General features: G+C 44.0%; 1 protein-coding gene and 1 non-coding gene across 2 annotated transcripts; both read left to right on the plus strand.

Annotated features, from left to right (window-relative positions):
- Nucleotides 1–21,132: 21,132 nt before the first annotated feature.
- On the plus strand, nucleotides 21,133–214,616 carry LOC124620278 (eukaryotic translation initiation factor 4B2-like). Its single transcript, XM_047146946.1, has 3 exons — nucleotides 21,133–21,489; nucleotides 213,778–213,998; nucleotides 214,556–214,616. Exons 1-3 carry the CDS (start codon nucleotides 21,133–21,135, stop codon nucleotides 214,614–214,616), a joined length of 639 nt encoding a protein of 212 aa, XP_047002902.1.
- Nucleotides 147,749–147,823, plus strand: Trnas-cga. Its single transcript has one exon. It is a non-coding gene; the product is annotated as a tRNA-Ser (tRNA).
- Nucleotides 214,617–288,358: the final 73,742 nt, after the last annotated feature.

The raw sequence follows: 288,358 nt of genomic DNA on the forward strand, positions 1-288,358 counted from the left end.
TACTCTTAAGTGGTGGTTTTCGATAAGAACACTTATAAATTTCATTATATAAAGAGACAGTCTGAGTTGCGAAGTTGTTATTACAAATAAAGCATTTCGCCTGATTAGGGCTTCCTCAGACTTTCTAAAGGAAAAGGAAAAGCAAGGCTGTAATTATATAAAATTACAAGTTAAGGGCCATGGTTGCTTTTTAATTTTTTCAAACATGTGCGCAGCTTAGAACAATGCCCATTAACTAGTAATTTTGTGTAATTACATCCTTTCTTCCCTTTTCTTTTAGTAAATCTGAAGAAGTCTTAACCAGGCCGAACGCATTATTTGTAACAAAAATAACTTTGCAACCGGGACTGTCTGTTATTTATTTGTCGAAACCGGTTGCTGCAATTACAGTCCATCGTGGAATGGAATAAGCTTTATTACAAATTTCATTTTCATTCTGATTTCGCAACCACAATGTATGATTTAAAAATAATGTACATTTAGTCTAGTCCATGTTGTCTATGAACATCAAGCAAGAAATTGAGAATCCTCATAAACAGAAAGTGAAATTTAAAATGCATCTCAGTAGATTCTCCTAAATTATCTGGCAACTGTTACTCTCTATATTCAAAGATTAGAGAGTCCTATCAGTTGTACCACCAATAGCAATGCACACCATACAAAGGCTTCCGTTGTTACGGCACCTAGCTGACTGTAGCTCTTAACAAGGAGACCACAAGGCAAACGGTTTTTTCATGTTGTTTATATGTATCGTGTATGAAATTCAGAACTCATAGGTCAGTCCCCTATAGCAGTTAGATGCAACTCTCAATAATTCTCGAGGAAATCGGCTTTGAAGTTTGCCAAGTTTTCGACAGGCCGTATGGCTCTGAATGATTGCTTCCATTTCAGGCGCCTGATTTCTTTTTCTAACTGACGCAAATTTTTAAACAAAGTTGCTTGTTTTATGAGCATTTCCGTGAAAAATACAGGAAGATGGGGAAAAAGTCGGTTGCGCTCGAAACTGGTAACTGCTATGTTGCTGGTTCGAATCACTATTTTTTTCATTGTTATTTATTTCGTTCAGTTCGAATACCTGCGTCCCTTAAATACCAAATTCATCAAATATATGCTTATTAACAGATATCTAATCGCTCTTTTTGTTGAAAAATACACGTCTTCTTATTTCTAAATACATATAGCACAAAAAATACCGTTTTCATTACAAATGTAAAGTCTAAAATACTGATATTTTGTAAAAGATTGTTGATAAAGAGTGTTGAAATTAGAAAAAAAACGTTAAAAATTATTCTTGTTTCATCTGTATATGTTTTATGTTCTACAACAGTAGAACATGCACCTTTCTTTAAAAGTTTACCACAGTTTGGAATCGAACTGGGGCCATTCACACGGAATTCGAGCATTATGTCACAGGGACAGGCAGCCCATGAAGAAAAGAACTTTTATCTAAAGCGTTACAGAACATGGGAAAATCTTGAAAGTTACATGGAACTGCTTTGGCACGTCGGAATATGAGTCCTGAACTGCACGTACCATAAATATAAACGTTATTTAATAATAACTGCTACTATAACTACGATAACTACGAACCTGTCACAGTCAGTGACTCGCTCAAGTACACTCCTGGAAATTGAAATAAGAACACCGTGAATTCATTGTCCCAGGAAGGGGAAACTTTATTGACACATTCCTGGGGTCAGATACGTCACATGATCACACTGACAGAACCACAGGCACATAGACACAGGCAACAGAGGATGCACAATGTCGGCACTAGTACAGTGTATATCCACCTTTCGCAGCAATGCAGGCTGCTATTCTCCCATGGAGACGATCGTAGAGATGCTGGATGTAGTCCTGTGGAACGGCTTGCCATGCCACTTCCACCTGGCGCCTCAGTTGGACCAGCGTTCGTGCTGGACGTGCAGACCGCGTGAGACGACGCTTCATCCAGTCCCAAACATGCTCAATGGGGGACAGGTCCGGAGATCTTGCTGGCCAGGGTAGTTGACTTACACCTTCTAGAGCACGTTGGGTGGCACGGGATACATGCGGACGTGCATTGTCCTGTTGGAACAGCAAGTTCTCTTGCCGATCTAGGAATGGTAGAACGATGGGTTCGATGACGGTTTGGATGTACCGTGCACTATTCAGTGTCCCCTCGACGATCACCAGTGGTGTACGGCCAGTGTAGGAGATCGCTCCCCACACCATGATGCCAGGTGTTGGCCCTGTGTGCCTCGGTCGTATGCAGTCCTGATTGTGGCGCTCACCTGCACGGCGCCAAACACGCATACGACCATCATTGGCACCAAGGCAGAAGCGACTCTCATCGCTGAAGACGACACGTCTCCATTCGTCCCTCCATTCACGCCTGTCGCGACACCACTGGAGGCGGGCTGCACGATGTTGGGGCGTGAGCGGAAGACGGCCTAACGGTGTGCGGGACCGTAGCCCAGCTTCATGGAGACGGTTGCGAATGGTCCTCGCCGATACCTCAGGAGCAACAGTGTCCCTAATTTGCTGGGAAGTGGCGGTGCGGTCCCCTACGGCACTGCGTAGGATCCTACGGTCTTGGCGTGCATCCGTGCGTCGCTGCGGTCCGGTCCCAGGTCGACGGGCACGTGCACCTTCCGCCGACCACTGGCGGCAACATCGATGTACTGTGGAGACCTCACGCCCCACGTGTTGAGCAATTCGGCGGTACGTCCACCCGGCCTCCCGCATGCCCACTATACGCCCTCGCTCAAAGTCCGTCAACTGCACATACGGTTCACGTCCACGCTGTCGCGGCATGCTACCAGTGTTAAAGACTGCGATGGAGCTCCGTATGCCACGGCAAACTGGCTGACACTGACGGCGGCGGTGCACAAATGCTGCGCAGCTAGCGCCATTCGACGGCCAACACCGCGGTTCCTGGTGTGTCCGCTGTGCCGTGCGTGTGATCATTGCTTGTACAGCCCTCTCGCAGTGTCCGGAGCAAGTATGGTGGGTCTGACACACCGGTGTCAATGTGTTCTTTTTTCCATTTCCAGGAGTGTAATTTTTGCTCCATCCTCTTTACTTGCATATTTGTGTTTTCTCTTTTTTGAGAAACCTCTTTCTCAATACGCTTTTGACCTCATGAAATTGATCTGTCACTGATACCTGTTTAACAGAGATGAAAGGAAAGCTACATTCTCAGTGCAGCCCAAGGGAACATGCTGTGTCTCCATTCGTTAACGGCACAGTGTCTCGAAGCGTCAGTTCAAACCCAGACATTGCGCCCACTGTGTTGTCATCAGGCGAAATTGTCCACCGAACTGGTGTACACCAGCGCTACGCCATTTGACCATTCAATAGTTAGAAATAACGAATAAACCATCGAAAGAAACACATCTTAATTCCCACATAAGAGGGTAACAATTGTCAATTGCGCACCATGTTTACATTCCAGGCTAGTAACGTTGCTCAATGTGACGACCATCAGTATCTAGAACCGCTCTAGACACTGTTCTGCTACTGCCCGAAACATCTCAGGTGGCGTGTTGGCTACCACACTCGCAATGTTCATCTTCAGCCTCGGACGTATGTTGGTGTCCCGTTGATAACCCAAGTCCTTCAGGTAACCCCACAGCCAGAAATCACACGGGTTCAAATCTGGTAGTTCTGATGGCCACGCAGTTTGGAACGATCAACCAGTGGTGCGCCCTTCTCCAAATCTGTTATACTGTTACGGAATAACCGAGTGGCTTCACTAGGAATGCGAAGTGGAGCTGCAGGGTGCAGCAGCACTGTTGTTGCTGTTTTGATAAAACAGCTTTACGAGGAAAGCCCTTTTCACCTTGTCCAGACCCTCCTTGACTGTCTGCAGTTGCAATGGACATTAATGATTGTGTTCCAGCCGCACGTCGCCGTACCAGTACCGGCGCCTAACGACAACTTACGACACCAACACCACTAACAGTGCGAATCCTGCAGCCTGCAGTCTGAACATCATTCCCACAAAGTTGGTTGTCAGTACCGTAAATAGTTTTCCGTCTGCTGTGGCTCAAGTTAAATTATAACCGCCCTCTACGAGCTCCACATCACAGAAACGGGACTTGTCTCATTACTAAGCAAATATTTATCATGGCGCAGTATTACATGAGACATTTTGTTTCACCGAATTAGTTGGTGCAAAAAGAAAGGAAAAAAAAATAGTGGCACAGTAGTAGAACACCGGACTAGTTTTTGAGAGGACGCCAGTTCAAATTCCATCTAGATTTAGGTTTCAAGCGATTTCCCGAAAATTCTTTAGTAAATGAGAACCATATTTGCATTTGCGAATATTGCTAAACTCTGTCTGCACTAGGCACTGGTGACAATGAAAACTTTTGCATGGGCCAGAACTCGAAGCCGGATCTTCCGCTTGACGCGAATGGTCGGCTTGAGCCCCTTGGCCACCACAGCAAGCTCCCCGGGGCGATCCAAACTTCCATCTGTCATCGCTTTCGTCTACATCATATACTTGCACAGATACTGTTAGTCCCATACAGTAACAGACGTATGATTAAAGTTGAAGCCCAGTTATTAGGCGTGAAATACTATATTGCAGTGACTTTATTGTCCTAATGTACACTGCAATGTTCTTCAGGCATTTATTTATTTATTCGTATAAAATGAGCAGCATACGGAATATACAAAAAGATAAAAGTAGCCTAGATATATAAAATTAATGCATACGAAGGAAATATAGATACAATGTGAGGTAAATAGAGCCAAATAATAATAGTTACGTATGTACAAATTACAAACACAAAATATAATCAGACCAAAAATTTGCGGGCTATACGGCATTGTCCCTGGCCCACAACAGGTCCTCCAGGGTGTAGGAAACTGGGGAGGGCAGTTGTACAGTAGCTTGGTGGTTTGTTCAGCTCGACATTCACATTAAGTTGATGGGTCCCCAAGATAGTTCCATTTGGCCGTTATATCCTTTGTTCTACCCACACTGCTTCTTGGTCTGTTGAGGGACTACAACTTTTTCCATGTTTTCCATTGCAGGTTTTCACCTGGGGGGGGGGGGGGGGGGAAGGGAGGGAGGGAGGTCCTCTGAGGGTAGGGTCCTTAATGAGGTATCTGTGTTTGTGGTATTACACAGGTTTTGTCGTGCCATTGACGGTGGCGTTGTGCTGGTGTAAGCTGTCACCAGCAAACCGGTCGGAAAAGATGAAGCAACGAGACCGATAGTCGGCGCTGGATCAAGTGCTCCTACCAGGAGAGAGGTCAAAGACAGACTCACAACAAACATGCCGCCAACACCCTCTCAGCTGCAAGTACTGCGGACCGGAGTCTCAGCCTCAGCCACTAGTGCAGTCACTTAGTCACTTCCTCAGTCACTGGCGCATCCTAGTTTGGCATCATTCATTGCATAGCGGGCCACACGGGGTAGCTGTACGGTCTAGGGTGTCTTGTCACGGTCCATGCGGCTTCCCTCGTCGGAGGTTCGAGTCCTGCCCAGGGCGTGGATGCGTGTGTCGTCCTTAGGGTAAGTCAGTTTAAGTTAGATTAAATAGTGTGTGAGCTTAGGGACCGATGACCTTAGCAGTTTGGTCCCATAACACCTTACCACAAATTTCCAGTAGCATAGTGGAACCTGTATCCCCCAGCAGTGAGGCTAACGTGAACTATTAGTGAAGAGCTTGTACCACAACACATGGAATCTTAAAGTTAAGGAGCTTCCTGTTCACATAAATAAAGAAGCCTGTTAATACAAGTGAGCAGTTGTGTTGTAGGAACAGGATACCTGCCACCAGTCTGTACGGAAGTTTTTTTTGAAAGCTCTTCCGAGATTTCAGCCTGCTTGGTGGAGGCCGGTGTCCATGCAGCGGCTGAGCAGCGTTCAGTTCCACTTTCCTTCTCACGGCAGCTTTCTGCCTTATGTATGGTGGGGCCATCCCTGCCAGTCTGTCGAGTTTGTAGGTAGGCTTTGCTCTCAGGCATCCTGATGTTATTCTACATGTCTCGTTGAGAGTAACATTCACGTGCCTGGTTCAAATGGTTCAAATGGCTCTGAGCACTATGGGACTTAACATCTGTGGTCATCAGTCCCCTAGAACTTAGAACTACTTAAACCTAACTAACCTAAGGACATCACAGATATCCATGCCCGAGGCAGGATTCGAACCTGCGACCGTAGCAGTCGCGCAGTTCCAGACTGCGCGCCTAGAACCGCGAGACCACCGCGGCACACGTGCCTGGCGTGAACAGAACTGTACCAAAAGGGCCAGAAGTATTCAGCGGCAGAGTAACATCTACATCTACGTGATTACTCTGCAATTCGAAATAAAGTGTCTGGCAGAGGGTTCAATGAACCAACTTCAGGTTGTCTCTCTACTGTTCCACTCTCGAACGGCGCGCGGGAAAAACGAGCATTTAAATTTTTCTGTGCGAGCTCTGATTTCTCTTATTTTATCGTGATGATCATTTCTCAATATGTAGGTTGGTGCCAACAGAATGTTTTCGCAATCGGAGGAGAAAACTGGTGACTGAAATTTCGTGAGTAGATCTCGTCGCAGCGAAAAACGCCTTTGTTTTAATGATTGCCACTCCAATCCACGCTTCACGACTGTGGCACTATCTCCCCTACTTTGCGATAATACAAAACGAGCTGCCCTTCTTTGTACTTTTTCGATCTCATCCGTCAGTCCCACCTGATGCGGATCCCACACCGCACAGCAATTCTCCAGAATAGGGTAGACAAGCGTGATGTAAACTGTCTCTTTAGTAGACCTGTTGCACCTTCTAAGTGTTCTGCTAATGAATCGCAGTCTTTGGTTTGCTCTACCCACAACATTACCTATGTGATCGTTCCAATTTAGGGTAATTGTAATCCCTAAGTATTTAGCTGAATTTACAGCCTTCAGATTTGTGTGACTTATCGCGCAAACGAAATTTAGCTGATTTCTTTTAGTACTCATGTGAATAACGTCACACTTTTCTTTATTCAGGGTCAATTGCCACTTTTCGCACCATACAGATATCTAAATCATTTTGCAATTCGTTTTGGTCATCTGATGACTTTACTAGACAGTAAATGACAGCATCATCTGCAAACAATCTAAGACGGTTACTGAGACCTTCTCCTATGTCGTTAATATGGATCAGGAACAATAGAGGGCCTATAACACTTCCTTGGGAAACTCCGAAATGCAAGTGCCGATGTCCTGAGTGCTATCGGATGGGTATCCCCTCCACTACTTGTGCGCTGTCTGGTGATGTTATTGCGAGCGGATACTTTTTGTTTTGTATTTAGGCAGTGCTTCCTAACTGTCAGCGTGACTCCCAGATATTTTGGATTATGACAGTGCTCCAGCTCCTTGTCATCCCGTACGGCTTTTAATTTTCTGTTGGCGTCTTTGTTTCGTAGATGGAAAGCGAATGCTTGAATTTTAGCCGGACTTGGTTTCAGGTTGTTATTTTGGTAGTATGCCGTGAGAGTGCTTAGTCCATTTGTTAGGAGTCTCTCTACTGCTTCGAAGTCTTTGGCTTGAGGTATTGGCGCCAGATCGTCAGCATTAATGAAGGGTTCTGTGTTAAGAGGTTGTGGCTAATTGTTACTATAGTTGTAAAACAAGGCTCATGCTAGGACCCTGCCTTGTGGCACACAGCTTTTTTATATTCTCCACCTACTTTTTTTGCCGTCTTGTTCGACACAGAATCTACGGTTGAGAAGGAGAGTTCCTATGAAGCTAGTAAAATCATAATCGCTCGTTAATTGATATATTTTGTGCAAAATGATATTGTGCTGCACAGTGTCATAATCTGCGGGGAGATCCACGGATACGGCTCCTATAACCAAACCATTATCAAAACCATCCTCGACATTCTGTGTCTGGTTCAGAATTTGTGCTGTACAATTATTTTTGGTCTAAATCCAGTTTGTTGTGGTGTCAGACGGTCAAGCAGCATCCTTTCGAGGGTTTTGTAAGCGTGGCACAAAAGAGATATATAGCGGAAGTTCTTGGCATCGCAAGCTGGGTTGCCGGGTTTCAGTATGGCGATGTTCCTTGTCCTTCTCCAGATTTTAGGAATCTGCTGTCGTGTTAGGCAGTTATTACAGGATTGCAGCAGCCATCCCATAGTAGCAGGCCCAAAATGCTTCATCTGCTCCGCCAATAAATCGTCAAGTCCTGACACTTTAGCGGATTTACGCTTTTTTATAGCAGCTTTCAGGGCCGGCCGGTGTGGCCGAGAGGTTCTAGGCGCTACAGTCTTGAACCGCGCGATCGCTACGGCTGCAGGTTCGAATCCTCCCTCGGGCATGGATGTGTGTGATGTCGTTAGGTTAGCTAGGTTTGAGTAGTTCTAAGTTCTAGGGGACTGATGACCGCAGAAGTTAAGTCCCATAGTGCTCAGAGCCATTTTTTAGCAGCTTTCAGTTCTTCCAAAAGTAAACTTAGCGGACGCATTTGTGTTTCTGGGTGTTGTCCGGTTATCCCTATTTTTCTCTTTCTTCCTTCAGTTTTCCAGTTCAGCAGCACCTGGTGGCCGACTTCATTTGGGGTAAAGTTGCGTCTCACTTTGGGGACACTGGGGTCATTACTGAGTCGTTTGAGCAGTTGCCAAGCTTTTCTGCTATTTTTAGACATTTGAATACTCTCTACCGTTTCAGTCCATCGATTTTGTTTGGCTTCCGCCAATTACTGGGATAGTTTCTCTCCTGATTTTACTGTATCCGTATTGAATCGGTCTTCTTCATACAGTCTGAGGTATTCTTGCAGCTTTGAGTTAATTCTTCGTTTATACCTAGAATGTATGTTGTACGGCAGCCTTTGGTGATCGAAGCGCGTCCACAAACAAAGCTGCAACCATTTACGCAGTTTTTCCTTGTAAGCGTTCAACATCCCTTGTAATTTGGCACGTCCACGTATTCTGAGAATCAGGGTCGATTTCTTTGTATCATACACTACTGGCCATTAAAATTGCTACACCAAGAAGAAATGCAGATGACAAACGGTTATTCATTGGACAAATATATTATACTAGAACTGACATGTGATTACATTTTCACGCAATTTAGGTGCATAGATCCTGAGAAATCAGTACCCATAACAACCACCTCTGGCCGTAATAACGGCTTTGATACGCCTAGGCATTGAGTCAAACAGAGCTTGGATGGCGTGTACAGGTACAGTTGCCCATGCAGCTTCAACACGATACCACAGTTCATCAAGAGTAGTGACTGGCGTATTGTGACGACCCAGTTGCTCGGCCGCCATTGACCAGACGTTTTCAATTGGTGAGAGATCTGGAGAATGTGCTGGCCAGGGCAGCAGTCGAACATTTTCTGCATCCAGAAAGGCCCGGACAGGACCTGCAACATGCGGTCGTGCATTATCCTGCTGAAGTGTAGGGTTTCGTAGGGATCGAATGAAGGGTAGAGCCACGGGTCGTAACACACCTGAAATGTAACGTCCACTGTTCAAAGTGCCGTCAATGGGAACAAGAGGTGACCGAGACGAGTAACCAATGGCACCCGATACCATCACGCCGGGCGATACACCAGTATGGCGATGACGAACACACGCTTCCAATTTGCGTTCACCCTGATGTCGACAAACACGGATGCGACCGTCATGTTGCTGTAAACCGAACCTGGATCCATCCGAAAAAATGACGTTTTGCCTTTCTTGCACCCAGGTTCGTCGTTGAGTATTCAATCGCAGGCGCTCTTGTCTGTGATGCAGTGTCAAGGGTAACCGCAGCCATGGTCTCCGAGCTGATACTCCATGCTGTTGAGGCATAACAACAATGTTTCACCAGGCAACGCCGGTCAACTACTGTCTGTGTATGAGAAATCGCTTGGAAACTTTCCTCATGTCAGCACGTTGTAGGTGTCGCCACCGGCGCCAACTTTGTGTGAATGCTCTGAAAAGCTAATCATTTGTATATCACAGCATCTTCTTCCTATCGGTTAAATTTCGCGTCTGTAGCATGTCATCTTCGTGGCGTAGCAATTTTAATGACCAGTAGTGTATCTTACACTCGACATTTTCCGGGGCAGAGCTAGAGCACGGTCCAGTGCCCCTGAGCTAATTGATTTACACGAAATCTGGCTCAGACTAAGACCGAAGTCCAAGGTCGCAAAAAATCGCTATCTATACTCCAAGAGAGTTATTTCTGTAACAGTTCAAGAAGTCTCGGTTTTTGCTCTACGCGATGTCGTTACGGTTTTTGGTCCGAAGACTGGTTTGATCATCTCTCCAGGGTACAATATTCCGTGAAAGCCTGCATTCTGCATAACAACTGCGTACTACACCCTCTTGAACCTGCCTGTTGTATTAAAGCCTTGGTTCCAATTCATAGTTTTCATCCCCCCCTCCCCCCCCCCCCCCCACATATCCCTCCATTACTTGATGCCTCAGTATGTCCCCCCTTAACCGATACTTCCTTTTACTCAAGTTGTACCATAAACTTCTTTTTTCTCGAATATTCAGTATTCCCTCACTAGTCATTCCATTTACCTACTAACTTCCAGCATTCTTCTGTAGCACCACATTTTAAAGGCTTCTAATCTCTTCTTGTCTGAACTGTTTATCGTTCGCGTTTCACTTCCGTACATCGGTACACTGCATTCAAGTACTAAAGGTAAGACAAAGTCACGCAGGAGGCTAGCGACCATTCTAATAAATACGCATAGATCTATAGTTAAGCTTACAAGATCGAATAAAAACTCATATAGCAGGTGAACAATTACTTTATTGATCAGAAAGTATGCATGACACGTTCCGAAATTATTTCTGTCTTCACAAATCCAAATGAAAAGGTAGCGCAACGACAAGAACGTTACCATTTGTGCACGCAACATGAGAGGACAGGGTACTCCCACCTTCAGTAAATACTAACACTTACGTTCAATTATGTTAAAAGCTTTCTCTTTTCAGAATCACTTTTCCTGCTACTATCAGTACGTATTTTACACTGAAGATCCAAAAAAACTGGTACACCTGCGTAATATCGTGCAGGTCTCGTGTGCCGTAGCACGACGTGGCATGGACTCAACTAATGTCTAAAGTACTGCTAGAAGGAACTGACACCATGAATCCTGCAGGGCTGTCCATAAATCAGTAAGAGTACGAGGGGGTGGAGATCTCTTCTGAAGAGCACGTTGCAAGGCATCCCAGATATGGCCAATAATGTTCATGTCTGATGGCCAGCGGAAGTGTTTAAACACAGAAGACTGTTCCTGGAGCCACTCTACAGCAATTATGGAAGTGTAGGGTGTCGTATTGTCCTGCTGGAATTGCCCAAGTCTGTCGGAATGCACAATGGACGTGAATGGATGCAGGGGATGAGACAAGATGCTTATGTACGTGTTATCTGTCAGAATCGTAGCTAGGCGTATCAAGCTTCCGGTATCACTCCAACTCCACACGCCCCACACCATTACACAGACTCCACGAGCATGCAGTCCAAGGATTCATGAGGTTGGCTCCATACCCGTACAAGTCCATCCGCTCGACACAATTTGACACGGGACTCGTGTGACCACGCTACATGTTTCCAGTCATCAAAATCCAATGTCGGTGTTGACGGGTTCAGGCACGGCGTAAAGCTTTGTCTCGTGCAGTCGTCAGGGTTATACGAGTGGGCCTTCGGCCCGAAAACCCATATCGATGACATTTAGTTTAATGGTTCGTACTCTGACACTTGTTGATGCCCAACATTGAAATGCGCAGCAATTTGCGGACGAGCTGCTCTTCTCTCACGTTGAACGAGTCTCTTCAGTCGTTGTTTGTCCAGTTCTTGCAGGATCTTTTTGCGACCGCAGCGATGTCGGAGGTTTGCTGTTTTACCGGATTTCTAATAGTCACAGTACACTAGTGAATTGGTCGTACTGGAGAATCCCAACGCTCGTGCGCCGACTATAACACCATGTTCAAACTCACTTAAATCTTGATAACCTGCCATTGTAGCCGCAGTAACTGATCTGACAACTGCACCAGACACTTGTTGTCTTATATAGACCTTTCCGACCTCAGCGCCGTATTCTGCCTATTTACATATCTCTATATTTGAATACGCATGCTTATACCAGTTTCATTTGCGCTTCAGTGCATATACTCTGCACTTCGGCCATTGTCAGTTATTCCGCTGCCCAAGTAGCACTAATTTCAGTGTCTCATTTCCTACTGTAATGCCTTCAGCATAGCCTAGCTTACATGTACTACATTTCATAACCAAAATATTAATTGCTTTTATGTTCTTCTCGTAACCTCTCTACAACTCTATTCATTCTGTTCAGGTGCCCTGTTCAGGTTCTTTGTCGCCTCTGACGGCATTGCAGTATCATCAGGAATCTTCCTTTATATCCTCTATGTGAACTTTTAAATCCCTTTCCAAATTTCTCCTCCGTCTCCTTGCTCAATGTACCTTGTCAACTACATCTCCCCGTTCACGCCCTTCGACACTAAAACTGCAGTCTGTTTGCCGAACAAGTGAACAAGCTGTAGAATTTTTGGTTCCACCTATTTTACCACAACTGGCTTCAGAATTTCAAAGAATGTCTTCCATTCAGCACCATCAAAAGTTTTCTCCTAATCTAGAAATGTTATAAGCGTTGATTTGCCTTTTATCAGTTTCTCTGAATTGTAAGGTTTGTTTCATTTCCGTCACTCAGATGGAGGTTACTTGAAACAGGTAAATAAACAATGCAACAAAAACATGTTTGACTTTATTTTGTTAGCTCCTTGTGGCTCTAAATCGTAGCGAAAAAAAACTATCAACGTCTGAACACACAAGCTAAATGTACTGACGGGAAACTAATCGCATCACCAAGAAGGATTTGTGCGACATAAATGGAAATTGATGGGAATGTTTCTACATCTGAAAAAAAAGACGTGGTAGGAACGTAACCGCTGTACATGACAGCCGCAAGAAGACCTGGCTCCGCACGGCCACGTGGCACTAACGAGACCATAGTCTACATCTACATCTACATCTACATCTACATGGATACTCTGCAAATCACATGTAAGTGCCTGGAAGAGGGTTCATCGAACCACCTTTACATTTCTCTATTATTCCAATCTGGTATAGTGCACGGAAAGGACGAACACCTGTATCTTTTCGTACGATCTCTGATTTCCCTTATTTTATCATGGTGATCGTTCCTCCCGATGTAGGTCGGTGTCAACAAAATATTTTCACATTTGGAGGAGAAAGTTGGTGATTGGAAATTCGTGAGAAGATTCCGCCGCAACGAAAACGCCTTTGTTTCAATTATGTCTACCCCAAATCCTGTACCATTTCAGTGACACTCTCGTCCCTAATTCGCAGTGATACAAAACGTGTTGCCCTTCTTTGAACTTTTTCCATGTACCCCGTCAATCCTATCTGGTAAGGCTCCCACACCGCGCAGCATTATTCTAAAAGAGGACGGACAGTCGTAGTGTAGGCAGTCTCCTTAGTAAATCTGTCACATTTTCTAAGTGTGCTGCCAATAAAACGCAGTCCTTGGCTAGCCTTCTCCACAACATTTTCTATGTGTTTCTTCCAATTTAAGTTGCTCGTAATTGTAATACCTATGTATTTAGTTGAATTTACGGCCTTTAGATTTGACTGATTTGTCGTGTAACCGAAATTTAACGCATTCCTTTTAGAACTCATGTGGATGATTTCACGCTTTTCGTTATTTAGGGTCTATCGCCAATCTTTGCACCCTACAGAAATCTCTTCTAAATCGTTTTTCAATTTGTTTTGATATTCTGATAACTTTATTAGTCGATAAACGACAGCGTCATCTGCAAACAAGACGACTGCTCCTATTGTCTCCCAAATCGTTTATATATATAGGGAACAGCACAAAGATAAGGAACACCAGAAATCACTTCTGTTTTACTCGATGACTTTCCGTCAATTACTATGAACTGTGACCTCTTCGCAGTATGACTCTAGCGCATGGTACTGCATCTCTAGACGCAATTTGAGCAACAGTTGGCTCCACAGGGACACATCAGGCTGTTACAAATCGTTTATTTCAAGGATAAAAGGGCAGCCGGCCGGTGTAGCCGAGCTATTCTAGGCGCTTCAGTCTGGAACAGCGCGACCGTTGCCGTCGCAGGTTCGAATCCTGCCTCGGGCATGGATGTATGTGATGTCCTTAGGTTGGCTAGGTTTAAGTAGTTCTAAGTCTAGGGGACTGATGACCTCAATTGTTAAGTCCCACAGTGCTCAGAGCTATTTGAACCATTTTTGAACAAAAGGACAATTGCGGGACAGACACCCTGCAGGATACACTCCACTGCGACTACAGCAGTACCAAGCAAGAGCTAACTGGAGGGCAGGGAGGAGGTGTGTCGTGTTTCCTGATGAAGGCTGGTTCTGCCTCGGTGCCAGTGACGGCTGTGTGCTGGTTACAAGGAGGCATCTTGGAAGCTTGCAACCAACTTGTCTAGATTCTAGGCACGCCGGATGTACACCTGGAGCTATGGTCAGGGGTGCGATTTCGTATCATAGCAGGAGCACTCTCGGGGCTATCCCACACACCCTGAGCGCAAAACCGTACGTCAGTCTGGACATTCTACCCGTTGTGCTGCCATCCATGAGCAGCATTCCATGGGGTGTTTTCCAACAGGATAACGCTCGCACACATACCGCTGTTGTAACCCAACAAGCTCTACAAAGTGTGGACGTGTTGCCTCGGCCTGTTCGATCACCAGATCTGTCCGCAATCGAGCATATGAGGGACATCTCTGGACGACAACTCCAGCGTCATCCACTAAAAGCATTAATCGTCCCTGTATTGACCGACCAAGTGCAACGGGCAAGGAACTCCACCCACAAACTGACATCCAGCACCTAACAACACAGTGCATGCACGTTTGCATGCATGCATTCAACATTCTGGCGGGGACATAGGTTGTTAATGTATCAGCATTTCATAGTTGCAACGCCTTATTTAGCGCTTACATTAACCTGTGATCTTGGAATCTTAATCACTTGAATATGATACCTACAAAAATGTTTCCCGAAATTTCATTATTGTACATTAATTATTTTTGGATGTTGCGATTTTTTTCCCGTCAGTGAAGAACGACATTAATAGTAGTATGATAACTACATAAATGCTGGCAAAACTAGTTGGTTACAAGAATCAGTACTAATTTCGTATTCGATAATGAATTAACGAACGCATGACAAGCGAACAGGTAAATAAAAATAGAAAAAAATAAGAACGTTTGCTCACTTACACATGAAAACACACTTGTATGTCTAAATTTCACAAAAAAATTTCTGTACATGGGAGTCACAATGCCATTTTCTTTTGCCACCACGTACCAGACATGTTAATCACGTAACGCCGACGCTATACAGCCACTCTCTCGTAGTATAGTAATTTAAATATATATTTTTATTTATTTTGAGTTATTTAGGTGAGTTATGTCAATTTTCGTTTGAAATTGATAAATTTATTAATATGATACTAGGTCTACAACTTTGGTTCCGCCGTTTTTTCTCGAAGTTCGCGGCTTTATTATGAAAAACTTACCAAAAAAATATGATTCATAGTATTGCCCATCGCTGGCCACTACATTCTCCCATCTTTCGGATAGCATACGAATCCCGTGGCGGAAGAACTGGGCGTCTTTTGTGGGGACCCATGAATCAATTCAATTTTGCACTTGTTCATATGATCGGAAGTGCTGGTCAGCCAGACTGTATGCCACCCATAGAAAAAGGTGGTGGTCAGAGAGACAACGTATGGAGAATACAGCGGGAAGGGATAGGAGTTCTTATTTCAACGTTTCCTTGTATATTTTGACGGGTTTTGGTTCAAATGGCTCTGAGCACTGTGGGACTTCTGAGGTCATCAGTCCGATAGAACTTAGAACTACTTAAACCTAACTAACCTAAGAACATCACACACATCCTTTCACGAGGCAGGATTAGAAACCTGCGAACGTAGCGGTCGCGCGGTTCCAGACTGTAGCGCCTAGAACCGCTCGGCCAACCCGGCCGGCTGACGCGTTTTGCGACATGGGGTCAAGCAATGACCTGCTGCAGAATTATCTTTACGTGTCTATCGCCGTATTATGGCCGTTTGAGTTTCAGTGCTGGGCTCGAACGCATCAATTGCTTTCGATAATGATGTCCTGTGACTGTCTTCGTCTGTTTCGGTAGCTACGAAAACGTTCTGTCTTCCACCGCCATGCCGGTCTTCGACATCAGAATCACTGTTCTTAAGGCGTTGAAAACATTCTGTGTACGTTCTTCCACTAATAGTTCCCTCACCATTGCTCTTACCCAGCATTTTAAGGGCACAGCCACAGATTTTTTAATGTTAAAGCAGAAAATTATAACTTTCCGCAAATGGCGAGAAATGGGTATGTAAGTTGGCGTACTTAATCGAGAATAACCTTATGATGCAATCACAAATCGACTAATATTTTATGGCATTATGTTTACAGATGCCTAAGTTTATTGTATAACACGTCTGACCAACCACCCGAACCCCACTTGCCGCTACTGCCGTCTACTGCAAAACGGCGGAAGCAAAGTTGTAGACCTAATAAAATAATTAAGATTTCAAGGAAGCTAAAGGCTTCAAAATGACAAGGAGATGTTACATTGATCAAGTTTTTATTTTTCTTATTAGTAGCAGTATATGTTCTAGACGGTAGCGATATGTTCTGTTCTGTTAGTTCTCTCTGTTAGAATCTCGGTTACGTTTATGTTTGTTGTTGAAAAGTGTTATTTGTGAAAGTTTCGTTTCGTACGAGTTACGAATAAAACAGAATCAAAAGTAGTCTCTCGTTCGGCTTCGTTGTTTATGGACTCTAATATGTGCAATTACTGAAGTGTTACGATTTTACACCTGAGGCTCATTCGTTTAAAGATACTAGACTACACTTACTACAATTTTGATGTCAGTCTCAGTGCAACAGCAGTTAAAGAATTTTCATGAAATAGCTAACTTCCGGTCGCGGCACAGAGCGATCGGCTGACTATCATTTATTGGAAGAATTTCACCGACTGCATTGCAGCAACCTCTCTGACTTTCCGCGTGAAATCGGACGTGAAAACTTAATTACGACAAATATAAGGTGTCAAGACATTTATTTTCAGTTCTGAGGGCTTGATATTAATTCCAATTTAAACAACTGCTATTTGTTCATCGAACTGACTGAACTTGGTTAATAAACAAAAAAAAATCCTAGTAACCTTTGTTTTAAGACTTTTTCCAACATGGATGAGGATGATCGTGACTGATGAATAAATAAAAAAATTGGTTCAAATGGCTCTGAGCACTAAGGGACTTAATTTCTGAGGTCATCAGTCCCCTACAACTTAGAACTACTTAAACCTAACCAACCTAAGGACATCACACACATCCATGCCCGAGGCAGGATTCGAACCTGCGACCATAGCGGTCGCGCGGATCCAGACTGTAGCACCTAGAACCGCTCGGTCACCCCGGCCGGCGGTTAATAAACAATTGACGACTATGTCACGCTACGTTACGTCCACTATTCCTGTTTCAAGAGATTTTAATGAAGTTTGTGACTCGTCCTCCCAGCTTTAAATAAAAATAAACTGAACACGACCCTGGAGATCTAAAAGGGAACCTCCCCATCGCATCCCCCTCAGATTTAGTTATAAGTTGGCACAGTGGATAGGCCTTGAAAAACTGAACACAGATCAATCGAGAAAACAGGAAGAAGTTGTGTGGAACTATGAAAAAAATAAGCAAAATATACAAACTGAGTAGTCCATGCGTAAGATAGGCAACATCAGGGATAGATTGAGCTGACGAGCGCCGTGGTCCCGTGGTTAGTGTGAGCAGCTGCGGAACGAGAGGTCCTTAGTTCAAGTCATCCCTCGAGTGAAACCTTTATTTTCGCAAAGTTATGATCTGACCCTTCGTTCTTTGACGTCTCTGTTCACTGTAATAAGGTTAGTGCCTGTGTTTTGCGACCGCACCGCAAAATCGTGCGATTAGTAGACGAAAGGACGTGCCTCTCCAATGGGAACCGAAAACATTTGATCGCAAGGTCATAGGTCAACCGATTCCTCCACAGGAAATCACGTCTGATATATTCTGTACGATACTGGTGACAGCATGTGCGTCACATGACAGGAATATGTTGGCGACCCACCTAGCTTGTACACTTGGCGAATGGGTAAAAAAATTCTTCTACCTTGCCTGATTTAGGTTTTCTTGTGGATGTCAGGACAGATAATAATTGTCTGAAAATAAAAAATTAAACTTTTTACTCGAGGGAAGGCTTGAACCAAAGAGCTCTCGTTCCACAGCTGCTCTCGCTAACCACGTGACCACGGCGCTCCTGAGCTCACATTATCCTTGTCGTTGCCTATCTTGCGCATGGTCTATTCAGTTTGTATATTTTGCTTATTTTTTTCATAGTTCGACACAACCTCTTCCTGTTTTCTCGATTGATCTGTGTTCAGTTTTTCACGGCCTATCCACTGCGCCAACGTATAACTAAATCTGAGGGGGGGGTGCGATGGGGAGGTTCCCTTGTAAGACATCGTCACCCACCAATTTAATAAATTAAAATTTAGCACCCACGAAAAACTACGAAAAGGAGGAGTAGCCACAACTATTTGATAGACTAGAAGACCGAAAGCAACTCTATATATATATAAAAAAAATAGGCAACATAGCGTCTGTTTCTTTATATAATTACATTTTGCACCTAGGAATCTAGTAAGACTCTCTTATAAAGGCATCTGCTTATTGATTTGCCCCTGTACAGTCTGTGTTGAGCAGACTTGGGCGTTGGGCGCGCTGGGCTCATCTCCGGTGACCCAGTAAGCCGCCGTCCCTCCCCACCTCCCCCACCCCCAGCCATTGGCTCGCGCCGCCGGCGGCACATGCAAATCGCCCCCACTCCTTGGCAGCGCCGCCGCTGCTGCCCCTTGCGGCAATCGTCAGAAATCTGCGCCGCGCTGCCCGCTCACCGAGTCGCCGGCGTATAGCTTCCAGCGACCGCGGCCCGCGACAGCTGCCGAGTCATCTCGACCCGACGGTTCCGGCGCCGCACGCACTGTGGACCCGCCATCGACACCCTGTCGCCGCGCGGTGCTACGCTGCGGCGCTACGCGTGAAACTTGGCTGCTGGCTGCCAGTGCAGTACTGCGCCGACGTCATTCCCCACTTGAGTGATACCGACTGCAACTGGCACAAACTCAGAATGTGCTGTACGGTTTACGTGTGACGAAAAGCGACCACTGCACGTGACTTTGTGGTAGTTTGCAAGTGACGTGTGACCAGTACATTTTCGCCAGTGGCAGTACGCAAAGTGAGCAGGTTGAAACTTTGTCAGAATTACACGTATTATCCGCAAACGGAAAAAAATACGCTCGAACTTGTGCAACTCGACAGATTTTTTACCGCTACGGGGACCAGCGCTGTGGCTTTGCAACTGCAGAACGGCTTTCCGTGCCGCGGTCGTAAAAAGTATCGGCAGTGACCTGTTCCGTAAGCGGTAGCCGTTCCAATCTGTGTCAAGTTCTTTGCCGCCTAGCGTGCGCTTTTAGCTCCTCGCATTTCTGGAAAACAGGAACACTTCCGCTACTTGTATTTATATATTGAGGAATAACTGCTGTCACAATTTTTCAACGGTGTATACCTCAAAACAGACCCTCCTGTAACGATTCTGTTGTTGTATGCAATACAGAGCAGGCAGAAATGCCGAGAAAAATATCTTGAACAGTACACTCACCAATCTGCCAGAATGGAGAACAATTTAAGTCGAAAAATATCATCTAGTGGGAAGGCTGCAAGTATGTAACGTGTTATTTTCAAGACAGAGATACTCAAGAGCGCCTGTGCATTCTCGTACACCATATAAGTAGTCAGAAAAAGTTATAATATCAACTAAGCGTATGAGGTGTTACTACGTGTTGCATGCTACACGACCTCCTTGAGGTGTGTATGTGTCGCACTGACGTTGTCAATATGCGACTGAAAATGTGAGTGAATTTGTCGAGTTGTAGCCTAGTGGATGCCTGGACTGTGGACTAGTCAAGCAGCTAATTTTGTGCACGGGTATTGTGCGCAATGCACTGAAATCCTTTTCGAAACCTACTATAAAAAAAGAATTATTTAATGAAAATTTTAGGTATCTAGTCCGCGTCTAATACAACGTGACGCTTTGTTGTCCATGAACATCAAAATAAACACTTCTGCGTGCTTATAGACAGGTAGATGAAGAATGTTGATATAGTAGGTGAAGAACATTTGTCATGTACAGTGAAATGATACAAGAGTTTCCGCTCTAAAGAATTGCTACATCATTCTTGCCAGATTTGTTGCTCTCCAGACTTTAATTTTATCAGAGACTAGCCTTCTTAACGTGAAATAAATAATTTCAGTTTACTGGTCTCTGTGAAGTGAAGTTACGTTATTTTGATTTGTTACTGTGATAACTGTAAATAAGGAGAAAGTTGTACTGCTGTCGGCGTAACTTTTAGCCATTCTTCTCGACATAAAGCAACAATGAGCTACGAATTTTATTCCACAGTGACGTAAATCAGTATTCTGGATTTTTCTGCACGCTTCCACTTGGACAGTGAATTTTGTGCGATAATTATCAGACTTTGAATCTGAAGGCCAATTAATTGGTGCCTGCCACACGGAATTGGGAGATTGTCTCCATTAAACGTTGCTCGATTCTGGTGTATACTTTAGAGAATATCTTGCCACTTGTTCTTGATTAAACTTCTTTGGGAGCGTGCATCGATGAAACGTATATATATCGCAAGGCCTCTATAAAGATACCATCACAATTTTTTTTCGTTCTCAACTCAGTCTATATTTATCGAATGAATTATTTGTGAACGTTGCTTGGCGAATCGTGCAAGATAATTGTACAAGTTTTCAACTCACTACGTATCTGCCTGGAGACGTTCTTGTCATTTGGTCCAGTCTTCTACGACGACGTTCCTGTGCGGAGATTTGGCGAAAAATACGTCAGACTGGACTTACTTGCGGCCTTAGATGTGTATGACTGAAGTGCTTCATTCGGCGCGTCTTCGACCCATTTGAGTAGTTGGGAAGACGCGGGGACGTCTCGGTGTGGTGGACGCCACGTTGTGGACCAAAGGTGCTCCTGAGAGGAGGTGCCCGACTCGAGATCCGAGATGAAGAAGGCCGGCGGACCAGCCGCCGGAGGCAAGAACGGCGCGGGCGGCGCCGGGGGCGGCACCGCGGGCGCCGGAGGCGGCGGGGGCGGCAGCGGAGACAAGGAGGACGCCGAGAAGCGGGACTCGGCCAAAGGGGACCGGCTGTCGACGTCCGGGGACACGGGCTCCTCGGGCAGCGGCGGCAAGCCGGGCTCTGCGACGGCGGGCATGCGGGAGGCGTCGCTGAAGCTGCTGGCGCTGACGGCGAGGGCAGAGTGGCCGCCGGTGGACCAGGCCGTCAAGGCGCTCGAGAAGCTGGTGGCCGCCGCGGGCGACGACGCCTACCCGCTGCCGCTCGCCGGCCTCATGGACCCGGTAAACACCACCAGCACCACCACCAGCACTGTGCACCTCGGCACCACGGCACGCTCAGCCCTGCCTGCGACGCACCACCAGGCTTACTGCCGTCATAGCTTTCTATCAGTTCATTCCTCAGCGAGAACAGAGGAAGAGGCAGTGAAACACATGGAAAGAGTGGCAGGTCCACTAGACCCTAGCACGAGAGGGTACTCACCTGTTGGAATGGCGTGGGGAAACTAAAGGAAGGGACCGTTTGAGTGTGTGTGTGTGTGTGTGTGTGTGTGTGTGTGTGTGTGTGTGTGTATGTGTGTGTGGCAGAGAGAGAAAAAAATGGTTCAAATGGCTCTGAACACTATGGGACTTAACATCTGTGGTCATCAGTCCCCTAGAACATAGAACTACTTAAACCTAACTAACCTAAGGACATCACACACATCCATGCCCGAAGCAGGATTCGAACCTGCGACCGTAGCAGTCGCGCGGTTCCGGACTGAGCGCCTAGAACCGCTAGACCACCGCGGCCGGCGACACAGAGAGAGAGAGAGATAGAGAGAGGAGAGAGAGAGGATAGGGTGGAGAGAGAGGGAGAGGCTGGAGACAGAGAGAGAGTGAGAGAGAGATTTTGGTCACTTTCTTCAAGGAGAACAGAGAGAGAGGTTGAGCCCATCATGAGGAGGGCCACCACTAGTGGGGTCGATGGGAATGAAATACAAAGCGGAAACTGTGAGATAGAGGGAGAGAGAGAGAGAGAGAGAGAGAGAGAGAGAGAGAGAAAGGACACTAGTGGGTTCGACGGGAAGCAAATAAAAAGGCATAGAGAGAAAGACAGAGAGGTAGATGGAGAGAGGACAGTAGTGGGGATAGTGAGAAGCGAATACAAAGGGGGAACTGTGAGAGATAGAGAAAGAGAGAGAAGAGAGAGAGAAGAGAGAGAGAGTGAGATAGATACAGAGAGAGAGAGAGAGAGAGAGAGAGAGAGAGAGAGAGAGAGAGAGAGAGAGAAAGGAACAGAGGGAGTGAGGATAATAGTGGCGACGATGGGAAGAAGCAAATACAAAGAGGGAACTGTGTGTGTGTGTGAGAGAGAGAGAGAGAGGGAGGGAGAGAGGACAGTGAGAGGGAGGAAGGGAGAGAGAGAGAGAGAGAGAGCTTTTGGTCAATTTCTTCCTCAGGGAGAATGGAGGGATAGGCGACGAGAGAAAGCAATTACACAGGGGGAAGAGTAAGAGGTAGATAGATAAATCGATAGACAGAGAGAGTTTGAGAGGGAGTGTGACCTCAAAGATATTGATTTAACATTTTAAAGAACATAGTTCTTAAATAGGAAAACAGCGATCTGTAATTATTATACGGTTCTAGACGCTGCAGTCTGGAACCGCAAGACCGCTATGGTCGCAGGTTCGAATCCTGCCTCGGGCATGGATGTGTGTGATGTCCTTAGGTTAATTAGGTTTAACTAGTTCCAAGTTCTAGGGGACTAATGACCTCAGAAGTTGAGTTCCACAGTGCTCAGAGCCATTTTTTTAAAATTATTATAAATAAACTGGAAGCAATCTTGATCGCTTAACATTTTTAGTGGAGACCGGTTTCGATCTTTATATCAGATCGTCTTCAGACCATGAATGTCTGCCGGGGGTGATGGCGCATGACAATCCTCTTGTTTGTGGCTGGGATTGCCATGCGCCACTGCCTCCGGCAGACATTCATTGTCCGAAGATGATCTGATAAAAAGTCCGAAACCGGTCACCATTAAAAAAGTTAAGCGATCAAGACTGCTTCCAGTTTATTCAAAGATATTGCACTGGTGATCGCTGTACCCAGTGATCCTTATCTGAGCTGGGTTAGAACTCCAGCTGCGTAAGCGTGCCGGTCAAAGATCCTCATGCTTCACATTTTGCTCGACTGAAATGTGGCGCCCACTAAGTGTCAGTTGAATGTAAAAGAAAGTAATTTCCCATAGTGTACTCACTTCAGCCATTATTCCGCATGCTCCAGATTTGTGGAACAGAACGAGATGAACTCTGTTAAGACTAGTGCAAAAAACAGCGATAATTCTGTTCCATCATTTAAAAGATCACGTCCAATCTGGATGTTGAGAATTACCGGGGAATGTAGTGGATGAAAGCTGGAGACGACAACAATGGACGCGGAATCTGTGGTGCACAATCGTCCAGCTTGCGTCCAGCATCAGCCCAATCCTTCACTCTCTGGCATACCCTCTGTCAATCTCGGGATCACCTTCGTTTGCCCTCTCCAGGCCTGTTTACGAACTCTTTATGGTCAATAGTCGCTTACTCAAGACACCCACGCAAGGCAAGCATAGCGTCCACCACAACAGAAGCCACAGAAAATGTGCTAGTCCAGATTTTAGCCAGATAAGAAGTACACTGAACTATAGAACCACACACAGACAGCTCTACCCATCAAACGGCCTAACACACCTTTTTAGTCCTATTTGACCACTTTGACCTATTTTCCAGTGGCGATGTGGAGTGTTCGATAGAGAGGTTTAAGCGCCAAAAGATGAAAGTAGTTGGGACCACCCCCGCAGAGCAGCCTTTGCGCTACTCCTTAGCACGTACAGGACCATCCCATCAAGGGCCAGAGCCCAGCACTGCTGCGTCATGGGAGACAACGCGATCACTTTCTCCACGCTCCACAGCCCTGGCAACCGTGGGTTGGCTCACAGGGCGATCCCTACTGGGAACGGGGCACTCGTATGGAACAAAAGACACGTGGACGCTGGCAACAGAGGTTAACACTCACTGGTGGCACATCAAACCATTCAACACAGCAAAGGGTTTGTTGCACTGTCACACAAACAAAATCCGCCCGCACCTACCAACTGCACCACCATCAGCGGTACACCTTTAACTACAAAACTGACCATTGCCAGTCCCACAACTGCACAGATATAACTTTCACCCACGAAAATCAATGACAAATTCATTTGACGCAGACATGAAATTGGAAATATCCTTCCAACCTCCACAACCCCAGTGAACAACGCCCACATCGCCACATCCCGACATCATTTCGGACGTTCCCAGTTGCTCGTATTAGCCGGAGCACTTAGGTGCTGGGTCACTAACCATACCACCACTTCGCCTTCCGAAACATCGTTCAGGACACTTCTGGCCTCTCGCGCCTATTCCAAGAGTAGAGACGTGGGGGACCTGGTATCGCAGCCAGGCGACTTTGAGGGCCCACTGGAGAGAACGGAACTGGATCTCGGTCGGCAGGCGGAACTGATACGTCCGCGAGCGTGCATAAATTCTAAGTGTCCGACTCCGCTCGTCGGCTTTGAGCAATGATGTCATACCTAAGGCAAACGAGGCCCACGAGAAAACAGGCCGCGGCGCGTACGTCACGAAGGTAGTCCTGAACTCGCTCGCTCGTTCAGCTCAACAGACAAAATGCCATTCTAAACCTGTTAACTCGCAGTTGGTCGTCTAAGTACTAACGAGAATTGCATCTTCCACTGGAATCTGCTATTATAAAGTCTTACTGATTAACAGTACTACAGCAAAATTTAATTTAAGATCGATATTCGATTTAAATTGTATAACGACTTGTTTATAGCATTTAGTCTCTTCTGCTTAACAGTACTCATTACATGCTGGAAGTGATGCCTTATGCAACTGATAATCATTTTAGCTTGATTTTATTTTACTGTACGCCAGTACAGCCGTAACAAATTATAAGTGGGCCCATGGACTTTCCATCATTATAGGACTAATAACAGTCAGATTCCATAATAACGGATTCCAGTAGAAGATTCAGTTTTCGTTTCTACGGACACACCTAGTTACGAGTTAACAGGTGTAGTTTGTCTGCTGATTTGAGCTAGCGAGCGAGCGCAGGACTACCTTCGTGACGTACGCGCCGCGGCCTGTCTTTCTCGTGGGTCTCGTAGGGCAAAGACGCTATGTGTAGGCAATCTATGAAATCAATGGATCATAGTCGTAAACGAACGAATGTAGCATACGATAATATTACTATCACATTCACGCAGTTATTTACTTAGTCATGAATTATATCGAAACGAACTGAAGATAACGAAAATAATTAAGAACATGAATTAAAAACAAATTTTCAAGTCTGCAAAGAAGTATTCTCGTACTATATGCGACTAGAAAAGCACAGAGAATCTTTAAACTGCATTACAGTAAAGCGCATGGTGAAGTCATACTGTCATAAAATAGCGTTAATTTTATATTAATGATTGAATCTAACGGGAGAAACGTAGGAAAATGAGGGTTTGGGGCGGGGAGAAACTAAAATGTATTAGAAAAACGGAAAAATTAAATGAATGACCACAAATACGAAACAGTAGCATAAAATGTGGAGAAACCAACACACTTAATTCTAAAAGAAAAGCCAGTACATGACAAACGAATATCTACAAAAAATAAAGAATATTGGTATCGATAACTAGAATTATTCTATGTAGGTAAATTCAAGCTACAGATTACAACCGCTCCATGATTCATATGTAAATTATTTTTGCAGTTGTAATACCATTTCTATATATGTAATTGCTCTCTAAAACTACAGCGGTGTATAACAAAAATTCTAATTGGTAACTGGGACTGACATTCTATGTAGGTCAATTCTAGTTACCGAAGCCAATATTAGCAACTTCTTTGTAGTAGTTCAGAGAACAATTAAACATGCAGAAATCATATTAGACTACAGTTTAGTGCACACACGTGCTGAAAAAATGATCTAATTAATGAATCATAGAATGACTTGGATCGGTAACTAGAATTGACCTATATAAGATGTGACGATCGGAACAATGTTGGTTGTCGCTATTGTACAATTTTTAGTCAGTGACGCATTTACATAACTGGATTTTGGGCCGGTCTGCGAAACTAATGAAGTACAGTGCCGCATGAGAAGCAAAATTCAGAATTAATAATAAATAGTGTAAGGTTTATTCATGGCATAACAAGATTATTATCAGAGACTGGAATTTTGACACAATGCCTTTTTAAACGTGTTAAATCCACCTTCTATTTGAACGTCGATCTGTACGATTCACATTTTTGTGATTTGAATGCCATAGTTTTATGTTGCCTTTTTCTTTCTTTCTTACATAAATGCCTAGTTACCAAAATAAATGCCTCGTGTTTGCCTTCTTGAATTTATTTATTCCTTTATTATTGAAAACAGTAATGAATGTCGCCGTAAAAAAAGGCAACAGTAGACAAAGGTTTTAAATGTCGCTCGTGTTTACTTGGCTTCCTGTCGGATGATACCTCCTTCAAAAGCAACAAAAGGTACCGTAGCTAAAACGTGGTTTCAGTATTTTTCTAAATTTCTCCTTCTTTCAGTTTTCATTGCGAACTTGTTGTACAAGGCAGGTAGTAACGCGGAAAAATTCAGTGTTTCTTTACGCGTTAAACAGCGAAGTTGCATCAATATTTTCGGATCCAACAAAATTTCTACTGACGGTAGAATATTTCTGTGCATAATATAGGAGCCGTCAATGAGCTATGGAAAGAAATATTTTGTTTCTCTACTTATCAATACAACCAAATACAAAAATTCACTTACCAAGGATAAGTCAAAGAAGATTCGCTTGACTTCCAACGGTAATCACAACACAGAGTCGAAAATGACAATCTGCATTCGACTTATTTAGAGCTTTCAATGATGCAGGAATCCCGTTATGGAAACTACATAATCCTAAATTAGGACAGTTTTCGGAGTCGTATGCGGACGAATCTGTGCCCAGTGAGTCACGTTCGCGAAAGTGATACATAAGTGAATGTTACAATGAAGTAGCATATATCATTAAAATGCAGTGAAAAATAAAAATATCTGGATTTGAATCGACAATTCAACTGATGCAAAGGGTCGTTTTATTGAAAAGATCATTACTGGACCATTAAACTCTTCAGAGAATGACACAATAAAAACATTCCTGCTTACCGCAGAGTGTCTAGAAAAAGTTAACAGTTAAACTATCGCAAGTTATTTACCAATTCACTATAGGTAATGTGGCCTGAAGAAATTTGGTAGGGTACTGTGCTATTTTTCGTCTCAGATGCTGCACCGTACACCGTACATGAAAAAAGCTGTCACAACTTTAAAAGTGCTATTTCCCAACATGCTTCCAAGTGACCTACGAAGCACATTGTTTTCACATGACGTTTCGGGATCAAATTGATGTCCGTTATTAAAAAGATCTTCGTGAAAACCCCGTCAAGGATTCAGACATTTAAGGACATTGCATCAGAAATACCTCTGTCCCCTCAACGTATCGTAAACGGATGGAGGTCCTGTGTTTGAGCAGCAGTTTACGACGGTTCAAAATTAACGAGTACAGCTAAGACGTCGTCGCTCTTGAGAATGGAGCATCTTCAGTTGTAGCAGAAAAGAAACTTCTGGAATCTTCATCAGTGAGGATGACTTAACAGTAATGTGTATCGAAGGAAAAGATCTGATGAGAGGGTAACTCGAAACGTTCATAAGAAGTTAAATAAAGAAATATTTTTGGCGCTCAAGACAAGTGAATAATCATTAGGGACTTAACTTACATTACAGTCGAGTTCTGTTTCCTGCCGCAAGTGATCTGCCAGCTTCAAGAAACAGGGCAGCCTTCCACGAAGTCAATGAAAATTGTGCATAGTGCAGTGTTAAGAAAATATGGTTCGTTATTTAGGGAAAAGTGTTAAATAGTGTTTTCGAAAAATTCAGATATTGACAAACTTAGAAACATTTAAAAAGTTCTACAAGATGACAATCCAATAGGTCAGCGTTTTCGAGATGCTCTAATTACCTCTGCAGATGCTGAGCGATCATTTTCTCAGATGAAAAATGTGTTACCTGACAGGAGACTTACTAGGATTCCAGAAAAGTTAGGAAAGCTTTTGTTTGTCGTGTGAGTTAGTAAGCCGGTAAGACCTTGTATGAATTGTGGTGGGAACAAACTGCTGAGGTCATCGGTCCTTAGGCTTACACACTACTTCAACTAACTTACGCTAAAGACAACACACACACACACACACACACACACACACACACACACATACCCGAAGGAGGACTCGATCCTCCGACGGGGGTGTATGAATATTGCATAGGCTTCCAAGATGTACAGTTAGCATTTTGTTCACAACTGTAAAGTTATTTTAAAAATATTTTACAACACGATGTTAATACAATAATGCTAATTGTGTGATTGTTTGAATAGCGCATTCTAGACAATAAATAGGCATAATGTAAGAGTTTCTTCATTGCCTTTTAGTGGCTGTTTGAGTTATCTATAATGCCTTTTTTGCCGGACTATTCTAATGCTTTATAATTTCTAACGTTAGAAAGGAAGGGTAGACAATACTGATTTTGTTGAGTTTGTTTCAGGTTCGTAGAAAATCATGTCTTTGATTAGGAAAAAAATTGACAACCGTGACAACAACTTAATTAGATTCGCTCAAATGAAATGATTTGGATAACGCGGATGAAATCAGTAAACATGTTCTGAGATTAAATGATTTCGGTGACAACTGGTAATAAATTTTTTATACGCTGTGTAATGAATATGCCGTGACTAATTCAAATTAGTGCTAGTCCGAGATTCTGATCAGGAATTCCTGCTTTCCCGAGCAGTCACCTTAACCAGAAGTGGCCTGACTTTAGTTGTCACTGAGTTTCAACTTATGACGTCGCAACGACTTGTCATTATCTTTAAATAAAACTTATACGCAGCTTGAAGTTTCCCCGCACAACCGGCAAGCAGAAAAATACGTTGAAAATACTAACCGAAAAATGGACATGATGATAGGACATGTAGGTATCACAGTACAACGGCATTGGTACTAGAGGCAGTCGCAGAGGGCAGAAGCCATAGACGTAGGTTGGAATACGGGCTGTTACTTTTCACTTCAGACAGCAGGAATCCTCGTATATTTTTTTAGAGATTTAGGTTTCTGCCATGTTAATAGATCTTATCTCTTGCAAACTCGCAGTTATGATAAACAAGTGTTTCCCGGTTTTTTAAGGGTGAACGTTACCGAAATTTAATAAAACCAAGCGATTCTGAGACTCGTGACTCATAAACTATTCAAAGTAAACGTCTCAAAAAAAATTCAAAATGGAATTAATATTATATTGTCTGAGGCGGTATTAATGCGGTATTTTTAGAACTTACATGTAATGTAATTTTCATCATGTTCATATTTTTTACAAGAACTCAATTTTTAACGGAATAAAAATCATGCCATGTTGTTCAGCATTCCATTTAAAAACAGTATTAGTCAACTTTTTTATGGTAGCTTCTATATCTATCTGTGGAATCTATATCTATTTATGGAAAGCAGTAGCAAAAGTACTTGAAAACAGCGGCAGCTCCCATGAATCATGGTGCCCCCGTTGTTGATCGACTTGCTGTTTATGTTTCACGGCAGCCAATCTCAACCTAAAAACTATGGCCTGAGCTTAAATGTTTAACTTATTTGTTAATAATTTTTCCACATTTCGGAAAAGGGGCGCCACAAAACTTGAAACTTAGATCAATGTCTAATAAAAAGAGGCTCAAGCCTAACTAAGATTAACCTTTATGAAAATTGTTTTAATTACTGTTTGTTATTTCTGTATACCTCCATCAGCAACAGACATTCAGCTTCGAAATGAATTGTAGCTGACTGATAGCCGATGTAACGTTCTTGAGATGCATGACAGACGGATTTTCGCGTTCGGTAAATAACGCTTACTTTATCGAATTTTAGCTCGAAAACAAATTTATGAAAGGTGTTTCCTTCTACAGCAATTGAGACATGTAAAAATTATCGGTGATTTTAAAAAATACGAGTCAGTTTTCTTGTTTTTCGCCCGATTTGAAATGGGATAGCCATTATACAGAACAAACGGCAGAGCACGTTTGGTGCAGATGCTGTTCTGAGAAGAAGCGACTTGCTCAAGAGCGGAAACCTTGTCTGGCCGCATCAGACCCGTTGAAATATTGATGGAAAAATTTTGACGATGTACAAAAAACATCAGGAGTCATGGAGTCCACGGATCCTCGGGAAGCATATGTGAAACAGGAGGAGTTTTTGCAGTTGTCAGGGGATAGCTGAGTAAATGAAAAAGTTATTTGTGTTACGTAATACTTTAATATTCAGAGGCATACCCACAATAACACTCTACTGAACTTTGAACAGAACTACAAAGTTAAAGGCGTCAATTGATGTATAGAAGGCATCGCTCGTGTGAAACCAGCTTGCCCTTTGCTCACATCATATCCTACGAACGACGGATGAAACGCAACAGACAGTTTCCATATTCCGGAGTTTCCGAAAAGCATTTGACACAGTGGCCCACTGCAGATTATTAACCAACATACGAGCATACAGAATACGTTCCCAGGCATGCGAGTGGCTCTAAGACCTCTTAAATAATGCAACCCAGTACGTTGTCCTCGACGGCGAATATTCATCAGAGTGCCGCAGGGAACAATAATATGACCATTTCCTGTATACAGGGTGTTACAAAAAGGTACGGCCAAACTTTCAGGAAACATTCCTCACACACAAAGAAAGAAAATACGTTATGTGGACATGTGTCCGGAAACGCTTACTTTCCATGTTAGAGCTCATTTTATTACTTCTCTTCAAATCACATTAATCATGGAATGGAAACACACAGCAACAGAACGTACCAGCGTGACTTCAAACACTTTGTTACAGGAAATGTTCAAAATGTCCTCCGTTAGCGAGGATACATGCATCCACCCTCCGTCGCATGGAATTCTCGATGCGCTGATGCAGCCCTGGAGAATGGCGTATTGTCTCACAGCCGTCCACAATACGAGCACGAAGAGTCTCTACATTTGGTTGCGTAGACAAGAGCTTTCAAATGCCCCCACAAATGAAAGTCAAGAGGGTTGAGGTCAGGAGAGCGTGGTGGCCATGGAATTGGTCCACCTCTACCAATCCGTCGGTCACCGAATCTGTTGTTGAGAAGCGTACGAACACTTCGACTGAAATGTGCAGGAGCTCCATCGTGCATGAACCACATGTTGTGTCGTACTTGTAAAGGGACATGTTCTACCAGCACAGGTAGAGTATCCCGTATGAAATCATGATAACGTGCTCCATTGAGCGTAGGTGGAAGAACATGGGGCCCAATCAAGACATCACCAACAATGCCTGCCCAAACGTTCACAGAAAATCTGTGTTGATGGCGTGATTGCACAATTGCGTGCGGATTCTCGTCAGACCACACATGTTGATTGTGAAAATTTACAATTTGATCACGTTGGAATGAAGTCTCATCCGTAAAGAGAACATTTGCACTGAAATGAGGATTGACACATTTCTGGATGAACCATTCGCAGAAGTGTACCCGTGGAGGCCAATCAGCTGCTGATAGTGCCTGCACACGCTGTACATGATACGGAAACAACTGGTTCTCCCGTAGCACTCTCCATACAGTGACGTGGTCAACGTTACCTTGTACAGCAGCAACTTCTCTGACGCTGACATTAGGGTTATCGTCAAATGCACGAAGAATTGCCTCGTCCATTGCAGGTGTCCTCGTCGTTCTAGGTCTTCCCCTGTCACGAGTCATAGGCTGGATTGACGAGGTCAACTTTACCTCGTACAGCAGCAACTTCTCTGACGCTGACATTAGGGTTATCGTCAACTGCACGAAGAATTGCCTCGTCCATTGCAGGTGTCCTCGTCGTTCTAGGTCTTCCCCTGTCGCGAGTCATAGGCTGGAATGTTCTGTGCTCCCTAAGATGTCGATCAATTACTTCGAACGTCTTCCTGTCGGGACACCTTCGTTCTGGAAATCTGTCTCGATACAAACGTACCGCTCCACGGCTATTGCCCCGTGCTAATCCATACATCAAATGGGTATCTGCCAACTCCGCATTTGTAAACATTGCACTGACTGCAAAACCACGTTCGTGATGAACACTAGCCTGTTGATGCTACGTACTGATGTGCTTGATGTTAGTACTGTAGAGCAATGAGTCGCATGTCAACACAAGCACCGAAGTCAACATTACCTTCCTTCAATTGGGCCAACTGGCGGTGAATCGAAGAAGTACAGTACATACTGACGAAACTAAAATGAGCTTTAACATGGAAATTAAGCGTTTCCGGACACATGTTCACATAGCATCTTTTCTTTATTTGTGTATGAGGAATGTTTCCTGAAAGTTTGGCCGTACCTTTTTGTAACACCCTGTATACACAAATAATCTAACAGATACGGTGAGTAGCAATCTGCAGCTGTTTGTTGATGTGTTGTGGCATACTTGAAGGTGTGATCGTTGAGTAACTGCAGAAGGAAACAAGACGACCTGGAAAAAATTTATGGTTGGTGTGATGGCTGAAATGGCTCTGAGCACTATGGGACTTAACTGCTGTGGTCATCAGTCCCCTAGAACTTAGAACTAACTAACCTAAGGACGCCACACACATCCATGCCCGAGGCAGGATTCGAACCTGCCACCGTAGCGGTCGCTCGGTTCCAGACTGTAGCACCTAGAACCGCTCGGCCACTCCGGCCGGCCGTTGGTGTAATGAGTTACAGATAGCTCTAAATGAAGAAAAATGAAAGTTATTGCAGGTCAATAGAAAAAACAATCCGTTAATGTTTGAATACACTGTTTGTAATGTGCTGCTTGACACAGTCACACCGATTAGATGTCTAGACGTAACCATCCAAACAAATATGAAATGTGACGAACTTGTAAGGATGTCGGTAGCGAAGGCAAATGGTCGACTACGGTTTATTGGGAGAATTTCAGGAAACTGTAGGTCATGTGCAAAGGAGACCGCATATAGAACGCTAGCACCACCCATTCTTGAGTACTGCTGGAATGTTTGGGATCCCAACCAAGTCTAATTGAAGCTAGATATTGAAGCAACTCAGAGGCGGGCAGCTACATTTTGTACCGGTAGCTTCGATGAACACGCAGGTATAGCGGAGATGCTGCAGGAACTCAGATGGGAATCCCTGGAAGGCCAGGCGATGTTCTTTTCTGGAAGCACTGCTGAGAAAATTTGCCAGTGGAACAGGAAAGGAAATGGCTGGTAGTGGTACAGGGTACCCTCCGCCACGCACTATGCGGTGGCTTGAGGAGTGCGTATGTAAATATCGATGTAGATTAGGTTTCGTATTCCCTGCGCGACGAGGTAAACAGTGCTGTCTGTTAGGTTACACTTGTGGTATTCGCAGTCGTTATCCTCTGAGGGCCAGAATGCAGTTTCACCTGCTGCGTTTCGTCCTAGTTCCCCCTGCTGCAGGTAACAATACAGTGCCACCCCCGTCGCCAAGTACAAAGTCTGGTTTGTTTTACTATGCTACCTCTCCTTTTTCAATTCGCTTTTTCATCAGCTGTGTTGTTCCAAAATTTATTAACTCATATGTAACAGATTTCGGGATGCGTAATTCCCATGAAATCATACTTCATTCGATGTTGCAAAACTTTAGTGTTACGTTCCTGAATGGTAAAAGTGAAAGGCTGTAATCTTTGTGTAACCGATACATATGTCTGGCTGTTTCCCCTTGTGATTTCGCGCTGGCCATTTCGTTTTTTAAGATCATTATTTTCCACGTTCTTTCCGTCTCCCTAGAAAATGTGAATAAAAAAAATTGTTCAAATGGCTCTGAGCACTATGGGACCTAAAATCTATGGTCATCAGTCCCATAGAACTTACAACTACTTAAACCTAACTAACCTAAGGACATCACACAACACCCAGTCTTCACGAGGCAGTGAAAATCCCTGACCCCGCCGGGAATCGAACCCGGGAACCCAGGCGCGGGAAACGAGAACGCAACCGCACGACCACGAGCTGCGAACTGTGTTGAATCACCCAAAGATGTCTTTCTAATGACGATTGATGAAAATGGTTACCAAACTATTTGATCTTCCAAACCTCATCGCAGCAGCTCGCATAGTATAGGTTAATGTAGCCCTTTATTTTGTTCTTTTTATTTCATAATGTCGATTGTGAAGCAATTTTCAAAATCTTTGCGTTAGGTACCACCTACCAAAATGGAAATACTTTAGTTAGAATGGAAGCACTCGAAAATTCCCACAGTGATTGGATAAGAAACACAATAACATCTAATTGGACAGCATTTAGTTTAAATAACAAACTCGTACTCTGTTTCATAAATTATTTGCCTTTTACACACAATGCACAAAATGGCGTGTTACCTTCATGTCAGAACTGTTTACTTGTACGAGGGCTGTTAGGAAAGTAAGGTCCGATGGGGTGCGAAATGCAGACCACAGTGAAAATCCAATGAAGGTTCACGCAGACGTGTTGAACAGAGTCTCTAGTACGCCAGCCCATCGCTTCACGTCGCTGTTTTCTGTTTTCAGTTTTGAGCACACAGTGAGCAGGTAAAGATGCCTAGAACAACAGTGTCCCCCGCCAAATACGAGGGCCTGGTGTGAGATTTAGCCTGATGTCATGCAGCCCACATAACTGTCATGCGCTTACTTCTTCATGACAACTCTCGGCCGCACTCTGAAGGGGCAATGAAGATGCTACTGCAGCGTTTTCGATGGGAAGTGTTTGATCACCCGCAATAGAGCCCGTAATTGACTCTCCCTGAGTTTAATCTCTGCTCACATGAACCGCTAGCCATGAAGACAACGTTCTGGCACAGACAACGACCTGTAGATCAGCGTAGAGAATTGACAGAAAGCACAGGCACCTTGCTTCTATGACGAGGGTATTGCAAGGTATTGGTGAAACGCTACAACAAATGGCTAAATCGGAGCGGCGACCATTTAGAGAAGTAGGTGGAACGTGTAGCTAACTGTTACAAATAAAACTTCTTGATTTTCACAGGGGGTTTCCATTTTGCGACCGATCGGACCGATAGGACTCGTATATCTTCTCTTCCAGATCTTAAGTACAGAAGTGAAATCACTTTCAATTTCCTGTCGCTCGTTTCGGAGGTGAGGAGTAAATGAACCGCGGGTAACAGTGATTAACAAGCTCTAAGGGAAGATCCTTGTTCCTGTAAAAAGATTGCAGCACGGCCGCATAGTTATTCGACTTCTCTCATCATCAGCGGCGGAGTACATTACACGTTACTGATGGCCGCAGTATCTTATGAGCAAGTGGTCTCCAAACTATACTGGCAGTCTTGCTTCTTTTATCGATTGTCAGTAACACGTGTTTTATCAATTTGTCTTTAGATAATGATAGTAATCAACGTTGCCCGATACCAAACTTGAGAAATAACAGTAACTACATACTGCTGAGTAACGTCGTCCAGTAGACATTGTCCTTGAGAATACGTCATTGTCCGACACAATCAAAGTAATTGAAAAATAAATGATCTGTTTCAGCCAACGTCGGCCATCCTCAGATCTACAACTCAAGTCAGTATAAAAATTAAAATAGATGTCAGGCAGATTACGTCAGAATTATAAATCAGTACAGTAACGTGGCGTTATGTTATGTAACACAGGCCGTGGTTCAATTCCAGCACTGCGTGAACCACGACCTCAAGGATTTACATGAGGAGGCTCCCATACATAAAAGTTAATCCCTTGGTGGCTTACTGACCAATTATTCATTTGCTATTGACATTGTTAGATAAAAGGCTAAATGTCAGCCGCGGTCGTACATCAGTTCCCGTCAGATCACCGAAGTTAAGCGCTATCGGGCTTGGCTAGCACTTGGCAGGGTGACCGGATCTGCCGAGCGCTGTTGGCAATCGAGCTTGTGAAACCAACTGAGGAGCTATTTCATTGAGAAGCAGAGGCGTCCGTCACGAAAACTGTCAGCGACCGGGAGAGCGGTGTGCTGACCACACGCCCCGCCATAACCACGCCCAGCCATGCCTATCGGCTGAGGATGACACGGCTGTCGGTCGGAAGCGTTGGCCCTCCAAGGCTTGTTCGTACGGAGTTTGGTTTAGTTTTGTATTTGAATAAAACTTTCCTAAATCAAAATTTCAGAAGAGGATGCACAGGTAGTTTACTGAATGAAATACATAAATTGTATTACGAGGTCTTTTTGTTACTGTGTTTCAGTTTCCCACGAAGATGCGTGCTAGCAGCGGATAAAGCCCCTCTTCAGCCAAAGGTTGTACAAACTGAAGAGGTGTTTTCAAAATACACAAAAACAGATGCCAGTAAATGATCTTTTTAAGCACATTGTTTGACGATGTGTTTGGTTTTTACATAAAAACAGATGACAGTATCCGACAATATTATGAAAACGACAGATTGCTACTCACCAAACTGCGGACATGCTGAGTCGCAGATAGGCAGAGACTGTCAAACAACTGTGCTTTCAGACAAAAGCGCCTTCATCGGTATCAGAGCCCGCATCTCGTGGTCGTGCGGTAGCGTTCTCGCTTCCCACGCCCGGGTTCCCGGGTTCGATTCCCGGCGGGGTCAGGGATTTTCTCTGCCTCGTGATGGCTGGGTGTTGTGTGCTGTCCTTAGGTTAGTTAGGTTTAAGTAGTTCTAAGTTCTAGGGGACTTATGACCACAGCAGTTGAGGACCATAGTGCTCAGAGCCATTTGAACCATTCATCGGTATCAGACAACATACACATACACACACGCTCCCACGCCAATGCAAGTCACACACACGACCACAGCCAGAGACTGTGGTCACGTGCGTGTGAGCGGCTTTTGCGTGAGTGTATTTGTGTATGTGTGTATGTTGTGTAATACCGATGAAGGCCTTTTTGGCTGAAAGCTTACTTGTTTGACAGTCTGTGCCTATCTGCGACTCAGTATCTCCGCAATATGGTAAGTAGCAACTTGTCCTTTTCAAAATATTGTCATTATTTTATCCTGGATTTTCCATTGTTTGATGATAGTAACTGACATTTTTAATAACACATTGGTGGGCTTTATTTACGATTTCCAAGACTTTCTGAGGATTTTATAGTACAGTGAAGTTATAAACTCTGCTGATATATCGACGGTGCTATAGCATAATAGTGATGCTGTGATTCATGAAGCGATGTATGCCCTGTCGGTACCAATCCTTGAATATCCAAGAGTGCAGATAATTGCAGCCACACTTCCTCTGCCGATTGACAGATGCAGTTCCAACTGCCAGGTCGTAATGCGCCTGTCCTCGCAAATGACAACGTCAGCTCGCTGCAACATGGTAGGTGTAACAGGCCTGGATGGTCTCTCCGACCGCTGCAAATCGTGGAGCTCCGCCGAACCGCCTTCTGATGACGTCACCCTCCGTGCCCAGCGACTAACTGTACTTCTTCTGTCGATAGCAGGTGCTCCATAGACTTCGCACAAGCGTTTGTGGATCTTCCCCACAGTTTCCTTCTCGGCGGTGAGAAATTCAATGACGGCACGTTGCTTGTAACGTACATCACCTACAGACGCCATTTAGAAACCGTTCTGCAGCTACGCTATCTGTCGGAAGTAACGGAAACTTGGCGCAGTCACTTAAGATTCTTCAAATAATACGTACGTAACGTTTCGAATTCATAGCATTGTTTTCGGCTGAGAAAAAAATGCGGTACATTGTCTTCTGGGCAAGCCTCGTATAACGTTGTCCTTATTCCTCTACTAATTGTATGTCAGATTAATGAATTAAAAGATAAAAGAACGAGAAAATTATTTGAAATTGGTTTCGGTGAAATTCATGTAGTGCATCTTGATACATAATCAACTGCAAGGGCCAGATTTCGGACGAGTGGTCCCTTATGCATGGTGGGCCGCGAAATTACTGCCAACGCGATAAATCTTCACCACTCTTAACGACGTTCATTTCCTGAAGGAGATTCATAGGAAGAAATGTAACTGTGGCACACTGTTTTTGTGCGATGGTCGTCGTGTTAGGATTATCTGTGTTTCCAATGGTTCTACGATCAGTAGCATCCAAGGGACCACACCAGATCTTCCTAAAGAGTAGGAGATAAAAATTAATGTAAAAATTGATACGAGAATGAAATATCAGAATATCAGACTTTAAAAAGACTTTAGCCTCTCTTGCACACATATAAGAAATAAATGTTTGACGTTTATTGTGAAATTCAGAAGTAATTTTACAATTAAATAACGTCTTTTTATCCCCTAATTTGATAAGAAATACTCATGTAGTAACCTTCTACAGTTGTTGTTGTTGTTGTCTTTAGTCCTGAGACTCGTTTGATGCAGCTCTCCATGCTACTCTATCCTGTGCAAAATTCTTCAGGTCCCAGTACTTACTGCAACCTATATCCATCTGAATCTGCTTAGTGTATTCATCACTTGGTCGCCCTCTACGATTTTTACCCTCCAAGCTGCCCTCCAATGCAAAATTGGTGATCCCTTGATGCCTCAGAACATGTCCTACTAACCGGCCCCTTCATCTTATCAAATTGTGCCACAAATTTCTCTTATCCCCAATCCTATTTAATACCTCCTCATTAGTTATAAAGTCTACCCATCTAATCTTCAGCATTCTTCTGCAGCACCACATTTCGAAAGCTTCTATTCTCTTCTTGTCAAAACTATTTATCATACATGTTTCACTTCCATACATGGCTACACTCCATACAAATACTTTCAGAAACGACTTCCTAACACTTAAATCAATACTCGATGTTAACAAATTTCTCTTCTTCAGAAACACTTTCCTTGCCATTGCCAGTCTACATTTTACATCCTCTCTACATCGACCATCTTCAGTTATTTTGCTCCCCAAATAGCAAAACTCCTTTACTACTTTAAGTGTCTCATTTCCTAACCTAATTCCCTCAGCATCACACGACTTAATTCGACTGCATTCCATTATCCTCGTTTTGCTTTTGTTGATGTTCATCTTATATCCTTCTTTCAAGACACTGTCCACTCCGTTCAGCTGCTCTTCCAAGCCTTTGCTGTCTCTGACAGAATCACAATGTCATCGGCGAACCTCAAAGTTTCTATTTCTCCTCCACGGACTTAAGTACCTACTCCGAATTTTTCTTTTGTTTCCTTTACTGCTTGCTCAATATACAGATTGAATAACATCGGGGAGAGGCTACAACCCTGTCTCTCTCCCTTCCCAACCACTGCTTCCCTTTCATACCCCTCGACTCTTACAACTGCCATCTGGTTTCTGTACAAATTGTAAATAGTTTTCGCTCCCTGTATTTTACCCCTGCCACCTTTAGAATTTGAAAGAGAGTATCCCAGTCAACATTGTCAAAAGCTTTCTCTAAATCTACAAATGCTAGAACTGTAGGTTTGCCTTTCCTTAATCTATTTTCTAAGATAAGTCGTAGGGTCAGTATCGCCTCAAGTGTTCCAACATTTCTGCGGAATCCAAACTGATCTTCGCCGAGGTCGGTTTCTACCAGTTTTTCCATTCGTCTGTAAGGAATTTTTGTTAGTATTTTGCAGCCGTGGCTTATTAAACTGATAGTTCGGTAATTTTCACCTGCTTTCTTTGGTATTGGAATTATTATATTCTTCTTGAAGTCTGAGGGTATTTCGCCTGTCTCATACATCTTGCTCACCAGATGGTAGAGTTTTGTCAGGACTGGCTCTCCCAAGGCCTTGTTTCGACTCAGGTCTTTCAGTGCTCTTTCAAACTCTTCACGCAGTATCGTATCTCCCATTTAATCTTCATCTACACCCTCTTCCATTTCCATATTATTGTCCTCAAGTACATAGCCCTTGTATAGACCCTCTATATACTCCTTCCACCTTTCTGCTTTCCCATCTTTGCTTAGAACTGGGTTTCCATCTGAGCTCTTGATATTCACACAAGTGGCTCTTTTTTCTCCAAGGGTCTCTTTAATTTTCCTATAGGCAGTATCTATCTTACCCCTAGTGATATGCGCCTCTACATCCTTACATTTGTCCTCTAGCCATCGCTGCTTAGCCATTTTGCACTTCCTGTCGATCTCATTTTTGAGACGTTTGCATTCCTTTTTGCCTGCTTCATTTACTGCATTTACATATTTTCTCCTTTCATGAATTAAATTCAATATTTCTTCTGTTACCCAAGGATTTCTACTAGCCCTCGTCTTTTTGCCTACTTGATCCTCTGCTACCTTCACTACTTCATCCCTCAGAGCTACCCTTTCTTCCTCTACTGTATTTCTTTCCCCCATTCCTGTCAATTGTTCCCTTATGCTTTCCCTGAAACTCAGTATAATCTCTGGTTTAGTCAGGCTATCCAGGTCCCATCTCCTTAAATTCCCACCTTTTTTGCAGTTTCTTCAGTTTTAATCTACAGTTGATAACCAATAGATTGTGGTCAGAGTCCACATCTGCCCCTGGAAATGTCTTGCAATTTAAAACCTGGTTCCTAAATCTCTGTCTTACCATTACATAATCTATCTGATACGTTTTAGTATCTCCAGGATTCTTCCAGGTATACAACCTTCTTTTATGATTCTTGAACCAAGTGTTAGCTATGATTAAGTTATGCTCTGTGCAAAATTCTACAAGGCGGCTTCCTCTTTCATTTCTTACCCCCAGTCCATGTTCAGCTACTACGTTTCCTTCTCTTCCTTTTCCTGCTATCGAATTGCAGTCACCCATGACTATTAAATTTTCTCGTCCCTTCACTATCTGAATAATTTCTTTTGTCTTATCATACACTTCATCAATTTCTAGTCATCTGCAGAGCTAGTTGGCATATAAACTTTTACTACTACAGTAGGCATGGGCTTCGTGTCTATCTCGGCCACAATAATGCGTTCACTATGCTATTTGTAGTAGCTTACCCGCACTCCTATTTTTTAAATTCATTATTAAACCTACTCCTGCATTACCCCTATTTGACTTTGTATTTATAACCCTGTATTCGCCTGACCAAAAGTGTTGTTCCTCCTCCCACCGAACTTCACTAATTCCCACTATATCTAACTTTAACCTATCCATTTCCATTATTAAATTTTCTGACCTACTTGCCCGATTCAGGGATCTGACATTCCACGCTCCGATCCGTAGAACGACAGTTTTCTTTCTCCTGATAACGACGTCGTCTTGAGTAGTCCCCGTCCGGAGATCCGAATGGGGGACTTTTTTTCCTCCGGAATATTTTACCCAAGAGGACGCCATCATCATTTAACCATACTGCAAAGCTGCATGCCCTCGGGAAAAATTATGGCTGTAGTTTCCCATTGCTTTCAGCCGTTCGCAGTACCAGCACAGCAAGGCCGTTTGGGCTGATGTTAGAAGGCCATATCAGTCAATCATCCAGACTGTTGCCCCTGCAACTACTGAAAAGGCTGCTGCCCCTCTTCAGGAACCACACGTTTGTCTGGCCTCTCAACAGATACCCCTCCGTTGTGGTTGCACCTACGGTACGACTATCTGTATCGCTGAGGAACGCAAGCCTCCCCACCAACGGCAAGGTCCATGGTTCATGGGGGGGGGGGGGGGGGGGGGGGGGGCTTCTACAGATATGAGTAAATAAATCTGGTTTCGAACACGGGGCGCAAAGTTACAAAGCCGCGACACTACCCACTTCTTTTAAAACTTTTCTTCATTTTGCTCGGTATTGTTCGTTGCGCCTGGTCTGGGCGGACGTCACATAACATTCGTTCAAGTGGATCGTTGATTCCTTTACTCAGGTTTTTATTACTGAGGGCCACCAGCCGCTGAGCTACAATGCCGGAACGCAGTGAGCCACCATTTCATTTGTGGATACCGTGCGGTAAAAAGCACATAAAGCACCTCGAAAATACCTCGAAAACATTGACCTTCGTTTTTTCAGAAAAGGTCGAATATCTATGGAAAAGCCGAGTCACTTGTTTGCTTATTTTGACTCCGCTTCCACTGAGCGAAGTTCCTGGGAAATCGGGTGGGGGCACTTGCCGTGTAGTGCTCGTTAGACCGCACGGACAAGCGGCACCCAGATAGCAAAACCGACGCGCCGTGTTGTGTGCGGTTCACACGCATCTCCGGATGGCAGATATAGTGATATGTGTTTGTGAAATGTCATCGAAAAACCAAAATACGCATCTCTTACGAACTCACTGTGGTCATTTAACAACGTATCGGGGTTTTTTCGTGTACTAACATAAATTTCTAATTCCTTGTGGGTGTCCAAAGTTTCTTCCTGTCCTTGAGGGTTTTTTGTTCTGTCGTTGCATCTACGAAAAATGCGTGGTTTTTTTCACCAGACGCGTTTAGCATTGTTGAAGTAAAGCATTATCAGTAGTCTGAAATTAAATTATTTACATTTTGAGTTGCTTTAAGATCGACAAACAATTCGTTAACAATATGTTGGTTTGTACTTACGGTGATTTTTGCGTGATTTCTCGCTTAAATCGGGAAATACCGTCTGCTAGCACATCGTTGATGTTTTTCTTCTTTAGACCCTGATAGCTGTGGTCTAATTTTAGGATGTTCTGCAAATCATCTAAAACAAGAACACGTAGACCAAACAATATTGAAAGAGAGCGCTCGTGCACTTCTTCCTGGACTAGGGTAGGCGCGCCGGCCCCGGATCGAATCCGCCGGGCGGGTTACCGACGAGGGCCGGTATGCCGGCCAGCCTGGATGTGGTTTTCAGGTGGTTTTCCACTTGCCGCGCCGTGAATACGGGCTGGTCCCCACGTTCCGCCTCAGTTAGACGACTCACAGACATTTGAAAACGATCGTACTATTTCATGGCTTACATAGACGTAGACAGCTTGGGTAGACTACTTACATCCTGGGGGTTCAGGGTGGCGGCAGAACGGGCATCCGGCCATCCTCTGCAGTTAACACTGCCAAATCTGTAATAACACGGCCGACCCCGCGTGAGGCGGGACAAGTCCCAAAGAAAGGAAGAAAGACTCTATATACAATAACTGATAAAATTACATGAAAAAGAAAGAGCCTTTTTCATCCTTCACCCCCTCCTCTCTCCCAATTTCATTTCATTCCTTACTCCTCACATTCCCCCCAACTCACACTCCATCACACTACTATACAGTTACGTCCACTGATCCTTACTCCTCACCTTCAAAAATGGTTCAAATGGCTCTGAGCACTATGGGACTTAACATCTGAGGTCATCATTCCCCTAGAACTTAGAACTAGTTAAACCTAACTAACCTAAGAACATCACACACATCCATGCCCGAGGCAGGATTCGAACCTTCGACCGTAGCGGTCGCACTGTTCCAAACTGAAGGGCCTAGAACCGCTCGGCCACCCTGGCCGGCTCCTCACCTTCCCACCAACTTATACTCCATCAAACTACTATACACTTTATGTCCACTGATCATGCTTTCTCCCCCCCCCCCCCCCCCCCAAAAAAAAAAAAACTCCATCACTATTCCTTCCCTACTCTTACAAAATATACATATAAATACACAGCAACATTATCAAATAGAAGCACACACATACAATAACATAAAAAAAGATTGTAGGTCAAAGACAAACTAATGGCAAGGTTATGTTGGCAACACTACAAAACATACTTAGAAGTATAAAAACAAACAGAAAACAGTAGTGTGCGAAAAAGTGTGCTGTGAAAAACATAAGCAACGCATAGTGCTGCAGTACAACTAAAAATTAGACCACAAGTATCAGTGTCTAAAGAAGAAAAACATCAGCGATGTCCTAGCAGACGGCATTTCCTAGTGTAAGAGGGAAATCAAGTGAAAGTCACCGTAAGTACAAACGAAAATATTGTTAACGAACTGTTTTTCGATCTTAGAGGAAATCAAAATGTAAATAATTTAATTACAGTTTACTGATGTTGCTTTACCTCAATTAAGCGAAAGGCGTCTGGTGAAAAAAAAAAAAGTGCAACCTTTGTAGTTGCAACGACAGAACAAAAATACGCTCAAGAATTGTAAAGCAATCACGGACAATATGACCACACACAAATGTAGAATTTGTTCCTGTCCGTGCAGTCCAAGCGACTGCATTGTCGACAAACAAATGCTCACGTGCGCGGGGAACAGAGCGCCGGACTCCGATGCCCCCTTCTGCTCAGAAGTGAACTCGTTTTCATCAGTCGAGTCCATTAATATTTTTTTAAAAAAAAGGAATATTAGGTTTCAACGTCCCGGTGACGTCGAGGTCCGTAGACACGGAGCACAAGCTCGGATTGTATCGAAGATGAGAAGGAAATCGGCGACGCTTTTCAAAGGAACAATCCAGGCGTTTATCTGGAGCGATTTAGGAAAATCACGGAACACTAAATCAGGATGGCCGGACGCGGATTTGAACCGTAGTCCTCCCGAATGTGAGTTCAGTGTGCTAACAACTATGCCACGTCGCTCGGTCTGAGTATGTTCACTGTTTTCTTCTAACAATAATGTTTAATATACTTCTTATTCGATATTAAGGTTTAAAGAACGTTTAAAATATTTAAAATTTCAGTGATGTAAACTTATTAACGTACTGTCGTACTATTTTACGTGAACCTGCTCGTTACGGATGTATGACACCTCTCTCCTACACAACACGGTAATCACAGATTTATAATGCAACTTCATACATTTTACTTCCTAAAGTAATTATGTATATTCTTTTAAAAAAATTATTAAATATTTTATTGAGGAATGTCAATAACAAGAGAACTGTTAGCTACTACCCCACTAAGGGATTAGATTTTATACACAAGGTCCCTCCTCATATACATTACATCCATTGACGCTGTGGTTTCTGCAGTGGTGGGATTCAACCAAGACCTGTGTTTTATGGTGTGAAGCCACTTTACTTTCCAGTTTTTTCATTGTATTTCAATTTTGACTTACTTGTCTCGTAAATCTCCAGACGGCCGACGCCTCCCGAAACCAATCATTTTGTTTGTAATTACTCTGTACCGGACAATAAATTATTTTCGGAATACTGTGCGTCCTCTAACCGACTGAAACTTCATACTTTCGAAAACGTCATCCCTAGTATTCGACTAGATCTAATCTAGACGTGCTACTATGCCACATAATAATTCCCTCTCTGGAGCAGTGTTATTCATCCGTTTCTGTCGTTTAACGTGCCCCGATGTGAATCTAACCTCCGCGCAACACTCAGCACCTAATGCAATCCAACCTAGTTACGCTAATGGTGGCCATTTACGCGTCAATACCGCTGGAAACTGTAACGTAATAAATTGCAGGCGTAATAATTGCTGCTCTCCATTACGTTGCAGCCTTCTGTCAACTGCTTGCACGCAGTCAGCAGAATTTAACTTCTATATTGCCCCTCTGTGCGGTACAAGCATTCTTTGGGTCTACATCACATGGAATAACCTAGTCTTCAATGTCTTGAATTTTCAGCTACTGCTGATGTCTAGATGTAGTAATGAGTCTCAGGAGAAGTTACACACACACTATTTTTGTTGAGAGAAAACTGCTACATACGAAGTCTGTTCCAAAAATTCCGCAACATTCGTAATTTCGCGCCAATGGTGTGTTGGAGCGAAATCCGATTGGCAGCCCTTCATACGCCTGTGTTTAATGTGTAACTGCAGTGAGTTTCATAGTTGTATGTCTGTTAGTTTTTGTTCAGTGCTGCATTGAATGGAACGTTGTGTCGCACAGTCTGCGAATTTCGAGTTGATAGAGTTAGACGAGCAAGGCGTCAGCATTTAATTTTGTTGAAACCTTTACAAAGATACACCATATCATCAGAAGGGCTACGGTGTTGAGTGCTTAAGTCGTCCTCGGTGTTACGAATAGTTCACACGGTTTAAAAATGGCTGGACGGAAGTTGAAGATGATCCTCGTTCAGGACGCCCTTCGACGTCTACCGACGACTCTCATATCAGATACGTCAACGAAACTGTGCGTACCAATCGGAGACTGACTGTCCGAGAGACTGCAGAAGAATGTAACATTTCAAAAATATTCAAATGTCTGTGAAATCTTATGGGACTTAACTGCGAAGGTCATCAGTCCCTAAGCTTACACATTAGGTAACCTAACTTATCCTAAGGACAAACACACACATCCATGCCTGAGACCGCTCGGCTAATCTCGCGTGGCTGTAACATTTCTGTTGGATCATGTTATGAAATCCTGATACACCATCTTGGAATGCATCGTGTTGCCACCAAGTTCTTCTCACGGATCATGAGTCAAAACCAGAAAGACCTTCACCTCGCAACCTGTGAAGAGCTTCTGGATCCCGCAAATGAGAACGAGACGTTCCTTAAGAGAAACATAACTGATCATGAAAAAATGAATTTTTGCGTCTGGCATTGGCCGGGAGGCCCAATCTGGGGAAACTGGCCGCCAGTGCGTCTTATTTCAGTCTACGCCACATTGGGCGACTTGGATCTGGATCTACTGTTATGATGTTGAGATCAAGGCTCAATCATCACAATGGGCCAGGAAAGGTTTACCAAGATCAAAAAAAGCTCGTCTGGCCAGGTCAAATGTCAAAGCCATGCTTTGACTTCGAAGTCAGTTACCATGAATTCGTGCCTCGGGTACAAACCGTTAATAGATGGTGCTATCCGGACGTGTTGCGACGCCTGCGAGAAAATGTGAGAGGGAAACGGCCTGAAATGTGGCGAGACAATTCATGGCTCTTGCAACACGATAACGCACTCACACATTCATCCCTGTTGGTGCGTGACTGTTGCACAAAAAACGAAACCACTGCGCTGCCTCATCCCCCGTACTCTCCAGACCTGGCCCCTGCGGACTTCTTTTGTTTCCAGAGTTGAAAACCCCGGTGAAAGGACGAAGATTTGCAACGATAGATGAGATAAAAGAAAATTCGTAGACGGCGCTTCGCGCGATTGACCAAGAATCATATCAAGATTACTTCCGGAAGTGAAAACGGATTTGTGAGCGGTTTATCAGTTGTGGAGCAGGGTATTTCGATAAACGATGAAAAATTTTGTGGGCCAAGTTCCGGAATTTTTTGAACAGACTTTGTATACCGGTTTTATGTAAGTACGCAATAAAAAGTTGAGCACAATCCATTGTTGTTCATGGAGCCTATCGGTTCTGTTTTCAGCTTACCAGGCGATCTACAGGCTACTAAATATTCATACCATCAAAGACGTTTGTACGCAAGAAAAAATTTCTGACACCCGCAAACTGTGATATAAGGCATACGGTGGAGATTGGTCCGTCGTCATGGTGGTGGCTGTCATTTAACACTAGACACTTTCAACAGTCAAATGATCGCTTCACAACAAAAGAATTTTAATGTTAATATAGAACATTTCACAGGGCTTCTTGGTGCGTCAAATTGGAATAAATGCGCCAGGAAGACATAAAAAGATTTAGACTAGAATGTCGCTACTGGAAATTTCGTTCTCATATTGAAAAATATTCACTTTCTCATATTTTCATTATTAAAAATGTGGTTGTTCTAACAGGACAAGTGAGCTGTCAGTTTCCGAATTTTCTTAGATATTTAGAATCCGTGATACCACTTTGTCCTCAATAAATTCAACTGTAATAGTTTTTTGTAGCATAAAATCTGTCAGTACATGAAGAGGATTGGTACAGGCGTTGTCCTTGGCTGAAAGTACCAAGAGCAACGTTCCAGTAATTTAATCATCTAAATGTAATAATTAACGCATCTGAAAAGTAAAATCGGAAACGATCAACTAGAATTTTGTGAGCACCAACGCCATAGCCTGTCCGTCCTGCAGCTTCGACAGAAAACTGTGATAGGCGATCTGCGAATGAAGGCGTCGAGCGTGTATCGAAGTCAAACCATATCAGTCAGTGATAGAACTTACTTTATTTCCATGGACTCTCTCTTTCGGAATTTTGTTACGTATGGGTGTAGGGCTTTATTTATTTAGTTACTTGTGCTGTCCTAGTACTCAGAAAGTTAGAAACGAATTGGTCACATATACATTAGAAAGTAAAATCCATGCAAACATAACAAAACGGAGTGTATAATTTAAAAGAATCACTAGTCGAAGACTGCCTCTCATAATATTAAGAAAAATGGTTCAAATGGCTCTGAGCTCTATGGGACTTAACATCTGTGGTCATCAGTCCCCTAGAACTAAGAACTACTTAAACCTAACTAACCTAAGGACATCACACACATCCATGCCCGAGGCAGGACTCGAACCTGCGACCGTAGCAGTCGCGCGGTTCCGGACTGAGCGCCTAGAACCGCTAGACCACCGTGGCTGGCTAATATTAAGATATAAACCTGACATGATGAAAAAATCGAAGAAAATCTCGGGGAAGATGGGTGCCGCAACAGGGAAACATGTGATCCCTAATGCAAAGAAGAACAATTTGTGTCATTCGTTCACTCAGTTTATGTTATTATGCCACCTGAAAGAGGTTAATTAGTTGATGCGTTTGTTTCTTCTTCTCTCATTACAATTTCGTTTTCTCGCTTAAGTTACTTCTACGATATTTTGTACAGATTTTGTAAAATCTTGTACATGCTTTTTTGGTTAATTGGTGGTTGCTGAGTGCTGCTTTAAATTAAGTTTGCACTAAGGTCACTTTAAATTTAAAATAGCCAGTTGTCCTTAGCTATCACTGAGAGCGAATGTTTGAAAAATGTTTTTTGATCAGTGTAGAACGATGAACTGAAAATGCAGCTGGAAAGAATCGGCCATATTTTCTTGAAAGTGTCGAAGATTTGCTTAGGATGAGTGTTGACTTCGCGGGATTTTCTCTTCGTCTGTATCGTCTTTGTGCAGACTGTGCCGAAAATTTTTATTTGAATAAACAGATTGTTTTCTCGGGCGAGAGTCACTACCAACGTTATTTCTACATCTATATTTTTTTCCACCAGTCTTCTAACTGGTTCGATGCGGCACACTACGAATTGCTCACCTGTGCCAACCTCTTTCATGTCAGAGTAGTGCTTGCAACTTACGTCCTCAATTATTTGCTCGATGTATTCCAATCTCTGTCTTTCTGTCTTCCTCTACAGATTTTACCCTTTACAGCTCCCTCTAGAACCATGGAAGTCATTCCCTGATGTCTCTTAACACATGTCCTATCGTTTTGTCCCTTCCCCTCGTCAGTGTTTTCCACACATTCCTTTCCTTCCGATTATTCCCTGAACCTCCTCATTCCCTACCTGAAGTCCGCTTAATTTTCAACATTAGTCTGTAGCACCACATCTCAAATGCTTCGATTCTCTTCTGTTCCGGTTTTCCCACAGTTCGTTTCTCTACCATACAATGCTGTGCTGCAAACGTATATTCTCAGAAATTTCTTCCTCAAATTATGGCCTATGTTTGATACTAGTGGACTTCTGTTGGCCTGGAATGCCCTTTTTCCAGTGCTAGTCTCCCTCTGATGTTCTCCTTGCTCCGTCCGTTATTAGTTATCTTGATGCCTAGATAGTAAAGTTACTTAACTTCATCTATTTCTTGACTATCAATTCTGACGTTAAGTTTCTGGCTGTTCTCATATCTGCTACTTCTCTTACTTTCATCTTTCTTCGTTTTACTCTCAGTCCACATTCTGCATTCATTAGATTGTTCATTCCATTCAGCAGATCATGTAATTCTTATCTGCTTTCACTCAGGATAGCATTGTCATCAGCGAATCGTATCATTGATATCCTTTCACCTGGAATTTTACTTCCACTCCTGAAACTTTCTTTTATTTCCATCATTGCTCCATCGATGTACAGATTGAACAGTGGGGGCGAAAAACTACACCCCTGTCTTACACCCTTTGTAATCCGGGCACTTCGTTCTTGGTCGTCCACTCTTATTATTCCCTCTTGGCTCTTGTACATATCGTATATTACTCGTCTCTTCCTGTAGCTTATCCCTGCCTTGTTCAGGACTTCGAACATCTTGCACCATTTTACATTGCCGATCGCTTTTTCCAGGTCGACAAATCCTATGATGGTGTCTTGATTTTTATTTAGTCTTGCGTCCGTTATTAACCGCAACGCCAGAATTGCCTCTCTCGTGCCTTTACCTTTCCTAAAGCCAAACTGATCGTCATCTAACACATCCCCATTTTTCTTATCCATTCTTGTGTATATTGTTCTTGTCAGTAACTTAGATGCATGAGCTGTTAGGCTAATTGTGCGATAATTCTCGCACTTGCGGTCTTTGGAATTGTGTGGACGATATTTTTCCGAAAGTCAGATAGTATGTCGCCAGACTCACACGTTCTATACGTGAATAGATGTTTTTTTGCAACTTCCCCCTATGATTTTAGAAATTCTGATGAAATGTTATCCATCCCTTCTGTCTTGTTGTTGTTGTGGTCTTCAGTCCAGAGACTGGTTTGATGCAGCTCTCCATGCTACTCTATCCTGTGCAAGGTTATTCATCTCCCAGTACTTGATGCAACCTACATCCTTCTGAATCTGTTTAGTGTATTCATCTCTTTGTCTTCCTCTACGATTTTTACCCTCCACACTGCCTTCCAATACTAAATTTGTGATTCCCTGATGCCTCAGAACATGTCCTACCAACCGATCCCTTCTTCTAGTCAAGTTGTGCCACAAACTCTACTTCTCCCCAATTCTATTTAATACCTCCTCATTAGTTATGTGATCTATCCATCTAATCTTCAGCATTTCGAAAGCTTCTATTTTCTTCCTGTCCAAACTATTTATCGTTCATGTTTCACTTCCATACATGGCTACACTCCATACAAATACTTTCAGAAACGACTTCCTGACATTTAAATCTATACTCAATGTTAACAAATTTCTCTTCTTCAGAAACGCTTTCCTTGCCATTGCCAGTCTACATTTTATATCCTCTCTACTTCGACCATTATCAGTTATTTTGCGCCCCAAGTAGCAAAACTCCTTTACTACTTTAAGCGTCTCATTTCCTAATCTAATTCCCGCAGCATCACGCGATTTAATTCGACTACATTCCATTATCCTCGTTTTGCTTTTGTTGATGTTCATCTTATATCCTCCTTTTAAGACACTGTCCATTCCGTTCAACTGCTCTTCCAGGTCCTTTGCTGTCTCTGACAGAATTACAATATCATCGGCGAACCTCTGCCTTATTTGATCTTAAATCCTCAAAAGATCTCTTAAATTCTGATTCTGATACTGGATTCCCTATCTCTTCTAAATCGACTCCTGTTTCTTCTTGTATCAGACATCTTCCCCCCACCCTCCATAGAGGCCTTCAAAGAACTCTTTCCCCCTATCCGCTTTCTCGTCTGCATTTCTGCATTTAACAGTGAAATTTCCGTTGCACTCTTAATGCTACCACCCTTGCTTCTAATTTCACCAAAGGTTGTTTCGACTCTCCGATATGCTGAATCATTCGTTTTAGCTTCCCTGCACTTCATATTTATTTCATTCCTCAACGACTCGCATTTCTGTATTCCTGAATTACCGTGAACAATTTTTGTACTTCCTTGCTTCATCGATCAGCTGAAGAATTTCTTCTGTTACCGATGGTTTCCTCGGAGTTACCTTTTTTGCAGCTATGTTTTTCTCTGTAGCTTCTGTGATTGATCTTTATAGAGACGTCCATTCCTCTTCAACTGTACAGACTACTGAGCTATTTCTCATTGCTGTATCTGTAGCCTTAGAGAACTTCGAGCGTATCTCGTCATTCCTTATTACTTCCGTACCCCACTTCTTTGCGTATTAATTCTTTCTGACTGATACGTGGTACTTACTGGAATTAAGGAAAACGTGGAAGAGAGGAGCCACCAATATAACTTTCTTTTCACACAACCTGTTTATTTAACAATACATAAACTCTGTTTTACAGATAATCGAAGCATTTAACCATAAAAATTTCTTTAACAAAATGAACAAATTTGTAAAATTCTTTTGACCTTAAACCATAAGTTGAATAAGCTTTTAATCTTTGGAAAAGAAACCTGAGGTGCTGTATTGCAAAACAGCAAACAATATGACAATGATTACAAGACGGCCGGACCTGCAGCCCCCCAGTTATCTGGTGGAACAGCGGTGTTTACTACCGTGCTGGACGCAGTCTCTCTTATTAAACGCCCGTCTGCAACACGTGAACTCTATATGAGCACCATTGATGACAAGAGTGATTCAATTACTCAAAACAAATGACGTAACGTTTAATTTGAAAGCTGTATGTCGAAAGGTTTACGATTAAGATAGGCACCTGTGCTTAAAAGTTAAGCAGATTAACAAACAATATGACAATGATAAGGCTTACTTCAAAGCAACCAACCTCTTAATTTCAATGGGCAACCAAGTTGCGAATGGATCCTAACCCGTCCCTTCTGACAATTTTATTTTGACTAAAGCCGTGGTGACAGTTGGCTGTTAATATTTTCAAAGTTAAACTGATTGTCAGTTATTAAGACCGCTCTGAAGGAACGTCTTAAAACATTACTTGTGAACACTTATTACAAGAGAACTCACTCGGCGGAACCACAAGATCCAGCTAAAATACACTAATAATGACTCAGTCTTTCAAATACAGAAACGAACAGCTTAGTACAACAGGTTGTTATAACTAATGACTGAGAAATGCAATTACAATCAAAGAATTGAACCGGTTAACAGCTAAATCTAACCACAAGGTCCCTTTTTTGTTTAACGGCAACCTGTGCCTTAGTACAATTGTTCCGGCTGTATTTACAACCAAGAGCTGGTTAATTAGAACATTAATGGTCGGGTAAAAACCAGAAAGGAAATGCAATATAATAGTGGGACAAATTTTCAAACAACTAGTGTGTTAGTACAGTACTACTGCCTATAGTTATGACCAAAGAGCCGACCGAGTAAAAATCAGCAGAAAATAATAAGGAGGGCAGGTAGACAATGAAACAAATCACCACGAGGAATACAGAATGTTACTCCCCTCTGTCAGCAATGAGTTCCTTGAATCCACGTGCGTCGCAGCAGTTACTGACAAGGGAACCTCCCCATCGCACCCCCCTCAGATGTAGTTATAAATTGGCACAGTGGATAGGCCATGAAAAACTGAACACAGATCAATCGAGACAACAGGAAGAAGTTGTGTGGAACCGTGAAAAAAATTAGTAAAATATACAAACTGAGTAGTCCATGTGCAAGATAGGCAACATCAAGAAGATCGTAAGCTCAGGAGCGCCATGGTCCCGTGGTTAGCGCGAGTAGTTTCGGAACGAGAGGTCCTTCGTTCAAGTCTTCCCTCGACTGAAAATTTTATTTTCGCAAAGTTATGACCTGTCCGTGCGTTCATTGACGTCTCTGTTCACCGTAATAAGTTTAGTGTCTGTGTTTTGCGAACGCACCGCAAAACCGTGCGATTAGTAGACGAAAGGACGTGCCTCTCCAATGGGAACCGAAAACATTTGGTCGCAAGGTCATAGGTCAACAGATTCCTCCACAGGAAAGCATGTCTGAAATATTCTATACGACACTGTTGACGGCATGTCGTCACATGACAGGAATGTGTCGTCGACCTACCTAACTTGTACACTTAGCGAATGGGTAAAAAGAATCTTCTACCTTGCCCGATTTAGGTTTTCTTGTGGATGTGATAATCACTCCCAAAAGAGTGATGAAAACATAAGAGTTTCTCACATAAACTGAAAATAAAAAATTAAACTTATCACTCGAGGGAAGACTTGAACCTAGGACGTCTCGTTCCGGAGCAGCTCTCGCTAACCACGGGACCACGGCGCTCCTTTTTTTTCTTTTTTTTTATTGTTCTCGTTTTGTTCGATTCATTTGTTCGGTGCGGATGTCCCATGACACCCTTTCAAGTTCAGTGTTGAGCCGTTGACTCAGTTATTTTTATTACAGAGGGCAGCTAACCCTTTCTTTTATTTTTTTTAATCTCATTTTTGTTCATTTTTGTTCGTTGCATCTGCTCGGGGCGGACGTCGTAAGACATCCGTTTAAGTTCGTTGTTGATCGATTAGCTCAGTTTTTTTAATACAGAGGGCTGCTAACCCTCTGACCGAACACGCTGAGCTACCGTGCCGTAATAAATTTTTGGGTGTACATATAGATGAGGATCTTAATTGAAAATTCATATTTTGGATCTCCTGAAGCCACTAGGTTCAGCAACTTTTGCGATCAGAATAATTGCCAATTTTGAGGATATAGAAATTAGTAAGCTAACATAATTTGCATACAGAATGAGATTTTCACTCTGCAGCGGAGTGTGCGCTGATATGAAACTTCCTGGCAGGTTAACCCTCTGACCGAACACGCTGAACTACCGTGCCGGCTCCTTGACACCCTGTGTCCTTGATGTTGCCTATCTTCGCATGGACTATTCAGTTTGTATATTTTACTAAGTTTTTTCCTGTTTTCTCGATTGATCTGTGTTCAGTTTTTCAAGGCCTATCCACTGTGCCAACTTATAACTAAATCTGAGGGGGGTGCGATGGGGAGGTTCCCTTGTGAGTGGTGCCGATGAAAGCCAGGTAGAAGAGGGCAGTCAGGCCACGAGCGGTCGTCCGACACGAATGTTTCCAACCAACCGACGGGATGTCGGCCTGCTGCTTGTAGTTGACGCTGGCCCCGGTGGAGTACTCCGGCATCTTCGCTCTGCGCAGGCCCTCCTTGCGCAGCTCGTGGCTTCGGCCGCTCTGACCTCGTGACCACCTCTTGTCACGTCGCTACCGCTAATCCCCAAACTTGGTGCCTCTCTCTCGGGTCAGCGAACCGCATATAAATATCGGCAAGCAAAGACCTTCTAAGGACGCAACGCACAGATACCAACTCTTCCTCATAGAAATTGTCAGCGGGCAGTGGCGCCAGACAGAACAGTCTACTAATTCAATGGCGCCACAGCTCGATGTCTTAAACTTCAGCTTACTCTTCATCACTACTACATTGTGATCTGAGTCTATATCTGCTGCTGGGTACTCATTACAATCCAGTATCTGATTTACGAATCTCTGTCTGACCATGATGTGCTCTAACTGAAATCTTCCCGTATCACCCGGTCTTTTCCAAGTGTAGCCCCTCCGCTTGTGATTTTTGAACGGTTTACGTACTGTATTACCCTTTCAAAATCCTCATATATTTCCTCTTTCTCTTCAGCTTCAGCTTGCCACGTCGGCATGTATACCTGAACTATCGTTGTAGGTGTTGGTTTGCTGTCCATTCTGGTTAGAACAACCCTATCACTGAACTTTTCACAGTAGCACATCCTTTGCCTTACCTTCTTATTCATAACGAATCCTACTCACATTATACGATTTTCTGCTTCTGTTGATATTATCGTACACTTATCTGACCAGAAATACTTGTCTTCTTTCCATTTCACTTCACTGACCACTATTATATCTTGGATTGAGCCTTTGCATTTCTCTTTTCAGATTTTCTAGCTTCCCTACCACATTCAAGCTTCTGACATTACACCCCCCAACTCGTAGAACGTTATACTTTCGTTGGCTTTTCATTTTTTTCTCATGGTCACCTCCATCTTGGCAGTTCCGACCCACAGAACCACATGGGGGACTGTGCCGGAATCTTTTGCCGTTGGAGAGATCATCATGACACTTTTTTCTACAGGCCTCATGTCCTCTGTCTGCAAGTTATGTGTGTTTAATACATTGGTTTCCATTGCCTTCTGCATCCTCATGCCGTTGATCATTGCTGATTCTTCCGTCTTTAGGGGCGGTTACCCAACCCAAGGACAAGAGTGTGCCCTGAACCTCTGTCCGCTCCTCCGCCCTCTTTGACAAGGCCGTTGGCAGAATGAGGCTGACTTCTTATGGTGGAAGTCTTCGGACGCCAATGCTGATTATTAATCAAAATTTTTAAAAAATGGTTCAAATGGCTCTGAGCACTATGGGACTTAACAGCTGTGGTCATCAGTCCCCTAGAAATTAGAACTACTTACACCTAACTAACCTAAGGACATCACACACATCCATGCCCGAGGCAGGAGTCGAACCTGCGACCGCAGCAGTCGCACGGTTCCGGACTGCGCGCCTAGAACCACGAGACCACCGCGGCCGGCAATCAAAATTTTAGCGGTGGCTCATTTCGAACACGAGACCGAGGACGTTCTGATTACTAACCAAAGACGCTACCCCTGAAAATCAGTGTGAAATGCATAGCAGAGGGTATTTGCCCTCGTAGCAGTTCTTCGGACACCTTCCCGTTCCATTCATGTACGGAGCACGTAAAGTCTTATTGCTTAAACGAGTATATACGAGAGCTGTAGTAAATTAAAAGATTCCTTACTTAAAGCTGATTCTTTTAACTTTGTAAGTAGGCTTTCATAGGATAGTTTGCATCCACCTTTGAGCGGCTGTCACTTCAGTTGCTTCAGCAACATGTGACGATTCGTGCCGTTCTTCTTTGCATATATTCAAATATTCAGTGTTACTCCTGTACAGTAACGCTCCCCACAGACTGGAGGAATATTCGAGCATAGAACGCAAGAATAATGTGTAACCAACCGCCTTTGTAGGTGGCGTAAATTTTCTTAGTATCCAACGAATTAATTGAAGTCTGCCACCTTCTCCAACTTAACAGAGATACTGTCGCAATATCTACGCAGTAATTACCAGATTCCTTTGCGCGTTTGCCCAGGGAGAAAGCATGTGGCGAAGAATGTCTTAGGCAGATTGTAGGGTTGTTTCCAGGATGTGTTCTTTCTCTCTGCAATGGAAATCTTGAAATTACGCGCAGGCGTAGCTAAACCCTTATCCCCTTTAGTTTTTCTTCTGCTATTGAGAGTCCAGCTACGTACGCTCGTAAGTGACTGAATAATTGACTCACATAGCAGAATATAAGTTGATATCGCTTTTGATACACTCAGTTGTAGTGCAGACATCAGTAACCGTGTCTGAATTGGCCAGCTGACGCACTGCCATCAGGTTTCAGTGTTGAGTCTGGCATATGTTCGACCATGCGCCACTGACACGCCAGCTTGAAATGCTGCATGGCACGACGATTGTCTCCATTCCCAGACAGCTCCTACATCATATATTTCCAGCTAAAACCATACAGCCACCTGCTACGCTCCGAGGAATTGGCCAAAAATTACGAGGATCTCGGAACCTCCTACGTTGTATTGGTTGCCGCAAGAGTTGTAAAACTACCAGAGGCCAGAGTAAACTATCATAAGTAAGCTAGACTAAGGTAGTTTCCTGGTAGCCTTAGTCAGTTGAGGTCGTAATCGCGTTAAGTCCACGTTAGGAGTGTTGCATACCTGTTTGGTGTTACCTTCATTTGGATCGCTTTGTTTGTGTACGCTGTCAGTGTCTCATTAAATTCCCCTAGAACGTGGAGGTGGTGATCGGTCTAGGAAGTAAGTCAGGAGATGTCAAGAGCAGCATACCCAACGAAATATTTTTGTTCTACATAGTGGCGTAAGGCCGTCACATTGAACGGAGGTTATGTTGAAAAATAGGGTTTTGTAGCCAAAAGAGTGGGGAATATATGGTGTATTGGAATCGTGAATAAAACCAACCTGCATTGAAAAAAATTGTTGCCTTAGTTAATAGTTAGTTAGTTACGTGTTCCATTGATGAAACGCACCGTTATGATGTGGAAGGCGTCAAGTGCATAAGAGTGCTTAAAATTTTTATTTCCTACCCCATTCCCTTAAACGGCACGAAACGCATATACCTATAGATTTATTTATTCCTATTCAAGAATTCATCTATGGTATAGAATGAGTTGTCAATGAGATACAATTTCAATTTATTTTTGAAACTATTACTGCTGTCTGTCAGACTTATTTTTCATCTGGTAATTCATCGAAAAGTTTTATAGCAGCGTATTTTACCCTTTTCTGTGCCAAAGTTAGGTTAAGTAGAGGATGGTGTAAGTCTTTCTTTCTTCTGGTTTTATAATAATAAATGTCACTGTTGTTTTTAAACTGGTGCATGATGTTGAGAACAAATTTCATTACTAAATAAATTTACCCTGAGGCTATTGTAAGTATTCCTAACATTTGAAACAGATGAATACAAGTTGTGCGATTATGATCCCCACATATTATTGTAACCACTTTCTTTTGAGCAGAGAAAACTTCTTGCCTAAGTATTGAGTTACCGCAAAATATTATTCCGTATGATATCAGAGTGAAAGTGTGCAAAGTATGTTAGCTTACTAATTTCTCAAAGTTAACAATTATTCTGATTGCAAAAGTTGCTGAACATAGTCGCTTTAGGACACCATAAATATGCATTTTCCAATTAAGATTCTCATCTATATGTACACCCAAAAATTTAGTATGCTCGACTTTGGTTACTGACTTCAGTTGATGTGTTACATTTATTGAAAGAACTGAACTCCTTGCGGCGGAAAATTGGATGTACTGTGTTTTCTCAAAGTTCAGAGCAAGCCTATTCGCAGAAAACCAATTAATAACTTTTCCAAAGACATTATTTGTATCATTTTCTATTTGAGTTTCTTTTACTTGATTAATAATGATGCTTGTGTCATGAGCAGACAGTGTCGGTTTAGCTTCTTGTTTCAGATAACAACAGAGGTCATTATTCACATATATCAAGAATAGAAGGGGACCCATGATCGAACCCTGTCGAACACCTATTGTAATTTCACCGAAGTTAGATGAAGTGGCAAAATTTATTAAATCCCTCAAACCTTCTAAAGCAACTTTTTTGCTTCCTGTTCTGTAGATATTACGTCTCATATGCTGTTCCGTTTATACCACAGAATTGTAATTTCTGTAACATAATGTCATGGTTCACACAATCCAATGCTTTGCATAAGTCACAGAAAATACCCATTGGTGACATTTTACTATTTAAAGACTCTATTATGTGGGCAGCGAAATTGCATATTGCTGTCTCAGTGGAACAGCATTCTTGAAATCCAAACTGTTACTAAGTATCCCATTACTGTTGAGATGGCTAACCACTCTTGGGTACATTACTCTTTCGACGATATTTGAAAGTGCTGTAAGCAAAGATACTGGCCAGTGATTATACACATCTGTGGTGTCCCCTTTTTTGTAGAGAGGCTTGACAATGGCGTATTTTAACCTGTCTGGGAAAATATCTAGAGTTAGTGATGCATTACCTATGTGACTCAGAATATCAGCTGTATCCGCTCCATATTGTTTTCATATCTTGTTAGAGATGTCACCTACTCCAACAGAACATTTATTTTCAAAGATTTAATGATTTTCCTTATTTCACAAGAGGTTGTTGGATGAAAATTTCTCTAAGATTTCACAAATCTGACTCTTCCATGTACTGCTTATCTTTTTCTTTTGAATTATTCTCAACAATTTTTTCACCTAGACTTAAGAAATAGATGTTAAATACATTAGCTACTTGTGTATTGTTGGTTAAGATGGTGGCATTCTCTTTAATAGCAATACTGCCAACCACAGTGGTTACTTTTCCTGTCTCCCTTCTAACAACCTTCCATATTGGTTTGATTTTATTTTAAAAAATGGTTCAAATGGCTCTGAGCACTATGGGACTCAACATCTGAGGTCATCAGTCCCCCTGAACTTAGAACTACTTAAACTTAACTAACCTAAGAACATCGCACACAGCCATGCCCGAGGCAGGATTCGAACCTGCGACCGTAGCGCTCGCGCGGGTCCTGACTCAATGGCCTAGAACCACTCGGCCACAACGGCCGGCTTGATTTTATTGTCCGAGTTGTTAGTTTCTTCTCTAACATACATATTTCTTTATTTTCTGTCAACTTTACTCAGTGCGTTACAATAATTTTTGTAGTGTATAGTTATTTCGTGGTCTCCACTAACTCTTCCTTTCTCAACAGTTTCTGAAGCCACTTTAATACCTGTAGTAATCTAAGATTTCTTTGAAATCTGTTTCGTGTTACCTTTAGTAATCTTTTTTGGGCAATAATGTTCAAAAAGGGATACAAATTTATCAAGTAACATGTCATTTATCATTAGCATTTGGCTCGTTGTATACATCTCCCCAGTTAACATTTCTTAAACTTTCTCTTAAGTGCTCTATAGATACTGGGTTGAGCAACCTTACAATTTTACTTATTGGTGTGTGAAATCAATTGTGCATCATGGTCTCATAACCTACTTGTTTAACGCTCTCGTATTTTGTAAGAATATAAAATGTATGATGGACTAACATTGAACAGTCTGCAAAGCAAACGAACAAACAAGAAGCAAAGAGAAGTCGCTGGCTCCCAGATTCTCTCAAACATTCATTAATTTTTCTTACGCTACTAATACTACCAATACTAGCGCTAATTCTACTGTTTAGTAGTACTGTGTAGTGTGTCAAAACTACCGAGCCGTAGTTTTCGTAGAGCGCAACTAACTGTCGCGCAACGCCGGACATTTGCGTCGAACGTGAAACGCTCTGTACATTAATATAACATCATTTGGCTGGATCAAACTGATTCAGTGATGCTGTTGTGGTCTTCAGTCCGAAGAGTGGTTTGGTGTAGCATACGACGCTAGTGTATCTTGTGCAAGTCTCTTCATTAAGAGACGAAAGATAGAGGATACTATTTTGAGATAGCGAACTTGGGGTCGGAGAAGCCAGCTTAAGGAGATAATAGGAATAAAGTCACATTACTGTGTACTTTTTTATTTGAATTAGTTACAGTTAACTGCAAATACCTTTCAAAGACACAATGAACGTATCATTTGTGGTGTATCCTACAAAATGTGCTGAAACTGACGGCCACCAACCTCAATGTGAACAAGATCATGATGTACCCTGACAAATATCCCCTGTGTGTTTCGAATCACAACACAGGCAGCTACAGTTCTGCCAACTATTTCCATCTCCTTGTCCACTGGAGTCTCGTGCACAAGTGACTTAAGATATTCCGATTGGTAATAATGAACGGGATTCAGATCACGTGACTTCGCAGGCCGTGGAATAGGACGTCCCCGTCCAATCCAGCGACCAGGAAATACAGCATTGAGTTGGTTGTGGACATCCAGACTGAAGAGTGAGGCGGTACCCGTCTTGTGTCCACAACCTCTCAGGAACAGCCAAGGGTACGTTCTCCAACAACTCAGGTAAAACTCTTTGCTCGAACCACAAGCACAGGTGGCCATTTAGACTTCCTAGTGTTCAGGCTCGTCCTCCGCGTTTCCTTGGAGGAAATAAAGAACGTACGTGTAAACAAACAGCACAGTAACTGAAAACTTGTCGCATGTTAATTGTAAATAAGCTGGAAAACAGTAATGCTAGACAACAAGGTAGATAAGTTTGCTTCCATATCTCCTTAAGCCGGCTTCTCCGTCCCCAGGTTCCCCACTTCAAATTGTTCAGTGGAGCATTTCTAAGTCCTGTTATATTTTTACACACTGTTACGGGAACACCCTGTATAAATACTGCAACTTACATCCACTTGAATCTACTTATTCGTCTCCATCTTCATTTTTATCCCCAACGCTTTCTTCCATTACCAAACTGGCAATACCTCCCTCATGCTTCAGTATGTGTCCTACCAAACGATCCCTACTTTTCGTCAACTTGGGCCACGAATTTGTGTTTCTCCTCAATTCGATTCAGTTCCATCTCATTAGTTATTAGATCTGTACTTGTAACCTTTAACATTCTTCTCTATCCGCACAGTTCAAAAGCTTCTATTCTCTTTATGTATGAAGTGTTTATCGCCCGCGTTTTACTTCCGTACGATACTACATGCAAGACAAATCACTCCAGAAAAGACGTCCTAAGGTTTAAACTTATATTATATTATTAACGAATTCTTTTTGAGAAATTTTTCTTGCTATTGACAGCCACTATTTTACATCGTCTCTTCTCCACAGGTCGTTACTTACTTTCCTGCCCAAACAGCACAACTCAGCTACTACTATTAGTGTCTCATTTCTTAATTAGATTCCCTTCGCATAGCCCGACTTAAAGCGACTACATTTCATTACCCTTGTTTTATTTTTGTTGGTGTTCACCTTGTAATCTCGTGTAAAGAGACTATCCATTCCGTTCAACTGCTCTTCCAAGTCCTCTGCCGCCTCCGAAAGAATTAAAATGTCATCTGGAATTCTCAATTGTTTATTCCCTCTCCGTGAATTATACTGTTCAAAAATGTTCAAATGTGTGTGAAGTCTTGTGGGACTTAACTGCTAAGGTCATCAGTCCCTAAGCTTACACACTACTTAACCTAAATTATCCTAAGGACAAACACACACACCCATGCCCGAGGGAGGACTCGAACTTCCGCCGGGACCAGCCGCACAGTCCATGACTGAAGTGCCTTAGACCGCTCGGCTAAACCCGCGTGGAGAATTATACTGCCTTTACCAGATTTGTTCTTGCATTCTTGTTCAGCCTGTTCAATGTGCAGACTGAATAAGCTGTCAGACTCCCTTCTCAACTACAGCGTCCCCCCAAAGCCCTTCCACTCTTATAAATGCGCTCTGGCTTCTGTACAAGTTGTAAATGAACTTTTGCTCCCTCTATGCTATCCCTACTACGTTCGAAATTTTTATGAACGTAGTGCAGTTAGCATTGTCAAAAACTTTCTATAAAGGTACAAATTCTATAAAGTTTGTTTGCCTTTCTTCAACGTAGCATAGCTCATAGCGTCAGTATTGTCTCGAGTGTTCATACATCTATCCGGAACCCACACTGATCTTCCCTGGGGTCGGATTCTATGAGTTTTACCATACTCCTGTGAATAATTCGTGTCAATATTTTGCAGCCATTACTTATTAAACAGATACGAAATTGCAGTGAATGTGTTATTCCGATAACGATACAAAGTTCCTTTGGACATGCATGGATGTCCAAAGGAACAGGTAGTGCGGTGACCATTGTCGTTACGAAAGACATTAAATGAACTCGCGCTTTCGAATAAGGAGAACCATCAGCTGTAGAATGGAATGACAACAGTGAAAATTTGTGCTGCATCGGTACTCGAACTTGGATTTCCCGCTTCTGGCGAGCGGTAGCCTTACCATTTGGCCATTATGCCCGCTCACCCACCGTCGTCACAACTGCAGTGATGTCGCTTCGACGTTTCCCCCTTCGGCAGCGGAGGTGATCTCACAAGGTTGTATTTACACTACTGGCCGTTAAAATTACTACACCACGAAGATGACGTGCTACAGACGCGAAATTTAACCGACAGGAAGAAGATGCTGTGACATGCAAATGATTAGCTTTTCAGAGCATTCCCACAAGGTTGGCGCCGGTGGCGACACCTACAACGTGCTGACACGTGGAAAGTTTCCATCCGATTTTTCATACGCAAACAGCAGTTGACCGGTGTTGCCCGGTGAAACGTTGTTCTGATGCATCGTGTAAGGAGGAGAAATGCGTACCATCACGTTTCCGACTTTGATAAAGGTCGGATTGTAGCCTATCGCGACTGCGGTTTATCGTATCGCGACATTGCTGCTCGCGTTGGTCGAGATCCAATGACTGTTAGCAGAATATGGAATCGGTGGGTTCAGGAGGGTAATACGGAACGCCGTGCTGGATCCCATCGGCCTCGTATCAATAGCAGTCGAGATGACAGGCATCTTATCCCCATGGCTGTAAAGGATCGGGCAGCCACATCTCGATCCCTGAGTCAACATATGGGGACGTTTGCAAGACAACTGCACGAACAGTTCGACGACGTTTGCAGAAGCATGGACTATCAGCTCGGAGACCATGGCTGCGGTTACTCTTGACGCTGCATCGCAGACAGGAGCGCCTGCGATGGTGTAGACGACGAACCTGGGTGCACGAATGGCAAAAGGTCATTTTTTCGGATGAATCCAGGTTCTGTTTACAGCATCGTGATGGTCGCATCCGTGTTTGGTGACATCGCAGTGAATGCACATTGGAAGCGTGTATTCGCCATCGCCATACTGGCGTATCACCCGGCGTGATGGTATGGTGTGCCATTGGTTACACGTCTCGGTCACCTCATGTTCGCACTGACGGCACTTTGAACAGTGGACGTTACATTTCAGATGTGTTACGACCCGTGGCTCTACCCTTCATTCGATCCGTGCGAAACCCTACTTTTCAGCAGGATAATGCACGACGGCATGTTGCAGGTACTGTACGGGCCTTTCTGGATACAGAACATGGTCGACTGCTGCCCTGGCCAGCACATTCTCCAGATCTCTCATCAATTGAAAACGTCTGGTCAATGGTGGCCGAGCAACTGGCCCGTCACAATACGCCAGTCACTATTCTTGATGAACTGTGGTATCGTGTTGAAGCTGGATGGGCAGCTGTACCTGTACATGCCATCCAATCTCTGTTTGACTCAATGCCCAGGCGTATGAAGGCCGTTATTACGGTCAGAGGTGGTTGTTCTGGGTACTGATTTCTCAGGATCTATGCACCCAAATTGCGTGAAAATGTAATGACATGTCAGTTCTAGTATAATATATTTGTCCAATGAATACCAGTTTATCATCTGCATTTCTTCTTGGTGTAGCAATTTTAATGGCCAGTAGTGTATATTGTCCCGGCATGCTGAGAACCATTCCCTGCCGTGTGACTGGGTGTTATGTAATGTCCTTAGGTTAGTTAGGTTTAAATAGTTCTAAGTTCTAGGGGACTGATGACCATAGATGTTAAGTCCCATAGTGCTCAGAGCCATTTGAACCAACCTGCCGTGTGGGTCGGGCATAAAACTGAATCACGCTATGAATCTAATTGTGTGTACTAGCAGTTGGAAATTGATGTCGTTTTTTTTTTATTTCCAGAGTTATTTCATACACTTTCAACCACGAAGGACCCAAAGACAGTCATTGTATTTATTACTCGGGAGTAACATAGCAATCGGGTTCCAGTCTATTTTTTCTAATTTTTGTTTCGCAAATAATTTGATATCTGCCGATGGTAGAAGCGACTTTCAAGCCAAATGGTAAGGCTAATGCTTGCGTTAAGGCGGAAATGCGGGTTCAAGTCCCTGGCCGGCACAGATTTCCACTGTCGTCATTCCATTCTACAGCTGATGGTTGTCCTTATTCGCAGCTGCGAATACATTTAATGTATTAAACTGATGATTCACTACTTTTCACATCTGTCAGCACTTGTTTTCTTTGGAACTAGAACAGACTGAGCCATTTATTTGTTGTTGCAGTAATTGAGTCACAGCCTCTGTAACAAGAGTGGTGTTACTTGCATACAAATACCAATTATCAAAGAGGAAAGAACTCGTCAGACTGTGGACTTGCACAGACATTATGACTCGCGGTTCCCTACAACATGGAGATCGACGCAGACAGGTAGTCGAGTTGGCTCAGCCACACATGTCAGCGAAAACTGGCCGCATCACGCGAGGTTGAGCCCCAGGCTCGGCTAATAGCAGCTGCTGGGGGATGACAAAGCTGCCAGCCAGTGCCAGAAATACCTCTCCCCGCCATCTACCGCAGAGTGCAGGGCTCGCCGTATTGACAGTCGCCCCTCGCCGGTGACGGACTGGGACCGAGATAGTTGTTTATGGGCGGTGAGAAGGCAGCACAAACCTTCAAATCTCTGTCGTTGCCCTCAAAGATTATTTGTTATACTATCGCTGATACTTAAATCTCTCTACTAACATTAACAGCGAACAGCTGTCTGCAACCCAAGCACTTATAGCCTTCAAAGTTCTCATTTTAAGATGTTTTAAGTGTGGTAATCGTCCAAGTTTCTCGTCAGTGATGACACCGAAAAATACTGCAGGGTGAGCAAAATACACTATGTGATCGAAAGTATCCGGACACTCGCAAAAACAAACGTTTTTCACATTGGGTGCATTCTGCTGCCACCTATTGCCAGGTACTCCATATCAGCGACCTCAGTAATCATTACACATCGTGAGGGAGCAGAATGGAGCGGTCCACGGAATTCACGGACCTCGAACGTGCTCAGTTCATTGGTGTCACTTGTGTCATACGGCTGTACGCGACATTTCCACACTCCCAAGGATTCCTAGGTAGACTGTTTCCGATGTGATAGTGAAGTGGAAACGTGAAGGGACGCGTACAGCACAAAAGCGTACAGGCCGACCTCGTCTGTTGACTGGCAGAGACCGCCGACAGTTGAAAAGGGTTGTAATGTGTAAGAGGCAGACATCTATTCAGACCATCACACAGGAATTCCAAACTTCATCTGGATACACTGCAAGTACTATGATAGTTAGGCGATAGGTGAGAAAACTTGGATTTCATGGTCGAGCGCCTGCTCATAAGCCACACATCACGCCGGTAAATGCCAAACGACGCTTCGCTTTGTGTAAGGAGCGTAAACATTGAATGATTGAACAGTGGAAAAACCTTGTGTGGAGTAACGAATCACAGTACACAATGTGGCGATCCGATGGCAGGGTGTGGGTATGGCTAATGCACAGTGAACGTCATCTGCCAGCGTGTGTTCTGTCAACAGTAAAATTCGGAGGCGGCGGTGTTATCGTGTGGTCATGTCTTTCATGGAGGGGGCTTTGTTGTTTTGCGTGGCACTATCACAGTACAGGCCTACAGTGATGTTTTAAGCACCTTCTTGCTTCCCACTGCTGAAGAGCAATTCGGGGATGGCGATTGCATCTTTCAACACGTTTTAGCACCTGTTCATAATGTACGGCCTGTGGCGGAGTGGTTACCCTGTAATGGATTTGTCTGCACAGAGTCCTGACCTGAATCCTATAGTACACCTTTGCGATGTTTTGGTACGCCAAATTCGTGCCAGCGCTCACCGACCGACATCGATACCTCTCCCCAGTGCAGCACTCCGTGAAGAATGGGCTGCCATTCCCCAAGAAACCTTCCAGCACGTGATTGAACGTATGCCTGCGAAAGTGGAAGCTGTCGTCAGTGCTAAGGGTGGGCCAACACAATATTGAATTCCAGAATTACCGATGGAGGGCACCACGAACTTGTAAGTCATTTTCAGCCAGGTGTCCGGATACTTCTGATCACATAGTGTATATAGAAGACTAACGTCAAATTGAGCCTTGTTACGGAATTCTTTACAGAAGAGCGGAAAAACTGGTAGGAGCCGACCTCGCTGAGGATCAGTTTGGATTCCGGAGAAATGTAGGAACTCGCGAGGCGATACTGACCCTACAAATTATCACAGGAGGTAGGTTAAGGAAAGGAAAACTTACTTGTGTAGCATTTGTATACCTGAAGAAATGTTGACTGGAATAGTGTCTTCGAAGTTCTGATGGCAGTATGAGTAAAATACAGGGAGCAGAAGGCCATTTACAGGTACAACTTGTGCAGAAACCGTACGGCGGTGGTAAGACTCCAGCGGCATGTATAGGAGGCAGTGGTTGAGAAGGGAGTGAGACGGGGTTGTAGCCTATCCCCAGAGTTATTCAATCTGTATATTGATTGAGCAGTGAAGGTAACCAAAGAAAAATGTGAAGTAGGAACTGAAGTCCAGGTGGATGAAATAAAAGCTTTGAGGTTTGCCGATGACACTGAAATTCTTTCAGAGACACAAAAGGACTTTTAAGAGCAGTTGAACCGTATGGACAGTGTCTTGAAAGGAGGATATTCGATGAACATCAACAAAAGTAAAACGCGGATAATAGAATGTAGTCGATTTCGATCAGGTGATGCTGAGGGAATTACATTAGGAAACCAGATACTTAAAATAGTAAATGAGGTATTTGAGTCTCGACTTAAATTTTCTTTGACGCTTTTGAGTCTTCAGCTTTTATCATTATCGTAGATAATGAACAGAAAAATAACTGACGATGGCCAAAGTAAAGATGATATAAAATGTAGACTGGCAAGGCAAGAAAAGCGTTTCTGAAAAAGAGAAATGTGTTAACATCGAATATAAACTTAAGTGTTACGAAGCCTTTTCTGAAGTTTTTTGTACGCAGTCTAGCCATGCATGGAAGTGAAACATGGACGTTAAACAGTTCAGATAAAAAGAGACTAGAAGCTTTTGAAATGTTTTGCTACAGAAGAATGCTGAGGATTAGATGGGTAGGTCACGTAACTAATGAGGAGGTATTGAATAGAATTGCGGAGAAATGAAATTTGTGGAGCAACCTAACTAGAGGAAGTGATTGGTTGGTAGGACACATTTTGAGATATCAAGAGATCACCAGTCTAGTAATGGAGGGAAGCGTTGAGGTAAAAATCATAAAGGGAGACCGAGTGATGAATACAGTAAGCAGATTCAAAAGGTTGTAGGTTGCGGTAGTTATTCGGAGATAAGGAGTCTTGCGCGGAATAGAGTAGCATGGAGAGCTGCAACAACCAGTCTTCGGACTGAAGACCACAACAAAAGAAAGGATCAAGATAACTGCCCATCACAGAAAATGCTGGAAACTGTGCTTTCGATGCACCACCTGGTTGTTGTTACATGCCTCAGTACGCACACGCCTCTCATGCCCTGTCTCGAGTATGTCGCTGTGTCATTACGTTTGAGTGAGTACAGCCAACGTGTTTCGTGACCAGCGAAATGTAACACAAAACGGTGCTCACAATGAAACATCGCGCGTTCTGATGCGTAACGGAGCACAAATCGAGGAAAACATAAGCGGAACTATTTTACAGATTTTTAGATGGGAAATATTTTGTAAAAAACTCCAGGAAAGTCTACAGTGCAAAACGTTGCTGCAGAATGGAGCTAAACAGGCCTTGTAACGAATAAAAACAAGGTCGGTATGTCGAAAAGTTATAAAAAAGGACGTACATCTGTATCCTTGCAAGCTTACTGTTGTGTTGAAGCGTCCAGACGAACTTTCGCGGCTTGAGTGGTGCAGGTGGTTTCCCAGTGTAGTGGAATCAGGACTTTTGGATCCTCAATTTTTTATTCTTTCACTTGAGGCCTGGTTCAGCATGTCACATAACATGCGCCGTTATACATTAGAAAATTCACATCATCACAATGAAGAGTAGTTGGATTATCTCAAGATTGTTGTTTGGTGCGCAGCGCCTGGTGTCTCCATCGTTACACGGTTCTTCCATCAAACTGTTGCTAACAGGTATGTCCAGGAACTAACGTTACATATTTACATCAACTGGCAGAAGATGAACGAGTTTGTGGGTATTGTCAGCAGTCCAGAGCAACAGCACTCAGTGCACTGATGGCCTTATCACGAGTGCATGAGCTGTTCGGTGAGGAAAGGGGAAACAACAGAGGCACTGCAATGTCCTGACCACCTCGAACGTCACCCCCCCCCCCCCCCCCTCTCTCTCTCACTCTCTCTCTCTCTCTCTCTCTCTCTGTGTGTGTGTGTGTGTGTACCTTAAGGCTCTCAAAATGGCTGGTTAATACATACTCTTCAGTGATACACTTATCACAAATCTTGGAAACTCCTTTTATAAACTAAAGAGCCAAAAAACTGATACACCTGCCTAATACCGTGTAAGGCCCCCGCGATCACGCATAACTGCCGCAACGTGATGTGGCATGTACTCGAATAATGTCTGAAGTAGTGCTGGAGGCAACTGACATTATGAATCCTGCAGTGCTGTCCATAAATCCCTAAGAGTGCCAGGGGGTGGAGATCTCTTCTGAAAAGTACGTTGCAAGGCATCCCGGATATACTCAATAATATTAATGTCTGAGGAGTTTGGTTGCCAGCTGAAGTGTTTAAACTCAAAAGAGTGTTCCTGCAGCCACTCTGTAGTAGTTCTGGATGTGTGAGGTGTCGCATTGACCTGCTGGAATTGCCTAAGTCCATCGGTATGCACAATGGACGTGAATGCATGCAGACGATCAGACAGTATGCATTCGTACGTGTCACCTGTTAGAGTCGTATCTAGACGCATCAAAAGTCCCATATCACTCCAACTGCACACGCCCCACACCATTACAGAGCCTCCACCAACTTGAACGGTTCCTTGCTGACATACAGGATCCATGGATTCATGAGCTTGTCTCCATACCCGTACACATCCAACCACTCGATACAGTTTGGAAAGATACGCGTCCGACCAGGCACCATGTTTCCAGTAATCAACAATCCAATATCGGTGTTGACAGGTCCAGGAGAGGTATAAAGCTTTGGGTCGAGCAGTCATCAAAGTCCATATCGATGGTATTTCGTTGAATAGTTGATGGCTCAGCATTGAAATGTGGAGCAATCTGATTCTCTTCTGTCCGAGATTTGACGTTTTACTGTATTCCTGATGTTCACGTTACACTCGTGAAATGGTCGTACGGGAAAATCACCACTTCATCGCTGCCTCGGAGATGCTCTATCCCATCGCTCGCACGCCGACTATAAAATCACCTTCAGACTCACTTAAATCTTGATAATAACCGATCTAACAACTGCGCCAAACGCTTGTTGCTTTAATAGGCGTTGCCTACCGGACCGCCGTATTCTGTCTGTTTACGTATCTCTATACTGAAAACGCATGGCTATACGAATTTCTTTGGCGCTTCAGTGTATATTTTCACACGGTGCAACTCAAGCAGAGGATCACTTTTCCGAAACCCTGCAGTTGTCTCCCAATACGAAGCAGAAGTTTGAAATATGGGTCAAAGGTGCCGCGAACCCTGCTCTGTAACAGTGCAAAAGCGTGGCCATCTGCAGCGTCACCTTCGGGGTCGGCAACGCTTCAAACAGCAACGTGTCTAAACATGTGAAAAAAAACAGAGTTCAAAGGTAATGTGAGGGTTAAGGAGGACAATGATGTCACAGGGTCACCAGATTTCAGGAAAATTTTGACCAGCGCTATCGTGGAAGCGTCACACGGTCGGAAGGTCATCACACACCCTCTTAGCCACATTTCACGCCTTCTTTTAACGCCTCTGCGATGGACGTCAGAAACACTACACCCAGCGTTGAAATGACGCGGTTTTGCTGTGGGTGGCCGAGGAAAACATTTTAAGATACACTGACGCTGAGAAGCGACACGAGTAGGCCTCAGGAGGTTGACATAAGGGGCTTCGGTGAAACCACCCTTTCCCACACATTTCGCGGTGGGAAACGACAGTTCGCAGTGCGGTCAGCAGCAGAACGACGTCCGAAACAGCGCTCGACGCTGCTGACACGCCCCGGGTGAATGATCCTTTGTGTAAGGGTTTCGTGGGGTTGCAGTTCCACTGAACGTGGCGTTATCTGTTTGGAATGTAGCGCGATCGCAAATTTTGCTCTGGCATACAGGGTGGCATCACTGGGGGCCGTTCAAAACCATTGACGAAATCTGAACGTGATCTGAAGCAGCGTATACTTTTTGAACCCCGCTTTTTCACGAACTCGTGTGTGGCACGAACATAACGTGGGCGGTGGGGGTGTAACGCTGATGCATGCGCGAATAAAACACAAAGGACCCGTCTAAGCATCCCCCCCCCCCCCCCCCCCCCAGACTGGGATCACCCTGAGTGAAAGAGTGTCGATGGAGTTGCCTGCGAGATTGACGGTTAGATAGCACAAAAGGCTGACCCCTCACTGTAAAAGGAGGTGGACAGTGTTGTCAGTGGAGAAGCAGAGACAGCAGAGTGGGTCAGCCAGGGCAGCTCAGTGGCTTCGAACATCGACTACCCACCTGGGTAACAAATTCGTCACAGACACTTCAATCCTAAGAGCTGCCTATGTCGACTGTTAGTGATGTGATTGCGAAGTGGTAACGCGAAGGTACGAGCACAGATAAACCAAGATTAAACAGACCTCATTACTACTACGAGCTGCCCAGCTAGTACGACGACTGTGCAGAGGGGCTTAAAGAGAATGGGGTACAGCAGGCGAGCAGCTCGTCATAAGCCACAGATTTCCATAGGCAACGCTAAACAACAAGTGATATGCAGTAAACAGAGATGATATGCACACGGTGATGCTGCACCCAGAAGTAGGTCCATGTGACACGAGGACAGAGCGCCACCCCTGTGCCCCATGTTTACATCGGGCGAACCAGGGCCGGGGCTCTTGTCTCAGTTGCCAGCCACCGTGCTGACAGTCTGCTGTACTCCAACGGCCCTATTCTGTATCGTTCAGTCGCTCGGCCGATCGGTTCGGTAGGTGAGCACACCGAGCAGGAGCGGTAGGGTTACCACAACCGAGCGACCGTTAGTGGCGAGTCGGTGCAGCCTCCAAGGAAGCGGGGTTGGCTCGTGCCGTACTGCCATCTCTCCTCGCGCCAGCCAGCCCGCATCTCGTGGTCGTGCGGTAGCGTTCTCGCTTCCCACGCCCGGGTTCCCGGGTTCGATTCCCGGCGGGGTCAGGAATTTTCTCTGCCTCGTGATGGCTGGGTGTTGTGTGCTGTCCTTAGGTTAGTTAGGTTTAAGTAGTTCTAAGTTCTAGGGGACTGATGACCATAGATGTTAAGTCTCATAGTGCTCAGAGCCAATTGAACCAATTGAACCTCGCGCCAGCCAATTGAAGACTAATGAGCACAGCAGCAAAGATGCTCACCCACCGACTGCGCACACGGTGTGTCTCACTGCAGTCCCTGCAGTGCCCCACATCAGAAACAGCCAGTTGCCACGACTACCAAGCACACTGTTTGCATTATTGTTTTCTACAGTAGGCACACAGAGCCCTTACAGTAGATGCAGATGATAGTTTAGGCGATAGCTATAGCAAAAATCTACTAATACCAGTATTGTTAGCCCCTGGTTTGATACCAACCGAGGTAGAATCTTCCTACATGTCTGTCAGGGGGCTGAAGATGGTGTAGTAAAACGCTGAAACTGGTTGCCAAGTAAAATAAAGTTGGAAACTAGATGGTTTAAGAACAGGTAGAACAGCCACCAGAACGCGTAACTATTGTTCGTCCTTGGTGCTCGTATGAGGCGGATTAAAAACCCAATCACCAAATTCAGGGACAACAGACTCCGAAACAGTGGACTTAAAAAATCACTGTTGCAGCACGATCCTATAACATTAGATTTTCCGAAATTCAAATATGCATTTCCTCCCTACATTATTCTTGAAGCAATATGGAATTCACTCCAGCAGAATCCTCTGGAAAACGAGAAAATCAATGAAATTGTCAACAGACCAAGAACACGTACAAAGATTTGGGACAATGTAGCAGCCTGATAAAGAAGGAACAACGTAATGAGCAAAATTACTTCAATCAACTGCTATAGAAGAAGAAGACGATATACTCAACATTGACTAGATTTTCAAGTTTCTTGTCTTCTACAGAATTAAACGGAAATTTTCTACATCAATAAAATTCTAAAATCACAATATAACATTATCAAGATTATTGCGATAATATGAAGGTATACAAGCCGAACAACCGGCAACCAATCCTGGCTGTCTTTTTCCGACCGAGAGGTTTTTCCCTCAGCTGTAAGGAAATTCTGGGGTTTGGAATGAAGTAAACTTAACGAACAACAGCTTCCTCTCAACTATTCATCTACATGCAATGAAAAATCCTACCAAATTAAGTGAGCACCCAACTGTCCTAAATAAATGGTGTCACAACAGCACAAACTATAACTATTGGCTGAAAAGAGTGATGCCCACCTATAGCACACCATCTCCTTCAGCGGCGAAATGAAAGATTAAAAAATGAGAGGTCAGGTAGAGGATATAAACAACGTGAACAGCTTCAGATGTTGAGTGATCAGTGTGAGGGTACGCGGAAGATATAGTGGGCGTGAACAGTGTGAGACTACGTGGAGATGCGTCTCGTTGCGGATCTCCATTTGGTTGTCTGGTCGCTTTGTGCAATATCCAGATATCAGCAGGGACAGTGGTCTGATATTGGACTGTTTGGGAACTTGAGGGCAGACATACTTGTCGTCAAGTTTCTCGTCGATCGCGTCTGACTACTACAAGGAATGGTGGCCCTATTGTGCACCAAGCACATCGAAATCTCTTCATATCTGCGCCTGCCATCCGAGAATAAGTAATGGGCTGCGTAAAACACTCTGAGACATCCCGCACCACTGACCCGTGACTAACAACGGACTTACCGTATCATTCCTAGGCTGCAGTTACCACCACAACGTAAGCGGATGCGTTTGGAGTGGTGCTGTGATCACTGACTGCTAGCGAATGGCGTTTATTGTACTCAGTGATAAATCTTGTTTCTGCACTACTCCAGATGACTATAGTCGACGAATATGGAGACGCTCTCACAGCACAACAGCGCGTCACAAACATCCTGCGTCCTCATGTGTTACCTCTCATGCAACAGTAGTAGTAGCAGCAGCTTTATTCATCCGTAGATCTCTTTTTACAAGGATATAGGACATGTCAAAGTATTTACAAGTTGAGACCTATTTAAAATAAGCTAATTCGTATACACATATATTTACAGACTTGTAGCTAGACATAATCATTAGATTTACTTCTTGTATAAAATACTTTTTTTTACAAATAACTTATTAAATAATGTAATGCCACACCGTTCACTCATATATCACTATCAGTCACTGCTAAGAATTAAGTTTACACATGGCTAATGTGTAACTAAAAGACACTGCATGTTACACACTGATGATAGGATTCTAAGAGCATAACATGCTGATGACATTATGTTTGCAAGTACCTTTGTGTGTTCACACCACTTCAATTGAGAGTCAATATTCATTCCTAGAAATTTTGCATTTGCTACACAGTCTATGGAGGTGCCATCTACATTTAATTTAACATTGTCATTTTTCCTCTTCAAACTGAAATTCGTGGCATTAGTTTTCTTTGCGTTTAATGTCACTTTATTGTTTATTGACCAATCATAAACTTCCTTGAGAATTTCATTTGCTATCTCGGCCAGGAGTTCTCTTGTTTTCTCAGTGACTATAATATTACTGTCATCAGCGAAGAGAACTTTTTCACCATGAGTAACACAAGTGGGAAAGTTATTGTTGTATATCAGGAATAGTATCGGTCCTAATATGCTACCTTGCAGATCCCCTATATTAATGTTTTTTGGTTCTGATAAGTGTTTTACTAAATGTTTGGATATATTTGAAGTATGTGTTACCTCTACTCTTTGTACCCTATATGATAGGTATGATCTAAACCAGTCACTAGCTACCCCTCTTATTCCTAATGCTTCTAATTTATTTAATAGAATCTTGCAGTCGGCTATCAAACGCTTTAGAAAGATCCAAAAATATGCCTGTGACACTCTCGTCGTGGTGCCATTTTTCAATAACAAGAAGCTCTTCCGCAAATAGTACTTGTCTCCATGAATTGCTGCATGATGTTGAGCTGCTCCGGTGGCCACCAAGCTCCCCATATGTGTCTCCAATAGAACACGTGTGGGAAAGGTTCGGACGTCAACTGCGCCCCAGTTCAACCACTCATTACATCAAGAACCACTTACATCAGATGTGGGCCAGCTCGACTCAGGAGATGCTACAACGTCTCTCTCACACCCGCCAAGTTCTTCGTGACTTTGAATTCCATTTTTTAATCGCTGGAATAACGGCGCATACCCTCTTAATCCACAAGGTTACCTGAGGTTTCCTTCTCGCCTTCAGAGCGTTTCACATTCATTGTCAGGAGGTGTACGTAGATCTAAGGGGCTGGGCGGTACTTTCACTGCAGAAAGTAATTCTCCGCAGTTGCACAGCAAGTGGCAACTAGTATCGCGATAGTATGTCGGTGCGCTGGTCCGCACGAAATCACGGAGCTCGTTCACCTCTATCTTGCGGGTTCAAGGCCGCGTTCTGGCGGTGGCATTGATCCCTCCGGCGTTCGCGAAACCACCACCGTTTCTCGCCATGGGATTTGTTGCTCAAGTTCAGAAAGACCAATTCTCTACTCAAGCGTAGTTATGTATTCTTGTGCGACGAGCTGGGAAACAAACTACTCGCTTTCTTTTGCCGTCTCTCTTCGTAATATAAAGATACCTCAAACTAACATTAAAAATTTAAGATATATAAAAGCAATGTCATCAAATTTTTTTGGGAAAGTTGCTTTAGCAAAGTAGTCAGTTATTTCTGCATTCATGACTCCTCAAATATTTTTTTTTAAAAAAAGAAATCCTTAATCTCGATCTTTCAAGCTTTGTTGAACCACAATTTTCTTGTCACACTCAGACATTAATCCATGTTGCTCCTAACGCTAACCCAGATGTCTCGAGAGAAAGCTAACAGTTACCATTATCTACGTTTACATTCTATTTATTTGTTTAGTTTTTTATTTCATGCTATGTTAAATTTAACGAGTATAGATTTATGCGGAAAATGATCCTTACAGTATATATAATAAGTATTATTTTAATTTATCTGTTCATTATAATACATAACGATCACCAACAGCAAACTCATTGGACGTTCATGTTCGTTCGGTATCTGGACTTCTTACACTAAATATTATTGACTAAATACTTCAGCTGTCACTTGCTGTGTGCATAGCATATATGTACGTGTACAAAATATAAACAAATGAAGGAATACATTTCTTTTATTTTCTGTACCTTCCACTCCGTTGCTACACGCCCTAATTATAATAACGAAATATCTAGTGCTCATTTTCCCGTACAAATTTCCGTCAGTCATATAACTCCCTAAGAAATGGTCACAAAACCACGATGTGGATTATATTGGAGAATGGTGTGGGTTTGAATTAATCAGGTGAAACAGTATGGGTACATTAAATATGAAATCAATAGCAGGAGGAAGTTGATTACCAATAATAACTTCAGGAGTATCGCAGTCTAGAGAATATTGTTCCTCATTCTAACGACATCTTCTCGAAGTGCTCAGTTGTAGCATCTCCAGATCCGAAATTGCACCTGCATGTTATTAGGATTTCGTTTTACATTTCAGAAGATTTACTGACACTTCACTACGCTCGTATAGAAAGCTACATCGAAATCTTCACTTTCAGTCGATACTACTGTATTTACCACTGAGTTCAAAGAGAAACAGGTATTTTCACGGAAAGTGCATTTTGACGGTTGTTCGTAATAAATTGCCTTCATTTCTGTTTTTAACCGCAACAACTGATGTAATGTTATTTTTACGATTCCTTGTTTTAGTAATATTCCTCAGTTTGGAAGCAAGTGATGCGAACCTTGTCCCTTAGAGATAGAAATCGCGTTCACGTGAATTCAATTGCGGGCAATTTACACAACATTTAAATTCGTATTAATATCAATTTTTCCAATAATAATAGTACTTTGACCCTAAAATCATCGAATGTCGAGATGCTGCACATGCACTATGGGTAATGATATACTAGTTTTGGTCTCAGAAACTTTATACCTTATTAGAACCCTGCTATGGTTACTGTAATCTTGTCCAAAATCACGGGAGAATGAGGTGCAGGTTACTTCTAAAAGACCGATGGGTATGTGAAATATGTGCGCTGGGCTACATTATGGTTTAACGAAACAGTGGTTTTTATTGATATTAAAGCCAGCAGTAGCTCGGAAAATGCCGATATTAATTGTTACGTAACGTACGAGAGTAAGTGATATTAAAGACACCAAAAATGTTAAAAATCTTTGGTCCGAGGTGCTCACTGATAGCAGGACAAATTCAGATGGCATTTATTTGTTAACGACATATTCCTTTTAATCATTTAATACTAAATCATACTGATGTCCGAGAGGGAATAATAGCAGTTTTACATAAATTATATTATATTAACGGACATTCGAATAAATCTGCACGTTTTATCTCCTGAGCCTAAGTTTATCCTTGATATGTTCGTTGCTATGAGCGTCCAAATATAACAAGGAAGGTTTCTGTTTCATGTTACGAAATCTGTTAATGATTCAGGTAGTCATCGCTGCTCTGGTCGCAACTGTAGTAATGACCGTCATTTTTTTGTCATTAAAAGCTCTTGTCTGTGATGCATCGTCAAGGGTAAACGCAGCCATGGTCTCCGAGCTGACAGTCCATGCTGCTGCAGACGTCGTAGAAATGTTCGTGCGGATGGTTGTTGTCTTGCAAACGTCCCTATCTGTTCACTCAGGGATCGAGACGTGGCTGCACGATCCGTTACAGCCATGCGGATAAGATACTCATCTCGACTGCTAGTGATACGGGGCCGTTGGGATCCAGCAAGGCGTTTCGTGTTACCCTCCTGAACTCACCGATTCCATATTGTGCTAACAGTCATTGGCTCTCGACCAACGCGAGCAGCAATGTCGCGATACGATATACCGCAATCGCGATAGGCTACAATCCGACCTTTATCAAAGTCGGAAACGTGATGGTACGCATTTCTCCTCCTTACACGAGGTATCACAACAACGTTTCACCAGGCAACGCCGGTCAACTGCTGTTTGTGTATGAGAAATCGGTTGTAAACTTTCCTCTTGTCAGCACGTTGTAGGTGTCGCCATCGGCGCCAACCTTGTGTGAATGCTCTGAAAAGCAAATCATTTGCATATCACAGCATCTTCTTCCTGTCGGTTAAATTTCGCGTCTGTAGCACGTCATCTTCGTAGTGTTGCTATTTTAATGGCCAATAGTGTATATATATCTAATGCTAACTTCAAATTTCGACGATCTTACGTCACACCTTACATCGACAACATGCTCAAAGCGAAGATTTCTAATTTCTCGTAGGTGTCGATGAAGTTCAGCAAAGGTTCTGTGATGTGGATTTGTGATATAAAAACACTAGCGCCTTTACCTCACATAAGACACGTCATCTGAGTTCAATGAGGTGTGGAACTGAGGTGAAGGATGAAGGACGTTAGTGTCTTTGTGACACAAATCCATATCCTTAGTCCAGGCTGCACCTAGACCTTCAGGTCCAATCAAAAGTTAAAACAGACCCGTGTCTGAAAATCAGAATAATAATTAACTATTAACAGAATGAAATTTTCACTCTGCAGCGGACTGTGCGCTGATTTGAAACTCCATGCCAGATTAAAACTGTGTCACACAGTTTTAATCTGCTAAGAAGTTCAAACCAGCGCACACTCCGCTGCAGAGTGCAAATTTCATTCAGGAAACATCCCCTAGGCTGTGGCCAAGCCATCCTTTCTTCCAGGAGTGTTAGTTCTGCAAGGTTCGCAGGAGAGCTTCTGTGAAGTTTGGAAGGTAGCAGGCGAGATAACTGGCAGAACTGAAGATATGAAGACGGGTCGTGAGTCGTGCTTGGGTAGCTCAGTTGGTAGACCATTTGCCCGAGTTCGAGTCTCAGTCCGTCACACAGTTTCAATCTGTCAGGAAGTTTCAGCTGTTAACAGGTTATGTGCTTGGCGTCGCATGATCAGCGTCTCTTAGTTATTTGTGTAATGGCGAAAGGACTTGTTGGAAACTATATGTTTTTTGACAATTAAAAAGGCCCCCCGCGCATAACCTATCAATTATCAGAGTTCGTGATGAAGCACTCAGACCCCCTCTAGACAGGTGTCTTACAGAGTGTGGACAAGTGATGTCAATAATATTAAGCTGACTGTGGAAAAATTTAACGGTACCGCCACTCTCAAGAATTCATTTATTGCTCTTCTGGAAACGACCTATGTGAGTGTATTAGCTTCCATATCATCCATCGTTTATGGCTGCCCCTGTGGTCTCATAGCGTAATGTAGTTCACGTTATTATCCTGAAAATGAATAACTACATGAAATGTATCAATAACTTTTTTTCTGAATGGATTGTAAAATTTCCATGTATAGATATTAATGAGCCACGCTCCACGAAATGAAGTTTTTATGCCCATTATATGAGATGAGTTTTAGAAAGTGGGAAAATGTTTGGGGTGAGCATAGAATGCTCCGCATGTCGCTAACATTAAACTGAAATTATTCCACGACTTAATTGTGTTTAAATTTTGAGATGTTTTTAGACATAGTAGCAGTAATGGCGTGTATTTTTGGTTGTTAGGGATGCATATCGAAATACTTCGAAGGAAGAAATATTACTCCTCGTCGATTATGTACCATAAAGCCCTCATTGTAGTTCTTATATCGAAAATACTGACACACAGAGTAATAAAGACCTGACAACGTAAGAATAATTTATGTGACTGTTTGGTCATATATTTATGAGACGAGTGCTAGCTAAATTCTGTAGTATACTCACGGGGGTGAAACTCATAAGATATTATAGGGACTTCCGGTAAGGCGCCCTTTGTTCACCGCCACGCCACTTGGAGCGCTGCCAGTTTAGCACTCCATCATCACGCTTTCTTATTGGCTGATGTTTAGTCTTCCATGTTTGTTTTCATTTCGTAGCTACCAGAATGTAGGTTTGCCGCAGTGTGCTTCTGTTTACGACTTTTCGTGTGCACACTGATTATTGAACTACGTCGTAAACGTGTTATTCGTGTTCTGATTGCGTTCTTCGACATCCACAATCGGCTGGGGTAAATAATTCAAAATTTGTTTGGTTTCATATAAAGCTGCTTTCCTTGCATAGCGTTCTGCGGAATTTTGGGCAGGTGTTATTGCTGACGAATCTGAGTGTGAACTGCTTGATTCAAATGCATTATAAGTATATTGTTCGTTTTATACGTTATTTTTGTTTGCATCTGTTTTCCATTTTTTCTCACTTTTAAAGGAGAACTCAGTGTGAGCAGGTTTTGACAGTACTGGTATTCAGCTTCATCATATCTTGCCACAGAATGAGTGTATAATTCTGCTTTGAGTGATGTTGCTTCTTGTCACTGAATGCCATGCATTTCACAGTGTCTTGCAGAATTGAATGTAGATTATTATGCCTTCTGCTTTGTGATCTTTGTGACTGAAGCATTCCTCCTTGTAAATGCTAAAAATGCGACGGTTGTTACGCAAACATTTCCACGCGTTATAAACAGGTACTCCAAACAGTGGATTGTAGCAGAAGTCAAAGAAAATCTCGGTGCCGTCTGTTAAATGCGAGAGTACGAAAACCGGTAACAGAAATTACGCAGATGCAATTTGCTTACAGTGCATTTAAATTGAGCAGTTCACACACAGATTCGTTAACAGTAAGAAATAGACATGAGTCCACAGAATAGCATTTGATGAAATTAGTTTCTATTTCGTATGAGAAAAAATCAAATAGGGAATCATTTACTCTATTCAATATTAGGGATGAGAGCAAAAATTAAGCAGCATATGGGCAACGTAAGTTATTTATGTTATAATTCAAAGAGTGCAGTACGCATAAGACGGTCGTAATCAGAAACGTAATTTCCACTTGATAACATCCAGAAAAAACTGCAGAATTGCGTTTTACAAATAAATACACTTTACCAACCGATTGTCCGCCTGCTTAGCTGAGCGGTAACGTGCTTGCCTTCCATGCAGCGGGCCGAGGTTCGATTACAGGCCGGGGTGGAGATTTTCTCCGCCTCTGGACTTTAATGTTGTGTTGTCATTGTCTCGTCATCACAGGGGGGCAAGTTGCCCAATGTGTCGTCACCTGATATAAGACTTGCACTCGGCGGCCGAACTTGCCCGTACGGGGGCAACAATGGCACGCCATCATTTCAATTTTTTCTTTTTTTACCACCAGACTACCAGATCCACCCATAATGTATAAATGAAAAATGTTATCATCTAGTACTTATGTTTCGAAAAGCAATAATAAAAATATCCGCACCAAAATTCTCTTATTCGAGGTTCCCTGCCATACCACCTGGATCGTTGCTGTCGTTCTGTTTCCGCGTCGTAACACGGGCCTTGCACTTCTGATATTTTGGTGTTCCTGCGAGACTGCTGTCAGTCAATTTGTCGGAAGTATACACATTTACAGCAAGTTTCACCTGCTGATTAAATTTAAATGCGATAGTCTGAGTCATCAGCTCTGGATTTTGCAGATTCCAGTCCACTGTGCTAATTTTAAGGTAATCACAATAGGAAACTCTAACACAGATTAAATATATGGCAGCGGACAGTAAAAGCGAGAGAATGTCGTCCATAAAAATATTTCAGTGTGTGATTGGTCGCCAATTCGATGCATGTTATAGCTCTAAATTCGATGTTTCTTCGGGATGATTTCACTTTGGCGTACGAGGAAGCCTTTCCGTTATGCCATCGCAGCATAATTTATGAAAACAGATGCTCTACAATGCACTCAAATGCAGTACAAAAACTAAAAATTGTAGTGAATATCCCTTCTTTTCCACTAATTAAAAAAACATTATCTGAGATGTGACACTTGTCGCGAACAGGAGAAATGCCTTGCATTTATGTCTTAAAAGCTTTAGACCAATAATTCCAGATACCGAATGTAAATTATTAATATGCATATGAAACGGGGGGTACAAAATCCACCGTACTCTTATACGGGGCTTGTGTTTATTAGCGATGCAAAGACATTCAAACTTTGCAAAGCGATTACGGGAAAACTTTGCGACCCACCATATTTACGTGATTTTTGGAGTCGACGTAAGTTATACTACGTTCACCATAACAAAACCTCGGTATAAACGTTACACTATGTATTCTTCTGTGATTGCTGGAATCTCACTGGGTTGTGTTTCACGTGGAGCGAAGCCAAGACGTGTTGAGTACAGTCAAGTACGATAATAAAGATACGCGTTATTCTGTGAGTTACACGCACATTGACTCAGCGATAATACGGGATAACAGCTTCACCGTCGCTTTTAACTTGACAGCGCTGAGCCGTCATCTGGCGCAACTAACCTGCAGTGACGTGAACAGTTGCAGATAAAACGTAACCAAGACGAGCAGAGATACAATATAGTTAAGTCGGCAGTACGCTTCTTAGGGGACCAGACGGAAAACATAACGTGCTCTCGTCCTTAGCTAACGTATAATTGTAAATAGAAATGAGAGAGATGAAAATGCCTAAATTAAACACAGAGTAATTTTTCTGCGTGAACTACGCCTGACGTAAAAACGTACTGCAGGGATTTCACAGTATAGTTAAATACTGAAGCCACTGGAGGTAGTACTTACAGACAGTCAGGGTAACCTCTGAACTGCTTCCTATCCGAATCTGGGAAACACATTTCAGTATTGGATCTATCATCTGCCACGTTGATAACAAGTTGATGAACAATAGAATCCACGAAACGATCCAAGCGCCACATCTTCTCCTCTTTTATGACGTGTCGTTCTTTATCTCGCCAGCGTTCGGTAGCGACGTGTGACAGTTGGTTGCTTGGTAGGTTGTTTGGTGAAGGAGACCAGACAGCGTGGTCATCGGTCTCATCGGATTAGGAAAGGATTGGGAAGGAAGTCGGCCGTGCCCTTTCAGAGGAACCATCCCGGCATTTGCCTGGAGTGATTTTGGGAAATCACGGAAAACCTAAATCTAGATGGCCGGACGCGGGATTGAACCGTCATCCTCCCGAATGCGAGTCCAGTGTCTAACCACTGCGCCACCTCGCTCGGTCCGTGTGACAGTTCCGTGCATTAGATCCAGTACGTCTGGCAGCTTAAATGTCTTTTTATTTCTCGCGACAAATCTGTTAACTTGGCTGCAGATCAGTTCTGTTCATTTCACATTGCAGTGTTAAGGTGGAAAATGTAAAACTGCAGCATTCGTATCGTGATCTCAGTGCTGTGAAAATTACAGAGCTCCACGTTTCTGCAACGCTTATTACTCTGGCTCGTAAGAGACCACATCTATGGTATAAAACAATGGACATAATCCAAATAAAGAGTATACGATTTTTCATTTTTGTTCCGAAATTTATTTTTTTATGTTTTTTTACTTTAAACAACCTGTATTAAAAATATTTTATAAAATATTGATAATTATGAATTTATATCTGCAATTAAAACTAATTTTGCACGCAATACGTGATTAGAAACAAGAAGACACGCGTTTTTCATAAAATAATGGCGATTAGATGTGTGTTAATTAGCATAAATTTGATGAATTTTTAATTTGAAAGATGTATGTATTCCAGATTGAACGAAAAAAAGATGAAAGTGAGATTTGAACCACCAAACCATTGACTCTGCCACAGTGCTGTTTTATAAAGCTACTGATTGAGCTCTGCTTCCGCAAGGCGCCTTCGTTATAGTAAATAAGGTTCATGGAAAACTTCAAACCCGATGTTTCTCTGGAAACTTGCGAAAAATATTAAGAACAATCTGTTTCTCGCCACGTTTTAACTGTGTTCCACGTGTGTTTTACACTTCAGAGCAGAAAGCAGCGTAAGCTATTTTCACGCTCGACAAACAGAACGCAACAGCACACAGAATGCGAGTGCACACTATTTTTTAAATAAAAACTACAAAGTTCCAGAATGATTAAAAGGAACTTTCATGCTTTTAATACATTAGAATATCTCCAAGTTTAAGAATCAGTCTACGTATGCTAAAGCTGTTGACTAATCATCACATTTGTGTTTGTTTACATCAGGTTTATTCTTAATGATGAACAAAGTACAGCGACAAAAATTTCATTTTAGGCATCTGAATGCTCACTCCACAGATATTACGATTTGTAATGAATTCAAAGACGGAGCGGGGAAGAGACAGTTGGAATTAGAAACGTCAGCGACACAGACGGAGAACAGCGAAACTATAGTCATTGTGGTATTTTATATATTTCTGTGGATTTTGTGACAGCAGAAAAATTCAAATTGAAAGACGTATGTTTTTAAAGGAGCAATAGTTGAAAGAAGTACGAGACTGTGTTTTTTGTTGTGGATTACATTGATGAGTTGCGAATAAAATACTATATAATTCCGTGCAAAACAAATGAAAAATTAGTTTTGGCTACATGAAGAGACAGTGTGAGTAGCAAAGATTTTAAAACTATTATGTTGCTGTGGTTTAGAACTGTCTTTTTGAAAGAAATTTCAGTATCTGTGTATCTACTACTTCCGCAAAGAAAAATCCCGTCTTTATCCTCGAACTGTGACAGTGTGACAGTGACAGTGTGAATAAGTATTCCAGTTTCCAGAATAGCGAAATTGTCTGGAGACGGTTTCTCACAGCAGATTAATTCAATAAAGCTGGTATTTTTCAGCTTCTGGAATTAACGGTGCCGACATTACATCGATGGTGAAAGATTGAGTAGACAGCAGTACAGAGAGAATGGCGTTCAGCGAAGGAGGTAAGATCATTGGTGTTTTCGTCTAACTGCTTAAAAGAAACAACAAATTGAGACGTAGCAGTGCAAAACTGAGTTGCCATTAATGACATAACAATTTACGGAAAGGCTGTAATAACGTTATAGTACGAGCAATATGTGCTGCGCAAAAACATAGAAAGGTAGTTTGAAATCAAAAACGCGTTCTAAAGTGCTGCGTACTATGTAACAGCGATTCTCACAGTTGAAAGTATGTGAGTGATTTATTTGATAAAAGCAGGTATTTGGGATCATACGATATTAATAAGAAGATTAAATGAGGATTGACATATCAGCTTTAGTCTACGATTTCCGTGAAATGTATACCAGTTTAGGAACTACTATCATCATCAGTTTATTGGGTCTTTGTCCCACTTCAATGCGGTGTCGGTCCCGTTACTATGGGTTTGGCAATGTTAGTGTGAGAGGGTGGTCGGATGAAAGTGAGATTCTGTAATAACCGTGTGTACAACACCCTACTCTACTTCCTACAATATTGTATTAAAAGTAGATACTAATGATAATAACAATAACAATAGAAATAACATTGTTAAACTGTGTAATAACGTTTTGTAACAGAAGTCTCGTAAAAGAAGTTAACCTTATTTTCAAAAACGACTTAAAATTGTTCAGTTGCGTTTATCTATTCAAATGAAAACTTTTGATACTAAACTGCAAAGAACTTAAAGCAATTCAGGTTTTTTCACTGAGTATGTAGACGAAAAGTTAATTCCAGAAATAAACAACCTTTGAATTCTATGTAAATTTTTCACAAAACAAGTTGTACAGCACTGACGAATTATGTTTATTCTTTGTGTTATCTGTAATACCATACAGGTTTGTCTTGTGTTATTTATAAGTCGTCCTAGTCTTGTAGCGGCGTTGCATCATGAGACTTTCTGGTGATGCATTTTGAGAGATTAGTGTGCTGTATTTTATCCATCTACATATAAGCGAAGTTATGTTGGGGCAGCACGGCATTTATCGCTTGCGTGCGTATGCACCGAATCGGGAGTGAACAAAATACCGACAGTCGCTATACAGTCAATGCGGTAACTGGGATCTGTCTGTAAAAAGTGCTTTACAAATCAAATATCTTTTGAACAACTGAAGTAGAGGTCTTAGTTGATTGAGGAGATGCATATCCTAGATTAACTTGTTGGCAAATAAATGTTGTTGAACACCTGTGCAGTGTCGAAGCTCTCTACTAACAAGTTAGTGTCACAATTTAATTAATTTTCGGTAGGTGGACAGTTTAATTAGTAGCAGAGTTAACATCTGTTGGTCGTACACGAGTGTGTACCTCTAACCAGTAGGACCATTCTTATGAGATGTTGTGGTCTTCAATCCGAAAACTGCTTTGATGCAACTCACCACGCTAGACTTTACCGCGCAACCCTCTTCATCTCAGAATCACTCTTACAGCCCACATCCATTTGCAACAGCTTACTCCATTCGCGGATTGATCTCCCTCTACAGTTTTTACCTCCCATACTTCCATCCTTAACGAAACTGACTATTTCCTGACGCCTCAGATTATGTGCCATCAACCACTACTCCCGTTTAGTTGAATTGTGCCCTAAGTTCCTGTTTTTCCCTAATATGATTCAGATGGGTAGATCACATAACTAATGAGGAGGTATTGAATAGAATTGGGGAGAAGAGGAGTTTGTGGCACAACTTGACTAGCAGAAGGGATCGGTTGGTAGGACACGTTATGAGGCATCAAGGGATCACCAATTTAGTATTCGAGGGCAGCGTGGAGGGTAAAAATCGTAGAGGGAGACCAAGAGATAAATACACTAAACAGATTCAGAAGGATGTAGGTTGCAGTAGGTACTGGGAGATGAAGAAGCTTGCACAGGATATGGTAGCATGGAGAGCTACATCAAACCAGTCTCAGGACTGAAGACCACAACAACAACACGATTCAGCATCGCTTCATTAGTTATTTCACATAGGAGGCCCTTTTGAACCCTCAAGAGGACCTCAAAGCTTCCTCTGTAACTGTGCAAAAGCGTAGCGCCCTGCGATGTCACCATACGGCTCGACAAATCTTCATAGAGCAAGGTGCCTACACACTCTAAAAAATGACCAGTTTATGTGACGTGTAAACTGGCTTTATGATGTTACATTGGCACCAAATTTCATCACATTTCTGCCCAATGCCACTGTGGACGTGTTACCTGATGGGAAAGTCATCAAACCCCCTCTTACCCACAATTCATCCATTCTTTTGAGACCTCTGTGATGGAGGTTAGAATAGCGACGCCTGGTGTTGAAACCACTCGATTTTCTTATGAGTGGCAGAAAACATTTCAGGCACACCATCGGTCAGAGTTGACACGGAAAGCGCTCTGGGGGTGATGTAAAGGGCCCTTTCCCTTGAGATGCACATTTCCTGGTCGAAAACATTAGTTAATGTGGCTTTACAGAGAAAACCTGTAGAGTAGTACTAGGTGCCTGCAGGTAGGCAACTGGCATCGGAGTATTGTCAAATGGTTGCCTGCATGCAGGCGCCTGGGACTACTTTACAGGTTTTCTCTGTGAAAGCAAGTCTTTAAAATTTTCAGTAGATGTGGGTGAGTGCCATAGAGGGTATTCAACTGAGGGGCCTTAGACAGACCACTGCTATTGCACTGACACACATGCCAGTGTCACATCCCACATGAGTACGCCACATGAGGGCGTGAAACAGGAGCATTGTAAAAGCATAACCACCCTTTGCCGCTTCAGACCAAGTAAAATTTCGTCGAATGGTTTTGAACTGTCCCTAGTGGTTACACACTGTACACAAGAGCAAAACCCGCGGTCGCACAGTACTCCAATGGAGTGAGATCACATTCAGTGGGGTTGCAGCACCTTGACGTCCGGTGAGAAGGGTTGAATTGCCCAGAAGATGTCAACAGTGTCAAATGTTGTCATGAAGGTAGTCCTATTCCCCATCACGCTGTGAACTGACGTTTCCGACCGGGAAATGTGTGAGAATTTACGTACAAATGGAAGGGGTGGTTTCATTGAAGCCCTTTATGCCACTCCCAGAGACATTTTCGTGTCGGGTCTGAGTGAGGTGTGTTGGAAAGTTTTCTCTGCCACTGACAATAAAACCGTTTTATTTCAAAGCTGGACGCGGCTGTTCTGACCTCCATCGCAGAGGCGTCAAAAGAAGGAGTGAAGTATGGGCTCCCCATCGTGTGGCACGTCCACAGTGGTAATGGGCAGGGTTGTTGTGAAATTCGGTGCCAATGTGACACTAGTAGACCGCGTTACACCTCACATGAACTTCCGAGCTCTGGATTTTTTTTACCTTCATGTGGTGACACCTTGCTGTCTGAAGCGTCGCTGGGAACGGCTGTGCGCCTTTATACACTGAAGAACCAAAGAAACTGGCACACCTACCTAACACCCTGTAGCGTCCTCACGAGCAAACAGAACTACCGCATCACGATGTGGCATGGACTGGACTAATATCTGATGTAGTGCTGGAGAGAACTGACACTATGAACCCTCGAGGGCTTTCCGCAAATCCGTTAGGGTACGAGTGAGGTGGAGATCTCTTCTCAACAGCGCATTGCAGGGCATCCCATACATGCTCAATAATGTTCATGTAAGGGGAATTTGGTGGCCAGCGATAGTATTTAAACTAAGAAGAGTGTCCCTGAAGAAACTCCGTAGCAATTCTGAACGTGTGGGATGTAGCACTGTGCTGCCGGAATAGCCCAAGTCCGTCAGAATGCACAATGGGCATGAGTGGATACATTTTTCAATCTCATTAATCTTTACCAACAGCCGTCCGCTTCAAGATATTTTATTTTAATCTATTCTGAAACCAACCAGTTTCGGCAATTCATTTTGCCATCTTCAGGCCCCTGCATAATAAAAGAGTAACATGTAGTAATATCAGAGTGTACAAATCAAGCTTACAGGAAGTGACAGGTGATTATAATACTACTGAAGCTTAAAAATGATGAAAGTATTGGCGTTAAATCAAATCTGTATGTACATGCAGCACAATAAATTAATACATGTTTACATTTTTGTTAGTAGCGTTAAACCACGTCTCTGTATGTTCAGCACAATAGACTAAAACATGTGTACATCTTTGTTAGTCATAAAACTATTTAACAAAACAGATTTACAAGGGAACACTTAAATTCATTAAAAGATCAGCGCTAGACAGTGTATAATCAAGAGCTCTGTTGAAACAAAGCTTGTCTTTTTTTAAAATAATAAAGTCCTATAAAATTCTTTTAGATGGGGAACCGCCTAGTATATGTGATTACCAATCTTCCTTTAAAGTAAAATGTCACACAGTAAGCTATGAAACACAATAGTATGCATATTTACCGCCTAGACAACATACTGGATGGTGAGACAAGTAGTTGCCACAGTATCAAAAATAACCTGAAGCAAAATCCAACGGTAGTCGACATATTAAGAGAAAATAGCGTGAATAGCAAACACAAAAAATATTCGCAACTATCTTGTGACCTAGGTTATACAGTAGATCGGAATAAAAGGTGATTTGGTTTCCTTTAAATCACTTGGCAGGTTGGCATTACTACAGTGAAACAAATCAACAAGAAAGTCAAATCCTATTTAAACAAGGCGACTCCACTGTTCCCAGCCGACAAATTCATACAATTTCACTGGGAGTATAAGACACTACCTAACACGACCTATACGATAAGATGGTTGATTTGAAAAAAGCGTATGCTGAGTAACTTAAAATCTGTAGTAGCTATTGATATGAAGAAATGGGTAATGGGATTGTAGTAGTCTTGCACCAACGTGGCCTCACTGGAGTGTTATGGTTAGGTTGAGGTATGGTACTTAAGTTATTAGTGTGCACGTCTTGACTCGGATAAGATTCCTTCATGATACGTCACTTGATACAGCTTATTGTTGAATGGTCACTGTCCTTTGTCTCAGTTCCCTATCGATTTTATTGTAAGATGTGTGATGTAGTATTCACATTATGGTCGTTCACTTTATTTTACTTGAAATCACTCTATTTGTATGTAATACGTGTTAACACTGATATTTTATCTCCTGTCAAATAGTATAGGACCACAGCTGAATGGTTATTGTTAGGTTTTACTGACCTTCCGTTTTCTTTTCGGTATCAACAGTAGTGTTACCGTATTTTGGTGATCCGATATTTTCATGGGTCGACTTCAATAATAGTGCAGCACTTTTGCTTTTTATTGCGTATAAGGGACCAATGCATTTGGGATCAGTTAGAATTACCGTATTCCTGTCTTGAAGTAGTCTTGACTTGAGGTCGAACAGGTTTTTCCAAAGCATTCTACTACATTCATTTGCCACGACATGACGTTCCTTTAGTACAGACCAGTTTGTCCTTCACATGATTGTCTTTGTCAGTGGTGCTCGAGGTTGAATAGGTTTTGCAAAGCATTCTACATTCATTGGTCACGATATGACGTTTCGTTAGTACAGACCAGTTTGTCCTTCGCATGATTGTCTGTCGGTGGTGCTATCAGTAGAGCAGCGGGACTATACTACAGAAGGGCTTGTCATAAAAGATATCGATTTGATCTATAATGGGGTGCGGTGGGGTCATGATTTTGGCTGTGAATACTTACATAGTTCCGTTTACGCTTCTATCATTTCTTTGACGATACATGATCACCAATACTAGGCCTTCGTTTCACCGTGATATGGTCGGTTCGTTGAGTGATGCATGTAGTTTAATATCGACTCTCCGTATTCCAGTGGGGCGATGTCTGCCATAACTACAGTACCGTTTTAGCCAGAAAAACCCATAACGATTATGGCATGTCAGGGTCTAGTCATACGTAATTTCTGAGACTTATTGTAGTAAATTTGGTATTGCAATTTTTGGGGACTTTTCTTTGGATGATAGGTGTCACTTTTGCTCAGCAATATTTATGTACCTCTACATTATTAAAGCCCTTACATATTTCACCATTATGTTTCCGACAATATACAGTTCCTCTCCTATATTTTGTTTTCTGAGAATCTTAGTATGAATGTAATTTTTCAACCTTACTATAACGCACTGATTGTTTACCTAAAGCTTACTATATGGTACTTTCATATGAGCTCGTAGATCTTGTTTTCTGCAACTCTTAGTATCGGCTATGTAGCAATCTACCCCCTTGGTAGGCAGCATACGTTTATTAGTTTGCTTCAGGTTATTTTTGATACGGTAGCAACTACTTGTCTCACCATCCGGTGCGTACTACTGTATTTCATAGCTTACTGTGTGACATTTTACTTTAAAGGAAGATTGGTACTCATATATACTAGGCGGTTCCTCATCTAAAAGAATTTTATAGGACTTTATTATTTTAAAAAAAGACGAGCTTTGTTTCTACAGAGCACTGTCTAGTGCTGATCTTTTAATGAATTTAAATGTTCCCTTGTAAATCTGTTTTGTTAAATAGTTTTATGACTAACAAAGATGTACACATGTTTTAGTCTATTGTGCTGGATATACAGAGACGTGGTTTAACGCTACTAACAAAAATGTACACATGTATTAATTTATTGTGTTGGATGTACATACAGATTTGATTTAACGCCAATACTTTCATCATTTTTAAGCTTCAGCATTATTATGATCATCTGTCACTTTCTGTAAGCTTCATTTGTACACTCTAATATTACTACATGTTACTCTTTTATTATGCAGAGGCCTTAAAAAGATGACAAGACGAATTGCCGAAACTGGTTACTTTCAGAATAGAATAAAACAAAATGTCTTGAAGTGTACGGCTGTTGATAAAGTTAATTGACACTGAAGAGTAATTACCAGCCGATGTCGCCTGGTCGTGATGGACCAATAGAGACTGAATGTACCATACCGGGTGTTGGGACAAGCCCGTGATTTCTTCAGCAACAAAATTAAATTAATGGCAACAACGACTGCTATTGACTTTATAAGGAAATGTGTATTCGAGGGTGTCACTCCTAGGTTTGCACAAGTCAAGATTATAAAACGTGACTTGTTCAGCTGTACAATTAAGGCGAAGGGTGAAGAATTGTGAAGAAAAGTTGAAATGAGAAATTTGTGCTCTAAATACGATGACCTCAGTAGAAGTCTTTTCTTGAATCACCTAAGGCTCCGCAAATTGTTAACTTGTTACGAATTAGCCGATTTGTTACAGTATGGTGAGTGGGTGGTAGAAAACAAAAGAGAAAATATTGTTAACAATCACAATAACAAAAATTGTATTCTAAAACGACGACAGAAATTATACGCCAATGATGTGGTTATTTTTAGTGGTCACAACTGTTTACTAGGACTTGTTAACAGAACTGACATTACCTTCAATAAGGAAGAACTTGAGCTGTTACAAAAATTCCAATAAGTACGCAGTAAACAGATCAATACATACTAAACACATAATATGATTGATTGTAGACATGAAAAACGTTAAACTGATGTAAGGGCAGCAAACTACATCAGGTTTTCCTGGGTAATAATGTAGCCAAAGCTATATCTTCGCTTCATAGTATACACAAAAATTGGAAAAATAAGAAAACTAAAAATGTAAATGACGAGTTAGCTGTACGCATTATCAAGGAGAAACTTAAAACCCATGAGGCAGTTGTTAAGGCAGATAAAGGAAATACTCTCGTTGCTTTATCCATAAGTGAATGTGTTAGGAAGGTAAAGGAATTCTTTGAGACGAATGGAGTTTCAAAAATGGTTCAAATAGCTCTCAGCACTATGGGACTCAACTTCTGAGGTCATCAGTCCCCTAGAACTTAGAGGTACTTACACCTAACTTGCCTAAGAACATCACAAAGATCCATGCCCGAAGGAGGATTCGAACCTGTGACCGTAGAGGTCGCGCGGTTTCAGACTGTAGCGCCTAGAACCACTCGGCCACCGCGGCCGGCGAATGGAGTTTCCAAAGTTAATCACGATCCCACTAAATATTTTGCTAAGGAGATTAGGCATCTTCTAAACAACATCTCCTTTTTATTTGATGACAGAATATCTAAGACTTTAGAGGCTATGAAACCACATGCCCCAAGGTTAAGAGGACAACCTAAGATACATAAAGTTGATGTTCCCATCAGGCCTGTTGTTAGTTACAGTGGTACTCCTGCCTATAAGTTACGTGACGAATGAAATTCTAGTTAATACTTACACTTTTGAGAGATGTTTTCCGGCCGCGAGGTTTACTTTTGTCCTTTACCTGCAGTTACCTGTGAACTCGTTGCAGCAGATCGCCGCTAGGAAAGCCGAGCAGAAACCTACCGTACTGCAACTCGCACCAGGCTGCATACCACCTAACTATTCTAGAATCGGGAAAAGGTCTTAATTTTGAATGAAAGGTGAAAATACTGGAAACACTTTTGTATATTCTGAACCTTGATATTCTGCACGCTCACTGCCAAGCCCGTGCTAATCTTAACACAGTCATGCACAAACCCTTTCGTTCACGTTAGCAAGTTTATGGTAACGTATTTCCCGAAATCTGAACAGCTGCTAAGCACGGATTGTTCTTAAATGAAAAAGCTCGCCATACTATTGAGTTTATCGGTGTCTAATGCACTCAAGTTTTTAGTCACCGATCTGCTCAACATGCCTCGCGGAATTACTGCCTTTTGTCACACACAAAATCACTTTAAAAATCCGTACATAAAAAGTCCCACACCGGAACAAATATGCCTTCACTTTAAAACACTTTTGAAGCATGTAGCACAAATAAAACCGGCAAATTATGACTTCCTTCGGAGCTCATACTACAGACGAACACTGAAAGGCTGGGCTCCGACTCCTTACATTGCTGTAACCCTTTCATATCTCCGAGAAAAGACGCACGAAGCATAGACCGTTCTGATTGGTCAGTTTTCTTTAAGACCAATAGAAAAACATTATTCTCCCACGTTAGTCCGCGCTTTTCATGACTAACCAATCAACAAATAACACACTTTCGAACTGTACTTTTTCCCGAAATAAATATTTAACATTCTGATATTTTGTTTATGCTTTACGTTATTAACTATTTTCATTTGCACTAGAATTAGCTTTTATTTTACCATAAACTTACTTAACATATTATGATACAAAATTCCCCATTGTAAAACGTTCATCAGGAGAACAATGATCTACATGTTTACTTAAGACCACATTCACGCATCATTCACGCTGCTAAAAGCATATACAAAACTGTGGAATCATAAGTAAACAAAAAAGCCTTCAAGAAATGAACAGAACAATTCACAAAAACGTTCTCTTGACCTGTGTCTTGAATGTCTCTATGCACTACTATCATCTAGCAGATGATAATTAGAACTACGTACTCGACTGAACCCACTTCAAACCATCCGTCATTGTGCACGCGTGAGTCATTCTCCCAATACACAGGCTCTAGACAGGAGCGATATAAGGCGCCACATCTTAGTTTCTCAGTGAAAATACTTATGATTTAGTAGATAAAATAAAATATATAAAAATCCCAGTTGGCTACAAATGGGTATTCTTAGATGTGACTAATTTGTACACTAATGTGCCTGTTATGGAAACCATTGACCTTGTCAAGAAGAATTACCTCAAACTTAAGCGATTGTCTGTAGGAGAAATTAAAGAATTTCTACAGTTACTTGAATCAGTTCTCTCCTATAATTACTTTCACTTCCATGGTAAATTTTCCAGCAACCGGGTGGATTACCTATGGGGTGTTGTTTATCAAGGACATTATCCAGTATCTTTTTTTACCATATCGAAGTATCAGCCTTTACACAAAATCCTGAGTCGCATGACATCGTTCTATATTATTTGCGTTATGTGGACGACACCATTATGCGGTACAAAGAGCAGAACGGTGGCTTTGATAAAATCTTGAGAATTTTCGGTAACCTTCACCGAAAAATAGAATTCACATATGAGCAGCAGGTTAATGACAAAAATGATTACCTCCGCTTACCTGTAAGGAATAAAAGTGGTAGGCATAGGTTTGCTATTTTCAGAACACCTGCAACTTCAGATCCCATTATACCCGCGGATTCCATGCACTTCAACAGGTACAAAACTGCTTTTCCTATAGTCTTGTCAGCCGGCTAAGTAAAATCCCTTTAGACGATATAGAAATTGAAAAAGAAACGAATATACTAAGGGATATAGCTGTAAACAATGGTTACCAACCTGAGATTATAGACTTAATTCATAATAAAATTGTCAGCAAGACCTCTAATTTGCTGCATGAAATTACTCTCACCTGGGTTGAAACCAGCAAAAAATGCACTCAGGCATGGAGTTTCTATGTCTTATTTCCTACAGAGTTGCATGAGCATTCCGTAAAATCAATACCGAAGTTGATTTTACTTGTAAAAAATCATTAGCCACGGCACTTACTCATTCCATCGAGAGACACGATCCTTTCTTGAGGTCTAGGATTTACAAAATTAAATGCAGTGACCGTAGAGGATTTAAAGAAATATTTCGAGAGCATACAGTTCTGCATACCACCAAGCATTACACTTTTAAGGAACACCTAAAAAACATAAAATTATAGCTATTAATGACAAGCTAGAGACATTACACATCGTTGATGAAGGTGGTGCGATGGATGCTCCTGAAGATATAGATACGGAGAAAGAACATGAAAAGCCTTTAAATGAGCAAACGGAACCAAAGCATAAGTTCTTTTTCGAAATTTTTCGCAAACTCTTGTCAATTTAAGACTGGTACCTAGAAAGCAGATTGTATGGATAGCACCTCCACGTGTAACTTCTCCCCACAGTCCGTCTCCCATTGTGTTTGTTTATGGTGTGCATTTAACATATCTACGATTTCATGATGTATCGATCCTTACCGCTGACTGTCTTCTTTTATCTTTCGACTCGGTGGGACTATCTTTGACCGCGTTCATGGACTTCAGGAGGATTCAGTTGTTGTCACGCTTTCGTATGAAGCAGCTGTATAACGGTAAGTTGGCATGCAGAACGTATGAATTTTACGTATATCTTGAGCCTTTACTATAAGCGTGACTGCTTTGTGTTTTTCGTTTGGAATTCACGATATCCAGTTTTACAGCGCTATAAGATAAGTTGATTGATTTGAAAAAAGCGTATGGTGAGTAATTTATGCTATGTAGTAGCTAATGATACGACGAAATGGATAATGGGACTGTAGTAGTCTTGCACCAATGTTGCCTCACTGGAGTGCTGTAGTTCGGATGAGGTATCATGCTTACGTTATTAGTGTGCACGTCTTGACTCAGATAAGATTGCTTCATGATAATTCACTTGATACAGTTTTTTGTTGATGGTTCCTGTGTTTTGTCTCAATTCCCTATCGATTTTATTGTAAGATGTCTGACGTAGTATTTACATTACGGTCGTTCACTTTATTTTACTTGATGTAACTCTTTTTGGATTCAATACGTGTTAACACTATTTTAACTCCTGTCAGATAGTATAGGACAACAGCTGAAGAGTTATTGTTAGGTTTTACTGACCTTCCGTTTCCCTTTCGGTATCAACAGTAGTGTTACCGTATTTTGGTGATCCGATATTTTCATGGGTCGACTTCAATAATAGTGTTAGACTTTCGTGCTTTTTATTGCGTGTAAGGGACCAATGCATTTGGGTTCAGTTAGTATTACCGTATTCCTGTCTCGAAGTAGTCTTCACTTGAGGGCGAACAGGTTTTTGCAAAGCATTCTACATTCATTGGCCACGAGATGATGTTCCTTTAGTACAGACCAGTTTGTCTTTCAAATGATTGTCCTTGTCAGTGATGCTCCTACCAGTAGTCCAGAGGGACTGTTCTACAGAAGTGCTTGTCATAAAAGAGATAGATTTGACCTATAACAGGGCGCAGTGGGATCATGATTTTGGTTGTGAATACCTAGATACTTCTGTTTACGCTTCCATCATTTCTTTGATACATGTTCACCAATGCTAGGCCTTTGAGGAGTTTCACCGTGATGTGGTCGGTTCGTTGAGTGAGACACGTAGTTTAACGACTCACTGTTTTCTAGTGGGGCGATGTGTGTCATAACAATAGTACCGTCTTAGCTTGAATAACCCATAATGATTTTGACTTGTCAGGGTCTAGTCATACTTAACTTCTGGGACTTATTGTAGTAAATTTCATGTTGTAAATTTTGGGGACTTTTGTTTGGACGACAGGTGCCACGTTTTCTCAGCAATATTTATGTACCTCTACGTTATTAAAGCCCTTACATATTTCACCATTATGTTTCCGACAATATACAGTTCTCCTATATTTTGAGGTCTGAGAGTCTTAGTATGAATGTAATTTTTCAACCTTACTATAACGCACTGATTGTTTACCTAAATCTTGCTATATATCACCTTCATATGAGCTCGTAGATTTTGTTTTTCTGCAACTCTTAGTATCCGCTATATAGCAATCTACTTCCTGGCAGATTAAAACTGTGTGCCAGACCGAGACTCGAACTCGGGACCTTTGCCTTTCGCGGGAAAGTGCTTTACCGTCTGAGCTACCCAAGCACGACACACGCCCGGTCCTCACTGCTTTACTTCCGCCAGTACCTCGTCTCCAATTTTCCAAACTTCACAGAAGCTCTCCTGCGAACCTTGCAGAACTAGCGCTCCTGGAAGAAAGGATATAGCGGAGACATGGCCTAGCCACAACCTGGGAGATGTTTCCAGAATGAGATTTTGGTATGTCTTACAAGGGAACCTCCCCATCGCACCCTCCTCAGATTTAGTTATAAGTTGGCACAGTGGATAGATCTTGAAAAACTGAACACAGATCAATCGAGAAAACAGGAAGAAGTAGTGTGGAACTATGAAAAAAATAAGCAAAATATACAAACTGAGTAGTCCATGTACAAGATAGGCAATATCAAGGCCGTCGTCAGCTTAGGAGCGCCGTGGTCCCGTGGTTAGCGTGAGCAGCTGCGAAACGAGAGATCCTTGGTTCAAGTCCTCCATCGAGTGAAAATTTTACTTTTTTATTTTCGCAAAGTTTTGATCTGTCCGTTCGTTCATTAACGTCTCTGTTCACTGTAATAAGTTTAGTGTCTGTGTTTTGCGACCGCACCGCAAAACCGTGCGATTAGTAGACGAAAGGACGTGCCTCTCCAATGGTAACCGAATACATTTGATCGCAAAGTCATAGGTCAACCGATTCCTCCACAGGAAAACACGTCTGATGTATTCTATTCGACACTGGTGACGGCATGTGCGTCACATGACATGAATATGTTGTCGACCCACCTACCTTGTACACTTGGCGAATGGGTAAAAAGATTCTTCTACCTTGCCCGATTTAGGTTTTCTTGTGGATGTGATAACCACTCCCCAAAAAAGTGATCGCATCGGACGGACAGATAACTGAAAACAAAAAATTAAACTTTCCACTTGAGGGAAGACTTGAACCAAGGACCTCTGGTCCGGCATCTGCTCACGCTAACCACGGGACCACGGCGCTCCTGATTGCTGACATTAGCCTTGATGTTGCCTGTCCTGTGCATGGACTACACAGTTTGTATATTTTGCTTTTTTTTCATAGTTCCACACAACTTCTTCCTGTTTTCTCGATTGGTCTGTGTTTAGTTTTTCAAGGCCTGTCCACTGTGCCAACTTATAACTACATCTGAGGGGGGTGCGATGGGGATGTTCCCTTGTTAGTATTTAGATGATCTGGCATCTACTGATAGGTCGTGTAGTGTGTACTCCCAGTGAAACTGTATGAAGATGTCGAGTGTGAAGTTAGGAGTCCTCTTGCTTAAATAGGTTCAAAATGGTTCAAATGGCTCTGAGCACTATGGGACTTAATAGTTGAAGTCATCAGTCCCCTAGAACTTAGAACTACTTAAATCTAACTAACCTAAGGACATCACACACATCCACGCCCGAGGCAGGAGTCGAAGCTGGGACCGTAGCGGTCACGCGGTTCCAGACTGTAGCGCCTAGAACCGCTCGGCCACTCCGGCCGGCCCTATAAATATGCATACTATTGTATTTCATAGCTTACGGTGTGACATTTTACTTTAAACGAAGATTGGTACTCATATATAATAGGCGGTTCCTCATCTAAAAGCATTTTATAGGATTTTATTATTAAAAAAGTCGACCTTTGTTTCTACGGAGCTCTTAATTATACACTGTCTAGTGCTGATCTTTTGAAGTATTTACATTTTCCCGTGTAAATCTGTTTCGTTAAATAGTTTTATGACTAATTAAGATGTACGCATGTTTTAGTCTATTGTGCTGGATATGCAGAGATGTGGTTTAACTCTCCACTCTTGTACCCTTGATAAAGCTTTACGGCTCATCTGGTCCCATGAACACCGACAATGGACTGTTGATGGCTGGAAACATATTTCCTGTTCGGACGAGTCTCGTTGCAAATTGTATCGAACGGACGGACATGTACGGGTATGGAGACAACCTCATAACTCCATGGACCCTGCCTGTTAGCAGGGGACTGTTCAAGTTATTTGAGGTTCTGTAATGGTGTGGGACGTGTGCAGTTGGAGTCATACCGTACACCTGATACATCTAGATACGACTGACAGATGACACGTACGTAAGCATTCTGTCTGATCACCTGCACCCATTCAGTCTGTTGGTTCATTACAGCCAGCCGTCATATAGATTTGATTTAGCGCCAATACTTCCATCATTTTTAAGCTTCAGAAGTATTATGATCACCTGTCAATTGATTTGTACACTCTTATTTTACTGCATGTTACTCTTTTATTATGTAGAGGGCTTAAGATGCCACAATGAATTGCCGTAACTGGTTGCTTTCAGAATAAAATAAAATAAAATATCTTGAATTGTACGGCTGTAGGTAAAGTTAATTGACATTGAAAAGTAATTACCAGCCGATGACCTCACTTCAGATAGTTTCTGCTTAACAGTAGACACGAATTACGTTAAAAGTGATTACCACGACACTCTTAGTAACAATATCAAACAAACTGTTTGAAGGACACGTTTTATAAATCACAATCAAATTCCAAACAGCACCTGTTGATGAGAGACCAAACCTGTTGATGAGAGACCAAAGATTCGACTAACTGCTTAAGCTTATACCAAGGGTTCAAAGTCGTGACCAGCTTAAAAATTTGCATAAGTTTTGCTGCTCTTTCCGTTGTTGACTGTTGCAAAACGCGACAGGCAGCGAGGATCCTACAAACCATTTCCTCCCCAGTTATTATATAGGTGTCATTCAGTAGCGACTTCATGCGACCTTGCAGGGAAATACCACAGGAGTTAGACATGCGATCGCACTAGTAATTCATCGATGAGGGTATCTGTTGATCAGTGCAGATGGACATTAAGAAGTGGGGTGATGCACTGCCGTGATGAAACGATATGTTCTAGCGGACAACAGGGATTACAGGCTTCAAAAGTTGTTGCACCACATTTCGAAGAAACTTCATGTACCTTGCAACAATTTAAAATGGGTAGCAGTAAAAGTAAGAAAATGTTAGCACACTGCGTAACAGAATTAAAAGATCACATTTTCGAAACCACATAATTGTTTCCCAGTGCAATACATAAGTTTGAAATTTGACTCAAAAGTGTCTCCATTGTTATACACTGAATCACCAAAGAAACTGGTATAGGCACGCGTATTCAAATACAGAGATATGTAAACAGGCAGAATACTGCGCTGCGGTCGGACAAGTGTCTGGTGCAGTTGTTACATCGGTTACTGCTTTCACAATGGCAGGTTATCAAGATTTAAGTGAGTTTGAACGTGATGTTATAGTCGGCGCACGAGTGGTGGGGCACAACATCTCCGAGGTAGCGATGAAGCGGAGATTTTCCCGTACGACCATTTCACAAGCGTACCGAGAATATCAGGAATTCGGTTAAACATCAAATCCCCGACATCGTTGCGGCAGGAAGATGATCCTGCAAGAACGGGGCCAACAATGTCTGAAGAGAGTTATTCAACGTGCAAGAAATGCAATCCTTCCGCAAATTGCTACAGATTTCAATGCTGCGTCATCAGCAAGTGTCAGCGTGCGAACAATTCAACGAAACATCATCGATATGGGCTTTCAAAGCCGAAGGCCCACTCTTGTACCCTTGATACAGCTTTACGGCTCATCTGGGCCCGTGAACACCGACAATGGACTGTTGATGACTGGAAACAAATTTCCTGTTCGGACGAGTCTAGTTGCAGATTGTATCGACTATTACAGCGCCATCTATCACAAAGCGGAAAAAGTGCTCCAACTAAAACATTCATATTTCTTGACGTACTACACGAATATGTAATAAAAAATGTGGGTTCCTATTTAAAAAACGCAACTGATATCTGTTTGACCTATGGCGGCGCCATCTAGCGGGCCAACCATAGCGCCATCTGGTTTCCTCCTTCAAGCTAGACAAGTTTCGTTCTTTGTAGTTTTTTCGTTTGACGCTTATTTCGTGAGATATTTGGCCCGGTGAAGATCAATGGACCACGCTGTATACGAGGGTTCGAACTTAAATAGTGGTATCTATTCATTCACAACCGATACAAAAGATTACATGTTTGCACCTGTTACTGTCCTTGAAAGTAGCCGCCAGCCACTCACAAGGACTCAAGTCCGGGGAGTATGGTGGATGTTACAGTAGCTCCCAGTCCCATCGGCCGAACAGAACAGCCATAGCTTGCGCTGTGTGCGCCCGCGCATTGTCGTGCAAAATGATGGGTGGGTTGCGCAGAAAGTGTCGCCGCTTCTTTCGCACAGCTGCTCGCAGGTGATGCTCCAAAAACGAACAGTAATACGACTTAAGTCCTTGTGACTTTCATTTGATTCCGAAGATGAAGGAACCACTTCGTGGCATTCGCTTCAGTGCTGTTCCAGAGATTCGACAGGCAGTAGACCGCTCCATTCGCACCATCAACAGAACAGGCGCTGCTAATGGTATGCTACGCCTTCCACATCATTGGTAACGGATTTTAGACAACGCTCGTGACTACTTGAAAGGACAGTAACAGGTTCCGGCCGGAATGGCCGAGCGGTTCTAGGCGCTACAGTCTGGAACCGCGACACCGGTACGGTCGCAGGTTCGAATGCCTGGTTTAAGTAGTTCTAAGTTCTAGGGGACTGATGACCTCAGAAGTTGAGTCCCATAGTGCTCAGAGCCATTTGAACCATTTGAACAGTAACAGGTGCAAACATGTAACTCTTTTGTGTCGGTTGTGAATAAATTGTTGCCGCTATTTAAGTTCCAACCCTTGTACTAAGTTTTCAGTTACGATTGTTTCATCCCAGCAGCGGTACAATGACTGCAGGATGGATATGCCTACTGTTTGCACTGAAGTTGTATCAAGTTTACCGGGTTCATTCTATTATACTGTTTATTGTGATACGGTTTAATTATCTTGTGTAAGTTTCTTTGGTACGTGTCAGTGAAAGTGTTTTCTGTTTGGTGTGTGTTTGGTTTCGATGTTGCTGCCTGTGTTGGTGCACGAGTTGGAACTGCTCTATGTGCTTCATGTGTGTTGCAGTGCTCTTTTAAACGGCCGTGTCTGTCTGTATTCGTCGTGTAATGTCCTTTACACACCATCAGCGTTCTTATTTATTAACTCCTACTCGTCTTTGTCTCTTAGTACCCATATCATGTCATTGTCATACTGCGTTGGGGTCTGGTGTGCTGCTCTGTATTGGTGACAGTGAAAAAGTGTGTGTTCTGGTGATCCATGTTCTCCACATGTACAGGTAGCACTCTGGCTGCGGCCTACACAGTATAAGTGCGCAGGGTAAGGGCTGTGACCTATCAAAATGTGAGCCATACCCCGGCTGGGACTGATATGCTCAGTCTATTTGAGACTGATGTCCGGGAAAAACTTATGTACCCTATGGCCCTTCTCGATTAACCCTATTCCCTTTGCCAGGCATCCACTCGCCATTTAACGAGTGAGACAGTCCAAGGTACTGCGACACCACCTTCAGAGTCACTGCGTGTTCAGCAGGTAGAGGCGGAGACTCACGATGTAAAACAACCACAGCCTAATGTATAGTTGAAAATAATGTTCACTCACCGAGCAGGAAGCATTGGAGAGTGGCTTGCCATGCCAGGTTGTCACAACAAGCGTTTCGGGCGATACTCAGATGAAAGTGAAAGTCTCTAAAGAAAAAAAAAAAAGTACAAAAGGATGGCCGCTGAATTGTCCTCGAAGTCCTTCGCGGTGGCATTCTTCAATAAAATCTTTATGGTTTAGAAGTGGCGTCACTTCGAATAAAACACTTGTGGTTTTGATAGCCGTCCCCGCCATTGTCTTTAGGAGTCACTGACTGATGGAGTTGGTACGGTTTTCTGGTTATACAGATGTAATGATTGCGTCTGGGACCTTTCAGATAGGGCCAGAGTGAGGCATGCGCGGTACGCAAGGTAGGCGACACATCTACTCCATAAGGCGAGAGAAGAGCTCTGACAGTTGACGCGGCCTTGGCGCACGTCCTTCGCGCGTCCACGATGGTCAATCAGATTTTGAGCTTTTGTTTACATTACCGCGGCAATGCCCCAGTGTTGGCGTAGTGCTGGGCTACCGCATTCAGTCCATTGCGCCACGTCCTACGTTCAGGTTTGTGTGCATACGTGTGCATTCCGCTACTTCTGTGAGTTTTCTTGCCATGTGTATAGGTGGAAAAGTGTGTATAAGTGGAAAATGGACGCCTGTAGTGCAGAGAAGAGGGCTTTTGGGAAAGAAGCTACGATGAAATCCCAAGCACGCGAATTTATGTACAGATTGCGTGTTTACTTTTAAAGGGAAAGGGACAATGGTGGGCCTTTGATATCAGTGAGTAAAGTGGTTGACACAGTGGCAGAAGCATCGAACATCTCAACAGCGACAGTGAAGAGAGTCACAAATGGTAAAGAGGCTGCCAATTCAGCTGCGAGCCCTGTTGTTGTGACGCCTGGAAAGTCAAGGAAGAGATCGTGTCGTGTGACTGAAACAGACAACTTTGACAAAAGTGCTATCAGGCAACACATGTACGATGAGTACAACAGGAAGCAGTATCCGACGCTTAAAAAGTTGATGCTATCTCTGTCGGACAGTGGTTTGTTCACAGGCAGAATGACAAGTCTCTCCATTGTTTTGAAAAAAAAAATTGGCCTTCGTTGGGAAAAGTTCTCAGGACGAAATGATTAATGGAATGCGGAGATGTCGTTTCCTGCGCGAGTTGCTAGCAATGAATCCGGAAAATGTAATATGAATTGACGAAACATGAGTCAACGTGCGTCTCATGGACAGATGACGCGCCACGGAACTATGAGTGTGCCAACTGACAAGGAAAGGCGACTAATTATAGTTAATGCTGGCTCTATGAACGGTTTTGTGCCCAGTGCTATGGTGATGTTTCAGTAAAAAAAATGTCGACTACCACGAGGAGATGAATGCAGATATATTCGAAGACTGGTTCGTCACTCGTTTGCTACCAAACGTCAGTTCTGCTAGTGTTTTTGTAATGACAATGCGCTGTAGAAATTCTGTACAATTAAATAAGGCACCAACGTCTGCTGCAAGGAGAGACCAAATACTCAGCTGGTTAAAAGATAATCAAACAGGCTTTGAACAGAATATGTGGAAAGCAGAACTTCTGGAATTAGTGAAACGAGAAAAGCCACAGAAGACACATTATGAGATAGATACATTAGCAGAGAACTACGGCCACAAAGTTATACGTCTATCACTGTACCACTGCCATTACAGCGCAATTATTGAACTCATCTGGGGTCAAATAAAAGCAGATGTTGCGGAGCAAGACAAAACCTTTACGTTGCGAGACACAGAGTTGGTAAATAAGGCTGTCACACGAATAACGCCATAAAACTGGAAGAACGTCGTGAACCACATGTGGAAAGAGATTACAAGGTGAAACATAGAAGAAGGTGTAAGAGAAGAATCCGTTCATAATATTATAATTTCTTCATCAGACGATGAGGACAGCGGCAGCGAAGATAACGAAGACTATGTGGTCGCGACGAGAGATGACCAATGAGATGACGGTGATCTTGAGGTTTCCGTTCTCCCGTACGAAAAATATAGGTGACGTCCTTACTCAATATTTTACACGTAACACTGGTTCAATTTGCTTTACCTTGTTAATGTTGAAAATCTGATTGTGTGTAATTTTTGCTTCTGCTGGAACTATAGTAATGGTAATTTTTTTATGGTGTTACCTCCGTTAGACGGTAATAATTTTTATTTTATTGTTATACGATCCAGAGTTCGGCCATAGGCCATTTTCAAGTACAGTAACTTACTTATATGTCAAAAGATATCAGACTGGTATGAAATACAGCAAAATCTGAACCGTAGAACAGTATAACAAAATAAAATTGTTGCAGTCAAATGGCTGCAACATTAAAACTTTAAAGAAACTATTTGTGTGTGTGTGTGTGTGTGTGTGTGTGTGTGTGTGTGAGAGAGAGAGAGAGAGAGAGAGAGAGAGAGAGAGAGAGGTGACAAACACCCGTAGAGTATGTGAAAAAATATTCCATCTAGGAACACATCGGTCAGCAGGATGCTGCCCCTACAGGAGTGTTGCAATGAATGACGCAGCATTATTAGGTTCTGAAGGAGCCGAGAGTTGCCTGGGGCCGAAAGGTGGGACGGGAAGGTCCGTCACCCCACTCCCCCCGCCGTTGGCGCGCTGACGTCTGTGTCGAATACCGCAACTGCGCTGCCAGCTGTGAGATCTCTCCTCTCGACGTACGGGCCTTTGCTTTCGCGCCATGTCCAAACGTCCGCCCCATGCCTTACCGTGTGTATACCCCTGGTCTCTGTTAAAGATGTTGCTGTTTATTCTAATTTGGCCGCTTCTTTGACAACAGAATCCTAACGTCTACATCTATATACGTACTCCGCAATCCACCATACGGTGCGTTGCGGAGGGTACCTCGTACCATAACTAGCATCTTCTCTCCCTGTTCCACTCCCAAACAGAACGAGGGAAAAATGACTGACTATATGCCTCTGTACGAGCCCTAATCTCTCTATCTTTGTGGTCTTTCCGCGAAATATAAGTTGGCGGCAGTAAAATTGTACTGGAATCACCTTCAAATGCTGGTTCTCTAAATTTCCTCAGTAGCGATTCACGAAAAGAACGCCTCCTTTCCTCGAGAGACTCCCACCCGAGTTCCTGAAGCATTTCCGTAACACTCGCGTGATGATCAAACCCACCAGTAACAAATCTAGCAGCCCGCCTCTGAATTGCTTCTATGTCCTCCCTCAATCGGACCTGATAGGGATCCCAAACGCTCGAGCAGTACTCAAGAATAAGTCGTATTAGTGTTTTATAAGCGGTCTCCTTTACAGATGAACCACGTATTCCCAAAATTCTGCCAATGAACCGAAGACGACTATCCGCCTTCCCCACAACTGCCATTACATGCTTGTCCCACTTCATATCGCTCTGCAATGTTACGCCCAAATATTTAATCGACGTGACTGTGTCAAGCGCTACACTACTAATGGAGTATTCAAACATTACGGGAATATTTTTCCTTTTCACCTGCATTAATTTATATTTATCAATATTTAGAGTTAGCTGCCATTCACTACACCAATCACAAAGCCTGTCCAAGTCATCTTTTATCCTCCTACACTCACTCAACGACGACACCTTCCTGTACACCACAGCATCATCAGCAAACAGCCGCACATTGCTGTCCACCCTACCCAAAAGATCATTTATGTAGATACAAAACAGCGGACCTACCACACTTCCCTGGGGCACTCCAGATGATACCCTCACCTGCAGAGCTTTCACGACACAGTAGACAAAGGGAACTTGAGAATTTGGCCATTGCTGAACATTGCTTAGGGCACTGGAAGAAAAACGAGAGTTTCGCCTCTAACACCATCATACTGAGATTTTGTTATCAAACGAGTGGGCCAAAATTAGAATAAACAGCAACAATTTCAGCAGACATCAGGGTACACACTATGTAGTGCATGCTTGAACTTTGTGGGGAGGGGGAAGCAGCATTTGGAAACGTTGCGCTGGCCACTCGCGCTGCAAGACGTCATTCTGCCCCGCGGCGTGACGGAGCTGTTGGGAGCAGACCAACTTGCCTACCGCTCGTGGAAGGTACCAGATGCTGCCATTACATCTGCACAAGCAGAACACTGAGCCAGCTCCGGCAGTATTAATTCCTGGTGACGATGCTGGAGACAGCTATCGAAAGATCTAGTGTTTTATTCGAAGTGACGCAGCTTGTATTGAAGGCCGCTAACAACGCTTCACATACGGACGAGAGTGGTTGCGAGAGATATCTGCAGGTCTCTCAGCCGCCGCCATTCTTGAAGCAGACGAAGCACGCAGGCGCCTACGCAGTGAACAACAGATCTTGCAGAAATCTCAACGTGAGGAACTTGTGCCACCGGCAGAGCGTTAGCGAGGACTGCGCTGCGGCCCTACCCAACACCACCTAGAGTAGAGGCCTGCGCACACACTTGTGACGTCACACACTGATGGCCGGGCCTCTATCGGAACGCTCCTGTCAAGCACCCTGCAAGCTATACGAACTTTATGAGTTTTAGAGCTGAGACCGCATTGAGTTTCTCGTGCTTTCCTTTTCTGCATGGCCTTGTAATGAATGCTTGGAAATTTAATCATTGCATAAAGTAACTGAACAAAACTGCCCTATGTCATTTCAAGATGTAAAATTATTTTGACGATTTGCCTTTAATACGCGTTTCTAGGCTTGAATACAAACTGTAATTTTAAATTCTGTCTTTTACCTCAGGAGCTACGTTTTCTTGCAGTAAAAATCGGCAATATGCAAGAAATAAAGGAGCTGGAGCTCCTACAGAATTTAAAAATTTGTTTCCCCTGTTATTTTCGTAAATTTTCCTCTCCACTTCAAAATTTGCTGACCTCACACGAAACTCAGATCATTCAACGAAATGGAGCACCTCCTGACATAATGTTTAATAAATCAAAAAACCCGAAAAAATATTTTATTTCCCTGTTTCTCCAGAACTTTAGAACCTTAAACATGAAAAGATTGTTCCTCCTATATCCTTGACTGAAATTCTTGTCACAGAGTGCTGTTAATTTAATCACAATGCACTTATCTGGAAATTCAGCTTTATATACTGCTTAATCTGTCGAACACTGAATTCATTAAAACAATTATCCAATGTAGCTTACTCAAAATGAAATTATTTCCGAATAGCTGTATATGTAAAACTGAACAAAATCATTCTGTAGGTCTTCCAAATAAAAGTACTGGAAACTCAATAATCTGGTCGGAACGATAAGGAATACTAAACATTTTCGAGCCACACTAATTAATATAACTATTCTGTGTGACAATAGATGCGAATATGAGATACATTTCGCAGCCAGCGTCGTATTAACCTCGCAGGAATGGTCCAGAATTAAGAAACAAATTACACTGGTAAATGATACATAACTGCTTTTAAAAACAATTCGCAAATGTGGTGCAATGGAAATAAATAACACGCCATAAATTTTTTGTCATTTACTTAACCTTGAATGATGCGTAGACACAAATTCCTGTCTGGGAATAGCTGCAATCTAGCGATATCTCAAATTAACACATTTGGGAAATCGAAACATGTGCACTTTCATGCCTTTTTGGGATTTATAATTTCCCTGGCAAAAGGGAACGCAACATTTGTATCCCATACTTCGAAGAACTGTAGGCGAATACTGTATGAAATCTGTATCAGTTTCACGTGGCACACACTTCCAACACAACATACACGTCAACAGGACTGCCGACTAAAGATACGATGGCCAACAGTTTGTGACGTCACTTGCCAATATGGCCGCTGTGCGTAGGCATTCTATCTAGAAGGCTTTGCCCTACACCAGCGCTCACGCCGGCAGGCCTCGAGGAAACCAAAACATGAGTGCTCTGCTATCCCGTACGTGTCCTATAGTGGTCGTAATGCTTACGGTGTCACGACTCTGAACGTCAATAATATTGCATGTTCCTTTAAACTGTAGGCCTTGATTGATATTTTAGAGACTACTAAAACAATGGTAACCCTGTTAAAAGACATGAGCAACGCTAAAGTCCAGTGCCTACTACGGTTTTACGTTTCTTTTTAAACTCGAGTCAGAACCCAAGGGCGAGATGGCAATTTTAGTCAAGCAAACGTTAAATTTTAAAATTGTCTCCAGATTGCCGAACGGACTCGGCATAGCCTGTATCGTGGGAGACGTGCTGTTGGTTAGTGTTTACGCTCCATCGCAACCAGTTAATAGACTCTCGTGTAATTAGGTTTTTACTTCTGATGTATGCCCACTGCTACAAGGCCACGACGTCGCCGCGGTTCTCGGAGGCGACTTGTGTCACAGAGAATGCGAATCAACAGAGGAGCCCCAACAAGCGTCACGCAATGCAGACTTTAATACATGACATTAATTTAACAGACGCTTGGAGACATTCATTCTACTCATATCCCACCCACACACATCCCACTTTTTACTACGCAATTGGACGTAGTCGAACAGATCGCATTTACATGACACGAAATCACGCCGCTGTAGTGAACACTAAGGTACAACATCTCGCATTCTCAGACTTTACACGTGCCGAGCAAAATGTACATCTATATTCATACTCCGCAAGCCACCGTACGGTGCCTGGCAGAGGATACTCTGCAGCACTACTTCTCATTTTCTTTCCTGTTCCAGACGCAAACAGTTGTTGTTGTTGTTGTTGCTGTGGTTTAAGTTCAGAGACTGGTTTGATGCAACTCTCGATGCCACTCCATCCTGTGCAAGATTCTTCCTCTCCCATTACTTACTGCAACCTACATCCTTCTGAATCTGCGTCGTATATTCATCTCTTGATCTCCTCCACGGTTTTTACCCTACACGCTGCCGTCCAATGCTAAATTGGTCATCCCTTGATGCCTCCGAACATGTCCCACCAACCGATCCCTTCTTCTAGTCAAGTTGTGACACAAATTTCTTTTCTCCCCAATTCTATTCAATACCTTCTCATTAATTATGTGATCTACCCACCTAATCTTCAGCATTCTTCTGTAGCACCACATTTCGAAAGCTTCTATTCTCTTCTTGTATAAACTATTTATCGTCCACGTATCACTTCCATATATGGCTACACTCCATACAAATACTCTCAGAAACGACTTCCTGACACTTAAATCTATACTCGATGTTAACAAATTTCTCTTCTTCAGAAACGCTTTCCTTGCCAGTCTACATTTTATATCCTCTCTACTTCGACCATCATCAGTTATTTTGCTCCCCAAATAGCAAAACTCCTTTACTCCTTTAAGTGTCTCATTAGCTAATCTAATTCCCTCAGCATCACCCGACTTAATTCGACTACATTCCATTATCCTCGTTTTGCTTTTGTTGATGTTCATCTTATATCCTCCCTTCAAGACAGTGTCATCGGCAAACCTCAAAGTTTTTCTCTTCTCCATGGATTTTAATATCTACTCCGAATTTCTCTTTTGTTTTCTTTACTGCTGGCTCAATATACAGATTGAATAACATCGGGGCGAGGCTACAAACCTGTCTCACTGCCTTCCCAACCACTGCTTCCCTTTCATGCCCTTCGATTCTTATAATTGCCATCTGGTTTCTGTACAAATTGTAAATAGCCTTTCGCTCCCTGTATTTTACCCCTGCCACCTTCAGAATCTAAGAGTATTCCAGTCAACATTGTCAAAAGCTTTCTCTAAGTCTACAAATGCTAGAAACGTAGGTTTGCCCTTCCTTAATCTAGCTTCTAGGATAAGTCGTGGGGTTAGTATTGCCTCACGTGTTCCAACATTTCTACGGAATCCAAACTGATCTTCCCCGAGGTCGGCTTCTACTAGTTTTTCCATTCGTTTGTAAAGAATTCGCGTTAGTATTTTGCAGCTGTGACTTATTAAACTGATAGTTCGGTAATTTTCACATCTGTCAACACCTGCTTTCTTTGGGATTTGGTATTATTATATTCTTCTTGAAGTCTGAGGGTATTTCGCCTGTCTCATACATCTTGCAAACAGAGTGAGGGGAAAAACGACTGTCTGCATGCCTTCGTACGAACCCTAATCTCACCTTACGCGAAATACGCGTCGGCCTCAAATGCCTGTTCTCTATACTTTCTCAGTACTGCTTCTCGAAAAGAACTTCACTTTCCTTGCAGTGATTCCCATTTGAGTTCCCGAAGTATCTCCGGAATACTTGCGTGTTGTTTGGACCTACCAGAACAAATCTAGCAGCTCCCCCCCCCCCCCCCCCCCCTGAATTGCTTCGATGTCTTCCTTCAATACTGCATGGTGCGTATCCCAAACACTCAAACAACACTCAATAGTGGGTCACCCTAGTGTTCTGCATGCGGTCTCCTTTACAGGTGAAACACACTTTCCTAAAATCCTCCCAATAAACCGCCTTTCCTATTACAGTCCTTGTATTTCGTATTGGTTTGCAACGTTACGTACAGCTATTTAGTGACGGTGCTAAGCAGCGCACTACTAATACTATATTCTAACATTATCGGTTTGTTTTTCCTACTCATCCGCATTAACCTATATTTTTCTACGTAAGAGCTAGTTGCCATTCATCACACCAACTAGAAATGTTGTGTAAGTCATCCTCCTACAATTACTCGACGAACATACCTTCCCATACACCGCAGCATCATAGCGGAAAACCGCAGACTGCTGCTAACCCTGTTCGCCAGATCATTTATGTATATAGAAAATAACAGCGCTCCTATCACACATCCCTGGGGCACTCCTGAGGGTACTATCGTCTCTCATGAACACTCACCGTCGAGGACAACACGCTGGGTACTGTTACTCAAGAAGACTACGAGCCACTCACATATCTGAGAACCTATTCCGTATGGTTGCACCGCCGTTAACAGTCGGCATTGTGGCACCGTGTCAAATGCCTTACAGAAATCTAGGAATATGGAATTCGTCTGTTGCTCTTCATTCATGGTTCGCAGAATCTCATGTGAGAAAAGGGCAAACTGAGTTTGGCACTAGCGGTGCTTTCTAAAACCGCGCAGATCTAGGCACGGAAGCTTTTCCCTCTCAAGGAAATTTATTACGTTTGAACTGCGAATACGTTCACTGTTTCTGCAGCAAATCGATGTTATAGATATTAGTCTGTAACTCTGGAGGTCTGTTCTTTTGCCCTTCTTATATAATGGCGTCACCTGAGCTTCTTTCGAGTCACTTGGGACTTAACACTGGGCGAGAGATTCGCGATAAATGCAAGTAAAGGGTCAGTGTTTTAGAGTAATATTTGTAAAACCTAACAAGGATTCCATCGGAACTTGGCGACTTGTTTGCTTTCAAATCTTTCATTTGTTTCTGTACAGCAGTGATGATTCTTACTATGTCCTCCAGACGGGATTCGGAACAGTGGTCAAACGACGGTATGTTTGTACGATGCTTCTTAAAATTGGTATTTAAAATTTCGGCTTCACTTTTGCCGCAATTAGTGAAACAGCGCCGGCCCGGGATCTAGAGACAACATACCAGACATCTACGGGATACTGTTCTTAGATTTAAACTCTAGCAAATTGGAGCCATTCTCTTGACAAAGGCACTAATTTCCTCAGGACCATAGAATGATGAATTACTAGTTTTGAGCCCGCCGGAGTGGCCGAGCGGTTCTAGGCACTACAGTCTGGAACCGCGCGACCGCTACGGTCGCAGGTTCGACTCCTGCCTCGGGCATGGATGTGTGTGATGTCCTTAGGTTAGTTAGGTTTAAGTAGTTCTATGTTCTAGGGGGACTGATGACCTCAGATGTTAAGTCCCATAGTGCTCAGAGCCATTTGAACTAGTTTTGAGATTGACCCTGAAAACCTACAGCCCAGAGAAATCGTTTTGGCGAAAATAAACCACGCAATTCTATCTTCAATGCTTAAAGTATTCCGTAGGACCCGAAGTCGGGCGTTCATTCGACTTTTTGCCGTGACTGAAACGGATCAAGGCAGAGTTGCTTACAGAATTAAAAGCTCAAGCAGAAGGCGCGATTCTTAAAAGTCAACCTATCGGCAGTATCTGCGTGGAAGGACCATCCTTTTACCGTATTACGTGGCGACACAAGGACGCCGCCAACGTACGCTGGACGGACTAGGAGAGAACGGAGAACATCTCGCTGCCAGGGCTATGATGATGTCGCAAGCGCACAGATATTTCACAAATTTGTTTCAGCAAAAGGAAATGGACGGCGTAGCCGTGAATAGCTTTGCGCATGGAATCCAAAACATTCCATCTAGAACGGATAGGGCATATCTCCACGAACGCTTCAGGAAACATTAAGTTCGCGACGTTATAAAAAACAGCGCTAGTGGAAAGGCACCGCAGACGGACAGCCTGCCCTCTGAATTCTCCCTTCGTTTCTGGGACACGCTGGGCGCAAAAATAAGAGCTCGTTAGTGTAGTAGTTAATGGCATTCCCATCCCAACAGCATTCCTAGATGGTATCAGAGTTCTACTGCCGAAATACGCTCTAAAACAGTGTCTGTAGAACGTAGATTGGTTGCAGGTCCTCAACTGGCCTCCTCCTAACCAATAAAGGGCCATCACTGGCACCGAGGCAGAACCATCTTTCATCAGAGAAAGTACAGCCGTCCACCCTGACCTCCAATGAACTGTCTCTTGACACCAGCTGAAGTCGCAAATGGTGGTTAGGTGGAATGCGTGCTTCGGGCGGCTGGCTATGAACTGTTCTTCTAGTAACCGATTAGTAGCAGTTCGTTGTGTCACTGTAGTGTTAACGACTGCTCAGATTGCTGCTGCAGACGCAGTACGATGCGTCAGAGTAGTACGCCGAACGCTATAGTCTCCCCTCTTGGTAGTGCCACGTGGAGGTCTGGAGCCCGGTCTTCATGGGAGCGTACATTCTCGTGAACACCCCTGCCAGCAGTCATGTACAGTGGCTACATTCCTGTAATGTGTCTCTGCAGTATTGCAGAAGGAACATCCAGCTTCTAGTAGTCTTATTACACGACCTCGTACAAACTGAGCGAGGTGATAACTGCGTCTTTGTCGCCTTGACTAACATCTACCACGACGTCCAATCTCAAATGTAACTAACGCTCAAGACCGTTACAGCGTGTATTTCAATCACACCGGACTTGCATCCTCAGTGGCGCTACTGGTAAGCGACTGACGGAAAATTTGAGTAGATACCATCTTTCAGATGTAGGAACACGCCTACCAACTTTCGTGTGTGTCGCACAACTCCTCCTCGATGTTACGATTTTTTGTTGCGTCAGCGTATTTATAAAATGGGAGAGTGACTCTCTCAGTTGTGCAGACCGCCTCGGCGCGAGTTCTACCTCAATAAAACACAACCGCTGGTCCGTGCGGAGAGCGCGATAACTGCATTTCGCAGCTCGCCGGCTGCGCTGTGGCGGAAAAGAACGGAAACAACACGAAGCAGGCAAGGTTTTCATGCTCAGGATTTATTGTTACGAGTCACGAGTAAGCAAAAAGGTACGCCTACCCTTAAGGTCGAGGTAATCAGGCAGGGGGCGTGAGGGGGAATGCGGGTGAGACCAACAAACTGGTAATGAAGCCCAGTCTCACAGTTAGTGTGGCGCGTGCACGCTGCACAGCACCATCGATAACAAGAAGAGGAGAATTTATCGTTTCTTACTGTTCTACGTCTTCATCTGTACTTTGCAAGTCACTAAATTGCGATTGCTACGTGGGAACAACGACTGTCGATAAACATCTGTATGAGCTCTAACATCTCTGCTTTTCTTGTCGTGATCTTATCCCGAGACGTATGTGGGAGTAATATGTTCCCCAGCTCCTCTTGTGGAGCACATTCTCTGAATTTCAACGGTAAACCCCTTAGAGACACAAAACGGTTATCTCTTAGCGTCTGCCACTGGACTTTGTTGAGAATCTCCCTTATGCTCTCGTGCTAACGAAAAAATCCCGTGACGAAAGGCGCCGCTCTTCGTTGGGTCTCCAGCTCCTTTGTTAATCAGCCTGGTAAGCGTACTAGACTGATCAGTGATATTCAAGAATCGCTCGAAAGAGCGTTTGTTAAGCGGATGAGTTCTATATCATTTTCCAATGCGTCTCAATCTGGCACCTGCTTTTCTTGCTCCGGCTGGTTACTCCTGGGTATTTTGCAACTGGTTTCCAGGGATTTTTTGCCTACAGTGTAATGGTTTTGCGCATTCTTGCGGACTGCACTATATTTATTTACATTCACGGTCAACTGCCAGTTTTTACGCCAATCATTGATTCTCTGCAGGTCTTCCCGAAATTCACTGCAGTCTTCTCGTGTTACTACCTTCTTAAAGACAAGAGCGTCGTCTGCAGCCTCATGGAGCTTGCGACTGCACCATTTATATACTGCGTGAGGCAGCTGGCATAGTCCACCCCAAATACATCGAAAATGAATGTATGTATCGAGAGCTAATCTTCGCCAAGTTACAGCGGACAGTACGGTGAATTTCCTGACTTTCGCAAGTAATTTTTATCGTTTGTAGTCGCCAAATTACGGCATCGACTTTGTTTTTTTCCCCTAATGGAACTACACCATGCTTATAAATTAAGGATAATGCTGATACATGGTGAAACAACGCTCTGGTGGGCGCTTGCGGGCTTAAATCACCTCGGGGTATGACCATGTGGTGCATTTGACGTGCGGTCGTCGCAGGGTGGCGCCGGCAGCAGTCCACATACGCAGAGGTGTGTTGGTCCATGTCAGAGTACGGTGCAGCGAGTAAGTGTGCAGACGTTTTCAGACGTGCTAATGGTGGCTGTGTGTTGAAAATGGCTCAAAGAACACATACTGATGATGTTATCAGGGGTAGAATACTAGGGCGACTGCAGGCTGGCCAAACACAGCAGGTCATAGCACGGGTGCTCCGTGTGCCACATAGTGTGATCTCAAGATTATGGCAACGATTCCAGCCGACAGGAAACAAGTCCAGGCGCTACAGTACTGGACGTCCACAGTGTACAACACCACAAGAAGACCGATATCTTACCATCAGTGCCCGCAGACGGCCACGGATTACTGCAGGTACCTTTGCTTGGGACCTTACCGCAGCCACTGGAACAGTTGTCTCCAGACACACCGTCTACAGACGACTGAACAGATATGGTTTATTCGCCTGGAGATCTGCAAGGTGCGTTGCATTCCACTGACCCATGGTCACAGGAGACCCCGTAAAGCCTGGAGTCAAGAACACAGTACATGGTCATTAGAATAGTGATCCCAGGTTATGTTTACGGACGAGTCCAGGGATAGTCTGAACAGTGATTCTCGCCGGGTTTTCATCTGGCGTGGACCAGGAACCAGATACCAACCGCTTAATATCCTTGAAAGGGACCTGTATGGAGATAGTGGTTTGATGGTGTGGGTTGAGATTATGATGGGTGCACGTACACCCCTGCATGTCTTTGACAGAGGAACTGTAACACGTCAGGTGTATCGGGACGTCATTTTGCACCAGTATGTCCGCCTTTTCAGGGGTGCAGTGGGTCCCACCTTCCTTCTGATGGAAGATAACGCACGGCCCCACCGAGCTGCCATCGTGGAGGAGTACCTTGAAACAGAAGATATCAGGCGAATGGAGTGGCCTGCCTGTTCTCCAGACCTAAACCCCATTGAGCACGTCTGGGATGCTCTCAATCGACGTATCGGTGCAAGTCTCCAAACCCCTACGACACTTCAGGAGCTCCGACAGGCACTGGTGCAAGAATGGGAGGCTATACCCCAGCAGCTGCTCGACCACCTGATCCAGAGTATGCCAACCCGCTGTGCGGCCTGTGTACGTGTGCATGGTGATCATAGCCCATATTGATATCGTGGTACATGCGCAGGAAATAGTAGCGTTTTGTAGCACATGTGTTTCGGGACGGTTTTCTCAACTTATCACCAATACCGTGGACTTACAGATCAGTGTCGTGTGTGTCCCCTATGTGCCTATGCTATTAACGCCAGTTTTATGTAGTGCCACGTTGTGTGGCACCTCATTCTGCAATTATCCTTAATTTATGAGCATGAATGTATATGCTTTTTCTGTGGCATTTTAAAGAAGCTTTTAACAAAACTTCAACTACATAGCATAAATGGGCTTGATGAAACAGTATCAAGACAACAGCGCTACAAACCACCGGACCGCCGTCTGCCCTATCATATCAGTTAATGTAAGCAAACACGTAACTTAGGTATGACTCTTCTGTTTACATGTTCGCATGAAGACCATCAGCCTCGTTCTGCTGTAGTAGCAATCAGCTAACTTTATCATAAAGATAGTGTCTCATTGACAATGTGTACGACTGTCTAAAAACTTAATATCGGTTACGGCAAATGTTGCCAAACTATTGACGCAGCGGTGCGGTTATATGCTGAAGAGTATCCGGATCGTGCCAAGCACTAGCGATCTGTCTTTGCAAACATTGTGAAAGCAAGTTCTAGAAACTGGAAGTGTGGAAAATCAAATACGCCAAGGAAAAAGAAGAGCAACTCTCGGTTCCCGCGCCCTGGTTCCCGGGTTCGATTCCCGGCGGGGTCAGGGATTTTCTCTGCCTCGTGATGACTGGGTGTTGTGTGATGTCCTTAGGTTAGTTAGGTTTAAGTAGTTCTAAGTTGTAGGGTACTGATGACCATAGATGTTAAGTCCCATAGTGCTCAGAGCCATTTGAACAATGTTTTGAAGAGGAACTGATGAAAGAAACGAAACGAACATTTTAGCAGCAATAGTACACAATGGAAATGCCACTAAGAGAGCCATCTGGGAAGTGTGAGAGGGAGTAATCAAACAAGTGCTCTGCGAGCAGTACATTCCATCGCATTTCATCTTCTCCACATTTCGCTGCATTTACAGCTTCATGGCAGTGACTTCCAAAATTGCTTACAGTTCTCCAAATGTTATCTACGAGAAATTCAAAGTGATGCAGCATCTCTACGCAAAATTTTAAGGGAAAGGGTCGTTGACAAACCATGGGCAAGTCAATCTTCGCAACACTCACTAACCGTCAGTTGAAAATCCAACATGTCCCAAGGATGTGGATAAAAACAACGCTTTCGGTCCACGAAAGTTTCATACGTGTTTTTCAAGACGTTAAACACTGGTTGCTGTCTCACTGATAGAAATCTAGATATACTCAAGTATTTTGAGTTACTGAGATACGCTGCAGCTATTGGAAGACATCCCACTGGACATAAAGGCCATCAGTATGATACCAACATCACGGATGTGTCTCCCATTCTGCACATGAAATGACAGACTCTTTAAAGGCAGCATTCGGACGGGCGTTCAGGAAATGAAAAATAGTCTACACACTCACCTAACTTAACACTTGCATACTCTTACCCGTGGCGCAAATTGAATCAAAGGTTTCTTGGAATTGTTGCAACCAGTCGCCTTTTGTTTTGTTCATCAATTTTTATTATTAATAAAAACTGAAGCACAAAACAATCATCCATCATGGATGAGGATCACTTCTACTGTGGTGAAAAAAAAAAGGTTCAAAATGGCTCTGAGCACTAGAGGACTCAACTTCTGAGGTCATCAGTCGCCTAGAACTTAGAACTAATTAAACCTAACTAACCTAAGGACATCACACACATCCATGCCCGTGGCAGGATTCGAACTTGCGACCGTAGCGGTCTTGCGGTTCCAGACTGTAGCGCCTAGAACCGCACGGCCACTCCGGCCGGCTACTGTGTTGAATAAAGGTTTCTTGAAATTACTGCAATCAGTCACCCTTTGTTTTGTTCTTCAGTTTTTATTATTAATAACTGCTTTTGTTTTGTTTTTCAATTTTTATTATTAATGAGTGATTTCAAGAAACGTTTATTCATCAGTCACGGTCATCCTCATCCATGATGGATAAACATCTTAAAACAAAGGTTATTAGGAAATGCCAACAACTCAGAACGGAATCAAATGCCTTGTAACACGGGCCTGAGCTGCCAGTAACTGCAGATGCAATTCAACCCGCAGTACTGTTAGTCCAGAATCAGTCGATGGCGTGTAGCAACACTCAAGGTTAACATTTTGAGCACTTTGTATCATAGCCGTGCTAATAAACACAGTAACCGTACCTGAGTTACTTGCTTGGTTGCATCTGGTATTACAGAGCAGACGTGTGTGGAACGTGTTCTGGAGACGGTGGGACAATGGTTTGCGGTGCTGTTATGTTGATACTATTTCGTCAAGTCCCATACATGTTATGTACCATATATGTTATGTCGTTGAAGTTCTCTTAGAAGCTTCTTTCAAATTCTACACAAAAAAAGTATACAGAGTGGTCCATTGATCGTGACCAGGCCAAATAACTCAAGAAACATTAGTCAAACGAAAAAACTACGAAGAACGAAACTTGTCTAACTTGAAGGCGGAAACCAGATGGCGCTATGGTTTGGCCGCTATATGGCGCTGCCATGGGCCAAACGGATATCAACTGCGTTTTTTCTAAAAATAGGAACCCCCATTTTATTTCATATTCGTGTAGTGCGTAAAGAAATATGAATGCTTTACTTGGACCACTTTTTTCGCTTTGTGATAGATGCGCTGTAACAGTCACAAACATATGGCTCACAATTTTAGACGAACAGTTGGTAACAGGTAGGTTTTTTAAATTAAAATACAGAACGTAAGTACTTTTGAACATTTTATTTCGGTTGTTCCAATGTGATAAATGTACCTATGTGAACTTACCATTTCTGAGAACGTATGCTGTTACAGCGTAATTACCTGCTCAAAACGATGTTCGTCAACCTCAATGCGTTTGGCAATACGTGTAACGACATTCCTCTCAACAGCGAGTAAATGTTCAAATGTGTGTGAAATCTTATGTGGCTTAACTGCTAAGGTCATAAGTCCCTTAGCTTACACACTACTTAACTTAAACTATCCTAAGGACAAACACACACACCCTCGCCCGAGAAAGGGCTCGAACCTCCGCCGGGATCAGCCGCACAGAACAGCGAGTAGTTCGCCTTCCGTAATGTTCGCACATGCATTGACAATGCCCTGACGCATGTTGTCAAGCGTTGTCAGTGGATGACGATAGCAAATATCCCCACAGAAAGAAATCCGGGGACGTCAGATCCGGTGAACGTGTGGGCCTTGGTATGGTGCTTCGACTACCAATCCACCTGTCATGAAATATGCTATTCAGTACCGCTTCAACCGCACGCGAGCTACGTGCCGGACATCCATCATGTTGGAAGTACATTGCCATTCTGTCATGCAGTGATACATCTTGTAGTAACATCGGTAGAACATTACGTAGGAAATCAACTTACATTGCACCTTTTAGATTGCCATCGATAAAATGGCGGCCAATTATCCTTCCTCCCATAATGCCGCACCATACATTAACTCGCCAAGGTCGCTGATGTTCGACTTGTCGCAGCCATCGTGGGTTTTCCGTTGCCCAATAGTGCATATTATGCCGGTTTACGGTACCGCTGTTGGTGCATGACATTTCGTCGCTAAATAGAACGCGTGCAAAAAAATCTGTCATCGTCCCGTAATTTCTCTTGTGCCCAGTGGCAGAACTGTACACGACGTTCAAAGTCGTCGCCATGCAATTCCCCACAGAAAGATCCGGTGAACGTGCGGGCCTTGGTATGGTGCTTCGACGACCAATCCACCTGTAGTTTTTTCGATGTTGATGTAGCATTCTGAACACCGACGTTTTTGAAATTTCCGATTCTCGTGCAATTTTGTCTGCTACTGATGTGGGGATTAGCCGCGACAGCAGCTAAAACACCTACTTGGGCATCATCATTTGTTGTAGGTCGTGGTTGACGTTTCACATGTGGCTGAACACTTCCTGTTTCCTGAAATAACGGAACTATCCGGCCAACGGTCCGGACACTTGGATGATGTCGTCCAGGATACCGAGCAGCATACATAGCACACACCCGTTAGACATTTTGATCACAATAGCCATACATCAACACGATATCGACCTTTTCCGCAATTGGTAAACGGTCCATTTTAACACGGGTAATGTATCACGAAGCAAATACCGTCCGCACTGGCGGAATGTTACGTGATACCACGTAGTTATACGTTTGTGACTATTACAGTGCCATCTATCAGAAAGCGAAAAAAGTGGTCCAACTAAAACATTCATATTTCTTTTAGTACTACACGAATATGTAATAAAAATGGGGATTCCTATTTTAAAAAAAACGCAGTTGGTATCCGTTTTACCTATGGCAGCGCCATCTAGTGGGCAAGCCATAGCGCCATCAGGTTTCCCCCTTCAAGCTAGACAAGTTTCTTTGTTTGTAGTTTTTTCGTTTGATGCTTATTTCGTGAGATATTTGGCCCGGTCACTATCAATGGACCACCCTGTATAGTCCCATTAGAGAAAATGATTCAGCGACTGTAAACGATAAAAAATGCTTGCGAACTTACAGGAATTCGCCATAGCGACCACTATAACTTCACTAAAACGGCGCCTCGGTATGTTTATGCATACTGGATACATTTTGGGTGGTCTTTCTTAGCTGCCTTAACCTCCGTTGTAAACATTAACGGTCGTATCACACTCCCTCGGGATACTCCTAAAATACATATTTTACATCTGTTGAAATTTTGGAAATTTTAGGCAACTTCCTATGAGACCAAACTGCTGAGGTCATCGGTCCCTTGGCTTACACACTACTTAATATGACTTAAACTAAATTACGCTAAGGACAACATACACACCCATGTCAGAGGGAGGGCTCGAACCTCCGACGGGGACAGCCGCGCGAACCGTGTCAAGGCGCCCCCGACCACGCTGATCTGTTGAATTTGTTCTCATAAGAGCGACGTGCACCGCACTGTACGCAAGCAGTCTTCAGTCCAGTCACAGATCCGTTACGAAAATTGGTAAGCTAGTATTCTGTTGTCTACACGACCGTGGGGAACTGTATCTTCAAGTCAGGGATCAAGGCATGAACCTGTGCGCCGTTGTCTGCAGCGCTATGGATCTCAGGCAGGAAGAGTGAGTTCAGTTCCCCGCATCTGGAATACATGTTGATTTTTGTAGAGGAGATTTTCGTTCTAAAAAATCGCCATAATACACTATGTGATCAAAATTGTTGGATGTGAGGTCAGCCAGTTACGCAAAACACCGTTTTTCTCACTACCCAAACATGTTTCGGGACCACTGTGCTTTCTTCAGTGATGATGGCACAGTGGTGCCGAAACATGTTTGGGTACTGAGAAAAACGGTGTTTTGCGTAACTGGCGGACCTCACATCGAACAATTTTAACTGCAAACACGGCCAATACAAGAGCTGCAAATCAAAATGATGAATTTGTGATCAAATGTATCTCGACACCTGGCTGACGCCCTCCATCGGTAATGCTGGAATTCAATATGGTGTTGCCCCATCATTAGCCTTGATGACAGCTTCCAACTCTCGCAGGCATACGTTCAAACAGATTTATTGGGGAATGACAGTCCATTCTTCACGGAGTGCTGCACTGAGGAGAGGTATAGATGTCGGTCGGTGAGGCATGGCACGAAGTCGGCATTCCAAAACATTCCAAAGCTGTTCTGTAGGATTCAGGTCAGGAGTTTGTGCAGGCCAGTCCATTACAGTGATGTTACTGTCGTGTAACCCGTCCGCCAAAGACCGTGCATTACGTGCAGATGCTCGATCGTATTGAAAGATGCAATCGCCATCCCCGAATTGCTCTTCAACAGTGGGAAGCAAGAAGGCGCTTAAAACATCAATGTAGGCCTGTACTGTGATAGTTCCACGCAAAACAAGACGGGGTGCAAGCCCCTTCCATGAAAAATACGGCCACACCATAACACCACCGCCTCCAGATTTTACTGTTGGCGCTGCAAACAGTGGCAGATGACGTTCACCGGGCATTCGCCATACCCACAACCTTCCATCGTGATTCGTCACTCCACACAACGTTTTTGCACTGTTCAATCGTCCAATGTTCACGCTCCTTACAACAAGCGAGGCGTCCTTTGGCATTTACCGGCGTGATGTGTGGCTTATGAGCAGCCGCTCGACCATGAAATCCAAGTTTCCTCACCGCACGCCTAACTGTCATAGTACTTGCAGTGGATCCTGATTCAGTTTGGAATTCCCATGTGGTGGTCTGGATAGATATCTCCCTATTACACATTACGACCCGCTTCAACTGTCGGCGGTCTCTGTCAGGCAACAGACGAGGTCGGTCTGTACGCTTTTGTTTCGTACATGTCCCTTCACGTTTCCACTTCACTATTACATTGGAAACAGTGGACCTAGGGATGTTTAGGGGTGTGGAAATCACACGTACAGACATATGACACAAGCGAAACCCAATCACCTGACGACGTTCGAAGTCCGTGAGTTCCGCGGAGCGTCCCATTCTGCTCTCTGACCTTGTCTGACTGCTGAGGAAGCTCTTACGGAGTACCTGGCAGTAGGTGGCAGCACAATCTACCTAATATGAAAAACGTATGTTTTTGGGTGTGTCCGGATGATTTTTATCATAGTGTACGTCAGCATAAGATGTGTACCATAACTCTACAACAAACTGATGTGAGCGATATACTCCTGTAATTATTTATAATTGTTCTGCGAACTTCCTCGGAAAGAGAAATGACCTGCGGGTTTTCCAGTCGCTAATTACCTTTCGTTGCCCCACTACCTACGATAAGCTACTGCTAGAAGGGGAGCTATCTGTTTCGTATAATCAGCGTATTACCTCACAAGTATCTCATTCGATCCACATGCCTTTCCACTATTAAGCGTTTGTGGTTGCGTTTCTATTCCATTTGTCTCAGTATCTGCCGTTTAGTGGAAAGTAGGCACTGTGTTACGAATATCGTGGAGTAACAGTCTTGCAAGACCGTATTCAGTATTTCGGCCTTATCACTGTAACCAATATGATCGTTGAGCGACTGAATACATTATTTCGATGCGCCTACTGACTTTACAGAACTCCAAAACTTCTTATGGTTTTTGTCAGAACGGTTAGAAAAATTTTAGTTTGAAATGCAATGAAAGCTTCGCACATTGCTCTCCTTACACCCATTCTTGTTTCGTTCATTTTTGTCAGCTAGCTATGGCCTTAGCTTGAACCTCCGATGAAGCTCTCTTTGTTGTCGCAGCAACTTTCTAACGCGACTACTAAACCACGGTGCGTTTTTTCCATTCATTGAAACTTTGCTCGATACCTTGGTATATTTGCCTAGGGCGTAATGAATATTTCTTTCGAACTGTTTATTTTTTTAATTTTTTTATTGATTTGTTTATTGTTCCGTGGGACCACATTTAGGAGAAGTCTCCATGGTCATGGAACGAGTCAATACATGAAATTATAACACGATTATAGAAACAGATAAAATGAAATATCAGAAACATATTCAGGCGACAAGTCGTTAGTTTAAATAAAGAAAATCAAGAATGTAACACTGGAATTCGCTTAATTTTTTAGTTCTTCCAGGAGCTCCTCGACAGAATAGAAGGAGTGAGCCATGAGGAAACTCTTCAGTTTAGACTTAAAAGTGTTTGGGCTACTGCTAAGATTTTTGAGTTCTTGTGGTAGCTTATTGAAAATGGATGCAGCAGAATACTGCACTCCTTTCTGCACAAGAGTCAAGGAAGTGCATTCCACATGCAGATTTGATTTCTGCCTAGTATTAACTGAGTGAAAGCTGCTAACTCTTGGGAATAAGCTAATATTGTTAACAACAAACGACATTAAAGAAAATACATACTGTGAGTGCAATGTCAAAATTCCCAGACTATTGAATAGGGGTCGACAAGAGGTTTTCGAACTTACACCATACATAGCTCGAACAGCCCATTTTTGAGCCAAAAATACCCTTTTTGAATCAGAAGAATTACCCCAAAAAATAATACCATATGACATAAGCGTATGAAAATATGCGAAGTATACTACTTTTCGTGTTGAAATGTCACTTATTTCAGATACTGTTCTAATGGTAAATAAAGCGGCATTCAGTTTCTGAACAAGATCCTGAACATGGGCTTTCCACAACAGCTTACTATCTATCTGAACGCCTAAGAACTTGAACTGTTCCGTCTCGCTTATAACATGCCCATTCTGTCTGATTAAAATGTCAGTTCTTGTTGAATTGTGGGTTAGAAACTGTAAAAACTGAGTCTTACTGTGATTTAGCATCAAATTATTTTCCACAAGCCACGAACTTATATCATGAACTACATTATTTGATAATGTTTCAATATTACACACAAGATCCTTCACAACCAAGGTGGTGTCATCAGCAAACAGAAACATTTTTGAATCACCTGTAATACTAGAAGGCATATCATTTACATAAATAAGAAACAGCAGTGGCCCCAGCACCGACCCTTGGGGAACGCCCCATTTAACAGTGCCCCATTGGGACTGAACATCACTACCACTCTCAATATTGCGGAGGATTACCTTCTGCTTTCTGTTCTTATAGTAGGAGGCGAACTAATTGTAAGCTACTCCCCTTACTCCATGATGTTCCAACTTCTGCAGTAATATTTTGTGGTCAACACAGTCAAAAGCCTTCGTTAAATCAAAGAAAACACCTAACGTTCGCAACCTTTTATTTAATCCGTCCAAAACCTCACAGAGAAAAGAGACTATAGCATTTTCAGTTGTTAAACCATATCTAAAACCAAACTGAACATTTGACAGCAAATTATGTGAATTTAAATGCTCCAGTAACCTTGTATATACAACCTTCTCGATAACTTTAGCAAACACCAATGGCATAGAAATAGGTCTATAATTGTCAACATTATCCCTGTCTCCCTTTTTATAAAGTGGCTTCACTACCGAGTACTTTAATCGGTCAGGAAACCGACCACTCCTAAAGGAAAAGTTACAGATATGGCTAAGTACTGAGCTACCATACGTGGAACAATACTTCAGTATTCTGCTAGATACCCCGTCATATCCATGAGAGTTCTTGGTCTTTAGTGATTTAATTATTAACTCAATCTCCCTCTTGTCAGTATCATGGAGGAGCATTTCAGGTAACAGTCTCGGAACACTTTTTTCTAAGAGCGCTATATGATTCCCTGTTGGGACTAGGTTTCTATTTAGTTCACCTGCTATATTCAGAAAGTGATCATTAAGTACTGTACATATATGCGACTTACCAGTAACACGGACATACCCACTATGCACTGATTCTATATTCTCGACCTGTCTCTGCAGACCAGCCACTTCCTTTACGACTGACCATATGGTTTTAATTTTATCCTGAGACTTAGCTATTCTATCTGCATACCACATACTTTTTGCCTTCCTAATAACTTTTTTAAGCACCTTACAATACTGTTTGTAATGGGCTGCTGCATTTAGATTTTGACTGTTTCTAACGTTTTGATATAATTGCCACTTTGTTCTACAAGATATTCTTATCCCTTTAGTCAGCCACCCAGGCTGCCTGTTTGTGCTAGTACCCTGTTTTGAACGTTCTAACGGAAAGCAACTTTCAAAGAGCACGGGAAAAGTCTTGAGGAAGGCTTTATATTTATCGTCTACTGTATCAGCACTATAAACATCTTGCCACTCTTGTTCCTTGATAAGGTGTACAAAAGTCTGTACAGCAACTGGATCAGCTTTCCTAAAAAGTTGGTAACTATATTTAACATGTGTTGCAGCACAAAAATCTTTTAGACTTAAAATTTGTGCATCATGATCTGAAAGGCCATTCACCTTTTTGCTAACAGAATGCCCTTCTAATAATGACGAATGAACAAAAATATTGTCTATGGTTGTTTTACTGTTCCCTTGCACTCTCGTTGGAAAGAATACGGTTTGCATAAGATTATATGAATTAAGGAGGTCTACTAGCATCCTTTTCCTTGCACAATCACTTATACAATTAATATTGAAGTCACCACATATAACTAACTTTTTGTATTTCCTATAAAGTGAACCAAGAACCTCCTCTAGCTTTAGCAAAAATGTTGTGAAATCGGAGTCTGGGGATCTATAAATAACAACAGTAAGAAGTCTAGCCCCACTAAATTTAACCACACCTGCACAACATTCAAACACCTTTTCAGTGCAGTACTTTGAAACATCAATTGACTCAAATGGGATACCGTTTTTCACATACATGGCTACTCCCCCACACCGCAAAGAGCTCCTCGAAAAGCTGCCAGCCAACCTGTATCCTGGTAAAGGAAGCCTCTGAATTATCTCCTTATTTAAGAAGTGTTCAGGTATACCAATAATTTCAGAGTCAACATCTATAAGCAGTTCACTAACTTTATCTCTAATACCTTGTATATTTTGATGAAATATACTAATTCCCTCATTAATCGGATACCCAAGCTTTGTAGAAAGTGGTTTCTTTGTTAGAGAGACTTCCCTTAAGCAGGAATACCTATCAGCTGACTTCAATCTAAAAAATGTACAGCTCTAACACCCACAACTACCGGAATTTTCCCATGAGTGATCCCACCACCCCCACCTATGCTGTCACCTATAAGTTTTGCCAACCTCCCCTTCTCATACCTGTTGAGGTGCAGGCCATGTCTAGTGAAACCCATCCTACTGATAGACTCCACCGACACCACTGAGATGTGACTCATGCCTTCTGTCATCAGCGCACCCCCAAGTCTCATGTTATTACGCCTGACGGCTGTATTAAGATGAGGCCGATCGTGACGCTGAAACAGTTCCACGAAATGCACATTCGTGTTGCCAGTCTGAGTGGCTATCTTTTCCAGGTCACCATCTATGTCATACTCCCCATCCCTATCAATACTATTACCAGCCCCACCCACAATCACTACCTGATCCTCTTTAGTAAAATCCCTACATAACCCCCCTATGTTAAAAGTCACCTGAGCCAATCCTGCATTAGGCTTCACAATGCTGGTGACCTGGTACTCACTCCCCAAAACTTCCTGCAACTGCTAGCCTACACCTCTACCATGAGAACTACCTAACAGCAGAACCTTCTTCTTTCTCTTAGACTTTGCAACTGTCCTAGCCACCGTAACTGCTGAGGTCTGCTGCATACTTCCTACATCTGAAGCTACTAGAGATTCCTCTCCACTAGACTCTGACAGTTGGTCATATCTATTACAAACACCAATAGTAAAACTATCTGAAAATCTCCTTCTCCTAGCAGATCTCTTGCCAACAGCTAGCTCCCATTCCCCAAACACCTTCTCCCTCCTCATCCTATCTAGCTCCTCCTGTGCGTTTTTCAACTGCACCTGAAGGGCACTGTATCTCTTTCTTCTCCAAATATTGGTCTTCAGAACTGAAAAATTGATGCTGATTACATAGATACTCTGCAATTTATATCCAGTCACTGTGATTCGAAAAGTTTTGATCTATTAGTTACTAAGAAGTCTAAGACTTTCCGTCACTCCTAGGTTTTCTAACTATTTGCTCGAAATAATTTTCAGACAAAACATTCAGAAAAGCCTCGCACGAATCCCATTCTCTGGGACCAATTTTAATCGCATGACTCTCGCATTTTATAGCTGGTAATTCAAAGTCTTCTCCTGTCACAATACCACGACTAGGAAACTTAGAACATTCTCAAAGTTCTCTCTAAAGCACTGAGCCACACCAGCTCCTGATGATGGTGGCCTATAAAAGCATGCGATTACCATGTTTGACCCTCCTTTAACTTAATTTAATTCACATTCGGAATCCGTAATAAGCTCGCTAGATATTGACGAATTCTACACTGCAATGAATACGCCGACACCTTTGGCGTCTAACCTATATTTTCAGTATACGAGGTCCGTTCAAAAAGTTCCAGAACATTCGTAATGTCGCGCCAATGGTGTGTTGGAGCAAAATGTGGTTGGCATCCCTCCACACGCCTGTGTTTAATGTGTAACTGCGGGAAGTTTCACTGTTCTATGTCTGTTAGTTATTGTTCAGCGCTGTAGATCGTTGTCGTACAGTTTGCGAATTTCGAGATGACAGAGGAGCAACGCGGCTGCATTAAGTGACTCTCAAGGAATCAAGGAAACCTTTAGACACACACCAAATGATGCAGTAAGCGTACGGTGGTGAGTGCTTAAGGCATACTCGTTGTTACGAATGCTTCACACGGTTTAAAAATGGCTGGACGGAAGTTAAAGATGACCCCCGTTCAGGATGCCCTTCGACGTCTACCGACAACGCTCTTGTCAGGAATGTCAACGAAATTGTTAATGACAATCAAAGACTGACTGTCCGAGAGATAGTAGAAGAACGTAACATTTCAGTTGGATCACGTCATGAAATCCTGACACAGCATCTTGGAATGCACCGTGTTGCCGCCAAGTTCATCCCATTGCTCATGAGTCAAGACCAGAAAGGCCTTTGCCCCGCAATCTGTGAAGAGCTGTTGGATCGCGCAAATGAGAACAAAATGTCCTGTAAGAAAACCATAACTGATGACGATAAATGGGTCTACGGTTACGATGTTGAGACCAATGTTCAATCTTCACAATGGGTCAGGAAATGTTGTCAAAGACCAAAAACAGCCATGCTTATAGTTTTCTTTCACTCTGAAGGATTAGTTCATCATGAATTCGTGCAACAAGGACAAAGTGTCAATCGATGATACTATCGGGATGTGTTGCGACGCCTGCGCGAAAATGTGAGAAGGAATCAGCCTGAAATGTGGCGAGACAACTCACGGCTTTTGTATCGCGGTAATGCACCCGCACATTCATTCATCCATGTTAGTGCGTGGCTATTGCGCAATAAACGAAATCACTGTGCTGCCTCATCTTTCGTACCCTCCAGACCTGGACCATGCGGATATTTTTTAAATTCCAAAGTTGAGAACTCCGTTGAAAGGACGTAGATTTGCAAAGATAGACGAGATAAAAGAAAATTCTCAGAGGACACTTCGCACGATCCAGCAAGAGGCGTACCAAGACTGTTTTCGGAAAAGGAAAAAGCGCTGGGAGCGATGTATCAATTGTGGAGGAGAGTATTTCGGAGGAGAACATGCACAATAAGTAAAGCGTAAGGGTGGAAAAATTTTTTGGACGAAGTTCCGGAATTTTTTTGAACAGACCTTGTATTTCCAATTTGTATAAAGAATTCCGCAGCTATTCACTTCGTTTCAACCAGATGTTCCTGACACTACCTGTGGTGTCACCGCCAGACACCACACTTGCTAGGTGGTAGCTTTAAATCGGCCGCGGTCCATTAGTACAAGTCGGACCCGCGTGTCGCCACTTTCAGTGATAGCAGACCGAGCGACACCACACGGCAGGTCTAGAGAGACGTACTAGCACTCGCCCCAGTTGCACGGACGACGTAGCTAGCGATGCACACTGACGAAGCCTCGCTCATTTGCAGAGCAGATAGTTAGAATAGCCTTCAGCTAAGTCAATGGCTACGACCTAGCAAGGCGCCATTAGCAGTATATTGTCTGAAACTACAGAGTCTCACTTGTATCATCAAGAACGCTGTATACAATGATGGATTAAAGTTAAGTATTCCAGAAGCTACGTACTTTTCTTCATAGCATTCATTACGTATCCTGTTTCAGACCTCACGCCATCCTGCGTAAGCTTATAGCGCGTGCCTTTCGGCTTCCTCTCGTTGTCTAGGCTGTCTTGTCTAGACACAACACTACCTGTGTATTATCTGTTTCAGTAGCCAATACTAATTTCGGTACCTTGTCACTGATGCTGCTCCTGTATAATAGTATGATACGGCCTTCTTTGATTCCGATATGCGAGGACGAACGTTCACTGAAAATCATGTGGCTGGTTCCCCTGGACTAAGATAAGCTATGTACACCTCACAGGTACCCGTCCATCCTAATAACTGCTTACTGCGTATAGTGCACGTGACCTATTAAGGGGAGTGGGCTGTAATTTTTCCTCCCGACAGCAAAGTGGAAAAATTCACGTCCGACGGCGTCCAAGAACAGTCTAAGCCTCTGTAATACTGATTTATATTTACTGTTTTCTATTCTCACCGCCCATTAAAAACCATGGGTGTGCTTAAAACAACTGCACTCAGGGCACACACAGTTTTCGAGAACTTGCCTAGGGAGCCCGCTCATCTGAGACCAGTATTCAAGGAAAATGCGTATTTCTCACTGAATATCAACAGGGCAACGGCAGTTAAAGCAAAAGCCCAAGAATCGGATAAGGAAGATAATTCATAGACACAATCCACAGCTTTTATTCCGCTTGTTGCCAACGTTTCTTTCAAGATACTTAGGATCACCGGGAAATTTCTAGTTATGAATGGTTTTTCGTCCATAATGTAAGACAGCAGACCTTCTTGGATAGTGAAGGATAACGCGTTACTGTGGAATCCTGGTGTAGCCCACCTACAAGTCTCGCAGTATGTCGTCTTAGAACTGTGAACAGCTAACATTAATCGAATCTGAGGTCTGTAAAAATCTTAAACATTTTTCTGTTAGAACGACAACCACCCCTGTTCCGTCAACATTCATAACTCTTAAAACAGTCACAAGTCCTTTCATTTATAGAGAATATGATGAGTAATAGGTACTGCCAACTTTCTCTCGTTCGGTTTAAAGTTGCCCCACTTCAACACAATCACTTTTCACAGCCACCTTTTAAACATTTCACTTCATACAGTATAAATACACAACAAATATCCATCTCCACGCCACGTCGCATGTTGCATACTAATATACTTCAGCTTCATGCGATGGTTAGTTCCGTGTAATATTACTAAAAAAATATTCTTTCTGCCGTGGTCTATTCATTAGTAGTCCCTGTAGTTCATTCCCACATTGTTACTAAAAGCAAGTAAATATCGAGTTCTTTACCAAATGAAGGTGACTTCATGCAAATACCTATATTTTTGTTCCCAGTCACAAGTTACTCGAGGTATTGTCCTAAAATTCTTATTGGACGTGTACCAATTTAGCAGGCCTACACTGTAAGAACTGCTTTCCTTTTACACCGTGTTAAACGCGGGCAGCGGGAGTAATATGAATAACATCTTCCGTTGCGTACGTTCGGTTGATTAGGATGGATCAATTCCACTTGTCATATAACATATCTTTATTACTCAGTTAATTCTAATTCAATATTATCTGACACGTTAACCGAGAAATATAACTTTGATAAATTACTGTATTTCAATAACGACAGCCGGCCGGAGTGGCCGAGCGGTTCTAGGCGCTACAGTCTGGAACCGCGCGACCGCTACTGGTCGCAGGTCCGAATCCTGCCTTGGACATCGATGTGTGTGATGTCCTTAGGTTAGTTAGATTTAAGTAGTTCCAAGTTCAAGGGGACTGATGACCTTAGAAGATAAGTCCCATAGTGCTCAGAGCCATTTGAACCATCAATTATTATGAAAAGGATACATAGCTACTCATCATATAGAGCAGATACTGAGTCGCAGACAGGCACAAGAAAAAGAGTGCTAGACATGTGCGCTTTCTGCCGAAAGGTCTTCTTCTAAAGTAGATGCCCCCCCCCCCCCCCACACACACATACATTTACGCTAGCGCATGTGACACACACGTGACCACAGTCTGTGCCCCCTGACGCCGGAGACAGTAGTCCTGTGTCTGTGATAATGCTTGTCTGTGTGTGTGTGTGTGTGTGTGTGTGTGTGTGTGTGTGTGTGTGTGTTCTCTACTTTAGAAGAAGGCATTCTGGCTGAAACTCGTATATTTAGCACTCTTTTTGCTGTGCCTGTGTGCAAAATATTGTCATTAGTCTATCCAGGATGTTCCATTGTATTTCAATAACGTGTGGGCCACTCTCCTCCGTCAGTCTAGTCAGATGTTGCGCATTGGAACACGCAGTGACAACGGGTTTTCCAGGGGTTCCAACGACACCGAAGTCGTCGCAGGCTTCTCTACTGCTACTCTATACTGTTGCATCTTACAGCAGTAGCCTGAATCCAGCGAACTGTGGCCAATGCTCTTTATGGCTGTTTTCGGACAACGGCCAATTTTCCTTGCGTCCGCAGTAACATTCACAGCCCCTATCGAACGTGTACAAACTGTATGAAATTTAAAAAATCTATAAACAAAGTAGTCAGCAGTAGCAGAGAAAGAACAAATTGACGTCAGTAAGAGATGAAATTATTAAATTGTGACGCTACTAAAGTTGCGATACTCATAAATCATTAACAAATGAAACAGAAAATAGCATTAAAATATGCTCTTCCAAGTTTTTCCTCTTCAATACACACAACAATATCCGCAAAATCCAAAAACAGAACTGAAAATCACTACTGAAAACGGATACACTGAGGAGGAAAAAACATGGAATAGCGATATGCTCATATAGAGGGCCCATATAGCAATCAAGGTGCAAAAGCGCAGTCCAATGGCGGAGCTGTCATTTGTACTCTGGTGATTCGTGTGACAAGCTTTCCGACGTGATTGTGGCCACACGAGGGGGATTAACAGACTTTGAATGGGGAGTGGTAATTGGAGATACACGTGTAAGGACACACCGTTTCGGAGATCGTTTGTGAATTCAATATTCCGCCATCCACAGTCTCTGCATCTACATCTACATGGCTACTCTGCAGTTCACACTTAAGTGCCTGGCAGAGGGTTCATCGAACCATTTTCATACTACTTCTATACCATTCCACTCTCGAATCGTGCGTGGAAAAAGGAACACCTAAATCTTTCCTTTGGAGCTCTGATTTCTCTTATCTTATTATGATGATCATTTCTCCCTAAGTAGGTGGGTGTCAACAAAATATTTTCGCATTCGGAAGCGAAAGTTGGTGATTGATATTTCGTAAATAGATCTCGCCACAAAGAAAACCGCCTTTGCTTCAGTGACTGCCACCCCAACACGCGTATCATATCAGTGACACTCTCGCCCCCATTGCGCGATGACACGAAACGAGCTGCCTTTCTTTGCACTTTTTCGATGTCATCCGTCAATCTTACCTGGTAAGGATCCCACACCGCGCAGTAATATTCCAGCAGAGAACGCAGAAGTGTAATGTAGGCTGTCTCTTTAGTGGGTTTGTTGCATCTTCTAAGTGATGTACCAACAAAGCGCAGTCTTTGTTTCGCCTTCCCCCAAAAAAGAGGCAAACTACCGCATTACTGCAAACGACAAACAGTCACATAAACATCAATACGTGATACTGCGAAAATAAATGAACTCACTGACGATGAGAAAGCTTCTCCAAAAGATGTTTAGGTGTTAAAGAAATATTCGTGTTTTCTCGACACAGAACCGTATCTCCGTTATTATATAAAAAAACTAGATATTAATTTCCGACCGTTAGTTACTTATCTCAAAGTATCCAGTTTAGGTCAGTGTAACTTTGATCGTTAAAGGCATAAAATAACGTACAAGGTTTACGACGCAAGCAGTTGTGTCCACACAGTTCATGCACAGTTCATGATTCTCTCCCTGACCGTCAGCAGCTGTCCAAGGCCGGTATTAACTACTTTGACAAGCCCGTTGATTAATTGGCTTTTCTCGACAGCAACTTTTAGTTCTCCTCCAAAACACCTGTATGGTGTGTTTGTGTGGGGAGAGTCCTGATCCATATAGCAGTCAGTGGCCTGGCGTGTTATGTGGGGCACCGTGCTCTCACGTGGGCTGCCATTTGCATAGCAATGCGCACTTAGCGCCGTTATTCGAACCGCCCCACGGCTTTGCTTCGAAGGCGGACTGACCCACAGAGGGAGAGAGAGAGAGAGAGAGAGAGAGAGAGAGAGAGAGAGAGAGAGAGAGAGAGAGAGAAGCACCCTCGCTGCCAGGATCGGCTAGACAATGCGAACATTAGTCGATGCTTCCGAGCAGATAACACAGTCGCTACGCGGCATCTCGCAGAACGGAACGGCCATCAGCTTTGTCGGCCTGCTGTAATGGATTCATTCCCTGCAGCGTTGACCCCTTCCCCACATCCCCTTCCGCTACTCTTGCAAGTGGTAACGACCCTGTTACTTGATATCTGTCGCTATCAACTGCTGAAAATCTTGACATTGTTTCTGCGGATCATACTGCAAATAGTTTTAAACAGGATCGGCGTTATGAACTGTAACTGTTGAACCGAAGATTAGTTTGAACACCACAGTCCTTTACTGCGGCTAATCCTGTTGGGGCTGGCATGCTCTTGCCTTCCTCCGACGTTTTAACTGACCTAACAAGCTAGAGATGGGTCGTTCGCGAAGGAACAAATCCCACGGAATGGTTCACTAAACTGAACGTAAGGAACTGCTTATAACGAACAAGTGTTCACCTTTCCCTTAAGATCGGTCTCGTTAGCGACTCGGTCTCTTCGGACATTCACGTTGCGGTTCCACCGTTATTAGTTCAGTACCGAATCGCAGTTCCTTTTGTCCATTGTGGTTGTTCGATCTTGTTCAGTTTCAAACTGTTCTCGAAGTTTCGACTCCTGATTCTTTGCGTGCACCGTTGAGCATCCATGACTGGTAATTTATAACAGTCTTATAATTGTATGTTGAAATTAAAACAACGGAGTCCTGATTGACGGGAACTCTATTTTTTGTCATGCTAGTTCAAATTTTTGAAATAAGCGGTCATTATTTCCATTTTAGTTATCACAAATAATATTTGTCACTGGAATTTTTAAGTTTGTATGCATAGGGTGAACATTAATGAAACCGAAAAACTGCAGGCACGGATTGCTGACTGGATGTGGAGGAAAAAGGTCCAATGAACGTCTCCGAAAATCCATCGTCGCCAAGGTAGATGGCGTTGATGAATGTGAGTTCCTGTGACCACGTGTCGCGTGTTCCTTCTGGGTCAGAAGCTGTGTGGTTGACGCAGCGTACTGTAAGCCGCAGAATGGCTGGTATTCATGTCGGTAACAAGCCGAGACGGTGTATGTGAACGGCCAACAAGATAGAAACAGCCGAGAGGCAGTACGGTTATACGAAAACAAGTGCCCTCACAGACACCAACCACACCACACAACATTTGAAGCTCTTTTTGGGCGTTTGTGTGATCGTGGGTCCTTTCAGACAAACGAACGGGCAGCTCTCTGAGCACTATGGGACATAACTTCTAAGGTCATCAGTCCCCTAGAACTTAGAACTACTTAAACCTAACTAACCTAAGGACATCACACACATCCATGCCCGAGGCAGGATTCGAACCTGCGACCGTAGTGGTCGCGCGGTTCCAGACTGTAGCGCCTAGAACCGCTCGGTCACCTCGGCCGGCGAACGGGCAGGGAGGCGGCGGATTGTGCGTATATCAGACTTAGAGAACCGGATTCTACAGGATATTGAGACGGACCCTAATATAAGTTCCAGGCAAGTGGCTCACCTGCATGGTGTAAGCCGGCCGGTGTGGCCTCGCGGTTCTAGGCGCTTCATTCTGGAACCGCGCGACCGCTACGGTCGCAGGTTCGAATCCTGCCTCGGGCATGAGTGTGTGTGATGTCCTTAGGTTAGTTAGGTTTTAGTAGCTCTAAGTTCTAGGGGACTGATGACCTCAGATGTTAAGTTCCATAGTGCTCAGGGCCATTTGAACATTTGCATGGTGTAAGCCAAAGTACGATTATGTGTGTGCCGCATGACAACCGCTGCTACCCTGTCACCTGCAACGAGGGCAACGATTATCAGCAGCAGTCAGAGCAACTTTCATTAGTCAGCGCCATCTACCACGACAACGATGCATTTCCGGACGCATGTTCATACGATCATTTTTCCTCTATTTCCAGTCGGGAATGCGTCTCTGCAGTTGGTCGGTTTTTTAATGTTCACCCTGTGTACTATATAATTTATGTTCTACGAGTTTCTAAAAAAATAAATTTAAAATGTAATTAAAAGAATTTATGAAAAAGTTTCCTGCATCATTTTTCACTTCTCTGCTTGTGAGACACAGCTCGTAAGCTATGGAAGGATTACACGGCAGTCGGACAACCTGGAGTACATGCCAATCTCAATTCCGTTCGTGCAAGTCGACAACTATTCTGCATCGAATTTCCAGTCTCTCTGATCCCACTTCAGTTTTACATGCGTATAAAATTTATCCAAGTATTTGAATTTTTAAAATGAAGAATTTTTCATTACCTATATACAGTTCAATTTTTGTTTTGGAATGAGGTACGCGTAAGAACAGAGGTTCCATTAGAAGCCAGTAACCCTTAGAGGGAGCATCTCAGGTGGCGAATGGGCGAAGGGTGATAGCAGAGAAATGAGATACCCAGCGCGGACGAACACACAATGCAGCGTCTGATTCGGAGCGAGCGGTTGTAAAAGGCATCTGAGGAAATGGAGAGGGGAACGGAATATTACCGCAGATTGTTACCCTTGCATAAGGCAGTCTGTATTTTACATTGCTGTAGGGCCGAATGGAGTACAAAATTATATATTGATTATCCAAGTGTATGTGCAAAGTTCAGAACACGATGACCAACTCCATTCAACATCATAGAGAAGATAATGGATGATAATCAAGGAAGTTGCAAATGTCATTGTGGAAGAGGAGGAGGAGGGAGTCGTAGTAGGCGGTCATGGTGTTGGTGGGGACGACAGGGAAAGATAGCTTGTAATGACGAATATGGGATTCAAAAATCTCAGGAGGAGGATCTACACTTCGAAACCACCGGGGATAAGTGTAGAAAGCAAATCGATTTTATATTAGTGGAAGAAAGGTACAGAAATGGAATTAAGAAGCTGCACACATTAACAGGTGCAGATATTAATAGCGACCATAATTTCCTTATGGCGTATATAGAAACAAAAACTAAAAAACTGTAGAAGACTACCATGATGAAGTGTGACGTAGCGAAGATAAGATCCGGGAGAGAAAGAATTACGTAAATGCTGTCACTAGAACTTAACTAACACATTATGATACAAAGAACCATCTGACAATAGAGTATTGGAATATGTTCAAAGAATTAATCATAAAACCAATGCAGAAAAGTATAGGACATGTGAACGGGAAAAGGGCAAAAAAGCAGTGGGTTACAAAGCAAATGATTTCAAACATGAAGGAGAGAAGAAATTTTAAATCAAAAACAATGAAGAGGAAAAGATGCAAGAAAAAACGTACCGTAGGCTGAACAACTAACTACTTAGAGAAACAGGCTTGGAAAAAAAGGGGTACAAGAGAAGAGCAACTCAGTTTAGGAACTGGAGAGGAAGGGGAGATATAATTTACTGTTCAACAGAGTAAAGACTACAAAATGCGTATAAAATAGACAAGGAAGTACTACTATGTAAATTCTGAGTAAAGACGAAAATTTAATGTACAAAGATCATGAAGACATTCTGTAGAGATAGGAAGATGATTTAAAAGAACGTATCACAAATAGTGCTTGAATCCGTGAACAGTGTAAAGGACGAGAAAGAACCAACAGTCATTACGAAAGAAGTAAAGAGTGCAATACATACATAGAAAAACAGGAAAGCAGTAGTTACAGATACAGTATCAGGAAAAGTACTAAAATGTTTGAACCAAGGAGGAGTAAGAGAAATATTGAGACTATGTTGCAAAATAGGACAGCGGTGATTGGTCAGAAGACTTTCTAACTACAGTAATGACTCCGACACCAAAGAAACAAGGAACCAAGAAATTCAGTGAGCACAGGGCAATTAGCCTCATTTCACATGAAGCCTAAGTTATGATAAGAACCATTAATAAAAGACAGGAGTAAGTAATGGAGGAGAATCTGCTGAAAAGCAATTTGGTTTTAGGCAGAAGACAGGCACAAGAGATGCAATAGGACTCTTGCGAATTTTCGCAGAGAGGTATATTGAAAAGGCAAAAGACCTGTATATGTGTTTCATAGACCTTATGGACCTGAAAAAGACCTTTGATAATATGGCTTGGGATATGCTTGCAACTATAACGAAGGAAAGTTAATATACTAGAAAGCCAGACGACTTGTAAATTCATCATATGCAAATCAAGAAGCGTAATTGAAAATGAGAGGAGAGAGAACTAGGAAAAGGTATAAGACAAGGCTACTGTCTCCTACTCTTTTCAGTCCGTACCTAGGAAATATAGCTGACCACTGCCTACTAGGTGACAAGAGAGTAAAAATTGGAGGGAAAAGAATGTGGTGTTTGAAGTTTGAAGACGACATGGTCCTCCGAGCAACAGGTGCAAAAGAATTACATCATATACTGGATTCCATTGAAGTTAAAGGAAAGACTTACGAAATGAAAATCAGCACAAAGGCAACAAGAGTAATGGCAGCAGGGGGAAATAAAAACGTAAAGATAATGCTGAATGGTGGAGTGTTACAACGTTACAAAACGTTCAAATCTCTAAATACCTCGGAAACAGGACAGAATCCGACTGGAAGAATAGCACAGAATACCAGTGGCGAAAGAGCATTTTAGGGAAAAAGGAGAATTTTCTGTAGCAGTATGGACAAAGATTTGAGGAAAAGGCTCGTACAGTGTTTTGAATGGCGTGTCCTCTGGTATGGTGCTGAAACGTGGACACTGAGGAAGGAAGACAGAGCAAGGCTAGGGACTTTTGAGGGGCGAAAGAATAAGTAGGATGAATAGAGTGAAAAATGAAGAGGTACTGAGGATAGTGGGAGAGCAAAGACAATCACTGGATGTAATAAACAGAAGGAACTTAAACTTGATTGGACGTATGTAAAGTAAGATGGGCTTACGTAAACGGTCTTTGAAGGGAATGTGGAAGAAAAGATGAGGTGGCGCGAGCAAGTGATATATATGAAACAGCACATACAGCAACATTAAGAAGGAATCAGTGGAGCACAGGAACTTGAGACGTAGAGGATCTGCTAATATAACAGAAAAGCGATGATGATACATATTCATAAAAAAATCGGCTCTCATTGTAAAACGTAGTTACTCCATTTTGACTTGTTTAAAAGGCATACTGCAACACACAATTAGATTAAAAAAGAACAGTAAATGAGTAAAAACGAAGGGGTCTCAAAAGAACCAATCAACAGTGAACTACACTACTGACCATTAAAATCGCTACACCACGAAGAAGACTTGCTACAGACGCGAAATTTAACCGACAGGAAGAAGTTGCTGTGATATGCAAATTGTTAGCTTTTCAGAGCATTCACACAAGGTTCGCGGAGGTGGCGACACCTACAACGTGATGAATTGAGGAAAGTTGACAACAGATATATCATACACAAACAGCAGTGGACCGGCATTTCCTGGTGAAACGTTGTTGTGATGCCTCGTATAAGGAGGAGAAATGCATACCATCACGTTTCCGACTTTGATAAAGGTCGGATTGTAGCTTATCGCAATTGCGGTTTATCGTAGCGCGACATTGCTGCTCGCGTTGGTCGAGATCCAATGACTGTTAGCAGAATATGGAATCGGTGGGTTCGTATCACTAGCAGTCGAGATGACAGTCATCTTATCCGCGTGGCTGTAACGGATCGTACAGCCACGTCTCGATCCCTAAGTCAACAGATGGGGCCGCTTGCAAGACAACAACCATCTGCACGAACAGTTCGACGATGTTTGCAGTTCTGTTTACAGCATCATGATGGTCGCATCCGTGTTTGGTGACATCGCGGTGAGTGCACATTGGAAGCGTGTATTCGTCATCGCCATACCGACGTATCACCCGGCGTGATGGTATGGGGTGCCGTTGGTCACACGTCTCGGTCACCTCTTGTTCGCATTGACGGCACTTTGAACAGTGGACGTTACGTTTCAGACGTGTTACGACCCTTGGCTCTACCCTTCATTCGATCCCTGCGAAACCCTACATTTCAGCAGGATAATGCACGACCGCATCTCGCAGGTCCTGTACGGGCCTTTCTGGATACAGAAAATGTTCGACTGCTGCCCTGGCCAACACATTCTCCAGATCTCACCAACTGAAAATGTCTGTTCAATGGTGGCCGAGCAACTGGCTCGTCACAATATGCCAGTCACTACTCTTGATGAACTGTGGTATCGTGTTGAAGCTGCATGGACAGCTGTACCTGTAGACGCCATCCAAGCTCTGTTTAACTCAATGCCCAGGCGTATCAAGGCCGTTATTACGGCCAGAGGTGGTTGTTCTGGGTACTGATTTCTCAGGATCTATGCACCCAAATTGCGTGAAAATGTAATCATATGTTAGTTCTAGTATAATATATTCGTCCAATGAATACCCGTTTATCATCTGCATTTCTTCTTGGTGTAGCAATTTTAATGGCCAGTAGTGTAGTTCCCCAAGATGAACGAGTTTGCCCATTTCTATAACAAATTAGTTATAGGTGCACCTACAGTTCGTAGTGTACTCCAAATCACGGTGCAGTTTGTTGTGCTTCTCATTAACAGATCGTTCATAGAAATGCGGTAACTGACAGAAAATTCCTAGTACCGATTTAGGATCGCACCGGCGACCATTGGATTTACAGTCTGACATCTACCCACGGACCAACCACTCCAAACGAGACACGCTGTCGAATAACATCGTTATGTTCAACGCGAATATCAAGGGCACCTTGGTCTAATGAGAGCGTCTTCCAGTACTAATCAAAAAGTGGAGGATCGCGGGTTCCATCGCAGTATCTCCTTAGATTTCGTGAGAACGTAGTCAATTATGTCGTCCGAAGACTTCTAGTATAAGGAACCACACGTATGATGCTAACGATTTTCTCTAATCGGGTGTTGGAGCGGATAGAGGTTGAGGACATCGTCTTACCTTGGGTTGGGGTTACGCCCGTAAGGATGGAAGAAGCAGCACTGCCCAATAGCACGAGAATGACGACGCAGAAAACAATGGAGACCACACCATTAAAGACATGTAGGATGGATCGAAAAGACATAGGACCGGGAGGGATCTGACAAGGGAGAGGTGGCTACGAGAAACAGACTGAATAACAGATAAAATGGTTACATTCTAAGAGTCGGAGCGTTAATGTCAGAAGTATGAATGTGGTAGGTAAGCCAGAAAATATGAAACGAGAATTGAAAAGGTCCAGACTTGATACAGTGAGCTCAGTAAACTGAAATGGGTGGAAGAAAAGGATTCTGGCAGACCAGTGTAGAGTAATATCAACAGCAGGAGAAAGTGGTGTAATGGGAGTAAGATTCGATATAAATAAGAAGATAGGACACAGAATGAGTTACTATGAACAATTGAGTGATAGCATTACTCTCAGAATCGGCAGCAATTGAACGCCGACAATAATATTTCAGGTGTACATATCGACGCCATAAATAGAAGAGAGACTGATGACCTCAGACGTTAAGTCCCATAGTGCTCAGAGCCATTAAACAGAAGAGATTGACGGTTTGAGGCTACTAAATGGGCACTCGGTATGTTAAACGAGATCAAAATAACCACGGGAGAAGAACTGTCTGCTGTTGTGATAGAGGAAGCAACTGATGTCGATTTGAAGATGTATGGGATCCACTATTGTAAGTTTAGTAGAGCTTGAAATCAAATAGGGCAATAGGGCGATGTTAAAGGCAGATAAATGTGAGAACTATCACAGATCATCTTAACAGCTCATGCATCGCTGTTGCTAACAAGAGTCATAAGCAGAAGAATGGAAAAGAAAATGGAGAATTTATTTGATAACGATCAGTTTGACTTCAGAAAAGGTTTTGACGTCAGGAATGGAGTTGTAATGTTGTGTTTCATAATGGAAGCAAGAATTAATGAAGCGAAGAGGCAACTTCATAGTATTTATTGACGAGTAGAAGACGTTGAGCAACATACAATTGTGCAAAATATTTGAAATTCCGCTAAAAAAGGGGTAAGTGGCAGGGAGACAGAATGATATATAAAATATTCAATAAACCATAGCGAATAATAGAGATGGGAAATCAGAAGGCAGACGATCGGATTAGAAAGTGTGCAGGCAGGGATGCAGTCTTTCTCCATTACTGTTGATCCTGTATGTAGAGAAGGAATAAAGGAAACGAAGGGATGTTTCAGACTTGCGAGTAAAGTTCAGAGGGAAACGATATCAAACATAAGATTCGCTGACGACATTGCTATCCTCAGTGAAAATGAGGAAGAATTACATGTCTGTTTGAATGAAATGAACAGTCTTCTGAACACACACTATGAATTGAGAATAAACCAAAGAGAGGCGAAAGGAACGAGTAGTATCAAAAACAGATTAACGATAAGCTTAACATTCATGTTCGGCACGACGTAGCGGACGAAGGCAATGAAAATACTGCATCACAAAAAAAAAGCAAGGAAGACGTAAGAAACAGACCAACACAGGCAAAGAAAGCACTCTGCGACGAAAGATATTTATAGCATCTAACACTGGTATTAATTTGTGGGAAAAAATTTTTGAGGTTGCATGCCAGAAGCGCAGCATTGTAAAAATGAATTATGAGCTGTGGCAAAAGCGGCAAACGAGAGTGTCGAAGGGTTAGCGTGGTGTTACAGAAGTATGTTGAAAATTAAGTGGCCCGAGAAGTGACTGTGAAAGGTGAAACCGCTCTACTATCCATGTTGCTTTGAAAGATCACTACCCTACTCCCTGCCTTGACCGTGCCTAAAGCCCCGAATTCACTCATATTACGGGAGTAATTCGATCTTCATAGTCCAATGGAGTAGATCAGCTGTGATGAAAGAGTAGAGACAGAAGAGGATGGCACAACTTTTGTAATTTTTGACATGTCTCCGGAGAACATCGGTTTATTTATTACTTAAAAATGAATGAGAGCAGTCACATCAGCGACAAACTTCTTTTTTTATATAAGGTTACCGGTTCTGGTCTATTTTAGACCACTTTCAGACCGACACTGTGGGGTCTTGTCCACTCGTCTCGTATAGGGTACCTAAGGGATGCTGCGTTCTCAGAATGACCCGAGTCCTTTGCTGTATACACTACTGGCCATTAAAATTGCTACACCAAGAAGAAATGCAGATGATAAACGGGTATTCATTGGACAAATATACTAGAACTGACATGTGATTACATTTTCACGCAATTTGGGTTCATAGATCCTGAGAAATCAGTACCCATAACAACCACCTCTGGCCATAATAACGGCCTTGATACGCCTGGGCATTTAGTCAAACACAGCTTCTATGGCGTGCAGAAGTACAGCTGCCCATGCAGCTTCAACACGATACCACAGTTCATCAAGAGTAGTGACTGGCGTATTGTGACGAGCCAGTTGCTCGGCCACCATTGACCAGACGTTTTCAATTGGTGAGAGATCTGGAGAATGTGCTGGCCAGGGCAGCAGTCGAACATTTTCTGTATCCAGAAAGGCCCGTACAGGACCTGAAGCATGCGGTCGTGCATTATCCTGCTGAAATGTGGGTTTGGCAGCGATCGAATGAAGGGTAGAGCCACGGGTCGTAACACATCTTAAATTTAACGTCCACTGTTCAAAGTGCCGTCAATGCGAACAAGAGGTGACCGAGACGTGTAACCAATGGCACCCTATACCATCACGCCGGGCAATACGCCAGTATGGCGATAACGAATACACGCTTCAAATGTGCGTTCACCGCAATGTCGCCAAACACGGATGCGACCATCATGATGCTGTAAACAGAACCTGGATTCATCCGAAAAAATGACGTTTTGCCTTTCGTGCACCCAGGTTCGTCGTTGAGTACACCATCGCAGGCGCTCCTGTCTGTGATGCAGCGTTAAGGGTAACCACAGCCATGGTCTCCCAGCTGCTGCAAACGTCGTCGAACTGTTCGTGCATATGGTTGTTGTCTTGAAAACGGATCTATGGAACGATAAACTAATCTAATCTAATCTAATCCACCGATTCCATATTCTGCTAACAGTCATTGGATCTCGACCAACGCGAGCAGCAATGTCGCGATACGATGAACCGCAGTGGCGATAGGCTACAATCCGACCTTTATCAAAGTCGAAAGTGTGATGGTACGCATTTCTCCTCCTTACACGAGGCACCACAACAACGTTTCACCAGGCAACGCCAGTCAACTGCTGTTTGTGTATGAGAAATCGGTTGGAAACTTTTCTCATGTCAGCTCGTTGTAGGTGTCGCCACCGAGGCCAACCTTGTGTGAATGCTCTGGAAAGCTAATCATTTACATATCACAGCATCTTTTTCCTGTCGGTTAAATTTCGCGTCTGTAGCACTTCAACTTCGTGGTGTAGCAATTTTAATGGTCAGTAGCGTATAATGTCCAAACAAGCAATTGATGTGGATCACTAATAACTGTTCTCGTAGCTCTCTCTGCTAGGCCGTGCTAATACTCTACAATGCTGTCCATGAATGTCCGCCGCCGCGCGGGATTAACCGAGCGGTCTGAGGCGCTGCAGTCATGGACTGTGCGGCTGGTCACGGCGGAGGTTCGAGTCCTCCCTCGGGCATGGGTGTGTGTGTTTGTCCTTAGTATAATTTAGGTTAAGTAGTGTGTAAGCTTAGGGACTGATGACCTTAGCATTTAAGTCCCGTAAGATTTCACACACATTTGAACATTAATGTCCGCCGAGGCTGGCAGGAGCAGCGCTTATATTCACTTCGGCTGGATGCGCTCCTGTTGTGATGCGGTCCTAATCAGCGCAACATTGGCCGACGTCGTTTACCGCCTTCTCTGGTCTTGCATTATTTTTCTTCGTTCCGGCGCTTGTGGTTACACTTGAAAATTCTCCCCCCCCCCCCCCCCTCACCCTCCCCTCCCCAAAGCGACGGACCGTCATCGTGTAGGGAGTGCGACCACGGCAGGGGAGGCAGAAGTGTGGGTGCATCACCAGACCGGAAGCTGTGGCTGCAGGGTCTTCAAGCTTCCGGCCGTACCCCATCAGGCGTGCGCTTTAGCGAAAACGTCCCCAGAGAACGACCAGAAGGATACGCTTCAACCTTCTGATGCCGTGAACCAGATGAAGAAGGCGGCGACTGCTGCCATGTGGTCGGGTCCAGCTCCATCGGTAAGACGAGTGGAGGCGGAGGAGTAGAAGGCTCCGTCTCCATGGGGTCGTCCCGCGGTCTCGTGATGACACCCTCTGGCGGATGCTGTGGCCGCGCTGACCTCTGGATCCGTGAATCTGGGGGAAGAGAGATTGAAAGATCATCATGTACGTGACAGAGGCGCAGTTGATTTTGATGGCGGCACTGCAAGCCATCTGGACCTGAAAGATACATTCAAGCACGAAGTCGACAGACGATCTCGGCTCGCGCCCACAGTCTGCTGCTACTAAAAATTCTGTAAAAAACAATATCATGAGGTGCAAAGCGATACTTGCGGCCTTCTTCGACGCCGGATGCTGAGGAGGTTGGAGCAGGTGGAGCAGTGTTCGACGGTGGCGACCGTGAAGGAATTCCGCCGGCGATGTTCCATCTCGTGGGTGCGAACGATAGGAGGCGAGAAACAGTTCCAATGCTTGATGCCTGGCGTGTGCGGAGCGAAGTTTGGCCATCTGCTGCTTAAAGGTGCTGACAAAACGTTCCGCGTCGTCGTTTGACTGTGGATGCAACGGTGCACTACTTGATGCTGTATGCCGTTGCGTTCACAGAATGTTTCAAATTCTTTTGAAGTGAGCTGAGGTCCGTTGTCTGACACTATTACTTCAGGTGAACCTTCCAGCCAAAAAATCGATAACTCCTGAATTGTGTTACGTGACGTTGTCGAGTTCATTGGCATAGGGAAAGGAAACTTCCTATACGAGTCAACCACAATCAATCAACTGGTGTTCCAAAAAGGTCCTGGAAAGTCTATTTGCACACTTTGCCATGGCGATTTCGACTGAGGCCGAGCAAAGAATTTTTGTGGCCTAGTGAACTGATTTTCCGCGCATGCTTGACACTGTTCTATTTGGGCGTCCATACCATGCCAAGTACAGTGTCGACGCGCTGTTTCTTTCGAACAGTCTCCCAGCGTCCTTGGTGAAGTAACTGCAACACTTCCTTTTGAAAGGCTTTAAGAATCAACACACGTGACTGTACACTGTCATTTTGAACAAGAATTACACCTTTATGTACAGCGAGGCTATGCCGACGTGTGAAGTATCGGCGCACTACAGAGCTGTTTATGTAATTCAATGAGTGAGACCAAGATGTGCGAATGTAATTCAGCAAAATCTTCAAATCTGGATCAGCTTCCGCGGTTTGTGCAATTTTCCTGTAATTCAGCGGAAATGGCTGAAGCAATTCAGAATTCTGAGCATCGATGCAACAACAAGATGCAGCAGAAGCGTCAAAGTCTGTATTAGGGCCAATCGGAAGACGTGAAAGTGGGTTCGCATTGCCATGTTGAGCTGGTATTGACACAACAACAAATCCCATCTTTGCAATTTTGGGCGGTTCGTACAGGAGCCGATTTCGCCGGATGAAACAAGGACTGCAAAGGCTTGTGATACGTTACTAAGTAGAATTTTCTCCCATACAAATAGTGGTGGGATTTGGTGACAATAGCCAACGCCTCTTTCTCAATTTGTGAATAGTTACATTGAGCTTTGGACAACACTTTTGATCGAAAGCAATAGATCTGTCTTTATCACCAATTCTGTGTAAAAACATTGCATCTATTCCGTAAGAGGAAGCGTCAACGTGCAATACCACTGGTTTGACAGGATCAAAGTGAACTAAGCAGCGATCACTGAGCAATGCATCTTTAAGTTTTTGAATCGCTACTTGGCACTCATCTGTCGAAAGAAAGGGGACGTTTCCAGAATGGGATTTTCACTCTGCAGCGGAGTGTGCGCTGATACGAAACTTCCTGGCAGATTAAAACTGTGTCCCCGACCGAGACTGGAACTCGGGACCTTTGCCTGTCGCGGGCAAGTGCTCTACCAACTGAGCTACCGAAGCACGACTCACGCCCGGTACTCACAGCTTTACTTCTGCCAGTACCTCGTCTCCTACCTTCTCATTCTGGAAACATCCCCCAGGCTGTGGCTAAGCCATGTCTCCGCAATATCCTTTCTTTCAGCAGTGCTAGTTCTGCAAGGTTCGCAGGAGAGCTTCTGTAAAATTTGGAAGGTGGGAGACGAGGTACTGGCAGAAGTAAAGCTGTGAGTACCGGGCGTGAGTCGTGCTTCGGTAGCTCAGTTGGTAGAGCACTTGCCCGCGAAAGGCAAAGGTCCCGAGTTCGAGTCTCGGTCGGGGACACAGTTTTAATCTGCCCGTAAGTTTCAAGTTTCAAAGGGAACGTTCCTGCGACGCAAGCGATGAAACGGAGCTGCGATTTGTGCAGCATTCGGAATGAACCGAATATAATATTTCATTTTCCCTAAAACTGACTGCAGTTCTGTGATATCGCGAGGAACTGGCAAGTCTCGTATGGCTAACAAATGCGACTTAAGAGGATGTACACTCTGACTGTTTGACATGCCAAGATACTGCAATTCAGGTTTTAAAAAAAATCACACTTGTCCAGTTTACACTTAAGTTCTGCATCAGATAAGAAACGAAACAAAGTACATAAATTTGTAATATGTTCTTCAGGTCTACGATCTGCTACTAGAGTATCGTCCAAAAGTGAACAGTTTGACACTTGTGCAGTCGGGTGTTCCATATACCGTTGGAAAACTGCGGGTGCAGAAGCGCCTCCAAAAGGCAGACGCAAATATTTAAACAAGCCCAGATGAGTATTTACTGCACACACTTTGAGATTATTCATCGAGCGGTATTAGAAGATACGCGTCGTGCAAATAAATTTTTGTAGAATAGCGTTCAGCGCCTAATTCGTCCATAAGATCCTCTGGACATGGCAATGGATAAGTATCAGAGACAGTTTGTCTGTTAACTGCATGTTTAAAGTCAACACAGAGGCGAATGCGACCTGAAGGCTTGAGGATCAAACCAATAGACTTGCCCGTTGACTAGCTGATATGGGCGCAAAAACTCCGCTATCTTGCAATTCCGTAAGTTCAGCTGCGACTTTATCCCTTAATGCAATGGGAACAGTGCTGGCCCTGCAAAATTTCGGCTGAGCATTGTCTTTCAGAATAATATGTGCCACAAATTTGTTAGCCTTGCCTAAACCTTCAGAAAAGAGGTCTGGCAATTCTTTTAGCAAGCTAGATACACTGTCTTTTACATTGAAAGCAAATACTGACGACACATTGTCCTGAATGTTAAAGCCAAACAAATCAAAAGAATCAAGACCAAGTATGTTTTCACAATCGCGTGATTGTAGCACTGTAAAAGTCACTGCATATGTAAGCAGTACATAGCAGGCAAAGTACGTGTTCCGAGAACGGGAATGTTTTGTCCATTATAAGCCGTCCGTTGCATGCTAGTTTCAGACAGGCGTGGGGAATTTAATAGTTCATACATGTGACGATTTAGCAATGTGACAGTGGCACCCGTGTCCAACTGAAATTTCACGCGTTTCCCACAGATAAGTAAGTCAACAAAATGTTTGTCTAACTGGCATATCATTGATGAAATTGCACGCTTGCTGCGTTTGCTAAAACCTGTTGCAGACTTTGAATATACTGCATTAATGACATGGGCCTTGTGACAAGATTTTTGTGAGTGGGCCGAATTCTTATATATGTTCCGCTGCAAACATACGGATTGTAGATGTCCTTTCCTACCACAAGCGTAACACTGAGCTTGCCAGGAGGGGCAGTTTTGGCGTTTGTGCCGTGAATAACACCGAGAGCAAGACTTAATTCCGTTCACCTGTGTAGCGAAGTGCTTACACAGCATGGAAGGTTATCTGCTTGGCGTGGCTAGTGCACGCCACCGGTGAGGAATGGGGTGATCGCAAGCAAGGGACTCAACCCAACGAACAGCTGACTGTTCAAATTTTCGAGCCGATAAGGTACCGGATTCGTACTGATGCAGTATTTGCACTACCAGCTGAAATGATGGATCGGACTGTTTCAAAATCTGTTCACTGAGTTTGAGATCAGGTACACTGTACACGATCGCATCACTCAACATAACTTCTGAATATATAGCACTGCAAGCACATTTGAATTTGCATTTCATTATCATACCCTGCAAATCTGTTACCCACTCGCGATAAGTTTGTTTTGACCGGTTTTTGCAATTAAGGACTTGATACCTAGCTACTATCACATTCACTTGTTGATCACAGTAGTTAGTCAGCGAAGTCACAGTAGTCAGTCGTAACTACGTTTGCTCGGAATGGCGTTAGGAAAGAGTTTTTGAATTAATCTGAACACTGCACTTTGTACCGTGGATAACAGATAGGGAAGTTTCACAGTACATGCCACGTTGTGGGCTAGTCGATGTGCCCCAGATTGGTGTAATTACTCGAGCCATTCTCCTTCTTGTCCACAAAACTGTCGTAAAGGTGGTATAGCAGCTGGAGTGGGTGGTGCTTGTTGTGTCGGGTGCACAGCGTTGGCCAGTGGCTGCTGCGCTGTGTTGGGCAGTGTTGATGCGAGGGTGAGTCAAATGAAAACCTTAAATTTGTAATAACAAATCGAAATTTCGCGCCGTTATCCTGTAAGTTGGTAAGCGTGCTACAAACAGCGTTCAGAATGGCCTGTAGGTGGCAGCATAGTGCAGATGCACACATACCGTCGGAGTATCAGTATAAAGATGGCCACCCGAACTTGCGACCTGCACCAGGGAAGAACAGCGTTCTGTTATTCGGTTTTTGCGTAGTGAAGGTGTGAAACCTATTGAAATTCATCGTCGAATGAAGGTTCAGTTCGGTGATGCATGTTTGTCACAGCAGCAAGTCTCCGAACGGAGTAGGAAGTTCGCAAATGGTGTGACTTCAGTGGAAGATGCTCCTCGTCCAAGTCAGGCACGATGAATTGTGACTCCACAGAACATTGCAGCAGTTGAAGCCGTGGTGAAGGAAAACCGCGGAGTGACACTGAATGACATTGCAGCATGTTTACAGATTAGTCATGGGTCATCACACCACATTGTGCATGATGTACTCCATTTTGATAAAGTGTCTGCAAGATGGATGCCACGGCAGCTGACTCCTGAAATGAGAGAACGACGTGTTGAAGCCTGTGAAGAACTTCTTCGGCGCTTTGAACGAGAAGGTGATGGCTTCTTTGCAAGAATCATTACTGGGGACGAAACCTGGGTTCACTTCCACTAACAGGAAATGAAGAGAGCGAGCAAGGAATGGCGCCATTCCTCATCACCAAAACCAAAGAAGTTTCGAACAGAACCATCAGTAGGGAAGGTTATGCTGACTCACTTTTGGGACCAAAAAGGCGTCATTTTGGAGCATTACATGCCTAGAGGGACCACTGTCACCAGTGTATCATACACAGATCTCCTAAAAAAAAAAATCATCTGCGGCCTGCAATCAAATCAGAGCGACGTGGATTGCTGTCAGCAGGCGTCCTTTTGCAACATGACAATGCAAGGTCCCACACTGCCCGTACAACAGTTGCAACAATCACAGATCTGCATTTTGAGTGTCTTCCTCATCCACCATACTCACCAGACCTTGCCCCCAAGTGTTTTCTATATGTTTGGACCACTCAAAGACACAATGGGAGGAAGTAAGTTCCGTTCTGATGAAGAGGTACGCCACGCGGTGCATGAGTGGTTGCGCGCACTACCAAAAGAATTCTTTTCTAAAGGAATTTATGCACGTTGTAAGCGCTGGAGGACTAGCATTGAGCGTGTTGAAAAGTGATACAGCTTTGTACCACTTCTGCGCAATAAATAATATTTAAAAAATATTTAAGGTTTTCATTTGACTAACCCTCGTATTTGCTGCGTCTGAAACGGAAAGCCGGCCGTGGTGGCCGAGCGGTTCCAGGCGATTGTGTGGAGCCGCGCGACCGCTACGGTCGCAGGTTCGAATCCTGCCTCGGGCATGGATGTGTGTGATGTCCTTAGGTTAGTTAGGTTTAGGTAGTTCTAAGTTCTAGGGGACTGAAGACCTCAGATGTTAAGTCCCATAGTGCTCAGAGACATTTGAACCAATTTGAAACGGAAATATCAGTGTTCGCTGTGTGGCATCAAATACTTAGGGCAGTGGCAGCTGAGCAGGGTGGGGGACAGGTGGGGTGGTGATGGCGGAAGACACAAATGAAACAAACAGACAAAAATACACTCCTGGAAATTGAAATAAGAACACCGTTAATTCATTGTCCCAGGAAGGGGAAACTTTATTGACACATTCCTGGGGTCAGATACATCACATGATCACACTGACAGAACCACAGGCACATAGACACAGGCAACAGAGCATGCACAATGTCGGCACTAGTACAGTGTATATCCACCTTTCGCAGCAATGCAGGCTGCTATTCTCCCATGGAGACAATCGTAGAGATGCTGGATGTAGTCCTGTGGAACGGCTTGCCATGCCATTTCCACCTGGCGCCTCAGTTGGACCAGCGTTCGTGCTGGACGTGCAGACCGCGTGAGACGACGCTTCATCCAGTCCCAAACATGCTCAATGGGGGACAGATCCGGAGATCTTGCTGGCCAGGGTAGTTGACTTACACCTTCTAGAGCACGTTGGGTGGCACGGGATACATGCGGACGTGCATTGTCCTGTTGGAACAGCAAGTTCCCTTGCCGGTCTAGGAATGGTAGAACGATGGGTTCGATGACGGTTTGGATGTACCCTGCACTATTCAGTGTCCCCTCGACGATCACCAGTGGTGTACGGCCAGTGTAGGAGATCGCTCCCCACACCATGAGGCCGGGTGTTGGCCCCGTGTGCCTCGGTCGTATGCAGTCCTGATTGTGGCGCTCACCTGCACGGCGCCAAACACGCATACGACCATCATTGGCACCAAGGCAGAAGCGACTCTCATCGCTGAAGACGACACGTCTCCATTCGTCCCTCCATTCACGCCTGTCGCGACACCACTGGAGGCGGGCTGCACGATGTTGGGGCGTGAGCGGAAGACGGCCTAACGGTGTGCGGGACCGTAGCCCAGCTTCATGGAGACGGTTGCGAATGGTCCCCGCCGATACCCCAGGAGCAACAGTGTCCCTAATTTGCTGGGAAGTGGCGGTGCGGTCCCCTACGGCACTGCGTAGGATCCTACGGTCTTGGCGTGCATCCGTGCGTCGCTGCGGTCCGGTCCCAGGTCGACGGGCACGTGCACCTTCCGCCGACCACTGGCGACAACATCGATGTACTGTGGAGACCTCACGCCCCACGTGTTGAGCAATTCGGCGGTTCGTCCACCCGGCCTCCCGCATGCCCACTATACGCCCTCGCTCAAAGTCCGTCAACTGCACATACGGTTCACGTCCACGCTGTCGCGGCATGCTACCAGTGTTAAAGACTGCGATGGAGCTCCGTATGCCACGGCAAACTGGCTGACACTGACGGCGGCGGTGCACAAATGCTGCGCAGCTAGCGCTATTCGACGGCCAACACCGCGGTTCCTGGTGTGTCCGCTGTGCCGTGCGTGTGATCATTGGTTGTACAGCCCTCTCGCAGTGTCCGGAGCAAGTATGGTGGGTCTGACACACCGGTGTCAATGTGTTCTTTTTTCCATTTCCAGGAGTGTATGTATGACGTAATTTTCTGCAACGCCCACCTGAAAACAAGAATCAGGAAAAACGATAAACTATTAAAGTAATAAGCGCCGCTTCAAAGTAAAGAGAGAATAAAGGCATCAGCGGGTAAAAAAAAAAAAAAATAATAAAATTTCGTGGCATGAAGTTCGTTAGGAAGCCTCGTCGCCAAATGTGGGGTCTTGCCCACTCGTCTCGTATAGGGTGCCTAAGGGTTGCTGCATTCTCAGAATGATCAGAGTCCTTTGCTATATATAATGTCCAAACAAGCAATTGATATGGATCACTAATAACTGGTCTCCTAGCACTGTGCTAGGTCGTGCTAGTACTCTACAATACTGTCCACTAATGTCCACCGAGGCTGGCAGGAGCAGCGCCTATATTAACTTTGGCTAGATGTCGCTCCAGCCGTGGTGCGGTCCTAATCAGCGCACCATTGGCCGAAGTCGTTTCACCGCCTTCTCTGGTCTTGCGTTCTTCTTCATCGTTCCGGAGCTTTTTGTTACGCCAGAACGCACACCATGGTTGTATTAAATAACAGTCGACTACGGACTAAATTTAAACGCCCATATTTTAATAAAAACGCCATAAATAACTTAATACTGAAGGTTACACGATCGAACAAGGTAAAAACGGGCTGAATTAGGTAGCATCAATTCTCGGAAATTAGATAGTTATTAATATGAGAGTTGGAACTTGAATAGTGGCAACATGTTTGCCCCTGTTACTGTCCTTCAAAGTAGTCACCAGCGTTGTGTAGAACCAGTTGCCAACGATGCGGAAGGCGTAGTATACCGTTAGCAGAGCCTGCTCTGTTGATGGTGCGAATTGAGCGGTCTACTGCCTGTCGAATCTCTGGAACAGTTCTGAAGCGAATGCCACGAAGTGGTTCCTTCATCTCCGGAATCAAATCAGTCACAAGGACTTACGCCCGGGTAGTATAGTGGACGGTACAGTACTTCCCAGTCCCATCGACCGAACAACTTGCGCTGTATGTGCCCACACATTGTCGTGCAAAATGTTGCGTGGGTTGCGCAGAAAATGTCGCCGCTTCTTTCGCGAAGCTGGCCGCAGGTGATGCTCCAAAAACGAACAGAATACTGTGCATTCACGGCCTGCCGTGGAGTAACGTAGTGCGTTAGGATAACACCATCACAGTCGTACGTTTCACCATACTCGGGCTCTGACGCACTTTCGACTTTCGCGGCGACCCATAATGACGCCATTCGTTGGATTGGCGTTTCAGTTTTGGCTCGTAGAATGTGGTTCACGTCTCATCCAGTGTTAAGATACGGCGTAAGAAAGCCTCTCCTTCGCGCTCATAGCGCTCCAAGTGCGTCTGAGCAGCGTCGTAACGCATCCATTTCTGCATTTCCTTTCAGTCATGTGGAACCCATCATGCAATTTTTCGCATGCCCGGCGTTCCTTCAGGATATGAAGCACAGTCGTATACGCTAATCCGGTTTCGTGAGCGAGCTCACGAATCGTATGGCGTCGGTCACTATCCACTAACGCGGCAACAGCATGCACTTCTTTTTCAGAGACGCTAGGACGACCTGCCCGATGCATGTCTTCCACAGTTTGTCGACCCTCGTTTAAGGCTATTACCTAACGTGCCACTGTTCTGTACGGCAATGCCGATTCCCCGCACGCCTCTTGAAGACCTTGATGACACTGTCGTGCTGTACGACCTCTGGCACATTCAATCTTGATCCATCTCCGTTGTTCCTGTTCCGAAAACATAGGGACACCGTTACGTTAGACCGCTCGCTCACAGGTGACTGTGTTTGCCTCGATTGTGCGCACGCCGGTGACGTGGGACGGGCGAGTCCATTTGCCCGGAGGTAAGGTAGGTAAGTCAACAACGTGTGCTATCAGCGACAATAGTAGATTCCATTGCATAGTGTCTCCACAACAGTGTTGCCACTATTTAAGTTGCAACCTACGTAGAATGGAAGACAACGTTCGTCCAGGCAAGAAAAACCACGCACGTAAGTAATGAGAGATAACAGACAAAGTGGAGAAATAAAATAAGTAACTGAGGTCGGGTGAGAGAGACAGTGTCTAATGACGGCAGTTGCAGTAGAACGCGAGAGGTTACCTTAGCGGCAGTATGGTGACGTCCGTGGTTAGGATGCGACCGTAATTTCGAGTTACTATCACAATTCCGGATGATCTGGCTGTCACAGCTAGCAAGCTTGAACTCCCTCTGATTTTCCGGCGGTCGTTATAGACCTTGTGGCAACTGTAGCCCTCGCTTAAACTGTCTCAGTCTGGCGCCCAAGCGGAAGCGCCGTCTGGTCTTCAGACTGTACCAGCCAGGAGAACGCTTCGTGACGGCTGAAGAACTACAGGATGGCGCACGAAATGTGTTACAAATTGTTTCTTTCGCAATTTACGACGCACATTAGATATCCCGCTGGGAGCTCTACAGCAGTACCAGCAGAGCTTGGAAAAACAAATGAGTTACGAAATGACGTGTAATTCACGATACTGCCGCTAGGAGACTAGTAAGCAGCTGACAATGGAAGACTGACGACACAGCAACGATCGGCAATTGTGTTACCTTTTCATGAAACGGAAAGCCTTGTTGTGACTCAGAGGTATTTTCGACAACAGTTTAACACCCGATGGTTCCCTTGCAAGAAGACCATCCACAGGTTGTACGATAAATTTGTACGGGAAGGAACAGTATTAGAAGCGAAGCGACCTCGGACTAAGCCTGTTTGTTCGCCGGAGAATATTGAAGCGGCACGAGTTACTGTACAGAGAAGTCCCGGGAAATCGTGTAGAAAGGCAGCAGTGCAACCGGGAATATCCAGACGCTCCGTTCAACGCATTCTTAAAAGTGACCTCCATATGTACCCATACAAAATGATCTGTGCACAGAAGCTCACTGAAGAAAACAAGCAGCATAGACTACTGTTTGGTCAGTGGGCGGAGGATAGGGAAGAAGAAACTCTCAACAATGTTTGGTTTTCAGACGAGGCGCATTTCCATTTAGACGGTGTGGTTAACAAACAAAATGTACGCTTATGGGCCACGGAAAACCCACAAGTGCTTCATGAACGACAACATTATGATCCGAGGATTACAGCGTGGGCAGCAATTTCCAGTCACGGACTTATTGGACCCTTTTTCTTTGAAGAAACTGTGAACAGCGAGCGTTATTTGAGCGTGCTTCGCAATAGCTTCATTCCACAGCTTCTTGCTACTGCCTTGCCCTTCAACACGCAGTGGTTCATGCAAGATGGAGCAAGGCCACGTACTGCAAACACTGTGTTGGAGTTTTTACACGAGCATTTCGATATGCGGATCATTTCACTCAGGTTTCCAGGTCGCTTCAATGACGGACAAAATTGGCCCCCCAATAGTCCAGACCTCAATCCATGTGACTTTTTTCTTTGGGGCTACCTAAAGGAAAAATTTTTCGCGAAACGTCCATGCGATTTAATGGAGCTCAGAAGACTTATTCTTCAAGCTTGCAATGAAATTACGGAAGACATGTGCCGTAGGGTAATCACTAACTTCAGTGTTCGTTTGAAGGAAGTTAGGAAACGAAATGGTGGACATACTGAGCATGTGCTGAGTTAGAACAAATCTCCATGGACGGCTCTTCATTGTAGTATATGTTCCTTTCAGATTGTATTGACAATAAAGTTTATATTCAGAAACAAAATGGTAACACATTTCGTGCGCCACCCTGTAGGTGCGGCGGAGCTCTTGCTGTGGCGGTTGTTCAGCACCTCATAGTTCCCAAGAAAACTGCTGGCTGCACAGGTGGCTCTACTTTTCATAGCCAACAAACTGTGTTCTTTGCACAGATTTTGACAGGCTGCTTGGTTACTTGCGGCTGCGGTACACTTCTTCTGATGGCCAGAACCGCTTATCTTGCGCTCTATTTGTACACGCAAGACCATTCAATTTAAATATAAAGGGCTCTGATACAGCGGAAAACGCAGTCTTCGCGAAAATTACTAACCTCTGAATTTGTTGAAGTTATGACGAGCAAAAATTTCTGGACAATACATACCGGAGCCGTTACTGTCTGTTTGTTGTCTCTCATCCGCACACGCAGTAATAAAACAAATCAAATTAAATTCAAAAACGAAGTTCACTGTCCAAAAATGGCAACTGCGTTCAGATTAACACAAAATATTTTTAATAAAAGATCACTTTTTAAATTCAGTAAACTCAGGCATTAGCACTGTAATCAAACCTGAATGTTTATACGGGGCAGAAATTTCAATTTTAAATAGAAGAATATTGAAGAAATTTAAAAGAAAAAAAGAAAGATTAATAGGAAAATGTTAGGGCGCAAAATTACTAAAGGGGAAACTTAAGGGCTGAGAAGTAATAAGGAAATAGAATACACCGACATACATCGTGACATGAGATAACGAAGACTTAAATTTTATGGGAACGTTAAAAGAACGGCACCCACTAGGTAGACAAAACAAATAGTAGAATTCTACGAAAATGGAAGTAAGACCAAAACTGAGCCAATTAAATGTATCGCTGCGATTAAGGAGAATCTTAAAGTAGTCGGTATAGCTCAGGCAGACGTTACAGATAGAAAAAAACCTTAAGACAAAAGATACGCGATTGGACAGTTGGTCACAGGGAAATTAGAAAACGGACTGGAACACATGGTGTGATGAAAGAGACTTTATTCTGAAACGATGACACAAATTTGGACACAAAGGAAGGCTATTGTTCAGAAACGACATTGATTGATTGTACGTCGCGTGGTCCTATTGGGCCCATACGGGAATAACAATAATAAATTCAAAATTACTTATTTCGTGTAGGAGTATCATTACTAATCCCAGTGGTCTGCTATTTTCCAATTAACCTATGATATGGCAGTGGGTGGCATCACAGAATGAGGAGTTGTTGTGCAGAATCGGCGAGGAAAAGCTTATGTTCTGTCTGGAGCAAGGGACAGGCTGATAGAGCATGTTTTAAGATGTCAAATAATTATGTTCATGGTAGTAGCAGCTGCAGTAAATGGCAACAAGTGTGGGGAAAGATAGAGACTGGAACACATCCGATATACATTCGTGTGCAAAACTTAAGAGCGAAACTAACTTTCCCTTGGATTCGTTGCCGAGTGACATAACTCGATGAAACGTGGAAATAACTGCAACAGCTTATCACGGAAGGTTACTAAAAGGATATGCAGTGTAATGAACAGAAATGACACTTACACACTGAAGAGCCAATATCGTGTAGGGCCCCCGCGAGCACGCACAAATGCCGCAACACGACTTGGCATGTACTCGACGAATGTCTGAAGTAGTGCTGGAGGGTATTGACACCATGAATCCTTCAGTACTGTCTATGTATGTCTAAGATTACGCGAGGTGGTAGAGATTTCTTCTGAAAAGCACGTTGCAAGGCATTCCAAATATGCTCAATAATGTTCATTCCTGGTGAGTTTAGTGGCCAGCGTAAGTGTTTAAACTCAGAAGAGTGTCCCTGGACGTGTGGGGTGTTGCATTGTCCTGCTAGAATTCACCAATTCCGTCGGAACGCATAATGGGCATGAATGGATGCTGGTGATGAGATAGGATGCTTACGCACGTGTCACCTACTAGAGTCGTATCTAGACGTGTCAGGGGTCCCATATAATTGCACACGCCCCACACCATTACAGAGCCCCAACCAGCTCGAACAGTTCCCCACTGACATGCAGGTTCCATGGATTCATGAGGTTGTCTCCGTACCCGTACACGTACACGTTCATCAGATAGATATAATTTGAAACGAGACTCGTCCGATCAGGAAATGTGTTTCCAGTCACCAGTAGTCCAATGTTAGGGGCAGTGATACACCCTGCGGCACCTACTTCAGTCCTTAAGTTTTGTACACCAGTGTGTAATACAGGACCTTAGTGATGAGGAGAACAGGTTCACAGGCGACAGAAAATCGTGGCCAGACTGTTCCGAAGACAGTGGTGACACCCGCTCCTCCCTCTCCGCCAACCCTACCACAAAAGAAATGGTGCTACGTTGTTAAATCGTTGAGCAGTGTAGGAGAAACAATGACCAGCGTAAGTGAAAGACGATGGACATGTGTTGAAAGACCAGGGCATAGCTTTCTTCGTGTTAGAGGCGTAGTAAAGGGCAAAAATTAAAGGAGAAAGCAGACTGTATGATAAACAGAAACAGTAACACTGAGGACGTTGGGGCGGAATCGCTGCTCACCTATTTCTCCGCTCTGTCAGATTTTATTCGTAACTATAGGGATAGAAGCATAGAGCACGACCTTCAGATTTTTTTAACAGGAGTACGCAACTGTCAAACAGCTGAAAACAAAAGAACAGAACGCCTTTTAGGATTAGATGATCGCTGACCGTCTTTACGTTTCGGTGTGATTGAGAGAGACACCGACAGATAAAAAAGGAGAAAGGAAGACGTTGACTCCGTAGTGTATAGTCTTGTGGTTAAGTAGCTGATATGATTCTCGACAGTAGAAACTTCTTAAAAATTTTATCTGAATTCTGTATTTATTTTGAAATGAAAATATTAGTTAAAGAGCAATCATAATTTTTAGTAAAAGTAACATACTTTTATTTTTAATTAGCCTACTAATTCTATGAAAACGTGAATATTCACATTAAATTTGATAAAAAATAGTGAAACATGAAACAGAAAATAAAGTACTATTTTGTTTCTAGAGGTTGAAGAGTATTATTGATGAAAAGTTTTTTTTTCATTTGGCAATAAGCCGTTTCGCATGTCTGCATCAGATTTTAATTTATTTTCTTACGATTAGTAATTAAAAATGGAATACGTTATTTTTTTTAAATTATGGTTTACTATTTGTTAATGAAGGTTTGCGTTTGACAGTATATATGGAAATTAAGTAAAAGTAAAAAAAAAAAAATTATACTAGTGCAAATCGAGAAAGCGACTTAGCAATTACAAGACTCAGCTTATATAGTCCGCAGAGCAACGAGGGATTACACAGGGATATATTACACTTACAAAATCGAAGAAAGCCAACGGGTAAACTGAGACGATGCGGTTGCCACAGTGGAATATATCGTGGCGATTCGTATCAAACCAGCCAGAAGACTAATAATGAAAAAGAAGAAAATGGCAGTAGGCCAGTTTCAACTACGGTTTTGATCCGAATATTCTGTGTCACGTGGTTTACTGAACAGGCTGTACACTGATATCAGCTGGTTTTCAGGATCTCATCGTGCAGGCGTTTACGTCTTGCTCATTAGCAAAACTGTCTTGTAGCAACCTGTACTGTACGATAACTGTGAGAGTGCATATCTCCTAATTAGTTCTTCCATCTCCAGCCACAGCAACGACATGCAGCGGAAACCTCCCCGAATCGATAAGTGTCTCGCTGGCGTCTAGAGGCGTTCCTTGCCGTAGCGAGGAGTTCCTGCAAAGAAGTCATTTCTCGGTGGGCAGCATGAAATGCGGCGTGTAAACACGGAGAACTTTTAACAGGAGATTACTGGCAGTCCGCCGAGGCAGTAGTTACCTAGTTTCTATGTGCACAAACTTGCCGCCGAACAGCTCCTAAAACGGCGAGCCCATTTTCGCTGGCCGAGCCTTCGCGAAGTCGTGCGACTACTGTCAGCTGCACCGGCCACGGGAAAGGGCCAACTACCGCCGGAAAAAGCGCCCGAGCGACTGCAACAGCGGCTAATTTCTCCTCGGAAACGATCTCGAACGTAATTTGTGACCGGCAGCTTTCAATAACTGCAAAGAGGCACGACGTCATGGTGCAGTTAATTGAATCCGAAATGCAACAGTTGCACGCCACTAGTATTCCGACATTGCTCGTTTCGACACGCGACTGAACAAACGCAAATAGCCTACTGACGTAGCCGTGTACAATGGGATCTGACGAAAAAAAGTTCGAGACTGTCCGTGCTACTAATGAGCCGTTTTTCTTGGAATAACAGCGCGCAACTCTATTTGAACTGTGCAGTTACAGGGCAGCGAGTTTCTTCCCTATATTCCGTGAGCGACCTCACGTTGTGTGGCTTTGTGCACTGCCCACACTTCGCCCTCTTCCCGTTCCGGTCCCGGATGGTTCGCGGGAAGAACTACTGCTGGTAAGCCTCAGTGTTTGCTCGAATATTTTTTTGTTTTATCTTCACGGTTCTTTCGCGAGATACACGTAGGTGGAAGCAGTATATTGGTTGACTCTTCTGAGACCGTACGCTCACGGAACTTTTAACTGTAAACCACATCTATATCTACATCTATATTTATACTCCGCAAGCCACCCAAAGGTGTGTGGCGGAGGGCACTTAACGTGCCACTGTCATTACCTCCCTTTCCCGTTCCAGTCGCGTATGGTTCGCGGGAAGAACGACTGCCGGAAAGCCTCCGTGCGCGCTCGAATCTCTCTAATATTACATTCGTGATCTCCTCGGGAGGTATAAGTAGGGGGAAGCAATATATTCGATATCTCATCCAGAAACGCATCCTCTCGAAACCTGGACAGCAAGCTACACCGCGATGCAGAGCGCCTCTCTTGCAGAGTCTGCCACTTGAGTTTGTTAAACATCTCCGTAACGCTATCACGCTTACCAAATAACCCCGTGACGAAACGCGCCGCTGTTCTTTGGATGTTATCTATCTCCTCTGTCAACCCGACCTGGTACGGATCCCACTCTGATGAGCAATACTCAAGTATAGATCGAACGAGTGTTTTGTAAGCCACCTCCTTTGTTGATGGACTACATTTTCTAAGCACTCTCCCAATGAATCTCAACCTGGTACCCGCCTTACCAACAATTAATTTTATATGATCATTCCACTTCAAATCGTTCCGCACGCTTACTCCCAGATATTTTACAGAAGTAACTGCTACCAGTGTTTGTTCCGCTATCATATAATCATACAATAAAGGATCCTTCTTTCTATGTATTCGCAATACATTACATTTGTCTATGTTAAGGGTCAGTTGCCACTCCCTGCACCAAGTGCCTATCCGCTGCAGATCTTCCTGCATTTCGCTGCAATTTTCTAATGCTGCAACTTCTCTGTATACTACAGCATCATCCGCGAAAAGCCGCATGCAACTTCCGACAATATCTACTAGGTCATTTATATCTATTGTGAAAAGCAATGGTCCCATAACACTCCCCTGTGGCTCGCCAGAGGTTACTTTGTCTGTAGACGTCTCTCCATTGAGAACAACATGCTGTGTTCTGCTTGCTAAAAACTCATCAATCCAGCCACACAGCTGGTCTGATATTGTGTAGGCTCTTACTTTATTAGGCGACAGTGCGGAACTGTATCGAACGCCTTCCGGAAGTCAAGGAAAATGGCATCTACCTGAGAGCCTGTATCTAATATTTTCTGGGTCTCATGAACAAATAAAGCGAGTTGGGTCTCACACGATCGCTGTTTCCGGAATCCATGTTGATTCTTACAGAGTAGATTCTGGGCATCCAGAAACAACATGATACGCGAGCAAAAAACATGTTCTAAAATTCTACAACAGATCGACGTCAGAGATATAGGCCTATAGTTTTGCCGTGATGTAGAAGACCTCTCTTGTTGCGTCTGCCACCTGACTTGCCTGAGCATCTCCGTGATGCTTTCTTGCTTACTATATGAATCTGTAACGAAACGCGCTGCTCTTCTTTGGATCTTCTCTATTTATGTATCAACCCTGTCTGGTACCGGTACCACAATGACGAGCAATATTCAGCTGTTGATTGAAGCAGGATTTTGTAAGCTACGTCCTTTGTGGGTGGAATACATTTCTCGAGGAGTCTCCAAGTGCATCTAATTCTGTTTCATCAAAATCGATAAACAAAGAGGCAGTTTTAAGGGGAGTTTATTACAGAAGTGTTCTTGATCTCCGCCAGCTCCGAGAGCTGACAAGAAACAGCTACTCTCGTGCTGTAAATTTGCACTCTTAAAAATATGTTCAGTTAATGGAGGTCGTCCTCAGAGTACGACCATCACACGTCTCATTAGTTTGCTCCACTTTTCCGCATGTCTTTTCTAGTGAGACTGTGAAGGAACTCCACCGTTTTGGTCTTCGTGCAGCGCTCAAGAAAACTTCAGCGATAAACTGCTGGCAGTGAAGTGTACTGTTGTGGAGGAAATATGGGGCTCGCAAGAGCTGTAGCGCATAATACGGTAAGCTGCGATGACTGCTGTCTGCACTGCTCGCTGCTGACAAATAACATAACTCTCGTTCTATCTGGATTGACCTTCGTCAATCAAACTCTCCCTATGCCTTGATGAAGTCAAGGACTCCTATTCGCCCCTAGTCTAACTATTGGCGTGGTACACTGGTCAAATAACCAGTCCACCGTAATGCCACTCGAAAATTTGCTCACAGGCGTTTAACTCTAACTCTGTCCGTTCACACCATACAATAAGTGTCATACCCAACACAGTGAACAACGATTAATTGCAAGGACTCAATATAGAGTCGCACTCTCATTCACTCTTGACAGAGGTGCTCTCCCAGTGAAGTACTGAGGAGAGACTTGTTCCTCGCTCTTTGAGTATACGTACGAGTGCACACACTCTTGTTACGTGTTCTCGCCCAAAGAGCGAAAATGTATCGGCCCCTCTCCGTGCCAGACGTGAAAGGGTATATCTTTCAGTGTCTTCCATTACTCCTTCAGCTCAAGGCATCAGGAATATCGTCTGCCAATCAGCATTGCTCTTCTAAAACGGGAGAATGACGTTTCGTTTAAGACAAACAATCTGGAAATCTGTAACATCGGCGTTTCGCGTTTGCAGTCTCCTTGTGAATACCTCTGAAACTGTGTGCTATGTTAGTAAAGAATGCGTAGGCTGGGCGCTCCCACACAATGTTGCGAAATTTGCTTTTAAGCTGAACATGGGGTCGTTCTTCCTTTCACTTGGGCAAATGTTGTCTACTATAGGTTGTCTCGTCCTCTGAAGGGACCGGCCTCCTGGCGTGCGGTTGCCTCTCCCGAACTAAAAGCCTCTGCAACCGTTGTGTCTTGAATGTGTTTGTGTTTGTACGCCAGCCTCGAGTATTTCAATCTCGGTGCGCACTTGCGATATACTAGTTATTTGCATATCGTCTACATGAATTCATACAACATTGGCTTTATCTTATAGAGTTTGGGTTTGAATGAAGCGTCTTGATGTGTGGAATATGACTGTGAGGGCGGAATATGTAAGCAATGAAGGTCAGGAGACCATGACGTCTTACAAGGCGATACGATGTAGCTGTGCCTGTGTAATAACAAATTACGATGCAATGTCCCTTTGGAGATGTATGCGTGTCCAAAGGACCAGGCACTACGGCGACTAAAGCCGTTATGAAATACATTAAATTTATTTGCAGTTGCGAAGATGGACAGCCGTCAGCTGTAGAATGGAATGACGACAATGAAAATGTCAGCCTGATCGGGACTCGAACCCGGATTTCCCGATCGCCGCGAACGGTCGTATTACCATTCTCTCTCTCTCTTTTTTCTTTTTTAAATAAACCTACTTGGCGCCCAAAGGGAGAAGTGAGCCAAAGCGGGCAGGGGTCGCAATGCGAGGTCTGTCCCTCCCACCTTCCCAGGAACCAAAGAAAGTGTAGGGAGCGTGGTGTAGAGGTAAAAATAACATCAATGATTTATTTTATTCCTTTTTTGTTGTCCTTTTTGTTCAATTATTATTAGTAGCACTGAGAATAACAGGAAACCGGCTTCGCAAGGGGGAGGGGGCAGTAAATCGCCAGACTCTGTGAGACTATTGACGCAACGACTTTTCGTTGAACATTCCAATGACCAGAGAATAACCGTTTCTGACAATGGACAAGGCATGGATCAACTCTTCATTGCAGTTACACCCCAACTCTGGGGTCAGTTAAGTAAGACACTACTCAAGAAATTGGAGTAACATTTCCTATATTTGAGACTGCGGGCAACTGCACAATTGCGATCATTAAGGAAGTGCCTAAAATAAAGGATTTTTTCTCTGCGTGTCCACAAATTCACTTTACGCCGTTCGTCTTCAATTGCGGGAAGTATCCCTAGCGTGGAAGGGGGGCAGTGAGGAGGTATGTGATGTGGAGTCGCACGGGTAATTAGGGCCATCAGCTATCACACCAACAACCAGACACCTATCGCCAATCCGCAGATCCGGCGGTGCCCGTCCGTGTCCAAAACATCACAGGTGACACACAACGGGTTGTCTGCAATGTGAATCACGTCAAGGCGTGACCGCCATAGGCCCCCCTTCCGTTCCATTGACCGTAAAGTACCATGTAGAATGAACGTCACTGTCAAGATAAGGAGCGCACACCGATCGTCAGACTGCCCGCCTTCCCTCTACCACACATGATGACTTGTGCTGTTGAACAAGGCCTTTGTGGATGGCAACATCGCAGTACGGACGTAGCTCAGTTCGAGGAAAAATTGTAGGAAGTAAAAGAAGGCGAGGTGACGTCCGAAAGGTGCATAGATAAAGACAGACAGACAGAGAGAGAGAGAGAGAGAGAGAGAGAGAGAGAGAGCGGGCCTCCAGCAAAAGGCTTGTAACGTTCTCGTACCTTATCTTGAACGCAAGCCGTGGCAGACAAAGGAGTGTCGGGAGAGCACAGTAACGTTGGCAGGGTAGTGTCGTTGTGCAGAGTAGAGGGTAACATAATGTGCATAGAAGGCAGACACTACATCGGGTTGGGTGTCTAAGTGCAGTCCGTCATCAGTCGTAAGAATATTAATCAAAGTCGTCCGCAGTTGGCGCCATCCCGCTGTCACATGATACGTAGATGGGCGCTCCTGCACTAACCAGTCATGTGTGCGCACTCTGATCAGAACTTCAAGTTGACAGCGAGAGGGGGATATGAACTGTGCCTTGGCGCTATTCACCGTCGCCTGGCGCTCTGGCGAATACGGCATCACACCACATTCCCAGAGGACAGTGCAATAGAAGTCCTGGGTTCGTCGCCGCCATACCGCGACCTCCCTTCCGTAACCAGTCAAGACCTTGCAGAGGGCAGGCTTCGGACAGAGCACCCACCATGACAGGGCACAGTCATGTGTATCACGGCGTCGATGACCAGCAGCTGTCCATGTGGTCTCGATGAGCTGCCGGCAGTCGGATGAAGTGAGATGGATCGTGTTCAATTTCCATGGTCGCCAGCTGCACCACACCCTTTGGCGGCGGGAATTGATGTCACAGATATATGCATCATGGTCAAGGAATGCAACGGGGCAGACTTCAGGAGAGTGGCGCGGCAGTTGTTCTCTGGGCGTCTGGGTGGATCTGAAATCGCCTCGCATGACCAATGCATCCTGCTGATCCAGAAAAAGGTGCGGGACTCCCTCGGAGATGAAACAGGAATGTTAGCGACGGCGACCCGAACCAGATGGCACATAGATGTTGATGATCCTGACGCCACTAAACGTGAGAGCCATACCTCTGGCATCAGGGAGATAGGCAACTGCATCAGCGAGGATACCGTCACGTAAGAGGATCGCCACCAACTACCAGTCGGGGAACCATGGGAGACATGTGCCGTAAAACCATGGGGAGCACAAAAGATTGCAACATTTCCAAGATGCTACTCCAGGCGGGTGTAAGATGAATGTGCGCAACGGAAAAAAATAAACGCTAAAATGAAGATTTGGCCCTGTCTGACTACCCCCCGAAACAGATCTTAGGATCTCTTAATTCTATAAATTACCATCTAAACACTAGGCACTAATCCTACTAAATGCTAAACGTTGTTTCTGTTTATATATTTTAGATTAAAAAACCTTTATTACAAAGTTTACTGTTCCTAAGTAAAATTACTAATCAATGGCCCAACTCTGCTCCTTATTATGACTGCGCGGTCTAATATCAATAACGCGAAATGACTGACATCATCTACGTACCAAACACTGGAACACACTACTTTCAACGACGACCTACGATGATGTGGAACCTCAGTGGAAATAAACTAACGTGATCACAGCTTTTTAGCTTTTATAGCCCTAATAATCCGAAGCGATTTGCGATATCACCGTATGTACTGCGTGCGGTGCGTATTAGTGATGGATCTCGTACTCGTCTGCGACGATGGAAGAACTCCAGAGACAAATAAACTCTTTCAAACATTAGAACGGCAGAAGGCGGTCCTCTGACTAATATACTCTAATACTGTCTTCTCCTCTCTGTGTTCTACAGACGAGAAACGCGAACTCCCAACCACAAAGACGGAGTTCAGATAGGCAGAGGGAGTGCTCTCAATCACTGAACGCTGCATACTCAACGACGACTTCCAACACGGAGGTGAAGTCCAGAATCGTATAGGTTCGCAACAGTATTGTTCTAACTATAAACTCTACTGAGAGCAAAGACAGCAAGTCCGTCTGTACCAACAAAAGCTGATATCGAGCGACCGTCCTACACGGGTGCTCACAACTGAAGACCTCTCCTCTCCACCGCTGGCTTTCCAGCATGACTCGGCTCTCCACCATCGTAATTCCGAAAACGAATCATATTCCCGATATCAAGGAATATTCTCCCACTTCACAGATTCTTCCGAACGCTGACTAACCATATTTTAGTCCTTTGTCGTCCAGCACGGTAAGTTTACGAGGAAAAACCTACACTCGTACAATGGAACGCTTCTGAGTAAAAATCCTTGGAAATAACCCAGCCTGCGTGGTTTCCGAGGTGCCCCTTCTTCGTTCCTCTCACCTGCGTCCAAGATTTTTAGCGTTCGGAAGTATTATCCTGTTATCCTTTCGGGCCCTAATACAATAGCGGCCGGCCGTCACTCTATTGTGCTCCAGAGCTCGGCTGCCACGACGTCTGTCTAACTTCACAATAAAGGATGACAGCCAAAAACAGTTGCAGGATAGAATTTTTTTATTAAAATTCTTGACCAAGGTTTCGGTACATATAAATATACCTTCATCAGAAGTAAAACTTCTAAAATTACATCATGCACTGGAGAATAATAAAACAATTATGCCAAAAGGCGTCGTCAATAATTAAAATATTGACGACGCCTTTTGGCATAATTGTTTTATTATTCTCCAGTGCATGATGTAATTTTAGAAGTTTTACTTCTGATGAAGGTATATTTATATGTACCGAAACCTTGGTCAAGAATTTTAATAAAAAAATTCTATCCTGCAACTGTTTTTGGCTGTCATCCTTTATTGTGAAGAATTTTAACAGTTGCTGTTGCAGCCATGTTTAAAATCTTGAAAGTCTGTCTAACTACTTCCTGTGTTTAAACAGGTCCAATACCTGTGCGGGCCTTCTACCCAGAGCTTGAGTTCTGCCTGCCGTTTCATCTTCACTGACGTTCCAACCTCTACTAGTATAGGCAATGATTCATTACGCTGTTTTTATAATAAAGACACTCCGTTACATTTCATGCAATAAGCGTTAACAATTATTTACAAGATGCACACGACAATGTCAGTCTCCTTTATACACTCCTGGAAATGGAAAAAAGAACACATTGACACCGGTGTGTCAGACCCACCATACTTGCTCCGGACACTGCGAGAGGGCTGTACAAGCAATGATCACACGCACGGCACAGCGGACACACCAGGAACCGCGGTGTTGGCCGTCTAATGGCGCTAGCTGCGCAGCATTTGTGCACCGCCGCCGTCAGTGTCAGCCAGTTAGCCGTGGCATACGGAGCTCCATCGCAGTCTTTAACACTGGTAGCATGCCGCGACAGCGTGGACGTGAACCGTATGTGCAGTTGACGGACTTTGAGCGAGGGCGTATAGCGGGCATGCGGGAGGCCGGGTGGACGTACCGCCGAATTGCTCAACACGTGGGACGTGAGGTCTCCACAGTACATCGATGTGGTCGCCAGTGGTCGGCGGAAGGTGCACGTGCCCGTCGACCTGGGACCGGACCGCAGCGACGCACGGATGCACGCCAAGACCGTAGGATCCTACGCAGTGCCGTAGGGGACCGCACCGCCACTTCCCAGCAAATTAGGGACACTGTTGCTACTGGGGTATCGGCGAGGACCATTCGCAACCGTCTCCATGAAGCTGGGCTACGGTCCCGCACACCGTTAGGCCGTCTTCCGCTCACGCCCCAACATCGTGCAGCCCGCCTCCAGTGGTGTCGCGACAGGCGTGAATGGAGGGACGAATGGAGACGTATCGTCTTCAGCGATGAGAGTCGCTTCTGCCTTGGTGCCAATGATGGTCGTATGCGTGTTTGGCGCCGTGCAGGTGAGCGCCACAATCAGGACTGCATACGACCGAGGCACACAGGGCCAACACCCGGCATCATGGTGTGGGGAGCGATCTCCTACACTGGCCGTACACCACTGGTGATCGTCGAGGGGACACTGAATAGTGCACGGTACATCCAAACCGTCATCGAACCCATCGTTCTACCATTCCTAGACCGGCAAGGGAACTTGCTGTTCCAACAGGACAATGCACGTCCGCATGTATCCCGTGCCACCCAACGTGCTCTAGAAGGTGTAAGTCAACTACCCTGGCCAGCAAGATCTCCGGATCTGTCCCCCATTGAGCATGTTTGGGACTGGATGAAGCGTCGTCTCACGCGGTCTGCACGTCCAGCACGAACGCTGGTCCAACTGAGGCGCCAGGTGGAAATGGCATGGCAAGCCGTTCCACAGGACTAAATCCAGCATCTCTACGATCGTCTCCATGGGAGAATAGCAGCCTGCATTGCTGCGAAAGGTGGATATACACTGTACTAATGCCGACATTGTGCATGCTCTGTTGCCTGTCTCTATGTGCCTGTGGTTCTGTCAGTGTGATCATGTGATGTATCTGACCCCAGGAATGTGTCAATAAAGTTTCCCCTTCCTGAGACAATGAATTCACGGTGTTCTTATTTCAATTTCCAGGAGTGTATATTCATATATACAATGTACAGCCTATCACATAATATCTAATTGTGTTTGTAGATCACGGCAAAGTATGTGGATGAGTTCTTCTTGTAAGGTGCGAAATTATAGCCACCTTACACAAGGATCTCCTGAGGGAGGGAATCGTCAACGTCCGCAACATACAGGATTTCATTGTGTAAAGCCAGTTTATGGCGTACACGAATTGTATTGACACTGACCGTGGCTGTGAGATAAGCTCGAAGAGCTGACAGCGCTAGGAGGGTGGGGGGTTCAAACACAGGCAAAGCATAAAGAGCTCCCTATTAGGACCCTGTGAGAGGGCATATAACTGTGATGGGGAGGGAGACGGCCCCACCAAGGGGGGGGGGGGGGGGGGGGAGGGAGGGTTCCATCGCTCTCCAGAACGTTCATTCTCAGCATCGACGTCGTCCGCCCAAAAGAGTAGGAGTAATGCACAGACCCATATCGTTAACGTCGATATGCAGCATGATTTTTGAACATATATTGTGTTTGGACATTATGAGTTACCTCGAAGGAAACGGTCTATTGACACATAGTCAACATGGGTTTAGAAAACATCGTTCCCGTGAAACACAACTAGCTTTTTATTCACATGAAGTGTTCAGTGCTATTGACAAGGGATTTCAGATCGATTCCGTATTCCTGGATTTCCGGAAGGCTTTTGACACTGTACCACACAAGCGGCTTACAGTGAAATTGCGTGCTTATGGAATATCGTCTCAGTTATGTGACTGGATTTGTGATTTCGTGTCAGAGAGGTCACAGTTCGTAGTAATTGACGGAAAGTCGTCGAGTAAAACAGAAGTGATTTCTGGCGTTCCCCAAGATAGTGTTACAGGCCCTTTGTTGTTTCTTGTCTATATAAACGATTTGGGAGACAATCTGAGCAGCCGTCTTCGGTTGTTTGCAGATGACGCTGTCGTTTATCGACTAATAAAGTCATCAGAAGATCCAAACAAACTGCAAAACGATTTAGAAAAAATATCTGAATGGTGCGAAAAGTGGCAGTTGACCCTAAATAACGAAAAGTGTGAGGTCATCCACATAAGTGCCAAAAGGAACTCGTTAAAGTTCGGTTACGCGATAAATCACTCTAATCTAAAAGCCGTAAATTCGGCTAAATACCTAGGTATTACAGTTACGAACATCTTAAATTGAAAGGAACATGTGTTGCCAGAAGAGCCAACACCGTGTTACTAGAGGAGGCCGAAATTCACGCGTTTTAGCTCACGCAGGCTGGCGTGAGGAGGGAAGGACTATACTGACGTGAGGTCTGGAACATGACAAGGAATTAGAATTCAGAAAGCGGACGTAATTAGTTTGATACTTAACTTTAATCCATTAATGACGAACGTCGCTCTTGACGGTACATGAGTCACAATATTATCTGTTCAGAAGACATTCTGGAAGATATATGGCGCCTTGCTAGATCGTAGCAAATGACGTAGCTGAAGGCTATGCTAACTATCGTCTCGGCAAATGAGAGCGTAATTTGTCAGTGAACCATCGCTAGCAAAGTCGGCTGTACAACTGGGGCGAGTGCTAGGAAGTCTCTCTAGACTAGACCTGCCGTGTGGCGGCGTTCGGTCTGCAACCACTGATAGTGGCGACACGCGGGTCCAACATATACTAACGGACCGCGGCCGATTTAAAGGCTACCACCTAGCAAGTGTGGTGTCTGCCGGTGACACCACAGAACACATAGAAAATGTTGTGGGGAAGGCTAACCAAAGGCTGCGTTTTTTTGGTTCAAATGGCTCTGAGTACCATGGGACTCAACATCTGAAGTCATCAGTCCCCTAGAACTCAGAACTACTTAAACCTAACTAATCTAAGGACAACACACACATCCATGACCGAGGCAGGATTCGAACCTGTGACCGTAGCAGTCACGCAGTTCCAGACTGAAATGCCTAGAACCGCTCGGCCACACAGGCCGGCTGCGTTTTATTGGCAGGCTTAGAACATGTAAGAGACCTACTAAGGAGACTGCATACACTACGCTTGTCCGCCCTCTTAAAATACTGCTGCGCGATGTGGGATCCTTACCAGATGGGACTGACGGTGTACATCGAAAAAGTTCAAAGAAGGGCAGCACGTTTTGTATTATCGCGAAATATGGGAGAGAGTGTCACAGAAATGCGACAGGATTTGGGCTGGACATCATTAAAAGAAAGGCGTTTATCGTTGCGACGGAATCTTCTCATGAAATTCCAATCTCCAACTTTCTTCTCTGAATCCGAAAATATTTTGTTGACACCAACCTACATAGAGTGGAACGATCACCACGATAAAATAAGGGAAATCAGAGCTCGTACGGAAAGATACACGTGCTCATTCTTTACGCGCAGTATACGAGATTAGAATAATAGAGAATTGTGAAGGTGGTTCGATGAACCCTCTGCCAGGCACTTGAATGTGATTTGCAGAGTATCCATGTAGATGTAGCTGTAGATGTAGACAGACGTTCCAATGGCCGGTACAGTGGCACACTATCAGGGATGCGGCCACAGGTTGCGTCAGACACAGAGAAGGACGCAACCGAAACAGACACAGGTGGAGGAAGGTCGGTGTCCATAGGTGGATGCTGACCGGAGACGGAGGCGGGGAAAGACGTCGCGTCGTCAGTTGCCAGGGCGTCAGAGGACAGTGCACCATCGAAAGGAGAGTCGTCATCCTGTGCACACATCCGGTGAAGGCAGTCATCAGAAAGGGTACGGCGTTGTGTGTTCCGTTCCTTCCTCGGCCACCGTTCGTTCCTCGAATGTTGTTACTTGTCGGATGGCGGTCGGTGTCAACCGACAAGTGGCCAGAAAGTAGAAAAGCGGAGGTTGGTCCTTACTTAGCTTGCATTTATCGCGAATCTCTTGCCCAAGGTAAAGTCCCGAGCGACTGGAAAAAAGCGCAGGTGACGCCTGTATGTAAGAAGGGTAGAAGGACGGATCCTCAAAATTACAGACCAATATCCTTAACATCGGTTTGTTGCAGGGTTCTCGAACATATTCTCAGTTCGAATATAATGAATTTCCTAGAGACAGGGAAGTTGCTGTCCATGAATCAGCACGGTTTTAGAAAGCATCGCTCCTGCGAAACGCAACTCGGCCTTTTTTCACATGATATCTTGCGAACCATGGATGAAGGGTATAAGACGGATGCCATATTCCTTGACCTCCGGAAAGCGTTCGACTCGGTGCCCCACAGCAGACTCCTAACTAAGGTACGAGCATAAGGGATTACTTCCCAAGTATATGAGTGGCTCGAAGACTTCTTAAGTAATAGAACCCAGTACGTTTTCCTCGATGGTGAGTGTCCATCGGAGGTGAGGGTATAATCTGGAGTGCCCCAGGGACGTGTGGTAGGTCCGCTGTTGTTTTCTATCTACATAAATGATCTTTTGGATAGGGTGGATAGCAATGTGCGGCTGTTTGCTGATGATGCTGTGGTGTACGGGAAGGTGTCGTCGTTGAGTGACTGTAGGAGGATACAAGATGACTTGGACAGGATTTGTGATTGGTGTAAAGAATGGCAGCTAACTCTAAATATAGATAAATGTAAATTAATGCAGATGAATAGCGAAAAGAATCCCGTAATGTTTGAATACTCCATTAGTAGTGTAGCGCTTGACACAGTCACGTCGATTAAATATTTGAGCGTAACACTGCAGAGCGATATGAAGTGGAACAAGCATGTAATGGCAGTTGTGGGGAAGGCGGATAGTCGTCTTCGGTTCATTGGTAGAATTTTGGGAAGATGTGGTTCATCTGTAAAGGAGACCGCTTATAAAACACTAATACCACCTATTCTTGAGTACTGATCGAGCGTTTGGTATCCCTATCAGGTTGGATTGAGAGAGGACATAGAAGCAATTCAGAGGCGGGCTGCTAGGTTTGTTACTGGTAGGTTTGATCATCACGCGAGTATTACGGAAATGCTTCAGGAAAACGGGTGGGAGGCTCTAGAGGAAAGGAGGCGCTCTTTTCGTGAACCGCTACTGAGGAAATTTAGAGAACCAGCATTTGAGACTGACTGCAGTACAATTTTACCGTCGCCGACTTATATTTCGCGGAAAAACCACAAAATAAGAGAGATTAGGGCTCGTACAGATGCATTTTTCCCTCGTTCTGTTTGGGAGTGGAACAGGGAGAACCGGCCAGAGTGGCCGACCGGTTCTAGGCGCTACAGTCTGGAATCGCGCGACCACTACGGTCGCAAGTTCGAATCCTGCCTCGGGCATGGATGTGTGTGACGTCCTTAATTTAGTTAGGTTTAAGTAGTTCTAAGTTCTAGGGGACTGATGACCACAGCAGTTGAGTCCCATAGAGCTCAGAGCCATTTGAACCATTTTTGGAACAGGGAGAGAAGATGCTAGTTGTGGTACGAGGTACCCTCCGCCGCACGCCGTATGGTGGATTGCGGAGTATGTATGTAGATGTAGGTTGCTACAGCTTCATGATCAACAACCGTGGAGTCGGGAAAAAAGGCTTGCGTCTGCTGACGTCCACCGTCCCTTGGTACCGTCTCCGGCTGTGGTGTGGGGGCGACAGGCAAATCGTCTATCGCTTTGTCGACAGGAGTCGACGCCGGTGCCGACTGGTTCAGAGTGGGTGCAGCAGGCACCCCTGCCGTGGACGCATAAGACAGAGGAAACACAGTGGGCGCCGCAGGGAGAGTGACGTCTCTGATTTGCTTCTGAACCAGTCTACATCGGAAACATTCAGAACTTGCATGGTGTTGTGAGTGACGATTCGCAAATTTTCGCAACACAACTTTTATTGATGTAAGTTCACAAGGTTAATGACTGAACATACAAACGAAAGGTAACAATAACGAAAAAGTCTCGTAATTGAGGCAAACAAAAGTTCACTTCTTATTTTCCACCAAAGGGTCGTGGTAACACACTCACACGCTAGTAACAGTCCAATTCACAAAGGAAGACGTAATCTTTAACGGTTGCAGTACACGTGGTCGGCATCCGCCGTGAACTAAACTTCGGGTCTGGTTCTGGCCCCTAAATAGCTGTCTCCAGCCAATCAGGTTTTGGGGTAGTGATACTTCCTGCATGCCGTGGCTCGAGCTCCCCGTGCAGGAAGTAGTGCTCTGAATGTCTGTTTCCACTATCTTGTGTGTAAATAACCGGTGTTTACCTTGGCGCTTCTGGGTACGCCTTTTGGGTAGACAACCTCATCCTCTGTGGAGTTATATGGGTTGCCGGCCCTTAGAGGCTACCTTGGCTCCGGTATAACACATGATCTTCCTGGCCACAACCTAAACAAGTGCGCGACTGACCGTCGTACATGACGACAGCTCTGCAGCCGGAAATTACCAAGCAGGAAGGCAAGAGAGGTGTCCATTGTCATCAACCCCCATGCAGAGGGGCGCAATAGGTGCCTGCTAGAGGCATCGTGGTTTCAGGCATCAAACTTTGAAATCACAGCTGTCCTCCTTCAAGGACGGGTCCCCCCCTCTCCATATTCACTAACTGGCGCCCAGACTGACAATTATTTTTTGGTTCTCAGCTGTATGGTCTTATTTTGATTACCGGACGCCGAGGCTGACACCAAAGACACCCCACCCCAGCAGCAGTGCGCATGGACTGCATATAGTCACGTCTTCAGTTTGAAAAATGTATCATATTTCATATACGACAAGCTAATTGTCATACTGAACTGTTAATTACCCGATGTCCTAGCTAAATTGTCTCTTTTATCCTGCATATCACATCTTCTTAACTTGCATGAAAGAATATGAGTGACACTTGTGTACTATATTCATTTTTTCGTACTGCATCTCACGTGGTACAGCAGGCTTCACATCAAAGCGATCACCTTAGTTGCTATACATGGTACGACATTTTGTGCGACGTCTGTACACACAACCAACACATTATCAGACATGCGTTAATATGATCAGTTTTAGTTGGTTTGGACACGAAATTGAAGACAAGGTTTTAGAAAAACCGTTTATACAGGGAGTGTCATTTCTTCAGGAGCAAAATTGTATACGCAGTAGAGGATTGTAAACTTTCCGTTTTGAATAGAAGTAATGAATGTAATACGTGTTAGGAGGACTTGCATGAGTAATGTAGACGATACAGGTGTTCGTTAACTCGTCGTGATTCTTGAAAAGCATCTGCCTGTGGCACTGATATTGGTGGCACTGAAGAATTCGTCGCGTAGTACAATTTGAAGAGCCGGCCGAAGTGGCCGTGCGGTTAAAGGCGCTGCAGTCTGCAACCGCAAGACCGCTACGGTCGCAGGTTCGAATCCTGCCTCGGGTATGGATGTTTGTGATGTCCTTAGGTTAGTTAGGTTTAACTAGTTCTAAGTTCTAGGGGACTAATGACCTCAGCAGTTGAGTCCCATAGTGCTCAGAGCCATTTTTACAATTTGAAGAGATGCTCCTTGATAACGTGGGACGTACTCATTCATCGCTAAAGTCGTCGGCACACGGGCCGTGCTGTCGAACGTCAACGTTGAGCGTGCTAAGTTCAGCGTGCTGCTGAACGCTCAGGAACGATGCGACTTGTGCATACAGTACGTAGGCCCCAACGTGGTATACGCGATCTGAACGCACTCCAGCGGCAGTTGCGGGATGTATCTAATTCACAAGTCACACTGTTTACGAAACGAACGCGTAAAATTCCCCCGTTAGCTCTATTAAAACGCACATTTCCTCCATCGTCCACGAGAAGGAAAATACCATGTCCAATCAATAAGGACACTGGCTTACAAAAGTTCCATTACAGTGTGATACAAATTTGCAATACTTCTCCACATAAGATAAACATTATTTCAGCATTTCCACATTTTAGTAAAACCCCAAGGTCAACCGTACTTGATCCCTGTTCCTACCCAGTAGCAGAATCTTCGCAACATGTGAATTACGAAGCGTAAAAGAAAAAGGAGCAAAATATCTTTACACAATTAGGGCAAGCTGTCCTATAGATTAAGCCAATGGAACAAAGTCACTCCTCAAAAAAGGTGAACTTATATTTACATAACATCAAATATTCTGGTATATACTTACATTAAACTAATAATAAAGTACCAGAACCTAATAAAGACACAGACGATAGGAAAAAAATTTGGAAGTGTCGAGTCGCGAACCACTTCCCAGGTATCATACGGATCAGTGATACTACTCGCTACGCTAAAGCAACAACACACTTTCGACACTTAATCATAGCATGTTAGCACTTGCTGAAAACCTTAATCGCAGATTTGTTACTAATTGAAATTTAATTACAAAAAACTGTACCAAGAACAATGCGTTTTGAGTGGATCTTCAGTGTGTCACTGCATTCAAATAGCATACTCTCATAATACGCAAGTTACAATAATTCTTTTGTCACGAATATGATGTTTCTCATCATTTTATTGGAACGAATCACGCAGTTAACAACGGGTTTTCTAGTGATTCTCAATTTGCTGGTGCTCAGAAACGGCATATATACATATAGGCTTGAAATGAACGTCAGTATGGCGCCTCACAACTCTGTACTGATGGAAGATGGCGTGCGTGTGACGTAGGTGGCGTTGTGCCATCTAATTGGTCAACGCTCAGACGCACGCTCAGAATATCTGACATGCTAGACAATGCTCTGCACGTTCGGAAAGACTCCCGAACGTGCCATTCCATGCTATGACGCCAAAACTCAGCACGCTCAACGCTCAACGTTCGGTTGCACGGTCCGTGTGCCGACAGCTTAAGCAAACGTCAACATGCACAGTTCGAACAATGCGGTGGGTGGACGAAAACGTGGAAACACCAAAAACACAACACATCATCATCGCTAATACTGTGTAGGAAACCTGTTGCCGCTCATAACGGCTTCCAGACATCTCAGTATGGATAAATACAGGTCCTGTATGGTTTTCAAGGGAATCTTATACCATTCTTCCTGAAAAATAGGGGCGAGTTCTGGTAACGATGATAGAGATGGAAAGCGGTCAGGATCCTCCTCTCCAAAGAAGACCACACAGGCTCACTAGTACTGAGATTTGGTGCCTACAGTGTCCGGGGGAGATGCGGCCATTCGTCCTCTTGCTCGCAAAACCAGTCCTGAACGATACGACCTGCGCGTATAGGGGCCTTGTCTCTCGGAACATAGCATCACCGTTGGAGGAGAAATGTTATACTTTGGGAAGGACCTGACCAGTCACAAAAGTCACATAAGCGTTGCCAATAATGCGACTTTGCAGACTAAGGCGTTCTGGCCGCACAAACCATCACCGAACCACCGCCATGTTTCACTCTTGGGAAGTTCGAAATAGTGTGAAAAAGCTCTTCCGCGAAAATGACTTTCTTCCATTGCTCCATATCGCAGGTTTTATGGCTTCGACACCAGTCGTCCCTGTTACGGGCATTTGCGTTACTGAAGAGCGTCTTTGCAATTTCAGCTCGCCCTGCGATTACCTGTTTGTGGAGCTCCCTTTGTGTCCTTTTAGTGCTGAAAGGGTTCGAGAGTACTACATTCAGTTCTGCAGTGACCTTGGTAGCTGTCGGCCTCTCATTTTTCGCCAAGATCTTCAACGATCGTCAGTCACGATCACTGAACACACGATTTTCGTCTCCGTTGTGATTTAGCGGATGATGTTTTTGCGCTTTCCCTATAAGCTGTAGAAATCTTGGATATGGTACCTCTTGAAATATCAAATACTTTGTCTCCCTTGGTTGTGGATTCACTCATATAAAGCACAACTACGATGGACACTGTTCTGCCCATGACTGACACTTGCAACAAATCGAGGACATTGTACAGGTGCTGTTCGTGGTCAAGTACAACAGCGCACCCCGTACTCTGAGCTAGCACAAAAGCGTGTGTTTTCATATTTTATTCCGACCCTTGTATTTTTAGTGTATTCGGGTTGGGAGTTGTAATAGAGATTTGAAAGCAAATAGTCCTGAAGCCGGTATTAATTTCTAGCAACGGACAGTGGTGTAATGGATGTGTTGTGTCTGGTGGTGGTCACTCTAAACTGTTGCACGTAGACAGTTGAGGTACACATACTCCGTCCCGTGGGGCGACGGTCAGGCGACAGCCAGGGTATCCGGCCAGCCATTAAATTAACCTTGGTATATCCGTTAGTAACCATGCCGACCTTGCGGCGATGGCGGACAAGGCGCAAGAAAAAGAAAAAAACAAAACGCTGTGTTGCTGTTGGTTGATTTATGGAAGGGGAGCAAACAGCGACGTCATCAGTCCCTTCGGATTAGGGAAGGATGGAAAAGGAGGTCGGTCTTGCCGTTTCAAAGCAACCATCCCGACATTTGCCTGAAGCGTTGTAGGGAAATCACGGAAAACCTAAATCAGGATCGCCGGACACGGCCTCGAACCGTCGTCCTCCCGAATGCGAGTCCAGTGTGCTAACCACTGCGGCAACTGACTCGTTGAAGAAGAACGGATGACATGATGTTTTTATCCTGAAAATGTGTTCATCCACGGCTTGTTAGCTTGGAAAATTGTAATAAATGTAGCCCTTTCGGTGTACTCGAGGAGAATGCCCCTCCCTGGGTAGGGTTGGCAGAATATAATAGGAACAGAGCAAAGTCTTGTTATTAATTGACATTTGTTTTTATTAAACCTGTGTAACACGAGTGGCGATCAATAAATAATGCAAAAAATTTTCTGCCAGTTTCGATTGAAAAATGCAGGATTTGTTGTGGTAAATAGCGGAATATTCCCGCTTCAGCCCCTATTGTTCCATGAAGTCCCGACAGGTGGCAGCGTTATACCTAGCCTTCAAAATGGCATCCGTAATAGAGATGAGTTCCAAGCACTGACTCACCATGGCTAGTGAAGCGTGCCCGCACTGAAGCCGCCATTTTCAGGCGAACACTGTGTTTGCGCGTAGTAAATGACGTCAAATATCTGATAAAACGTGACTTAAAAGATGCAAATGACGTTCGTGAGGACTTTCATTCCTGCTGATACAAACGAAATGCGAAAATGAAGTGGCTAGTTCAAGTGATGTTGGACGTTTTCACTCTGCAGTGGAGTGTGTGCTGATATGTGACTTCCTGGCAGATTAAAACTATGTGCAGGACCGAGACTCGAACTCGGGACCTTTCCCGGTTAAGTGCTCTACCAAATTTTTTTTTGTTCTCATTTTGTTCGATGTTGTTGGTTGCATTTGTTCGGTGCGGATGTCCCAGAACAACCCGTTCAAGTACAGTGTTGAGTACAGTGTTGAGCCGTTGACTCAATTTTTTATTACAGAGGGCAGTGAACCCACCAACTGAGCTACCCAAGCACGACTCACGACCAGTCCTCACAGCTTCAATTTTACAGTACCTCGTGTCCTACCTTCAAAACTTCACAGAAGCTCTTCTGTGAACCTTGCAGAACTATCGCTCCTGGAAGAAAGGTACTGCGGAGATATGGCTTAGCCACAGCCTGGTGGATGTTCCCTTAATGAGATTTTCACTCTGCAGTGGAGTGTGCGCTGATATGAAACTTCCTGGTCCCGAGTTCGAGTCTCGGTCCGGCACCCTATTTTAATCGGCCAGGAAGTTTGGATGTTGGACATTACAGTCATTCAAGTCGTATCTAGTTGAATGAAAATAAGATAAAACGGTGGAAGTAAGGTAGATTGTTCCGGCGTAACACCAAGCGCCGGCACTTCGGCGTGCAAGTAACCGCAGAAGGAGGCTGTGAGACGACATCAGCCAACTGTACGATAACTAGGACCGCACAACGGCAGGACCGGCCTCTAGCCGAAGAGAATACAACCGCCGCTCCAGCGAGCCTCGGCCGCACTAGAAGACGGGTAGCAAAAGACGCACTTGAATATGACGCTCAACCCAACTATTTAGCTGACACTAGTGCCTTATATTAATTGCTTGCAGGGAAATTGTATATAGCGGAGGACATTGATTATTTGCATGTCGCTAATTGCTTGCGACACTTCATTGTCGAAACGCAAGTATTGTCAATTAAATTACTGTAATAAATTCCATTAATATGATTTGCTTGTATGTTGTCTAGATATCCGAAAAACAGCTTCTAAGAAACCCTATATGACACGAGTCGGTAGGATTCCACATAGATAAAATTATCTCATACAAAAATAAAAGTAATTACTACGAAATATTAAACTAGAAGCGAAAGTGAAAAGCTTATGGAAAGATAAATTGATCTCACTATCTGCTACTCCATAAGTTATTCAATTATTGATCGAAAACTTAACGCCTTTTCGCTCATACGTGTAAGACACAAACCCTAGTTTCTTCAATACGTATTTACAACTGCCCTTCTTTTGTTGGAGATCTAACACAGAAAACTGGGAACAACATCCATTCAGGATAGACTATTTATGGTTCAAATGGCTCTGAGCACTAGGGACTCAACTTCTGAGGTCATCAGTCCCCTAGAACTTAGAGCTACTTAAACCTAATTAACCTAAGTACATCACACACATCAATGCCCGAGGCAGGATTCGAACCTGCGACCGTAGCGGTCGCGCGATTCCAGACTGTAGCGCCTAGAACCGCTCGGCCACCTCGGCCGGCAGACTAGATTACTCAGTAGGAATTGAGAAGTAAATGACCCTTAATTTTGTTACTTCCGTTGTCTCTCAGGCCCTTTAAATCATAGACCAGTATTCCTAATCGTCCCTGCAAACGGCGGCCATCCAAATCGATAAGTTTCCTCATCTTTCCGCTACGGCATAGTAGGGGCTCGGTTCGAATCAAAGAGCTGTAGTTGTTTCTTTTGGCGGAAAACCAGAGCATCGAAGACATTCCTAGGTCCTTGTGGAAGGTCTACGGAGCGCTGGCAGTAAATAAAAGCACGGTGAGTCGTTGGGCGAGGCGTCTGTCATCGTCGCCACAAGGTCGTGCAAACCTGTCCCATCCTTTGCGTTCCGGGCGGCCGCACGCGGCCGTGACTCCTGCAATGTCGGAACGTGCGGACACTCTCGTTCGAGGTGATCGAGGATCACAGTCAAACACCTCGCTGCACAGCTAGACGTCTCTGTTGGTAGTACTGACACCTTGCGGCGGCGCTGTTCTTTCCGTCCCTTTACGACGAATCTGCGCCTACCTGTGAACATTGTCTCAGCAGATCGTCAGTAGGAAAGCCGAGTGAAACCTACTGTACTTTGACATCAACCAGGTTGCAATTAAAATCATTAATCTACGTTTCGGAAGAAACACGAAATGAAAGGTTGGAAATTTTGTCCTCAATTAATGTATTTTGAAACTTGGGTGAACAAGTATCACTGCCAAGCCCGTACTAGTCTTAACAGTCACTCACAATCCCTTTCAGTCACGTTGCATTTCCCAAAAACGTAATAGCTACAAAAATACTGATTGTTTTCGATTGAGAATGCTCGCCAAATATTAAGTCTGTTGGTACCAAACGCAGTCACAGTTTTTAGCCACCGACCTGCTCAGTACGCCACGCGGAATATGTCTTTTCTCGTCACACAATTCAGTTAAAAATTCCGAAGTTTCTACACACACATAGGAATAATTATGCCGTCACTTTACAACACTTTTGATGTATCAAACACTGCTAGATCCGGCAACTTATCATTTCCATCGGAACTACTACTACACACGTCCGATCTGTTTCATGGCTAGGCTCCGACTCCTCTCTAGAATTCTCTACCAGCAGAGAAAGGCGCGCGAAGAGTATTGCTTTACCATTGGGCAGTTTACTCAATAGCCAATAGCAAAACAACACTCTCCCGCGTCAGTCCGCGCTTTTCATCAATAACAAATGGCAAAATAGTAAACCTAACGACTGCACTTTTTACCGACGTAATTATCTAATATGCTAAAGTTTAGTTTATGCAAAAAGTTATTTACTATTGTTGTTTATACCTGAATTAACTTTCCCTTTACCATAAACTTACTTTACAAATCTATTCTACAAAAACCCCCTTTGTTCATATCCATACTTCTTCGAAATGTTCCCACACTAAATCCTACTACATAACTCGTTAAACAATTATCTTCATATTAACATTAATCCACACTCACGCATCATTCATAATGCTAAAACACATTTATAACATTTTACATACGAGATGCGTTCAAGTTCTAAGGCCTCTGATTTTTTTCTCCGGACTGGAAAGAGATAGAAATATGCGCATTGTTTTAAAATGAGGCCACGTTCATTGTCAATACGTCCCAGAGATGGCAGCACCGCACGGCAGATGGAATTTTACCGCCAGCGACGAGAATGAGAACTGTTTTAAATACTTAAAATGGCGACGTTTTCCTTACTTGAACAGCGTGCAATCATTCGTTTTCTGAATTTTCGTGGTGTGAAACCAATTGAAATTCATCGACAGTTGTGATGGAGTTATGGATGTGTCGAAAGTGCATTCGTGGGTGCGACAGTTTAATGAAGGCAGAACATCGTGTGACAACAAACCGAAACCACCTCGGGCTCGCACAAGCTGGTCTGACAACACGATCAAGAAAGTGGAGAGAATTGTTTTGGGGGATCGCCGAATGACTGTTGAACAGATCGCCTCCAGAGTTGGCATTTCTGTGGGTTCTGTGCACACAATCCTGCATGACGACCTGAAAATGCGAAAAGTGTCATCCAGGTGGGTGCCACGAATGCTGACGGACTACCACATGGCTGCTCGTGTGGCATGTTGCCGAGCAATGTTGACGCGCAACGACAGCACGAATGGTACTTTCTTTTCGTCGGTTGTGACAATGGATGACGTGGATGCCATTTTTAAATCCAGAAACAAAGCGCCAGTCAGTTCAATGGAAGCACACAGATTCAATGCCACCAAAAAAATTTCGGGTAACCACCAGTGCTGAAAAAATGATGGTGTCCATGTTCTGGGACAGCGAGGGCGTAATCCTTACCCATTGCGTTCCAAAGGGCATTACGGTAACAGGTGCATCCTACGAAAATGTTTTGAAGAACAAATTCCTTCCTGCACTGCAACAAAGACGTCTGGGAAGGGATGCGCGTGTGCTGTTTCACCAAGACAACGCACCTGCACATCGAGATAACGCTACGCAACAGTTTCTTCGTGATAACAACTTTGAAGTGATTCCTCATGCTCCCTACTCACGTGACCTGGCTCGTAGTGACTTTTGGCTTTTTCCAACAATGAAATACTCTCCGTGGCCGCACATTCACCAGGCGTGCTGCTATTGCCTCAGCGATTTTCCAGTGGTCAAAACAGACTCCTAAAGAAGCCTTCGCCGCTGCCATGGAATCATGGCGTCAGCGTTGTGAAAAATATGTACGTCTGCAGGGCGATTACGTCGAGAAGTAACGCCAGTTACATCGATTTCGGGTGAGTAGTTAATTAGAAAAAAAATCGGAGGCCTTAGAACTTAAATGCACCTCGTACACAAAAAGAAATAATAATATTTTATGAAAGTACTAGAACACTTTATGAAAAACATTCTATTACTTTAGTGCACTCTAGTGGGCACAATCGAAACTAAAATCACAGTCCCCCTATTCAATATTGTCCTCTATCGGCTGATACATAAACTACGTGCGCGTCCAGTCTCACGTCACCATCTGCCACTCTCCAGCTCTGAGACACATTTCCCACTTAACCGCCTCCAAGGCAGGATCAGTATGCGGCGCTACGCCTCAACCGTCGTCGACTAATTGGGTTAGTCAAAGGTGTGTGGTCGCTGGGTTCCTCGACACCTAAAAGAAGATAATACAGGGCAACGGAGGACCATCTGAGTGGAATTCATAGCGCGTTGCGAGGCTGATTGTGACAATTTCGTGTCCAACATCGTCATAAGCGATTAAACACGGGTTCATCACTTCGAAGCGGAATCAAAACTCAGCCGGAGGACTGATAGCGACGGACGTCTGAGGCTCTGAATGGGTTATTCTGCTTGATGTGCTCTCTCATGGTGCAACGATCAGCTCTGAATTGCATTGTGCTACACGCATGAAATGGAAGAAGCAACTTCAGCGTGATTGTTGACCCAAAAACGCAACTGATGACAACGCAAGGTGTCACATAAGTCAGCGCACCCGATGGGCGCTCACAGAACTTCACTGCTCTGTTGCTCCTCATCCACCATACTGGCCAGATCTCGTACTTCCCGATTTACAGCTGTTTGGCCCAATGAAGGATGCACTCCGCGGGAAGCAGTACGTGCATGATGGGGAGGTTATTGACGCAGTAAGACGTTCGCTGCGACGTCGACCAGTAGAGTGGCACCATACAGGCCCTCCCAGTAAGGTGGTGTAAGGACGTCAGATTGAACGGAGATTACGTTGAAAAATAGGGTGCTGTAGTCAAAAAGAGTGGGGAATAATATGTTGTATTGGAATATAATAATTCCAATCCCAAAGAAAGCAGGTGTTGACAGATGTGAAAATTACCGAACTATCAGTTTCATAAGTCACAGCTGCAAAATACTAACGAGAATTCTTTACAGACGAATGGAAAAACTGGTAGAAGCTGACCTCGGGGAAGATCAGTTTGGATTCCGTAGAAATATTGCAACTCGTGAGGCAATATTGATCCTACGGCGTATCTTAGAAGCTAGATTAAGGAAGGGCAAACCTACGTTTCTAGCATTTGTAGACTTAGAGAAAGCTTTTGACAGTGTTGACTGGAATACTGTCTTTCAAATTCTGAAGGTGGCAGGGGTAAAATAGAGGGAGCGAAAGGCTATTTACAATTTGTACAGAAAGCAGATGGCAGTTAGAAGAGTCGAGGGGTGTGAAAGGGAAGCAGTGGTTGGGAAGGAAGTGAGACAGGGTTGTAGCCTCTCCCCAATGTTATTCAATCTGTATATTGAGCAAGCAGTAAAGGACACAAAAGAAAAATTCGTAGTAGGTGTTAAAATCCATGTTGAAGAAATAGATACTTTGAGGTTCGCCGATGACATTGTAATTCTGTCAGAGACATCAAAGGACTTGGAAGAGCAGTTGAACGGAATCGAGAGTGTCTTAAAAGGAGGATATAAGATGAACATCAACAAAAGCAAAACGAGGATAATGGAATGTAGTCGAATTAAGTCGGGTGATGCCGAGGGAATAAGAATAGGAAATGAGACACTTAAAGTAGTAAGGGAGTTTTGCTATTTGGGAAGCAAAATAACTGATGATGATCGAAACAGAGAGGATATAGAATGTAGACTGGCAATAGCAAGGAAAGCGTTTCTGAAGAAGAGAAATTTGTTAACATCGAGTATAGATTTAAGTGTCAGGAAGTCATTTCTAAAAGTATTTGTATGGAGTGTAGCCATGTATGGATGTGAAACATGGACGATAAGGAGTTTGGACAAGAAGAGAATGAAGCTTTCGAAATGTGGTGCCACAGAAGAATGCTGAAGATTAGATGGGTATATCACGTAACTAATGAGGGGGTGTTGAATAGAATTGGGGAGAAGAGGAGTTTGTGGCACAACTTGACAACAAGAAGTGACCGGTCGGTAGGACATGTTATGATGCATCAAGGATTCACAAACTTAGCATTGGAGGGCAGCGTGGAGGGTAAAAATCGTAGAGGGAGACCAAGAGATGAATACACTAAGCAGATTCAGAAGGATGTAGGTTGCAGTAGGTACTGGGAGATGAAGCAGCTTGCACAGGATAGGGTAGCATGGAAAGCTGCATCAAACCAGTCTCAGGACCGAAGGCTACAACAACAACATTGGAGTCTCGAATAAAGTCAACCTTCTTTCGGGAAACAGTGTTGCATTACCTGCTGAGCGACCATCGGGCCCGCCGTCCCGCCGGCTGACAAGTGGGTGGCCCAGTGACCACGCGGTGGCGGCCCCCTCCCCCCCCCCCCCCCCCCCTACTACCTGCTTTGGGGTCAGCCGGCGCTGCCAGCTCGCCTCGCCTTGCCTCGCTGCCCCAGATACGCCGCACGCCGGTACTTTAATTGTCTCTCGTGCTCCCGGACAACTTTCCGTGATCCGCACCGGCACCGTTAGCACGTCCACATTCTGCGACATAATAAAAGTAAAGCGCGGCACGAGAGGAGGGAACGAAGCGAAGGAAATTCGCCGACGGCGCCTGCACTAACACAGCGGAAGAGGGACCAACAAGGAGACGGCACGACCGTGGGGTCGATGATTTGTCCGCAATTTTGTGTGGTGAAAGAGGACCCCTAACACCTCACGTGGTTAAAATATTAGGACGCACTACTCGGAAATACCTGAGAAAAATCGATCCAAAGTTTCTTAGGTGCCTTATAAGCATAAAATGATAATCCATTGTCGTGCCGCCGTCTGGCCTACATGGTTATCGCTCGGATCATTACGCCGGAGGTCTCTGGTTCGATTCCTCCTCCGGCAGTTTTTTTCTTCTGTTACTTGCAAAACTGCAGCGCATCGTTGCAGGACATTAATGCCCGGGAAGATTGTATAAAAATTCGTTCTATAATTCACCATCAATTATCGTCACCAGTATTCCGAGACATGATTTAATATGCCTGGTTTGCCTCAAAATTGTCAGAAACTCGAAACATTTTCGTAAATGTTAATGGGGCATGTTTTTGTACAGATTTATTCCAAACGCCCTGTGATTGTAAAAAATCCGCTTTTATATGTTGCGCAACATGTCACAAAAATTATTGCTTCGTTTTTATGATGATTACCACTGCGGTTCTTGTTTATAATTATTATATGTATAAAAATTGAATGTTTCCCAATCGGCTTTGTTATTCTGATTAAAAAGGCAACGTTTTTCCTCATATACTTTACAAAGCAAAATGGAAAACCCACCGCCATGAATTGTGTTGTTGGACAAAAAGAAAATAATTTTTATTCAATAATGTAACTAATTTGTTAAAGATAATGTAGGTTTGGGAAAATTTCTGAATAATTGGTGGAATAACCAAAGAAAATGAAACAGAAGGGAAAAAAAGTGCCTGTGGAGGAATCGAACACAAGACCTCTAGCGCAAGAATCCGAGCCCTAAACACCGAGGCCAGACGGCGGCTCGGAAGTATACTGCCATTTTATACTCATAAGCACCTAAGAAACTGTGGATCGATTTTTCTCAGGATTTTCCGAGTAGTGCGTCCTAAGATTTTAACCACGTGAGGTGTTAGGGGTCCTCTTTCACCACACAAAATTGCGGACAAATCCCCGAACCCACGGTCGTGCCGTCTCCTTGTAAGAGCGCAAGCGACGCATGAGGCCATTTTATGAAACGCGCACGACTGCCTGCGCGCATTGCTGTCTCTCGCGGGTGAATGCCGTTGGTGTTTCCTAGACAAAGAAGCCGCCAGGGGGCACTGAAGAAACAAAAGTCGTTGTGTATCTAGGCACTTTTACGCAGTTGTCTGTTGAGGCCGGCCGCGGTAGCAGAGCGGTTCTAGGCGCTATAGTCTGGAAGCGCGCGGCCGCTAGGGTCGCAGGTTCGAATTCTGCCTCGGGCATGGATGTGTGTGATGGCCTTAGGTTAGTTACGTTTAATTAGTTCAAAGTTCTAGGGGACTGATGACCTCAGAAGTTAAGTCCCACAGTGCTCAGAGCCATATGAACCATTTTGTCTGTTGAGCTCCACGGAATTTATCGAGACAGTACGGAGGGAGGGGGGGGGGGGGAGGTAATGGGATGGTACCATTTCCTTCATTTAATCTCTTGTGCGTAATGTGAACTGACTTCTGCGTCTCGATATTCAAAAAGGCAAACAATACAGAAGTATTACAAATCACTATAAGATTCCTTTTCACTGAATAAATATAAATCTATGGTTTCGTTATTTTTACTAAGAAACGGAAAGAAACAGTAAATGATGTTTCTGTGAAAATTACTGATGGTTTTGTACAAATTGACTAGCTTTAAGCTTTGGATATAAAAAACGACGCTTATCCAATAAAACATGAAATGATCATCTGGCATTGTTGCCCGGGAGGCTCTGTCTGGGGAAGTTCGGCCGCCGGTTTGAAAGTCTTATTTCAGGTGACGCCACACTGGGAGACTTGCATGTCGATGCCTATGATGAGACGATAATGATCACAAAGCCGCCCAGTCCGCGAGCAGAGAAAATATCCGACCCTGACGGGAATCGAACCCGGCCCCGCTGCATCTTAGGCAAACACGTTACCACGGTTTTTTTTTTTTTTTTTTTTTTTTTTTTTTTACTTTCTATAGAACGTTCCCGGTGCCCAAAGGGATGTGAGGGCAAAGTGGACGGGCGTCGCACCATGAGGCCTGGCCACCGTATCCCATCTTTACCCTCCAGCAACCAAGGAAAGTCTAGGGAACGTTGTGTAGAGGTACAATGAACATTGTTTATTTATTTTCCCCCTTTTTTTAAAAAAAAGAAAAACATTAATTACCAACGAGAGTCGCAGGAAATCGGCCTGTGATATCGAGCAATGGAAGAAACTCATTTTGGCGGAATAGCTTTTTCACACTGTTCGAACTTCCCAAGAGTGAAACATGTCGGTGGTTTGGTGATGATTTGGGCGGCCAGAACGTCTTATTCCACTTGTCCCGTGGTTAGTCTGCAAAGTCGCGTTACTGGCAACGATTATGTGACTCTTTTGACTGGTCATGTTCTTCCCAAAGTACAATGATTCTTCTCCAATGGTGATGCTGTGTTCCAAGACGACACGGCCCCTATTCACGCAGGTCGCATCGTCCAGGATAGGTTTTCCGAGCAAGAGGACGAATGGCCGCATCTCCCCCCCCCCCTCCCCCCCGGGCACTACATCCACCAAATCTCAGTACTATTGAGCCTTTGTGGTCTTCTTTGGAGAGAAGGTTGCGTGACCGCTTTCCATCTCCACCCTAGTTACCAGAACTCGCCCTGTTTTGCAGGAAGAGTGGTATAAGATTCCCTTGAAAACCATACAGGACATGTATTTATCCATTCTGAGATATCTGGAAGCTTTATAAGCGCCAACAGGTTGCCAACACAGTATTAAGGATGTTAATGTGTTGTTTTTGGTGTTTCCACGTTTTCGTCCACCCACCATATTCTTTGAATTGTGCATGTTGACGTTTGCTTAGCGATGAATGAGTACATCCCAGGTTATCAAGCAGCGTCTCACGACGTATAGGTTTTCAGAGAATAACATTACAATGACCAGAGATACATCGGTTCTAAGTGTAGAAAGACGGCGATCAGCTCTTCATGACAGGAACACCCCAACTCGGAAGTGGGAGGAACACACTGCAGAAGAAACAGGAGAAAAGTTGTATTTTGGATTGCGGACAACAGCACAATAGCGTTCATTAAGGAACTGCCAAAAATCAACGATACTTCTCTCGCCATCAGCAAAAACAAGTAGCGTGCTGCGTGTCCGCAAATCCACCTCACAGAGTTCGTCTTTGCTTGCGGGAAGTATCCCGAGTCCGGAAAGAGGAACAGTTGGGTAAGTATCTGATGATCAGTCGTACGGGTAATTAGGGACAACATGTGACGCACCAAGAACCAGACACCTCTCGCCGATCTGCACATCAGGCGGAGCTCGTCTGTGTCCAAAACATCGCAGCCGACACACAACGGGTTGCCTCCTCCCGTGAATCCCGTGAAGGCGTGACCGGCATACTTGCTTCCCATTGATAGTAAGGTACCGTGCAGACGGCTAAGCAGGTGGACAGCATATCCAGTTTTGTCTTGTCAGAAATATACCATCTCCTTTTAACCTAGCATACCAACAAGGAAAAAAGGAAATAGAAAAAATGTAAGTTCATTGTTGTGCATACAGATCAAAACTTAAGTCGAAAAAACTATTTAGTAGACCTGGTAAAACGTTTAGATTCGGTTACTTTTGCCGTAAGAATAATTGCTTATTTTTCAGTAAGTTAATGTACACTCCTGGAAATTGAAATAAGAACACCGTGAATTCATTGTCCCAGGAAGGGGAAACTTTATTGACACATTCCTGGGGTCAGATACATCACATGATCACACTGACAGAACCACAGGCACATAGACACAGGCAACAGAGCATGCACAATGTCGGCACTAGTACAGTGTATATCCACCTTTCGCAGCAATGCAGGCTGCTATTCTCCCATGGAGACGATAGTAGAGATGCTGGATGTAGTCCTGTGGAACGGCTTGCCATGCCATTTCCACCTGGCGCCTCAGTTGGACCAGCGTTCGTGCTGGACGTGCAGACCGCGTGAGACGACGCTTCATCCAGTCCCAAACATGCTCAATGGGGGACAGATCCGGAGATCTTGCTGGCCAGGGTAGTTGACTTACACTTTCTAGAGCACGTTGGGTGGCACGGGATACATGCGGACGTGCATTGTCCTGTTGGAACAGCAAGTTCCCTTGCCGGTCTAGGAATGGTAGAACGATGGGTTCGATGACGGTTTGGATGTACCGTGCACTATTCAGTGTCCCCTCGACGATCACCAGTGGTGTACGGCCAGTGTAGGAGATCGCTCCCCACACCATGATGCCGGGTGTTGGCCCTGTGTGCCTCGGTCGTATGCAGTCCTGATTGTGGCGCTCACCTGCACGGCGCCAAACACGCATACGACCATCATTGGCACCAAGGCAGAAGCGACTCTCATCGCTGAAGACGACACGTCTCCATTCGTCCCTCCATTCACGCCTGTCGTGACACCACTGGAGGCGGGCTGCACGATGTTGGGGCGTGAGCGGAAGACGGCCTAACGGTGTGCGGGACCCAAGCCCAGCTTCATGGAGACGGTTGCGAATGGTCCTCGCCGATACCCCAGGAGCAACAGTGTCCCTAATTTGCTGGGAAGTGGCGGTGCGGTCCCCTACGGCACTGCGTAGGATCCTACGGTCTTGGCGTGCATCCGTGCGTCGCTGCGGTCCGGTCCCAGGTCGACGGGCACGTGCACCTTCCGCCGACCACTGGCGACCACATCGATGTACTGTGGAGACCTCACGTCCCACGTGTTGAGCAATTCGGCGGTACGTCCACCCGGCCTCCCGCATGCCCGCTATACGCCCTCGCTCAAAGTCCGTCAGCTGCACATACGGTTCACGTCCACGCTGTCGCGGGATGCTACCAGTGTTAAAGACTGCGATGGAGCTCCGTATGCCACGGCAAACTGGCTGACACTGACGGCGGCGGTGCACAAATGCTGCGCAGCTAGCGCCATTCGACGGCCAACACCGCGGTTCCTGGTGTGTCCGCTGTGCCGTGCGTGTGATCATTGCTTGTACAGCCCTCTCGCAGTGTCCGGAGCAAGTATGGTGGGTCTGACACACCGGTGTCGATGTGTTCTTTTTTCCATTTCCAGGAGTGTATTTTACATATTTTCGTCAACTGATGTCTTATGTCACAATTTTCTATGGTAACTCCTCACCTTAGGCAAAAAGTATTCATTGCAAAAACAAATTAATTAGAAATATGTGGGGGTTAACATGTGTGCTTGTTGCAGGCATCTGTTGAAGCCGCTGAAATATTAACCATAGCTCGACAGTATAGTTATTCACTTATGAAATTTATCAACACTCCATCTGAATTTGAGAGTAACAGAGGTATTCAAAAGTACAACACAGAAGGAAAAACAATCTGCATTACCCTCTAATGAATTTAACTAGACCACAGAAATTGGGGAATTTGTGGTATAACACTCCTTGACAACAGAACACGTAATTAACTAACTAAGGAGGCGCTTAAACATTTTATACTTTTTACGCGGAGTTTAGATGCATTTGTCATGACTTCTATTTGCAATACGAACGCCTTCCAGACACTATAACGAGCGAGGTAGTTCGGTGATTGTCACTTGTAACGCAATAAAAATAAATATAATTAAAGGAATATATGCAGCCTGATAATATTTTGATTTAGTTTTCATCATTAGGTGCCCTGTGCTAATGTACAACAAGCAATTTTGGATCTGCAACGTGCTGCCTGAAAGGGATATTTAAATTGTTTGGACGCAACCTCAGTGTAAATATATTTTCATTAGGTTGGTGCCCCAGAACTCGTAAATAATTGAAAAATGTTGTTTTATCTCGTTGAGCTTCTGAGAAATCCTTTATTTATACGCCCGGCTTCAGTCGACTGACCATCAGGTTCATAAAAATATTCATAGCATTATTTTAGGTAAAAATATAAAACCATTACCGTCAGATGATAAAAACATGAATTAGACACTGTTATCATATCGTCATATAAATTATAGATTGACGCTGTAATTTACACTTCGATATGATAAGTGTTCTACCATCTGATGGTTATAATTTTCTATTTCACTTGACATGATGCTGTGAATACTTTCATGAAGCTGACGATGGTCAGTCGTCCGAAACTAGCTGTGTAAATAAGGAATTTTATCAGCAGCTCAAGACGGTAACGTGGGCGGTAACATGACATTTTTCCATGAGTTTCAATAATTGCAAATGCATTTTATGATACTTTGAACACCACTAAACAGTACATAGAATACGTGGATTTGGTAGAGAAACAAGAAGTTTTTGCCGCTGTATAAGATTTCTACCTCAGAGTTGATTAGCCCAGGAGACAGTGTGTAGTGAAGCGATGTTGTATCCTTGTTGCGAAGTTCTGGCACGTCGCCACGATGTTTGTGAGGCCAGTCGGCAGCAGAGGTGTCCCTCACGCAGTGTAGCTGCAATCGCCCTCTTGGTAACTTCGGGTTACATCTGGGTGATGTCTGTGGTGCCACAGCTGCATATAACTAATAGCCACATCTGCTCACTCACCGCAGAATTATTAGCTCATTCCCAAGACATCGGTGTAGTGACTACTGATTACAGCTTATATCAACAGACAAATTATATCGGGGAGTAGCTCCATTGATGCGGCAGATAAGCAAGGAAGTTAACTCCTCTCTGACTCGTGTAACTTCTTTTAAAATCTTGTATTCCTCCTGTGCAATGTTTTTCTCTATTAAACATTTAACATTATCAGTGCTTAAGGCAATCTCCACCTCTTTCATCTTGCACTAATCTTTTCATCTGTTCATCACTACTACGTCCATCGTACATTTTAATCTTTTCTTCCCCCTCAAGAACTAGGTCCAGCGCATTTTTAACTATTCCCGTGTGCTATTAATAGGCTTCCTGCTAACATCTCCCATCTTCTGGTAAGGTTCTTCCAAACACTTTGCGCCGACCTCTCAATTGCTAGCTTGTATGAACTGTTCCGGGACTACCGGCCTGCTCCATACAGACGTGCTTACTCCGTTATTTGCACCAGACCTTATGGCTCGGATGTGGGACCAGTAAACGTGATGTACACAAGAGCCCCCAGGTCAGACCCAAACTATTTACAGTACTCTCTCTCCTTCATGGTTTCAAACTCTTGCCTATAGTTCTCGTTTGATTGACAGGTCCTTAACCTATTGCTCTGCTAAAAGGATTCTTCCTTTTCATTGACAGGCACTTAACCTATTGTTCCCCAGCTCCCTCCCCCTCCCCCAACCCCCTCCTCCACCCCCTCCCCATCCCTCAGGAAACCTCCCACCTCATTGCTACAGGACAGTTTCAGGTCTGACTTACTGGTATAGCCCCTCTCACTCTTATCAGTTTAGTTGACTACTTAATTAAATTGATAAATTAATTAACCTAACCCCCTCCTGCAGAAAACGGCAGGAAGTTCAGATTCCAACAGGACAATGCAACACACTATGAGTACCTCGACTAACCTAAGAAAATGGCGGGAAAATAGGTCACTTGAGCTACCTCCACTAGCCTAAGTCAACCGACCGCCACCTCTTCCTACGAACTGGAGGGAAAACGACTCAGACTGTGCTGGATAGGATGGATGTAAGTCTTTATTTTGCATGCAGTCTTTATTTAAACAATTAGAGGCAATATCGCCATCAAGTATGTTCACCATGAGGTCCAGAGTCCAGTTGACCTAGTACACAGTACCACCACCAGAGGGCACCGTCATCCCTCCGGTGACGTAATCCAAGATCGCAGTCTGGAGGTGGTAAAATGGCGGGTAAAGGATTCACCCTGTTCTGGGCTGCTGGAGACAGGAAGAGGTGTACTTTATATATTTCAGAACAATTTATTTAGGAACGGATTTGACATAGTATATTTATTACACTGGTACAAAACACTCACCCTGACATGCTTGGGGTCGCAGTAAATAGTCTACAGACCTGCAAACTACTCTTAAATTATGCAATACATTGATGTGCTGAGACTCAAACAACTCTGTGGCAAACTTGTTGCATAACCCAATGTTCAGCACTGTACTCTGGGCGTCTTAACCTAATGTCGGCCCTTTGTCGACACTTAACCTATTGTTCTGTTATGTGGTTTCCCATGTCACCGCCATTTCCTTAAACTATTGTACCGCTTTTGATATCAAATTAAGTAATTAGTTATGTCCTCCCAACATTTTCTGGTACACTTCTCGAATTTCACATGCATTTGAATGCCATTTCTGATGCATTCTTCTTTGTCACCCACCAGCTTAAACTATTGTACTGCGTTTTACATAAAAATTATGCAAAGTAACCTAGTGTTCTGCACTTAACCTGCTGTTCTGCTCCATGTCACCCACTCACGCACACCCTCCCCATAACTATCGCACTGCTAACACCACACTGATATGAAAATGTATGCATATTAATTTAATCACTATTCTTTAATTGTGCAGGGTAGTTTTCTTTTAATTTGCAGGATCATATTAGTCAGTGAAATCGATCGAATATTGTTTAAACAAAAGATCACTAATAAAAAACGCATTCTGCCATCCCTTGCCCACTGGACTGCACAAGACACTACCGCACACCCTCTCAGGAGTCAGGATGCAACGGTGGATCTCGCGAAGTGGCAACACAGTTGTCAGCTGCCAAACCACGAGCAGGTGTCAGTTCAAGCCCCGCAAGGATGAGGCGACAGCATCCCTTTCATACTTGACACCCAAGAAATTCCTATCGAAATAAATGTTCACCTAGGCACGGTTGCTGGTGCGGTGGCACAGAGCTGCGGGTCCAGCGCTGTAGAAATCTAGTACAGTGCTTCCCAGAATAGCACAGGGTGCATTGTTCCTAGCGATCCTAATGGGACATGTGAGCTGTGTCTAGCCGTGCACGTGTGCTTACCTCCAGAGTGTGGCTGACACATCACTGTGAAACATTCATCCTGCTGTCAACATATGTCTTGGAAACATTAAACATTCTAACTGCTAAAAGCCTTCATCATGTCTGTGCTTGCTCACAAAAACTCCGTTAATCATAAAAGCATTCTTGTTGTTTGGAAAGAGAGCAGTGTCTAAGCACAGATGGGGGGGTGGGGGGGGGGGAATCAGAAAAATTACACAAACAGAATTCGAAGCACTGTCTTACAGGAGTGAAAATGGCGGGAATTTTCGGTATCCTACAGCTACTCATCTGGAGATGTCCTAATGCCACAGTGGTGGATCGGTGATGGCATCCCTGCCAGAGATGGATGGTCTGCTTCAACTTGTCTTTGAACACTTGCTTTCTCAAAACTTTCTGTACTTACCTAGTCTCCATCTTGTTCAGATCAGTTTGTAGACACTCCTACATCCCAGCACAGAGGATGTCTTGTGACCAAACGGAGCATTATTATTGGCTCTTACTGAATTTAACCGCCAAACTACTGATGCCGCCAGTGTGGAAGCACTATGCGCCTTATTTACTTTCTGCAGACGAGACTTTCAACAGCAAAAACTATTTTGTACACATTACCATATTGCATCAACCCTGGAAAGTGGCCTACAGATCGTCAAATACTGAAAGACTCTTACTCAATTACACTGCTCTGGCAATGAGGAGGGGAGCTTGAATATTAGAGCGTGAAACCGATCTCCAACCTGGTAGTATATCACCAGGTACCATGTCGATGTAATCAACATATAATCCTTACCCTGCACCATACAAAATCGCCCCTTTTACATCATTCATATAGCTATCTGCCGCCAGACACAGACAGCATAAGCACATACACCGTAGGTATACTCCTCGCTGCACTAGATATTTCCCACATGGTCGGGCAGTCATCCACTCCCAACATTTGACCAGAGCGCCCTCACCAGACTACAGTCACTCTCAGAACTGTTTTACAAATTCGGGGTCAGTCCCCCCTTGGCACAAAAGCGTTACTGCTTCCAGCCCCAACCTGCTTGCTTGCTTTTCTGCACCTATCTCCAGACTCTGGGATTACAAGAACATATGTATTTTTCACATGGTTTGCCAGAATATTATACCATTTACACGATACTTCTCGATATCAAGCACATAGCAATATTGCAAGCGCAACATAATTCCGAAGATATGTACTGGAAATTTTTTCTCTACAAACCTGAGACTTTAGAGAGGTGGAGCATGCTGTAAACCATTGAGCAACTAGAAACTAACCATGTCTGCAAAGACCCTTATGTGAAAACTCAAAAAAAAAAAAGGGGAAACTGACATTCCCACTCACAAACACCGATGTCAGTGATGTAGAAGATTCCGAATCATCCCTATAAGTTACAAGGTCAACTATGGTGTTTCTCATGCCTAGAGAACTGTCAAATGTGCCTTCCACATGCTAGATGCACACGCCACAATCGATCTTCTCTCACCTAAATAAAGGTGCGAGGTGTGCAGAAGCAGTCAACTGAACAATTTCATGGAAGGGAATAACGGTCCAGCGCAAACACACCTCCATATTCAATCCCCTCAAATTTCCACGTTATCACGAAAGCTATCCAACACAAACTAAGTATTAGTTCGCTAGTCGGTCGTTTAGAGGACAACATGGTAAGTCATCTACATTCCTACACTCCAACAGGCCTCTCTATTCAGACAGCTGCTACCGTTAATGGGAAACATGAATCATCCCCACACAGGTCACCGGCGCTGCTCGCCAAGCACGCACAGGTAGAATCATCATCCTTAGAAATCGGTCGCATCCATATTTTATGCCTATACTTACAACTAAATGCTATGATCGCAATCTCAGTTGAATGACATTCGACAATGAGCGAAGTATCGAAAATACACCCTGTTAACGGTTGTGGCTCTGGATATAGAAATATCAGTACCATTCTTATGACTTGACATACTCTTCCCTTTGCTATCACAGAACTCGACGTAAAATCCATACCTTCCTTACGAATGGACATAGTCATTTCCTTTGCACATGTTGGAACACAAGCACATGTTTTATAAGCCTGATGCTCAAGGCGATCATATCACGCACCCCCTACTACTAAGTGTAATACTTCGTCAACAACTGATTGCTGGCGATACAAAATAAAACTGACCGAAAATCAGCAACGGGTGGACATCTCTCAAAAGTTCTTCTTGCGAGTGCTACTCCCATGTCTTAGAAAGAGAGGCATAATCGTCTTACAAACCGCTATATGTTAAAAAACGCAACCATATTACCATCACAAGCATTCTTGGTTCTACATGTGCACACAAGTATCCATGTTAAAAGCTATACCGGCTTTATAAATCCACTTATGGCATTACCTACGAATGACGTGGTTTTTCCGGACAAATAGCGTGACACTGAACATAGACGGTGATCGCGGGCGTGTATATTATCACACCAGCAGTGCGGTTACACGTAGCCGACGGCGCACCCTCGTAATAAAATTACCGAATTTTGAAACTTATTTGGCTAAGGAGCGTGGTATGAAACCGATATTTGCAGCTCCTTCACACCGCCGCCACTAGATATTTATCCAGTATTCGTAACTCGTACTGTCTCGATGCCATGTCAGAGGTTCTGCAATATAACCACTGAGCTATAGGCGATGATTGATTGAGAAGGTTCACAAACAGCACTAGATGGTGTGCTGATTGAGGTCGTAAGAAATGTACACCAGCTTTTCAGATCGCTACCGCTACGCTTTTGGTGGAAATGATGTCTATGATTTGGAATCAGGCCATTCAATTCAACTACATACCTGCGTTGGATCCCATGGAGAAGACCTTTAATGATTACAGCTACTAGTGAATCATATTTCTGGCACTCTCATATCCCGAGACAAGTCACCTTTCTCAAACCTAAGTGCTACAGTAAAGTTCCAACACAGTTTTAGGTAGCCCCTATGCATCTTGCAACTGCCCCTCAGACCCTGCACTACCGTCCCTGCAGATTTGCACATGTGATCATCCCAATGTAAGTCGGAACTGAATAGAAGTCGGAGAAAGCCATATTTACCACCTTCTGCAACCTGTGTAGAAACAAGCCAATCTGAGTTACTTCGACAGAACTGTGTTTTGACCATTCGACGAGAACGAAGCCTGCTCCAGCAACACGAGGCAGTATAAAAGACAGTACGGGAACTGGGGGAAGGACAAGGATGTTGCTACTGCATTGTGGTGCTCCCCCAAACTACAAGCAGGTACTACATATCCACTTCCCTCAGGGCCGATTCACGTCTATCGACCCAACATTCTATCATCGTTATTCTGTACCATCCACCAGAGAAAAATTACGATCTATAAAAGCTCAACTATCTTTATCCAATAGAGAACTCGGTACGATTTTTACCGTATGTCTCTCCTCCCATATATCGAAAACAAATACTGCATGCATGCCGGCATCGAGCACATGTGACGATCCTATTAAATACACAGGTACTGATCCTCTGCACAGACCAGTTTAAAGTTTCATCACCTGTACTGTAGGAGGATGACTGTATCCCAAAGACTATACTGTAAGTCGCAAGAGACGCTCTGTATGACCCTGTGTCGTTGTTTGAAACATTGGTTTTTTCTGCTGTAACACGCTTTGTACATTGCCATAGCTGCGTGGCGTAGCCACACGGTCTTAGGCGTCTTGTCATGGTTCATGTTGCTCCCCCTGTCAGAGGTTAGTCCTCCCTTGGGCATGGGTGTGTGTGTGTTTGTGTGTTGTCCATAGCGTAAGTTAGTTGAACTTAGATTAAGTAGTGTGTAAGCTTAGGGACCGATGACCTAAGCAGTTTGGTCCCATAAGATCTTACCACACTGCTATACATTTTGTTTTTCCGCCACAACTTCGAGGTCTGTGTCAGGTTCTAAACTGACATTAACACATTCCGATCCATTACCTCTCGCAGGAAACTAGAGATCGTACAGTGTAAACCATGTTGTTACTGTGGCTACCATAACACGCCCCACACACTGGATGATTTTAAATAAAAGATAGTTACAACATAAGGAAACTGGAAGAATTTTGCAGCATTGTGGAGAGTTTCCAAACCGTTGTCCGGAGGTGATTGACGACCTCTACATTTAAGCTCATGTGTCACAGTGATGGAACAGCTGATGGCTCTGCATTCCGACTGATTCCTCATACTGCAGTCATGTACGTGATCACTGTTTCGGTGCTAGCCATACCCAGAAGGTGTTGCCTCTCCACCAAAACTCTTTCTCCAAATTAACAAGTGGTGTCAGTCAGTCATTATGTAGTAACCAACAGCGTACCAGTGGATGGATGGGGTGGATAAGACACCATCGATTACTCTAATAATAAGCATCACAGTTGATAGTGTGAACAATTTTACAGACAGAATGTTTCCCAATTTCAGTATCATAGCTAAACCACTCCTTCTCCACTTTGCGAGTATCATTGTGAATGTAGACAGATGACTGTGCAATATGTCCATTCACTGTTAATTGTCGAACACACACATCATCCAGACAGTGCTCTACATATTTCTAGCACCTCGAACATAGTGCATAATTTACGACTTATCTCTCTGCAGATGGGAGTCACAGATCATTCTCGCACTCTTAGGATAAAATTAGAGACTGGAAGCTCCCCCCTCCCCCCACACTGTCTTTGACCAGCCCACACTGCAGCACCATTACCAATTTAATCTGCAGCTGACCAGAAATAGACCGCTACATTCCACAACTCTTGAATTAATGGAGCTAGCCGACTCCTCACCCATCCAAGTACACAAGATGTCTCCAGGTGCTACCATGTCGAGGAAGTTGGCACCCCTTGTCGGAGTATAGTAACAGTTTTGAAAGTGTTGTGATGTAATAGCAGATGGTTAAGAAGAACAAGAAATGGGTGATTTTTATGCATGATGGAGCTCTAGGCAGATGGAGTGCGAAGCATTTTTACGTAAATCAACTAAGTTATAAATTTTAAAGTATTATTCCAGAGTCTAGGATCAGAAACTGGAAGGTATTGGCAAGAGAGAACATAAGCATATGCACTCCTAAAGCTACAATGTTCCGTACTTAACAACAGGCTATAATGTTAGGTCGCTTGAGTTTCCGACCTATCAGTCAAGTGGAATGTAGCGCTGTTAGTATTCCAATGTAACAAATATCTTTCCAGCGCATGACATACATCCTTCTTACAGGTTCCTCTACAATGAACTATGGTATCGAATTGTAAAACGAGAAAACTGCTTCCTTAAAACAGTGGCTATGTGTGATACGCGCACAATATAGCTTTCCAGAGATGTATAGCGTCCACTGTTCACATCCGATCACGGTTCAGAAATTATACTATGCCCACAGCAGTCCTATATTAAATAATCGTTAGTAACGGAGAATACCTCTTACAAGGAAACAGATGAATACATAGCAGCGGCGTCCGACATCTGGAATTACAAGTTACGCAGCCACTAACTCTGTAAACAGCACATCTGTCAAGCAGATGTGTACACAGGGGGTTGCAGTGTCTCACAGACACCTATCGCTGACTTAGTTATGAAACTGAAGTATCGATTTTACACCCAAGATGCGACAGCGAAATGGAGTACATCGCATAAATCTTCGTTCGTTTAGAGGAATGTGACACGTTTCATTACACGCGAGATGGAAGTCCTCTGATGACTGAGAGGTTTACTCTTAAAGATCGCAAGTAGACACTGCTCTAAGATCTACAAAGAACAAGCGGTTGTATACGAGTAGAACGCAGCCTAACGCAGGCTATGTCACGCAACTGATGCATCCTGACGGAACATCAGGAAAAAATGGTCAAATGGCCTGCAGCAACTTCTCTCTCTCTCTCTCTCTCTCTCTCTCTCTCTCTCTCTCTCTCTGCCTCTCTCTCTCTGCCTCTCTCTCTAGAATGCATCATCAGTCTACCATTAAATCGTATCTCGTTACAGCTCCACCTCAACCGACCACTCCATTCACTCTGTCATCCTTTAACGCAGTTGTAATTAAATTTAGAGGCAGATGGTTCTCTGTCTTCCTGAAAAGCGTCAAATACAGTAGTCAACTCGGGCGTATCACTGTTACCTCAATAGACATACAGTAGAATGCTGCCTCGACGGAAAAAAGTGACTTCCCCTGACTCCCTTCTCTTCCATGTCGACGTTTCCTCGGATTCCTCTTGCTGTCGCGCACTTGTTCCCATGTACAAGAATTATTCTGAGCCAACCAGAAGACACGCAAGTACTTCAGTTTCCTTGCATTCCGGTGTATATTCCCCCAGTTCATACGTATTTTCCACAATTCTTTCGATTTTTTATGTCAGTTCTACCCATGCGATCATGACATAACCACTCGTTCCGTGTTCTAAAATTTCTTGTAAATGTAGCACAGCTGCCAACACCTAGCGCAAATGCACTGATCGGGAGGCATAGTGTAGCACTGTACTCGATTGTGTCCAGTCGCCTCCACGCCGCATATTCCACATTTTGAAAGCGTCTGCTCTGCTTTCTGTATGTCTACGTATATGTGTGTGTCGCGGACGGCTCCCAGGACCAGATCCTCTTGCTGGTTGACCCAACTTCGAACATAGAACATATCTTCGGACGTATCACCTGAAGACTCTCTGCCGAAATATTGTAGCAGGAAGCTACAAACATCCAGCAGTTCTCCCGAAATTTTGTGGAACTTTTAAAAAGTTTGTAAAAAGCTTTTATTCAGTTTTATGTATACAGACTTAAGCGGTGAGGGAAAATTTGTACCAAGGCCCGAAATCGAAACCGGGTCTCCTGCTTACGAGGCAGGTGCGTTAGCCACTAAGCCATCTTGACACAGCGTTTCACACAACTGCACGCATTACCCCGACACGCAATCCTCCTCGATCCAAATTCGGTGTGCCGCCCCAGTCTAAAATCCCCCCTTTTAATCAGACAGGCTGTAAAACAGATCAGTTTAGTTACACAATTCGAAAATAAAAAGAAAAATGTTTTAATGGCTCTGAGCACTATGGTACTTAACATCTGAGGTCATCTGTACCCGACCGTAGCGGTCGCGCGGTTCCAGACTGAAGCGCCTAGAACCGCTCGGTCACATCAGCCGGCAAAAATGTTTTAATAATGTTGCTTCTAGTGGCGCCTGGTAGCCACTTGCCGTCATTGAGTTACGATACTATCTGGGCGTGATGTTCTGGAGCTGTTCCGGTTTTTTGTTTATATTTTTATACACGCAAGTCTTGTTAAGCACATATATGTCTTGAATTTGTTCCTCATATACGTTTTTCCCTTTGTTTTGCATTTGTTTTTATCACGTGTTGTGAATACGTCTGTTGCAGAACACGTATTCTGGTCAGTAAATGAATGCATGACATGCTACAATGACCGCTGACCTTGATGTATATTAAGTTCGCTGGTATTATCCAACTAGCGTTGTCTCTTTCACATAAAGGCGTCCAGTTGTGAGCACCCTCTTCCTGTATCAGCGGCAAATGCGTCCTGTAGTCGGCTTTCCACGTTCATTGATCGTCCATCAAGGCAGATTGGTACTGGAAATTACGCTAATGCGTTTCCCGTACCAACCTTTCGCATTTCAGTGTCAGGAGCAAACAGCTGATGCATTTAATCTCCTCAATGGTATCACTGACACATGTTGACACCCGATATATCTATACATAGAATCCGACGCCTGACACAGAAGGTCTGCCGTGTACGTTTTGAAGACCTGAACCGCGACAAAATTAGTATAAAAGCGAGCTACAAGGCCAGAAACTGAAATGAATATACGAGTACTTTAGCGGGAAAAATAATTTTTTTATACAACTGTGATAGCGGTTTAGTTCTGTAAAATTTTGAACAGAGTGAAGGATCGTCAAAAACGTGTGGAATTTACTCTTTTATTTACACGACGTGTATACAGAAAGCGACGGATTATGGAGTAATGAGACAATGTTATATTCCTCGACATACCACTTGCTGAAACACTCATGCACTATGACCAGGAGCTTCCCATGCTTCAGCAACGAAGCAGATACGCTTTGTTTCTCAGGTATGCCATTCCTGACAGCTTTTAGTTAGTTGAGAGTTGACAGGTACACACTTCGAAAATCACTACACCCGCTGACCCTTAGAATTCGACACACAGCCAGGTTGAGAAACGGAATTTATGCAAGGGATTTCTGCCGTGCAGGAGCGAAAGTATCGAAAACTCGCTGGGGTCTCAACAGGACTCCCATTGTGTCTACACTGATCCACAAGCCTGTTGATAAGAATGTTGTGGTCTTGACTAAGCGACTTCTGTGGGCGACGATGCAGCAAATTGGAGAAACTGTGATCAGACTAAGCAGGATTATGCACACTGCCAATCATTCCAGTTGCCGCGAAGTAATGCCCTCTGGCATGTTATGTTACCGGTATAGGTTGCCACCTTTGATGTTCAAACAATTCGTTAAAAAAATTTGCAGATTTCTAAGACGACCCTGATATGAAGTCAAGGCCATCGATTACAGTGTAACTGATGTCTTCAGTCCGCAGCACACACAGCATCAGGGAACTTGGTACTTGAACACAAATGACTGCGTAGTTCAACACCTTCTTACAAAAATTGAGGTACGAAATTAATTGTATAGCTAACAAATGGTTTACCTTCCACTTTACAAAAATAAAGCAGTATTTCATACTTAATAATTTATCAGCGATAAAAAATGGATATTTTTCTGACTGGAAGGAAAGCATATATATAAGTAATCTTCCATTTCATACATATCAGGCAGAATTTGTTTTTCGTCAGATGCCAGTATAAACAATCCCATTAAACATACAGTAACAGAGGAAATTGTAAATAACATGTTTAGAGTGATTTTCAGCAGATAATCTCTTTTAATATTAAGAAAACACCGCATGTTCAATTCTGCGGTTCAAAGAGTACATCACCACTGATAAATTTAAAACATATGCAGCAGTTTGTAAGGAAGACAGAATCGTCAAAACTTTTTGGTGTACATGTTGATGAGAATTTATACTGAAAAAGCAAACATATTTCAGAGTTTCTTAAACGGTTAAGTTCAGCCACTTTTCTACTTCGTGGCATTGCAGACCATGGAGGGAGAGAATATATGAAAATAATTTGCTAATTTTCATTCAGTAGTCTCTTATGGAATTATTTCCTGGGAACATAGCTCTACCTTTAAGAAAGAAAGTTTTCATTTCAAAAAAGTGTGCTATAGGAATAGTACGTTGGGCCCACCCTGAAAATACTATGGACAACTGTATGAGGAGAAAGGTTTTTTAACGACAGCTCTACAGTGCTTATTTTCTCTCATGTAGTGTTAAGGGTTTCGAAGAAATAATTACATTCGTAACGTATTCATTACTCTTAATTAAAATCAGATTTATCTCAGAAACGCATGAATGACGCTGCCACTAAAACTTTTATCACTTACCCAATGACATTAAATGCCTGACACTGAGCGAAGCTAAATTTTAAACTAAGCTGAAAAAGTTCCTTATGCGCTACTCCTATTTCGTAGCAGGATTTTTATTTAGAAACTTGTAGCTTATTAGTGCAATAATGTTACATACCGAGTGATCAAAAAGTCAGTATAAATTTGAAAACTGAATAAATCATGGAGTAATCTAGATTGAGAGGTACAAATTGACACACATGCTTGAACTGACATGGGGTTTTATTAGAACCAAAAAATACAAAAGTTCAAAAAATTTCCGACAGATGGCGCTTCATCTGATCAGAATATCTATAATTAGCATAACAAACTAAGACAAAGCAAATATAATGTTCTTTACAGGAAATGCTCAATATGTCTACCATCATTCCTCAACAGTAGCTGTAGTCGAGGAATAATGTTGTGAACAGCACTGTAAAGCATGTCCGGAGTTATGGTGAGGCATTGGCGTCGGATGTTGTCTTTCAGCATCCCTAGAGATGTCGGTCGATCACGATACACTTGCGACTTCAGGTGACCCCAAAGCCAATAATAGTACGGACTGAAGTCTGCGGACCTGGGATGCCAAGCGTGACGAAAGTGGCGGCTGAGTTCACGATCATCACCAAACGACGCGCGCAAGAGATCTTTCACGCGTCAAGCAATATGGGGTGGAGCGCCATCCTATATAAACATCGTACGTTCCAGCAGGTGTTTATCAGCCAGGCTGTGGATGATGCGATTCTGTAACATATCGGCGTACCTCTCACCCGTCCCGGTAGCAGTTACAAAACCAGAATCACGCATTTCATCGAAGAAAAAAGGTCCGATAACGGTAGGTGTGGTAAATGCAACCCATACCGTGACTTTCTTGTCGTGCTATGGAGTTTCCACGACAGTTCTAGGATTTTCGGTAGCCCAAATTCTGCAGTTTCGGGTGTTGACAGACCCTCGGAGCGTCACATGAGCTTCGTCGGTCCACAACACGTTACTCAACCAATCGTCATCTTCCACCATCTTTTGAAACGCCCACACAGCAAATGCCCCACGCTTCACTAAATCGCCAGATAACAGTTCATGATGCCGATGGATTTTGTACGGATAGCATCGGAGGGTACGCCTCAGTGCCAACCAAACAGTAGTGTATGGAATGGCGGTGCGACGTGCGACTGCACGAGCGCTGACTTCCCCGTGCATAGACGAACCCGCTACAGTCTCAATTTCTTCCTGAACTGTCTCAGCAGCATTACGCCTTGTGCTCGGTCGGCCACTACGGGGTCTATCGTCTAAACAGCCCGTGGCTTCGAAATTCGAAATCGTCCTCGCCACAGCTGCATTTGTGAACGGACCTTTACCCGTTCGAATCCCCTTCCTATGGCGATAGGATCGTAACGCTGAACTACCACATTCCCCATTCTGATAATACAGCTCCACTAAAAGCGCCTTTTCAGGTAACGTCAACATGCTGCGACTGCTGGCGCATCTGATTCTCTCTCTCATTACAGCTCCTTTTATACACGATTGCCATGCGCAGTCACTGACGTTTTGCTGTTCAGCGCCATCTGTCGGACATTTTGTGAACTTTGTTTTTTTTTTTTGTTCTAATAAAACCCCATGTCATTCCAAGCATGTGTGTTAATTTTTACCTCTCTATCTACATTATTCCGTGGTTTATTAAGTTTTCAAATTTATACTGACTTTTTGATCACCCGGTAGTTATTTGTGATACTAAACTAATTAATGTAGATGTAGACTGGAGATGGATACGTAGATGTATATGCACATGCACTTGTGAAATTGCCTCTCCATTCACATATTGGTGCACGTGCAAACAGTGCTTGAGTCTGCGCCCAGATGACGTCAATGTCGCACGAAATGTGACGTTTTACAACGGGTGCCGGGGATATAGGATACTCTCTGGATGCATTCCGCATGTAATGCACCTATTAGCGTACGTCCTTTTTTCGCTTTTTCCAGTACGTCGACAAGATCTGCAAGATAATTGTCTTCGTTTCATTATTCGTTGGTTTCTGCACTTTTAGCCGTCATCATCATAATCATCAGTGTTCCGCCTGAAGGCAGGTTTTCATATGGTAGTTCCCCAGGCTCTCCGGTCTTCTGCCATCATCTTCAGGTCTGCATACTTTCCTCTTCCGTTTATGTCGTCTATCACCTTGTATCTCCTTCTTCCTCTCAGTCTTCTCCCACAAACCAATCCTTCCAAAGCATCTACTAGCAAGCACTCCCTTCTCAATGAATGTCCCAACCAGTTCTTTTTCCTTTCTCTTACAACCTTCAGCAGACATCTTCTCTCACCAATCCTTTCTAATACTCTTTCATTACTCACTCTTTCCATCCAACTTATTCTCTCCATTCTCCTCCACAGCCACATCTCAAATGCTTCTAACCTTTAGCCGTAGAGCAGTGAATTAAGGTTTGCCCCCGCAATCGCCGACAGACGTAATGCGGCACACGGTTGTCAGTGAGCCCTTTTTTCCCAGTTTTGCCCCCCTTTCCTCGCTTCGCCGCGGCGTCTAGCTAGCTCTAGGCGGCTAGACCCGCCACGCTATCTGCCACATCAGTCGGCGCGTCTACGGTAAACAGCTGCTAACTTCTCTCCCGGGCAGGCGGCTATTATGGGCATTTCGCCGGCGAATTATGGCGTGCTGCATCACGCCACAAAGAAATTGGCTAAAAATAAAGTAAAAAATAAAGTCGGTAGATGTTTATCAGCGGCGGTCGGCATCTTGGCCGAGTTTCCACGCTATGCACCACTTGTTACCTCCTTTTTTCCCCTCCCTTTAGCGTCTGCTGAGATAATACTGCGGTCTGCGCAGCGGCATATGACGCAAAAGCTTAACCCATTTATCTGTGTCTCATGAAGCGTTCGCCACGTTGTTTTGCAAGGCCAATAGCGCACGATCTCTTTAACGAAATGCGCTCACAATGTTTTGTTTAGCTACATGTTTACTGAATTACAGTACGTAATAGAATGTAATAAAGGTCTCTTGGTTTTCTCAGAATTTCAAATCTGCAAGCTTTCCAGGTCTGCAGTCTGCTCTGCAGACTGGTTACTGATAATTCTCTATAATGTACAGTGTGGTTAGAAACAGTCTGCTCAGCTTGTAAGGTAGACGTGGCTGGAAAATAATGTTAAGAAAAAAATTCGGTAAGTTGCGCCGTTTGAGTGAATTAGCATTGAATTAGCCAATCGGTCCGTTGCACGCGTAAATTGAAGCTGCCCACCGGATACAATTAGTGACTGCTCAGCCACTGAATCTGATTCTATACTTACTACTCTCCCATATCCAGTTTTTGTATCGCTTTCTCGTTCGGTTTTAGGAACGCAAACGAAGAACATGTCTCCGGCATGTTGATCTTCACCATGCGCTCAGTTGAGCAAATGCATCTCTGCTGCAGCCTCATTTTCGTTTGTCACCGACGGAAGTAGAAAAATGAAAGGAAGATATTGATTAGTTCTTTTTGTCCTGGTCGTAGTCGTAGCGAGTGGACTCAGTAATGCGCACACATTTTGCCCAACGTAGTGGCGAGCTGACAAGGTGGCCACAGATGGACATGTTGAGCGTAGCGAGTGTAAGGATGGGTGTGAAATATGGTGTGTTCGTGTCAAATGTTGATAGATGGGAGGAGCCGAAACCCTACTCCTCTCGCAGCGCACCTAGGATGGCCGCCGAACTTACCGTCCCCATCCGACCAACGGATCAAATGTGTCAAACAGCCCCCACTCCGTGAGATGTTGGAGTGAGGTTTGGAATTTAACCCAGGACTTTGGCGCAAAGACAGGTGATCAGGAACTTTACCCCACGACTGCTACTTCTCATGCCGGGCAAATATTGGGGATGGAAGTGTCTTTCACAGTCATGATTAGAAGCAATCTCCGAATCGAGCGCCACCACGGAGAAGTGCGGTAGTAGTGTCGGCTACGGAGGCAGATACTTTGAGTTAATGACCTCCCAGTCAGGTGCCTAGAATCGCACTAAAGTGTAAACTAATTCCCAATATCGGTGATGAAAATACCAGCCGAGAGCGAAAATGTCTCCTAGTTGCGGAAGGTTACGTCTCAATTCAAGAAATGAACTTGGGTTGTTTCAGTGTAGTACCTTTTCATGCCATTTGACTTTGTCCATAGCATCGGTAACAGGCTATGAGGAAAAGCATTGACAATGTGCAGCGTGAGGTATACTTAAACAGTGCCTGCTAGTCTTGGCTCTTCTTCCAAAGTCCTGTCATCCAATTAGAAACGCAGTTCTCTCATATTCACAGCAGCTGACAGTAGGGCCAAGATGAAAGGTAAATATGTAAGAACTCAGATGGTACTGGTCCAGCAGCATACACTAATGTGACTGACGTGACAGGTTGTGTAAAAGTCATTGAGAGCAATAGACATTGACTTGGCTGGTCAATTCAATAAGTAGGAGCTTGTGGGCGGCCCTAATGTTTTTCGTGGACTACGAATGCAGTTCACGTGTGATGTTTCAGCTGTGTTTGGAGGAAGTACGTGACTGACCTTGGCTGTTGTGTGGGGGAACCACGCTGACTACGGTGGCCTTGAAGCACTTCCCGAGGCAAACATGGAAGAAATAGAGTATAACCGAGAATACAGGACTGCTTGCTAAGGTTCCCTATGGTACTTTGGTGCCATACAAGCTATTTACCTTGTCTACAAGAAGAAGGAAGAAGCTCAATGCAGACGAGTATCTGTTTATTTGGGCGTAAGTAGGGAACAACAATTGTAAAATAAAGATTACTGGTGATTATATGTTCTATTATAGGCAACACAAATTTCTTATCTCAAAAGTAAAACGCGGCAGTGCGTACACATAAAACTAAAAAAATTATTGAAACTGGCTTTAATTTAGAAAATTATGTAATGATTAGCGTCTATTGTTACTAACGTCGCTACGGTCGCAGGTTCGAATCCTGCCTTGGGCATGGATGTGTGTGATGTCCTTAGGTTAGTTAGGATTAAGTAGTTCTAAGTTCTAGGAGGCTGATGACCTCAGATGTTAAGTCCAATAGTGCTCAGAGCCATTACTAACGTCCCTCTTATTTTAACTATAACCAAGTTTATACTAGTATGTAGCTAATATCGCTAACTGTCATTTGATTTGGTGTGGGTTCATAATCTGAATACCTTGAGAAGAAATAAGATGAAGATAAGAGCTTCCTTGAATTTAAATCTGAATATTTATAACTGTTTCTACTTATCTTATGTTCGTCGTCTGTTACTTCTCGTTGTCGTCCTTGGCACGGTTTCGTCTGCAGGGGTGGTGTTTTTTCTCGTAGACTTGATTTTAATGTGATCTTTGGTTTTGAATACCTCTTTAAATGAAATGTAACAGGCTTTTGCTTTCTATCTTGTACACTTTATTCAACACTTTCAGTACTTTTCTTCTCAGAGTACCTTCAATGCACATGACGTCAAACTTACAACTATACATTGAAACCTTCCCGTCTCCTCTACATGTCTTTTTTGTAACTCAACCTTCCCTTCTACAATAACCTATCAAACCTTCGCTTAGGATTTCTCTCTCTTGCTTAATAATAACAAATGAAACCTTCCCTTTGAAATTTATTCTCTTTCTTAATGTTCGCATACAAATTTAATTGCTACGTATTAAAAGTGATTTTCTGATTATTTCGACGAAACATAGAATGTGTCGTCGTCGTGGCCCTCAGTCGTTATCTGCAATAACCCAAAACTGTTCCTTACCTTTTTTACTGTTACTGAATCGCGATCTGACTGCTACATCGAAATGCGACATGAATATACTTACTCTAGTTTACTATACTCTATTAACTGCTGGTGGGCTGTCATAATAAGTGGCTGTATTTATTACCAAAGCTGACGTTATTCTTTAACAGCAAAGCTGACGTTATTGTTTAATTAATTTGACTGAAGTTACGTAATTCAGAGTTACACTTTTTCTTGACAACAATAAAATTTTTGCAAAGTTTTGCGTTGATGGTTTTTGGGATGGATTATAATCAGTAATGCAATATTGCTGGCAAAAATTAATTATATTCTGAAAACGCTTCAAATATTTACTGTTGGTAATGAAATGATTTTACAAACGTTCAAATGGGACTTACTTTTTACAATAATCGTACAACTAGCATTGCGCAAACATACCTTCAGTTGTCTTGAGTTTCGCAAAGAAAATAATTCAATAATATTAGTTGCTCTGATGATAATAGTTAGTTGATGTCTCTGTACATCCGTTTATAATCTGTTGTAAATCATAGCTGGTGGCTGGCAGGCAAACTGCTCCTCTCAACCTCTCGCTTCAGACCTGCTACCAACTCGCTTCACATCTCGCTTACTACTGACTTCCTACGAACGCTAAAGTGCGGTCTCTCCTGCCAACAATGCTTTCTGGTGCAGACATTCCCTGCTACCACAATTATTTCCAACATCCCAAATATTAATTATTCCTACTTAATCCTATTAATAAAATATAAACATCTTTCATAAATTGTGGTTTGACAATAGACAATAGAAATATACACGTCTTACAAAAAATGGTTCAAATGGCTCTGAGCACTATGGGACTTAACATCTGAGGTCATCAGTGCCCTAGAACTTAGAACTACTTAAACCTAACTAACCTAATGACACCACATACATCCATGCCCGAGGCAGGATTCGAACCTGCGACCGTAGCGGTCGCGCGGTTCCAGGTTGAAGCGCCTAGAACCGCTCGGCTACTCCGGCCGGCACACGTCTTACAACATGATCATGTACGACTTAACTATCGTCCTCCTGCTAGAAATATTATATCAAAGATAATATTCTATAAAGCTGTTGCAGTGATTTCAAAGATATCATTTCAACAAAAAAGAAGCCCACCTACGAAACATTTTGCATTTCCTATTTCTAAACGTTTCCATTAATGATAATAATAATAATAATAATAATAATTACAGATGTACACAAGTCAACACAAAATGTGGACGGTACTTTTAAATCAAAGTCGGTTCAATGCAAACCATTTTTACATACGTTTTGTATTAATACACATTTAAACGTCATGAAAATAATATCTAGGTTATAAATATGGATATTAAAAAATTCTTGATGTGAAGTTGTTTACTAATGCAGTGTATTGATTATACATTAAATGTATTCGCTGTTACGAATAAGGACAACCACAACTGTAGAATTGAATCACGACAATGAAAATCTGTGCCGGCCAGGGACTCGAACCCGGATTTCCCACTTATCGCAAGCAGTCGCCTTACCATTTGGCTATCCGTGCATGACTCACGGCCCGACTCAAACTCCCATAGATTTAATGATAATTAATTGAAAACCTTAGCTGCCGACAGGTGCTGTTGACATACCTTGACGTGGACAGCTGAAAATATGTGCCCCGACCGGGACTCGAACCTGGGATCTCCTTCTTACACGGCAGACGCTCTATCCATCTCAGCCACCGAGGACACAGATGAATAGCGCGGCTGCAGTGACTTATCCCTTGCACGCCTCCCGTGGGACCCACATTCCCAACTGTCCGCAATCTACAAACGTAATGTTCCTAATAGATACTTTGCCCATCCACCCATTACTAGCGCCCACTAAGGTGACGATTCCCGTAAGAGAAGAGAATTAATTATCATTTATTCTAGAGAAGCTGCACGGTCCTCAAAGGTATCTGTTCTTTTGAGAACAGTTACTATCTTCATACAAACTCCAATATGTCGTCAACCACGCTTCTAAGACCTGAACTCGTACATTATAACGGCTGTAGTCGTCGCAGTGCCTGTTCCTTAGGGCACGCCAGCCATGTCGAAAGGAACTTCGTATCGCAATCAGAATAACACAGGGACTGCAGAATCCCAGTGCACTGAGTTCTTCAGTAAAGCAAGAAAAAGTAGCACTGACCAGTTTCATTACATCAGCTGTCATTCGGAGTGTCGCAATGGGCAATACACTAGATTCGCATTATGGAAGACAGTAATTGATATCCCTGTCGAACGATCAAATTTTACACTTTCTTTCATTTTATTAAATTGCTTAAAGAAATAATGAGATAGTTTCAATGAAAGAGACACTGTCGATTTAAATCTCCGTCTGTGTTCAATCGTAACTTCTGCCTTTTGTCCTCGTTTACTACGACATCGTAAACACCATTCTTCCTTCTTTTCCTTAATTTCATCCGGCAACCTTTCCCAGTGTAAGTATGTGATTTCAAAAGTTGTCGTGAGACTCGGCTTGTAACAAGTCTCAGGGGACTAAATTTAAAAATTGTGTGTGTGTGTGTGTGTGTGTGTGTGTGTGTGTGTCGTGTCGTGTCGTGTCGTGTCGTATGAATTGTGCTGACTGCTGGCTTGGGCCGTTTTGCAGGTGACGGGATGGACGCCGCTGATGTACTCCGTGAAGGAGAACCGCATGTCCTTCCTGGACCGCATGATCGACCTGGGAGCCGACGTGTGCGCCCGCAACGCGGTGAGTACCCAGCCAGCCAGTAAGCAGCAGGCAGCAAGCTCGCCACCCGCAAGTGGACGTCGCTTTGTGTCCTCGTACGCCGTCACTGCAGACTGTCCGAAACTGAACGCGGAGATTTGGTCGCTCAGCTTCGGGCGTCCGCTCGCAACCAGGAACGTTACGCACCCATTTTTTGCGGTACTCCATGTCATCACAGAGAAAAAAAAAATCATTACCTCAGTTAGTGACATTTTGGCTCGCTACCTCAACTATGCATTCAAACGGTAATGGACGCATTCCAATACCATATTACGTTTCATATAGATGGCAATACGTAACATTGTATCCATAACGCGATAAAATCTGACCAAAAAGTGTCCAAGCCAACAGTATGACAAGGTACTCATTCCTTTTTGATGATTTTTAGGTTTTTTCAAGATAGTATCTCCCAAAAATTTGGCATGTTTTCATGAACTAGTATTAATATAAAATGAAATACGGGCATAAGCCTTAGAGGGCAAATATTCCAAACAGAGACTAAAGAATCGACCACAATTTATAGCTCATCGCTTTATTATTACAAACCAAAGCTTTTTTGATAATGAACCCTCACATTTCCTTGATACTTTCTCTGAGACACTGATTAAATAGTATCTTTTATACACGTTTGTGTGCAATCCATTTTCTCTGTCGGCAGGCTGTGGTTCCAGCTTCGAAGAAAAGACGGTTACGAGGCACTGAAGTTGCCAGTTCAGTAAATGTATCCTAACCTGTTAGTATAATCATTGTTTCAGAGGGCTCACTAGGTTTGCTGCTGTGTACTGGGCAAAATGTAAGTAGCGATCAAAAGTTCCAGTTTTTGGGCGCTGCTGCAGGGCATATACAGCGTTGTGCGGTCCTGATGCGGGTGTATAAGCACCGACGTGTAGGCAAGGAATTAGTGTGGCCTTCGTGTCCCCCCCCCCCCCCCCTGCGAGTCCGGGGGTTAGAAAAGGCCCGAGGTATTCCTGCCTGTCGTACGAGGCGACTAAAAGGAGTTTACGTTTCGGCCTTTATGTGATGGTCCCCTGTAGGGTTTGACCTCCGTTCTTCAAAATTTTCCCGCAGAACGAGCCAATTGGGGAAGGGCGCCTTACAAGGTGCATCGTGTCCATCGTGCATTGAGATCTTTAGTCCATTTTCTCGTCATCGCATTGCTGTCCTGCCCATTGTCCATCTCTTGGACGAGGACACCTTCCTGGGTGCGTTTTCCACCATGCACTATGCAGTGTCGATTTCTGCGTCGACGGTGACCATGGACTTCTTTGCACCAGATATCCAGCACGGTAGCTAGTCCGTTGTAGTGGGGTTGCCATGTACCCTGTTGGTAGTAGCCCCCTGACAACACAGGGATCGCTCTACTGATGCCTGCGCCGTTAACTCCCCACGTATGCCAAGGGGTAGATGCTCATCCCCCTGGGGCATCGGGACTCCCCGCAATGTCCATCCTGCCAGTTGGCCTTTGCTGCGGCTGGGTGGCGCCCGTGGGGAGGGCCCCTGGTCGGAGTGGGTGGCATCAGAGCGGATGACACGCGATGAAGCGTGGTCCATCATCTCTTGCTGGTGGTGAAACACCAGCCGCCTCTAAGCGATCACGAGCTCAATTCAACGCACAGAAGCATGACCCCAAATCGTTCCCCTCCCTGGCCACACCATGGGAGGAACGTCAGGCTAAGGATATCAGCGGATCTTATTCGGGCCGGTACCTTGTATCTTCGAGAGCTGATCGGGAATCTTTCATGACGATGAAGCCTCAGTTTTTTTGTTGAGCATATAGAGGACAAGTTCGGGGAGGTGGAGGGCTCCCACATGACAGACGTCCACCTCTTACTGGACTGCCCACTTTTAGCCGCTCTTCGGCGGACTTTTAACTTTCCCAGCTCCCTACCTTTAGTGTTGGGCGACGATGCCTCAGCAGCAGCTTTAGTTTTACGTTTTATGCGTGAGAGTGAGTTTTATCATTTGATCCAAATCTCAGCTTATGTCCTTTGTCCCTGTGCGTCCTCCACCCTAGTGCCTTAAGGGTGGAAGTTTTAATGCGTTGCAGAGTGGCTGGCTTCTCCTCTTTTATTCTCTTGGTTGGCCAGCCACTGTAATCTGCTTTCATGTTTAACTCTCTTGTGTTTCTAGCGTCTCTCTGTTGTTTTCTTGTCCTCTTTTGTTCCTTTTAGTGCTCGTTGCCTTCCCTTCGTTCTTGTGGCTTTTACTTTCATTCCGTTTTGTGTTATATGTTTCGTCCGTTTTATTCTCACACTTGTGGCATTGTTTTATTAGGAACAAGGGACCGCTGACCTTACAGTTTGGTCCCTTCTCCCGCCTTTAAACCAACCAACCAACCATTCGTGTCTTCTGAGGTGCTTTAAGTGTGGATTCAGGAATTATGGCAAAGTTATTACAAAATGCGTCCAAACACGACCAACGTGCTGTTATTGTTCTCTTGGTTGCCGAGGGACAGACACCGGTAGACATCCTTCACAGAATGAAGAATGTGTATGGGGCAGCATGTCTGTCGAAAACCAACTTTGTGGACTCGTGCGCCAAGTTGCGTGCTGCTCGTGATTTGACACAAGACGTCCCCATATCGCAAATGTCGTACCGCACAAGTTACGCCAAGTCAAACGGGAGACACTCGAGCACCCGCACTGTAGTTCTCGTCTCTCCCCAGCTGATATCACGCCTTCCGTCACTTTAAGACAGGCTTTGAAGAGTCGGCGATTGCCTTCGGACGAGGATGTGCAGCAGACACTTAAGGGCTTCTTCGCACACAAGAACACTGTTTTACCAAACTGATATCTTGAGCATGGTGCGTTGTTTGAATGATTGCCTCAAAACTCACGGCGATTTTGCACGATTGGCGTATCGATCCTCAATTCCACGGCCTACGAACTGAAACCTTTTGATCGCCCCTTATAAAAGTGGCCCAGATCGAGTAAATATTTTCTGGGCCAGTTTTATTTTGCCCAGCCTATAAAGGGTGTCCCAGGAGGAACGGTCAAATCAGGGATATGGCTGAAACGACCCCTCGAAGCAAAAAAATCTAGTAAACATGAGCTCTAAGCTGCATACCTTAAGAGCTGTCAGCACTTATTCACCTTCGAAACTGTCAAACAAATATCTTTTACTGCAAGATCTTTGTATTCCATATTTTGAGTGGTGGTAGTATGGACGAAAACAAGACATTGTTTAGAAAACGTGGGCACTAAAATGCGTACTTTAAGAGCTATGAGCACTTGTTCAGTAAAAGACTTCTCACACACCGAAAATAAAGAAATGCTCATAGCTGTTAAGGTATAATACATTTTAGAGGCCATACTTACTGTACTTTTTTCCTTCGAATAAATGTTCCATCATATCCTTGAATAGTCAACATTTCTCTGGGACAGCCTGTATAAAAGTATCTCTCTTGTATTATCGTGTCTCCTATTCTGGCTATGTCCCATCTGTCTATAGATAATCCAAAAATAAAATGTTTACACATCAAATTTTTTGTTAGATCCCCAGGCCACTAGGAACTGAGGGTGTTTCTTGATAATTAAGTTGTCTGGTTTTAATTCTGACGCTTACACGTTACGTTCCCGCTTTCTGGTCGACTGTATACGCTGTTTAATAACAGGATACTTGCACTACACATCGACATCTATTGCGCTTGCAAATGGCCTGTACGATCGAAATTGGCCAATCATGCAACGTATAGTGAACTGAATACCTGAATGAGATTTCACTCTGCAGCGGAGTGTGCGCTGATATGAAACTTCCTGGCACATTAAAACTGTGTGCTGGGCCGAGACTCCAACTCGGGACCTTTGCCTTTCGTGGGCAAGTGCTCTACCAACTGAGCTACCCAAGCACGACTCACGCCCCGTCATCACAGCTTTACTTCTGCCAGTACCTCGTCTCCTACCTTCCAAACTATCCAGAAGAGCATTTTCCCGTGAAAGACAAAGGCCCCGAGTTCGAGTCTCGACCCGGCACACAGTTTTAGTCTGCCAGGAAGTTTCAACTGAATACCTGTCAAAAGAGCCGAGGTGAAAAATTTGAAAATGACCTTTAATAAATATACGGCTCTTCTACCCCACATGAAGAAACTGATTGATGTATACAGTTCTGCTACGATATTAACACTAATTTTAGCTACATTTACTTCACATACATTTGGATACTCGAATAAGGTAAGGGATATACATTTCTACTATGTCATATGTTGCTGAAATCCGATACGTTCACTAATGACTGTGCATGACATATAGTTTTTCCAACTGCACTTATGTTTCCTCTATCTTACATACATACTTTACACGTTGTAATTGTGTTTAAACTAATAATGAAACAATTTTCGTGCCCCACAACTCAATTCATTACTCATCGAACACTTCGTACGAACTCCGATACCATAAGAAACCTAACAAAAACATCGATACTTAGCAATATCAGAACGTCCCTAATAGGCAGGGAATATTTGTTATCTAAAATGTATTGTTGCTATCAAATTATTTTTGGCTTTAGACAGTGCCATGCTATAAAACGATGAACCAATGTTGCGTCCCTCACGAGGTTATGTATGGAGACCACATTCTCTAGTACCGGAACTTGTTTGAGCCAAGTGGTGCTTGTTGATTTGTAGATATTTGCTTCCTTTACGTTTCAAATTTGAATCACTAGTATTAGAACATCGTTCAGTAAATGTATGTCTCTTTTAACGGCCACGACCATGAATTGGGCCATGCTGAAGAGGGTGAAAGTGAAAGAATTCTCGCAGAATAGATAGAAGCAAACAACTAAAAGCTCCATAATGATGCAAACTGGTAGAGCCACGTTCAAGTCGAGAAGATTGGGTACGGAGAGCACACCTGACCTCTGCCTGTCAGCTGCGGGCACTTCTGGCAGTAGCAGTGGAACTATCATCAGAACTGTCCTTTATGGCTTTCCCAGAAGTCAACATCGCGCCATTCTCGTCTTCTTCAGCCTACCTATTCCCGCAGTGCGATACGCTCCTGTCACCCGTGGGAACTTTCAGAAAGCAGATCGGGATACATTCTCAAAAGCATTAGACGAGTCAGCAGAAGAGACTCCTGCACAATGGAACTCGTACGAGGGTTATCATGTCTGCTGCCAACCACAGCGTACGAAGAGGTTGCCATAATGAGCACGTAGCTGGCTGGATCACGGGAGATCAACTAGTTATTTAATAGTTTCAGGGAAGTGAAGGAACAGCTACGAATTTATTCAGTTCCTTGAGTGAACAAAGAAGAGACAAGTGATAAAGAAACCTGGGAGTTCACACATTCGAGTCGTGTATTGGGACTTCACGAGTAAAATTCCTCAGCCATATCATCACCGCGGAAGGAATATTGCCAGACCCAGACAAGATCCAAGCGACAGCAAGATTTGCAATGCAAACGACTCCATAGTTTTTTTGGTGTGTAAAAGAGATCCATTCAGGCGAAGGAACTAGCTACACCAAGATTATGCCAGTTCACCGGGAAGAAGGCACTGTGGGGCTGAGAGGATGTGGAAGGCGAATTCCAGACCCTCAAAACTGCTCTGGATAATGCACCAATTTTGTCACGGCCCAACCTGGCGGAGAAATTTTCCATGGCAACGGACAATTTATACGCTGGCCTGAGCATAGTCATCTTCCAAAAATATCAGCAAGGGAGGAACTTGGTGCATAAGACCGTCGCTTTTGAAAGGCGTGCCCCCAGTAAATCCGAGAGAAACTACTCGGTAATAGAGTTGGAAGCATTGGTGGTCGTGTTTGGCTTCAAAAATTTCTATTCTTCCTGTATGGGAGAACAGCAAGACTATCCACCGATGACAAAGCCTTTGTAGTTCCTACTAACGGCGGAGCTTCGCTATAAGAGACTCACGAGATGGACACTGTTGCTGCAGGAGTATGATTTTACTATTACGCACATATCAGGCGTGGAGAACATCAATTGCGGATGCGCTGTCACGTTCTCCTATGGGATTGGAAAGAAGTAGCGCAAACCCACTTGAAGAACAACACTACAGCGAGCATTATATTTAAAAAAAAGTGGCGTTTGAAAATTACGTGCCCTGAAGGACATCAGCTAGGAACAAAAGAAGGACACAGCCCTGCTTGCTCTGTAGAAAAGATTAAAGAACAGGACGGAAACTAAGCTCAGGCAGTTCTACCTATTGCGGAAGGGAATCTTGTTCTTTCGCAGTGAATGGGTAGGACAGCCCTGGCGTCTTTGCATTACAGATATGCCTGTGAACAAGGTCATCTGGCACACGCACCTTAGCTACGCACATTTTGGAGCCAGGAAATTCTGCCTGAAATTACGCACACCGTGCCACTTTAAAGACATGGACAGATGAATTCGGAAGATTTTGGTGGTGTGTAAAGCCTGTCAGAAATCAAAGCACGATATGGTGACAATGTAGCACCTCTGCATCCCATAATTCCAAACAAACTAAAACACGTCGCTGCAACCGATTTAACAGGCCTCTTGTGCCCACAGGTAGAGGATATAGTTACGTCCTGGTAGTAATGGATCTGACATCAAAGTACGTCATCTTACCCTTCTGAAAAAGGTAACAGCACAGACAGTGTGCAGAGCCTTCTGCAAAGATTTTCTCACTGAGGTCGGTCATGTAGATAGGACTGTCTCCGACAATGCACTCCACTTCCGGTCAGAGAAACGAAATGCTATGTTAAAACACAGGATTAAACCGATATGTGCATCCATACGGCATATCCAAGGATAATTGAAACCTGGGAACCCTTTGCCGTATGTACTGCGCGAAACGACACATCACCTGACATGTTTTCGTATGCGACTTCCAGGATGTGATGGACGAGTTGCCACATGGAGTCACTAAGATAGCACCAGTGACTATTCTCAACAACAGATAACCCAGTGATATTATTCGTGGAGTTGTAGACTTACCCCTGAAAACCTGAGTGCAGCACAAGCAAATTGTCGAACTTGCACTCCTTGCGAGGCGGAAGTGAAACGGAAAGAGATCTGCGACAGAAACGCATGCGTCAGAGAATTCCGCACTGGTCAAAATGTGTTGGTCAGGCGATCCCGTCTGTATAAAAAGCAGAAAAGGATGTGCCACAAATTCTACCCAGTCTACAGTGGACCTGTCCGAAGCCGCAGGTTCGTTAACACTAGCACACTGGAACTCGAAACCTTGAAATCAAGGTTACTGATAACACTGGGCGCGGCAGGAAATGGCGCGCTGAAAATACAACATGGCGGCCGGAAAATGGCTTTCGCAGCGGACCGTGCTTAGTTAGAACTATAGCACGGTCCTCCGAGCTCTAGCGGCAGCCAGGCGAACCTCGTTCAAGGTCACCAGCCTTGCGTAGTTGCTGCGTGTAAATGAACACAGCCATGCAGTATTCACGATATGTCATCTGAAACAATTCATAGAATAGGTGTTTGTAGTAGTTCATATACGTTAGAATCAATTTATACATAATTCTTCAATGGATTAGCAAATTCTAGGTGATTTTGTAGTATGGTCTACGTTATTCATTAGTGAATTTCTGAAGTTGACATGTTTGTTATTGTAATTTATTTGCTCATGGTATTGACAAACGTGGACAAATGAGTAGCGTGGTTGTTACGTCAACGTACCAACGTGTTCACTGCGTGCTTGAAAATCAGTCAGGATTGAATAGAAACTCGTCGTAAGTGACAGCTCTTCGTATTGACCCCTTTCTGTGGGCTGATAACTTCTGCACGTTGACTAAACTGAGTCCAGGGTCCAACTTGCATCTACCTTTGTGACAAATGGTCATTATGTCTTCTGACCACACAGTTGTCCGTTATCATGCTCCAAGGGGTATAAGAAGTCACGAAACGCGACCACATTATGGACATAAAATTCAACTGTATAGTTCTCGTGGTAGTATCTTCCATATAGCCACTATGGCCTATGAGAGTATTTGTCAGTTTTCTGAGGTATCTTATGCACTGCCCAAGAATGTACCTTGCTTTCCGCTGTTTAGCGATAACTAGTTGCGGCCATGCCATTGCGCACGTTTGTCTCGATTTTCGGATTTGTTGTGAGTGGCATTAGCTGCCCACGCTTTAGGTGCGTGGCGACTCTAAGTCTGCTGGGATTCTGGGCCATAGTCAATCATGCGCTGAAGCATTTCACGAGGTCTTTGTGTTTTCCCGGCACCTGTAGCTGTAGACAAGCAGATTGTGAGATATGAGGAAGTACAGTACGAGTCAGGAGGTGAGGAATATCTCAGGTTGAGGAAAAGGTGGGCAGCAGCAAGAAGGGGGCCATTGGTGAGGATATGACCCGACTTACATCAGAAGACTAATTTACCTTCTTGCATTTTATTACAGCGACGATTAAACAAACGGAAATTGAAGAGTAACAAGTAAACGGGACCTAATGACATTTGTAAGTTTCAGATGTACGAATGCAGGAGCAGGTTCACGAGACAGAATATCTATGAGGATAAATGGGATCGGGGTTTCAGACCACTTCAGTACTGGGTGACAACGCGGCCAGAGGTGCCAAGAACAAGAATAGCAATGCGTAGCGTAGTCACAATCTAAGAGTTCAGAGGGCTCAGAGGTAAAGTTGACAGGTGTTGGGTAAAGAAAATAAGTTAAAACTAATTGTCGTGTGAAAAGAGCATGTTGGTTGAAGAGTGGATGTGGTACCAGTCTATCATAAGGTAATGCAGGACAGGAAATGATACTAACGCAAAACTTACACACAGACCAGAAATATTTCACACCATATATTTAAGACAAGTATAAGATGTCATGTTCAGTCTTTGCTGTAACACATACTTCCTCTCTTCATTTTTGTTATTCCGATCACTCAATGAAATATGCACACTCAATGTATTTATTCAAAGATGTTATTTTTGGGTTGTTATTTCATTCTTAAGAAATGGCGTATGTAGAACTTTGTAAAACATTAGCAGAGGCACGCCGCTGCCATAAATCCAGCCTGCCCTGGGTGTCTGAACGGAGATGGCCCTCTAGACAAGGGCAGCCCACCATTGATGCCAGGTCACTTCCTCGACAGCCTTGCAGATGGGCCGGCCGCAGAGCAAATGACAGCCGACAGCAACCACCCACTGACTGGCTGTGAAAGGGACCGCCTGACTGAGAGCTCTTCCCCGCCATCACGATACGGTTTGAAGGTCTCGCAGACAAGCTGACGCCACTACAAGGCCCTGAGGAATTCATCAGGCGCACACAACCCCTCTGCAGACAGCGTGCGGAACCAGGTGACCACGATCCAGATCAGTTGCTCCTGCAGTGGTGTACGGAGACGCAGATGGGTGCCGGTGGCATTGAAGACATCACAAGTTACACACTGGCACAGTGGGAGAGAAAGAAAACCTCACTAGGAGACGGGCTGCACACCAAATGCAATGCTGCGTCACCACCTAATCCAAGGGAAGACAGCACTATTTCAGCTATTGGATCGAGAGGCAAGACAGGGGTAGAGACGTCTCTACCTGAGTTGGAGATGTTGACATCCCACCAGATGTCATGCCTGTTGCACCCGACACTACGTCAGACTGCCAGTTGTTGCCAGGTCGAGATGATGCACACAGCCTGGCAGCCCCACTGATGCTGCCATGGACTGGATGGGGAACCAGAGCCATCCACTACTGCTGCTGCATCAAGCACTGAGTGAAGGGCGACCCTCACTCTGGCGCGACCTTAGTGCACCTCCATGTTTCAACCAGTCCAGAGACCATTTGTGTGGGTTTAGTACCATCTTGCTCGTGCACCCATGGTCTAGGGGCAGCGTCTTTGATTCACTAAATGTCCCAGGATCGAAATCCGACACCGCATGAATTCTGATTAATAATCAGCATTGGCAACCGAAGACTTCCGCCATAAGAAGTCACCCTCATTCCGCCTCAGTCTAAGAGGAGGACAGAAGAGTGGACAGGTTTAGGGCAATCTCTTGTCCTTGGGGCGCAAGAATGAGCAATGATCAATGGCATGACGATGCAGAAGGCAATAGAAACCACTGCTTTAAGCACACACAAAGTGTACTCAGAAGACGTTTGGCCTATAATTGAAAAAATATCATGATGATCTCTCCATTGGCAAAAGACTCTGGAACAATCCCCCATTCGGATCTCCAGTAGAGGAACACCAAGGGGAAGGTGACCATGAGAAACACTGAACAACCAACGGAAGGATAACGTTCTATGAGGTGGTGTGTAGAATTGAGGAAGCTTGAACTTGGTAGAGAAGCTAGAAAATTTGAAAAAGGAAATGCAATGGCTCAGTCTATGTATAGCAGGGGTCAGTGAAGTGAAATGGAAAGAAGACAAGAACTTCTGATCAGATGGATATAGGGTAATATCAAAAACAGCAGAAATTGGTATAACAGGACTAGGATTCGTAACGAACAGAAAGGTAGGGCAGAGAGTGTGCTACTGTGACCAGTTCAGTGATAGGGTTGTCACTATCACAATCGACAGCAAGCCAAAACCGACAACGATAGTTCAGGTATACAAGCCGACCTCACAAGCTGAAGATGAAGAGATGCAGGAAGTATACGACGATGTTGGAGAGGTAATGCAGCTCGTAAAGGGAGACGAAAATCTAATTGTTATGGGGGACTGGAATGCAGTTGTAGCAGGAGGAGAAGAAGAAAAGATTACAGGAAAGATTGGGCTTGGGACAAGGAATGAGACAGGAGAAAGGCAGAGTTCTGTATTTTCAGCTAGTAATAGCAATACTCTTTTCAATTATCAAAAGACAAGGAGGTATACTTGGAAAAGGCCGACTGGTACGGGAAGATTTCAGTTAGATTTCAACGTGGTCAGACAGAGCTTACAAAATCAGATACTGGGTTATAAAGGATATGCAGGAGCAGATATAGTCTTAGATAACAATATAGTAGTGATGAAGCGTACGCTGAAGTTTAAGAGATTAGTCAGGAAGAGTCAATGCGCAAAGAAATGGGATGCGGAAATTCTAAGGAATCACGATACGCGATTGAAGTTCGCAAAGGCTATAGATACAGCAATGAGAAATAGCTCAGTAGGCAGTATAGTTGGACACCTCTGAAAAGGACAACCACAGAAGTATGAGAGGAAAATATAGATACAAAGAATGTAACTGCGAGGAAACCATGTGTAAGAAAAGAAATACTTCAGTTGATGGATGAAACAAGGAAGTACAAAAATGTTTAGGGAAATCCAGAAATCAAAGTCGCTGACGATTGAAATAAATAAGAAGTGCAGGGAAGCTAAGAAGAAATGGCTGTATGAAAATGTGATGAAATCCAAAATGAAATGATTCTCGGAAGGATTCACTCAGCATATAGGAAAGTCAAAATGACATTCCGTGTAATTAAAAGCAAGGGTGGTAACATTAAAAGCGCAAAGGGAATTCCGCTGTTAAATGCAGAGGAGATGGCAGATAGGTGGAAAGAATACATTGAAGGCCTCTATGAGGAGGAAGATGTTTCTGATGTGGTAGAAGAAGAAACAGGAGTGGATTTAGAAGCGATAGGGCATCCAATATCAGAAACAGAATTTAAGAGAGCTTTGGAGGACTAAAGAACAAATAAGGCAGAAGGGATAGATAACATTCCATCAGAATTTCTAAAATCATTGGGGGAAGTGGCAACAAAACAACTATTCACGTCGGTGTGTACACTATATGATTCTGGCGACATAGCATCTGACTTTTGGAAAAATATCATCTACTCAATTCCGAGGACTGCAAGAGTTGACAAGTGCGAGAATTATCGCACAATCAGCTTAACAGCTCATGCATCCAAGTTGCTTACAAGAATAATATACAGAAGAATGGGAAAGGAAATTGAGAATCTGTTAGATGACGATCAGTTTGGCTTTAGGAAGGATAAAGGAACCAGAGAAGCAATTCTGACATTTACCCCTGCCGCCGTTGGATAAGCAGCTGCAGCAACAAGTCGTATACTCCTAGCTCACTCATTTGTTACATAGTTTAATTCTTAATTTCTTTGCGTGTTTTTGGTACTTGCATTGTTTAATTCATAAATTTAGGGCGTATTATAGTATTTGAGAGTTGTAGCACCGCGTTTTAGTACCTGAATAGTGTAAAATCGCGTAGTCTCCTTCCGCCGCCGAGCAGTGCGTCAGCAGTGCGCAAATAGCAGCATTACTGCATTTACTAGGCAATCTTGAATTTTAATAACCGTTTAAATTTTGTCGATTTGTTTGCGCTCTCTGTAGATTAGTTCAGACGTTCTTTGCACAACAGTTTTTAGCATGGATAGGGACTGAAACTGCTGTGTTCGGATGCAGGCTGAGTTGGCATCCCTTCGCTCCTAGCTTTGGGCAGTGTTGGCTTCGGTCACAGAGCTTGAGGCTGTTGCCAATGGGCATCACTGTGGGGGTCCAGATGGGGGATTGTCGGGGACGGCCAGCTCGTCCCACGCATCCCCCGATCGGACTACGACTGTGGTGGGCCGGTATACTGCCCGCATTGAGTCTGATCCCTCACCTGTGTTAGAGTGGGAGGTCGTCTCAAGGTGTGGCAGGGGGCGAAAGACATTCCGGAGTGCTGAACGGAAGGCCTCTCCAGTTTGTCTGTCGAACCGGTTTCAGGCTCTGTCTCAGGCTGATAGTGATCTTCGGCCTGACATGGCTGCTTGTCCTGTTCCAGAGGTTGCCCCTCAGTCTGCAAGATCCGGGCGGTCGCAGAGGGTGGGCTTACTGGTAGTTGGGAGCTCCAACGTCAGGCGCGTAATGGGGTCCCTTAGGGAAATGGCAGCAAGAGAGGGGAAGAAAACCAATGCGCACTCTGTGTGCATACCGGGGGGAGTCATTCCAGATGTGGAAAGGGTCCTTCCGGATGCCATGAAGGGTACAGGGTGCACCCATCTGCAGGTGGTAGCTCATGTCGGCACCAATGATGTGTGCCGCTATGGATCGGAGGAAATCCTCTCTGCCTTCCGGCGGCTATCTGATTTGGTGAAGACTGCCAGTCTCGCTAGCGGGATGAAAGCAGAGCTCACCATCTGCAGCATCGTCGACAGGACTGACTACGGACCTTTCGTACAGAGCCGAGTGGAGGGTCTGAATCAGAGGCTGAGACGGTTCTGCGACCATGTGGGCTGCAGATTCCTCGACTTGCGCCATAGGGTGGTGGGGTTTCGGGTTCCGCTGGATAGGTCAGGAGTCCACTACACGCAACAAGCGGCTACACGGGTAGCAGGGGTTGTGTGGCGTGGGCTGGGCGGTTTTTTAGGTTTGATGGCCTTGGGCAAGTACAGAAAGGGCAACAGCCTCAACGGGTGCGGGGCAAAGTCAGGACATGCGGGGACCAAGCAGCAATCGGTATTGTAATTGTCAACTGTCGAAGCTGCGTTGGTAAAGTACCGGAACTTCAAGCGCTGATAGAAAGCACCGAAGCTGAAATCGTTATAGGTACAGAAAGCTGGCTGAAGCCAGAGATAAATTCTGCCGAAATTTTTACAAAGGTACAGACGGTGTTTAGAAAGGATAGATTGCGTGTAACCGGTGGTGGAGTGTTCGTCGCTGTTAGTAGTAGTTTATCCTGTAGTGAAGTAGAAGTGGATAGTTCCTGTGAATTATTATGGGTGGAGGTTACACTCAACAACCGAGCTAGGTTAATAATTGGCTTCTTTTACCGACCTCCCGACTCAGCAGCATTAGTGGCAGAACAACTGTGAGAAAATTTGGAATTCATTTCACATAAATTTTCTCAGAATGTTATAGTCTTAGGTGGAGATTTCAATTTACCAGATATAGACTGGGACACTCAGGTGTTTAGGACGGGTGGTAGGGACAGAGCATCGAGTGACATTATACTGAGTGCACTATCCGAAAATTACCTCGAGCAATTAAACAGAGAACCGACTCGTGGAGATAACATCTTGGACCTACTGATAACAAACAGACCCGAACTTTTCGACTCTGTATGTGCAGAACAGGGAATCAGTGATCATAAGGCCGTTGCAGCATCCCTGAATATGGAAGTTAATAGGAATATAAAAAAAGGGAGGAAGGTTTATCTGTTTAGCAAGAGTAATAGAAGGCAGATTTCAGACTACCTAACAGATCAAAACGAAAATTTCTGTTCCGACACTGACAATGTTCAGTGTTTATGGAAAAAGTTCAAGGCAATCGTAAAATGCGTTTTAGACAGGTACGTGCTGAGTAAAACTGTGAGGGACGGGAAAAACCCACCGTGGTACAACAACAAAGTTAGGAAACTACTGCGAAAGCAAAGAGAGCTTCACTCAAAGTTTAAACGCAGCAAAAACCTCTCAGACAAACAGAAGCTAAACGATGTCAAAGTTAGCGTAAGGAGGGCTATGCATGAAGTGTTCAGTGAATTCGAAAGTAAAATTCTATGTACCGACTTGATAGAAAATCCTAAGAAGTTCTGGTCTTACGTTAAATCAGTAAGTGGCTCGAAACAGCATATCCAGACACTCCGGGATGATGATGGCATTGAAACAGAGGATGACACGCGCAAAGCTGAAATACTAAACACCTTTTTCCAAAGCTGTTTCACAGGGGAAGACCGCACTGCAGTTCCTTCTCTAAATCCTCGCACAAACGAACAAATGGCTGACATCGACATAAGTGTCCAAGGAATGGAAAAGCAACTGGAATCACTCAACAGAGGAAAGTCCACTGGACCTGACGGGATACCAGTTCCATTCTACACAGCGTACGCAAAAGAACTTGCCCCCCTTCTAACAGCCGTGTACCGCAAGTCTCTAGAGGAACGGAGGGTTCCAAATGATTGGAAAAGAGCACAGGTAGTCCCAGTCTTCAAGAAGGGTCGTCGAGCAGATGCGCAAAACTATAGACCTATATCTCTGACGTCGATCTGTTGTAGAATTTTAGAACATGTTTTTGCTCGAGTATCATGTCGTTTTTGGAAACCCAGAATCTACTATGTAGGAATCAACATGGATTCTGGAAACAGCGATCGTGTGAGACCCAAATCGCTTTATTTGTTCATGAGACCCAGAAAATATTAGATACAGGCTCCCAGGTAGATACTATTTTTCTTGACTTCCGGAAGGCGTTCGATACAGTTCCGCACTGTCGCCTGATATACAAAGTAAGAGCCTACGGAATATCAGACCAGCTGTGTGGCTGGATTGAAGAGTTTTTAGCAAACAGAACACAGCATGTTGTTATCAATGGAGAGACGTCTACAGACGTTAAAGTAATCTCTGGAGTGCCACAGGGGAGTGTTATGGGACCATTGCTTTTCACAATATATATAAATGACCTAGTAGATAGTGTCGGAAGTTCCATGCGGCTTTTAGCGCATGATGCTGTAGTACTCAGAGAAGTTGCAGCATTAGAAAATTGTAGCGAAATGCAGGAAGATCTGCAGCGCATAGGCACTTGGTGCAGGGAGTGGCAACTGACCCTTAACATAGACAAATGTAATGTATTGCGAATACATAGGAAGATGGATCCTTTATTTTATGATTATATGATAGCGGAACAATCACTAGTAGCAGTTACTTCTGTAAAATATCTGGGAGTATGCGTGCGGAACGATTTGAAGTGGAATGATCATATAAAACTAATTGTTGGTAAGGCGGGTACCAGGTTGAGATTCATTGGGAGAGTGCTTAGAAAATGTAGTCCATCAACAAAGGAGGTGGCTTACAAAACATTCGTTCGATCTATACTTGAGTATTGCTCATCAGTGTTGGATCCGTACCAGATCGGGTTGACGGAGGAGGTAGAGAAGATCCAAAGAAGAGCGGCGCGTTTCGTCACAGGGTTCCTTGGTAACCGTGATAGCATTACGGAGATATTTAATAAACTCAAGTGGCAGATTCTGCAAGAGAGGCGCTCTGCATTGGGGTGTAGCTGGCTCGCCAGGTTTCGAGAGGGTGCGTTTCTGGATGAGGTATCGAATATATTGCTTCCCCCTACTTATACCTCCCGATGAGATCACGAATGTAAAATTAGAGAGATTAGAGCGCGCACGGAGGCTTTCAGACAGTCGTTCTTCCCGCGAACCATACGCGACTGGAACAGCAAAGGGAGGTAATGACAGTGGTACGTAAAGTGCCCTCCGCCACACACCGTTGGGTGGCTTGCGGAGTATAAATGTAGATGTAGAATGGACGCAAGATTAAAGAAAAATCAAGACACGTTCTTAGGAGAAAAGCGTTCGACAATGTTAAACGGTGCAAGTTGTTCGAAATTCCGAGAAAAATAGGGGTAAGCAATAAATGGTTCAAATGGCTCTGAGCACTATGGGACTCAACTGCTGAGGTCATTAGTCCCCTAGAACTTAGAACTAGTTAAACCTAACTAACCTAAGGACATCACACACATCCATGCCCGAGGCAGGATTCGAACCTGCGACCGTAGCGGACTCGCGGCTCCAGCCGGCAGCGCCAGAACCGCGCGGCCACTTCGGCCGGCAGGGTAAGCAATAGGGAGAGACGGGTAATGTACAATATACAACAGGGAACAATAGGATTGGAAGACCATGCATAAAGTGCTCGTATTAAATAGGGTGTAAGACAATGATGTAATCTTTCGCCCCTACTGTTCAATCTATACATCGAGGAAGCAATGTCAGGAATAAAAGAAAGGTTTTAGAGTAGGATTAAAATTCAAGGTGAAAGGATATCAGTGATACGATTCGCTGATGACGTTGTTATCCTGAGTGAAAGTGAAGAAGAATTACTTTATCTGCTGAATGGAATGACGTCTTGTAAGGTGGCTATAATTTCGCACCTTACAAGCACTCATCTACATACTTTGCCGTGATTTACAACCAGAATTACGTATCATTTCATAGGTTGTACATCGTATATATGAATATTTAAAGAAAACTGACATTGTCACGTACATCTTGTAAATAGTTGCTAATGGTTATTCCATGAAAGGTGATGAGTGTCTTTATTATCAAAATGGAGTAATGAATGCTTGCCTATACTAGCAGAGGTAGGAACGCCAGTGGAAACGAAACGGGAGGCGTAACTCAGGCCCTGGGTGGAAAAGACCGCACAGGTGTGTTGGTCCTGCTTCACTCAGGAAGTAGCCAAGACTGATGCTCGGGGCACCTGAGTGCTGAAGCACAATAAAGCGGCGGCTGGCTAGTATTGTAGTGGGGCCAAAAGGGTAACCAGATAATACTTCGAAATCTCTGAAAAACTTTGATCCAGCAGAGAGAAACAAGGAAGCGTTACCTCGGAAGTCATGCAGGCTGGGTTATTTCCGAGGATTTTTACTCTGAGAAGCGTACCATTGTATGAATTCCTAATTAACGAGAATAGGCATTTATTTGCAAACTTTCCATGCTGGACAATAAAAGACTAAAATATGGTTGGTCGGCGTTCGGAAGAATCTGTAGAGAGGGAGAATATTCCGGGGTTTCAAGAATATGATTCGCCTTCTGCTTTTATGAGGGAGGGGAGCCGAGCTTTGCTGGGAGGCCAGCGGTGGAGAGAAAGGCATCTTCCGTTTTGAGCACCCGTGTTTGACAGTCGCTCAGTATCAGCTTTGTTGCTGCAGATGGACTTGCTGTCTCTGCTTTCAGGAGATTTTATAGTTAGACTGGTTAGGCATTGCACTGTTGAGAGCCCGCATCTCGTGGTCGTGCGGTAGCGTTCTCGCTTCCCACGCCCGGGTTCCCGGGTTCGATTCCCGGCGGGGTCAGGGATTTTCTCTGCCTCGTGATGGCTGGGTGTTGTGTGATGTCCTTAGGTTAGTTAGGTTTAAGTAGTTCTAAGTTCTAGGGGACTGATGACCATAGATGTTAAGTCCCATAGTGCTCAGAGCCATTTTTTGCACTGTTGAGAAATTATACGATTCTGGGCTTCGCCTCCGGGTAGGGAGTCATCTTTGAGTACGCAGCATTCAGTAATAAATTAAGGGCACTTCTTCTGCCTATAGTAACATTGGGATGTTATCTGAACTCCGTCCTCGTGGCTGGGAGTTTGCGTTTCTCGTCTGTAGAACACAGAGAGAAGAAGACAGTATTACGCAGGAGAGCTTCTGTAAATGTTGGAAGGTAGGAGACGAAATACTGGCAGAAGTAAAGCTGTGAGGACCGGGCGTGAGTCGTGCTTGGGTTGCTCAGATGGTAGAGCACTTGCCCGCGAAAGGCAAAGGTCCCGAGTTCGAGTCTCGGTCGGGCACACAGTTTTAATCTGCCAGGAAGTTTCATATCAGCGCACACTCCGCTGCAGAGTGAAAATCTCATTCTGGAAGACAGTATTAGATTATACTAGTCATAGGACTGTCTTCTGCCGTCCTAGTGTTTGAATGAGTTTTCTATATTTCGTTGCTGGAGTGCTTCCGTACGGTAACCATCACTCCGTCGCACCGAACGCAGTAGATATGGTGATATTGCTAACTGCTTCGGCTCTTAGGGGTATAAAGCTAAACAGCTGTGATCACGTAAATTTTCTTTCCACTGAGGTTACACACCACTGTCGATCATCTTTCAAAGTAGTATCTTCTAGTGCTTGGTACGTAGATGGTGTCAGTCGTCTCGCGTTATTTATATTAGATGGCGTAGCCATAAAAGGGGGCATATTTGGGCAACTGATCAATCATATTAGTTAGGAAATTCATTTTTATCTCTTTATGTCCATTGGACATTGATATATAAACATTTGTAATACATAAAGGGGTTTTAATCTACAATAAATGTATAAGCAGAAACAATATTTATCATTTTGTAGTTATTAGTTCCCTTAACCATTCATTTATGTTTATGTTGTAATCCATACGTTAAAGAACAAGAAGGAGGAGATAATATCACCCTTAAGAGATCCTAAGATCTGCTTCAGGGGGAACTCAGACAGGGGCAAATCTTCATTTTTGCCTTCGGTATTATCCGTTGCGCATATTCATTTTACACCCCCCTGGAGTAGCATCTTGGAGTCTAATGAGTTCAGAATACGGACTGAGAGTAAATCGAAGAAAGGCGAAAGTAATGAGCGGTGGCAGAAATGAGAACAGAGAGAAACATAACGTCAGGATTGCTGGTCACGAGGTAGATGAAGTTAAGGAATTCTACTACCTAAGCAGCAAAATAACGAATGACGGACCGAGAAAGGTGGACATCACCCCCCCCTCCCCCCCCCCCTCACCCCACTCCAAAGCAGACTACCACTGGCAAAAAGGGCATTCCTCGCCAAGAGAGGTCTAGTAGCATCTAATATATGCCTTAATTTGAGGAAGAAATTTCTGAGAGTGTACATCTTGAGTACAGCATTGCATGGTATTGAAACATGGACTGTGGGAAAATCGTAACAGAAGAGAATCGAAGCATTTGAGATGTGGTGCTACAGAAGAATGTTGAAAATTAGGTGGACTGATAAAGTAAGGAAAGAGGAAGTTCTACGCATAATCTGAGAGGAAAGGAATATGTGTAAAACACTGACAAGGAAACGGGAAAGGATGATACGACATCGGTTAAGACGTCAGAGACTGACTTCCATGGAGCTGTAGACGGCAAAAACTGTAGAGGAAGACAGAGATTGGAATACATCCAACAAATAATTGAGGACGTAGGTTGCAAGTGATACTCTGAGATGAAGAGGTTTGCACAGGAGGGGAATTTGTGGTGGGCCGCATCGAACCAATCAGAAGACTGATGACTCAAAAAAAAGTGCCATGTTTTACCCATGTGTCGTTATAAATGTAACATGTTTCCCCAAGGATGCTTGAGGAGGGAGGGATAGGATGGTTCAGGTTTTAGAAATTCATGTAATCGAGTATAGTTTCTTGTGAAAGTAATTTTTTACAGCTAATCTAGTGTAGATAAATTGCCAAGCGCTAATGTTAACTTAATGAGAGTGATTTTTAAAGGTCTTAAAATATTACACTGTCCTAGGAAATAAGCACAACAGATGACACACGTTACTTATTTGTTTAGATTTTGAGAACGAGTGTGTTTCATATGATATTATTGTCAGTTAATGTATAAAGGATTACTCAAACCTTGTGTATGACTGAGCAGGAGTAAATTACTGAGGCAGAGAATGGTGCAAAATCCACGGAATTGTAATGTGGTTAGGGACTTTAGTCCTCTCTGACCTCAGAAGTTGTGTGAGTAAAAAACAGAAAATACTGCTGGAAAGCCGTTTAACCCCTTAATAATTGTCTGTCTGAAGGTTGGGATGTAGCAACGACCCTTGGGTCCACATGCATCATACTACACGCCATCAATGTTCACCTATACTTCTTGAAGGCACGTAGCTTTGGGTCTGTGAGTAACCCCTGACGTGAATGAGGTCAAATCCGGATGCTTTCTTTTCCATATGTGGTCTTGGTTGGCATAATTGTTCTCGACACTCATGTCATCATTGTGAGATATCAATACTATTAGATACTCTGTTCCTTGTCACACTACGGCATTTTGAAGTGTAACACTACACATGCGGAAATCAACAGTCTCACTATTTGTTCTCAGCTGCTCCAACGTAGTATAACTGCTGTGTACAACAAATCTATCAAGGTCTATTCAGTGTTAGTTTCAAATTGCATTATCCATATTTTGAGCCAGAGTAAATCAATCAGACAAACCGTAGTTCTTGCCAACTAGCCGCCTCCTAGGCAACAACTGATTGTTGCGTATTTGTGCTGCCATCAGTTGACGTTCCATTTTGTCACCACGCTTAACATACGTTTTTTGACCTACATTGTAATCAATAAACTTGGGATCATAACTGTTATAAAAGATCAATCCCGTGATGATAAATTAATCACCCATCAACACTTGACTAAAATAACGACACGGCGACCGTTTAGTTTCAACATCGACGTTCATTTAGATTCTGATAAATATGATAAGGTCTGATGCAAGCTATCAGCAACCAAAACAGCCAAAGGGCAAAATCAGTTCCCAGACCCGTCGGGCAGGTAGTCAAATGGAATGTTTAATAGTTAAAGTGACTGCTATCAGGGCGTAAACTCGTAGTCGCCTGTCGCCTTCCAAAATATACCGCTAGTCCAATGTAGTCTTGCAACATCAGCGCTAAATACCGCCGCACTGTCCAAACGGATACGTTCGCCATATGTCCCACATTGATTTCTCCGGCTATTTCACACAGTGTTGCTTGTCTGTTAACACTCACGGCTCTACGCAAACGCCGCTGCTCTCGGCCGTTACGTCAAGGCCGTCGGCCACTGCATTTCCCGTGGTGAGAGGTAATGCTTGAAATGTGGTATCCTCGGCGCTGTCTCGACGCTGTGCATCTAGGAATATTGAATTCCTCAACCATTTCCTAATTGGAATGTCTAACTCCAACTACAGTTTCGCGTTCAGAGTCTCTTAATTCCCGTCACATGAATCAGCTGAGTTCAAATTTGAGCTCCGTCAATGCACTGCCCTTGCCTTGTGTACACGATACTACCACCAACTGTATATCTGCATTGGCTTCCTGTGACTTTTGTCACAAGTGTTTAAAAAACTTAAAAATTAACAGGTTCTACTATATTTCTGTATTCGCCTCCGTAGCTGAGTGATCAGCACTGTGGAATGCCATGCGAGAGGCCCTGCTTTGACTCCCGGCCAGATTGAAGATTGTCTCTGCTCAGGAACCGGGTTTTGTGTTGTGTTCATCATCATTTCATCGCCATCGAAGACGCAAGACGCCGATGTGGTGCTCGAGCAGAGTGGTCTACGCGACGGGAGGCTGCAGCCACACACTCATTTAATATTTCATGTGTTACGGAAGAAAATCCACCAATGGTGACTTGCATTCGCCGAAACTAGTTTGGGGAGAACAATCAGAGTCTACATCAGTGCTGTCCGATGAATTCCATATTTCTGGAGAATTCATGAAAGCTTACTTACAGAGAAAAAAGTCTATTCTAGCAACAATAAAGACTATATTCTCAATCCTGAAGAGTTTGGCATGACCCTGTACACTTGATGACGACTTGGTTGCGACACGCCTAGATAACCATGAACATTAGCACACTACATGTTCCGGGGTATAAATAGATCAGATGACATTGGTAACGACTTGTGGCAACCAGTTCTCTAACGCTGAGGCGTGCCGCACACGCTCGCCTTCACACGCTCACAGAATCGTTACTTTCTGGAGTTCGCGCGTAATATTTTCGGGAGTAATTCTTCAATGTACAGTGAAGCACCAAAGAAACTGGTATGGGCATGCATATTCACGAATAGAGATATATAAACAGGCAGAGCATTACGCTGCTGTCGGTCACACCTTGAGAGGTGGCGTGAGCCCCCTCTCATATATCTGTCTTACTCTGAGTAATTCGATTTTCCTCTCTGATTGCATGCGGTGAAAAGTTGCTATTCCTTCACACGCGGACTTCCCATGCAGCGTCTCTCGTCACCCGGGTGGTCCGGTGACAGGCGGGTTCTGCTGATCTTGGAAACGTAAAGCCAACAGTTGTGAGGGAGTTGAGTGGATGCTTTCCAGACGCGACATTGTCATAAGAGCGGCGGCGACACGCCCACAGGGGCCTGACGGAGCGGCTGGGCTATATTCCGTTACTTCGCAGAAACTTACTGAAAACACTTTCTGGCCGGCTACTAGCGAGGCGTGGGAATGACTTGTGTTCCCAAGCAGTCTTGGCGGGCAAATTCCCGCGTTTTCTGCAAAATAATAACTGTGATTGGCTGGCTCAGGGGATAGCTTTGTGACGTAGCGAAATCGGCGTAGAAATTGGCGCCAGGTATCTCAATTGGTGGAATAGTAGTGCATCGGCAATAGAGTGGAATTTTCCGCCAGTTTTCGAGTTGCTGATTGGAACGTTTAACCACGGCCACTGTCGTGGGGGCGGGAATGTTCTGTGTTCGGCTTGTACAGGTGCTCCTGAGAGGGTCGGCTCTCGCCTTTCCATCGAAGTAGGTTACAATACTGAGCTCTCGCTGCTCTGGACAGCCTGCCTTCTGTTGGCTGTCTAATATACTTTCATTTAATTGTAACTGTTTGACAAAGTTGCTGAAGTTTCGACTTCAACGTAACTTTCAGAGTACAGTTGGCAATTGAGCGTTCTGCGTACAAGCGGCCTATGTTGTCCGTATTGAGCAGTTTTGACTAAAGTTCACTGTATCGGAGCTACTGTGTGACTTCGCTTGTTAAAATCACTCACTGTACCGTCAGTACTTGTGTAGTGAGCTTTCTTCGTCTCCCCCAGAGGCGTATTTGTGTTGCTAGGAAGTCTTTAGTCGGGAACAACCAGACCAGGAGAATTTGTTTTGGGCTATACTCGCGACATTATCATCACCACATTGGGACGTCGAAGCAACCAGCCATGGCCTCCGGTATGCCAGATCGTATCCTTGCAGTTACAAAGACAGCTTGGTTATGTATGTCAGCAGCACCGGCAGATTAGGGAATTTTGCTCTGTGATAATCAGAGCTCAGCAGAGTGCGCCTGTTCCCGTCTTTTCTTACGTGGTTCTGTGTTGGGTGTTCATTGTCTGATTTCTCACTACTGTAGCAGCAATTAATGTTGGGTGTTTCTCTTAAGATTTGAGTTGTAAGAAATTGGCTCCACATACCACTTGGTCATAAACGTCACAAGCTAGTTTATGGAGAATTTCACCTTCACAACATTTATTTGAGTGTCCAATTTGACGCATTGTAAATGTTTCATGTGTTTTGTTTATTATTTTGAGTTTAGTCATAATAAATCAAACTGTTATTTGTACAGAACTTTCATTCTGTGAATCTGTAAAGCAAGCCTTTCATTTCTCACTACGTTAATGAAACTTTCTTATCTAATTATTTTCTATTCAATTAAATTATTACAGGTGTCAAACTCTTTTCTACTCCACTTGCAGGGTCGATTACAGTCAGTTCGCGTTTCTTCTTAATCCATGTGCAACAGCCAAACTTGGAGTTAGAAAAGGGGGGCTTAGATCATCATTTTCATATGAAGATTCTAGAAGAATTTAGTGTTAAATACACTGCTAGCTCCGGCACCTCGCAACCTATATAAGACAAGTGACAGGCGCAGTTGTTAGACCGGTTACTGCTGCTACAACGGCACATTATCAAAATTTAAGTGAATTTCAACGTAATGTTACAGTCGGTGCATGAGAATGGGACACAGCGTGTCCGAGATAGCTATGAAGTGGGGATTATCCCGTACGACCATTTCACTAGTGTATCGCAAATATCATGAACATGGTAAAACATTAAATCTCCAACATCACTGCGGTCGGAAAAAGATCCTGCAAGAACGGGACCAACAACTACTGAAAAGAATAGTCCTGCGATACAGAAGTAGAACCTTTCCGTAAATGGCTGCGGATTTCAATGCTGGGGCATCAACAAGTGTCGTTGTGCGAACCATTCAACGAAACTTCATCGATATGGTCTTTCAGAGCCAAAGGCCAACTCGTGTACCTTTGATTGTACGACACAAAGCTTTACGCCTCGCCTGGGCCCGACAACACCAACACTGGACTGTTGATGACTGGAAACTTGTTGTCTGGACGGACGAATCTCGTTTCAAATTGTTTCGAGTGGATGGACGTCTAAGGGTATGGAGACAACCTCATGAATCCATGGACCCTGCACGTCGGCAGGGGATTGTTCAATCTGGTGGAGGGTCTGTAATGATATGAGGTGTGTGCAGTTGGAGTGACATGGGGCCTCTGATAATTCCAGATACGACTCTGACATGTTGCAAGAACGTAAGCAACCTGTCTGATCATCTACAACTATTCATGTTCGTTGTAAATTCCAACGGACTTGGGCAATTCTAGAAGGACAATGCGACACCCCACACGTCCAGAATTATTACAGAGTGGCTCCAGGAACACTCTTCTGAGATTAAACACTTCCGCTGGCCACCAAACTTCCCATACATGAGCATTATTTATCATATGTGGGATGCCTAGCAACATGCCGTTCAGAAGAGATCTCCATCTCCTCGTAGTATTACGGGTTCATGGACAGCCCTGCAGCATTCATCGTGTCAATTCCCTGCAGCACTACTTCAGACATTAGTCGAGTCCATGCCACTTAGATGTGCATCACGGTTTCACCGTCGTTTACACTGATGGCTTCAAACCGGAGAATTTCCTTGACTGTTCTGTGGTGTTCCCTGATCATGTTACCGGCTTCGCCTCCCTGATTAATATAACGTTTTCGCAGCCGAGCTCCACGCGATCCTGAAGGCACTGGAGCGGATTAATCGTGTTCGGGGCAATCGATTTCTCCTCTGCTCCGACTCTCTTAGTGCCTTACAATCATTGCAGAATCTGTACCCAACTGAGGAGATGGTCCATTTAATATATGACCAACTGTACTTGCTCCAACGGCAGGGTAAGGAGGTGTCCTTCAGCTGGGTGGCTGGTCATGTAGGAATATGGGGCAATGAACAGGCCGATCGGGCTGCCAAGGAAGCCTGCAGAGAGCAGAATGTGGTCCAGTGTCCTATTCCCTTGCAGTCTGTCATTTCTGCACTCCACAATAAGTGCACGGAGTTGTGGTAGGAAGAATGGCTGGCGGTGACGGCCAGTAAATTGCGGTTGGTGAAGTCAAAAACTCGGCCGTGGCGTTCCTCCTGCCGTGTGCTCAGGCAGGAGAAAGTGACCCGCACCCGTCTTCGGATTGGGCACTGTCCTCTCACACATAGCTTTCCATTACTGCGGGAGGATCCACAGTTTTGTGATGCTTGTGGTGTGCACAACTCTGACCAGCACATTTTAACAGACTGAATTTTATACCGTGATGCAAGGGCAGAAGCATAAGTTCATGAGGATTTGCCTTGTGACTTAGCTAACGATGAGACGTGTGTGTCTAGGGTTTTAAAGTTTTGTGATGTGTCTGGACTCTGGCATAAACTTCTAGCCTGGAGGTTTTAGTGTATTGCACAGTGGCTGGCTCCTCCCTTTTTTCCTTGCGGTCAGCCAGCCACTTCCATCTGCTACATTCTTTTAGCTCCCTCTACCACTTTCTTCCTGTGTTCTCCATGTTTTACTACTTACGCCATGCTTCGTCCCACGCTTCGGTATGGGTAGGCACTTATTTTTCAAAGCTTGTTACCTGTGTTTTATGTTCTGTTTTATCTTACTGTTCTGAGTATTTTCGTGACACTCGTCTCAGTATGTTACTGAGCGGGCGCTGAAGACCTTGCTGTCGTGCGCCCAAAAAACCCTCTACTACTACTACTACTACTACTACTAGTACTAGAGTCCATGCCACGTCGTCTTGCGACACTTCCGCGCGCTCGCGGGGCCCCTTCAAGATATTAGGCTGGTTTACCAGTTTCTTTGGCTCTTCAGTGTATACACATTCAAATTTCGTAAATAACAACATTGAGTTTTGTTCGACCGTCACCCTGTCGTTCGCTCTTAAGTTTCAGCAACTAGCGGTCTTTAGGTTAGCGTTGCCGACCCATGATCACGGAGTACCGGGTACTATTCCTAACCAGCCAGGTCGACTTTCTCCGTGCGGGACTGGTGTGTGTTGTCCTTACCATAATTTTATCAGCATTAGCATCGACGACCAAGTCGCCGACGTGGCGCGAAGTAGAGAGACTTGGACCCGAGCAGGCTGACGTCCCGAACGGCGTGCCCTGTCCAACCTGGCCAATAAAATCCGTAAGCAGAGTGTTCATTTTATTTTGTTAATTAGCGACCGCTGCTGCGGGTAACAACTAGTTGAGGTACAAACGAAGCAATGAGGCGCTGGAGACGAAGAGATGTCGGCCGGTCGCCGACGCAATCTCTGCCAGGTGGCGTCTTACGCCTGCGGCGCGGTTGGAAAGTGCTGGGGCGGGTGGTGTGGGGCACGGGATTAGGGGGGGGGGGGGGGTGTTCGTGACGCGGCGTCATCACGCCGCTTTCCCGGCAGCTGTCAACGTTTGGACGTCGGAACCGCTGTCTCTCATCCGAGAAACTCTTCAGCTGGCATAGCGAGGCCGAGTGCGGTCTGGTCCTCTGATAATTAGATACTGCATCACAATAATGTGCCATCCCATACTGCTCTGTCAGTACAGCAATTTTTAACCTCAAAACAAATTTCCCTACTACCACAGCCACCTTATTCACCAGATATCGCTTCGTGCGACTTATTTCTCTTTCCAAGACTCAAAACGGCAGTCAAGGGACAGCATTTTCAAACTCAAGTTGTCCAAAAAGCTGTGACGAGGGTCTTGGAGTATATTACAGAAGATGAGTTCCAGGAATGTTTCCATCAGCGGCAGAAGCGCTGGAAAAAGTGTGGGCAATCAGAAGGGAACTACTTTGAAGGAGACAACAATAAACCTGATTAAAACGGTAAGAAACAACTTTTTCGCATCAGTCTCATTACTTTATTGTCGCACCTCATATGCTGAACACTCAGCTACGGAGGCCTATCATTAACTTCACTCCACGAGTTCGATGTGGAGATACACACTCACATTGCAAAATGATATTAGGAACAGCAGCTGAACTCAAAGCACAAATTCAGTTTATGTCACCAAGTGTTCGAAATGCCGAACCTCTTCTGCGACACACGTCTACAGTCGCAGTTGCAAGGACGTGGCAGGGTGGGAATAGTACCCGGGACACCGTGATCAAGGGTCGGCAATGCTAACCTACAGACCGCTAGCTGTTTTGAGGCTTAAGGGCGAACGACAGGCTGACGGTCTAAAAAAACTCGGAATTTTTTTTTATTACGCAGTTCGAATGTATATACATTGAAGAGTTTTTCCTCAAAATTCGAAATGACTGCACACACTACAACAATGTGATGTTTTAAATCATCCTGTGTCATTGGAACTTGTACATATATTTTATATTTGAATGTACCACAGTCAAATAGTGCAATGATGTCAAATCAGGCGTACGCACAGACCAACTGATGACTTAACAACGTATGCAAAGTGGAGCAAAAAGCTCTATCCTATCCAAAAGCGAGTACTGGTATCACGTACTTTTGTGAAATTTCTGGTAGTTCTTCATCAAGCACAGGTGGCAGTGCCTGGATAAGAAATCGGCAGTGTCTTTTATCTGTTGAGGTGTCTTCTATGAACTAAGGTTCAAATGGCTCTGAGCACTATGGGACTTAACATCTGTGGTCATCAGTCCCCTAGAACGTAGAACTACTTAAACCTAATTAACCTAAGGACATCACACACATCCATGCCCGAGGCAGGATTCGAACCTGCGACCGTAGCAGACCCGCGGTTCCAGACTGAGCGCCTAGAATGAACTAAGGGCCGATGTATACAAAGGCGGGTGACACGGAAGATCACAGGTTTGTCTGACTCACGGAAGAGCGGCACGGAACAATGAAAAACGTGAATTGGCAGACCCTTCAATATTCACTCCAATTATCCCCACACAAGTATATTTACAAAGTTTCGAGGAGTATTATTGAGGAAGATGTGAACATGTGGTTCGGATTCCACGGTAACCTACAAGTCTCCTATCCTCAGTTGGATAGCTGGGATAGCTTAGGAACACACAGGTCACGTAAGTGGCGTCCAGTGGAGGGACTTACACCACACCACACGAAATTGTTGTTATTTTCTACTTGAGGGCTTACGTTCGCTCCACCTACCGATTTTAAACAGACTTTTTCTTGTGCAAGTGTAAGATGGCAAGAACTATGTCCCTACATGAAGTCATTAAAGATCACCTAACTCATGTTGAGCGAACAGTAGGGCTGAACAAAAATGACTGACAAGGCACTATGCATCTTGTAGCCGGCCGGAGTTGCTGTGCGGTTCTAGGCGCTACAGTCTGGAGCCGAGCGACCACTACGTCGCAGGTTCGAATCCTGCCTTGGGCATGGATGTGTGTGATGTCCTTAGGTTAGTTAGGTTTAATTAGTTCTAAGTTCTAGGCGACTGATGACGTCAGAAGTTAAGTCGCATAGTGCTCAGAGCCATTTAAACCAGTTTTTGCATCTTGTAGAGGGTATAGTATGGACGTATTGGAATAATTAATGTCAGGTGATGGTTTTAAAGTAATTCACACGACATGAAAACTTTGTGGTAACACGTCGATTTACTGGAGAGTAGTTTATCCCAAGGAAGTATTTAGAATTGACCGTGGCAGGGTGGGGAGTGGCGAAGGGAAGCAACAATAGGCAGCTTAGGGCAGCTCAAGCTCTGAGAAAGCGGTAATGGGGCATGGCCCCCATCTGCCTTAAGATGAGTGACTGAGTGGGTGGTTGACCCCATGCTGGCATACCTGGAAGCATGCCTGTTGATAAATGTCCATCGTCCCATTTTCAGTGAAACATGCGAGAAAGCCGCGCAAAGCTGCGGTGGAGCAGTCAATGGAGGCCAAAATATGCGTGTTCGTGACTATAGCAACTTCACGCTGAATTCACGGTCCACAGAGTCTGAAGTAAATCAGGTGAAGAGCGACAGAATGAAATACACCGGCCTCTGATGGGAATGTAGGACCAAGGAATTTGAAGTACTCTCCTGGGAGTCAGAATTCCGGAAAAATTGGTGTTTCATGCAGACGCTAACCTTGATAGGTGGCCTGGGAGGAGCTAAATAGCAGAAGTTGAGAGGACGGGAAATTTTGTGGGAATTTGTTCACTTCCCAGAGCAGGCATTGGCCGACACTGGGAAGCGACGCATAATTAACGCGACTTGCGCTGCAATTGGCGTAAGTGATTTTGCTGGAGGGGAAACTGAGGTGAAGGGCGGACTCGGAGAAGTCTCCTTAGAGGTCTTCCATTCTGAGCTTGGCTAGAGTGCGGATGTGGCGTTCTTTACTCAGCTTGCCTGAGAAAGAGTGGGCATCTCTGCAGTTTAGGACTTAGCAAATGGAACGATTGAGCTTGAAGATAGGAAGTTTTGGTTCAGCTATGTACTGAGCAAGATAACTAGGAGTGAAGAGACGAGCGCAGCCTTGCAGCACCACGAGGTCGGCCGACGTCTGCACGACGACACCGCTCCGCTACGCTGAATTTGGTGATATTGCACCTGCTCCAGCCACTGATTAATTTGTTGGATCACGTCGGCAATGTTTCCTCGAGGATTTCATGTGCTGTGTATTTTAGAATTCTTCTCGCACTTCGAATTACACCTGGGTCAGTCGATGGGAATTACTTTTGAGTTATTGCGATTTACTCCACGCAAACGCAATTTATTACCACTGCCTGATAGGAGAGTCTTGTAATGCGATGATTGAAGGTCGGGAGTTAAAATAAATTTGTGATAATCGACTGTATCTGTTTTCAATCAAGTAGTTGAAATCCCAAGTCACTTTCTTAATTAATTTTATGTTCAACATTTGCATCTGGTGTTCAATAACTGAATACAACATCAATGTGCACCCCTTTTTAATTAAAAGTGATCAATTCTGAATCAATTAATGTCAACACTGCCATCGCAGCTCAATCAGGAGACACATGGCCTTATTACTTTTTTTTGCATTATCCGATATTGTGGCAGCTTTGCACTCTCCGTTGATCAGTTAGTCAATTAGCTGGGGCGAACACACGCCAAAATCAGATAAGTGACGGGTGGGGTGTTACACAAGGTACCGTTTCCTTCAAGAGATCGCCAGCATCCCAGAGCGCTATTATGAGGGTTGCCCAGAAAGAAATGCACCGCCATTTTCTTCCTTAAACAGGAAACGTGATGAGAATTACACACACAAAAGAATGGTGTTTTATGTACGCACCCTGTTTTTTCATGTGATCACCATCCTGTTCTATGGCCTTCCTCCAGCGCGAAACAAGGCCGAGTATGTCCTCTCGGTACCAATCCTTGTCGTGGTGGCGGAGCCAGCGCTTCACTGTGTGCTTCATCTCCTCATCGTCCTCAAAATGTCTTCCACGAATGGCATCCTTTAACTGCCCAAACAAATGGATGTCCGAGGGGGCTAGGTCAGAGCTGTAGGGTGGATGGACGAACACTGTCCAAACCTGTTTTTCAATGTGTTCAGCAGTCCTCAGACTTGTGCGGGGGCGGAGCGTTATCCTATTGTAGCAAAACATCTCCTGGATTGCTGTGGCACCGAATCACCTGAAGCGCATCTTGAGTTTTGTTAATGTGTTGACATTATGCTTCTGAATTATTGGTACCGCCTCTTGGCATCACACCTTCACAGTCCCAGTACACGGTGATCATGACCTTACCGGTGGAAGCAGTTGATTCGAATTTGTTTCTTCTGTGGGGTATGGGAATGGCGCCATTCCATCGACTGTCGTTTTGTTTTGGGCTCAAAATGCTCGAGCGTTTGGGATTCCTGTAAGGTCGGATTGAGGTAGGATATAGAATCAATTCAGAGGTGTGCTGCTAATTTTGTTACGGGTAGGTTTGATCATCACGCGAGTGTTACGGAAATGCTCCAGAAACTTGGGTGGGAGTCTCTGGAGGACGTTCTTTTCGTGAATAGCTACTTAGGAAATTTAGAGAACCAGTATTTGAGGCTGACTATAGTACAATTTTACTGCCACCAACTTATATTTCGCAGGAAGACCACAAAGATAAGAGAGATTAGGGCTCGTACAGAGGCAAATAGGCAGTCATTTTTCCCTCGCTCTGTTTGGGAGTGGAACAGGGAGAAAAGATGCTAGTTGTGGTACGAGGCACTCTCCGCCACGCAACGTATGGTGGATTGCGGAGTATGTATGTAGATGTAGAAATGGTGAACGCAGGTTTCATTACCTGTCACAGTCCGGGACAAGAATGCCTACCCCTCAGCTTCAAAACGTTGCAACAAATCGAGAAAAATGTTTTTTCTGTGCGATTTGTGATCCACCGTTACACACCGCGGGACCCATATTGCATGCACTTTTGAATATCTGAGAGTGCAGATAATTGCATCCACACTTCCTCTGCTGATTGACAGATGCAGCGCCAACCGTGAGAGGTGACATGAGCCCCCTCTCACATTTCTATCTTACGATTTTCCTCTCTAATTGCATGCGGTGAAAAGTCGCTATTCCTTCACACGTGGACTTCCCACTCAGCGTCTCTCGTCACCCGGGTGGTCCGGTGACAGGCGGGCTACGCTGATCTTGAATGGGTTAAGCCGACGGGTGTGAGGGAGTCGAGTGAATGCTTTCCAGACGCCGACATTGTCAAAAGACACGCCTGCAGGGGCCTGAAGTTGCGGCTGGGCTAGAGGTTCCGTTACTTCGCAGAAACTTAGCGAAAACACTTTCTGGCGGGCTACCAGCGAGGCGTGGGAATGACTTGTGTACCCAGGCAGTTGTGGCGGGAACATTCCCGCGCTTTCTGCAAGATAGTAACTGTGATTGGCTTGCTCAGGGCATAGCTCCGTGACGTAGCAAAATCAGCGCAGAAATTGGCGCCAAGAATCTCCATTGGTGGAATAGTAGTGCTCCGGCAATAGAGTGGAATTTTCCGCCGGTTTCCGAGTTGCTGATTGGAACGTTTAACCACGGCCACTGTCGTGGGGGCGGGAATGTTCTGTGTTCGGCCTGTACGGGTGCTCTTGAGGAGTCGGCTCTCGCCTTTCGGTCGGAGTAGGTTACAAGACTGAGCTCTCAGTGCTCTGGACAGCCTGCCAGAATATCGTCCGCTACTGCTATACCATAACCTCGAAGCTGGAGGCAGTTTGCAAAACAGAATTATTTTGTTAGAGTAATTATGGTATAACGCAACAGAGCAGTGTTACCTCTGAGAGGAATTTTATTATGTTGACCGTATTGTACCTAACGGAGGTGGCTTATCGGAAATGAAAGTCAGAATTATGTAAATGTTTGAACAGTAAGAAACAAAATTTTGCCTATCTGCACTGTTTAATTGATAATGGAAAACGGTCGCCAGCCTAATTAGGCAAGAAAAAGATTAACGTTCTCGTTTAAGAAAGTAGGTATGCGTAACTTAACGGACAAACACAACCTAGACTTGGCCACACACGAGTGCAATGAACTCTGACACCTGCATATGTTAACGTTAAGGTTGGAACAAACAGCTAGAGCAGCACAAACTATTTGTAAAATTATAATAGATGACGAAACACACTATTACTTTCAGGGCTTGTTCAAACTGAATGGTCTTTATAACATTACTATTAACATTCACTGCAGAATCATTAAGTGGATATAGGTTAAGTCTCTCTCAGTTAAATACTTTACTATTTAAAATGAAAGTTAATTGGAATCCACTGAAAGGTTGCTTCTCACTGTCATTTGAAGAAAGAAATTATGATTTTCATGATTAATGGTCTTTCCGTTACTTGTTACTCAGCATTAATACAATAGACAAACTGCGGATCCTGTTATACGATTAATATGCACTTCCAATACACAAGAGAGACAAACATTTAGTAATCATGAACATATAATTTCCTACTATTGCAGTTTTCCACTTTTACTACAGCGAAACACAATGTTGACAAAATTGCAAGAAACTGACTCACCTTTCTGAATTTACTACAGATATCAAAGTGATCATTTGCTAAGCAAAACTTTATAAGCCTCAGTCTTAAGAACTTTTAATTTTGCAGTTGGCAACAGCACTATAATAAGCAGTCTTAATAGGAAAATTATTTTCAGCAAACAACATTTACTTTAACTCACTGTCTTGCCACATTAACTTTAACTTTCTTTTTACTAAGTTCAAGAGGCATTAATTAGCACAACATTGTTCATAAATGTTCTTTCAGTAGGAACACTCGGTAATTACTTTAGTTCAAACGGAAAGGAACCTGAGATGTGTTATGATTAGGAAAAAATTAAGGTAGGTACATAAATTTAGGTATAAATTACCTTATATTTGTACACACTAAAACATCCATTAAGCTGATCCTTCACTGCACATCATTGTAACATTCCGATGCAATGATTGCGCAATGTGGTGGCAACTGCATGTTGGTAGGTGGAATTGCAGGTAGAATTGATGGACTCAGTCTTTTCTTGGTGGCGATGATAGATACAAATTCCAGAATAGTTCCAGCTATTTATCCATCCATCCGAGGCATTGGAAAGTAGCAGTAAAAGCCTCTCTCGGAACCAGCACAATATGCATACTTCACATGGCAGTGCACAGTTTGGTAGCTCGTCCCCGACTCGTAGCTCATCCCCGACTGCCTGTCAGTTCCACCTTTTCCACCTAGGCCAACCACAATTTGCGCGTGCTACACAGTTACGTTCCCGAGGGGAACCACTACACCTTTTACATACAAACTAACTAAGAACCTTAAGTGAGGATCAGCAGTTTACATAACAGCAAACGATCATTTTAAACAAAACAGAACATTCGCACATATAGACATTTCTACAAAAAATTATTCACACAAAATTACAATTATATACAGTAAGTTTTGTTCCCTCCAAATGGGACAAAGCATTTAAACGACTGATATATTAAATTGCATAGAATGACATCAAAGTTTGTGCAAAGAAAGGAGTATACAATTTTGTGTTCTCTATCCTATCAAACACACTTACAGAAGCTCAATGATGTAACATTAAACCAAAGCAAAACGCAAAATAATTCCTTAGAGTATTAGAGCTATGGTGTTACAAGCCTGCCTTCTGTTGGCTGTCTAATATACTTTTATTTAATTGTAACTGTTTGATGAAGTTGCTGAAGTTTCGACTTCAACTTAACTTTCCGAGTACAGTTGGCAATTGAGCGTTCTGCGTACAAGCGGCCTATGTTGTCTGTCTTGAGCAGTTTTGGCTAAATTTGACTGTATCGGAGTGACAGTGTGACTTCGCTTGTTAAAATCAATCACTGTACCGTCAGTGATTGTGTGGCGAGCCTTCTTCGACTCCCTTAGAGGCGCATTTGTATTGCTAGGATGTCTTTAGTCTGGAACAACCAAACCAGGATAATTTGTTTCGGGCTATACTCGCGACATTATCATCACCACGACGGGACGTCGAAGCAACCATCCATCGCCTCCAGTACGCCAGATCGTGTTCTGGCAGTTAAGAAGACAGTTTGGTAATGTATGTCCGCAGCACCGGCAGGTAGGGATTTTCTTAGGTGATAATCAGAGCTCAGCAGAGCGCGCCTGTTCGTCTTTTTCTAACTTTGTTCTGTCTTGGGTAGCAGCAATTAATGTTGGATTGGCTGTGTGTTTTCTCTTAAGATTTGAGTTGCTAGGAATTGGCTCCACATACCACTTCGACATAAATGTCACAACCTAGTTTAGGGACAACTTCACCTTCACAGCATTTATTTGAGTATCCAATTTGAGCCAATTTCATGTATTGTAAATGTTTCATGTGTTTTGTTTATTATTTTGAGTTTAGACATAATAAATCATATTGTTATTTTGGACAGAACTTTCATTCTGTTAATCGGTAGACAACCCTTTCATTTCTCACTACGTTACTGAAACTTTCCTTTATTTAATTAATGTCTATCAAACTAAATTATTGCAGGTGCCAAACTCTTTTCTACTCCACTTGCAGGGTCGATTACAGTCGGTTCGCGTTTCTTTTTAATCTATGTGCAACAGCAAAAGTCGGAGTTAGAATAGGGGGGGCTTAGAGCATCATTTATATATGAAGATTCTCGAATAATTTAGTGTTAAATACACTGCTAGCTCCGGCACCTCACAACCGCAGAGTCGTAATGCATCTGTTATCGTGAATGACAACATCAGCTTGCTGCAGCATGTCAGGTGTGACAGCCGTGGATGGCAACTCGACCGCTAAACTTTGCACAAGCGTCTGTGCATATTCTCCACAGTTCCTTTCTCTGCAGGGTGAAATTCGGTGACGGCACGTTGCTTGTAACGTGCATCACCTACATATGCCAATTTGAAACTGTCCTGCAGCTACGCTGTCTGTCGGAAGTGACGGAAACTTGGTGCGCTCACTCGGGAGACTTCAGATAATACATACGTAACGTTTCGCATTCGTAGCATTGCTTCCGGCTGAGTAAAAAAATGCCGTGCATTATTTTCTCGGTAACCCCCTTACAAACCTCGAATTTTGCCACGCGGCCAGAAGCTGCCCCTGCGTGGGAGGCAGCCTGCCAGCCCCCGCTCTATGTTTAGCTGCCGGCTCGATACGTGGCGGCGCGGCTGACAGATGGTGGGTTTCGCGTCTCTGGTCGGACTGTCCCGGGACAGCCACTCCTGGCAACATACCAGAGGCCGCGATCGCTGCTCACCGCAAACCAGCAGAAAATGGCGCACGTCACGTCTCTGTTTCCATTTTGACCATGATCATTTGAATCATGATGTGCTTTGGTAATAATGACAGTTAAACTTAGAAATCTAGAATAATGGTTTTGATGTTCTGTCACAACAATCCAGTTTCATGTCAACGTGTTTTTGATGACAAGACCAAGGTTCAAGTAAAATTATTCAGTTACTTGAATTGTAAAATTAGACATTATAGTTTTTTTGTCATATATTATCACTCTTCATCTTCCTTTTGCTCTCATGCCAACGTCTTTATCTTAGAGTAACGCTTACATGAAACATGTTCAATCATTTCCTCCAATATTATCCTATCCCAAGGTGGCAGGTGTAAAATAGAGGGAGCGAAAGGCTATTTACAATTTGTACCGAGACCAGATAGCAGTTATAAGAGTCGAGGGACATGAAAGGGAAGCAGTGGTTGGGAAGGGAGTGAGACAGGGTTGTAGCCTCTCCCCGATGCTATTCAATCTGTACATTGAGCAAGCAGTAAAGGAAACAAAAGAAAAGTTCGGAGTGGGTATCAAAATCCATGGAGAAGAAATAAAAACTTTGAGGTTCGCCGATGACATTGTAATTCTGTCAGAGACAGCAAAGGACTTGGAAGAGCAGTTGAACGGAGTGGACAGTGTCTTGAAAGGAGGGTATAAGATGAACATCAACAAAAGCAAAACGAGGATAATGGAATGTAGTCGAATTAAGTCGGGTGATGCTGAGGGAATTAGGTTAGGAAATGAGACACTTAAAGTAGTAAAGGAGTTTTGCTATTTGGAAAGCAAAATAACTGATGATGGTCGAAGTAGAGAGGATATGATATGGAGACTGGTAATGAGAAGGAAAGCGTTTCTGAAGAAGAGAAATTTGTTAACATCGAGTATAGATTTAAGTGTCAGGAAGTCTTTTCTGTAAGTAATTGTATGGAATGTAGCCATGTATGGAAGTGAAACGTGGACGATAAATAGTTTGGACAAGAAGAGAATAGAAGCTTTCGAAATGTGGTGCTACAGAAGAATGCTGAAGATTAGAAGGGTAGATCACATAACTAATGAGGAGGTATTGAATAGAATTGGGGAGAAGAGGAGTTTGTGGCACAACTTGACTAGAAGAAGGGATCGGTTGGTAGGACATGTTCTGAGGCATCAAGGGGTCACAAATTTAGCATTGGAGGGCAGCGTGGAGGGTCAAAATCGTAGAGGGAGACCAAGAGACGAATATACTAAAGAGATTCAGAAGGATGTAGGCTGCAGTAGGTACTGGGAGATGAAGAGGCTTGCACAGGATAGAGTAGCATGGAGAGCTGCATCAAACCAGTCGGAGGACTGAAGACAACAACAACTCCTCCTAGCTATATTTTTCCTCATCGTTGATTCTGTGGAGAAAGTTATTTCTTATCTTAGTAGTACACTAAAAGTACGTGGATCGTCCCGAAAAAGAGCCTCTTAATAAAAGAAAAGCACTAGTTTGATTTTGTTGTACAGTGTTACTTTTATTGTTTTGAATGGTTTTCGGCTTACAAGGCCATCGTCATACATTTACTGAGTATTGTCACCAAACAATTTGCAATGTTTCTAAACAACATTGGAAGAGAAGTTAAACGACTAGATTGAAGCAGAAACATACAGTAAGTAACATGTTTGACAGTGTGGTGGTAATGCAAGTAAAACGTAAAAAAATTGAACGGTAAATAAATAAAAACGGAGTAGACAGGAAAAAACTTTAAAACACGATAGAAACAGGTGTCTACATAAGTTTCTTGACAAGGCTGCTTCAGGAGGTATAAAACTCGGAAAGAGATACACAAACCAATTAAAAGAAAATAGATTTATTGATGTAACTACAGAATATATAAGGAACTGAAGCATCATCGATAAGGTCGACAGCAATGAATAAATGCAGGAGAATGGAGGAGTGTGATGGAATGATTTTACTCATGGAAACTACAGGAGATACATAAATCACAACAGCACAGCTAAACAGAGAAATATTTCACATACAGACTGGCATTTTTCCACATAGTCACCATCATTCGTTAAGCACTATTGCTAACGACGAACCAGACGCTTACTGCAGCGCTTGTAAAAGTCGGAACCAGCAGAGGCAACCCGCTTCCTTGAGCTCAGTGGTCGCCAAACTGGTGTGGGCCCTGGCGTCATCGTGTTGCAGGTGAAAGTTGGTCTTCTCTGGCCTTACCCTGCAAATTCGAGGTTTCAGCTTAGTAATGACTTGTAGCGTGCTGAACTGATAGTTTCTGCAGGCTCCAGGAAATCCAAAATAACCACACCCTGGTTATCCCAGAAGACTGTGCATATCACTTTGCCTGCAGACGGCTGACTCTTGAGTGTCTTCTTTGACGGAGAACTCGCCGCCATTCCACTGACTGTCTTTTGGATACCGGCTCGTAATGGTGACACCACGTCTCATCTCCGGTGACGATGGTATTCATAAAGTTTTCACCTTCAGCTTCATAGTGGTCCAGCAGGTCCCGACAAATTTCCATTCTAAGAATTTTTTGTTCTTCCGTAACCATCCACGGTACCCATCTCGCACAGACTTTGCGACAACCAAGATGTTCCAACATTGTTTCCAATGCACTGCAGCCGACATTCAGCTCTGCACGCAATTGTCTGGTCGTTACCCGCCGGTCAGCACCGATGGGTTGATCAAAAAGTTCTTCATTGCGAGGGATGACAGCTGTGCACACCCTTTTTACCACCTTGAAAATGCCGTACACATCACCTGACATTGCTCAAGTCTGTTTTATCGTCTTCATACACCTTTAGCAAGCGTCGGTGGATTTCAATCGGCGCAATTTCTTCAGAAGTACGAATTCAATCACACATCGCCGTTTTATACGATTTCCACATCAGACTCCATTTTGTAACACACCTCTGCTGGCCCCAACTACCGCAGAACTGAATCACCTGCAAAAGAAAGAGGGAGGTTCAAGGATTAGAACTACACCAACGATATCTGGCGCGGACGTCCAAACTCACCACAAAATATTACTTTCCGACTAATACCAATATTAAAGTTTGCAGTGTTTGAACATGCACTGATGATCCGACGACCACCTGCTTAATTACGTCTTGCTCCACCAGTGGAACGCAGTAGGCCTACAGCAGCGACTCTGCGTGGCATGGATTCGATACACACGTGGTAGCCTTCCCGAGATATTTGGTAGCAGATGTCTACTGACAGGTCACGTAATTCGTGAAAATCACAGGGCGGTGGATTGTGGGCGTGCAGCTCGCGCCCAGAACCGCCTCACACGGATTCCATCGTTTACACACAAGAGATTTGGTCGCGAATACATCAATGTTAGTTCACTACCATATTCCTGAAAACCACTGTAGCGCGATTGTAGCCTTGTGGCACGGCTAGTTTTCCTGATCGAAGATGCCGTCACCATCGGGGAAGACATACAGCACTAAGGGATGTAGGTGGTCCGAAGTAACGTTGACATAATCCACAGGTGCCACGGTGCCTTCGTTTGCTACCACAGCAGAACACTGCCCCCACAGCCCAGGGTCCATGCTGCACGTTTCCGGCAGCCGTTCGTCTGGATGACGGCGCATCAGGCCACCAACATCGACCTGCTGAAACACACACGTCATTCGTCTGATAAGTCATCACGTTTCCGTGGATCCATGTTCCAATGTTGATTATCCCCTGCCCATTGCAATCCTAGTTGATGATGTCGATAGGTCAACATGGGAACACTTACGGTTCGTCTGCAGCTGAGCCCCAAATTCGACATGTGCGCTGAACGGTGTGGTCCGATATATTTGTGTCTGCACTCTCGACCCTGTCGTTAGATAGGCCGCAGATCGTCCATATCTTAGCCTCAGATTTCAACGTTCTCTGATGAGTCGTGGACGTGAAACACGTTGTCGCCTACTCGTAGTCTCACCGTCATTCGATCACTGTCCGTGGATGCTGACGACACTGGCACGCGAACGGCTGTGCCTTTTCCGAAATGCTCGTTTCCAAGCGCCGCGCCGGCACAATCTGCCTTTACGAATTAATACCGTCAGCTGCTGACGGGCGTTGACATATATATCAACGGGGACAAGTGAAAATGTGTGCCCCGATCGGGACTCGAACCCGGGATCTCCTGCTTACATGGTAGACGCTCCATCCATCTGAGCCACCGAGGGCACGGAGGATAGCGCAACTGCAGGGACTGTCTCGCGCACGCCTCCCGCGAGACCCACATTCTCACCTTGTATGTCCACACACTACATTCGTAGGGTCCCACCCCAACACACTCATTACTCGTGGAAGACATTCTTAGCAAGTCCCGTAAGAGTTCGGGGAATATCTGTGCATCCGCACAGAAGGAGGTCATGGTCGGTATTGCCAGAACTATCGGACATGTCCGAAAGAACAGGCACCATATCCATATAAGTATACAATCTGCCTTTGGTCAGAGTCACTTGTTTCAATAGCTTTCTCCATCTGTGGTCGGTACCGTCGCGAGGGTGACTCCTCATTGTTTCTTTCTCGCGTACCTACTGTACTTACCACGTAACGTGCCCGCAAACGCCACCCGACGGGTTTCGGGGCAGTCGTAATGTTTTGCCTCATCATTGTACATGCCGAAGTATACAAAACACGTTGAAGAAGGAAACCCATAAATCTACGAAACCAGACTTGCTTGAAACATTGCGAGGAACGCTACATTAAAACATTAAATAAAATGCTTAAATGTCGAATACAGAAATTATAATTGTAAGAACAACAGGAACTTACTCTGGAACAGAACAGCTGAATCTAGTCTGGGAGAAAGTAAACCAGTACCACAACAACTGGCATGAACATACACAAAGGATAGACAATAATAGATTTCCCAGATTAGCTTTAGATAAATTATAAACCATATGTGAGGGGAAAGAATGAACTATGTTAGAAGAGTATTGTGAATGTACTAACTAAATCCTACTATTAATTTGGTCAAACGATCACAGCGGCAGAAAACGTTTGTCGCTGAAAGCTGGCAAGACAACAATAAATAACAAATAACCTTTATCGTGAGTATAACACAACAATAAATAACAAATAACCTTTATCGAGAGTATGTTACAAAATCGTATTTTATGCCAGGCACTTGGTATTCTAAACATAGTACAATGAAATCGAAATAACTTACGCTGTCTCTTGCCAGTCTGTGTTACTGTATCACTCTTACAAGGGGAGGCCGCCAATTGTGAAATTCAGATTCGATTCATACTGCGCATAATAAAAGCTCATGGCCAGAGGTGTAATGTGGCAAAGCACCAAGATGCACTTCTCAGCCGTTGTCGAGAAAATCGACAGTTAAAAGAAACCGTTGCGGTGAAATACTCTCTACGATTAATAACTTTCTACAGCGTCGTGACGCAGCGCTAAGCGCTCGGGTTTGTAATCCGAAGATCGCCGGGTCGAATCTCGCACCATGCAACTTCTTTTTTTTCAGTATTTGTTTTTTGTAATTCAAATATATATATATATATATATATATATATATATATATATAAAATATTCCCGACAATCAGTTGCAACAATTATGCATATAATAAGTTGTTGAAAGTCGTTTGTCGTGGAAAAACTGGCGACTTCGAACATCATTATGTTTTCCGCAAAGAAAGTCGTATTTCACAAATGTTATTTATTGTCTTCATGATGTTAACCACGTATAGTTAACGGAAGACGTAGAGACGATATCCGAAACGAATACGTATAGCGTAAGTCAAACGTTCGAATTAGAATAGAGACCCCACGAACACAAATTTGCTGTGGCGGGTATGAAATATAAACTCCGTTACTCGCTCGTTACACTTGAAGGACAGATGTTGAATGGGCCGAAACGAGCCGCCGCATAACAGCGTAGTTACCTGCTAACTGCGAAAGAAGGTAGATGCGGTCCCTAGCGCATCTTACAACATCGTCGAAAATCAGTGCGGACGGGAGAGCTTTGGTACTCCCTGTTAAAAAAAAACCGGAAAAATGGAGGCGGTACAATTGGAGAGCGATCCGCCTTCACCAACATGCATAAGCAATTCATTAATAGTTTATATATATATATATATATATATATATATATATATATATATATTTGAATTACAAAAAACTAATAATAAAAAAAATTGGATGGCGCGAGATCCGATCCGGCGACCTTCGGACTACGAACCCGAGCGCTTACCGCTGCGCCACGACGCTGTAGAAAATTATTAATCGTCGAGAGTATTTCACCGCAACGGTTTCTTTTAACTGTCGATTTTCTCGACAACGGCTGAGAAGTGCATCTTGGTGCTTTGCCACATTACACCTCTGGCCATGAGCTTTTATTATGCGCAGTATGAATCGAATCTGAATTTCACAATTAGCGGCCTCCCCTTGTTAGTAAAGTTTGCAGAGGCCCTATGCCGGTCCTAGTCCTTTGTAAATAGCAGCTGCTCAGTCGGAGGCTAGTGCCCAGAATACTGTACTGAGTGGTGTGCGGGCACTGAACTGTCCAACTGCTGTTTCGTAACTGTACAAGTTTCCGTGGCGAGTCGGGCTTCAGTCCCCGACGTTGGAAGGATTAGCAGGTAGGTGCTACAGTACAAGGCGGAAGCAATGTCGTCTGCAGTCTTAGTGCTCTCCATTCGCTGTTTTCCAGTCTATTGGGCAGAGCAGGAAGAGGTCAGGGTTTATGAGCGCCATCTGGAGGCTGCAGCGCGAAACTGTGTCTCCGGGCAAGTGGTTGTGCCTGTGTAGTGTGGGGCTCCACTGAACGAGAAAGAGGTGAAGGGAATTTGTGAAGATGGAACAGGCTTGAAAGGCTACTCCTCGTAGAAGAAGGAAGAGAAAAAGGAGAAGTAAACAATAGTAACGTTAATTTTACTTCCGGATTAGTTCCTCGGCACAAAAGCAGTGCTGGCAGCTACGAGAACACAGCATGGATGTGATGTTGGGCTGTTACTGTCACGATACATAGAATAATTTCGTCAGTTACAGTCGGTAGCTCGTTAAGGCTCTCCACAGACGATGCTGTCGTATGCAGAGACGCCTGAAGGCCAGAAATTTGTAGAGAAATGCCTGAAGATCCTGACACAATCGATCCATCGTTAGTACCCAGCACAAAAAAAAGCTGTACACTGCGCGCAGTTGAACTGAAATACCAATTATTCTTTGAGAACACGATTGGCGATCGGTCGTGGATTCAACGTCAACAGTTACATAGCTAGGAATAAGTTCGCAGGACGCTTTAAAATAGAAATGGCCACATATTAACAGTTGTAGGAAAGACAAATGCGACTGTGTGATTCGTTCTAAAAATCGTAATGAGAGGGTAAATCACCGATGAAGAACATTAGAAAACTCTCGTTCGCCAGATTCTAGAGCGTTGGTCGTCGAGATGGAATCTCTTATCAGGTAACTTTACTGGAGATCCTAAGACACGCGAGACATTCGGTACGGGTTTGCGTCACAGACAACACCCAGGACACGCACGTTCAAGTATTGACTTTGCGAAATTTCACTCAGTTCTGTCCTGTGGCATAATCTTCTGGTGCATTGAAGCTAAAGTGAGTTAACTGTTTATTCCACAAAAGCGTGTAGTATGAATATTGCAAAAATTTGATAACCCAGCATGAAGCAATATGCTCTTCAGGTGTTCTTACACTTACGTAACAACAATAGATGTACTCCCTGATGGTATTCGTGGTTAATATGAAGAGTGCATTTAGGATGAAATCAGCGAGTCACAATCTCAGTGAGAAAATCAGAAATAATTTCCATGTGGACTGTACACTCATAGCCGGCCACTGTGACCGAGCGGTTCTAGGCGCTTCAGTCCGGAACTACCCTGCTGCTACGGTCGCAGTTTCGAATCCTGCCTCGGGCATGGATGTGTGTGATGTCCTTAGGTTAGTTAGGTTTAAGTAGTTCTAAGTTCTAGGGTACTGATGACCTCAGATGTTAAGATGAAGGCTAGTGGGAGTAACATTATGCTACGGCAGACATTCTCCTGCGCTTAGATGGGACGTGTAGCCGTAATCGAAGACACGGTGACACATACGAGCCACCTGCATCACTTCATTCTTAATGTTTTCGCCGACGGCGATGTCACCATCCTTCAGTAAACTGTCCGTCACTCTGAGCCAGAACCGTGCTACAGTAGTTTGAGAAGCACTATTGTCAATTCACGGGGTGTCTCGGTGACTAAATGCGCCTGACGTAAAACCTATGGAGCCCATATGGATCGCTATCCGGCGCCATCACCGCATACGCAGATCAGAGGCACGTTATTTATACGAATGACATGACCCCGTTTGACAGTGGGTGAAATTTCTGCGATATTTTCACTACACTTTCATACGAGACACTCACAGAAACGGTGGGATACCGGAAACTGCGCAGGATGGGTCCAAAAACAACTGACAGAGCAACATAAGAAAAATCGGGTCAGCCGGCCTGCCGTGACCGTGCGGTTCTAGGCACTTCAGTCGGGAACCGCGTGACTGCTACGGTCGCAGATTCGAATCCTGCCTCGGGCATGGATGTGTGTGATGTCCTTAGCTTAGTTAGGTTTAAGTAGTTCTAAGTTCTAGGGGACTGATGACCTCAGATGTTGAGTCCCATAGTGCTCAGAGCCATTTGAACCAAAAATCGGGTCAAAAGCGCCCGCGAGTCTCTTGAGCGACATGGATAGGTAGGTCAGAATTTTCTGAACTCTGTTGTGACTGCAGATGAAACGTGGGTGACTCATTACTCGTCGGAGATAAAAAGACAGTCGTCACAATGGCCTCACACCCATTCCCCTTCTGTAGAAAATTCGGAACCACAATTATTGGCAAAAATAGAAACCACGGCCTTAGTGTTTTGGGACCGGAAAGGCATCATTCCGGTGAAATTTCCGGATGATGGGAAGACCATCAATGCACAACGTCATTGTGAGACCCTAAAGGAACTCAAAAGGAGTATTCAAAACAAAAGGAGAGGGACGCTGAAGAGATGAATGCGCGTATTGCGTGACAACGTCCGCCATCACACAGCCTTAGCAACCAAAGCGCTCTTGGAATCATTTGTTTTCAATGTTTCGAACCTTCCCCGGTATTCCCCTGAATTGGCGCCTTCAGAGTATCATCTTTTCTCCTCCGCAAAGGCACAGATCAGTGGAGTTACGTTTTTCGCTACGAACAAGTGCAGAAAGAGGTTCTGAGGTGATGGAAGGAGCTGTCGGCAGAGTTCTTAGACGAGGGTGTAATGCAGCCTGTGCCACGGCTCACCACATGCACTGAACGGGGTGCCGATTGTGTGGAAAAATATTCAACAAGTGTTCAAAATGGTTCAAATGGCTGCGAGCACTATAGGACTTGACATCTGAGGTCATCAGTCCCCTAGAACTTAGAACTACTTAAACCTAACTAACCCAAGGACATCACACACATCCATGCCCGAGGCAGGATTCGAACCTGTTACCGTAGCAGTCATGCGGTTCCGGACTGAAGCGCCTAGAACCGCTCGGTCACAGCTCGGCTTCAACAAGTGTATGAACAGTATCTTGTAATGCGTTTTTCAAATACACTATTTCTAAAAAAATATGAAAACTAATACATTTACTTTCTGAACATACCTCGTCTATCATTTTGCCAGTGGGCATCGGGCAGAAAACTGTAGATCGCCAAATACTTAAATAGAAAATAGAAGAATACTTCACTGGCCGCTCCATATACAAAATATACTGAAGCCCCAAGGAAACTGGTATAGGCATGCGTATTCAAATACAGAGATATATAAACTGGCAAGACACGGCGCTGCGATTAATTGCTAATTGCTAATTATTGTTTGCAAGATGTCGGCTGCATTTTACATCTACATCCATAGACTGCAAGCCACTGTGAAATTCATTGCAGAGTTCCTGGAAGAATGAGTGCTTAAATTTTAAATTCCTGTGAGCGCACTGTAATTAATCTGATCTTGTTTTCACGATCCGTATGTTAGCGACACACAGGGGTTGTAGTATATTCCTAGAGTCGTCATTCAAAGCAGGTTCCTGGAGCATTGTAAGTAGACTGTCTGGGGACAGTTTACGTCTATTTTTAAGAGTCTGCACGTTCAGTTTCTTCAGCAAGTCTGTGAAACTCTCCCGCGTGTCAGACAAACCTGTGATCATTCGTGCTGCCCTTCTCTGTATGCGTTCAACATCCCCAGTCAGTCCTATCTGGTACAGATCCCACACAGTAAAGAAGTATTCTGGGATGGGTAGCACGAGTGTTTTGAAAGCAATCTCCTTTGTCGAGTAATTGCATTTCCCCAATATTGGGCCAATAAACCGAAGTCTATAACCAGTTTTACCCACGACTAAGGCTATATAATCATTCCATTTCGCGTTCCCACAAAGTGTTACACCCAGGTATTTGTACGAGTTGAGCGATTCCAACTGTGACTCAGTGATATTATAGTCATAGGGTACTACGTTTTTGTTTTTATGAAGGGTGTAGTTACACATTCTTAACATTTAAGACACGTTGCCAGTCTTAACACCACTTTCAAAGCTTATCATGATCTGACTGAATGTTTATGCAGTTTCTTTCAGACTGTACTTAATGATGCATCATCTGCAAAAAGCCTGACGTTACTATTAATATTGTCCGTAAGGTTGTTAATATGTAACATGAACAGCAAGGGACCCAAAAAACTCCCTTTCCTTTCTGGAGAACACTGAATGTATCGTCTTGAATAACATACAGATGTATATCACAAGAATCAAAGATGCTTTAACTAATATCATAACATCTACGTGCTGAATGATGTGTGCAGCCGCCATTTCACTGCTGGACGCAACCATTTGAGACAATAAGGTTTTCGCTTAGTTTCACACAGTTTTACCCCACCCCACAAATCGTACTGTGGACTTATGCCGTGACAGCCTCAGTTTTTATTCTCCTACACGGCTCGGGCTGTATGTAGCGCAGTATGCCGTCACCAGTCGCGGTGTGTACCACTGTGCAATCTTCACGTCTTCGCGTGACATCACCCGGTTACACTGCCTACGGTTATTCCCAGACAGACCCCTGCCACGATTTATGCAGCCCATTTCTTGAACCCGTAGACAAGGCAAATGGCGCCGTAGGCTGCAGTCAGCCACAAAAATGTAGTTACTACACACACACACACACACACACACACACACACACACAGAATAGCGATAACTAACACGTACTACATTATACGATGGTGGTAGCGGAAACATTCTAGCATACACCAGCCCGCAAACGAGCCGATTGAGAGATAACTGTGAATGTGTTATCAGGATGCCACTGACTTCTTGACAAGTATTGTCGTAATTAGTAAAGAAGTGCCTCAGATGTAAACTTTCCCATTAAGTCGCCTTACATCTGGGCTCAAATTTCACGGATAGCCAGTGGTTGGGAAATGTAGCACATACATGATGGGGCACCGTCGCATTTTTCTGCCGGTGTAAAACGACACCAACGCAGCACTACATTCCAAGATGGATAACTCCATCATGGCCTCCATGATTGTCTGACTTCATTCCTGTGGGTATTGCTGTGTGTGTGTGTGTGTGTGTGTGTGTGTGTGTGTGTGTGTGTGTGCGTGTGTGTGAGTGGGGGGGGGGGCATGTATGGATATTTAGGGTGATACAGAGAAGTGGCAACTTTTTAAATGCGTAGTGGCAGCCGTAAACAGTTGGCAGCACTGCAGAACAGCGACCTTGACCTGTAAACAATATCGCCATTTAGTAACCATGGTTCTGCAAAACGGTCTACAAAATGTGTTTGCCGTAAATATGTTTTACAAAAACAACGATAGTTAGCAGAATGCTCAGATGGAGTGCTGTCGTTTTTTCAGCTTGAGGCGTCATGGTCGAGTTCCCTAGAAACACGCAATAAAAACGTGGATGAAAAATTTTGAAGAGGCTGGATCTGGTATAAAGAAAGAAACCTACAGGACGAACGGGAAGTGTTCGTAGTCCGCAGAACATCGAAGCTGTACGAGTTTGTGTACGGAGCCTACGACGTTCAGTTCGTAAGTAAGCATCTGAGGCAGAGTGTCTTGTCGAATTCTCCATTACGATTTAAAACTTCATCTGAATTTCAACTACAGATCGTGCAAGGACAATGACTACGAGTCACCATTAGAATTCTGTTAGCAAATTACAACATATATAAATGACGACACTGGAATTCTGGACAAGTTGTGAATTTCAGGTGAGGCCTAATTTCATCTCTCACGTACGTCAATAAGCAGAACTAGCATTACTGGGCAGAAATCAACCCTAATGAAGTTAATCGACTCCCTTTAAACGTCAGCGAGGTGACAGTTTCGTGAAAGTTCCGTCACACGGGATCATCGAAGCTTACTTTTTCGATAACGAAGAACGGATTATGTTGACCGTCACATCGGATCAGTTTGTTGACATGTCGCAATCGTTTGTTGCACCTGCATTGAACAATATTACGCAAATTCACGAAATCTGGTTGCAACAGGATGGAGCGACATCAAGCAGTGCTGTGCAAGAATTGTTCGGTTACCGTCTCGTCTAAAGATTCGGTGACATTCCCTGTACCACAAGATCACAAGACTTGCGAGTTGGTGATTTCTTCTTGTGGGGCTATTTTAAGAACCGGATCTACCCGATTCGGCCACGAACACTGGATGGACTAATACAAAGAAGTAAAGACGACATTCGTAGTATCCCAGCTGAGACGTCGCAGAAATCAGTAAGGAACCTCATGAACAGATTGGAAGAATGCATACGCACAGGATGTCGCCATCTTCAGGACGTTATTTTTAAACACTGATAATTTGGATTACTGTCCCTTAAAAGGCAGGCTATAGTGGTTCAATTACAGCCAGTAAACTTTCTTTGTTGGATTTTCCTTTTTTTTTCCCCCAATGTTTCCGAAGTTACCGTTTATCTGTGTCAGCCTGTACAAGACTATTCTTCAAGCCAAACTTGCGTGTTCGGCAGAGGTCTCATTTCAGACTAATTGTCAGCCGCTCCATTCTCGTCTACTACAAACGAAAAATGAACACCTAATCTTTCTGAGCGAGCTCTGATTTCTCTTATTTTATTACGATGGACATTTCTCCATGGGTAGGTGAGACTCAAGAAAACGATTTGACATGCAGAGAAGAAAGTTGCCATCTGATTTTTCGTGAAAAGATTTTGCCGCTACGAAAAACTGATTTTGTTTTGGTGATTGTCACCCCAACTCACATTCCGTGACAATGTCTTTCCCATTTCGCGATAATACAAAACGAGCCACCCTTCTTTCAACTTCCTCGGTGTCGTCCGTCAGTCTTATGAGGTAAGGCTCCCATAACACGCAGGAATACTCTACAAGATGATGGACAAGTGTAGTTAAACTGCCTAGTAGATTTGTGGCATCATCCAAGTGTTCTTTGGTTCAAAGCTTCATACAACATTTTCTATGTGATAGTTCCAATATAAGTTGCTTCTAATTGTAATTTCAAGGCGTTTAGTTCAATCGAAATCTTTTAAATTTGTGTGATTAATCCTATAACTCAATTAACGGAATTTTTTTAGTGTTCGTGTTGAGGATCTCACACTTTTCATTGTTTACAGTCAAAAGCCTTTTATCGCATCAAACCAGTCTAAGACGGTTGCTTATATTGTCTCCTAAATCGTTTGTACAGGTTAAGAACTACAGAGAGCCTATTACCTTGGGGAACACTATATATTATTTCCATTTCACTCGATGACTTCCCGCCAGTTGCTACGTTCTGCGAGATTTCTGAGACGAACTCCCGAATCTAGCTGCATAACTGACACTATGTCCAACAGGCAGGCAAGTTCCCAGAATGAGTTTTTCACTCTGCAGCGGAGTGTGCGCTGATATGAAACTTCGTGACAGATTAAAACTGTGTGCCGGACCGAGACTCGAACTCGGGACCATTGCCTTTTGCAGGCAAGTTCTCTACCAGCTGAACTACCCAAGCACGACTCACGACCCGTCCTCACAGCTTCAATTCTGCCAGTATCTCGTCTCCTCCCTTCCATTCTTCACAGAAGCGAACACTTGCCCGCGAAAGACAAAGGTCTCGAGTTCGAGTCTCGGTCCGGCACACAGTTTTAATCTGTCAGAAAGTTTCAGACAGGCAAGTTGATTAGAAGCCGGTTTTGAGAAACGGTGTCGGAAGCATTCTTTAGAAATATGGACTCAACTTGAAATGTCCTATTGATGGTACTCGTTACTTCGCGTGAGTAAGGAGCGACCTGGGTCTCACATGTGAAAACAAGTGAAAAGTGAAGTGTATCGCACGGCTGTTGATGCAGTTGAAAAGCCGGAGGGAACCAAGTGTGCAGGCTTATCAGACTTGATGAGATGACCCAAGGGAAGCTCAACAGAATTCGGTAACTCATTACAGAGCAGGATGCTATGCTGAATCCAAATGTGATTATTGACACGTGGAACACTTTCTCTGACAGTAAATTGTAATTCGTAACGTGCTGAAGTAGTATTCTAAGTTGTTTCTTGTTATAGTAAGGAACAGATTAAATTTGAGCCTTGTTGCTTAATCGAAAAGCTTACATACAGAATACAATTCTACTGACTGCGGAAGTGAGTGGCGGCTAGAGCCAGACATTCACAACTATCCTTGTTGACTGGAACGTTTTGCTTCTGTTCTTGTATGCTTTCACTGCATGACTTAATTATGGTGCACCCTGTACGTTTATAACTAGCGAACCCGGCAAAGCTACGCGGTTGCTAAATATATATGGGCAGTGTCTATATGTGGTCTGTGAGTAACGTAGATTGACAACACTGCGAGAAATCTGGCAACGCTGTGTTGTTATACTTGTGTAGACCGGTGTGTCCAATTCTTCCAGATGCTCAGTCCAAATACCAACTACGTACAGCCATCACGTGATTTTTGAGAGTGTGACCAACGAACTTATGTTTTTGTTGTGTGTTACAGAAATGGAACACCGGAATTTAGAGCAGCGTTACGCTATCAAATGTTGTGTTGAACTTGGGGAATCCGCAAGTGTGTCCTTGGAGAAATTGAAACAGGCCTATGGGAAACACTCGTTATCGGCAGCACAAGTTTTTCGCTAGTACAAATCATTTTTGAAAGGCCAAGTATGAGTTGAAGATGAACCTCGCTCAGAGAGTGAATAAATAATTCAAGAACAGTCTTAACCGCATTTATTATTGTTATAATACCGCCAACCAGTTTCAACCCGACGTAGGGGTCATCTTCTGGGCGTTTACACCATTGGTCGATTGCTGGTGGTGTCACTCCTGTCTACTATAGTTTCCTGCCGTTATGTAGACAGAAGTGACACCACCAGCAATCGACCAATGGTGTAAACGCCCAGAAGATGACCCCTACGTCGGGTTGAAACTGGTTGGCGGTATTATAACAATAATAAATGCGATTAAGACTGTTCTTGAATTATTGATTAATCATAATAATGGCTGCTTCTCTCCACAACCATGTTGTCCAAAAATCTCACTCAGAGAGACCTGCTCAAAAACCGACTGAAACGTGTGACAAGTGCGTGCTCTATGAGAACAGACAGACATTTAACAATAAGGATGATGGGTGATCTGTTAAACACTTCCACCGTGCTTCAAATTTTGACCAAAGTTTCGCACATGCGAATGGTTTGCGCCAAAACGGTGCCGAAAAACCTCACAATTGAACAGAAGGACAATCGAAGAAATGTGTGAGTTGATCTTCTTTAGAGGACTACCATTGACCACGAATGGTTCAGTAGTGTGATTCCAGCTGATGAATGTTGGATATTTGAGTGCGATTCTGGGACAAAGCGGCTATGCGAGGAGTGGCACACTGAGACATCGTATAGACCAAAAAGAGCTCGAATGAGGAAAACAATGCTGATTACCTTTTTGGATGGTAGGGATAGTGTGTGTAAAGCGAGTGAGACTGGACATTGCACACAAATGGATGCTGCATCATGTCAACGTCCCATGCCACGTGGTCACTTCCATCAGGGAACTTCTCATCTCGAAAGGCATTCCTGTTGTTCCACAGCCCTCCTATTCACCTGAACTGTGTCGTTGTCACTTTTTTCTTTTGCCGAAACTGAAAAATGTCTTGAAACGGCATCATTTTGGGGCTCTGGAGAACGTTCAAAAGAATGTGACCGTGATGTTAAGGGCCCTACCAGTTGAAGCCTTTCAGCGCTGCTACCAAGACCGGGAACTCGATTCTTCTGGTGTAAAGCTGCTGAAAGGAACTTCTTTGAAAAGGACAGCAATATTGTTTGAAAAAATCAAAAAATCTGGTAGATAAAAAATCAGTCTCATTACTTTTCTCACACAACTCGTAGTCCTCAAACTTTATTAGTCTTGTAATTGTATCGGCACACAAATTTAGGCTCTTCGATGGGACTTCGCTCACGTTGAAGGCATGGGATTTGAAATAATAAAAAACGATGCAGAATATGAATGAAAAAGCGTCCTTTTATTTCATTTTAAATTTTTCTTAATTTTTTGTACACAGTAAAATTACAAAACTATTCGTTTTTTTTTTTCCTTTTCGGCACTGTGTGGCAACATTATAAAGTATTCTGAACTACCAGTTGGTGAACGGACAACATACAGCTGAACATGCGAAAAACACTCAGATCGTAAAGCAATTCTAACGTACTTTGAGTATCTGGCCTTGAACTCATTTATTTTTACTGCAAACGAAACTCCGACTCGCTTAAATTCAACACTTACATTGCTTGGAATCATTGGTATACGTATACGTGGTATTAGACAACCCTCTCCAGCTACTGAACCTGTGAGGGTAGTATCTAAAGTGACGCTATTTTACATGTTTTTAATCTGCTAACGAGATACCAAAATTTCGGATGGTTTAGATATATACTACACTGAAGCGTCAAAAAGACTGCTATAGGAATGCGTATTCGAATACAGAGATACGTAAACAGGCAGAATATGGAGCTGCGATCGGCAATGCCTGTATAAGACAACAAGAGTCAGGCGCAGCTGTTAGATCGCTTACCGCTGCTACAATGGCAGATTATCAAGATTTGAGTGAGTTTGAACGTGCTGTTACAGTCAGCGCAAGAGCTATGGGATACAGCATTTCGAGGTAGCGATGAAGTGGGGATTTTCCCCTACTACCATATCACGAGTTTACTTTGAATGTCAGGAATCCGATAAAACATTAAATCTCCGACGTTGCTGCGGCCGGAAAAAGACCCTGCAAGAACGATATCAACGACGACTGAGGAGAATCCTTCAGCGTGACAGAAGTGCAAAGCTTCTGCAAATTGCTGCACATTTCAGTGCCGGGCCATCAACAAGTGTCGGCGTGTGACCCATTCAACGAAACATTATCGATATGCGCTTTCGGAGCTGAAGGCTCACTCGTGTACCCTTGATGACTGTACGGCACAAAGCTCGCCTGGACCTGTCAACACCGACATTGGGCTGTTGAGGACTGGAAACATGCTGCCGGGTCGGACGAGTCTCATTTCAAATTCTATCAAGCTGATGGACGTGTACGAGAACGGGGACAACCTCACGAATCCATGGACCCTGCATGTCAGCAGAGGACTGTTGAAGCCGGTGGACGCTCTGTAACGTTGCGGAGCGTGTGCAGTTGGAGTGATATAGGACGCCGGGTAGGTCTAGATATGACTCTGACAGGTGACGCGTACGTAAGCATCCTCTCTGATAATCTGCTTCCATTCATGTTCATTGTGCATTCCGACGGACTTGGACACTTCCAGCAGGACACCCACACGTCCAGAGGTGCTGCAGAGTGGCGAGGAACACTCTTCTAAGTTTAAACAGTTTCTCTGGTCGCCAAACGCACCAGACCTCAACATTTACCGAGCGAGGTGGCGCAGTGGTTAGCACACTGGACTCGCATTCGGGAGGACGACGGTTCAATCCCGCGTCCGGCCTTCCTGATTTAGGTTTTCCGTGATTTCCCTAAATCGCTCCAGGCAAATGCTGGGATGGTTCCTCTGAAAGGGCACGGCCGACTTCCTTCCCTGTCCTTCCCTAATCCGATGAGACCGATGACCTCGCTGTTTGGTCTCTTCCTCCAAAAAACCAACCAACCAACCTCAACATTATTAAGTATATTTCGGTTCCCTTGGTAGGTCTTGGAGTCACGTATCCCCCTGGTCCCACGTCAGGGCGACTTCCGCCAGGGTCGCTCTACCACTGATAATCTGGCATCCCTCGAGTCTGCCATCCGAACAGCTTTTTCCAGACGCCAACATCTGGTTGCCGTCCTTTTTGACTTACGTAAAGCATACGACACGACCTGGTGACATCTTATCCATACCACATTGTATGAGTGGGGTCTCAGGCGCCCGCACCCGATTATTATCCAAAACTTCCTGTCGCTACGTACTTCCCGTGTCTAAGTTGGTGCCTGCCATAGTTCCCCCCATATCTAGAAGAATGGCGTCCCGCAGGGCTCTGTATTGAGTGTCTCTCTCTTTTTAGTGGCCATTAACGGTCTAGCAGAAGCTGTAGGTCCCTCCGTCTCACCTTCTCTGTATACAGACGATTTCTGCATTTCGTACTCCTGCTCCAGTGCTGGTGTTGCTGAGCTGCGCCTCCAGGGAGCCATCCACAAGGCGCAGTCATGGGCTCCAGCCCACGGCTTCCAGTTTTCAGCCGCAAAGTCGTGTGTCGTGCACTTCTGTAGGTGTCGTACCGTTCATCCGGACCAACAACTTTCCCTTCACGACGAGCCACTCACTGTAGTGGAGACATTCGATTCTTAGGACTGGTTTTTGACGATCGATTGAATTGGCTTCCTCATCTTCGTCAGCTTAAGCAGAAGTACTGGCAGCACCTCAATGCCCTCAACTGCATGAGCAACACCAATTGGGGTGCAGATAGCTGTACGCTGCTGCAGCTCTACAGAGCCCTTGTCCAATCCCGAACTGACTATGGGAGTGTGGTTTACGGTTCAGCAGCGCCTTCAGCATAGCATTTGTACGACCCTGTGCACCACTGTGGGGTTCGATTAGCGAGAGGAGCTTTTGGGACGAGTCCGGTGACCAGCGTACTGGTAGAGGCTGGTGTCCCTCCACTGCAGATCGTACTACTCACCAGTTACGCAGCACACATTCATAGTTCCCCTGAGCACCCGAATTACCGTCTCCTTTTCCCGCCCGCGGCAGTCCATCCCCCGCATCGGCGGTCCAGATAGAGGCCAAAGATTGCGGTTCGCGTGCGGTCCCTTCTGTCCGAACTGGAGTCCTTCCCTGTACCACTTCTACGTGCTGTCCGTTCACGTACGCCTCCATCGTGTACGCCTCGGCCGCAGCTTCGTCTGGAACTTTTGCATGGCCCTAAGGACTCCGTTAACCCCGCCGCTCTCCGCTGTCACTTCCTCTCGATTCTTGACGTGTTCCGGGTATCTCAAGTGGTTTACTCCGACGGGTCAATGGCTTATGGTCACGTAGGCTTCACACATGTTCATGGAGGACATATTGAGCAGCACCCCTTGCCAGTTGGCTGCAGTGTTTTCACTGCAGAGCTGGCGGCCATATCTCGTACCCTTGAGCACATCTGCTCATGCCCTGGCGAGTCTTTTCTCCTGTGTACTGACTCACTGAGCAGCCTACAAGCTATCAACCAGTGCTACCCTCGCCACCCTCTGGTAGCGTCCATTCAAAAGTCCATCTATGCCCGTCGTTCCATGGTATTTGTGTTGACCCCAGGACATGTCAGTATCCCCGGCAACAAACTTGCCGACATGTTGGCCAAACAGGTGACACGGAAACCTCTTCTGGAGATAGGCATCTCTGAAGCTGACCTGCGTTCTGTCTTACACCTCAGGGTTTTCCGGCTTCGGGAGACGGAATGGAATAACAACACGCACAACAAACTGCGTGTCACTGAGGAGACTACCAATGTGTGGAAGTCTTCCATGCGGTCCTCTCGCGGATAATCAGTTGTCCTCTGCCGGCTCCGCATTGGCCATACGTGGCTAACGCATGGTTACCTACTCCATCGCGAGGACCCACCTCAGTGTCGCTGTGTCTTCCAAATGACAGTCGTCCACCTCTTGCTGGACTGCCCACTTTCAGCCGCTCTGCGGCAGACTTTTAACTTTCCCTGCATCCTGCCTTCGGTGCTGGGCGACAATGCCTCCACAGCAGCTTTAGTTTTACGTTTTATCCGTGAGATTTGGTTTTATACTTCTATGTAGGTTTTAGCGCATGTCCCTCTGTGTCCTCCACCCTAGTGCTTTTAGGGTGGAGTTTTTAATGTGTTGCAGAGAGGCTGACTTCTCCTTTTTTATTCTCGTGGTCGGCCAAACACTGTAATTTTCTTGTTTTACTCTCTTCTGTTTCTAACGTCTCTGTTGTTTTCTTGTCCTCTTTTGTTCCTTTTAGTGTTGGTTGCCTTTCCTTCGTTCTTGTGTTTATTCCTTTCTTTACGTTTTGTTTTGTATGTCTCGTCCGTTTTATTCTCACACTTGTGGCATTGTTTTATTAAGAACAAGGTACCAATGACCTCGTAGTTTGGTCCCTTCCCCCTCTTTTAAACCAGCCAACCAACCTACCATAGGTTATGGCTTTACAGAATTTGTGTGCTCTCATACAGCACTGTCGTGGGTTATTTTTTGTGAATTTTAATATGCTTTTTTGGTTCGTGCTACCTGCAGATCATTTAAGAAAACTCAAATATTTTTATATATTTTAGAGTCGTGAGTAACAAATAACGGAACCCGTTTTGATTTTACTCCTAAGAGACCACTGGACTAATGTTACAGAAACAGGAAACGGATCGAGAAAGTGAAACAAGATGTCCAGCAAGTGATAACAGGCTAATGTCTTGTGCCCTGGTTACTACATGTCGCATGTCTATCTTACTAATCAGCTACAGCGATCACCCAGTCCCTTTTGCAGATTGCCCTTTTAACGACTGCCAGTGCTAACAAAAATTTCACTACCAATATATATAATTATTGACCGAATGTAAAGATTTAAAATGCTACCGTAGTCTATTGATTTAGAGGTACAGTCTTACATTACAGGCTTCACACAGTGAGCCAAGTATTAAAGTTAGAATCTGTGAATGTGTCTTGAGGCACAATAACTCACTGCACGAAATTACCCAACAGGATTTCGACAATGAGAGAACTTTACACGTAGTTTCAAATAATTTCAACACTTTTTCTCGCTGCTACACCCCCCCCCCCCTGCCCCACAAAATAATGAATAATGAAAGCCCTTACTACATGTTCGCTGTTCATTCAATAAAACTTGGGCAGCACTCGTGACGTTTTAATTTATTACATATTTACTACTAACTCATTCGCAACAAATTATGCAAACAGTATCAATATATACCACTGAATGTAAGAGCAAAATTACATCATTGTACAACACAGTTCAAGGAGATATATTAATAAACATTTATAAACTTGAAAAACTAGCTTTTGTTGCGACAGAGCAGAAATTACCCAAAGTATACTCATCCAGTGGATGTTTCTAAGCTAATAAAAGCAACATAAATAGGGTTTAGAGCCTGAAGCAGTGAAGGTTTTATATCCTATCTATTGGTTATGAACTGCAGATTAAAACAGAAGAAACTGCAAAAAGGTGGGAATTTAAGGAGATGGGACCTGGATAATCTGACTAAACCAGAGGCTGTGCAGAGCTTCAGGGAGCGCATAAGGGAACAATTGACAGGAATGGGAGAAAGAAATACAGTACAAGAAGAATGGGTAGCTTTGAGGGATGAAATAGTGAAGGCAGCAGAGGATCAAGTAGGTAAAAAGATGAGGGCTAGTAGAAATCCATGGGTAACAGAAGAGATACTGAAATTAATTGATGAAAGGAGAAAATACAAAAATGCAGTAAATGAAGGAGGTAAAAAGGAACACAAACGTCTCAAAAATGAGATCGACAGGAAATGCAAAGTGGCTAAGCAGGGATGGCTAGAGGACAAATGTAAGGATGTAGAGGCTTATCTCACGAGGGGCAAGGTAGATACTGCCTACAGGAAAATTAAAGAGACCTTTGGAGAAAAGAGAACCACTTGCATGAATATCAAGAGCTCAGATGGAAACCCAGTTCTAAGCGAAGAAGGGAAAGCAGAAAGGTGGAAGGAGTGTATAGAGGGTCTATACAACGGCGATGTTCTTGAGGACAATATTATGGAAATGGAAGAGGATGTAGATGAAGATGAAATGGGACATAAGATACTGCGTGAAGAGTTTGACAGAGTACTGAAAGACCTGAGTCGATACACGGCCCCCGGAGTAGACAACATTCCATTAAAACTACTGATAGCCTTGGGACAGCCAGTTCTGACAAAACTCTACCATCTGGTGAGCAAGATGTATAGACAGGCGAAATTCCCTCAGACGTCAAGAACAATATAATAATTCCAATCCCAAAGAAAGCAGGCGTTGACAGATGTGAAAATTACCGAACTATAAGTTTAATAAGTCACAGCTGCAAAATACTAACACGAATTCTTTATAGACGAATGGAAAAGCTGGTAGAAGCCGACCTCGGGGAAGATCAGTTTGGACTCCGTAGAAATGTTGGAACACGTCAGCCAATACTGACCCTACGACTTATCTTAGAAAATAGATTAATGAAAGGCAAACCTACGCTTCTAGCATTTGTAGACTTAGAGAAATCTTTTGACAATGTTGACTGGAATACTCTCTTTCAAATTCTGAAGGTGGCAGGGGTAAAATACAGGGAGCGAAAGGCTATTATCAATTTGTACAGAAACCAGATGGCAGTTATAAGAGTCGAGAGACATGAAAGGGAAGCAGTGGTTGGGAAGGGAGTGATACAGTGTTGTAGCCTTTCCCCGATGTTATTCAATCTGTATATTGAGCAAGCAGTAAAGGAAACAAAAGAAAAATTCGGAGTAGGTATTAAAATTCATGGAGAAGAAATAAAAACTTTGAGGTTCGCCGATGACATTGCAATTCTGTCAGAGACAGCAAAGGACTTGGAAGAACAGTTGAACGGAATGGACAGTGTCTTGAAAGGAGGATATAAGATGACCATCAACAAAAGCAAAACGAGGATAATGGAATGTAGTCGAATTAAGTCGGGTGATGCTGAGGGAATTAGATTAGGAAATGAGACACTTAAAGTAGTAAAGGAGTTTGGTATTTGGGGAGCAAAATAACTGATGATGGTCGATGTAGAGAGGATATAAAATGTAGACTGGCAATGGCAAGGAAAGCGTTTCTGAAGAAGAGAAATTTGTTAACATCGAGTATAGATTTAAGTGTCAGGAAGTCTTTTCTGTAAGTAATTGTATGGAATGTAGCCATGTATGGAAGTGAAACGTGGACGATAAATAGTTTGGACAAGAAGAGAATAGAAGCTTTCGAAATGTGGTGCTACAGAAAAATGCGGAGGATTAGAAGGGTAGATCACATAACTAATAAGGAGGTATTAAATTAGGGAGGAGTTTGTGTCACAAGTTGACTAGAAGAAGGGATCGGTTGGTAGGACATGTTCTGAGGCATCAAGGGAGCACAAATTCAGCATTGGAGGGCAGCGTGGAGGGTAAAAATCGTAGAGGGAGACCAAGAGATGAATACACTAAGCAGATTCAGAAGGATGTAGGTTACAGTAGGTACTGGGAGATGAAGAAACTTGCACAGGATGGAGTAGCATGGAGAGATGCATCAAACCAGTCTCAGGACTGAAGACAACAACAACAATTTAATAATATACGAGTACTAAATTTAATGCCACAAGAGAACTATTTCAACACAGTGGTCGGTACCAAACGAAGTTAAACGGCGTGCAGTACACGTGAGCACGTAGTCAGCTTGTCCCTATCCCCAGTAACTATCGATTGTAGGGGACTCGAAGATGAATCTGTCAGTTCTTTAAGATTATAGTAACCCTTATTAAAATATTCTAGTGTTCTACCATTCGAAAAGACGCAGACGTGTAATTTCTGTTGCACTTAAAATAGTAAGCAAAATTTTAAAGTTCACATTCCGTGGAAAAAATAACCTACAGTTTATGGCTGGTTTTCTTGTTTTCGAAGCGACATTGCTTCCACACTACAACCTGTTTCTTGCTCTGAAATCTGTTGCGCTCTGTCCGAATTACTGTGTTCGGACAGAAAAGTTACCTGAAATAATTATTCAGTGATGCAGCAGAAAAACTGTAACCCAGAACGCAAAATAAGATGTACCGCATTGCCCATAAACAGTCGTAAGGATCCACAACTGTTAGATTACGCTATAGACGTCAAATTACTGGAAACAGTGACAACCGTAAAATACGTAAGAGTAAACAACCGAGGTGAAATAAAGTGCAATGAACACATATGACAAATCGTAGGAAAATTAGACCTCAAACTAGCGTTCACTGAGAGAATATTAAGGATGTGTGATCTATTCACAAAATGAGAGACTTCAATAACTCGTTCATCCGATTCTTGAGTACCTCTCATCAGTGTGGCGCCCCTTGCGTGAGAGTATTGCGAAGGTGCTCAACAAATCCCAGTGGCTGACGCTACACGAGAAGTGTTGCCTACCACAAATAGGTTTGATGTTAGAATTCCGAGAGCCTACGTTCAAGCAGACTAGAACAACATATTACTTTCCCCCATTTACTTCTCTCGACATTACCGCTGTGAAATGTCCGAAAAATTAGAACTCATACGGACTTTCCTCGACAGACATTCTTATAACTCACCGTTCACCGATGTAATAGGGAAAGGTCAAAAGGTAATGGTCTTAGAAACACCCTTCGCCACACATCGTAAGGTGCCTTGTGGAGTACAGATGTAAAAGTAACTTAAAGGAAACACAGCGGCCGGCTGGAGTGGCCGAGCGGTTCTAGGCGCTACAGTCTGGAACCGCGAGACCGCTACGGTCGCAGGTTCGAATCCTACCTCGCGCATGGATGTTTGTAATGTCCTTAGGTTAGTTAGGTTCTAGTTATATGATCTAGGGGACTGATGACCTCAGAAGTTAAGTCCCATAGTGCTCAGAGCCATTTGAATCATTTTCAAACACAGCGCGAGCGCGTTTTATTGATGCTGTTCGATTGGTGATACATCCTGTCTGATCACCTTGAGCTTCCAGTACTGCTGACGATGTTCTCCCCCTGCTCTAAGATATGCCTCACAGAATTTGAAGAAATATCTGTCAATTTTTTTTAATTCTTTGCGTGTAATTTCGTTCTTCTGTAGTGTGTTGATTAATATGGTGAAATTTACTGCTAAGATTTCCTCAAAGGCTACGATAACTTAGATCAGGGAACCATTTGCGCCACAAAAGTTCTATGGTTATATACACTACTCGCCATTAAAATTGCTACACCACGAAGATGACGTGCTACAGATGCGAAATTTAACCGACAGGAAGAAGATGCTGTGATATGCAAATGATTAGCTTTTCAGAGCATTCACAGAAGGTTTGCGCCGGTGGCGACACCTACTACGTGCTGACATGAGGACAGTTTTCAACAGATTTCTCTTACACAAACAGCCGTTGACCGGCGTTGCCTGGTGAAACGTTGTTGTGATGCCTCGTGTAAGGAGGAGAAATGCGTACCATCACGTTTTCGACTTTGATAAAGGTCGGATTTTAGCCTATCGCGATTGCGGTTTATCGTATCTCAACATTGCTGCTCGCGTTGGTCGAGATCCAATGACTGTTAGCAGAATATGGAATCGGTGGGTTCAGGAGGTTAATACGGAACGGCGTGCTGGGTCCAAACGTCCTCGTATCACTAGCAATCGAGATGACAGGCATCTTATCTGCATGGCTGTAACGGATCGTGCAGCCATGTCTCGATCCCTGAGTCTACATATGGGGACGTTTGCAAGACAGCAACCATCTGCACGAACAGTTCCATGACGTTTGAAGCAGCATGGACTATCAGCTCGGAGACCATGGCTGCAGTTACCCTTGACGCTGCATCACAGACAGGAGCGCGTGTGACGGTATACTCAACGACGAACCTGGGTGCACGAATGGCAAAACGTCATTTTTTCGGATGAATCCAGGTTCTGTTTACAGCATCATGGTGGTGGCAACCGTGGTTGGCGACATCGCGGTGAACGCACATTGGAAGCGTGTATTCGTTATCGCCATACTGGCGTATCACCCGGCGTGATGATATGGAGTGCCATTGGTTACACGTCTCGGTCACCTCTTGTTCGCATTGACGGCACTTTTAACAGTAGACGTTACATTTCAGATGTGTTACGACCCGTGGCTGTACCCTTGATTCGATCCCTGCGAAACCCTATATTTGAGCAGGATAATGCACGACCGCATGTTTCAGGTCCTGTACGGGCCTTTCAGGATACAGAAAATGTTCGACTGCTGCCCTGTCCAGCACATTCTCCAGATCTCCCACCAATTGAAAACCTCTGTTCAGTGGTGGCCAAGCAACTGGCTCGTCACAATACGCCAGTCACTATTCTTGATGAACTGTGGTACCGTGTTGAAGCTGCATGGGCAGCTGCATCACAGACAGGAGCGCGTGTGACGGTATACTCAACGACGAACCTGGGTGCACGAATGGCCATCCAAGCTCTGTTTGACTCAATACCCAGGCGTATCAACGCCGTTATTACGGCCAGAGGTGGTTGTTCTGGGTACTGATTTCCCACGATCTGTGCACCCTAATTGCGCGAAAATTTAATCAAATGTCAGTTCTAGTAAAATATATTTGTCCAATGAACACCCGTTTATCATCTGCATTTCTCCTTGGTGTAGCAATTGTAATGGCCATATTACAACATGCTTAATTGATATTCATTACAGAGTACCACATTTGAACATAACCGTTCGTATTCCCTGCTTTCAAGAAACCTTATAATTTTCCTCTGTCATTTCCATTACACCATCGAGCTGTGTGGTGTACTGCGTAACGCACTAGATTCGCATTCAGAAGAGCCGCCCATAGAGATTTGAGTTTTTCATGGTTTCCCAGCTCACTACAGGCGAATACCAGGGTGGATCCGTTAAGAGGCTGTTACACGGCCGAGGGTACAAATGGTGGAGGAGACTTAAACCGTTTCTCACTTGGTGCTTCTTGACCGTGCGCCCTGCCCACACCACGTACCTGATACTCCCGCGGCGTTCAGCTCCACACTGCTGCTGGCTTGCCTGAAATTATGTCGCTAAATATGCAAGCAGGCTTAGGGGAGCCACTCAACGTTAAAGACAACACTGTCGTACGTCTGGTATGAACAACTATATTCTGAGAGACACGAAAATCGCAGGTTGCACTGTTTACATTATAAGCCATAAGTGTGCACGACAATATTTTTGATGGTTATCTGTCGAGAATATCACGTGGACGAGCGTAGGCGCAACCGACCACGGCGCGGGTGTTTGACGATGATGCGGAAACGCATACACAGATATATGGTACCAGTCCTCCTCGGCACTAGTAATATAACACTGTTCATAAAGTTAAGTTTTCATTTCTCAATTCTCGCTTGTACGAGATGCGCGCGGCGCGGCTGACTGTTGATGATGCGGAAACGCGATGACCGAACGCACGTCCTCACGCTCGCTACAAGTCACTGGCACTTGGTTGCCCTCCTCTGAGGTAACTAGTTTTACTGATTCACGTGAGTTCATTCCAGGAGGCCGAACACGACGCGGATGACTGATTCACGGTACGACACGCAGACAGGCGGATAGACAAAACGTTATCAGCGGTACTACTCATATTTAATTACTTCTTTGCGCGCTTTTCACTGAATCCACGTCCATATCTCATTGCTTCACTGTAATAGCACTTGTAGCAACACTGGAACTTCCACAACAATGCCTTTCACAAGTAGAGCTACCCAAATCACAACGTAACAGCTCCGTGTCCCGCGCTCGACTGCAAAAACGCGGCCGCTCCCAAAGATACTCTGCAACCAAGCCAGCGATATGACAGTACGCTTATAAGGCTACAGCCACATCCTTCCCCTACAATACTAAAGAATCCGAGCGAAACTCCATCGCTATTGACTTTCGCTATCTTCCAGAGAAAAAGCACTAAACGTACTTCCTTGCTTCAACCGTAGCAGCTGATCGATGGGTCTTTGCAGTGGAAACATTGCATATGTTGTCAGTCGTGACGACCACTGTGCAGATTCTGCCACTCACTGTCTCGTTGTTATCTGGAAGGGTACCATTTGTTGGACCGATGTGGGTGGCCGGGACGTATGCGCAAATGTTCACTGCCATCTCTAAGAAGCGTTCAATGCAATACAAACACAACTCCACGGAGATACCATCGACAAAATAATTTTACTGTCTGATTTCTGCTTCATGATAATTGTTATAATTTACTAGCCATCTGAATAGCCCACAATAATTGTCCTTTGGTCTTACACTACAGCTCGACCTTCATTATGACGGTCCATCTGTTTGAAACTCCTCCCGAAATCTACTCCTGTGCTGTGCTGCTATGGTGAGACGAAATGTAACGCGCCGACTTGGCCACAGGTGAACTGAGGGAGGCGGATCTAAGCTGTGCCCTCAGAGGTCACCTGATCGGCAGCCCACGGATTTCTGTCTTCGGGGCAACCTTAAATATGTAGAGTACGGCGCTCCGGGTAACTGGAGCAGGGACTTGTCAGTGCTTGTCAAGCATTTCGAAATTACCGAGGCATGTTTGAAGGGATTCGATACTCATCGCGGCGACGGGTAGAAGGACAACACTTCGGACACATCCTTTAACTACAAATACCGTCATGTAACTGATCCGTTAATTCAAAACATCTGCACTTCTATAAGTATCGTGAATAACTATTCTGAATGTTGTACAGAATTGTTAAGTTGTGATGAGGTTTACACTGACTCAAGTCAGTGGTGGATAGTACCCGCAAAGTAGCGGTTATCTCGCAAACAGTTCGTTAACGGAGCTATGTTTACTGAGAGTCTTATGCTTCTACACTCATGTTTATAAATTAAGGATAATTGCAGAATGTGGTGCCACACAATGTGGCACTACACAAAACTGGCGCTAATAGCATAGTCACATAGGGAACACACACGACACAAATCTGTAAGTTCACGATATTGGCGATAACTTCAGAAAACCGTCCCGAAACACATGTACTACAAAACGCCACTGTTTCCTGCACATGTACCCCGACATCAATATGGGATTTGATCACCATGCACACGTACACATGCTGCACAATGGATTGGCACACTCTGGATCAGGTGGAGGAGCAGCTGCTGGGGTATAGCCCCTCATTCTTGCACCAGTGACTGTCGGAGCTCCTGAAGTGTCGTAGGGGTTTGAAGACGTGCAGCGATACGTCGACCGAGAGCATCCCAGACGTGCTCGATGGAGTTTAGGTCTGGAGAACAGGCAGGCCACTCCATTCGCCTGTTATTTTCTGCTTCAAGGTACTCCTCCACGATGGCAGCTCGGTGGGGCCGTGCGTTATCATCCACCAGGTGGAAGGTGGGACTCACTGCAACCCTGGAAAGGCGGACATACTGGTGCAAAATGACATCACGATACACCTGTCCTGTTACAGTTCCTCAGTCGAAGACATGCAGAGTTGTACGTGCACCAGTCATAATCCGACACCACACCATCAAACACCGACCTCCATACAGGTCCCTTTCAAGGACATTAAGGGGTTGGTATCTGGTTCCTGATTCACGCCAGATGAAAACCCGGCGAGAATCACTGTTCGGACTATACCTGGACTCGTCTGTGAATATAACCTGGGACAACTGTTCCAATGACCATGTATTGTGTTCTTGATACGAGGCTTTAGGGGCTCTCCTGTGACCAGGGGTCAGTGGAATGCACCTTTCAGGTCTCTGGGCAAATAAACCATGTCTGTTCAGTCGTCTGTAGACTGTGTGTCTGTAGACTGTGTGTCTGTAGACTGTGTGTCTGTAGACTGTGTGTCTGTAGACTGTGTGTCTGTAGACTGTGTGTCTGTAGACTGTGTGTCTGTAGACTGTGTGTCTGGAGACTGTGTGTCTGGAGACAACTGTTCCAGTGGCTGCGGTAAGGTCCCGAGCAAGGCTACCTGCAGTACTCCATGGCCGTCTGCGGGCACTGCGGTGAGATATCGGTCTTCTTGTGGTGTTGTACACTGTGGACGTCCCGTACTGTAGCGCCTGGACACGTTTCCTGTCTGCTGAAATCGTTACCATAATCACACTTTGTGACACACGGAGGGCCCGTGCTACGAACTGCTGTGTTTGACCATCCTACAGTCGCCCTAGTATTCTACCCCTCATAACGTTATCAATATGTATTCTTTGAGCCATTTTCAACACACAGTCATCATTAGCAAGTCTGAAAACGTCTGCACACTTACTCGCTGCACCGTACTCTGAAATGCACCAGCACACCTCTGCGTATGTGGACTGATGCCAGCGCCACCGTGCGACGACCGCAGGTCAAATGCACCGCATGGTCATACCCCGAGGTGATTTAAACCCGCAAACCGCCCACCAGAGCGTTGTATCAGCGTAATCGTTAATTTATGAGCATGAGTGTAGTATTGCGTACGCTCATCTGTATGCGTTTACGCCATTACTTATGATACACCCTGTATTTCGGGAGATTATGAATCATCGGTAGGTACAATTTATTTGGGTCTTCAAAACAACAGGCTCCTCACATTCCAGGACATGTCGATTAAAGCCTGTGGTGGATGAGTGGGCGAGCACCTTACGACGATGTCGCTGACTCCTGGGGAGGAAGCGCTTGTAAGCCTGTGCGTCATAGTGTGCCCTACCAAACGGTTTCCCACGCCGGGATCGAGGCACCTGTAGTTCTCTGCTTGTCGCAGGTTCGGTCTTGAACGTCGCAGGTGGACTAAGCAACGCACCAGGCCGCGACTTAATTCAGATTGTTGCCATCCAGTATAAGTTATCTGTTGTACGAGTCTCCGTTAAAAGTAACATTTAAACACATTAATGTATTTTTGTGAACGCATCAGAGGATGACTTAAACCTAGTCATTAGTCACCTAAATAGTTAATGAAACCAAATGGTTCATATAAATTTCTAAGCTTTATAAATTATTTATTTTCGTCGGAATGGTTTATATTATTCTTTCGAACTATTATCCACATCGACGGCAGTTATGATGTGTCGCGGAGGGTACTTTGTGTTCTACTGCGATCCCCCCCCGGACGCTTTTCCTGTTCCGGTCCCCTATTTTTCTCGGGAAAAACGATTGCTGGTGAACCTCCGTGTGGACACTAATCTCTCTAATTTTATCTTCGTGGTCTTTTCACGAGATATTCGAGGGAGGAAGCAATAATTGGGCTGACTCTTCTAGGAACGAACTCTCTCGGAACTTCAATAGAAGATGATATCGTGGTGCAGAATGCCTCTTGCAGCAACTGCCACTGTAGCTGGTTGGCATCTGCGTGATGATTTCGTATTTGATAAATGAACCTGTAACGAAACGCGCCGGTCTTCTTTGGACCTTCTCTATTTCGTCTAACAGTCCTATCTGTTAAGGATCCCAGACCAATGAGCGGTGTTCAAGTAAACGACATAATTTCTATTCATCGTGACAAGTAACGGCACTATAACACTCCGCTCGAGCACGCCCGAAGTTACATTTGATTTGAAGATTTCTCGAGGTTCAGACTGACGTGTTTGGTTCTGTTTGCTAGAAACTCATGAATCCAACCATACAGCGGGTCTGATATTTCCTTGGCTCGGATTTTAAAACTTCGTGGTAGATTAAAACTGTGTGCTGGACCGAGATTCGAATTCGGGACCTTTGCCTTTCGCGGGCAAGTGCTCTACCGACTGAGCTACCCAAGCACGACCCACGACCCTTCCTCACAGCATCAGTTCTGCCTGTACCTCGTGTCCTACCTTCCATAATCCACAGCACCCCTTCTGCGAAACTTGCAGATCTAGCAAAAAAATGATTCAAATGGCTCTGAGCACTATGAGACTTAACATCTGAGGTCATCAGTCCCCTAGAACTTAGAACTAATTAAACCTAACTAACCTAAGGACATCACACACATCCATGCCCGAGGTAGGATTCGAACCTGCGACCGTAGCGGTCGTGCACCTCCAGACTGAAGCTCCTAGAACCGTTCGTCCACAGCGGCCGGCGCAGATCTAGCACTCCTGGAAGAAAGGATTTTGCGGAGACATGGCTAAGGGCTAAGCATACTTTTATAATCAGATATTTATCGTGTGTGTATATTTTCAACTTTTTATTTTTCTGCCAAAGCAATTATTTCTGTTGCCAATCATCCGATTTGGCACGTCTATATTTTTAAAAACTAATAAACATATACAATGAATTATACAATGAATTTTGTTTTTGATGAACGGGAAACTTAACATTTTTTTCGTGTCTTTTCATAGGTGTTCAATACGTCTCCTTGAGATGCACGGCATATTTCAATGCGGTGTTGAAATTGTTCCCACACTCCAGCTAGCATGTCTTCAGTTACAGCTTCCACCGCTGCTGTTATGCGATGTCTCAGTTCATTCATTGTTGTTGCTAACGGACGTACAGAAACAGAATTTTTTTATAAAACCCCACAAGAAATAATCGCATGCAGTTAGGTCCGGCCCGTAATGTAAGGCTGAATCATTTGGCCCAGTGCGACCGATCCATCGTTCAGTAATCCTTCGATTTCCAAATTTCCGCATTTCCAGATGCCATTGTGGCGGTGCTTCCATCCCGTTGGTAAGTGGAGCCGTCGAATCAGTCTCCAACTGAGGGAAAAGAAAGTTCTCCAACATACCGAGATATGTGTCTCCTGAAAGTGTTCTCGGCAAAGAAAAATGGACCCTACACCTTTCTACATCTAACTGCGCAAAACACATTAAATTCTGGAGAGGCCCTCTCATATTGTACACGTTCATGTAGCTGTTCCGTACTCCATATTCTCCCATTATGATGGTTTGCCTTTCCATTTGAATGGAGTGTTGCCTCGTCACTAAACACTAAGCGTGGAAGAAAACAATCAACCTCCATATTGCCAATAACGAAATTACACAACTCATCTACATATACATCATACTCCACAAGCCACCTAATGGTGTGTGGCAGAGGGTGCCTTCGGTACCACTATCTGATCCCTCCAATCCTGTTCCACTCGCGAATAGTGCGTGGAAAGAATGATTACCGGTAAGCCTCTGTATTGGCTCTAATTTCTCGAATTTTCTCCTCGTGGTCAACACGTGAGATGTATGTGGGGGGAAGTAGTATGTTGTCTATCTCCGCCTGAAAAGTGCTGTCCCGAAATTTCCGCAGTAAATATCTCCGTGATGCACAACGTCTCTCTTGAAACGTCTGTCACAGGAGTTTGTTTAGCATCTCCGTTACGCTCTCTCGCCAGTTTAACGATCCCGTGACGAACCGCTACGCTCTTTGTTGGATCTTCTCTCTCTCTTCTAACAGTCCTACATGATAGAGATTCCAGATAGACGAACAATACTCAAGAATCGGGCGAGCAAGAGCCTTATAAGCCACTTCTTTTGTGGATGAGTTAGATTTCCTTAAGATTCTTCCGATGAATCTGAGTCTGGTGTCTGCTTTTCCCACTATCTGTTTTATATTGTCATTACACTTAAGGTCGCTCTGGACAGTTACGCCTAGATATTTTACGGAAGACGATGTCTCCAGCTGTTTGTCATCAATAGTGTTTCTATACAGTAATGGATTTCTTTTCCCATGTATGCGCAATATGTCACATTTATTTACGTTCAGGGTCAACTGCCCGGAGCCTGCACGAATCATAAATTCTCTGGAGGTCGTTCTGCAAATTCTTACCATGTTCTGGCGTTTCTGCTGTGGTGTAGACAGCGGCATCATCTGCGAATAGCCTTAAAGAGCATCCGACGCTTTCTAGTAGACCATTTATATATATTGCAAACAGCAACAGTCCTATCACATATCCCTGTGGTACTCCGGATATTACCCTTAGATCTGTTGACATTGTTCCGTTAAGAGCGACGTGTTGAGTTCTATCTGCAAGAAAGTCTTGAATGCAGTCGCAAGTCTATACTGATACTCCATGAGCCTGTATCTTTTTGATTAAATGGCAAAGCAGGACGGTGTCAAATGCCTTACTGAAATCAGGGAATACGGCATCGACCAGAGCGCCGTTGTCCAGTGCGCTGTGGACTTCCTGGAGGAACAGAGCGAGCTGAGTTTCGCAGGGTCTCTGTTTGTGGAATCCATGTTGATATTTGTAGAGGAGATTTTCATTTTTCCGAAAACGTCATAATTCTTGAACATAAAACATGTTTCGCAATTCTACAACAGATTGACGTCAACGATATAGGTCTCTAATTGTGTGGAACTGTCTTACGGCCTTTCTTTAAAACGGGAATGACCTGCGTTTTTCTCCAGTCGTTAGGTACCTTTCGTTGCTAAAGTGATATACTCGTACGATAAATTACTGCTAGGAGGGGAGAAAGTTCTTTCGCATAATCTTTATAGAATCATACAGGAATCTCGTTAGGTTCTGACGCCTTACCACTACTACGCGATTATAGCTGCTTTTCAGTTCCGCGCCGCGCGGGATTAGCCGAGCGGTCTCAGGCGCTGCAGTCATGGACTGTGCGGCTGGTCCCGGCGGAGGTTCGAGTCCTCCCTCGGGCATGGGTGTGTGTGTTTGTCCTTAGGATAATTTAGGTTAAGTAGTGTACAGGCTTAGGGGCTGATGACCTTAGCAGTTAAGTCCCATAAGATTTCACAAACATTTTCAGCTCCGCGATCGGTTATCACAATATCCGCCATTTCGACGTTCGTGCGCCGATTAAAAGAAAGGACAGTGTTTCGATCTTCCGCGGTGAAATAACTTCGGAAGACCGAATTTAGTATTTCGGCCTTCTCTCTGTTATCTTCCATTTCGGTGCCCGTGTAGTCGCTTTATTTATTTATTTCGAGTCAAAAACATTACAACAATATTTACAATATATACAATATAACAAATCAGGTCAAATCATAAAAGAACAAACTAAACGGTATTAGCCCAAAATTGTGCAACGGCAGCAGCATTGTCTGAAACATCAACAAGCTCTTGTGTGGAACATGATACAGGACATCTAGGACAGTTAATTAAATGTTTGGTTGTCTGTTCTTCTCCGCAGTCACACAAGGTGGAAGATTCCTTCATGAAGCCCCATTTAAACAGATTGTCCTTAGTTCGTCCGACGCCACTCCTGAGCCGATTTAGAGACTTCCACACTGTCCAGACTTGATTTCCACCAGGAGGAAGGGTCTCAGAAGGAGTCATCCAATCGTTACTGTCAGATTTTGCTGTCCACTGAGATAGTCTGGCTGCTCCAGTCCGACCGGTGAGGGGTGTAGTAGTTCTCATGAAGCTCCTCCTAGATTTGAGTCTACTAATTGGTAGCTGGTATCCATGTAGCAGGTGATCGGTGTTATGATCTGCTTTATGTCTCTCAAGTTTGGCTGCGACTTCACGCCTTATGTCTGGAGGAGCAATACCTGCTAGTTTATGGAGTTTATCAATAGGTGTAGCTTTGAGGCATCCCGTTACTGTCCTGCAGGTTTCGTTCAGGGCCACATCAACCTGCTTTGCATGAGATGACTTGTACCATACAGGACATGCGTATTCAGCTGCGGAATAACACAAGGCCAAGGCTGATGTTCTTAGTAGTTTGGGATCTGCACCCCAAACGCTGCCAGTGAGCTTCCGCAGGATGTTGTTACGAGCAGCAACTTTCTGCTTGGTGTTAGTGCAGTGTTTTCTGTAGGTCAACGTTCGATCTAAGGTGACACCCAGATATTTGGGGTAGAAACAATGTTCAAGCTCTTGATCTTCCCAAAACACTGTAAGTTTTCTATAGGCCTCTCGATTGCGTAGGTGGAAAGCACAAACTTGAGTTTTAGCAGGGTTCGGTCTTAAGTTATTGACTCTGTAGTACTCAGATAGGTCCTTGAGAGCAACAGTAAGCTGGTTTTCTACTGTGTCAAAATCTCTGGCTTGTGTGACTAAGGCAAGATCATCTGCATAGATGAAACTCTTTGTAAGAGAAGGTTGAGGCTGGTCATTTGTAAATATGTTGAACAATATGGGGGAAAGGACACTACCCTGAGGCAAGCCATTCCTTTGACTTCTCCATCTACTCTTTCTTCCTTGGAACTCCACATAGAATCGCCGGTTTTCCAAAAGTGTCTGCACAGTTCTGGTGAAATTAATGTCTCTAGTGATGTAGTAGACTTTGTGCAATAATTGTCGATGTTGAATGGTGTCATATGCTGCTGTGAGATCCACGAAGACAGCCCCGGAAATGTATCCTTTTTCATATCCCTCTTCAATATGTTCAGTCAGATTAAGGACTTGTGCTGTACAATTCTTTCCAGGTCGGAAACCTGCTTGTTGAGGTATGAGTTGTTTTTCAACAATGGGAGTGAGTCTATTTAGCAACATTCTTTCATAGATTTTATACAAATGGCAAAGGAGCGAAATCGGTCGGTAGTTCTTGGGATCAGCTGCACCCTTTCCAGGTTTTAGTAAGGGAATAACTTTAGTTTTCCTCCAGATGGCAGGGATCTGTTTCCGCTTCAGACAACCATTATAGAATTGCAGAAGCCATCTTTCCGTGATGGGACCAAAATGTTTAATTTGCTCAATCATTAGGTCGTCTAGACCAGGCGCTTTACCATTTTTGCATTTCTGAATTGCGGTTCTGAGTTCTTGTAAGATGAAGTCATTTGATATATGGTTGTTTTCACGTTCAGGTTCTCTTTTGAGTTTTGTTCTATCTTTAGAACAATTGACCCTTCCATTCTGAACTAGATGATGAGCAATTTGATCTGGTGCAATGTTTGCATGGCCATGATTGTGGACAGGGTCGTTGTTCAGGCGTCGCAGCAACTGCCAGGCTTTCTGACTGCTTTTAGACATATCAAGGTTCTCGAGTAGCTCTATCCATCGTTCTTTTTTGGATTTGGCTAAGGCTGAGGATAAATTTTGGCCAGCAGTTAAGGTTTCAATGCTGTAAGGATTATCATTGAAAAGTTGGATATAGTTATGTAGATGCTTCACGGATTCTTCTGTCAAGCCAGGTATGTAGTTAACTCGACAGCCTCTGGGAGTTGAGAGTCTTGAGCATCTTTTCACGGCTTCTACAAACTCATCATAGTTGGAAACTGAGGGTTCTATGCGTGAAACTTCTGAGTCAAGGAGATCAGCAAACTTCTGCCAGTCTGCTTTCTTGAAATTGTATCGCCTTCGGAATGATGTGATTCTAGGAGTAATGGCTGCAAACACTTGGCAGCCTATGGGGCGGTGTTGAGTATTTGGTATCGGATTTAGAACAGTTTTTCTGCATTGGTGAGCTATGTTCTCGCTAACAAAAATTAAGTCGGGGTTATACCCACGTTTCCAACGTCCACTGTTAAAAGATGGTGGGAGTTTATTATCATGGACAAGATTAAGATGGTTGGTATCAGCCCAAGTCAAAACTGCTTCACCATTACTGTCGTCCTCAGCATAACCCCAAACACTGCTATGACTATTGAAATCTCCAACAATAAAGTGAGCTTGTTGATTGGTGTAGTTGTCTGTAGGTGAAAATTGGAAATCTGCTCCTGGGGGTTTGTAAATTGACGACACAATACAACCATTCAGTTCTACAGACAGTATTTCAATATTGTTGAATTCTGTAAGTGAGGTAGAGAGAACAGCTATATCGTTCCTCACAAAGATAGCACTGCCATATTGTCTATGGGGTCGCTCAACTGCCAGTTTCATCCCAAGGATTTTTGGTCTTCTCATGGTGTCATCTCGATGGGTTTCTTGTATACATAAAATATCACACCTAGGTTCCTTGGCAATATGTTGCAGGAGTTCTTCTTTGGCAACAGACAATCCTTCTATGTTGATTGATACAATCACAAGGTGAGGTCTTGATAAAGACCTTTGGTTTCCATTCATAGTGAAACCTATAATGCAATGCTTTTGGAATGCTGACGTTCAGTTCAGTACTGGAGAATCTAGTCCAGTACCTATGCAGGGGCACCACGTGCAGGAGTCAGCTTCACCCCCGTGTAGTCGCTGAGAGAATGGGTAGATGATTTTGACCCACTCACTGATTTTACATACGACCAAAATCTCGTAGGGTTTTTACTCAGGTCGGTTGACAACGTCTTACTTTCAAAATCATTGAACGCTTCCCACATCGCTCTCCCTACGCTCATTTTCGCTTCATTCAGCTTTTGTTTGTCAGCTAGGTTTTTACTTCTCTTGTACCTTAGATGAAGTGCTGTTTGTTTACGTCGCTCTTTTCTAACGTGGCTATTAAACCATGGTGGATCTTTCCCACCCCTTAAAACTTCACTCGGAACATAGTTACGTAGGGCATATTGAACGATGCCTTTGAATTTTTTTCGATTTGTTCTCCATATCTTCGTCCTCATCACTGAATATTTGATGCTGACTGCTGAGGTATTCCGAAATGTGTATCCTGTCGCCCTTGCTGAGCAAATATATC

This window comes from Schistocerca americana, chromosome 6 (genome assembly GCF_021461395.2).
Source record: "Schistocerca americana isolate TAMUIC-IGC-003095 chromosome 6, iqSchAmer2.1, whole genome shotgun sequence".
NCBI classification, from domain to species: Eukaryota; Metazoa; Arthropoda; class Insecta; order Orthoptera; family Acrididae; genus Schistocerca; species Schistocerca americana.

Bases quoted from the DNA above. Each gene is read 5' to 3' on its own strand.
- LOC124620278 (XM_047146946.1), top strand. From the start codon at position 21,133: ATGAAGAAGGCCGGCGGACCAGCCGCCGGAGGCAAGAACGGCGCGGGC. The intron at 21,490-213,777 runs GTAAACACCACC...GCCGTTTTGCAG, and splicing joins TCGCCGGCCTCATGGACCCG to GTGACGGGATGGACGCCGCT. The intron at 213,999-214,555 runs GTCGCTCAGCTT...CTCTGTCGGCAG, and splicing joins AAACTGAACGCGGAGATTTG to GCTGTGGTTCCAGCTTCGAA.